This window comes from Oncorhynchus masou, chromosome 29 (assembly GCF_036934945.1).
Source record: "Oncorhynchus masou masou isolate Uvic2021 chromosome 29, UVic_Omas_1.1, whole genome shotgun sequence".
Taxonomy (NCBI): domain Eukaryota; kingdom Metazoa; phylum Chordata; class Actinopteri; order Salmoniformes; family Salmonidae; genus Oncorhynchus; species Oncorhynchus masou.
In genome coordinates, this window is record NC_088240.1 from 2,344,887 (window position 1) to 2,633,244 (window position 288,358).

A 288,358-nucleotide genomic window follows, 5' to 3' on the forward strand; every position below is an offset into this window, starting at 1 on the left:
TGTGGTGATTAGGGCTAGGGATGATACTGTGGTGAATAGGGCTAGGGATGATACTGTGGTGAATAGGGCTAGGGAGGATACTGTGGGGAATAGGGGTAGGGAGGATACTGTGGTGATTAGGGCTAGGGATGATACTGTGGTGAATAGGGCTAGGGAGGATACTGTGGTGAATAGGGCTAGGGATGATACTGTGGTGAATAGGGGTGATAGTGATTAGGGCTAGGGATGATACTGTGGTGAATAGGGCTAGGGAGGATACTGTGGGGAATAGGGGTAGGGAGGATACTGTGGTGATTAGGGCTAGGGAGGATTATGTGGTGAATAGGGCTAGGGAGGATACTGTGGTGAATAGGGCTAGGGAGGATACTGTGGTGAATAGGGCTAGGGAGGATACTGTGGTGAATAGGGCTAGGGAGGATACTGTGGTGAATAGGGCTTGGGATGATACTGTGGTGAATAGGGCTAGGGAGGATACTGTGGTGAATAGGGCTAGGGATGATACTGTGGTGAATAGGGCTAGGGAGGATACTGTGGGGAATAGGGGTAGGGAGGATACTGTGGTGATTAGGGCTAGGGAGGATTATGTGGTGAATAGGGCTAGGGAGGATACTGTGGTGAATAGGGCTAGGGAGGATACTGTGGGGAATAGGGCTAGGGAGGATACTGTGGTGAATAGGGCTAGGGAGGATACTGTGGTGAATAGGGCTAGGGAGGATACTGTGGTGAATAGGGCTAGGGATGATACTGTGGTGAATAGGGCTAGGGAGGATACTGTGGGGAATAGGGGTAGGGAGGATACTGTGGTGATTAGGGCTAGGGATGATACTGTGGTGAACAGGGCTAGGGAGGATACTGTGGGGAATAGGGGTAGGGAGGATACTGTGGTGATTAGGGCTAGGGATGATACTGTGGTGAACAGGGCTAGGGAGGATACTGTGGTGAATAGGGCTAGGGATGATACTGTGGTGAATAGGGCTAGGGAGGATACTGTGGTGAATAGGGTAGGGAGGATACTGTGGTGATTAGGGCTAGGGAGGATTATGTGGTGATTAGGGCTAGGGAGGATTATGTGGTGAATAGGGCTAGGGAGGATACTGTGGTGAATAGGGCTAGGGATGATACTGTGGTGAATAGGGCTAGGGATGATACTGTGGTGAATAGGGCTAGGGATGATACTGTGGTGAATAGGGCTAGGGATGATACTGTGGTGAATAGGGCTAGGGATGATACTGTGGTGAATAGGGCTAGGGATGATACTGTGGTGAATAGGGCTAGGGAGGATACTGTGGTGAATAGGGCTAGGGAGGATACGGTGGTGATTAGGGCTAGGGAGGATACTGTGGGGAATAGGGGTAGGGAGGATACTGTGGTGATTAGGGCTAGGGATGATACTGTGGTGAACAGGGCTAGGGATGATACTGTGGTGAATAGGGCTAGGGAGGATACTGTGGTGAATAGGGCTAGGGATGATACTGTGGTGAATAGGGCTAGGGATGATACTGTGGTGAATAGGGCTAGGGATGATACTGTGGTGAATAGGGCTAGGTAGGATACTGTGGGGAATAGGGCTAGGGAGGATACTGTGGTGATTAGGGCTAGGGATGATACTGTGGTGAACAGGGCTAGGGAGGATACTGTGGGGAATAGGGGTAGGGAGGATACTGTGGTGATTAGGGCTAGGGATGATACTGTGGTGAACAGGGCTAGGGAGGATACTGTGGTGAATAGGGCTAGGGATGATACTGTGGTGAATAGGGCTAGGGAGGATACTGTGGTGAATAGGGGTAGGGAGGATACTGTGGTGATTAGGGCTAGGGAGGATTATGGTGAATAGGGCTAGGGAGGATACTGTGGTGAATAGGGCTAGGGATGATACTGTGGTGAATAGGGCTATGGAGGATACTGTGGTGAATAGGGCTATGGAGGATACTGTGGGGAATAGGGGTAGGGAGGATACTGTGGTGAATAGGGCTAGGGATGATACTGTGGTGAACAGGGCTAGGGATGATACTGTGGTGAATAGGGCTAGGGATGATACTGTGGTGAATAGGGCTAGGGAGGATACTGTGGGGAATAGGGGTAGGGATGATACTGTGGTGAATAGGGCTAGGGATGATACTGTGGTGAATAGGGCTAGGGATGATACTGTGGTGAATAGGGCTAGGGAGGATACTGTGGGGAATAGGGCTAGGGAGGATACTGTGGTGATTAGGGCTAGGGATGATACTGTGGTGAACAGGGCTAGGGAGGATACTGTGGGGAATAGGGGTAGGGAGGATACTGTGGTGATTAGGGCTAGGGATGATACTGTGGTGAACAGGGCTAGGGAGGATACTGTGGTGAATAGGGCTAGGGATGATACTGTGGTGAATAGGGCTAGGGAGGATACTGTGGTGAATAGGGGTAGGGAGGATACTGTGGTGATTAGGGCTAGGGAGGATTATGTGGTGAATAGGGCTAGGGAGGATACTGTGGTGAATAGGGCTAGGGATGATACTGTGGTGAATAGGGCTAGGGAGGATACTGTGGTGAATAGGGCTAGGGAGGATACTGTGGTGAATAGGGCTAGGGATGATACTGTGGTGAATAGGGCTAGGGAGGATACTGTGGTGAATAGGGCTAGGGAGGATACTGTGGGGAATAGGGCTAGGGAGGATACTGTGGTGAATAGGGCTAGGGAGGATACTGTGGTGAATAGGGCTAGGGATGATACTGTGGTGAATAGGGCTAGGGATGATACTGTGGGGAATAGGGCTAGGGAGGATACTGTGGTGAATAGGGCTAGGGATGATACTGTGGTGAATAGGGCTAGGGATGATACTGTGGTGAATAGGGCTAGGGATGATACTGTGGTGAATAGGGCTAGGGATGATACTGTGGTGAATAGGGCTAGGGAGGATACTGTGGGGAATAGGGGTAGGGAGGATACTGTGGTGATTAGGGCTAGGGATGATACTGTGGTGAAAATGGCTAGGGAGGATACTGTGGTGAATAGGGGTAGGGAGGATACTGTGGGGAATAGGGCTAGGGAGGATACTGTGGTGAATAGGGCTAGGGATGATACTGTGGTGAATAGGGCTAGGGAGGATACTGTGGTGAATAGGGCTAGGGAGGATACTGTGGTGAATAGGGCTAGGGATGATACTGTGGTGAATAGGGCTAGGGAGGATACTGTGGGGAATAGGGCTAGGGATGATACTGTGGTGAATAGGGCTAGGGAGGATACTGTGGTGAATAGGGCTAGGGAGGATACTGTGGTGAATAGGGCTAGGGAGGATACTGTGGTGAATAGGGGTAGGGAGGATACTGTGGGGAATAGGGCTAGGGAGGATACTGTGGTGAATAGGGCTAGGGATGATACTGTGGTGAATAGGGCTAGGGAGGATACTGTGGTGAATAGGGCTAGGGAGGATACTGTGGTGAATAGGGCTAGGGATGATACTGTGGTGAATAGGGCTAGGGAGGATACTGTGGGGAATAGGGCTAGGGATGATACTGTGGTGAATAGGGCTAGGGAGGATACTGTGGTGAATAGGGCTAGGGATGATACTGTGGTGAATAGGGCTAGGGAGGATACTGTGGTGAATAGGGCTAGGGAGGATACTGTGGTGAATAGGGCTAGGGAGGATACTGTGGTGAATAGGGCTAGGGATGATACTGTGGTGAACAGGGCTAGGGAGGATACTGTGGGGAATAGGGCTAGGGATGATACTGTGGTGAATAGGGCTAGGGAGGATACTGTGGTGAATAGGGCTAGGGAGGATACTGTGGTGAATAGGGCTAGGGAGGATACTGTGGTGAATAGGGCTAGGGAGGATACTGTGGTGAATAGGGCTAGGGAGGATACTGTGGTGAATAGGGCTAGGGAGGATACTGTGGTGAATAGGGCTAGGGAGGATACTGTGGTGAATAGGGCTAGGGAGGATACTGTGGTGAATAGGGCTAGGGAGGATACTGTGGTGAATAGGGCTAGGGAGGATACTGTGGTGAATAGGGCTAGGGAGGATACTGTGGTGAATAGGGCTAGGGAGGATACTGTGGTGAATAGGGCTAGGGAGGATACTGTGGTGAATAGGGCTAGGGAGGATACTGTGGGGAATAGGGCTAGGGGGAGGATACGGTGGTGAACAGGGCTAGGGATGATACTGTGGTGAACAGGGCTAGGGAGGATACTGTGGTGAATAGGGCTAGGGATGATACTGTGGGGAATAGGGGTAGGGAGGATACTGTGGTGATTAGGGCTAGGGATGATACTGTGGTGAATAGGGCTAGGGAGGATACTGTGGTGAATAGGGGTAGGGATGATACTGTGGTGAATAGGGCTAGGGATGATACTGTGGTGAATAGGGCTAGGGAGGATACTGTGGTGAATAGGGCTAGGGAGGATACTGTGGTGAATAGGGCTAGGGAGGATACTGTGGTGAATAGGGCTAGGGAGGATACTGTGGTGAATAGGGCTAGGGAGGATACTGTGGTGAATAGGGCTAGGGAGGATACTGTGGTGAATAGGGCTAGGGAGGATACTGTGGTGAATAGGGCTAGGGAGGATACTGTGGTGAATAGGGCTAGGGAGGATACTGTGGTGAATAGGGCTAGGGAGGATACTGTGGTGAATAGGGCTAGGGAGGATACTGTGGTGAATAGGGCTTGGGATGATACTGTGGTGAATAGGGCTAGGGAGGATACTGTGGTGAATAGGGCTAGGGATGATACTGTGGGGAATAGGGGTAGGGAGGATACTGTGGTGATTAGGGCTAGGGAGGATTATGTGGTGAATAGGGCTAGGGAGGATACTGTGGTGAATAGGGCTAGGGAGGATACTGTGGGGAATAGGGGTAGGGAGGATACTGTGGTGAATAGGGCTAGGGATGATACTGTGGTGAATAGGGCTAGGGAGGATACTGTGGTGAATAGGGCTAGGGAGGATACTGTGGTGAATAGGGCTAGGGAGGATACTGTGGTGAATAGGGCTAGGGATGATACTGTGGTGAATAGGGCTAGGGATGATACTGTGGTGAATAGGGCTAGGGATGATACTGTGGTGAATATAGGGAGGATACTGTGGGGAATAGGGGTAGGGAGGATACTGTGGTGATTAGGGCTAGGGGCTGTGGTGAACAGGGCTAGGGAGGATACTGTGGTGAATAGGGCTAGGGATGATACTGTGGTGAATAGGGCTAGGGGGATACTGTGGTGATTAGGGCTAGGGATGATACTGTGGTGAATAGGGCTAGGGAGGATACTGTGGGGAATAGGGGTAGGGAGGATACTGTGGTGATTAGGGCTAGGGAGGATTATGTGGTGAATAGGGCTAGGGAGGATACTGTGGTGAATAGGGCTAGGGAGGATACTGTGGTGAATAGGGCTAGGGAGGATACTGTGGTGAATAGGGCTAGGGATGATACTGTGGTGAATAGGGCTAGGGATGATACTGTGGTGAATAGGGCTAGGGAGGATACTGTGGGGAATAGGGGTAGGGAGGATACTGTGGTGATTAGGGCTAGGGATGATACTGGTGAACAGGGCTAGGGAGGATACTGTGGTGAATAGGGCTAGGGATGATACTGTGGTGAATAGGGCTAGGGGTGATACTGTGGTGAATAGGGCTAGGGATGATACTGTGGTGAATAGGGCTAGGGAGGATACTGTGGGGAATAGGGGTAGGGAGGATACTGTGGTGATTAGGGCTAGGGAGGATTATGTGGTGAATAGGGCTAGGGAGGATACTGTGGTGAATAGGGCTAGGGATGATACTGTGGTGAATAGGGCTAGGGAGGATACTGTGGTGAATAGGGCTAGGGAGGATTATGTGGTGAATAGGGCTTGGGATGATACTGTGGTGAATATAGGGAGGATACTGTGGTGAATAGGGCTAGGGATGATACTGTGGTGAATAGGGCTAGGGAGGATACTGTGGGGAATAGGGGTAGGGAGGATACTGTGGTGATTAGGGCTAGGGAGGATTATGTGGTGAATAGGGCTAGGGAGGATACTGTGGTGAATAGGGCTAGGGAGGATACTGTGGGGAATAGGGCTAGGGAGGATACTGTGGTGAATAGGGCTAGGGAGGATACTGTGGTGAATAGGGCTAGGGAGGATACTGTGGTGAATAGGGCTAGGGATGATACTGTGGTGAACAGGGCTAGGGAGGATACTGTGGGGAATAGGGGTAGGGAGGATACTGTGGTGATTAGGGCTAGGGATGATACTGTGGTGAACAGGGCTAGGGAGGATACTGTGGGGAATAGGGGTAGGGAGGATACTGTGGTGATTAGGGCTAGGGATGATACTGTGGTGAACAGGGCTAGGGAGGATACTGTGGTGAATAGGGCTAGGGATGATACTGTGGTGAATAGGGCTAGGGGTGATACTGTGGTGATTAGGGCTAGGGATGATACTGTGGTGAATAGGGCTAGGGATGATACTGTGGTGAATAGGGCTAGGGAGGATACTGTGGGGAATAGGGGTAGGGAGGATACTGTGGGGAATAGGGGTAGGGAGGATACTGTGGTGAATAGGGCTAGGGAGGATACTGTGGTGAATAGGTCTAGGGGTGATACTGTGGTGAATAGGGCTAGGGGTGATACTGTGGTGAATAGGGCTAGGGAGGATACTGTGGTGAATAGGGCTAGGGAGGATACTGTGGGGAATAGGGGTAGGGGAGGATACTGTGGTGATTAGGGCTAGGGAGGATTATGTGGTGAATAGGGCTAGGGAGGATACTGTGGTGAATAGGGCTAGGGAGGATACTGTGGTGAATAGGGCTAGGGAGGATACTGTGGTGAATAGGGCTAGGGGGATTATGTGGTGAATAGGGCTTGGGATGATACTGTGGTGAATAGGGCTAGGGAGGATACTGTGGTGAATAGGGCTAGGGAGGATACTGTGGTGAATAGGGCTAGGGAGGATACTGTGGGGAATAGGGGTAGGGAGGATACTGTGGTGATTAGGGCTAGGGAGGATTATGTGGTGAATAGGGCTAGGGAGGATACTGTGGTGAATAGGGCTAGGGAGGATACTGTGGGGAATAGGGCTAGGGAGGATACTGTGGTGAATAGGGCTAGGGATGATACTGTGGTGAATAGGGCTAGGGAGGATACTGTGGTGAATAGGGCTAGGGATGATACTGTGGTGAATAGGGCTAGGGAGGATACTGTGGGGAATAGGGGTAGGGAGGATACTGTGGTGATTAGGGCTAGGGATGATACTGTGGTGAACAGGGCTAGGGAGGATACTGTGGGGAATAGGGGTAGGGAGGATACTGTGGTGATTAGGGCTAGGGATGATACTGTGGTGAACAGGGCTAGGGAGGATACTGTGGTGAATAGGGCTAGGGAGGATACTGTGGTGAATAGGGCTAGGGAGGATACTGTGGGGAATAGGGGTAGGGATGATACTGTGGTGAATAGGGCTAGGGAGGATTATGTGGTGATTAGGGCTAGGGAGGATTATGTGGTGAATAGGGCTAGGGAGGATACTGTGGTGAATAGGGCTAGGGATGATACTGTGGTGAATAGGGCTAGGGATGATACTGTGGTGAATAGGGCTAGGGATGATACTGTGGTGAATAGGGCTAGGGATGATACTGTGGTGAATAGGGCTAGGGATGATACTGTGGTGAATAGGGCTAGGGATGATACTGTGGTGAATAGGGCTAGGGAGGATACTGTGGTGAATAGGGCTAGGGAGGATACTGTGGTGATTAGGGCTAGGGAGGATACTGTGGGGAATAGGGGTAGGGAGGATACTGTGGTGATTAGGGCTAGGGATGATACTGTGGTGAACAGGGCTAGGGATGATACTGTGGTGAATAGGGCTAGGGAGGATACTGTGGGGAATAGGGGTAGGGATGATACTGTGGTGAATAGGGCTAGGGATGATACTGTGGTGAATAGGGCTAGGGAGGATACTGTGGTGAATAGGGCTAGGGAGGATACTGTGGGGAATAGGGCTAGGGAGGATACTGTGGTGATTAGGGCTAGGGATGATACTGTGGTGAATAGGGCTAGGGAGGATACTGTGGGGAATAGGGGTAGGGAGGATACTGTGGTGATTAGGGCTAGGGATGATACTGTGGTGAACAGGGCTAGGGAGGATACTGTGGTGAATAGGGCTAGGGATGATACTGTGGTGAATAGGGCTAGGGAGGATACTGTGGTGAATAGGGGTAGGGAGGATACTGTGGTGATTAGGGCTAGGGAGGATTATGTGGTGAATAGGGCTAGGGAGGATACTGTGGTGAATAGGGCTAGGGATGATACTGTGGTGAATAGGGCTAGGGAGGATACTGTGGTGAATAGGGCTATGGAGGATACTGTGGGGAATAGGGGTAGGGAGGATACTGTGGTGATTAGGGCTAGGGATGATACTGTGGTGAACAGGGCTAGGGATGATACTGTGGTGAATAGGGCTAGGGATGATACTGTGGTGAATAGGGCTAGGAGGATACTGTGGGGAATAGGGGTAGGGATGATACTGTGGTGAATAGGGCTAGGGATGATACTGTGGTGAATAGGGCTAGGGATGATACTGTGGTGAATAGGGCTAGGGAGGATACTGTGGGGAATAGGGCTAGGGAGGATACTGTGGTGAATAGGGCTAGGGAAGATACTGTGGTGAACAGGGCTAGGGAGGATACTGTGGGGAATAGGGTAGGGAGGATACTGTGGTGATTAGGGCTAGGGATGATACTGTGGTGAACAGGGCTAGGGAGGATACTGTGGTGAATAGGGCTAGGGATGATACTGTGGTGAATAGGGCTAGGGAGGATACTGTGGTGAATAGGGGTAGGGAGGATACTGTGGTGATTAGGGCTAGGGAGGATTATGTGGTGAATAGGGCTAGGGAGGATACTGTGGTGAATAGGGCTAGGGATGATACTGTGGTGAATAGGGCTAGGGAGGATACTGTGGTGAATAGGGCTAGGGAGGATACTGTGGTGAATAGGGCTAGGGATGATACTGTGGTGAATAGGGCTAGGGAGGATACTGTGGTGAATAGGGCTAGGGAGGATACTGTGGGGAATAGGGGTAGGGAGGATACTGTGGTGAATAGGGCTAGGGAGGATACTGTGGTGAATAGGGCTAGGGATGATACTGTGGTGAATAGGGCTAGGGATGATACTGTGGTGAATAGGGCTAGGGAGGATACTGTGGTGAATAGGGCTAGGGATGATACTGTGGTGAATAGGGCTAGGGATGATACTGTGGTGAATAGGGCTAGGGATGATACTGTGGTGAATAGGGCTAGGGATGATACTGTGGTGAATAGGGCTAGGGAGGATACTGTGGGGAATAGGGCTAGGGATGATACTGTGGTGAATATGGCTAGGGATGATACTGTGGTGAATATGGCTAGGGAGGATACTGTGGTGAATAGGGCTAGGGAGGATACTGTGGGGAATAGGGCTAGGGAGGATACTGTGGTGAATAGGGCTAGGGATGATACTGTGGTAAATAGGGCTAGGGAGGATACTGTGGTGAATAGGGCTAGGGAGGATACTGTGGTGAATAGGGCTAGGGATGATACTGTGGTGAATAGGGCTAGGGAGGATACTGTGGGGAATAGGGCTAGGGATGATACTGTGGTGAATAGGGCTAGGGAGGATACTGTGGTGAATAGGGCTAGGGATGATACTGTGGTGAATAGGGCTAGGGAGGATACTGTGGTGAATAGGGGTAGGGAGGATACTGTGGGGAATAGGGCTAGGGAGGATACTGTGGTGAATAGGGCTAGGGATGATACTGTGGTAAATAGGGCTAGGGAGGATACTGTGGTGAATAGGGCTAGGGAGGATACTGTGGTGAATAGGGCTAGGGATGATACTGTGGTGAACAGGGCTAGGGAGGATACTGTGGGGAATAGGGCTAGGGATGATACTGTGGTGAATAGGGCTAGGGAGGATACTGTGGTGAATAGGGCTAGGGATGATACTGTGGTGAATAGGGCTAGGGAGGATACTGTGGTGAATAGGGCTAGGGAGGATACTGTGGTGAATAGGGCTAGGGAGGATACTGTGGTGAATAGGGCTAGGGATGATACTGTGGTGAATAGGGCTAGGGAGGATACTGTGGGGAATAGGGCTAGGGATGATACTGTGGTGAATAGGGCTAGGGAGGATACTGTGGTGAATAGGGCTAGGGAGGATACTGTGGTGAATAGGGCTAGGGAGGATACTGTGGTGAATAGGGCTAGGGAGGATACTGTGGTGAATAGGGCTAGGGAGGATACTGTGGTGAATAGGGCTAGGGAGGATACTGTGGTGAATAGGGCTAGGGAGGATACTGTGGTGAATAGGGCTAGGGAGGATACTGTGGTGAATAGGGCTAGGGAGGATACTGTGGTGAATAGGGCTAGGGAGGATACTGTGGTGAATAGGGCTAGGGAGGATACTGTGGTGAATAGGGCTAGGGAGGATACTGTGGTGAATAGGGCTAGGGAGGATACTGTGGGGAATAGGGCTAGGGGAGGATACTGTGGTGAATAGGGCTAGGGATGATACTGTGGTGAACAGGGCTAGGGAGGATACTGTGGTGAATAGGGCTAGGGATGATACTGTGGGGAATAGGGGTAGGGAGGATACTGTGGTGATTAGGGCTAGGGATGATACTGTGGTGAATAGGGCTAGGGAGGATACTGTGGTGAATAGGGCTAGGGATGATACTGTGGTGAATAGGGCTAGGGAGGATACTGTGGTGAATAGGGCTAGGGAGGATACTGTGGTGAATAGGGCTAGGGAGGATACTGTGGTGAATAGGGCTAGGGAGGATACTGTGGTGAATAGGGCTAGGGAGGATACTGTGGTGAATAGGGCTAGGGAGGATACTGTGGTGAATAGGGCTAGGGAGGATACTGTGGTGAATAGGGCTAGGGAGGATACTGTGGTGAATAGGGCTAGGGAGGATACTGTGGTGAATAGGGCTAGGGAGGATACTGTGGTGAATAGGGCTAGGGAGGATACTGTGGGGAATAGGGCTAGGGAGGATACTGTGGTGAATAGGGCTAGGGATGATACTGTGGTGAACAGGGCTAGGGAGGATACTGTGGTGAATAGGGCTAGGGATGATACTGTGGGGAATAGGGGTAGGGGAGGATACTGTGGTGATTAGGGCTAGGGATGATACTGTGGTGAATAGGGCTAGGGAGGATACTGTGGTGAATAGGGCTAGGGATGATACTGTGGTGAATAGGGCTAGGGAGGATACTGTGGTGAATAGGGCTAGGGAGGATACTGTGGGAATAGGGCTAGGGATGATACTGTGGTGAATAGGGCTAGGGATGATACTGTGGTGAATAGGGCTAGGGAGGATACTGTGGTGAATAGGGCTAGGGAGGATACTGTGGGGAATAGGGCTAGGGAGGATACTGTGGTGATTAGGGCTAGGGAGGATACTGTGGTGAATAGGGCTAGGGAGGATACTGTGGTGAATAGGGCTAGGGAGGATACTGTGGTGAATAGGGCTAGGGATGATACTGTGGTGAATAGGGCTAGGGATGATACTGTGGTGAATAGGGCTAGGGAGGATACTGTGGTGAATAGGGCTAGGGAGGATACTGTGGTGAATAGGGCTAGGGATGATACTGTGGTGAATAGGGCTAGGGATGATACTGTGGTGAATAGGGCTAGGGATGATACTGTGGTGAATAGGGCTAGGGATGATACTGTGGTGAATAGGGCTAGGGAGGATACTGTAGGGGTAGGGAGGATACGGTGGTGAATAGGGCTAGGGAGGATACTGTGGTGAATAGGGCTAGGGAGGATACTGTGGTGAATAGGGCTAGGGATGATACTGTGGTGAATAGGGCTAGGGGTGATACTGTGGTGAATAGGGCTAGGGAGGATACTGTGGGGAATAGGGGTAGGGAGGATACTGTGGTGATTAGGGCTAGGGAGGATTATGTGGTGAATAGGGCTAGGGAGGATACTGTGGTGAATAGGGCTAGGGAGGATACTGTGGGGAATAGGGGTAGGGAGGATACTGTGGTGATTAGGGCTAGGGATGATACTGTGGTGAATAGGGCTAGGGAGGATACTGTGGGGAATAGGGGTAGGGATGATACTGTGGTGAATAGGGCTAGGGAGGATACTGTGGTGAATAGGGGTAGGGAGGATACTGTGGTGATTAGGGCTAGGGAGGATTATGTGGTGAATAGGGCTAGGGAGGATACTGTGGTGAATAGGGCTAGGGAGGATACTGTGGTGAATAGGGCTAGGGAGGATAATGTGGTGAATAGGGCTAGGGATGATACTGTGGTGAATAGGGCTAGGGATGATACTGTGGTGAATAGGGCTAGGGATGATACTGTGGTGAATAGGGCTAGGGAGGATACTGTGGGGAATAGGGGTAGGGAGGATACTGTGGTGATTAGGGCTAGGGATGATACTGTGGTGAACAGGGCTAGGGAGGATACTGTGGTGAACAGGGCTAGGGAGGATACTGTGGTGAATAGGGCTAGGGAGGATACTGTGGTGAATAGGGCTAGGGATGATACTGTGGTGAATAGGGCTAGGGAGGATACTGTGGGGAATAGGGGTAGGGAGGATACTGTGGTGAATAGGGCTAGGGAGGATTATGTGGTGAATAGGGCTAGGGAGGATATGGTGAATAGGGCTAGGGAGGATACTGTGGTGAATAGGGCTAGGGAGGATACTGTGGTGAATAGGGCTAGGGATGATACTGTGGTGAATAGGGCTAGGGATGATACTGTGGTGAATAGGGCTAGGGAGGATACTGTGGGGAATAGGGGTAGGGAGGATACTGTGGTGATTAGGGCTAGGGATGATACTGTGGTGAACAGGGCTAGGGAGGATACTGTGGTGAATAGGGCTAGGGATGATACTGTGGTGAATAGGGCTAGGGGGATACTGTGGGGAATAGGGCTAGGGATGATACTGTGGTGAATAGGGCTAGGGAGGATACTGTGGGGAATAGGGGTAGGGAGGATACTGTGGTGATTAGGGCTAGGGAGGATTATGTGGTGAATAGGGCTAGGGAGGATACTGTGGTGAATAGGGCTAGGGAGGATACTGTGGTGATTAGGGCTAGGGATGATACTGTGGTGAATAGGGCTAGGGAGGATACTGTGGGGAATAGGGCTAGGGATGATACTGTGGTGAATAGGGCTAGGGATGATACTGTGGTGAATAGGGCTAGGGAGGATACTGTGGGAATAGGGCTAGGGGATACTGTGGTGAATAGGGCTAGGGATGATACTGTGGTGAATAGGGCTAGGGAGGATACTGTGGTGAATAGGGCTAGGAGGATACTGTGGGGAATAGGGTTAGGGAGGATACTGTGGTGATTAGGGCTAGGGAGGATTATGTGGTGAATAGGGCTAGGGAGGATACTGTGGTGAATAGGGCTAGGGAGGATACTGTGGTGAATAGGGCTAGGGATGATACTGTGGTGAATAGGGCTAGGGAGGATACTGTGGTGAATAGGGCTAGGGAGGATACTGTGGTGAATAGGGCTAGGGAGGATACTGTGGTGAATAGGGCTAGGGATGATACTGTGGTGAATAGGGCTTGGGATGATACTGTGGTGAATAGGGCTAGGGAGGATACTGTGGTGAATAGGGCTAGGGATGATACTGTGGTGAATAGGGCTAGGGAGGATAGGGGAATAGGGGTAGGGAGGATACTGTGGTGATTAGGGCTAGGGAGGATACTGTGGTGAATAGGGCTAGGGAGGATACTGTGGTGAATAGGGCTAGGGATGATACTGTGGTGAATAGGGCTAGGGATGATACTGTGGTGAATAGGGCTAGGGAGGATACTGTGGGGAATAGGGGTAGGGAGGATACTGTGGTGATTAGGGCTAGGGAGGATTATGTGGTGAATAGGGCTAGGGAGGATACTGTGGTGATATAGGGAGGATACTGTGGTGAATAGGGCTAGGGAGGATACTGTGGTGAATAGGGCTAGGGATGATACTGTGGTGAATAGGCTAGGGATGATACTGTGGTGAATAGGGCTAGGGATGATACTGTGGTGAATAGGGCTAGGGAGGATACTGTGGGGAATAGGGTAGGGAGGATACTGTGGTGATAGGGCTAGGGATGATACTGTGGTGAATAGGGCTAGGGAGGATACTGTGGTGATTAGGGCTAGGGATGACACTGTGGTGAATAGGGCTAGGGATGATACTGTGGTGAATAGGGCTAGGGATGATACTGTGGTGAATAGGGCTAGGGAGGATACTGTGGGGAATAGGGGTAGGGAGGATACTGTGGTGATTAGGGCTAGGGAGGATTATGTGGTGAATAGGGCTAGGGAGGATACTGTGGTGAATAGGGCTAGGGAGGATACTGTGGTGAATAGGGCTAGGGAGGATACTGTGGTGAATAGGGCTAGGGATGATACTGTGGTGAATAGGGCTAGGGATGATACTGTGGTGAATAGGGCTAGGGAGGATACTGTGGGGAATAGGGGTAGGGAGGATACTGTGGTGATTAGGGCTAGGGATGATACTGTGGTGAATAGGGCTAGGGAGGATACTGTGGTGAATAGGGCTAGGGATGATACTGTGGTGAATAGGGCTAGGGGTGATACTGTGGTGAATAGGGCTAGGGATGATACTGTGGTGAATAGGGCTAGGGAGGATACTGTGGTGAATAGGGCTAGGGAGGATACTGTATTAGGGCTGTGGTGAATAGGGCTAGGGAGGATACTGTGGTGAATAGGGCTAGGGATGATACTGTGGTGAATAGGGCTAGGGAGGATACTGTGGTGAATAGGGCTAGGGAGGATACTGTGGTGAATAGGGCTAGGGAGGATACTGTGGTGAATAGGGCTAGGGATGATACTGTGGTGAATAGGGCTAGGGAGGATACTGTGGGGAATAGGGGTAGGGAGGATACTGTGGTGAATAGGGCTAGGGAGGATACTGTGGTGAATAGGGCTAGGGAGGATACTGTGGTGAATAGGGCTAGGGAGGATACTGTGGGGAATAGGGCTAGGGAGGATACTGTGGTGAATAGGGCTAGGGAGGATACTGTGGTGAATAGGGCTAGGGAGGATACTGTGGTGAATAGGGCTAGGGATGATACTGTGGTGAATAGGGCTAGGGAGGATACTGTGGGGAATAGGGGTAGGGAGGATACTGTGGTGATTAGGGCTAGGGATGATACTGTGGTGAACAGGGCTAGGGAGGATACTGTGGTGAATAGGGCTAGGGAGGATACTGTGGTGATTAGGGCTAGGGATGATACTGTGGTGAACAGGGCTAGGGAGGATACTGTGGTGAATAGGGCTAGGGATGATACTGTGGTGAATAGGGCTAGGGAGGATACTGTGGTGAATAGGGCTAGGGAGGATACTGTGGTGATTAGGGCTAGGGAGGATTATGTGGTGAATAGGGCTAGGGGGATACTGTGGTGAATAGGGCTAGGGATGATACTGTGGGGAATAGGGCTAGGGATGATACTGTGGTGAATATGGCTAGGGATGATACTGTGGTGAATAGGGCTAGGGATGATACTGTGGTGAATAGGGCTAGGGATGATACTGTGGTGAATAGGGCTAGGGAGGATACTGTGGTGAATAGGGCTAGGGATGATACTGTGGTGAATAGGGCTAGGGAGGATACTGTGGGGAATAGGGGTAGGGAGGATACTGTGGTGATTAGGGCTAGGGATGATACTGTGGTAGGGCTAGGGAGGATACTGTGGTGAATAGGGCTAGGGATGATACTGTGGTGAATAGGGCTAGGGGTGATACTGTGGTGAATAGGGCTAGGGAGGATACTGTGGTGAATAGGGCTAGGGATGATACTGTGGTGAATAGGGCTAGGGAGGATACTGTGGGGAATAGGGGTAGGGAGGATACTGTGGTGATTAGGGCTAGGGATGATACTGTGGTGAACAGGGCTAGGGAGGATACTGTGGTGAATAGGGCTAGGGAGGATACTGTGGTGAATAGGGCTAGGGGTGATACTGTGGTGATTAGGGCTAGGGATGATACTGTGGTGAATAGGGCTAGGGAGGATACTGTGGGGAATAGGGGTAGGGAGGATACTGTGGTGATTAGGGCTAGGGAGGATTATGTGGTGAATAGGGCTAGGGAGGATACTGTGGTGAATAGGGCTAGGGAGGATACTGTGGTGAATAGGGCTAGGGAGGATACTGTGGTGAATAGGGCTAGGGAGGATTATGTGGTGAATAGGGCTTGGGATGATACTGTGGTGAATAGGGCTAGGGAGGATACTGTGGTGAATAGGGCTAGGGATGATACTGTGGTGAATAGGGCTAGGGAGGATACTGTGGGGAATAGGGGTAGGGAGGATACTGTGGTGATTAGGGCTAGGGAGGATTATGTGGTGAATAGGGCTAGGGAGGATACTGTGGTGAATAGGGCTAGGGAGGATACTGTGGGGAATAGGGCTAGGGAGGATACTGTGGTGAATAGGGCTAGGGAGGATACTGTGGTGAATAGGGCTAGGGAGGATACTGTGGTGAATAGGGCTAGGGATGATACTGTGGTGAACAGGGCTAGGGAGGATACTGTGGGGAATAGGGGTAGGGAGGATACTGTGGTGATTAGGGCTAGGGATGACACTGTGGTGAATAGGGCTAGGGAGGATACTGTGGGGAATAGGGGTAGGGAGGATACTGTGGTGATTAGGGCTAGGGATGATACTGTGGTGAACAGGGCTAGGGAGGATACTGTGGTGAATAGGGGTAGGGATGATACTGTGGTGAATAGGGCTAGGGAGGATACTGTGGGGAATAGGGCTAGGGAGGATACTGTGGTGATTAGGGCTAGGGAGGATTATGTGGTGAATAGGGCTAGGGAGGATACTGTGGGGAATAGGGGTAGGGAGGATACTGTGGTGATTAGGGCTAGGGATGATACTGTGGTGAATAGGGCTAGGGATGATACTGTGGTGAATAGGGCTAGGGATGATACTGTGGTGAATAGGGCTAGGGATGATACTGTGGTGAATAGGGCTAGGGATGATACTGTGGTGAATAGGGCTAGGGAGGATACTGTGGTGAATAGGGCTAGGGAGGATACTGTGGTGATTAGGGCTAGGGAGGATACTGTGGGGAATAGGGGTAGGGAGGATACTGTGGTGATTAGGGCTAGGGATGATACTGTGGTGAACAGGGCTAGGGATGATACTGTGGTGAATAGGGCTAGGGAGGATACTGTGGGGAATAGGGGTAGGGATGATACTGTGGTGAATAGGGCTAGGGATGATACTGTGGTGAATAGGGCTAGGGATGATACTGTGGTGAATAGGGCTAGGGAGGATACTGTGGGGAATAGGGCTAGGAGGATACTGTGGTGATTAGGGCTAGGGATGATACTGTGGTGAACAGGGCTAGGGAGGATACTGTGGGGAATAGGGGTAGGGAGGATACTGTGGTGATTAGGGCTAGGGATGATACTGTGGTGAATAGGGCTAGGGAGGATACTGTGGTGAATAGGGCTAGGGATGATACTGTGGTGAATAGGGCTAGGGAGGATACTGTGGTGAATAGGGGTAGGGAGGATACTGTGGTGATTAGGGCTAGGGAGGATTATGTGGTGAATAGGGCTAGGGAGGATACTGTGGTGAATAGGGCTAGGGATGATACTGTGGTGAATAGGGCTATGGAGGATACTGTGGTGAATAGGGCTATGGAGGATACTGTGGGGAATAGGGGTAGGGAGGATACTGTGGTGATTAGGGCTAGGGATGATACTGTGGTGAACAGGGCTAGGGATGATACTGTGGTGAATAGGGCTAGGGATGATACTGTGGTGAATAGGGCTATGGAGGATACTGTGGGGAATAGGGGTAGGGATGATACTGTGGTGAATAGGGCTAGGGAGGATACTGTGGTGAATAGGGCTAGGGATGATACTGTGGTGAATAGGGCTATGGAGGATACTGTGGGGAATAGGGGTAGGGAGGATACTGTGGGGAATAGGGGTAGGGAGGATACTGTGGTGAACAGGGCTAGGGAGGATACTGTGGTGAATAGGGCTAGGGAGGATACTGTGGTGATTAGGGCTAGGGATGATACTGTGGTGAACAGGGCTAGGGAGGATACTGTGGTGAATAGGGCTAGGGATGATACTGTGGTGAATAGGGCTAGGGAGGATACTGTGGTGAATAGGGGTAGGGAGGATACTGTGGTGATTAGGGCTAGGGAGGATTATGTGGTGAATAGGGCTAGGGAGGATACTGTGGTGAATAGGGCTAGGGATGATACTGTGGTGAATAGGGCTAGGGAGGATACTGTGGTGAATAGGGCTAGGGAGGATACTGTGGTGAATAGGGCTAGGGATGATACTGTGGTGAATAGGGCTAGGGAGGATACTGTGGTGAATAGGGCTAGGGAGGATACTGTGGTGAATAGGGCTAGGGAGGATACTGTGGTGAATAGGGCTAGGGAGGATACTGTGGTGAATAGGGCTAGGGATGATACTGTGGTGAATAGGGCTAGGGATGATACTGTGGGGAATAGGGCTAGGGAGGATACTGTGGTGAATAGGGCTAGGGATGATACTGTGGTGAATAGGGCTTGGGATGATACTGTGGTGAATAGGGCTAGGGATGATACTGTGGTGAATAGGGCTAGGGATGATACTGTGGTGAATAGGGCTAGGGAGGATACTGTGGTGAATAGGGCTAGGGAGGATACTGTGGTGAATAGGGCTAGGGAGGATACTGTGGTGAATAGGGCTAGGGAGGATACTGTGGTGAATAGGGCTAGGGTATTTGATTCATTCATTCCTTTCACTTTGTATCTGACCTGCTGTATGTCTCTGTTTCCTCAGTGTAAAGAAGGAGGCTTTCCTCATGACCTGTGGCTGAGTGTGAGTGCAGAGAACGTGTCGGTCTACAAGAGAGGAGAACCCAAACCTCTGGAGACGTTCCCCTACGAACACATCATCTTCTTCGGATCTCCCCAGGCCACGACCTATAAGATCACAGTGGACGACAGAGAGATGTTCTTTGAGACACCTCTGGTACAGTATTACACCATAATACAACATTATAGAAGCAGTAGCCTGGTCCCAGGTCTGTTTATGCTCATGCCAAGATGTTTGTCTAGACAATGAATGACAGGAAGTTGACATGATAGCAAATAGACTGGTACCCCAGACTAGCCTTTCAGAACGTCAACCAACAAGGCCTTGTGTGGCTGTTATGATGCTTCTAAACACATACAGTTCAAAAGGTTTGGGGTCACTTAGAAATGTCCTTGTTTTTGAAGGAAAAGCTAAATGTTTTGTTCATTAAAATAACATAAAATTGATAGAAATACAGTGTAGACATTGTTAACCTCTAGCGTTGAGCAATCCTGTATCCGGGAGCGTAATCATAGCCTCAAGCTCATTAGCATAACGCAACGTTAACTATTCATGAAAATTGCAAATTAAATAAAATAAATATATTGGCTCAGAAGCGTAGCCTTTTGTTAACAACACTGTCATCTCAGATTTTCAAAAAATGCTTTTCAACCATAGCTACACAAGCATTTGTGTAAGAGTATTGATAGCTAGCATAGCATTAAGCCTAGCATTCAGCAGGCAACATTTTCACAAAAACAAGAAAAGCATTCAAATAAAATAATTTACCTTTGAAGAACTTTGGATGTTTTCAATGAGGAGACTCTCAGTTCGATAGCAAATGTTCAGTTTTTCCAAAAAGATTATTTGTGTAGGAGAAATCGCTCCGTTTTGTTCATCACGTTTGGCTAAGAAAACCCCCCGAAAATTCAGTCATTACAACGCCAAACTTTTTTCCAAATTAACTCCATAATATCGACAGAAACATGGCAAATGTTGTTTAGAATCAATCCTCAAGGTGTTTTTCACATATCTATTCGATGATAAATCATTTGTGGCAGTTGCCTTTCTCCTCTGAACCAAATGGAAAAGTGCACGCAGCTGGAGATTGAGCAATAATTTCGACGTAGGACACCAAGCAGACACCTGGTAAATGTAGTCTCTTATGGTCAATCTTCCAATGATATGCCTACAAATACGTCACAATGCTGCAGACACCTTGGGGAAACGACAGAAATTATAGGCTCAATCCTGGCGCATTCACAGCCATATAAGGAGACATTGGAACACAGCGCATTCAAAATCTGGGGCACTTCCTGTATGAAATTTTATCTTGGTTTCGCCTGTAGCATTAGTTCTGTGGCACTCACAAACAATATCTTTGCAGTTTTGGAAACGTCAGAGTGTTTTCTTTCCAAAGCTGTCAATTATATGCATAGTCGAGCATCTTTTCGTGACAAAATATCTTGTTTAAAACAGGAACGTTTTTTTATCCAAAAATTAAAAGAGCGCCCCCTATATCGAAGAAGTTAATGTTGTAAATGACTATTGTAGCTGGAAACGGCTGATTTTTAATGGAATATCTACATAGGTGTACAGAGGCCCATTATCAGCAACCTTCACTCCTGTGTTCTAATGGCACGTTGTGTTAGCTAATCCAAGCCAGTTTGAGCTGTTCTGTGAAGGGAGTAGTACACAGCGTTGTACGAGATCTTCAGTGTCTTGGAAATGTCTTGCATGGAATAGCCTTTATTTCTGAGAACAAGAATAGACTGACGAGTTTCAGAAGAAAGTTCTTTGTTTCTGGCTGTTTTGAACCTGTAATCCAACCCACGAATGCTGATACTCCAGATACTCAACTAGTCTAAAGAAGGCCAGTTTTATTGCTTCTTTAATCAGAACAACAGTTTTCAGATGTGCTAACATAATTGGAAAAGGGTTTTCTAATGATCAATTAGCCTTTTTAAAATGATAAACTTGGATTAGCTAACACAACGTGCCATTGGAACACAGGAGTGATGGTTGCTGATAATGGGCCTCTGTACGCCGTTTTCCCTGCTGTTAAAACTGTATCCTCTGTGTTGTTTCAGGTTGGAGAGATCACCAAGATCATGAAAGCCTACATCAACATGATAGTGAAGAAGAGATGCAGTGTCAGATCTGTGTCCAGCTACGGAACCAACTGGATCAGGTGATTAGGGACAGGACACAGCCCAGCTTGCTTCCCACCGCCCCAGGCTAACAGGACAGGACACAGACCAGTTGACCTCCCACTGCCCCAGGCTAACAGGACAGGACACAGACCAGTTGACCTCCCACTGCCCCAGGCTAACAGGACAGGACACAGACCAGTTGACCTCCCACTGCCCCAGGCTAACAGGACAGGACACAGACCAGTTGACCTCCCACTGCCCCAGGCTAACAGGACAGGACACAGCCCAGCTTGCTTCCCACCGCCCCAGGCTAACAGGACAGGACACAGACCAGTTGACCTCCCACTGCCCCAGGCTAACAGGACAGGACACAGACCAGTTGACCTCCCACTGCCCCAGGCTAACAGGACAGGACACAGCCCAGTTGACCTCCCACTGCCCCAGGCTAACAGGACAGGACACAGACCAGTTGACCTCCCACTGCCCCAGGCTAACAGGACAGGACACAGCCCAGTTGACCTCCCACTGCCCCAGGCTAACAGGACAGGACACAGACCAGTTGACCTCCCACTGCCCCAGGCTAACAGGACAGGACACAGACCAGTTGACCTCCCACTGCCCCAGGCTAACAGGACAGGACACAGACCAGTTGACCTCCCACTGCCCCAGGCTAACAGGACAGGACACAGCCCAGCTTGCTTCCCACCGCCCCAGGCTAACAGGACAGGACACAGACCAGTTGACCTCCCACTGCCCCAGGCTAACAGGACAGGACACAGACCAGTTGACCTCCCACTGCCCCAGGCTAACAGGACAGGACACAGACCAGTTGACTTCCCACTGCCCCAGGCTAACAAGACAGGACACAGACCAGTTGACCTCCCACTGCCCCAGGCTAACAGGACAGGACACAGACCAGTTGACTTCCCACTGCCCCAGGCTAACAAGACAGGACACAGTCCAGTTGACCTCCCACTGCCCCAGGCTAACAGGCTAGGACAGGACACAGACCAGTTGACTTCCCACCGCCCCAGGCTAACAGACTAGGACAGGACACAGACCAGTTGACTTCCCACCGTCCCAGGCTAACAGGCTAGGACAGGACACAGTCCAGTTGACTTCCCACCGCCCCAGGCTAACAGGACAGGACACAGTCCAGTTGGCTTCCCACCGCCCCAGGCTAACAGGCTAGGACAGGACACAGGCCAGTTGGCTTCCCACCGCCCCAGGCTAACAGGCTAAAAGGGTCACAGGACAGGACAGTCCAGTTGGCTTCCCACCGCCCCAGGCTAACAGGACAGGACACAGTCCAGTTGGCTTCCCACCGCCCCAGGCTAACAGGCTAGGACAGGAAACAGTCCAGTTGGCTTCCCACCGCCCCAGGCTAACAGGCTAAAAGGCTCACAGGACAGGACACAGTCCAGTTGGCTTCCCACCGCCCCAGGCTAACAGGCTAAAAGGCTAACACTACAAGGCTAAAATTCTTTGAAGAGAAGAGGGACTGTTCTCCTCAACCCGGATGTCTGGATAAGTGAAAGCTGTTAACCAGCTACTCAATATCTTGTTCACCTCCATTGACAACAAGGAATCTCATCTAGAAGATTCTAAGAACCGTAGGACTGTAGTCTCTCATTGCATATATATGTGGTAAAGAGGTCAATGGAATTCTAACAAAACAATGGAAATGCCATGGAAACGTGTGGGGGAAAGATCCAGATTCTCCTCATTGCCCCCCAGCAACATTAGCCTATGTTTAGGCTATTGTTTCACACTCTGTTGAGGTAGAAATCGAAGTATAATGCTTGTATTGATGTCAACCCCAATACATGTTAATTTCATCGTCACCAATCAGCTGCGTTAAAGTTGAAAAATACGTATGCTACCAGCTAATATGAATGGGAGTTACTATTTAGCAGTCACTTCTCCTAAATCTGAACAGGGACAACTTCTAAATGTTATGCGGTGAAAACAGACAAATATATCCAAATCGGACTTAAATTACCACATTTTGAGCCTATTGCAATACATCAATTATGATGGATTTGACAAATATTCACTTTGTTAGATCAGATTTGTTTGAATGTGCACCAATCCAGTGTTGTCCTTCAATCCCCCCCCCCCGTCTGCATTCCATTGACCTCTTTACCAGAACATTCTAGAATGTGTCTAATTAAAATGTCTACCTGCTTTCCCTCAACCATTCCATATAGCTTTTCTCTAGCTGTCGACAGAGTGGATAACCAACCATGTTATTTTCTTACATTATTTACATCACTTTATCAATGGTATGGACCAATCAAGTATCACGTCACGTCAGATGTCCTTTTGCTTCAAGTTTGAGCATTTCAAATACCTTTCCAATGGACTGAGATTTAGATTGACTGAGAAGTGTCACTGTCAAACCCTCCCTGACTATAGCTGCCGGGTTGTGTCTTATTTTGACATTGCAATTGTGTTATTGTTATTGTAACATATGAGTTGTTGATGAACACAACTATACCATTCTATATTTATAATGAGAAGAAGTGATTTGTCTCTCTAAGGATATACTATGTGATCATTATTGATCCTCAGGGCAGTCATTACTCATTACAATACTCTGTTTAGTAGCTACTCTATGCCACAGAATAGGGAAAAAAGGTTTACAGACTTCCCCCTTGATGAGCAATATGAGTCCAATTTCAGACCACAGACCCAAGGAGTTGAACCTCTTTACATTTTAATGCCTTAAATAGTTTCACTGCTTCCATCCATGTAGTTATTTGACTACTTTGGACTGTGAGTAATAGTTTCACTGCTTCCATCCATGTTGTTATTCGACTACTTTGGACTGTGAGTAATAGTTTCACTGCTTCCATCCATGTTGTTTTTCGACTACTTTGGACTGTGAGTAATAGTTTCACTGCTTCCATCCATGTTGTTATTCGACTACTTTGGACTGTGAGTAATAGTTTCACTGCTTCCATCCATGTTGTTATTCGACTACTTTGGACTGTGAGTAATAGTTTCACTGCTTCCATCCATGTTGTTATTCGACTACTTTGGACTGTGAGTAATAGTTTCACTGCTTCCATCCATGTTGTTATTCGACTACTTTGGACTGTGAGTAATAGTTTCACTGCTTCCATCCATGTTGTTATTCGACTACTTTGGACTGTGAGTAATAGTTTCACTGCTTCCATCCATGTTGTTATTCGACTACTTTGGACTGTGAGTAATAGTTTCACTGCTTCCATCCATGTTGTTATTCGACTACTTTGGACTGTGAGTAATAGTTTCACTGCTTCCATCCATGTTGTTATTCGACTACTTTGGACTGTAAGTAATTGTTTTGCCTTTCAGGAATGGCGTCCCCAAACAAGTGTATGTCAGGGTTAATAACTTGGTGGTTATAATCAGTTATAACACAGGTGGTCGAGGCTGCCATTCTACCCAGTGCCTGAGAAGCAGAGTTTAAACCACATGGTTTCAAATCTGGTGAAATGACACTTGCCTTTTATATATGACTAGAACAAACCAATATATATATATATGACTAGAACAATCCAACACATATATGACTAGAACAAACCAATATATAGTCCATTGCTTCTTCCTACTACATGTAGGTTGTTTATTTACATTAAAGGCTGTGGTTAATATAAACATGTTCTTATTTCTGTAAACCATGATTATAGAATTTAGTCTCCAGTATTTTAACTAATTTAAACAGTTATATTTTCTATTATGAAAATCATTTATTATTATTTTTTGTCTTTTTAATGATTGTGACTGAAACTGTTGATTAATGAGAGCGTGATGTTTTGATGAGACAAGCAGGACATGGCTTGGTACTTCTGTTACTGAAGGATGAATTGTTATTTGGGTCTTTATGGGAGGGAGGGTGATATTGTCTCACGTCAGATGGGGTCACTCCTCCGCGATGCTTGTACCTCAACCGGTCTTGTAGGACGTGGAACTCATATTCAAATTTGAATATTGAGCATCCGCCATTCAACAAATTAAAACATAGCCCCTTATTATTATTTTATTTTTTACATCACAGCGCTCTCGTATGATTCTCCGTGAAATAGGCAGAATAACTAGCTAGCTAAATTATTAAAAACGTTGTGACAGTGATTTAATAGTTTGCAATTGTGAGAAAATAAAAACAAACCTTCTGCTCAAATTCTGTGGCAGGACCGTTGGTCGCCAGGCAGTGACTTGATCAGCTATGTTGCTATATGTTGTAGCTCGCTAGCTTACTGACATAGTTAGCTAGCTAGTCAGCTAGCTCTTCCGTCACTGACATATACAAGCTTGCTTAACCTGTTTAAATGACCCTGGAGTTGTAGACATGCAGCCCCACAATGAATAGGAAGTAGCTGTTAACAGAAATCAGTCCACAGATCAGCATGTTTCTCCGGATCGTACTGTTGGGTCAGCTGACTCGAGAGGCTCCTGCTTCATGAAAACTAATAATAATTAAAGCATTAGCAATACTAGCTACAGTAGCTTGCTAGCTAGCTTTTGTTGGAAGATTCACCATTGTGCGTGCAGCACTAAGAAGGTAGCTGGTTGGTTAGCATTGTCGTTTCAGTCCAGATGATTTCAGGGACTGGCTCGGCTGTTGGACAAATGTATGTTTTCGTGCCCATTGTCAAACTTCAGAAATGCTGCTCATTGAAGCACAATAATCATTAGCTAGCTGTAAAAATGGGGCGACTAAGACTTCCTCATCAAAAAACATCAACATTATTGACATACTGTATTTGTGGTTTTACCATAGCTGAATTCAGACAGTTCTGAGGCAGGAATGAGGTTCAGCGGATGATGTCTCTTAGGTAATACATGTTCTAACGTCATGACAGTCCGTTGGAGCCGGGCTTCTTTTGATCTATCCCATGATCCTTTGCGAGATACAAGACGGATCAGTGCAGGCAGGAATCCACGTGCTATCTGATGGAAGACAATGGGAGGCTGGGGTATTTACTGTGTGTAATTCTAATAGTCAGGATGAAAGGGTCAGTACTATAAGCAGACACAGGCTGTTTCTCAGCTCTCTGTGAGTGCGTCTGAATTGGCACCCTATTCCTTATATAGTGCACTACTTTACATGTTCCAAATGGCACCCTGTCTGTTTTTTCTGGCCAGCTGCCGGCAGCCACACCAGAATTACTGGTATGTTCCCCTTGACCATTACTGTACTTATGACATGTTTCTGTTTATTTGGAGAGAGAGAAAAAGAGAAACAATCTGGAAATGATTTTTTTTTGTAACTGGATTTACAAGATGCTTTAATAAATGATTGTATTTATAACCTGTTTGGCGTTGTCTGTACAGTGTTGTCTGGATAACAACATGTAGCTACAGTACTATGACACAAAAGCAGTTTCTGGCCATTGGAATAACAAACACAGCTTTGATACTAATGTAGCTACATCTTACACAAAATCCTGCCTTTTTAGAAAATGTAGCTTCTTCAGAAAAAATATAAAGATACTTTGCAAGTAGCTAATATTTCACCAAAGAGAAGCAAAAAGCACACTGACATCACTAGAAAAGTCATGCAACCAAGCAACACAACCCTAAGGAGCTTGGTTAGGAACACAGCCCTAAGGAGCTCGACTGAACACAGCCCTAAGGAGCTCGGTTAGGAACACAGCCCTAAGGAGCTCGACTAGGAACACAGCCCTAAGGAGCTTGGTTAGGAACACAGCCCTAAGGAGCTCGGTTAGGAACACAGCCCTAAGGAGCTCACAGTTAGGAACACAGCCCTAAGGAGCTTGGTTAGGAACACAGCCCTAAGGAGGAACACAGCCCTAAGGTTAGGAACACAGCCCAAAGGAGCTCGGTTAGGAACACAGCCCTAAGGAGCTCGACTAGGAACACAGCCCTAAGGAGTTCGGTTAGGAACACAGCCCTAAGGAGCTCGACTAGGAACACAGCCCTAAGGAGCTCTAGGGCCCTAGGAACACAGCCCTAAGGAGTTCGGGTTAGGAACACAACCCTAAGGAGCTCGGCTATGAACACAGCCCTAAGGAGCTTGACTATGAACACAGCCCTAAGGAGCTAGAACACAGCCCGACTAGGAACACAGCCCTAAGGAGCTCGACTAGGAACACAGCCCTAAGGAGCTCGGTTAGGAACACAACCCTAAGGAGCTCGACTATGAACACAGCCCTAAGGAGCTCGACTAGGAACACAGCCCTAAGGAGCTCGGTTAGGAACACAACCCTAAGGAGCTCGACTATGAACACAGCCCTAAGGAGCTCGACTAGGAACACAGCCCTAGGAGCTTGGTTAGGAACACAGCCCTAAGGAGCTAAGGGTTAGGAACACAACCCTAAGGAGCTGACTAGGAACACAGCCCTAAGGAGCTCGACTAGGAACACAGCCCTAAGGAGCTCGGTTAGGAACACAGCCCTAAGGAGCTCGACTAGGAACACAGCCCTAAGGAGCTCGGTTAGGAACACAGCCCTAAGGAACTCAACTATGAACACAGCCCTAAGGAGCTCGGTTAGGAACACAGCCCTAAGGAGCTCGACTAGGAACACAGCCCAAAGGAGCTCGGTTAGGAACACAGCCCTAAGGAGCTCGACTAGGAACACAGCCCAAAGGAGCTCGACTAGGAACACAGCCCTAAGGAGCTCGACTAGGAACACAGCCCAAAGGAGCTCGGTTAGGAACACAGCCCTAAGGAGCTCGACTAGGAACACAACCCTAAGGAGCTCGACTATGAACACAGCCCTAAGGAGCTCGACTAGGAACACAGCCCTAAGGAGCTCGGTTAGGAACACAGCCCTAAGGAGCTTGACTATGAACACAGCCCTAAGGAGCTCGACTAGGAACACAGCCCTAAGGAGCTCGACTAGGAACACAGCCCTAAGGAGCTCGACTGAACACAACCCTAAGGAGCTCGACTAGGAACACAGCCCTAAGGAGCTCGGTTAGGAACACAGCCCTAAGGAGCTCGGTTAGGAACACAGCCCTAAGGAACTCAACTATGAACACAGCCCTAAGGAGCTCGACTAGGAACACAGCCCTAAGGAGCTCGACTAGGAACACAGCCCTAAGGAGCTCGACTAGGAACACAGCCCAAAGGAGCTCGACTAGGAACACAGCCCTAAGGAGCTCGACTAGGAACACAGCCCTAAGGAGCTCGGTTAGGAACACAGCCCTAAGGAGCTCGACTAGGAACACAGCCCTAAGGAGCTCGACTAGGAACACAGCCCAAAGGAGCTCGACTAGGAACACAGCCCTAAGGAGCTCGACTAGGAACACAGCCTAAGGAGCTCGGTTAGGAACACAGCCCTAAGGAGCTCAACTAGGAACACAGCTCTAAGGAGCTCGGCTACCCTGCCGCCCCAGTATGCTGCTTACCTATTTGGAAACTGAATTTGATTTAGTGATTTGATGATTTCTTGACTGGAACTGTCCATATATATCCATTCTGGAAAATTGTGGAGGGTTTTTTCTTTGCAGTGTTTTAATAATCAATCAATGTTTTACTGAAATATATTTTCATTTGGGTGCAGGACAAAAGATTTACTGAGAGAAGAACACCAGGGTTGTGTTAAGATGGCACAAATGTCAGAAAACGTTTTTTAAATGACTGCCAGCAAATATTAAAATTGTACACATTCAGGTAGAATGTTCAGCACAGCACGACATTTCAACACTCCGTATGCGACCCAGTCTCTTTAGTAAGTGTTGTTCTGGTTAACTACTAGCCATGCTTTGTGGTTTTAGTCTGGGTTTGTGTATAAGCACTTTGTGACATCTGCTGATGTAAAAAGGTCTTTATAAACATGTGATTTGATTTTGAGTTTCTAGTTTTGTTCAGTGTACATTAGTCTATGATTGCCACTGCTCAAACATCTTCGAGAGGCTTCATTGATTAACGAACATGTATCTTTACACACTTCATACATTTATCCAGGTGAGAGAATAAGCTGTCGAATTTAGCTTTTAATTCACGGGAGCGCGCATTAAAACGATTTGCGCGCTCGCGTGAGCACGGTCACGAAAAAAATATATAGACACGTGACCCAGTGAACCAATTAGAGTTTAAAACCCCCCTATGCTCGCTCCTCGTCAAACAGAAGACGGAGAGAGTTGGGGTAAAATAAGCGCAAACATTTAGCAATCTGTCTGTAAATTAGTACATATCAGAGCATTAACTAGCTACACAATGTCTGAAGAAAAGCCAAAGGTAAGAAATGTTGTGTGTGTGATTGAATATTTTCCGTATTTCCTTGTCGAGCGTACTAATATGTTGGAGATAACGGTAGGTTGCCAGATTCCGATTTGAGCGGGTAAAGAGAGAAAACAAAGGTTGTTTGATTTGTGGACATTTTGCATGTAGAAAATGTGGGTTAACTAGCCAGTTATCTGATAGATGTAGTGTACTATTTATCTATTCCTGTTTTTGTAAAGTGATGGTTTTCAGTGAAACCGCGCCATTGTGACTTTTCTGCGCCCGTTGGAGTAGAGACCAACGGCGTTATCACTCTGCGGCTTTATGAGCTAACTAGCTAGCGTGCTAACGTTAGCTGGAGCTGCCGCCCCACTGATGGCTGACCAGTTAGCCATCTAGGTTAGCATGGCTCTTGTTGTTAGAGCTAACTAGCTAAACTATTGCTAGCTACAAAGGCTAAACACAAATGTTTGACACCGAGATATTAACTCACCGACAGACTGTGAACTCGTCAACCTACCAGTGCTGTTATGCTCGTCATACACTGCCGTTTTTGTGACAATGTTGTGTAATTGTGCGATGCAGGGCTCCCTTACAAAGAGACACTTTGTCCCAATGGGACTCTGCTAAAATGAAGGTACATTAAAATACAACCCATGGTAGCTAACGTAGTTTTATTAGATGGAGTTGCCGTGACTAGTTAGCTAACATCTTCATGTTACAATGCCCGTCGAGATGCTTTAATTTCAGCCAAAAAGTTTGCTCCATCTAATGCATAACATTAACTGTTAGACTGTAGCTTTTAAGCTGGGCCCGAGAAATTGAGAAACTGCTTCTCAGGCCATCAGACTGTTAAACAGCCGTCACTAACATTGAAAGGCTGCTGCCCATATTGAGACTCAATCACGGTTCATTTTAAATGTCACTCTAATGTTTACATATCTTACATTACTCATATCACCTGTATATACAGTATTTTATACCATCTACTGCATCTTGTCTATGCCACTCGGTCCATCGCTATCCATACTTTTATATGTACATATTCTCATTCACCCCTTTAGATGTGTGTATTAGGTAGTTGTGAAATTGTTAGATATTACTGCACTGTCGGAACTAGAAGCACAAGCATTTCCCTACACTCGCATTAACATCTGCTAACCATGTGTTATATCACCAATAAAATATGATTTTTGATTTGATATAAACAATGTAGCTATTGTCTCTGAAATGCACCTGTTCCCCACTGTTTTTTCAGGAAGGAGTGAAGACTGAAAATGACCACATCAACCTTAAGGTTGCAGGTCAAGATGGGTCAGTAGTCCAGTTCAAAATTAAAAGGCACACTCCGCTCAGCAAGCTGATGAAGGCGTACTGCGAAAGACAGGTGAGGCTGTCCTTAACGTTTACATTCATCTGTCTACTCTTCTGCTCGTATAAGACAATGTTAAGCTTTGAGGCTGATTGTACAACCTTACAGGGCAACCCCTGACCGCAGTAACTTGCTAGATGAGCCTGACTGTTCTCTCCCCTCATCTTTTATTTCAGGGTTTGTCAATTAGACAGATACGGTTTAGGTTTGACGGACAGCCAATCAACGAGACCGACACACCTGCACAGGTCGGTGACACTCACTTCTGGTGTAGTCCTCTATAATGTAAAAGATCCAGAAGTTATAACATGTACAGATGGAGTTACAAGTACACTGACCATTCTATGTATTTGTGTTGGCAGCTTGAGATGGAAGACGAGGATACTATTGATGTATTTCAACAACAGACCGGAGGAGGCTCCTTCCCCTCAGAGGCTTCTCTTAAAGGTGTATGGACCCTCTGAGGCGCCTCCCCTCTGAGGACAGAAACACAGTTGATGAGCAGCAACTTTTTTTATTAAATAATGGTCCCACTTTTTTTTTGTGATTGCTCTGCTCATAGCCATGGTCTTGTTCTTTTCAAGCTGGATTTCATGCCACCAATCCACATGTCTTGTTTATATTCATATTGAGGATGGACTATAAACTGCTTGTTTTGGAGAATATGTGTTTGTTTCACACAATGGGGATGTGGGGGGTTCAACTCATTCAGGCTTTGTCCCAAATGGCACCCTATTCCTCTTACAGTGCTCTACACTTAACAAAGTAGTGCACTATAGGGTGCCATTTGGGACACATTAAATCTACCATAGGTTCAGGGACTTAATGTTGAACAGGTCTCATAATATGCAAAATTATATATTTTTTTTGTCTGCTGTTTTTAAGTACATTTTGCAAAATATGCAGTCCAAGTGATCAATTGTAATTTTAAACCTGTACAGTGTGTATTGGAATATTGGTGAATGGGGTGCTCTACTGCTGGTGCCATTAGATTGAATTGCTTTGTGTCTCTGGAACAAAGGCTTTTACTAAAGTGAACAGAAACGTCTATGATGTAAAGAGTTTCAGGTCTATTTTCAACATCGCTTGAAAGAATGCAACTTACCGTTCACATGTCTGTTTGGTTTCTACCCCCTCACCCCTTCCACACAGATTTAAGGGAAGTCGTTGAGCTCCTGGTTTTAGCCCATCCCTCAATATTTTGTGACAAAATAAAAGGGAATCCACCATGACTTCAACCTTTGACCTTTTTGTTTCTAATCAGACTTGATGAATCTTCCCACCTGCCTTCAGACTGTTGTGGTGGACTTGAGTAGGCAGCACGGGTCCACTCTAGTCCTTATGTTGCTCTAATGATTTGTACATTGTCTTTTACTACTGTATACAATAAATATAGTTTGGTACTCAGCTACCTTGTTTGTTCCTTTTGGCTGTTGTATGAGGAGTGCTGAAAGACTTGCTGTCTTCCTAGGCCACTTTAAGAAATTTCAAACCGCACATCTTATCAAATAGGAAAAAGTACATGGATGGTAATTAACTGTTTGGTCATTCACTTCACACAGAGCAAGTTGAGCAAATCTGTTCTGAGACAGCTGTGTTTGAAGCTACAGTACTTCCAGCAAGGGCTGCTGTCACCTGTTAGTGTTTATTCTTGAGCATTTTCTGGAGGCTGTATTTAACTAGGCAAGTCCGTTAAGAACCCATTCTTATCTTAACAGCCTACCATCAACCTGTCTAGAAAGGACGGTAAGTCGTAGCCATAAATTAAAGGACGCTTAGCTATTAGTCATTTCACAAAAATAATCTGTTTTTCAATGACTGAAACCCTACACTTTTTCAATACCTGCAGGAATTCTCTTGATTTTACTTGTTACATTGTCAAATGCAATACGAACCCCTGAGTAGGTAGAAACTCATTCCCTCTACGGAGAGAAGCTATGTGCAGTTCGAACAAATCTTTCTAGTGAACTTAGTGTAGAGGTTAGACACAGCCAAGTCACCTAGCAGTTTCATTTACCTGTTCCCACTTGAATAGTTCCTATACTGCACTCGTATCTGCAGGTATACTGCACTCTGACTGCAATCTTTTTCAATAAGGGAAATTTCAACCGGGAATATTCTGCATTCTGAGAATTATCTGGCTCCTAGAACCAAAAACGGTGGTAGAACCAAAACGGTCAACTCTGTGGTAGAACCAAAAACGGTCAACTCTGGTAGAACTGTGGCACCTGCTGGACACCCACACCATCCACTAAACTAGAGATTACTCCTCCGGCCACACGGTGGCGCTGTCTGCGTATGTATTCTCTTTTTACATAGCAGCGTCTGCATGGTTCCTCTGTTTTTATGTTAAGAGGTAAAGTTTACTGTTTTGAATCCTGTTGTGAGGAAGTGTTTAGGATCACCAAAAGGAGTTTAATAAATAGCATGCATATGTTTCATTTGTTACAGAAAGCGTTTGTTTACATTCACAGTATGTTTCGAAGGATCTGCTTTTAAAGGTAGGAGAGCTGTCTACTTGCTATCTTGATTGTTAGCTAACTAGTTTAGAGTATGATTCATCTGACTGTAAACTAGCTCTAGCTAGATAGCCAACTAACGTTAACGTTTGCAAGCTGATTATAGGGGCTCATCTCTCCAATGTCAGAACTACCTTGCTATGCTACAAGCTACTGATCTTGGCGAAGCGATCTCAGTGCAAGAGGCGTCACTGCAGTCCCTGGTTCGAATCCTGGCTGCATCACATCCGGCCGTGATTGGGAGTCCCATAGCGCCGCCGGGTTTGGATGGGGCAGGCCGTCATTGTAAATAATAATTTGTTCTTAAATAACTGACTTGCATAGTTAAATAAAGGTCATAAAAACATGGGTCATGGTTGAGTTTTAAAGCTAGCCATCTACTGTATCTTCGCTACTAACCAACTCTGGGTCTATGGGGTTCTGCCTGCTTCAATGTTTCGCCTTTTATCGATGTGGTTCTGCTTACGAATTCATTTTCTGCTGAACTCTAACATGAACTTATCTATAACATTATGACCTGCTGAATAAAGGAGGCTCACAATGTATTGGAGTTTTACTCACTGTCAACATGTTCTGACCTGACGCACTACAAATCAAATTCGGTCTGGACGATATGGACAAAATATCATATTGTGTGTTTTTTTATTAGACGGTTATACGGTATTTTATGTTTTAGAGTAATAAAAGTTAAACATGTTCTTTATGAGTAGTGCGTGACCCTAGGGTGGCAACACATACTGACTGTACATTATGAGTGTTATATACTGTTCAATTAAACTTCAACCCAAAATTATTTTCAGCATTTAAATCTATTTCTGCATTTCCTCCACTCATGTGAGATCATTTCCACACTGCCACGTAGACGATATGGGCAAACAATTTTTAAACACATGTTGGAATTGCAATTTGACTTGTGATTTAGAGCAAAACACTTGGGTGAACTGTTGGAACCGTGGAAAATAATGATTATTTTAATTCTATAGTTATAAGTGGGCACTTGAATACAATTTGACATGACAACAAATTCAAATGCCAGGGAGTAGTTATTGTCACAGGGTAGGAACCACAGTGTTTCCTAGGGGACCCTATAATTTTTAGCTACATGTTTTCACTTAGCTACTTCATGAAGTTAACATATTCTTGCTTAGCGTGTTCCTCTTTGATTTAGGTTTACAACATCACTGGTATAATCAGTCCCTTTGGAAGGTATTCAGACCCCTTCACTTTTCCCACATTTTAATAGGTTACGGCCTTATTCTAAAATTGATTAAATCGTTTTTACCCTCAATCTATACACACTACCCCACAAAAACAGGTTATTAGAGATTTTTGCTAATTTATTACGCACAAAAAAATCACATTAACATATGTATTCAGACCCTTTACTCAGTACTTTGTTGAAGCACCTTGTTGAAGCACCTTTGGCAGTGATTACAGCCTCCAGTCTTCTTGAGTTTGATGCTTGACACACCTGTATTTGGGAGTTTCTCATGTTCTTCTCTGTTCTTCTCTGCAGATCCTCTCAAGCTCTGTCAGGTTGGATGGGAGCGTCGCTGCACAGATATTTTCAGGTATCTCCAGAGATGTTCGATCAGGTTCAAGTCTGGGCTCTGGCTGGGCCACTCAAGGGCATTCAGAGACAAGTGTTTTCTTGGATGTGTGCTTAGGGTTGTTGTGCTGTTGGAAGTTGAACCTTCGCCCCCAATCTGAGGTCCAGAGTGCTCTGGAGCAGGTTTTCATTAACGATCTCTCAGTACTTTGCTCCATTCATCTTTGCCTCGATCCCGACTAGTCTCCCAGTCCCTGCCACTGAAAAACATCCCACAGCATGATGATTCCACCACCATGCTTCACAATAGGGATGGTGCCAGGTTTCCTCCAGACGTGACACTTGGCATTCAGGCCAAAGAGTTCAATCTTGGTTTCATCAGACCAGAGAATCTTGTTTCTCATGGTCAGAGTCCTTTAGGTGCCTTTTGGCAAACTGAGGACTGAGGAGTGGCTTCTGTCTGGCCACTCTACCATAAAGGCCTGATTGGTGGAGTGCTGCAGAGATGGTTGTCCTTCTAGAAGGTTCTCCCATCTCCACAGAGGAACTCTGTCAAAATGACCATTGGGTTCTTGGTCACCTCCCTGCCCAAGGCCCTTCTCCCTCGATTGCTCAGTTTGGCCTGGTGGCCAGCTTTAGGAAGACTGTTGGTGGTTCCAAACTTCTTCCATTTAAGAATGATGGTGGGCACTGTGTTCTTGGGGACCTTCAATGCTGCAGAAATGTTGTGGTACCCTTCCCCAGATCTATGCCTCGGCACAATCCTGTCTCAGAGCTCTACGGACAATTTCTTCAACCTCATGGCTTGGTTTTGCTCTGACATGCACTTTCAACTGTGGGACCTTATATAGACAGGTGTCTGCCTTTCCAAATCATGTCCAATCAATTGAATTTACCACAGGTGGACTCCAATCAAGATGTAAAAACATCTCAAGGATGATCAATGGAAACAGGATGCACCTGAGCTCAATTTAGAGTCTCATAGAAAAGGGTCCTTTTGTAAATAAGGTATTTCTGTTTCTTATTTTTAATACATTTGCAAAAATGTCTAAAAACCTGTTTTGTCTTGATCATTATGGGGTATTGTGTGTAGATAGTGGTGGAATTATTTCAAAAATCCATTTTAGGATAAGTCTATAACGTAACAAAATGTGTCAAAAGACAAAAGACAAGGGGTCTGAATACTTTCCAAAGGCACTGTATAGCTAATTATATCTTACTCAGGGTAGCCTAGTGGTTAGTGTTGGACAAGTAACCGAAAGGTTGCAGATTGAATCCTCAAGCTGACAAGGTACAAATCTGTCGTTCTGCCCCTGAACAAGGCAGTTAACCCACTGTTCCTAGGCCGTCATTGTAAATAAGAATTTGTTCTTAACTGACTTGCCTAATTAAATAAAGGTAAAATAAATAAATAAAAATGTATTAATTGGTTAGCGTTAGTGGCTAACATGATTTAGGTCCAACTTGCTAAGAAAAGACAAACTAGCTGTTTGCGATGTAGAAAACACAAACTAATAGTGTCACTATAGAACACTGGTGGATTTATATTAAGAAGCAAAGTGAAAACAGCATCGTTGTTGCATGTGCTGCATTGACCATGCAGACTGAATACAAGTCTCTCTGTGTTGTGTTGACCATGAAGACTGAATACAAGTCTCTCTGTGTTGTGTTGACCATGCAGACTGAATACAAGTCTCTCTGTGTTGTGTTGACCATGAAGACTGAATACAAGTCTCTCTGTGTTGTTGACCATGCAGACTGAATACAAGTCTCTCTGTGTTGTTGACCATGCAGACTGAATACAAGTCTCTCTGTGTTGTGTTGACCATGCAGACTGAATACAAGTCTCTCTGTGTTGTGTTGACCATGCAGACTGAATACAAGTCTCTCTGTGTTGTGTTGACCATGCAGACTGAATACAAGTCTCTCTGTGTTGTGTTGACCATGAAGACTGAATACAAGTCTCTCTGTGTTGTGTTGACCATGAAGACTGAATACAAGTCTCTCTGTGTTGTGTTGACCATGCAGACTGAATACAAGTCTCTCTGTGTTGTGTTGACCATGCAGACTGAATACAAGTCTCTCTGTGTTGTGTTGACCATGAAGACTGAATACAAGTCTCTCTGTGTTGTGTTGACCATGCAGACTGAATACAAGTCTCTCTGTGTTGTGTTGACCATGCAGACTGAATACAAGTCTCTCTCTGTGTTGTGTTGACCATGCAGACTGAAGTGTGCTCCTTGAGTGACGGGCGGGGGTGAGGAAAGAGGCAGAGAGAGAGAGGCAGAGAGAGAGAGGCAGAGAGAGAGAGGCAGAGAGAGAGAGGCAGAGAGAGAGAGAGGCAGAGAGAGAGAGAGGCAGAGAGAGAGAGGCAGAGAGAGAGAGAGACAGAGAGAGAGCGAGAGAGAGGGAGGGAGGGAGATGACTCCTTGAGTGACGGGCGGGGGTGTGGAAAGAGGTATGGGGAGGGAGAGATGACTCAAGTAGCGGAGTAAATTAAAACTAAAATGGACATTACACACGGGGTATCACCTTTAACCAAACATTCAAATACCGTTATAGATGGTGAAATAAAAACCGGTCCGTGCATCAATACCAGTATATCATAAAATACGGTATACCGCCCAGCCCTAAATGAAATAAAATGTTATTTGTCATGTGCTTGGTAAGCAACAGGTGTAGACTAACAGTGGAATGCTTGGTAAGCAACAGGTGTAGACTAACAGTGGAATGCTTGGTAAGCAACAGGTGTGGACTAACAGTGGAATGCTTGGTAACAACAGGTGTAGACTAACAGTGGAATGCTTGGTAACAACAGGTGTAGACTAACAGTGGAATGCTTGGTAACAACAGGTGTAGACTAACAGTGGAATGCTTGGTAACAACAGGTGTAGACTAACAGTGGAATGCTTGGTAACAACAGGTGTAGACTAACAGTGGAATGCTTGGTAACAACAGGTGTAGACTAACAGGTGGAACTTGGTAACAACAGGTGGAGACTAACAGTGAAATGCTTGGTAAACAACAGGTGGAGACTAACAGTGAAATGCTTGGTAAACAACAGGTGGAGACTAACAACAACAGGTGGAGACTAACAACAACAGGTGTAGACTAACAACAACAGGTGGAGACTAACAGGGAAATGCTGACTTCAACAATGACTAACGATAACAGGCTATATAACAACACAGGTGTAGAGTACTGAGTCAATGAGTAACGATAACATGGCTATATACTCAGGGTACCAGTACAGAGTCAATGAGTAACGATAACATGGCTATATACACAGGTGGACCAGTAACGAGTCAATGCTTGGTAACAACAGTAACGATAACATGGTGGATATAACAGGGTACCAACAGAGTCAATGAGTAACAATAACATGGCTATATAACAGGGTACCAGTACCGAGTCAATGAGTAACGATAACATGGCTATATACACAGGGTACCAGTACTGAGTCAATGAGTAACGATAACATGGCTATATACACAGGGTACCAGTACAGAGTCAATGAGTAACGATAACATGGCTATATACACAGGGTACCAGTACTGAGTCAATCAGTCTCATGGGGTAGAAGCTGTTTGGTTACTATTCACAACTATCAGTCTCATGAGTCGAAGCTGTTTGGTTACTATTCAACTAACTATCAGTCTCATATACAGCTGTTTGGTTACTATTCAACTACTATCAGTCTCATGAGTCGAAGCTGTTCAGGTCCTGTTGGTTCCAGACTTGGGCACCGGTACCGGCCTTCTTCATGACTGTGTTGGTGTGTTTGGACCATGATACATCCTCAGTGATGAGTTGTTTGACTTGTAATTCCTCCCCAGCTTCCTGAGTCTCTGAGCGGGTTGACTGTCTAGGACCAGGATGGAGACGGCGCTGTTGGATGGCTGGAAGGAGGAGATGGCGGAGCTGAGGGCGGAGGTGTACGCCTGCAGAATGAGCTGGCTGAGAGTCACGCTGGGAGTAGAAGCTGTTTGGTCACGTGCCCAGGCCCTCACAACTAGGGTGAGTCTCCCCATGGGTGAGTCCCCACCTCCCCAGGCCCTCACAGACAGGGTGGTCCTCCCCAGGTTCCAGACAGGGTGAGTCCCCACCTCCCCAGGCCCTCACAGACTGTGTTGGTGTGTTTGGACATCAGGGTGAGTCCCCACCTCCCCAGGCCCTCACAGACAGGGTGAGTCCCCACATCCTCAGCCCTCATGTGAGAGTGAGTCCCCACCTCCCCAGGCCCTAAGCCCTCACCTCCCCCAGGCCCTCACAGACAGGGTTCCACCTCCCCAGGCCCTCACAGGGGGTGAGTCCCCACCTCCCCAGGCCCTCACCAGGATGAGACCTCCCCAGGCCCTCACAGTTGGATGGCTGGCCCTCACAGGGTGAGAGGTCACCCAGGGTGAGTCCCCCTGAGGCCCTCACAGGAGGGTGTCCCCACCTCCCCGCCCTCACAGACAGGGTGAGCTGGCCCTCACAGACAGGGTGAGTCACCTCCCCAGGCCCTCACAGACAGGGCTGGAGTCACGTGCCCAGGCCCTCACAGACAGGGTGAGTCCCCACCTCCCCAGGCTCTCACAGATTGCAGAAAGGGTGAGTCCCCACCTCCCCAGGCCCTCACAGACAGGGTGAGTCCCCACCTCCCCAGGCCCTCACAGACAGGGTGAGTCCCCACCTCCCCAGGCCCTCACAGACAGGGTGAGTCCCCACCTCCCCAGGCCCTCACAGACAGGGTGAGTCCCCACCTCCCCAGGCCCTCACAGACAGGGTGAGTCCCCACCTCCCCAGGCCCTCACAGACAGGGTGAGTCCCCACCTCCCCAGGCCCTCACAGACAGGGTGAGTCCCCACCTCCCCAGGCCCTCACAGACAGGGTGAGTCCCCACCTCCCCAGGCCCTCACAGACAGGGTGAGTCCCCACCCCCAGGCCCTCACAGACAGGGTGAGTCCCCACCTCCCCAGGCCCTCACAGACAGGGTGAGTCCCCACCTCCCCAGGCCCTCACAGACAGGGTGAGTCCCCACCTCCCCAGGCCCTCACAGACAGGGTGAGTCCCCACCTCCCCAGGCCCTCACAGACAGGGTGAGTCCCCACCTCCCCAGGCCCTCACAGACAGGGTGAGTCCCCACCTCCCCAGGCCCTCACAGACAGGGTGAGTCCCCACCTCCCCAGGCCCTCACAGACTGGGGCCAGGGTGAGTGAATGGGGCCAGACCTCCCCAGGCCAGACCTCAACACTGTTGAGTGGAGAATGGGGCCAGACCTCAACACTGTTGAGTGGAGAATGAGGCCAGACCTCAACACTGTTGAGTGGAGAATGGGGCCAGACCTCAACACTGTTGAGTGGAGAATGGGGGCCAGACCTCAACACTGTTGAGTGGAGAATGGGGCCAGACCTCAACACTGTTGAGTGGAGAACCTCAACACTGTTGAGTGGAGAATGGGGGACCTCAACACTGTTGAGTGGAGAATGGGGCCAGACCTCAACACTTTGAGTGGAGAATGGGGCCAGACCTCAACACTGTTGAGTGGAGAATGGGGCCAGACCTCAACACTGTTGAGTGGAGAATGGGGACCTCAACACCAGACCTCAACACTGTTGGAGAATGGAGAATGAGTGGGGCCAGACCTCAACACTGTGAGTGGAGAATGGAGAAGTGGAGAATGGGGCCAGACCTCAACACTGAGTGGAGAATGGGGCCAGTTGAGTGGAGAATGGGGCCAGACCTCAACACTGTTGAGTGGAGAATGGGGCCAGACCTCAACACTGAGTGGAGAGTGGGTTGAGTTCTGGTCTTCTGGAGAAACCTACATTTTCTGGAGTCGAGGCTTTCTTTTAGGACGGACCCCATTTAGTGGACTGGTTGGTTGTTTGGTTGTTATGCTTTTGGTCGACCCAGATTGTTTTAGTCGAGCAGTAACAAAAAAATATATATATATAAATACAAATACATACAGTTGAAGTCGGAAGTTTACATACACCTTAGCCAAATACATTTAAACTCAGTTTTTCATAATTCCTGACATTTAATCCTAGTAAATATTCCCTGTTTTAGGTCAGTTAGGATCACCACTTTATTTTAAGAATGTGAAATGTCAGAATAATAGTAGAGAGAATTATTTATTTCAGCTTTTATTTCTTTCATCACATTCCCAGTGGGTCAGAAGTTTACATAAACTCAATTAGTATTTAGTAGCATTGCCTTTAAATTATTTATCTTGGGTCAAACGTTTCAGGTAGCCTTCCACAAGCTTCCCACAGTAAGTTGGGTGAATTTTGGCCCATTCCTCCTGACAGAGCTGGTGGAACTGAGTCAGGTTTGTAGGCCTCCTTGCTCGCACACGCTTTTTCAGTTCTGCCCACACATTTTCTACAGGAATGAGGTCAGGGCTTTGTGATGGCCACTCCAATACCTTGACTTTGTTGTCCTTAAGCCATTTTGCCACAACTTTGGAAGTATGCTTGGGGTCGTTGTCCATCTGTGTTGGAACACAGGAGTGATGGTTGCTGATAATGGGCCTCTGTACGCCTATGTAGATATTCCATTAAAAATCAGCCGTTTCCAGCTACAAAAGTCATTTACAACATTAACAATGTCTACACTGTATTTCTGATCAATTTGATGTTATTTTAATTGACAAAAAAAATGTGCTTTTCTTTAAAAAACAAGGTCATTTATAAGTGACCCCAAACGTTTTGAACAGCAGTGTAACTAACTCTCTGTCTCTATCCCCTGGTTAGCTGTCCCAGTCCCTGGACCCATCCCTGTGTGTGCCTCTGCGCCCGGACAGTGACTTGAGAAGGAAGATGCGAGATGGCAGAGAGAGGGAGGCCCGGCAGGCTCTACTCATCCACAAACTGCAGAACAAGGTCAGGGTTTAAAGGGTTGGCGCTGATTGGGTTATAATGGACTTGTACATGGCAATGGGGCAGCAGGGTAGCATAGTGGTGAGAGCGTTGGACTAGTAACCGAAAGGTTGCAAGTTCAAACCCCCGAGCAAATCTGTCGTTCTGCACCTGAACAGGCAGTTAACCCACTGTTCCTAGGCCGTCATTGAAAATAAGAATTTGTTCTTAGCTGACTTGCCTCGTTAAATAAAGGTTAAATAAAATAAAATATATTTTAAGAGCATAAAGTCATCAAGTCAATGATCAGCGACTGAGCAGAATTATATAATATATAATATAATAAACATGGCCGTGAAAATAATTGTTGCTCCCTTGTTTCCACTGTGATCATATGGTCTGTTGTCAGGTGGTTGAATACCGGGATCGCTGTCAGGGTTTGGAATACCAGGTGAAGACTGAAGAAAGAGAGCTTCTGAAACGTGAGGTGAGAGAGGGAAATCTGTCATTGGATGAATACTGTATTTAACCACGTCAAACTCCATTAAGATATTGAATCTCTTTTTCAAGCTCTTGATGACGTGTGTTTTTCAATGCTGTAGTCTATTGAATCTGCATATCAGCAGAGAGGAAGAGGCGACACCGATAAAAAAAATCTGTCTGTTTTTTTCGCGATGAGATGAGAGAGAGTCGGATTTGTTTAAAAAAAATATGAATAGCTTATTTGCTATGTGTGGCTTATTTGATCGAATAGAAGTGTTGTAATGATTTGGTCGTTACGAGTGTACTGATATAAGTAGGAATTGTGACATCTTGACAACTTTGAGAAAAAAACACTTTATATCAGCGTTGTGCCTGGTTGCCACAAGGTACCACAGACACAAAGTCATAAACCCATGCTATTTATACTATTTATTTTCTTAAAATGGGATTTTAAACCTAACCCTAACCACACTGCTAACCTTACGCCTAACCTTAAATTAAGACCGACAAGCAAATGTTTGTTTTCATGACTTTTTATGATGTAGCCATTTTGAATTTGTGGTAACTAGTGGAAACCGTTGTGCCTGTTGTAAACACGCATATCTGCTCTCTTATTGGCTAGAATGGTCCCACCTGATCTCGCCTCCTTCTGACTGCCTTCCATTCCCCCCCCCATTGTTAGAGCGACCACTACAGTATCAAGTCAATAATCTAATCTGTGATATCAGTTAATTTGGGTTTGTCTTCTTCTGTTGTGTTGTTGTGCAGAGGAGGATCAGGGATGAGCACAGTGACTCCCTAGAGAGCGCCCTCATCAGGCTGGAGGAAGAACAGCAGAGGTGGGTGGGACACATTGTGTCTGACAGTTGTGTTAAAACAGACACAGAAGCTCTAACTGCGTTTGGGTTGAATAAATCACAGTTAAAGAAGATGTCAGAGTTGGAAATGTTGTTAACTGTGTCAGAGCGTTGTCAACAACTCTTTTCAGACCAGGTAGGTATTAGTCTTCCCAAAGTCAATCCAAAACTTCATTTATTGATAAGACAGAGAGCAGAATGTGCCATCCATGGAGTTAGACTCAACCACTACTTCCATGGTAATCGTCCCAGTCGTTTACTGGCCTACCAGCTGCGCAGTAATGATCAATTAACTGATATAGCAACTATTGAATCTGAAACTGTGGAATTACAATCAGAACCCAAATGAATGAATGAAATATTCTCCTGCTTCTTCATTTGGGAGAGATGTGAATACATCTCATTTAGCTTTTATTAAAAAAGGTAAGAATGCCGTGTCCTCACTCTCCTCCTGTTTGATAAATATCGACATTAAACTGTTCATCTCCAGACTTACTTACCCACACGGACCAAAGCGGTTTGTTAAAAACCGTTTCTCTTCAGATAACCTCGGTCGACTATTACATGTCTTAGATGCTTCATCAGAACCAACAGCTCCTTGGCTGTATTATGTCTCGAGGCAGAACAAAGTTTTAATAGACTAGATGGGCATATCTCTGGTCTGTCTTGGAACATATGGGAATTGGCTCCAATTGTATTAATATGATTAAAGTATATATATCTCTCAGTCATAGTTATAACAGGTAATATCTACTCTGTTCAAAATCACTAGAAGCAGCAGACGAGGCGATGCAATTTCTCCTTTGAAATTTTTGTTATACATTGGAACACCTGGCAATTCCTCAATCGAAAGAAAGACACCAATTTCCCTCAAATCTACTGATCACTTCATCTCATTATACGCAGATTATATTTTACTATATCTAGACCATGTATCTCAATCACTCCCAAACACATTGAAAATCACAGATCAATTGAGCTTTATCTCATGTTATAAAGATAAGCGTCCCTACTGCCTCTCAAGACCCCGATGAAGGACTCTATCTCTACTTTTAAATATTTGGAATCAAATCAAATGTATTTATAAAGCCCTTCTTACATCAGCTGATATCTTAAAGTGCTGCCCAGACACCCAGACACCCAGCCTAAAACCCCAAACAGCAAGCAATGCAGGTGTAGAAGCACAGTGGCTAGGAAAAACTCCCTAGAAAGGCCATAACCTAGGAAGAAACCTAGAGAGGATCCAGGCTATGAGGGGTGACCAGTCCTCTTCTGGCTGTGCCGGGTGGCGATTATAACAGAACATGGCCAAGATGTTCAAATGTTCATAAATGACCAGCAGGGTCAAATAATAACAATCACAGTGGTTGTAGAGGGTGCAACAAGTCAGCACCTCAGGAGTAAATGTCAGTTGGCTTTTCATAGCTGATCATTCAGAGTATCTCTACCGCTCCTGCTGTCTCTAGAGAGTTGAAAACAGCAGGTCTGGGACAGGTAGCACGTCCGGTGAACAGGTCAGGGTTCCATAGCCGCAGGCAGAACAGTTGAAACTGGAGCAGCAGCATGGTCAGGTGGACTGGGGACAGCAAGGAGTCATCATGCCACATAGTCCCGAGGCATGGTCCTAGGGCTCAGGTCCTCAGAGAGAGAGAAAGAGAGAATTAGAGAGAGCATACTTACATTCACACAGGACACCGGATAAGACAGGAGAAGTACTCCAGATATAACAAACTGAACCTTGCCCCCCGACACATAAACTACTGCAGCATAAATACTGGAGGCTGAGACAGGAGGGGTCAGGAGACACTGTGGCCCCATCCGATGATACTCTCGGACAGGGCCAAACAGGCAGGATATAACCCCACCCACTTTGCCAAAGCACAGCCCCCACACCACTAGAGGGATATTTTCAACCTCCAACTTACCATCCTGAGACAAGGCCGAGTATAGCCCACAAAGATCTCCGCAATGGCACAACCCAATTCGGGGGCGCCAACCCAGACAACAGGAAGATCACGTCAGTGACTCAACCCACTCAAGAGACGCACCCCTCCTAGGGACGGCATGGAAGAGCACCAGTAAGCCAGTGACTCAGCCCCTGTAATAGGGTTAGAGGCAGAGACTCCCAGTGGAAAGAGGGGAACCGGCCAGGCAGAGACAGCAAGGGCAGTTCGTTGCTCCAGAGCCTTTCCGTTCACCTTCACACTCCTGGGCCAGACTACACTCAATCATATGACCAACTGAAGAGATGAGTCTTCAGTAAAGACTTAAAGGTTGAGACCGAGTTTGCGTCCCTCACATGGGTAGGCAGACCATTCCATAAAAATGGAGCTCTATAGGAGAAAGCCCTGCCTCCAGCTGTTTGCTTAGAAATTCTAGGGACAATAAGGAGGCCTGCGTCTTGTGACCGTAGTGTACGTGTAGGTATGTACGGCAGGACCAAATCAGAAAGATAGGCAGGAGCAAGCCCATGTAATGCTTTGTAGGTTAGCAGTAAAACCTTGAAATCAGCCCTTGCCTTGACAGGAAGCCAGTGTAGGGAGGCTAGCACTAGAGTAATATGATCAAATTTTTTGGTTCTAGTCAGGATTCCAGCATCTGTATTTAGCACTAACTGACGTTTATTTAGTGCTTTATCCGGGTAGCTGGAAAGTAGATTATTGCAGTCGTCTAACCTAGAAGTAACAAAAGCATGGATACATTTTTCTGTATCATTTTTGGACAGAAAGTTTCTGATTTTTGCAATGTTACGTAGATGGGAAAAAGCTGTCCTTGAAACAGTCTTGATATGTTTGTCAAAAGAGAGATCAGGGTCCAGAGTAACGCCGAGGTCCTTCACAGTTTTATTTGAGACGACTGTACAACCATTAAGATGAATTGTCAGATTCAACAGAAGATCTCTTTGTTTCTTGGGACCTAGAACAAGCATCTCTGTTTTGTCCGAGTTTAAAAGTAGAAAGTTTGCAGTCATCCACTTCCTTATGTCTGAAACACAGGCTTTTAACGAGGGCAATTTTGGGGCTTCACCATGTCTCATTGAAATGTACAGCTGTGTGTCATCAGCATAGCAGTGAAAGTTAACATTATGTTTTCGAATGACATCCCTTAGAGGTAAAATATATAGTGAAAACAATAGTGGTCCTAAAACGGAACCTTGAGGAACACCGAAATTTACAGTTGATTTGTCAGAGGACAAACCATTCACAGAGACAAACTGATATCTTTCCGACAGATAAGATCTAAACCAGGCCAGAACTTGTCCGTGTAGACCAATTTGGGTTCCCAATCTCTCCAAAAGATTGTGGTGATCGATGGTATCAAAAGCAACACTAAGGTCTAGGAGCACGAGGACAGATGCAGAGCATCCGTCTGACACCATTAAAATGTCATTTACCACCTTCACAAGTGCAGTTTCAGTGCTATGATGGGGTCTAAAACTAGACTGAAGCATTTCGTATACATTGTTGCTTTCAGGTCCACGTGGAAGAAGTGGTATGGGGAGGGTTTTCTGGGTGGGGCAGATAGAGATGTGGGGCTGGAGGAGTGACTGACAAGAAACCCTAGATGCTGTGGGGAGGGGTGGAAAACATGGTTTCAGGGTGGGGGGCAGGATGTGTGTGGTTGGATGGAGACATGTTGGATGGGTGTGGATGGGGGGGGCAGGAAGAGAGGTTGGATGGAGACGTGGGGTTGGAGGAACAGGAAGAGAGGTTGGATGGAGGCGTGGGGTTGGAGGAACAGGAAGAGAAGTTGGATGGAGACGTGAGGTTGGGGGAACAGGATGTAGGGTGGCTCACCACATTAGGTTTCTTTATCTTTATATATTGACTGTGTTATAACTTTTACAACTTTTATATGATCAATACTTTTATTTTGTTTATGTACTTTTTTCTAAATGTTTTAGTTTCTTTTTGAGTGTCAGCTCACAGGTATATATGATATAAACTGCCTGTTAAATCATAGGAATGTGTCTATAGTACCTGTAACCACCATACATTTACATTTACATTTAAGTCATTTGGCAGACGCTCTTATCCAGAGCGACTTACAAATTGGTGAATTCACCTTATGACATCCAGTGGAACAGCCACTTTACAATAGTGCACCACTATAGATATATTTATTTTGTTAAGACACAATCAATATAATAAGGTACCTTGACAACATGGTGACGCTTAATTCCCTTTGTGTGTGTTGGGTGTGTTTGGTGTGTTTGGGTGTGTTTGGGTGTGTTGGGTGTGTTGGGTGTGTTTGGGTGTGTTTGGGTGTGTTTGGTGTGTTTGGGTGTGTTTGGGTGTGTTTGGGTGTGTTTGGGTGTGTTGGGTGTGTTTGGTGTGTATGGGTGTGTTTTGGTGTGTTTGGGTGTGTTGGGCGTGTTTGGGTGTGTTGGGTGTGTTTGGGTGTGTTGGGTGTGTTTTGGTGTGTTTGGGTGTGTTTTGGTGTGTTTGGGTGTGTTGGGTGTGTTTGGGTGTGTATGGGTGTGTTTGGGTGTGTTTGGGTGGGTTTGAGTGTGTTTGGGTGTGTTGGGTGTGTTGGGTGTGTTTGGTGTGTTTTGGTGTGTTTGGGTGTGTTTGGTGTGTTTGGGTGTGTTTTGGTGTGTTTGGTGTGTTTGGGTGTGTTTTGGTGTGTTTGGGTGTGTTGCGTGTGTTTGGGTGTGTTTGGTGTGAGCAGGAGTGTAGGGCTGGCAGAGCTGAACTCTCTCCTTCGTGGCCAGCTCAGCCAATCAGGCCAGGTAAATGAAGCACTGAGAGAGGACCTTTGCAAACTGACTACCGATTGGTCCAAAGCGGTGGAGGAGGCGGGACTGAGGGAGATGGAGTGGCAGAAAGAGAAAGAGGTAGACTGATTGACAAAGACTGAATAGGAGATGTGTTTCATTGTTGTTTCATGTTACCTAAGTTACTGGAGTTGTGTCATCATGCATCTTTCTTCCCCTCTTCTCTCTCTCTCTTCTTCTTCAGCGACTGACCGGTCATGTCGACCGGGGGCAGAGTCGTCTGATGTCCATGTGGGGAGATGTGGTCACTCTGAGACGACACTGTCACACTGTGAAGACTGCCACTGACAGGTGAGGTAAACTGATGCCTGGAAAACAATTCAAACCAGTATCTTAAACTCCATCTCTACGGTTGTGTCTGAAGTGGCACCCTACTCCCTATATAGTGCACTACTTTTGACTAGAGCACTGGTTTAAAGAGCCCTATGGCTCTGGTCTAAAGTCATGCACTGTATAGGGATTAGAGTGCCATTCTGGACGTACTTCTGATATATAGTCCAGTTGATAATGATTTGTTGTTTGTCCCACCCACAGGGACCTCTGGGAGATTAGAGCTGAGTTCTCTCGTCTGTCTTCCTCTCTCCTCTCCCACTGTGGTTCAGTGGTGTCTCTATCTCTACGGCCCAGTGACCCTACAACCAGCCTCCATCCTGCTCCCCGCTCTGCCTCCGCCCCACCCCACTCCTCCACCCTGGGCTCACCTCCTCTCTCCTCCACCCTAGGCCCTCTCTCCTTGCAGGATCTGGACCACGAACAGAAGGAGAGAGAGCAGGAGAGAGAGAGGGAGAGAGAGAAGGAGAGAGAGAGGGAGCTGACAGAGCTCAGAGCCCTCTATGAAGCTGAGACCCTGCATCTGAATAACAGGTCAGACTAAAAGGTTACTCCAGCCGTAAAGGGAGCACCCTGCCCTGCCTTTCCTGCATTCACCATCTGAAAACAATACTCACTGCTTTGGTTGTGTCCCAAATGGCACATTATTCCCTGTATAGTGCACTCTCTTTGACCGGGGGGCTCTCCCTTTGACCGGGGGGCACTCTCTTTGACCGGGGGGCTCTCCCTTTGACCGGGGGGCTCTTCCTTTGACCGGGGGCTCTCCCTTTGACCGGGGGCACTCTCTTTGACCGGGGGGCACTCTCTTTGACCGGTGGGCTCTCCCTTTGTCCAGGGGGCTCTCTCTTTGACCGGGGGGCTCTCCCTTTGACCGGGGGGCTCTCCCTTTGACCGGGGGTTCTCTCTTTGACTCGGGGGCTCTCCCTTTGACCGGGGGGCTCTCCCTTTGACCGGGGGGCTCTCCCTTTGACCGGGGGTTAGCACTTCCTGGGAACAGGGTTGCATTTGGGACACAGACCTTTGTCTCTGCTTCAGACATTATTCCCTGTATAGTGCACTCTCTTTGACCGGGGGGCTCTCCCTTTGTCCAGGGGGCACTCTCTTTGACCGGGGGGCTCTCCCTTTGACCGGGGGTTCTCTCTTTGACTCGGGGGCTCTCCCTTTGACCAGGGGGCTCTCCCTTTGACCGGGGGGCTCTCCCTTTGACCGGGGGTTAGCACTTCCTGGGAACAGGGTTGCATTTGGGACACAGCCTTTGTCTCTGCTTCAGACATGATACATCCTGTTTCTCATTGTCTAGAGGTAGACAGTGTTGTTTCTGCACACCTCCAACCGTCCTCCTCTCACTCTGCATCTACAGGATCTCAGAGTTATCTCGTACCATTCAGGATCAAAAGATAGAACGACAGGAGGAGGCGAGGAAGATGGAGCGGGGGATGGCTTCGGAGAAGAAAGAGGAGAGAGAAAAGGAGAGACAGACAAACACAGAGAGAACTCTAGAGTGCGTCTATCAGGCCGTTCTAAAACTGGTGAGACTGACCGCTCGGATCAGAATATACATTCGGGAAGTATTCAGACCCCCTGACATTTTCAACATTTTGTTACGTTACAGACTTATTCTAAAGTTAATTAAATTAAATTGTTTTTTTTCTCTACAGATTATACTCCATAATAACAAAGCGAAACAGGGTTTTTATACATTTTTGCTAATTTATAAAAATATAAAAAATGAAATATCACATTGACATAAGCATTCATTTGTTGAAGCACCTTTGGCAGCGATTACAGCCTCAAGTCTTCTTGGGTATGACGCTACAAGCTTGGCGCACCTGTATTTGAAGAGTTTCTCCCATTCTTCTCTGCAGATCCTCTCAAGCTCTGTCAGGTTGGATGGGGAGCGTTGCTGCACAGCTATTTTCAGGTCTCTCCAGAGATGTTCGATTGGGTTCAAGTCCAGGCACTGGCTGGGCCACTCAAGGACATTCAGAGACTTGTCCCCAAGCCACTTCTACGTTGTTATGGCTGTGTGCTTAGTGTCGTTGTCCTGTTGGAAGGTGAACCTTCGCCCCAGTCTGAGATCCTGAACACTCTGGGTCAGGTTTTCATCAAGGATCTCTCTGTAATTTGCTCCATTCATCTTTTCCTTGATCCAGACTTGTCTCCCTGCTGCTGAAAAACATCCCCACAGTATGATCCTGTCACCACCATGCTTCACAGTAGGGATGGTGCCAGGTTTACTCCAGATGTGGCGCTTGGCATTCAGGCCAAAGAGTTCAATCTTGGTTTCATCAGATCAGAGAATTATGTTTCTCATGGTCTGAGAGTCCTTTAGGTGCCTTTTGGTAAACTCCAAACGGGCTGTCATGTTCCTTTTACTGAGGAGTGGCTTCAGTCTGGCCACTTTACCATAAAGGCCTGCTTGGTGGAGTGCTGCAGAGATGGTTGTCCTTCCGGAAGGTTCTCCCATCTCCACAGAGGAACTATAGAGCTCTGTCAGAGTGCCTATTGGGTTGTTAGTCACCTCCCTGACCAAGGCCCTTCTCCCTGATTGCTCAGTTTGGCCGGACAGCCAGCTCGAGGAAGAGTCTTGGTGGTTCCAAACATCTTCCATTTAAGAATGATGGAGGCCACTGGGTTCTTGGGGACCTTCAATGCTGCAGAAATGTTGTGGTACCCTTCCCCAGATCTGTGCCCCGACACAATCCTGTCTCGGAGCTCTACGGACAAATCTTTCAACCTCATGACTTGGTTTTTGCTCTGACATGCACTGTCAACTGTGGGACCTTATATAGACAGGTGTGTGCCTTTCCAAATCATGTCCAAACAATTGAATTTACCTCAAGTGGGCTCCAATCAAGTTGTAGAAACATCTCAAGGACGATCAATGGAAACAGGATGCACCTGAGCTCCATTTTGAGTCTCATAGTAAAGGGTCTGAATACTTATGTAAATAAGGTATTTCTGTTTTTTATTTTTTATAAATTTGCTAAAATTATTATTTTTAACTGTTTTCGCATTGTCATTATGGGATATTGTGTGTCATTTAAAAAAATAAAATAAATGAAGAAAATATTTAATCCATTTTAGAATAAGGCTATTTACAAATCCATTGTTTTGGTTCCCTTCTGTCTACTACATAGGAATGAACACATCCCCCAGCCCACTGTATTGGTCCATTAGAATAGCCTGTTTAATGTTATAAATGAACACATCCCCCAGCCCACTGCATTGGTCTATTAGAATAGCCTGTTTAATGTTATAAATGAACACATCCCCCAGCCCACTGCATTGGTCTATTAGAATAGCCTGTTTAATGTTATAAATGAACACATCCCCCAGTCCACTGTATTGGAATAGAATAGCCTGTTTTACATATATTCTGTTGTTTCTCTTGTCCAGTCCAAGGTGCTGAGCTCCCAGAGTCTGGATGGACAGAGTAGCAGTAGCCATACTCTGTCTCTGTCCAGTGATTGGTTAGGACCAGACCTGTTGACTAGAGGGCTAACCCAGGTGCTGGCTGTATTGGCCCAGGCTGAGACCAACCTGCTGTGGCGGCACCAGGAAGTACAGGTCTGTTGATGACATGTATCTGTCCCGCTGTTTGAAGACGGCACCCAGCAGGCCAAGCGTGTTCTACTGATGTCATTTCAACCTGTTTTTCCTCCTGGGTAGCGAAGATAGCTCTTCCTTTTTCACCATGAACCAGTTAAGACCAAACAACCAACCAGGGGCCATGTCTCATCCCTCCAGGAGGCTGCGGCTAGCCTGCGGAGGCTGGGGGAGGAGAGAGCAGGACTGGAACAGAGAGTCAGACAGCTGGAGACTGACATAGAGGAGAGGCAGAAACAGAGCCTGTATGAAGAACAGGAGCTCACTCACATTCAGGACATGTTACTCAGGTAGGACATGTTACTCAGGTAGGACATGTTACTCAGGTAGGACATGTTACTCAGGTAGGACACTCAGGACATGTTACTCAGGTAGGACATGTTACTCTGTTAGGACACTCAGGACATGCTACTCAGGTAGGACACACAGGACATGTTACTCAGGTAGGACATGTTACTCAGGTAGGACATGTTACTCAGGTAGGACACTCAGGACATGTTACTCAGGTAGGACACTCAGGACATGTTACTCAGGTAGGACATGACATGTTACTCAGGTAGGACATCAGGACATGTTACTCAGGTAGGACACTCAGGACATGTTACTCAGGTAGGACACTCAGGACATGTTACTCAGGTAGGACACTCAGGACATGCTAATCAGGTAGGACACACAGGACATGTTACTCAGGTAGGACATGTTACTCAGGTAGGACACTCAGGACATGTTACTCTGGTAGGACACACAGGACATGTTACTCAGGTAGGACACACAGGACATGCTACTCAGGTAGGACATGTTACTCAGGTAGGACACTCAGGACATGCTACTCAGGTAGGACACACAGGACATGTTACTCAGGTAGGACATGTTACTCAGGTAGGACATGTTACTCAGGTAGGACACTCAGGACATGTTACTCAGGTAGGACACACAGGACATGTTACTCAGGTAGGACATTCAGGACATGTTACTCAGGTAGGACATCAGGACATTACTCAGGTAGGACACTCAGGACATGTTACTCAGGTAGGACACTCAGGACATGCTACTCAGGTAGGACACTCAGGACATGCTACTCAGGTAGGACACACAGGACATGTTACTCAGGTAGGACACACAGGACATGTTACTCAGGTAGGACATGTTACTCAGGTAGGACATGTTACTCAGGTAGGACATGTTACTCAGGTAGGACACTCAGGACATGTTACTAGGACAGGTAGGACATGTTACTCAGGTAGGACACACAGGACATGCTACTCAGGTAGGACATGTTACTCAGGTAGGACACACAGGACATGTTACTCAGGTAGGACACACAGGACATGTTACTCAGGTAGGACACAGGACATGTTACTCAGGTAGGACACACAGGACATGTTACTCAGGTAGGACATGTTACTCAGGTAGGACATGTTACTCAGGTAGGACACTCAGGACATGTTACTCAGGTAGGACACTCAGGACATGCTACTCAGGTAGGACATGTTACTCAGGTAGGACACACAGGACATGCTACTCAGGTAGGACACACAGGACATGTTACTCAGGTAGGACACACAGGACATGTTACTCAGGTAGGACATGTTACTCAGGTAGGACATGTTACTCAGGTAGGACACTCAGGACATGTTACTCAGGTAGGACACACAGGACATGCTACTCAGGTAGGACACACAGGACATGTTACTCAGGTAGGACATGTTACTTAGGTAGGACACACAGGACATGTTACTCAGGTAGGACATGTTACTCAGGTAGGACATGTTACTCAGGTAGGACATGTTACTCAGGTAGGACATGTTACTCAGGTAGGACACTCAGGACATGTTACTCAGGTAGGACATGTTACTCAGGTAGGACACTCAGGACATGTTACTCAGGTAGGACACACAGGACATGTTACTCAGGTAGGACATGTTACTCAGGTAGGACATGTTACTCAGGTAGGACATGTTACTCAGGTAGGACATACAGGACATGTTACTCAGGTTGATGACATGTTTGTGTTGTCAGGACATGCTGCTGTGTAGGTCAGGACATGTTTCAGGTGGTTGGACATGTTATGCTGGATAGGACATGTTTTGTGACATGTACTGGTAGGACACACAGGACATGTTACTCAGGTAGGCAGGACATGTTTCTGTTGATGGACATGCTGTTGTTGATGTTGATGTTGTTTGTGCTGTTGACATGTTTCTCAGGTAGGACACACAGGACATGTTTCCAGGCTGTTGTTTCTGGATGTTGTTACTGCTGTTTGTTGTTGCTGTTAATGTTGATGTTGTTTGTTGTCAGTGAGAGAGAGACAGGACATCCCTGAGGAGTCAGCTGGAGGACAGAACAGAGACAGACTGAGGTAGGATGGAAGGAGGACAACAGGACTGAGACTGGAGGTAGGAGAGGGAGGAGGAGCAGAGGAATGAGCTGGAGAGCAGGATGAGGTAGGACATGTTACCAGGTCCAGGTTACTGTAAAGTTACTGTAAATCACTTTGTGACAACTGTTGATGTTATGAGGGCTTTATAAACCATTTGATTGACAGGTTGGAGGACGGACCTGGTAGAGAATGCCCATCTCAGGAGCGTCAGGACTTGTATCCGCATGGAGCTGCATGTTCTACAGGGAGAGCTGCTCAGAGAACAGCTGGACAGGAGCGGGCAGAGGAGGACAGGCTGCTGATCTAGGGATGACGCTCAGGACATGTTACTCAGCTAGGACACCTCTGACCTATAACTTCTTAGAGTCTTAGGTAGGACATCAGGACATGCTCTGTGTATTTAGTCAGGACATGTTTACATGATTGGTAGGACATGTTACTCAGGTAGGACCAGGCGGCCTGGGACACTCAGGACATGTTACTCAGGTAGGACACTCAGGACATTACTCAGGTAGGGAATATACTTCAGGGGACACACAGGACATGTTATCCTAGTTGTTTGAGCGTTGGGCCAGGTAACAGGAAAGGTTACTTGGTCGGACATGTTGACAAGGTAGGACATCTGTCGTTCTGCCCCTGAACAAGGCAGTTAACCCACATGTTCCCCGGTAGGACGTCTCAGGTAGGAAACTCAAATAGGAATTTGTTCTTAACTGACTTGCCTAGTTAAATAAAATGTTATGATGGTGACGCTCAGGACATGTTAAAGCCAGGACACTACATTCAGGTGGACATGAAACAGTAGGACCACAGGACATGTTTTAGGAAGGACTGTATTTCTGAATGATTGGTCATCAAATGTGATCTAGGACATCTTCAGGACATGTCACAACAGGTAGGACAAACACAGGTAGGACTTAAACTCAGGTAGGACACACACATTATTGTTATTTCAGGTAGGACATGTTACATCAATATAGACAAGAACATGTTACTCAGGTAGGACACAAGGACATGTTACTCAAAAGATAAGGTGGACATGTTACTCAGGTAACCTGGACATGTCCAATCAGGTAGGACAGATCAGGACATGTTACTCAGGTGGCCCTACAGAAAACACTCACAGGACATGTTACTCAGTTTGCTGTTCACTCAGGACATGTTACTCAGGTAGGACACCATGACATGAACAAAGGTAGATCTCAGAAGACCCAAGATTAAGACATGTTGACTTGCATGACACTGGACATGTTACTCAGGTAGGACACTCAGGACATGTTACTTGGTGGACATCAGGACATGTACTCAGGTAGGACAAATGTCTACTAAATGGAGAAAGTTCAGCACTGTTTACTCTTCCTAGGACTGGACATGTTACTCAGGTAGGACACACAGGACATGCTACTCAGGCAGAATGTTAATCAGGTAGGACATCCTAGAGTACTCAGGTAGGACAAAGGACATGTTACTCTGGAACATGCTACAGGACATGTTACTCAGGTAGGACATGTTACTCAGGTAAAACACTACAGGACATGTTACTCAGGTAGGACACCAGGACATGTTACTCAGGTAGGACACACAGGACATGTGCACTCTGAGGTAGGACACTCAGGACATGCACCAGGAGGACACACAGACATCTACTGGCAGGAAATAGGACATGTGGATGGAGGACACTACAGGACATGTTCAGGAAGGACACACAGGACATGTACTCAGGAGGACAAACAGGACATGTTACTCAGCAACATCAAACATGCTACTCATCCCACATGTTACAGGTGGACATGTATGGTGGACGGAACATCATGGTAGGACAGCTGGACATGCTGCCTCAGGTAGGACATGTTACTAGGTAGGACATGTTACTCAGGTAGGAAACAGGACATTACTCAGGTAGGACATGTTTTCAGGTAGGACATGTTACTCAGGTAGGACATGTTACTGCCAGGTAGGACACTCAGGACATGTTACTCAGGTAGGACACAACAGGACATGCTACCCAAAACACAGGAATGCTACTAGGTCAGGACACACAGGACATGTTACTCAGGAGGAACAGGACATGTCACTCAGGTAGGACATGTTACTCAGGTAGGACATGTTACCAGGTTGACATGTTACTCAGGTAGCATGACACTCAGGACATGTTAGCAGGTAGGACACCAGACATCTACCAAGGACACACAGGACATGTTACCAGGTAGGACATGTTTTGTAGGAACACAGGACATGTTAATCAGGTAGGACATTACTCAGGTAGGACATGTTACTCAGGTAGGACACTCAGGACATGTTACTCGGGTAGGACATGTTACCAAAGGAGGGGTCAGGACATGTTATTAAATCCAGGTAGGGTTCAGGACATGTTACTCAGGTAGGACACCTAGGACATGTTACTCAGGTAGGACACTCAGACTGGTAGGACAGTGACATGTTACTGTTTAGGACAGTGTTCAATAGGACACACAGAACATGTTAGTTGTTTGTGACATGTTACTGAGTTTAAGCAGACATGTTTGTCTGGGTTGGACATGTTACTCTGGACACACAGGACATGTTACTCGGGTAGGAATGACTAAATGTAGGACACACAGGACATGTGACTCAGATAGGACAGATCAGGACATTTAACCAGGACATGTTACTCCAAAGGTAGGACATACAGGACATGTTACTCAGGTAGGACATACAGGACATGTTACTCAGGTAGGACATACAGATCATGTTGCTGTTGATGTTGTTTGTGTTATTGATGCTGCTGTGTGTTGTTGATGTTTTTGTGTGTCAGTGAAGAAGATGTTCATTGAGGAGTCAGCTGGAGGAAGAAAGACAGATGAGGGAGGAAAGGACATGTCTCGACTGAGACTGGAGAGGGAGGGCCAGGAGGAGCAGAGGAATGAGCTGGAAAGTGATGAGGCCAAACGGTACATAGTCCAGGTTACTCCAAAGTTAATGGGCCAAATCACTTTGTGACAACTGTTGATGTTAATGGGCCATAAACCATGTCTGATTCCAAACTAATGGACCAAACCACGTGGTCATCTCAGTGAGCGTGATGGGCCAATCCGCATGAGCTGCATGTTCCAGGGAGAGCTGCAATGAGAACAGCTGGACAAACGGGCAGAGGATGAAGCTGCTGAAACTAGGGATGGGCCAAACCACATGTCTCTCTCAACCTCTGGGCCATAACTTCTTAGAGTCTTAGATTGAATCTGACACATGCTCTGTGTATTTAATGGTTTTTAATGATTTAAAGATTCGGCACTCTCAAAAGGCCTGGGTTTGGAGTTTTTCCCGGTCAGGGAATATGCCTTCAGTGACGGCAGGTATCCTAGTTGTTAGAGCGTTGGGCCAGTAACAGAAAGGTTGCTGAAAATAGCGAATCCCCGTGTTGACAAGGTAAAAATCTGTCGTTCTGATTGAACAAGGCAGTTATTTTCATGTTTTAGGTAGGCCGTCAAAGTAAAACGAATTTGTTCTTAACTGACTTGCCTAGTTAAATAAAAGTTATGATGGTGATCGCTCACCTGTTCTTTAGAACTACATTCAGTGGTCAGATGAAACAGATACCTGAAGTATAATTACCTGTATTTCTGAATAGATTGGTCATCAAATGTGATTAAATAATGAAAATATATCCCATTTAGCAGACGCTTTTGTCATTATTTGCAGTGTTGACCCTTCTTTTTCAAACCCTCTGCAATTCGCCCTGGCATGCTGTCAATTAACTTCTGGGCCACATCCTGACTGATGGCAGCCCATTCTTGCATAATCAATGCTTGGAGTTTGTCAGAATTTGTGGGGTTTTGTTTGTCCACCCGCCTCTTGAGGATTGACCACAAGTTCTCAATGGGATTAAGGTCTGGGGAGTTTCCTGGCCATGGACCCAAAATATCGATATTTTGTTCCCCGAACTGTTCCTGGATGGTTGGGAGAAGTTGCTCTTGGAGGATGTGTTGGTACCATTCTTAATTCATGGCTGTGTTCTTAGGCAAAATTGTGAGTGAGCCCACTCCCTTGGCTGAGAAGCAACCCCACATATGAATGGTCTCAGGATGCTTTACTGTTGGCATGACACAGGACTGATGGTAGCGCTCACCTTGTCTTCTCCGGACAAGCTTTTTTTCCGGATGCCCCAAACAATGGGAAAGGGGAATCATCATAGAGAATGACTTCACCCCAGTCCTCAGCAGTCCAATCCCTGTACCTTTTGCAGAATATCAGTCTGTCCCTGATGTTTTTCCTGGAGAGAAGTGGCTTCTTTGCTGCCCTTCTTGACACCAGGCCATCCTCCAAAAGTATTCGCCTCACTGTGCGTGCAGATGCACTCACACCTGCCTGTTGCCATTCCTGAGCAAGCTCTGTACTGATGGTGCCCCGATCCCGCAGCTGAATCAACTTTAGGAGACGGTCCTGGCGCTTGCTGGACTTTCTTGGGTGCCCTGAAGCCGCCTTCACAACAATTGAGCTGCTCTCCTTGAAGTTCTTGATGATCCGATAAATGGTTGATTTAGGTGCAATCTTACTGGCAGCAATATCCTTGCCTGTGAAGTCCTTTTTGTGCAAAGCAATGATGACGACACGTGTTTCCTTGCAGGTAACCATGGTTGACAGAGGAAGAACAATGATTCCAAGCACCACCCTTCTTTTGAAGCTTCCAGTCTGTTATTCAAACTCAACCAGCATGACAGAGTGATCTCCAGCCTTGGCCTTGTCCTCGTCAACACACATCTGTGTTAACGAGAGAATAAATTAAATGATGTCAGCTGGTCCTTTTGTGGCAGGGCTGACATGCAATGGAAATGTTTTTTTGAGATTCATTTAATTTGCATGGAAACGAGGGACTTTGCAATTAATTGCAATTCATCAGATCACTCTTCATAACATTCTGGAGTATATGCAAATTGCCATCATACAAACTGAGGCAGCAGACTTTGTGAAAATTAATATTTGTGACATGCTCAAAACTTTTGGCCACAACTGTACGTCTTTCATTATTAATGCGTAATTCCTTATGTTTTTTATGTACCACAAGTTTTTTATTTCAAAGCCTTTTTATTTAATCCAGCTCATGTCATGCTAATTGAATCCAGCTCGTGTCATGCTAATTTAATCCAGTTTGTGTCATGCTAATTTAATCCAGTTCGTGTCATGCTAATTTAATCCAGCTCATGTCATGCTAATTTAATCCAGCTCGTGTCATGCTAATTTAATCCAGCTCATGTCATGCTAATTTAATCCAGCTCGTGTCATGCTAATTTAATCCAGTTTGTGTCATGCTAATTTAATCCAGCTCGTTTCATGCTAATTTAATCCAGTTTGTGTCATGCTAATTTAATCCAGCTCATGTCATGCTAATTGAATGCTAATCCAGTTTTTTGTGTCATGAAACAACTTTGCAGACCAGCAACATGTCAAATCCTAAAACATATACTGTCAACAGAGCTCTGTGCTTTTTTACAATAGGTTACCCGGTGCTTATTATCGAAACAGGTTACAATTTGCACAACATGTTCAAATCCTAAAACATATAGGTGTCAACAGAGCTCGGTGCTTATTATCGAATACAATAGGTTACAATAGAGCTCGGTGCTTATTATCGAATACAATAGGTTACAATAGAGCTCGGTGCTTATTATCGAATACAATAGGTTACAATAGAGCTCGGTGCTTATTATCGAATACAATAGGTTACAATAGAGCTCAGTGCTTATTATCGAATACAATAGGTTACAATAGAGCTCGGTGCTTATTATCGAATACAATAGGTTACAATAGAGCTCAGTGCTTATTATCGAATACAATAGGTTACAATAGAGCTCAGTGCTTATTATCGAATACAATAGGTTACAATAGAGCTCAGTGCTTATTATCGGGTGAATACAATAGGTTACAACAGAGCTCGGTGCTTATTATCGGATACAATAGGTTACAACAGAGCTCAGTGCTTATTATCGAATACAATAGGTTACAACAGAGCTCAGTGCTTATTATCGAATACAATAGGTTACAATAGAGCTCAGTGCTTATTATCGAATACAATAGGTTACAACAGAGTCCGGTGCTTATTATTGAATACAATAGGTTACAACAGAGCTCAGTGCTTATTATCGAATACAATAGGTTACAACAGAGCTCAATAGGTGCTTATTATCGAATACAATAGGTTACAACAGAGCTTATTATCGAATACTCGGTGCTTATTATCGAATACAATAGGTTACAACAGAGCTCGGTGCTTATTATCGAATACAATAGGTTACAACAGAGCTCTGTGCTTATTATCGAATACAATAGGTTACAACAGAGCTCGGTGCTTATTATCGAATACAATAGGTTACAACAGAGCTCGGTGCTTATTATCGAATACAATAGGTTACAACAGAGCTCAGTGCTTATTATGGGGTGCAATAGGTTACAATTTCCGACTTTTTGGATATGATGGTAATGTTGTTAGAGAAAGACCCCAGTGAACGATTCAGAACATGAAGAATCATATTTGTCTTGGTAAAATGTGTTTTATTACATAAGGATCTGCAGTTTCCTCACCAAAGCGTATTTTCACCCACTCTGGGCAGAGTGGTGGACACCCTATAATATAGAGTACTTGCTTCTCTCTCCCCCATCTGTCCTCTCCTCCCTCTCTCTCCTCCCGCTTCCTCTCTCCTTCCTCTCTCCTCCTCATTCCTCTATCCTCCCTCTCCTCCATCGGTCCTCTCCTCCTTCCTCTCTCCTTCCTCTCTCCTCCTCATTCTCCATCCTCCCTCTCCTCCATCGGTCCTCTCTCCTTCTTCTCTCTTTCTCCTCCCGCTTCCTCTCTCCTCCCTCTCTCTTCCTCCTTCCTCTATCCTCCCTCTCTCCTCCCGCTTCCTCTCTCATGCATCTGTCCTCTCCTCCCCTCCCTCTCTCCTCCCGCTTCCTCTCTCATCCATCTGTCCTCTCTCCTCCCTCACTCTGCTCTTTCCTTCTCTCCAGGCCCGTGAGTCAGTGTTAACCCTTTCGTCCGGTCAAACCCTTCTGAAGAGAGAAGTGTCAGAGCACCGTGACGCCCTAGAGAAGATGGCTGCCTTAAATGAAGCCTTAGCCAAGGACAAGAGAGAGCTCAACGCCCAGGCACTACAGGTATACATTAACCCTGAGGCCCAGCCCTCGACAGGTAGACATTAACCCTGACGCCCAGCCTCTACAGGTAGACATTAACCCTGACGCCCAGCCTCTACAGGTAGACATTAACCCTGAGGCCCAGGCTCTACAGGTAGGTATTAACCCTGAGCCCAGCCTCTACAGGTAGGTATTAACCCTGAGGCCCAGCCTCTACAGGTAGGTATTAACCCTGAGGCCCAGCCTCTACAGGTAGGTATTAACCCTGAGTCCCATCTCTACAGGTAGGTATTAACCCTGAGGCCCAGCCTCTACAGGTAGACATTAACCCTGAGACCCAGCCTCTACAGGTAGGTATTAACCCTGAGAACCAGCCTCTACAGGTAGGTAGGTATTAACCCTTAAGCCCCAGGAGGCCCAGCCTCTACAGGTAGGTATTAACCCTGAGGCCCAGCCTCTACAGGTAGACATTAACCCTGAGGCCCAGCCTCTACAGGTAGACATTAACCCTGAGGCCCAGCCTCTACAGGTAGGTATTAACCCTGAGGCCCAGCCTCTACAGGTAGGTATTAACCCTGAGGCCCAGCCTCTACAGATAGGTATTAACCCTGAGGCCCAGCCTCTACAGGTAGGTATTAACCCTGAGGCCCAGCCTCTACAGGTAGGTATTAACCCTGAGGCCCAGCCTCTACAGGTAGACATTAACCCTGAGACCCAGCCTCTACAGGTAGGTATTAACCCTGAGGCCCAGCCTCTACAGGTGAGGCCCAGACATTAACCCTGAGACCCAGCCTCTACAGGTAGGTATTAACCCTGAGGCCCAGCCTCTACAGGTAGACATTAACCCTGAGACCCAGCCTCTACAGGTAGGTATTAACCCTGAGGCCCAGCCTCTACAGCTAGGTATTAACCCTGAGGCCCAGCCTCTACAGGTAGGTATTAACCCTGAGACCCACCCTCTACAGGTAGGTATTAACCCTGAGGCCCAGCCTCTACAGGTAGGTATTAACCCTGAGACCCAGCCTCTACAGGTAGGTATTAACCCTGAGGCACCCACCCTCTACAGGTAGACATTAACCCTGAGACCCAGCCTCTACAGGTAGGTATTAACCCTGAGGCCCAGCCTCTACAGGTAGGTATTAACCCTGAGGCCCAGCCTCTACAGGTAGGTATTAACCCTGAGGCCCAGCCTCTACAGGTAGGTATTAACCCTGAGACCCACCCTCTACAGGTAGGTATTAACCCTGAGGCCCAGCCTCTACAGGTAGGTATTAACCCTGAGGCCCAGCCTCTACAGATAGGTATTAACCCTGAGACCCAGCCTCTACAGGTAGGTATTAACCCTGAGGCCCATTCTCTACAGGTAGGTATTAACCCTGAGACCCAGCCTCTACAGGTAGGTATTAACCCTGAGGCCCAGCCTCTACAGGTATAAATTAACCCTGAGACCCAGCCTCTACAGGTAGACATTAACCCTGAGGCCCAGCCTCTACAGGTAGACATTAACCCTGAGGCCCAGCCTCTACAGGTAGACATTAACCCTGAGACCCAGCCTCTACAGGTAGGTATTGACCCTGAGGCCCAGCCTCTACAGGTAGGTATTAACCCTGAGGCCCAGCCTCTACAGGTAGGTATTAACCCTGAGACCCACCCTCTACAGGTAGGCATTAACCCTGAGGCCCAGCCTCTACAGCTAGGTATTAACCCTGAGACCCAGCCTCTACAGGTAGGTATTAACCCTGACACCCAGCCTCTACAGGTAGACATTAACCCTGAGGCCCAGCCTCTACAGGTAGGTATTAACCCTGAGGCCCAGCCTCTACAGGTAGGTATTAACCCTGAGGCCCAGCCTCTACAGGTAGACATTAACCCTGACGCCCAGCCTCTACAGGTAGGTATTAACCCTGAGACCCAGCCTCTACAGGTAGGTATTAACCCTGAGGCCCAGCCTCTACAGGTAGACATTAACCCTGAGACCCAGCCTCTACAGGTAGGTATTAACCCTGAGACCCAGCCTCTACAGGTAGGTATTAACCCTGAGACCCAGCCTCTACAGGTAGGTATTAACCCTGAGGCCCAGCCTCTACAGGTAGGTATTAACCCTGACGCCCAGCCTCTACAGGTAGGTATTAACCCTGAGACCCAGCCTCTACAGGTAGGTATTAACCCTGACGCCCAGCCTCTACAGGTAGGTATTAACCCTGAGACCCAGCCTCTACAGGTAGGTATTAACCCTGAGGCCCAGCCTCTACAGGTAGACATTAACCCTGAGACCCAGCCTCTACAGGTAGGTATTAACCCTGAGGCCCAGCCTCTACAGGTAGACATTAACCCTGAGACCCAGCCTCTACAGGTAGGTATTAACCCTGAGACCCAGCCTCTACAGGTAGGTATTAACCCTGAGACCCAGCCTCTACAGGTAGGTATTAACCCTGAGACCCAGCCTCTACAGGTAGACATTAACCCTGAGGCCCAGCCTCTACAGGTAGGTATTAACCCTGAGGCCCAGCCTCTACAGGGTAGGTATTAACCCTGAGGCCCAGCCTCTACAGGTAGACATTAACCCTGAGACCCAGCCTCTACAGGTAGACATTAACCCTGAGACCCAGCCTCTACAGGTAGACATTAACCCTGAGACCCAGCCTCTACAGGTATAAATTAACCCTGAGGCCCAGCCTCTACAGGTAGGTATTAACCCTGAGGCCCAGTGCTTTGTTGCACTTTTACATCGACGTTGAACATGACATGTCCACTGTCAAATAAATGTTCTACATAAATGACTGCGTCTGAATATGCTGCTGAACTGCCTCAGACATCTACTCTTACCCTCAAGCTTGAGATGGAGATGGCTGACCTCCAGGTCCAGCTACAGGGACTAGAGTCAAAGGTCGTGACCCTTCGTAGGGAGCTTCACACCCAGTCCAATGAGAGCACAGAGTTAAGGTAGGACTTGATGTGACTTCCTCAAAGTAGACAGACCTTGTTTAGACAGACATCTGTTTTGAAGACTAAATATGAACATTCATTTTCCTCAGTGCCTGTCTGTGAGGGCTGATTTGTGATCGTGAAAGTTCCATCAGTGTTCTGTAATAGCCTGTGTGTGACAATCAATCGATATCTTATCAATCAATGTATTTGGGTGTGTACAGGACTGGTAGAAGATCAGAGCTCAGCTCCCTGCAGCAACTCAGGGACAGAGAGAGAGCTGGAGAGAGGTGGAGACCATACGGGAGGAGAAGGAGAGAGGTGGAGACCCTACGGGAGGAGAAGGAGAGAGAGGTGGAGACCCTACGGGAGGAGAAGGAGAGAGAGGTGGAGACCCTACGGGAGGAGAAGGAGAGAGAGGTGGAGACCCTACGGGAGGAGAAGGAGAGAGAGGTGGAGACCCTACGGGAGGAGAGAGGAAGGGTTGGAAAACGACTGGAAGAGGTGAAGGAGAACAGTAGAGTCTTCCTCTGTATGGTTTGTGTTGCTTCTACTCACTTGATTATTTTATTGTTCTTGATGTGGGTCACAGCTGTCTGTGCAGCACGGTGCAGTGTGTGGGGAGTTGAGAGGTCTGCAGGCAGAGCTGTGCCAAGCAACAGAGCAGCAGAGGAGGGCAGAGAGAGAGACTGAGGAACTACTAAGAGAGAACCAGGATGTGGCGGGGACTGTCCTCTCACTGGAGAGAGAGAGAGACCAGCTGGGGCAGGACATTGAGGAACTCAGGTGAATATACTTGTCATGCTTTACAAATGTATAAAGGAAAAGTTACAAGCAGAAAATGTTGTAAAGAAAACACTAACTTAAAGGGATAGTTGACCCAAACATGTTTGTCCTCACCCTGTAGTCAGTCTATGTAAAAGGCTTGACAGTTTGTCCCCACCCTGTAGTCAGTCTATGTAAAGGCTTGACAGTTTGTCCTCACCCTGTAGTCAGTCTATGTAAAAGGCTTGACAGTTTGTCCCCACCCTGTAGTCAGTCTATGTAAAAGGCTTGACAGTTTGTCCTCACCCTGTAGTCAGTCTATGTAAAAGGCTTGACAGTTTGTCCCCACCCTGTAGTCAGTCTATGTAAAAGGCTTGACAGTTTGTCCTCACCCTGTAGTCAGTCTATGTAAAAGGCTTGACAGTTTGTCCTCACCCTGTAGTCAGTCTATGTAAAAGGCTTGACAGTTTGTCCTCACCCTGTAGTCAGTCTATGTAAAAGGCTTGACAGCAATTCATGTTTAGTTTCCTTTTCATGACTTGAAGTTTATCGTAGTGTAGTCAGTCTAGTGGTAGAAAGGCTTGACAGTTTGTGATCATTGTAGTATCTAGTGGTAGACAGTTTGTCCCCACCCTGTGGTCAGTCTATGTAGTGGTAGTACATTGTCCCCAGTGGTAGTAGTCTAGTGGTAAAAGGCTTGACAGTTTGTGGTCACCCTGTAGTCAGTCGTAGTGTAAAAGGCATTGACAGTTTGTAGCACCCTGTAGTCAGTCTATAAAAGCTTGACAGTTTGTCCTCGTAGTGGTGGTCAGTATCATGTAAAAGGCTTGACAGTTTGTCCTCACCGTAGTGGTAGTCTATGTAATAGTGGTGACAGTTTGTCCTCAGTGTAGTCAATCTAAATCAAATCAAATTTTATTTGTCACATACACATGTCAGTCAGTTATGCAGATGTTAAGTTTGTCCCCACCCTGTAGTCAGTCTATGTAAAAGGCTTGACAGTTTGTTCCCAACCCAGTAATCAGTCTATGTAAAAGGCTTGACAGTTTGTCCTAAACTACTGTCTTATCAGTCTAGTGTAAAGGGATAAAGAATATGTACATAAGTCATATATGAATGAGTGATGGGCAATTCATAGGCAAGATACAGTGGCAGTGGCTGGCACTGTATTACATATGAGATGAGTATCGTAAACAAAGTGGCATAGTTAAAGTGGTAGTGATACATGTATTACATAAGGATGCAGTGGATGATATAGAGTAGTGGTATATTGGTATCATAGTGAGATGAATAATGTAGTGCGTAAGTAACATTATATGGTAGCATTGTTTAAAGTGGCTAGTGATATATTTTACAGTCATTTCCCATCATTCCCATTATTAAAGTGGCTGGAGTTGAGTCAGTGTCAGTGTGTTGGCAGCAGCCACTCAATGTTAGTGGTGGCTGTTTAACAGTCTGATGGCCTTGAGATAGAAGCTGTAGTTTTCAGTCTCGTAGTGGTCCCAGCTCGTTGATGCACCTGTAGTGACCTCGCCTTCTGGATTGTAGTGGTGGTGAACAGTGGCAGTGGCTCGGGTGGTTGATGTCCTTGATGATCTTTAGTGGCCTTCCTGTAACATCGGGTGGTGTAGCATCCTGTAGTGGTAGTAGCCCCGTGAGTGGTGGCAGACATCGTACCCTCTGGAGTAGCTTACGGTTGAGTGGTAGTAGCATCGTAGTGGCGGTGTATCATAGTGCCAGGATGCATCGTAGTGGTAGTAGCATCTGTAGTGGTGGTAGTGCTTTTGGTAGTCAAATCAAATCAAATTTTATTTGTCACATACACATGAGGTTGCAGATGTTAATGCTGCGTGTAGCGAAATGCTTGTCTTCTAGTTGGACAATGCAGTTTGTCTGTGATGTAATCTAACTTAAAATTCCTAAACTACTGTCTTATACACATCGTATGGGGATAAAGGGTGTTACATAAGGATATATGAAGATATATGAATGAGTGATGGTACAGAGCAGCATAGGAAGATACAGTAGATCATCTCCTTAGTTTTATTGAGATGAGTATGTAAACAAATTGGCCTAGTTAAAGTGCCCCTAGTGATCCATGTATTACATAAGGATGCAGTCGATGATATAGAGTACCACTGTATATACGTATGCATATGAGATGAATAATGTAGCGTAAGTAACATTATAACAGGTAGCATTGTTTAAAGTGGCTAGTGATATATTTTACATCATTTCCCATCAATTGGGGCACCATTATTAAAGTGGCTGGAGTTGAGTCAGTGTCAGTGTGTTGGCAGCTACCCTCAATTTTAGTGGTGGCTCATTTAACAGTCTGATGGCCTTGAGAAGAAGCTGTTTTTCAGTCTTCGGACATCCAGCTTGGATGCAGCCCTGTACTGAGAGTGCCATCTAAATGATTAGCGGGGTGAACAGGCAGTGGCTCGGGTGGTTGATGTCCTTATGATCTTTATGGTATTCCTGTAACATCGGGTGGGGTGTAGGTGTCCTGGAGGGCAGGTGATTGACTCCGGTGATGGCGTTGTGCAGAGTTTGTTCCACCATCTGGGGAGCCTTACGAGTTGAGGGCGGAACAGTTTTGACTGGGCCAGGCGGGAACAGCCCTCAGGATGCTCTCAATTGTGCATCGGTAGAGGTGGATGAACGAGTGCCCTTGTTTGGTGAGGGCCTGATCAGCCTCCTGAGGTACTGCGGGCGCGTTCCCCTTCACAATGCTCTGTGGGGTGGACCATGGTTTGTAGCGGATGTGTATGCTGAGTAACTGGAAATTTACTACCCTCTCCACTACTGTTCCATCGATGTGGATGAGGGAGAGAACTCTGGGCTGTTTCCTGAACCACAATCATCTCCTTAGTTTTGGATGAGTTGTGGGGTTTGATGGCACCAGGCCGAGGAGCCCAGCCTCCTCCCTGTAGTCTGCAGTTCCAGTTGGTAGATCAAGCCTGCACTGGTTGGACCTGCGCCGCTCAAACTTGATGATTGAGTTGGGGCGTACGTGGCCACGGATGTTGTGAACATGAACCTACAGGAAGGGCCACCCCTTGTGGGGCCCCAGTGTTGAGGATCAGCGGGGGAGGAGGGTGTTACCCTCACCACCTAGGGGCGGCCCGTCAGGAAGTCCAGTACCCAGTTGCACAGGGCGGGGTCGAGACCCAGGGTTTCGAGCTTGATGACGAGCTTGGAGGGTACTATGGTGTTGAATGCCGAGCTGTAGTCGATGAACAGCATTCTCACATAGGTATTCCTCTTGTCCTGTTGGGTTAGGGCAGTGTGCAGTGTGGTTGAGATTGCATCGTCTGTGGACCTATTTGGGCGGTAAGCAAATTGGAGTGGGTCTAGGGTGTCAGGTAGGGTGGAGGTGATGTGGTCCTTGACTAGTTTCTCAAAGCACTTCATGATGACGGAAGTGAGTGCTACGGGGCGGTAGTCGTTTAGCTCAGTTACCTCAGCTTTCTTGGGAACAGGAACAATGGTGGCCCTCTTGAAGCATGTGGGAACAGCAGACTGGTATAGGGATTGATTGAATATGTCCTTAAACACACCAGCCAGCTGGTCTGCGCATGCTCTGAGGGCGCGGCTGGGGATGCCGTCTGGGCCTGCAGCCTTGCGAGGGTTAACACGTTTAAATGTTTTACTCACCTCGGCTGCAGTGAAGGAGAGACCACATTTTTCCGTTGCAGGCCGTGTCAGTGGCACTGTATTGTCCTCAAAGCGGGCAAAAAAGTTATTTAGTCTGCCTGGGAGCAAGACATCCTGGTCCGTGACTGGGCTGGATTTCTTCCTGTAGTCCGTGATTGACTGTAGACCCTGTCACATGCCTCTTGTGTCTGAGCCGTTGAATTGAGATTCTACTTTGTCTCTGTACTGACGCTTAGCTTGTTTGATAGCCTTACGGAGGGAATAGCTGCACTGTTTGTATTCGGTCATGTTACCAGTCACCTTGCCCTGATTAAAAGCAGTGGTTCGCGCTTTCAGTTTCACGCGAATGCTGCCATCAATCCACGGTTTCTGGTTAGGGAATGTTTTAATCGTTGCTATGGGAACGACATCTTCAACGCACGTTCTAATGAACTCGCACACCGAATCAGCATATTCGTCAATGTTGTTATCTGACGCAATACGAAACATGTCCCAGTCCACGTGATGGAAGCAGTCTTGGAGTGTGGAGTCAGCTTGGTCGGACCAGCGTTGGACAGACCTCAGCGTGGGGAGCTTCTTGTTTCATTTTCTGTCTGTAGGCAGGGATCAGCAAAATGGAGTCGTGGTCAGCTTTTCCGAAAGGGGCGGGGCAGGGCCTTATATGCGTCGCGGAAGTTAGAGTAACAGTGATCCAAGGTTTTCCTAGTAGTATCGTGGTGGTAGTGGTGGTATCGTAGTTGTGGTAGTAGTATCGTAGTAGTGATGGTAGTAGTATCGTAGTAGTGGTGGTAGTAGTCCCATAGTGGTGGTGGTAGTATCGTAGTGGTGGTAGTAGTATCGTAGTGGTAGTCGTATCGTGGTGGTAGTAGTATCGTGGTGGTAGTGGTATCGTAGTTGTGGTAGTAATATCTCGTAGTGGTGGTAGTAGTATCGTAGTGGTGGTGGTAGTATCGTAGTGGTGGTGGTAGTATCGTAGTGGTGGTGGTAGTATCGTAGTGGTGGTGGTATCGTAGTGGTGGTAGTATTATCGTAGTGGTAGTGGTATCGTAGTGGTGGTAGTAGTATCATAGTGGTAGTAGTATCGTAGTGGTGGTGGTAGTATCGTAGTGGTGGTAGTAGTATCGTAGTGGTGGTAGTAGTATCAAAGTAGTGATAGTAGTATCGCAGTTGTAGTCGTATCGTAGTGGTGGTGGTAGTAGTATCGTGGTGGTGGTAGTAGTATCATAGTGGTGGTAGTAGTGATAGTAGTATCGTAGTGGTGGTAGTAGTATCGTAGTGGTGGTAGTAGTATCGTGGTGGTGGTAGTCGTATCGTGGTGGTGGTAGTAGTATCGTGGTGGTGGTAGTAGTATCGTAGTAGTGATAGTAGTATCGTAGTGGTAGTCGTATCGTGGTGGTGGTAGTAGTATCGTGGTGGTGGTAGTAGTATCGTAGTGGTGGTAGTAGTATCATAGTGGTAGTAGTAGTGACGTTTCGTAGTGGTGGTAGTAGTATCGTAGTGGTGGTTGTAGTATCGTAGTGGTGGTAGTAGTATCTTAGTGGTGGTAGTAGTATCATAGTGGTGGTAGTAGTATCGTGGTGGTGGTAGTAGTAGTAGTGCTGGTAGTGGTGGTGGTGGTAGTAGTATCGTAGTGGTGGTAGTAGTATTGTGGTGGTGGTAGTAGTATCGTAGTGGTGGCAGTAGTATCCTAGTGGTGGTAGTAGTATCGTGGTGGTGGTAGTAGTATCGTAGTGGTGGTAGTAGTATCTTGGTGGTGGTAGTAGTATCGTAGTGGTGGTTGTAGTATCGTAGTGGTGGTAGTAGTATCGTAGTGGTGGTAGTAGTATGTGGTGGTGGTAGTAGTATTGTAGTGGTGGTAGTAGTATCGTAGTGGTGGTAGTAGTATCGTAGTGGTGGTAGTAGTATCGTGGTGGTGGTAGTAGTATCGTGGTGGTGGTAGTAGTATCGTTAGTGGTTGTAGTAGTATCGTAGTAGTGGTGGTAGTAGTATTGTAGTGGTGGTAGTAGTATCGTGGTGGTGGTAGTAGTATCGTAGTGGTGGTAGTAGTATCGTAGTAGTGGTGGTAGTAGTATCGTAGTGGTGGTAGTAGTATCATAATGGTGGTAGTAGTATCGTAGTAGTGGTGGTAGTAGTGTAGTAGTATCATAATGGTGGTAGTAGTATCGTAGTGGTGGTAGTAGTGTCATATCGTGGTGGTGATGGTGATAGTAGTATCATAGTGGTGGTAGTAGTAGTGGTGGTAGTAGTATCGTAGTAGTGGTGGTAGTAGTATCGTAGTGGTGGTAGTAGTATCATAGTGGTGGTAGTAGTATCATCGTAGTGGTGGTAGTAGTATCGTAGTGGTGGTAGTAGTATCATAGTGGTGGTAGTAGTATCGTCGTAGTGGTAGTAGTGCGTAGTGGTAGTAGTAGCGTAGTGGTAGTAGTAGCGTAGTGGTGGTAGTAGTATCGTAGTGGTAGTAGTAGCGTAGTGGTAGTAGTATCGTAGAAATAGTAGCATCGTAGTCGTAGTAGTATTGTTGTGGAGCAGCATCGTCGTGGTAGTAGCATCGTAGTCTAGTAGTATTGTTGTGGTACTACTGGTAGTAGCATCGTAGTCTAGTAGTATTGTTGTGGTAGTACTGGTAGTAGCATCGTAGTGGTAGTAGCCTCGTAGTGGTAGTAGCGTCGTAGTGGTAGTAGCATCGTAGTGGTAGTAGTATCCTTGTGGTAGTGGTGGTAGTAGCATCGTAGTGGTACTAGTATCGTAGTGGTAGTAGCATTGTAGTGGTAGTAGCATCCTTGTGGTAGTAGCATCGTAGTGGTAGTAGCATCCTTGTGGTAGTAGCATCGTAGTGGTAGTGGTGGTAGTAGTATCGTAGTGGTACTAGTATCGTAGTGGTAGTAGTATCCTTGTGGTAGTAGTATCGTAGTGGTAGTAGTATCGTAGTGGGTAGCATCGTAGTGGTAGTAGCATCGTAGTGGTAGTAGCATCGTAGTCGTATTAGCATCATTGTGGTAGTAGTGGTAGTAGCATCGTAGTGGTAGTACTATCCTTGTGGTGGTAGTAGCATTGTAGTGGTAGTAGTATCCTTGTGGTAGTGGTGGTAGTAGCATTGTAGTGGTAGTAGTAACCTTGTGGTAGTAGTGGTAGGTGCATCGTAGTTGTAGTAGCATCCTTGTGGTAGTAGCATCCTTGTGGTAGTAGTGGTAGTAGCATCGTAGTTGTAGTAGCATCCTTGTGGTAGTAGTGGTAGTAGCATCGTAGTGGTAGTAGTGGTAGTAGCATCGTAGTTGTAGTAGCATCCTTGTGGTAGTAGCATCCTTGTGGTAGTAGCATCGTAGTGGTAGTAGTATCGTTGTGGTTTCTCCCCGTATGTACGAGTTGTATTTGTCTCTCCAGGATCCTGACGGTCTCCCAGCAGCACCAGTTAACCCAGACCCAGCAGCAGGTCTCAGGGCTGGAGGTAGAGAGTAGGCAGCTACAGATCCAGGTCACCACTCTGCTCCAGACCAAGGATGTGATGCAGGGTGAGCAGTGACACTTGTTGCCTTAAAGATGAATACCAATTTCCATTTGGCAGGAAGACAGAAAGTCTTGGAGCCTACTTCCAGAATCTAAGCCTACTGTAGCCTACAATGAAAATCTGACAAAAGTGCCACAGATTTACCTCTGTGAGTTGGGTTCTCCAGACCCCATCAAATTACACAGAACCAGCCCATTTATCCACATCTTGTATGTGTTCATTTTCAACAGTTATTCAACTCATCATGGCTTTGTTGTATTGGTCCCTGATATCTCTATCTTCCAGGGGAGGTCCAGTGTCTGAGGGGAGAGATGGAGAGAGGGAGGAGCCAGACAGAGAAGGAGAAACAGGAGGAGCGAGAGGAGAGAGAGAGGAGCCAGAGAGAGGGAGGTCTGGCAGGCTGACCTGGAAAGGCTGCAGTTACTGGTAGATCAGACAACAGAGAAAGGGACAAGACAAGAGGAGGAACGGAGAGAAGAGAGGGCAGGGTGGCAGAGAGAGAGGATGGCGTTGAGCTCGGAGCTGGGGCACAGAGATGGAGAGGTGGTGGCGATGAAGAACAGGATGGAGGGATTGGAGAAGGAGAAGGAGGAGATGTCGTGTTTGTTGGAGAAGAGAGACGCAGAGCTGGAGAGACTAACCGCAGAACACAAGAGCCACAAACACAGAGAGAGAAAACTGAAGGAGGAGGGGAGAGATGGAGAGAGAAAGCAGAGGAGGGAGAGAGATGGAGGGAGAGAGCAGAGGAGGGAGCAGAAGAGGTAGAGAGATGGAGGGAGAAAGCAGAGGAGGGAGCAGAAGAGGTAGAGAGATGGAGGGAGAGAGCAGAGGAGGGAGCACAAGAGGTAGAGAGAGATGGAGGGAGAAAGCAGAGGAGGGAGCAGAAGAGGTAGAGAGATGGAGGGAGAAAGCAGAGGAGGGAGAGAGATGGAGGGAGAGAGCAGAGGAGAGGGAGAGAGATAATGCGAGACTGAATCAGAGGCTCACTGAAAAAGAGAAGAATAACAGTGAACAACTAAAGGCGGTGAAAAGAGAGAGTGACAAGATAGCAGAACAACTGAAAAAGGAGGAGGTAGATGGAATGGAGAGATTAGAGAATATAGAGGAACTGAAAACTAGAATGATCTCACTGGAGGAAGAAAGAGACAATCTGGAGGCAGAACTGAAGAAAACTGAACTATTGGAGAACAAAATGTTTGCCTCGGAGAGAGAGAACTCACAGCTCAGAGAGAGGGGAGAGAGAAAGATGCCAGGAGGAGAGTCTGAGAAAGAGGAGGAAGGAGTCGGAGGGAAGGGAAAGATTAGAGGAGATAGAGGAGCTGAAAACTAGAATAATCTCACTGGAGGAAGAAAGAGACAATCTGGAGAGGGAAATGGTGGAAATGAGTCAGAGGTTTAAAGAAACAGAGAATAAAGAGAGTGAACAACTGAAAGACAGAAGAAGAGAGATGGAGAAGGTGGCAGAAGTTCTGAGAACAAGGGAAGGAGAGATGAGAAAAGAGAGGAGGAGATGACAGAGCTGAAAGCCATGGTCGTCTCTCTGGAGGAAGAGTTGAAGGACATTGAGATATTAAAGGAAACCTTCAGGCTTTAGAAGAGGTCAACACCAAACTCCGGGACAAGGAGATAGAGGAAGAGAGGAAGACGGAAAGAGAGAAGCAGAAGAGAGGGAGAGGGCGGAGAGATTGAAAGAAGAGCTGGCACAGAAAGACGTAGAGGTACAGGAGGTGAAGAACAGGATGGAGGGATTGGAGAAGGAGAAGGAGGAGATGTCGTGTCTGTTGGAGAAAGAGACGCAGAGCTGGAGAGACTAACCGCAGAACACAAGAGCCACCAACACAGAGAGAGAAAACTGAAGGAGGAGGGGGAGAGATGGAGAGAGAAAGCAGAGGAGGGAGAGAGATGGAGAGAGAAAGCAGAGGGAGAGAGATGGAGGGAGAGAGCAGAGGAGGGAGCAGAAGAGGTAGAGAGATGGAGGAGAAAGCAGAGGAGGGAGCAGAAGAGGTAGAGAGATGGAGGGAGAGAGCAGAGGAGGGAGAGAGATGGAGGGAGAGAGCAGAGGAGAGGGAGAGAGATAATGCGAGACTGAATCAGAGGCTCACTGAAAAAGAGAAGAATAACAGTGAACAACTAAAGGCGGTGAAAAGAGAGAGTGACAAGATAGCAGAACAACTGAAAAAAGGAGGAGGTAGATGGAATGGAGAGATTAGAGAATATAGAGGAACTGAAAACTAGAATGATCTCACTGGAGGAAGAAAGAGACAATCTGGAGGCAGAACTGAAGAAAACTGAACTATTGGAGAACAAAATGCTTGCCTCGGGAGAGAGAACTCACAGCTCAGAGAGAGGGGAGAGAAAGATGCCAGGAGGAGAGTCTGAGAAAGAGGAGGAAGGAGTCGGAGGGAAGGGAGCGAGAGGAGAGACTGAGAGGAAAGCTGGAGCTGAGAGAAGGAGAGGTTGAGGTCTTGAGAGTGAAGTTGATTGTCTTAGAAGAAGAGAGGGATGAGGGGAAGAGAGAGCAGCAGACATTAGAGGGGAAGATGGAGAGACAGATGGCTCAGCTGAGGAAAGAGAAGAGGAGGTAGAGAAACTGAGGGAGGAGGAAGAGAAGGCCGGGGCTAGGCTACAGCAGAGAGAGGAAGAGTTGAGAAATCTGAAAGACAGAATGCACCAGTCAGAGCTCTCAGAGAAACACGTCTCAGACCTTCTGATAGAGACGGAGTCTTTACTAGAGACCGAGAGGAGTCAGAGCAGAGACAGGGATAAAGCACTACACCTGGCAAAGGAGGAGAGGAAGAGGGAGAGAGAACGGGCACAGGAAACAGAGCAGCACAACGTGAGACTGGAAGAGGAGGTGAAGAAATTGAAAGAAAGAGTGGAGGAACGGATAAAAGAAGTAGCAAGGCTCTCACAGCTCCTGAAGGAGAGAGAGGAGGAGGACTTTAGGGTGAGAGCGGTAGAGAGCGGTGGAGAAAGACAGAGACAGAAGGAGGAACTGAAAAGGAGTGAGGAGGAGAGGGAGAGACAGGAGGACGTATTGAGGAGGAACAAGGAGGAGAGGGAATGGTTGGGTGCCCAGCTGAAAGAGGAGCAGACGGAGGGAGAGAGACTGAGGTCCAGACTAGAGGAGGTGCAGAGAGGACAACGCCTCCTGCAGGAGGATAGAGGATGTCGCGTAGAGAGGCTGGGGGCTCAGGTCAAAGCCCTGGAGGAGGAGAGAGACCACCTCTTAGCTGAGATCAGGAAGAAGGAGAGAGAGGCTGGGATCCTGAAAGATGAGACTCTCAGAGAGGAGAGAGAAGGGAGAGGACTGGCTCCTCACTGAGAAGGATGGAGGAGGAGTTGAAGGAGAGCAGGGAGGCGCGGGCCCTCAGTCTGGCCACCCTGAAGGAGCAGGGAGCAGAGATGACCAGGAGCAGGGAGAGAAGCAGGAAGGAGGTGCAGGAGAAGGAGGGGGACAACCAGAAGATGAGAGAGGGGCTGAAGACAGCCATGCAGGAGATGGCTACCCTGAACCAGCTGCTGGAGGAGAGCCACAGGGAGGGGGAGAGGCTAAGGAGCCTCCTGCAGGAGAGGAAAGAGGAGATGGTGAAGAGCAGGGAGGAGAGCCTGCGTGCTGCCCGGGGGGAGGTGGAGGAGCTGCGAGGGAGGACCAGGACTGTGGAGCAAGAGAAAAGGGAGGTGGAGAGAAAGCTCAGAGACAGAGAGGAGGAGATGGAGGAGGCAGTGAGAGAGAAGGACAGGAGACAGAAGGAGATGGAGGAGGTGTTGGGAGAGAAAGAGGCTGAGCTGACCACCACCAGGGCTAGACTGGATGTCCTGGAGGAACAGGGGACAGAGCTCAGATGTCTGGCTGCTGAGAAGGCAGTTACACAGCTCAGAGAGAGAATCAGAGTGGTGGAGGGAGAGATGGAGGGAGTGAGAGAAGAGAAGAAGAGCGAGATCGAGAGGCTTCAGCGGAAGATGGAGACGTTGAGACAGGAAGAGGAGGAGAGGAGGGAGAGTCTGAAACTAAGGGAGCAGGAGAGCCTGAGGCGTGTAGAGTTAGTCACGGACATGCTGAGAGAGAGGGAGACAGAGCTGGAGAGGGTGAGAGAGGGAGACAGAGCTGGAGAGGGTGAGAGAGAGGGAGACGGAGCTGGAGAGGGTGAGAGAGAAAGCTTACAGAGAGGAGAAAGATAAACTGGAGGAGAGGAAGAGAGACACAGAGGAAGTGAAACTGCAGAGTGTGGAGAAAGAAGAGACAGATGAACAGAGGAGACTGAGAGAGCCTGGGGAACAAAGGGAGGCGACAGACCAGAAGAGAGGAGAAAGGAGTCGGGAGGGTCCAGGAAGAGAGGTCTGGCTTCAGGACGAGGTAGATACTCTGAGGAAGAGAGTGTCCTCCCAGCTCCTGGACACAGAGGAAAGGGAGAGACTGTTGAGACAGAGAGAAGAGGAGGGCCAGGAGAGTCTTAGATTGTTGAGACAGAGAGAGACAGAGCTTTACACCCTGAGAGAAAGAGTAGAGGAACTCGGTAAGGACAGAGACCGTGTCACAGCTGCCCTGGAGAAGACTGAGGCTACCATGATTGGCTACCGGGACAGAGCCCACCAACAGGAGCAAAGCAGAGGGGCGGGATCTGAGGTTAGTACAACTCCTCTCTATTAGCTGCGCCCCAAATGACCCCTATGGACCCTGGTCACTAGTAGTGCACTATACAGGGAATAGGGTGCCATAGCGCTCTGGTCAACAGTAGTGCACTATATAAATAGGGAATAGGGTTCCACAGGGCGCTGGTCAACAGTAGTGCACTATATAAATAGGGAATAGGGTTCCACAGGGCGCTGGTCACTAGTAGTGCACTATATAGGGAATAGGGTTCCACAGGGCGCTGGTCACTAGTAGTGCACTATATAGGGAATAGGGTTCCACAGGGCGCTGGTCAACAGTAGTGCACTATATAAATAGGGAATAGGGTGCCATAGGGCTCTGGTCAACAGTAGTGCACTATATAGGGAATAGGGTGCCATAGGGTCCTGGTCAACAGTAGTGCACTATATAGGGAATAGGGTGCCATAGGGCTCTGGTCAACAGTAGTGCACTATATAAATAGGGAATAGGGTGCCATAGGGCTCTGGTCAACAGTAGTGCACTATATAAATAGGGAATAGGGTGCCATAGGGTCCTGGTCAACAGTAGTGCACTATATAAATAGGGAATAGGGTGCCATAGGGTCCTGGTCAACAGTAGTGCACTATATAAATAGGGAATAGGGTGCCATAGGGCTCTGGTCAACAGTAGTGCACTATATAAATAGGGAATAGGGTGCCATAGGGCTCTGGTCAACAGTAGTGCACTATATAGGGAATAGGGTTCCACAGGGCGCTGGTCAACAGTAGTGCACTATATAGGGAATAGGGTGCCATAGGGCTCTGGTCAACAGTAGTGCACTATACATTTACATTTACATTTACATTTAAGTCATTTAGCAGACGCTCTTATCCAGAGCGACTTACAAATTGGTGAATTCACCTTCTGACATCCAGTGGAACAGCCACTTTACAATAGTGCATCTAAATCATTAAGGGGGGTGGTGAGAAGGATTACTTATCTTATCCTAGGTATTCCTTGAAGAGGTGGGGTTTCAGGTGTCTCCGGAAGGTGGTGATTGACTCCGCTGTCCTGGCGTCGTGAGGGGAGTTTGTTCCACCATTGGGGGGCCAGAGCAGCGAACAGTTTTGACTGGGCTGAGCGGGAACTGTACTTCCTCAATGGTAGGGAGGCGAGCAGGCCAGAGGTGGATGAACGCAGTGCCCTTGCTTGGGTGTAGGGCCTGATCAGAGCCTGGAGGTACTGCGGTGCCGTTCCCCTCACAGCTCCGTAGGCAAGCACCATGGTCTTGTAGCGGATGCGAGCTTCAACTGGAAGCCAGTGGAGAGAGCGGAGGAGCGGGGTGACGTGAGAGAACTTGGGAAGGTTGAACACCAGACGGGCTGCGGCGTTCTGGATGAGTTGTAGGGGTTTAATGGCACAGGCAGGGAGCCCAGCCAACAGCGAGTTGCAGTAATCCAGACGGGAGATGACAAGTGCTTGGATTAGGACCTGCGCCGCTTCCTGTGTGAGGCAGGGTCGTACTCTGCGGATGTTGTAGAGCATGAACCTACAGGAACGGGCCACCGCCATGATGTTGGTTGAGAACGACAGGGTGTTGTCCAGGATCACGCCAAGGTTCTTAGCGCTCTGGAAGGAGGACACAATGGAGTTGTCAACCGTGATGGCGAGATCATGGAACGGGCAGTCCTTCCCCGGGAGGAAGAGCAGCTCCGTCTTGCCGAGGTTCAGCTTGAGGTGGTGATCGGTCATCCACACTGATATGTCTGCCAGACATGCAGAGATGCGATTCGCCACCTGGTCATCAGAAGGGGGAAAGGAGAAGATTAATTGTGTGTCGTCTGCATAGCAATGATAGGAGAGACCATGTGAGGTTATGACAGAGCCAAGTGACTTGGTGTATAGCGAGAATAGGAGAGGGCCTAGAACAGAGCCCTGGGGGACACCAGTGGTGAGAGCGCGTGGCGAGGAGACAGATTCTCGCCACGCCACCTGGTAGGAGCGACCTGTCAGGTAGGACGCAATCCAAGCGTGGGCCGCGCCGGAGATGCCCAACTCGGAGAGGGTGGAGAGGAGGATCTGATGGTTCACAGTATCGAAGGCAGCCGATAGGTCTAGAAGGATGAGAGCAGAGGAGAGAGAGTTAGCTTTAGCAGTGCGGAGCGCCTCCGTGATACAGAGAAGAGCAGTCTCAGTTGAATGACTAGTCTTGAAACCTGACTGATTTGGATCAAGAAGGTCATTCTGAGAGAGATAGCGGGAGAGCTGGCCAAGGACGGCACGTTCAAGAGTTTTGGAGAGAAAAGAAAGAAGGGATACTGGTCTGTAGTTGTTGACATCGGAGGGATCGAGTGTAGGTTTTTTCAGAAGGGGTGCAACTCTCGCTCTCTTGAAGACAGAAGGGACGTAGCCAGCGGTCAGGGATGAGTTGATGAGCGAGGTGAGGTAAGGGAGAAGGTCTCCGGAAATGGTCTGGAGAAGAGAGGAGGGGATAGGGTCAAGCGGGCAGGTTGTTGGGCGGCCGGCCGTCACAAGAAGCGAGATTTCATCTGGAGAGAGAGGGGAGAAAGAGGTCAGAGCACAGGGTAGGGCAGTGTGAGCAGAACCAGCGGTGTCGTTTGACTTAGCAAACGAGGATCGGATGTCGTCGACCTTCTTTTCAAAATGGTTGACGAAGTCATCTGCAGAGAGGGAGGAGGGGGGGAGGGGGAGGAGGATTCAGGAGGGAGGAGAAGGTGGCAAAGAGCTTCCTAGGGTTAGAGGCAGATGCTTGGAATTTAGAGTGGTAGAAAGTGGCTTTAGCAGCAGAGACAGAGGAGGAAAATGTAGAGAGGAGGGAGTGAAAGGATGCCAGGTCCGCAGGGAGGCGAGTTTTCCTCCATTTCCGCTCGGCTGCCCGGAGCTCTGTTCTGTGAGCTCGCAATGAGTCATCGAGCCACGGAGCGGGAGGGGAGGACCGAGCCGGCCTGGAGGATAGGGGACATAGAGAGTCAAAGGATGCAGAAAGGGAAGAGAGGAGGGTTGAGGAGGCAGAATCAGGAGAAAGGTTGGAGAAGGTATGAGCAGAGGGAAGAGATGATAGGATGGAAGAGGAGAGAGTAGCGGGGGAGAAGGAGCGAAGGTTGGGACGGCGCGATACCATCCGAGTAGGGGCAGTGTGGGAAGTGTTGGATGAGAGCGAGAGGGAAAAGGATACAAGGTAGTGGTCGGAGACTTGGAGGGGAGTTGCAATGAGGTTAGTGGAAGAACAGCATCTAGTAAAGATGAGGTCGAGCGTATTGCCTGCCTTGTGAGTAGGGGGAAGGTGAGAGGGTGAGGTCAAAGAGGAGAGGAGTGGAAAGAAGGAGGCAGAGAGGAATGAGTCAAAGGTAGACGTGGGGAGGTTAAAGTCGCCCAGGACTGTGAGAGGTGAGCCGTCCTCAGGAAAGGAGCTTATCAAGGCATCAAGCTCATTGATGAACTCTCCGAGGGAACCTGGAGGGCGATAAATGATAAGGATGTTAAGCTTGAAAGGGCTGGTAACTGTGACAGCATGGAATTCAAAGGAGGCGATAGATAGATGGGTAAGGGGAGGGAGAGAGAATGACCACTTGGGAGAGAATGAGGATCCCGGTGCCACCACCCCGCTGACCAGAAGCTCTCGGGGTGTGCGAGAACACGTGGGCGGACGAAGAGAGAGCAGTAGGAGTAGCAGTGTTATCTGTGGTGATCCATGTTTCCGTCAGTGCCAGGAAGTCGAGGGACTGGAGGGAGGCATAGGCTGAGATGAACTCTGCCTTGTTGGCCGCAGATCGGCAGTTCCAGAGGCTACCGGAGACCAGGAACTCCACGTGGGTCGTGCGCGCTGGGACCACCAGATTAGGGTGGCCGCGGCCACGCGGTGTGGAGCGTTTGTATGGTCTGTGCAGAGAGGAGAGAACAGGGATAGATAGACACATAGTTGACAGGGTACAGAAGAGGCTACGCTAATGCAAAGGAGATTGGAATGACAAGTGGACTACACGTCTCGAATGTTCAGAAAGTTAAGCTTACGTAGCAAGAATCTTATTGACTAAAATGATTGAAATGATACAGTACTGCTGGAGTAGGCTAGCTGGTAGTGGCTGCGATGTTGATACTACACTAATCAAGTCGTTCCGTCGAGTGTAATAGTTTCTACAGTGCTGCTATTCGGGGCTAGCTGGCTAGCTAGCAGGTTGATTGCCTACGTTACCTTAAAAGAACGACAATAGCTGGCTAGCTAACCTAGAAAATCGCTCTAGGCTACACAATTGTCTTAGATACAAAGACGGCTATGTAGCTAGCTAGCTACGATCAAACAAAACAAACCGTTGTACTGTAATAGTTACTACAGTGCTGCTATTCGGGGGCTAGCTGGCTAGCTACGTTAAAAGAACGACAATAGCTGGCCAGCTAACCTAGAAAATCGCTCTAGGCTACACAATTGTCTTAGATACAAAGACGGCTATGTAGCTAGCTAGCTACGATCAAACAAAACAAACCGTTGTACTGTAATAGTTACTACAGTGCTGCTATTCGGGGGCTAGCTGGCTAGCTACGTTAAAAGAACGACAATAGCTGGCCAGCTAACCTAGAAAATCGCTCTAGACTACACAATTGTCTTAGATACAAAGACGGCTATGTAGCTGGCTAGCTACGATCAAACAAATCAAACCGTTGTACTGTAATGAAGTGAAATGAAAATGTGATACTACCTGTGGAGCGACGCGGAATGTTGACCGGGTAGTTGGAGTTCAATTCGGTAGAGGTTGGCTAGCTGTTGGCTAGCTAGCTAGCAGCATTTCCTACGTTATATAGGGAATAGGGTTCCATAGGGCTCTGGTCAACAGTAGTGCACTATATAGGGAATAGGGTGCCACAGGGCCCTGGTCAACAGTAGTGCACTATATAGGGAATAGGGTGCCACAGGGCCCTGGTCAACAGTAGTGCACTATATAAATAGGGAATAGGGTGCCACAGGGCCCTGGTCAACAGTAGTGCACTATATAAATAGGGAATAGGGTGCCATAGGGTCCTGGTCAACAGTAGTGCACTATATAAATAGGGAATAGGGTGCCATAGGGCTCTGGTCAACAGTAGTGCACTATATAAATAGGGAATAGGGTTCCACAGGGCGCTGGTCAACAGTAGTGCACTATATAAATAGGGAATAGGGTGCCACAGGGCTCTGGTCAACAGTAGTGCACTATATAAATAGGGAATAGGGTTCCACAGGGCGCTGGTCAACAGTAGTGCACTATATAAATAGGGAATAGGGTGCCACAGGGCGCTGGTCAACAGTAGTGCACTATATAAATAGGGAATAGGGTTCCACAGGGCGCTGGTCAACAGTAGTGCACTATATAGGGAATAGGGTTCCACAGGGCGCTGGTCAACAGTAGTGCACTATATAGGGAATAGGGTGCCATGGGGTCCTGGTCAACAGGATGTGGTCTGGTGTCTGTAGGTAAAGGATGTGGTCTGGTGTCTGTAGGTAAAGGATGTGGTCTGGTGTCTGTAGGTAAAGGATATGGTCTGGTGTCTGTAGGTAAAGGATGTGGTCTGGTGTCTGTAGGTAAAGGATGTGGTCTGGTGTCTGTAGGTAAAGGATGTGGCCTGGTGTCTGTAGGTAAAGGATGTGGTCTGGTGTCTGTAGGTAAAGGATGTGGTCTGGTGTCTGTAGGTAAAGGATGTGGTCTGGTGTCTGTAGGTAAAGGATATGGTCTGGTGTCTATAGGTAAAGGATGTGGTCTGGTGTCTGTAGGTAAAGGATGTGGTCTGGTGTCTGTTGGTGAAGGATGTGGTCTGGTGTCTGTAGGTAAAGGATGTGGTCTGGTGTCTATAGGTAAAGGATGTGGTCTGGTGTCTATAGGTAAAGGATGTGGTCTGGTGTCTATAGGTAAAGGATATGGTCTGGTGTCTATAGGTAAAGGATGTGGTCTGGTGTCTGTTGGTGAAGGATGTGGTCTGGTGTCTGTAGGTAAAGGATGTGGTCTGGTGTCTATAGGTAAAGGATGTGGTCTGGTGTCTGTAGGTAAAGGATGTGGTCTGGTGTCTGTAGGTAAAGGATGTGGTCTGGTGTCTGTAGGTAAATGATGTGGTCTGGTGTCTGTAGGTAAAGGATGTGGTCTGGTGTCTATAGGTAAAGGATGTGGTCTGGTGTCTATAGGTAAAGGATGTGGTCTGGTGTCTGTAGGTAAAGGATGTGGTCTGGTGTCTGTAGGTAAAGGATGTGGTCTGGTGTCTGTAGGTAAATGATGTGGTCTGGTGTCTGTAGGTAAAGGATGTGGTCTGGTGTCTGTAGGTAAAGGATGTGGTCTGGTGTCTATAGGTAAAGGATGTGGTCTGGTGTCTGTAGGTAAAGGATGTGGTCTGGTGTCTATAGGTAAAGGATGTGGTCTGGTGTCTATAGGTAAAGGATGTAGTCTGGTGTCTGTAGGTAAAGGATGTGGTCTGGTGTCTGTAGGTAAAGGATGTGGTCTGGTGTCTGTAGGTAAAGGATGTGGTCTGGTGTCTGTAGGTAAAGGATGTGGTCTGGTGTCTGTAGGTAAAGGATGTGGTCTGGTGTCTATAGGTAAAGGATGTGGTCTGGTGTCTGTAGGTAAAGGATGTGGTCTGGTGTCTATAGGTAAAGGATGTGGTCTGGTGTCTGTAGGTAAAGGATGTGGTCTGGTGTCTGTAGGTAAAGGATGTGGTCTGGTGTCTGTAGGTAAAGGATGTGGTCTGGTGTCTATAGGTAAAGGATGTGGTCTGGTGTCTGTAGGTAAAGGATGTGGTCTGGTGTCTGTTGGTGAAGGATGTGGTCTGGTGTCTGTAGGTAAAGGATGTGAGCTGGTGTCTATAGGTAAAGGATGTGGTCTGGTGTCTGTATGTAAAGGATGTGGTCTGGTGTCTGTAGGTAAAGGATGTGGTCTGGTGTCTGTAGGTAAAGGATGTGGTCTGGTGTCTGTAGGTAAAGGATATGGTCTGGTGTCTGTAGGTAAAGGATGTGGTCTGGTGTCTGTAGGTAAAGGATGTGGTCTGGTGTCTGTAGGTAAAGGATGTGGTCTGGTGTCTGTAGGTAAAGGATGTGGTCTGGTGTCTATAGGTAAAGGATGTGGTCTGGTGTCTGTAGGTAAAGGATGTGGTCTGGTGTCTGTAGGTAAAGGATGTGGTCTGGTGTCTGTAGGTAAAGGATGTGGTCTGGTGTCTGTAGGTAAAGGATGTGGTCTGGTGTCTGTAGGTAAAGGATGTGGTCTGGTGTCTGTATGTAAAGGATGTGGTCTGGTGTCTGTAGGTAAAGGATGTGGTCTGGTGTCTGTAGGTAAAGGATGTGGTCTGGTGTCTGTAGGTAAAGGATGTGGTCTGGTGTCTGTAGGTAAAGGATGTGGTCTGGTGTCTGTATGTAAAGGATGTGGTCTGGTGTCTGTAGGTAAAGGATGTGGTCTGGTGTCTGTATGTAAAGGATGTGGTCTGGTGTCTGTAGGTAAAGGATGTGGTCTGGTGTCTATAGGTAAAGGATGTGGTCTGGTGTCTGTAGGTAAAGGATGTGGTCTGGTGTCTATAGGTAAAGGATGTGGTCTGGTGTCTGTAGGTAAAGGATGTGGTCTGGTGTCTGTAGGTAAAGGATGTGGCCTGGTGTCTGTAGGTAAAGGATGTGGTCTGGTGTCTGTAGGTAAAGGATGTGGTCTGGTGTCTATAGGTAAAGGATGTGGTCTGGTGTCTGTAGGTAAAGGATGTGGTCTGGTGTCTGTAGGTAAAGGATGTGGCCTGGTGTCTGTAGGTAAAGGATGTGGTCTGGTGTCTGTAGGTAAAGGATGTGGTCTGGTGTCTGTAGGTAAAGGATGTGAGCTGATCAAGGGACTGGACCAGACACTACTTTACAAATTACACCTCATCCCCTATATAGTGCACTGCTTTTAGACCGGGGCATATGTGTTAACATGTCAGCTGTTATAACTACCCTCATCAAGAAATGTTATAACCCCCCAAGACATGTTATAACCCCCAGGACATGTTATAACCCCCAAGACATGTTATAACCCCCAAAACATGTTATAACCACCCAAGACATGTTATAACCCCCAAAACATGTTATAACCCCCAATGGACATTATAACCCCCTAAGGGACAGTTTTCCAGTTGTGAGCAGCAATTCGGTGTCTGTCTGGTGAGTACCTGTCAGAAGACAGTAAGAAGACAGAAGACAGTCTGCCCATACAGGAGACAGTAGTGCTGTACAGTTCAGTACACAACCCTGTTGTAAAAGACTGTCTGTCCTGCAGAGGGCTGTGGCCCAGATAGAGATGGACCCTGTGGTCCAGGAACGTCTGTCTGTCCTGCAGAGGGCCGTGGCCCAGATAGAGATGGACCCTGTGGTCCAGGATCGTCTGTCTGTCCTGCAGAGGGCCGTGGCCCAGATAGAGATGGACCCTGTTGTAAAAGACTGTCTGTCCTGCAGAGGGCCGTGGCCCAGATAGAGATGGACCCTGTGGTCCAGGAACGTCTGTCTGTCCTGCAGAGGGCCGTGGCCCAGATAGAGATGGACCCCCTGGTCCATGAACGTCTGTCTGTCCTGCAGAGCGCCGTGGCCCAGATAGAGATGGACCCCCTGGTCCAGGAACGTCTGTCTGTCCTGCAGAGCGCCGTGGCCCAGATAGAGATGGACCCCCTGGTCCAGGAACGTCTGTCTGTCCTGCAGAGCGCCGTGGCCCAGCTAGAGATGGACCCTGGTGTAAAAGACTGTCTGTCTGTCCTGCAGAGGGCCGTGGCCCAGATAGAGATGGACCCCCTGGTCCAGGAACGTCTGTCTGTCCTGCAGAGGGCCGTGGCCCAGCTAGAGATAGACCATAGACGGCTACAGAGGAGGAACACACTGCTGGAACAACGCACTGACAGACTGAAGACTGAGAGGAAACACCTCAGAGAGATGCTGACACAGGTACACTGATCCTCCTTGTTTTCTACCTTCTTTACCTGCACAACTAAAGGTTAAGTTAATCATCCATTCACCTGATTTCGGATCCCGACTAGAAAGGAGGCGCCCTCACATTTGCCTGTTTTCTAGTCCCAGACTTGGTTCATTCAGAACAGTTACCTTACTATTTAGAATGATACTTCTGATGTGGTTTGTGTTAAAGACGGAGAGAGGATCATCACGTGATGGGTTGTCCTCCAGCAGCCTCAGAGACAGAGCTCAGGTTGGTCATCAACCGTCTACTAACTACTTGGGTCATGTCACTAGCAGCTACAACTCAATGGGCTACTACAGTGCAGTTGGACTGCACCAAATAACTCATCTACAAATCACTTTGCATCCCAAATAACTTCAGTAATTATGTGAGTGGCAAATCTGCACAGAGGATTACTCGGGGGGGGGACTGAAATGTGCTGAATTTAGACAGCGTTAACTCCTTTCTGTTCTGTAGGAGTCCAGGGGCTTGGTTGGTCTGGAAACAGAGGAGTTGGGAGTCCTTAGGACCAAGGTGAAGGAGCTAGAGAACCAGGTAGGTTACTGTGGGCACCGTGACTGTGTCCCAATCTGTATCCAATTCCCTTAAGGGCACATCAGAGTTCACAACAGTGTTCTACAATATTGAACCATTGCTTTCATATTTGTTAAATTCTCAGCGTGTCTCCCTGAAGAGATTTCTCCAACCGTTCAAAAGAAGAGAAGCCGTGTACACAGAGTGTATTTTGGGTTAGGTGCACGGTCACTGGGCCACGGGACTATTACAGTTCTGTAGCTTTGAACTCTGAATCACGCAGAGGACCATATCTATTGATCACAGTGTCTGATCAGTGTCTGATTGTTATAGACCATATCTATTGATCACAGTGTCTGATCAGTGTCTGATTGTTATAGTTATAGACCATATCTATTGATCACAGTGTCTGATCGGTGTCTGATTGTTATAGACCATATCTATTGATCACAGTGTCTGATCAGTGTCTGATTGTTATAAATCATAACTATTGATCACGGTGTCTGATTGTTATAAATCATAACTATTGATCACGGTGTCTAATCGTTATAGATCATAACTATTGATCACGGTTTATGATCGTTATAGATCATAACTATTGATCATGGTGTCTGATCAGTATAAATCATAACTATTGATCACGGTGTCTGATCGTTATAAATCATAACTATTGATCACGGGCCGGTGAGGGAATACAGTGTCATTTCAGATGTATACTATGATTTGTCAAGCTTATTTAATCATCATTTATCAAGGTGATTGAACGATACACCTTTATATTAATGTTGAATGTTCCCTAACCTCGCAGGTACACTACCTACAGCTGACACTCGTCCTCGACCACCGGGAGAGGCTGGAGTTTATCCAACACTCCTCCAGGAACAACCAATGGCTGGTGTCTCTTCGCCAAGACTTGACTGATTCTCTGGTGTTGGTCTCACAGCAACCAATCCCCTCTGTGCTGGAGTCAGAGACACACCGATTGGATAGGAGTGTCAGGGAGGAGGAGATGAGATTGTCTCTCAGTCAGAGTTGAAGATGAAGCACAGAATGTTTGCCTCCGAAATGGCACACTATTGTCTTCCAGGGCTCTGGTCAAAAGTAGTGCACTATATCTGAAATAGGGTGCCATTTGGGTCAAAAGTAGTGCACTATATCTGAAATAGGGTGCCATTTGGGTCTAAAGTAGTGCACTATATCTGGAATAGGGTGCCATTTGGGTCTAAAGTAGTGCACTGTATCTGGAATGGGGTGCCATTTGGGTCTAAAGTAGTGCACTATATCTGGAATAGGGTGCCATTTGGGTCTAAAGTAGTGCACTATATCTGGAATAGGGTGCCATTTGGGTCTAAAGTAGTGCACTGTATCAGGAATAGGGTGCCATTTGGGTCTAAAGTAGTGCACTATATCTGGAATAGGGTGCCATTTGGGACTCAACCTATGTATAATGAACAAAGATATAAACATAACATGCAACAATATCAACAATTGTACTGAGTTCCACTTCATATTTACTCAATTGAAATAAATTCATTAGGCCCTAATCTATGGATTTAACATGACTGGGCAGGGGCACAGCCATGGGTGGGCCTGGGAGGGCATAGGCCCAACTAATCAGAATGAGTTTTTCCCCACAAAAGGGCTTTATTACAGACAGAAATACTCCTCAGTTTCATCAGCTGTCTGGATGGCTGGTCTCAAACGATCCCACAGGTGAAGAAGCTGGATGTGGACCTCCTGGGCTGGCATGGTTACACGGGGTCTGCGGTTGTGAGGCTGGCTGGACGTATCGCCATATTCTCTAAAATGACATTGGAGGTGGCTTATGGTAGAGAAATTAACATTCAATTATCTGGCAACAGCTCTGGTGGACATTCCTGCTGTCAGCATTCCAATTGCACCCTCCTTCAAAACTTGAGACATCTGTGGCATTGTGTTGTGTGACAAAACTGCACATTTTAGAGTGGCCTTTTATTGTTCCTAGCACAAGGTGCACCTGTGTAATGATCTTGCTGTTAAATAATAATAATAATAATATATCCCATTTAGCAGACGCTTTTGTCCAAAGCGACTTACAAGTCGGCTGGGGCCACTACTTTTACATATGGGTGGCCCCAATGTAGTCAATTCAGGAAGTGAATACGACACTTGGCGTTGCAAGCGCCATGCTCTACCGACTGAGCCACACAGTTAAATCAGCTTCTTGATATGCCACACCTGTCAGGTGGATGGATCATCTTGGCAAAGAAGAAATGCTCACTAACAGGGATGTAAATTAATTTGTGCACAACTTTAAATGTTGTGTTTATATTTTGTTCAGTGTAGTTATCATATACCTTTTATGCGTTTGAATCCGAGTTGAGGGTCAATTCACTTTTCAATGTAGTCAATTCAGGAAGTGAATATTTTTCCAATTCATGAAAAGCCCGATTCTGACTTAGGAGGCCTCTCATACCCACTTCAGTAGTTGGTATTCAGACTTATGAAGGTGTGTAACGCGCTTTTCTTTTGAGCTCGCTGAATACATTGAATTAAACCGCTGAAAACCCTCCCACTTGCTGGGCGACAGATTTTCTTGTGGAGTTTTCATACAGTAGGGTTTTCAGTACATGTGTCTTCAGCCATCCCTTTAAATACCTTTTAGAGAACAGGTTCAGAATATAGAATCCTTCTAGAGAACAGGTTCAGAATATAGAATCCATCTAGAGAACAGGTTCAGAATATAGAATCCTTCTAGAGAACAGGTTCAGAATATAGAATCCATCTAGAGAACAGGTTCAGAATATAGAATCCTTCTAGAGAACAGGTTCAGAATATAGACTCCATCTAGAGAACAGGTTCAGAATATAGAATCCTTCTAGAGAACAGGTTCAGAATATAGAATCCTTCTAGAGAACAGGTTCAGAATATAGAATCCATCTAGAGAACAGGTTCAGAATATAGACTCCATCTAGAGAACAGGTTCAGAATATAGAATCATTCTAGAGAACAGGTTCAGAATATAGAATCCTTCTAGAGAACAGGTTCAGAATATAGAATCCATCTAGAGAACAGGTTCAGAATATAGAATCCTTCTAGAGAACAGGTTCAGAATATAGAATCCATCTAGAGAACAGGTTCAGAATATAGAATCCTTCTAGAGAACAGGTTCAGAATATAGAATCCTTCTAGAGAACAGGTTCAGAATATAGAATCCTTCTAGAGAACAGGTTCAGAATATAGAATCCTTCTAGAGAACAGGTTCAGAATATAGAATCCATCTAGAGAACAGGTTCAGAATATAGAATCCATCTAGAGAACAGGTTCAGAATATAGAATCATTCTAGAGAACAGGTTCAGAATATAGAATCCTTCTAGAGAACAGGTTCAGAATATAGAATCCATCTAGAGAACAGGTTCAGAATATAGAATCCTTCTAGAGAACAGGTTCAGAATATAGAATCCATCTAGAGAACAGGTTCAGAATATAGAATCCTTCTAGAGAACATGTTCAGAATATAGAATCCTTCTAGAGAACAGGTTCAGAATATAGAATCCTTCTAGAGAACAGGTTCAGAATATAGAATCCATCTAGAGAACAGGTTCAGAATATAGAATCCTTCTAGAGAACAGGTTCAGAATATAGAATCCATCTAGAGAACAGGTTCAGAATATAGAATCCATCTAGAGAACAGGTTCAGAATATAGAATCCTTCTAGAGAACAGGTTCAGAATATAGAATCCATCTAGAGAACAGGTTCAGAATATAGAATCCTTCTAGAGAACAGGTTCAGAATATAGAATCCTTCTAGAGAACAGGTTCAGAATATAGAATCCATCTAGAGAACAGGTTCAGAATATAGAATCCATCTAGAGAACAGGTTCAGAATATAGAATCCTTCTAGAGAACAGGTTCAGAATATAGAATTCTTCGAGAGAACAGGTTCAGAATATAGAATCCATCCAGAGAACAGGTTCAGAATATAGAATCCATCTAGAGAACAGGTTCAGAATATAGAATCCATCTGGAGAACAGGTTCAGAATATAGGGATCATGTAAAAACGAGGCAATAGTATTCAGACCCCTTGGATTTCTTCACAAGTTACAAAGGATTCAAATGGATTTAATTTAACTTTTTTCTCAACAATGTACACAAAATATTCTGTCCATGTAAAAACAAAACATCTATATATTTTTTAAAGATTATTAGAAATTATATATCTAAAATATAGTTGTTGCGTGAATATTCAGCTCTGAGTCGGTACAGGTTAAACAGAAACACTTTTGGCAGCGATTAGTCTTTCTGGGTAAGTCTCTAAGAGTGATTACAGCTGTGAGTCTTTCTGGGTAAGTCTCTAAGAGTGATTACAGCTGTGAGTCTTTCTGGGTAAGTCTCTAAGAGTGATTACAGCTGTGAGTCTTTCTGGGTAAGTCTCTAAGAGTGATTATAGCTGTGAGTCTTTCTGGGTAAGTCTCTAAGAGTGATTATAGCTGTGAGTCTTTCTGGGTAAGTCTCTAAGAGCTTCGCACACCTGAATTGTGCAACATTTGCACATTATTCTTTTCAAAAATCTTCAAGCTCTGTCAAGGTGTTGGGATTATGGCTAGATAGCCACAGATTTTCAAGCAAAACTGTAACTCGTCCACAGGAACATTCACTGTCTTCTTGGTAAGCATCTCCAGTGTATATTTGTCATTGTGTTGTAGGTTATTGTCCTGCTGAAAGGTGAATTCATGTCCCAGTGTCTGGTGGAAAGCAGACTGAACCAGGTTTTCATCTAGAATTTTTCCTGTGCTTAGCTTTATTCCATTTCTTTTTATCCTGAAAAACTCCTCATTATTTGCCGATGTCAAGCATACCCATACCATGATGCAGCCGCCACTATGCTTGAAAAATAAGGAGGCAGTTACTCAGTGACGTATAGGATCTGCCCCAAACATAAGGCTTACAGTTTTCATGTCACCTGTCCAATACAGTGAAGTGCCTTTCTTGAATGTTCCGAACCCAACAATACAGTAAATCAATATCAATGTAAAGATAACAAGGTAGAACAAACACACAACAGAAATAAACCTAGAAATAACAACACAATGTAAGAAGCATACTACTGAATATGTACAGGGATACTGGAGTGATGGAGGTAGATATGTACAGGGATACTGGAGTGATGGAGGTAGATATGTATAGGGGGAAGGGGACAGGGATACTGGAGTGATGGAGGTAGATATGTACAGGGATACTGGAGTGATGGAGGTAGATATGTATAGGGGGAAGGAGACGGGATACTGGAGTGATGGAGGTAGATATGTACAGGGATACTGGAGTGATGGAGGTAGATATGTATAGGGGGAAGGGGACAGGGATACTGGAGTGATGGAGGTAGATATGTATAGGGGGAAGGGGACAGGGATACTGGAGTGATGGAGGTAGATATGTATAGGGGGAAGGAGACAGGGATACTGGAGTGATGGAGGTAGATATGTATAGGGGGACAGAGACAGGGATACTGGAGTGATGGAGATAGATATGTATAGGGGGAAGGAGACAGGGATACTGGAGTGATGGGGGTAGATATGTATAGGGGGGGTGACTATAAGGTACCATATTAACAATGTACAGGGATACTGGAGTGATGGAGGTAGATAGATATATAGGGGGAAGGGACAGGGATATGGAGTGATGGGTAAGGGGGGAGACAGGGATACTGGAGTGATGGAGGTAGATATGTATAGGGGGAAGGAGACAGGGATACTGGAGTGATGGAGGTAGATATGTATAGGGGGAAGGAGACAGGGATACTGGAGTGATGGAGGTAGATATGTATAGGGGGACGGAGACAGGGATACTGGAGTGATGGAGGTAGATATGTATAGGGGGAAGGAGACAGGGATACTGGAGTGATGGAGGTAGATATGTATAGGGGGAAGAAGACAGGGATACTGGAGTGATGGAGGTAGATATATATAGGGGGAAGGTGACTATATGCAGGGTCACCATATTAGCAATGTACAGGGATACTGGAGTGATGGAGGTAGATATGTGGATGATGGGGGTAGATATGTAAGGGGGAAGGAGACAGGGATATTGGAGTGATGGGGGTAGATATGTATAGGGGGAAGGAGACAGGGATACTGGAGTGATGGAGGTAGATATGTATAGGGGGAAGGTGACTATATGCAGGGGAGCAATGTACAGGGATACTGGAGTGATGGATATGTATAGGGGGAAGGGGACGGGGATACTGGAGTGATGGAGGTAGATATGTATCGGGGGAAAGTGACTAGTGTGTGAGAGTATACATAGAGACAGTGCAAAAATAAAATACAGGGGTCAACTCAGAGAGTCCATGCTGTTAGCTATTTAGTCAGCTATTTAGCAGTCTTATGGCTTGGGGATAGAGGTTGTTCAGGAGGCTGTTAGGCTTTACATTTAGACCAAAAAGTGTATTTCTATTTTGTATTTATATGACTTTAGTGCCTTGTCGCGTGATGCTATCGCGTCAGCATGGACCAACATTCCTGTGAAACGTTCCTGATATCTTGTCGAATGCCCCAAAGAATTCAGGTTGTTCTGGAGGCACAGAGGGACCAACCCGGTACTAGATGGACATACCTAATAAACTGTCCCGGTGAGTGTATAATCCACAGCATAATTATTAATTTAACCATGCTTAAAGAGATGTTCAATGTCTGATGTGTTATTGTTACTCAGCTACCAATCACTGCCCTCCTTTATGAGGCTTTTGTAAAGCTCCCTGGTCTTTGAGGTTGAATCTGTGCTTGAAATTCAACAGTTGACTGAGGGACCGATGTTATATGTATGGGGGACAGAGGAAGTCATTCCAAAATCACGTCAACCTCTATTATTCCATGTCATTATGTGATTTGTTAAGCCACATTCTGAACTAATTTAGGCTTGACATAACAAAGGGTCTGAATACTTATACAATGACTATTTTAGTTGTGTTTTTATTTATTTATATTAACTTGTTTTTAAATCTTCCACTTTGACATAGAGTATTTTGTGTAGATTGTTAACAAAAAAAAGACAAGTCAATTAATTTTAATCCCACTTGTGAAGAAATACAAAGGGTCTGAATTATTTTTGCAAGGTACTGTATATGCATCTGCTTCAGCACCAACTGGTACACTTAAAAATACTCTGATTTTGTAGATTATTTTGGCAGGATTAGGAAAGTATGTATAATAAAAAATAAAAAACAGGTTTGGAGAACCTTTATCCGCACCAAATATATTGATGAATCAAACATGGTGGTTTGATTCATCCTGAAAGTTGCCATATTAAAGTTCATTCAATCAATTGGAAGGTGAGAAAAGTGTACAATAGGGGTTAAACAGTAGTCCTATAAATCTACCCTGGTCCCCACTAATCATGGACCTGTAATAGGGGTTAACCAGTAGTCCTGGTCCTCACTAATCATGGAACTATAATAGGGGTTGACCAGTAGTCCTATAAATCTACCCTGATCCTCACTAATCATGGAACTATAATAGAGGTTAACCAGTAGTCCTATAAATCTACCCTGATCCCCATTAATCATGGATCTGTGATAGGGGTTGACCAGTAGTCCTATAAATCCCCTGATCCCCATTAATCATGGATCTGTGATAGGGGTTGACCAGTAGTCCTATAAATCTACCCTGATCCTCACTAATCAGGGCACTATAATAGGGGTTAAACAGTAGTCCTATAAATGGTCCTCACTAATCATGGAACTATAATAGGGGTTAACCAGTAGTCCTGATCCTCACTAATCATGGCACTGTAATAGGGGTTAACCAGTAGTCCTAGTCATCACTAATCATGGAACTGTGATAGGGGTTGACCAGTAGTCCTATAAATCTACCCTGATCCTCATTAATCATGGAACTGTGATAGGGGTTGACCAGTAGTCCTATAAATCTACCCTGGTCCCCACTAATCATGGACCTGTAATAGGGGTTAACCAGTAGTCCTGGTCCTCACTAATCATGGAACTATAATAGGGGTTAACCAGTAGTCCTATAAATCTACCCTGATCCTCACTAATCAGGGCACTGTAATAGGGGTTAACCAGTAGTCCTAGTCCTCACTAATCATGGCACTATAATAGGGGTTAACCAGTAGTCCTATAAATCTACCCTGATCCTCACTAATCATGGCACTGTAATAGGGGTTAACCAGTAGTCCTAGTCCTCACTAATCATGGCACTATAATAGGGGTTAAACAGTAGTCCTATAAATCTACCCTGATCCCCATTAATCATGGAACTGTAATAGGGGTTAAACAGTAGTCCTATAAATCTACCCTGATCCTCACTAATCATGGAACTGTGATAGGGGTTGACCAGTAGTCCTATAAATCTACCCTGATCCTCACTAATCATGGAACTATAATAGGGGTTGACCAGTAGTCCTATAAATCTACCCTGGTCCTCACTAATCATGGAACTATAATAGGGGTTAACCAGTAGTCCTATAAATCTACCCTGATCCTCACTAATCATGGAACTGTAATAGGGGTTAAACAGTAGTCCTATAAATCTACCCTGATCCTCACTAATCATAGGGGAACTATAATGCACTATAATAGGGGTTAACCAGTAGTCCTATAAATCTACCCTGATCCTCACTAAATCAGGGGTTGGCACTCATAATATGGCACTATAATAGGGTTAAACAGTAGTCCTATAAATCTACCCTGATCCTCACTAATCATGGCACTATAATAGTATAATAGATCCTCACTAATCAGGGCACTATAATAGGGGTTAAACAGTAGTCCTAGTCCTCACTAATCATGGAACTGTAATCAGGGGTTAATCAGTAGGCACTATAAATCTACCCTGATCCTTAATCATGGCAGTAGTCCTATAAATCTACCCTGATCCTCACTAATCAGGGCACTATAATAGGGGTTAAACAGTAGTCCTAGTCCTCACTAATCATGGAACTGTAATAGGGGTTAAACAGTAGTCCTATAAATCTACCCTGATCCCCATTAATCATGGCACTGTAATATAATAGTCCTATAAATCTACCCTGATCCTCACTAATCATGGCACTATAATAGGGGTTAAACAGTAGTCCTATAAATCTACCCTGATCCTCACTAATCATGGCACTATAATAGTCCTATAAATCTACCCTGATCCCCATTAATCATGGAACTATAATAGGGGTTAACCAGTAGTCCTATAAATCTACCCTGATCCTCACTAATCATGGAACTGTAATAGGGGTTAACCAGTAGTCCTATAAATCTACCCTGATCCTCACTAATCATGACACTATAATAGGGGTTAAACAGTAGTCCTATAAATCTACCTGATTTACATTTAATTATGGCATTTATAGGGGCTCTGATCCAGTAGTCCTATAAATCTACCCTGATCCTCACTAATCAGGGCACTATAATAGGGGTTAAACAGTAGTCCTAGTCCTCACTAATCATGGAACTGTAATAGGGGTTAACCAGTAGTCCTATAAATCTACCCTGATCCTCACTAATCATGGCACTATAATAGGGGTTAAACAGTAGTCCTATAAATCTACCCTGATCCTCACTAATCATGGCACTATAATAGGGGTTAACCAGTAGTCCTATAAATCTACCCTGATCCTCACTAATCATGGAACTGTGATAGGGGTTAAACAGTAGTCCTATAAATCTACCCTGATCCTCACTAATCATGGCACTATAATAGTCCTATAAATCTACCCTGATCCCCATTAATCATGGCACTGTAATAGGGGTTAACCAGTAGTCCTAGTCCTCACTAATCATGGCACTATAATAGGGGTTAAACAGTAGTCCTATAAATCTACCCTGATCCTCACTAATCATGGAACTATAATAGTCCTATAAATCTACCCTGATCCTCACTAATCATGGAACTGTGATAGGGGTTGACCAGTAGTCCTATAAATCTACCCTGATCCTCACTAATCATGGAACTATAATAGGGGTTGACCAGTAGTCCTATAAATCTACCCTGATCCTCACTAATCATGGCACTATAATAGGGGTTAAACAGTAGTCCTATAAATCTACCCTGATCCTCACTAATCATGGCACTATAATAGGGGTTAACCAGTAGTCCTATAAATCTACCCTGATCCTCACTAATCATGGATCTGTAATAGGGGTTAACCAGTAGTCCTATAAATCTACCCTGATCCTCACTAAAAAAACAATTCTGAGGTTTTGGCTGATTTCTTTTGATTTTCCCATGATGTCAAACAAAGAGGCACTGAGTTTGAAGGAAAGCCTTGAAATACATCAGAAGCTCCTAAAGCCATGACATCATTTTCTGGAATTTTCCAAGCTGTTTAAAGGTACAGTCAACTTAGTGTATGTAAACTTCTGACCCACTGGTATTGGGTCAGAACAAACTGGGAAAAAACTAGTTTTTTGGGAACAAACTATAGTTTTGGCAAGTCGGTTAGGACATCTACTTTGTACATGACAAGTCTTTTTTCCAACAATTGTTTACAGACAGATTATTTCACTTGTGATACAGTGAATTATAAATGAAATAATCTGTCTGTAAACAATTGTTGGAAAAATGACTTGTGTCATGTACAAAGTAGATGTCCTAACCGACTTGCCAAAACTATAGTTTGTTAACAAGAAATTTGTGGAGTGGTTGAAAAACGAGTTTTAATGACTTGATATTAAATGTGTGTTGACTACCGGCCACCATGGGGCTGTAGATACTATAAAGGCGCAATCTGTTTCTGACACTGGCGCCTGCTGATCGACCTGACGAGGTGTTTCCACCTTAGCCTCTCTTCCCCCTCGACCTCGATCAGTGGTATTCACAGAAAACTATAGAGGGACTGACGTTACTAAACCCTCTCAAGAAAATATAATTTACTTTAAAATGTTCTGTCCTTTAACTGTCATTTCGGGCAGTCTGAGAGGGGTGCGCCATATTGGTCAGCAACGCATTCAAACCCAGGCCCACAGTGTCTGGAGCCCTGCTCGTCAGCTGCTGCAAACCGACCGAGCGGTGCCGAAAGACCGGGGACTCATTTATCAACATGAACATTTGCTTGGGTGCTAAATTTACGCATAGCCATGACCCTGCGTACACAGTACTCCACCACTTGGGAACTGCTTGTCATGCGTAGACTACTGAATGGGGAAAGTAATAATTAAATAATTCCCCTTTCTTTGTATTTCCATTGTGAATATATGCAACATATAGACAGGCTGCTGTCTATACACAGACTTGGAATCATTGGCCACTTTAATAAATGGAACACTTAGTCACTTTAATCATGTTTACATATCTTACATTACTCATCTCATATATATATATATACTGTATTCTATACTATTCTACTGTATCTTAGTCTATGTATTACTCATCTCATATATATCTACTCTATTCCACACTATTCTACTATAGAATAACTATCTTCAAAGTAATGACTCGGGACGTCGGGTTTGAAATGAAAGCTTCTTTTAGTAATAATACTTGTTCACGTTACATTTAACAACTTTAGATTCTACAGAACAATAAAAAGTACGTTGCTGGCGAAAAGTCAGGATAATCACTTGACATTTGCACAAAACTGGCGCATTCTCTCTCTACTTCCGGTCGCAAGGCATTCTGGAACTTGATGTCAAAACCGTAATTCAATACAACATATGTATGTAGTTCTCTCAATCTTCAACACACAAATTCTAATTAACTTAAACATTATCTCTGTAACCCATTAAAGTTACAACATCTACTGTATCTTGGTCTATGCATTACTCATCTCATATGTATATACTGTATTCTATACTATTCTACTGTATCTTAGTCTATGCATTACTCATCTCATATGTATATGAGGGGCGGCAGGGTAGCCTAGTGGTTAGAGCGTTGGACTAGTAACCGGAAGGTTGTGAGTTCAAACCCCCGAGCCGATAAGGTACAAATCTGTCGTTCTGCCCCTGAACAGGCAGTTAACCCACTGTTCCCAGGCCGTCATTGAAAATAAGAATGTGTTCTTAACTGACTTGCCTGGTTAAATAAAAAAAAAAAGGTAAAAAAAAATAAATAATAATAATTAACTTGTAAGTCGCTCTGGATAAGAGCGTCTGCTAAATGACTTAAATGTAAATGTATAATGTATTCTATACTATTCTACTGTATCTTAGTCTATGCATTACTCATCTCATATGTATATACTGTATTCTATACTATCCTACTGTATCTTAGTCTATACATTACTCATCTCATATGTATATAATGTATTCGATACTATCCTACTGTATCTTAGTCTATACATTACTCATCTCAAATGTATATACTGTATTCTATACTATCCTACTGTATCTTAGTCTATACATTACTCATCTCATATGTATATACTGTATTCTATACTATTCTACTGTATCTTGGTCTATGCATTACTCATCTCATATGTATATACTGTATTCTATACTATTCTACTGTATCTTAGTCTATGCATTACTCATCTCATATGTATATACTGTATTCTATACTATTCTACTGTATCTTAGTCTAAGTATTACTCATCTCATATGTATATACTGTATTCTATACTACTGTATCTTAGTCTATGCATTACTCATCTCATATGTATATACTGTATCCTATACTATTCTACTGTATCTTAGTCTATGCATTACTCATCTCATATGTATACACTGTATTCTATACTATTCTGCTGTATCTTGGTCTATGCATTACTCATCTCATATGTATATACAACTGTATACATTATGGCTGTATACACATTACAACTGTATATATTATGGCTGTATACACATTACAACTGTATATATTATGGCTGTATACACATTACAACTGTATATATTATGTATACACATTACAACTGTATACTGTATACACATTACAACTGTATACACATTACAACTGTATATATTATGGCTGTATACACATTACAACATTGTATACACATTACAACTGTATATATTATGGCTGTATACACATTACAACAACTGTATACACATTACAACTGTATATATTACATTACAACTGTATACACATTACAACTGTATATATTTTGGCTGTATACACATTACAACTGTATATATTATGGCTGTATACACATTACAACTGTATATATTATGGCTGTATACAACTGTATACATTACATTATAACTGTATATATTATGGCTGTATACACATTACAACTGTATACACATTACAACTGTATACACATTACAACTGTATATATTATGGCTGTATACACATTACAACTGTATATATTATGGCTGTATACACATTACAACTGTATACACATTACAACTGTATATATTATGGCTGTATAGACATTACAACTGTATATATTATGGCTGTATACACATTACAACTGTATATATTATGGATGTATACACATTACAACTGTATATATTATGGCTGTATAGACATTACAACTGTATATATTATGGCTGTATACACATTACAACTGTATATATTATGGCTGTATATTACAACATTACAACTGTATACACATTACAATATATTATGGCTGTATACATTACAATTACAACTGTATACACATTACAACTGTATATATTATGGCTGTATAGACATTACAACTGTATATATTATGGCTGTATACACATTACAACTGTATATATTATGGCTGTATACACATTACAACTGTATACACATTACAACTCTATATATTATGGCTGTATACACATTACAACTGTATATATTATGGCTGTATACACATTACAACTGTATACACATTACAATTGTATATATTATGGCTGTATACACATTACAACTGTATATATTACTGTATACACATTACAACTGTATACACATTACAACTGTATATATTATGGCTGTATACACATTACAACTGTATATATTATGGCTGTATACACATTACAACTGTATATATTATGGCTGTATACACATTACAACTGTATACACATTACAACTGTATACACATTACAACTGTATATATATTATGGATGTATACACATTACAACTGTATACACATTACAACTGTATATATTATGGCTGTATACACATTACAACTGTATACACATTACAACTGTATACACATTACAACTGTATATATTATGGCTGTATACACATTACAACTCTATATATTATGGCTGTATACACATTACAACTGTATACACATTACAACTGTATATATTATGGCTGTATACACATTACAACTGTATATATTATGGCTGTATACACATTATGGCTGTATACACATTACAACTGTATATATTATGGCTGTATACACATTACAACTGTATATATTATGGCTGTATACACATTACAACTGTATATTACTGTATACATTACAACTGTATATATTATGGCTGTATACACATTACAACTGTATATATTATGGCTGTATACACATTACAACTGTATATATTATGGCTGTATACACATTACAACTCTATATATTATGGCTGTATACACATTACAACACTGTATACATTACAACTGTATACACATTACAACTGTATATATTATGGCTGTATACACATTACAACTGTATATACATTATATATTACTGGCTGTATACACATTACAACTGTATATATTATGGCTGTATACACATTACAACTGTATATATTATGGCTGTATACACATTACAACTCTATATATTATGGTTGTATACACATTACAACTATATTATATTACACATTACAACTCTATATATTATGGCTGTATACACATTACAACTGGATACACATTACAACTGTATACACATTACAACTGTATATATTATGGCTGTATACGCATTACAACTGTATATATTATGGCTGTATACACATTACAACTGTATACACATTACAACTGTATATATTATGGCTGTATAGACATTACAACTGTATACATTATGGCTGTATACACATTACAACTGTATATATTATGGCTGTATACACATTACAACTGTATACACATTACAACTGTATATATTATGGCTGTATACACATTACAACTGTATATATTATGGCTGTATACACATTACAACTGTATACACATTACAACTGTATATATTATGGCTGTATACACATTACAACTGTATATACAACTGTATACACATTACAACTGTATATATTATGTATACACATTACAACTGTATACACATTACAACTGTATATATTATGGTATACACATTACAACTGTATACACATTACAACTGTATATATTACAACTGTATACACATTACAACAACTGTATATACATTATGGCTGTATACACATTACAACTGTATATATATTATGGCTGTATACACATTACAACTGTATATATTATGGCTGTATACACATTACAATATATATTATGCTGTATACACATTACAACTGTATACACATTACAACTCTATATATTATGGCTGTATACAACATTACAACTGTATACACATTACAACTGTACATTACAACTGTATATATTATGGCTGTATACACATTACAACTGTATATATTATGGCTGTATACACATTACAACTGTATACACATTACAACAACTGTATACACATTACAACTGTATACACATTACAACTGTAACTGCTGTATACACATTACAACTATATATTACTGTATACACATTACAACTGTATACACATTACAACTCTATATATTATGGCTGTATACACATTACAACTACAACTCTATATATATATTATGTATACACATTACAACTGTATATACACATTACAACTGTATACACATTATATTATGGCTGTATACACATTACTGTATATATTATGGCTGTATACACATTACAACTACAACTATATATTATGGCTGTATACACATTACAACTGTATACACATTACAACTGTATATATTATGGCTGTATACACATTACAACTGTATATATTATATACAACTGTATACACATTACAACTGTATATATTATGGCTGTATACACATTACAACTGTATACACATTACAACTGTATATATTATGGCTGTATACACATTACAACTGTATATATTATGGTTGTATACACATTACAACTGTATATATTATGGCTGTATACACATTACAACTGTATATATTATGGCTGTATACACATTACAACTCTATATATTATGGTTGTATACACATTACAACTGTATACACATTACAACTCTATATATTATGGCTGTATACACATTACAACTGTATACACATTACTGTATACACATTACAACTGTATATATTATGGCTGTATACACATTACAACTGTATATATTATGGCTGTATACACATTACAACTGTATATATTATGGTATACTGTATACACATTACAACTGTATATATTACAACTGTATATACACATTACAAATTACAACTACAATATATATTACAACTGTATACACATTACAACTGTATACACATTACAACTGTATATATTATGGCTGTATACACATTACAACTGTATATACTGTATACACATTACAACTGTATACACATTACAACTCTATATATTATGGCTGTATACACATTACAACTGTATACATTACAACTGTATACACATTACAACTGTATATACACTGGCTGTATACACATTACAACTGTATATATTATGGCTGTATACATTACAATATACAACTGTATACAACATTACAACTGTATACAACATATTACAACTGTATACACTTTACAACTGTATACACATTACAACTGTATACACATTACAACTGTATATATTATGGCTGTATACACATTACAACTGTATATATTATGGCTGTATACACATTACAACTGTATACACATTACAACTGTATATATTATGGCTGTATACACATTACAACTGTATACATTATGGCTGTATACACATTACAACTGTATATATTATGGCTGTATACACATTACAACTGTATACACATTACAACTGTATATATTATGGCTGTATAGACATTACAACTGTATATATTATGGCTGTATACACATTACAACTGTATACACATTACAACTGTATATATTATTGCTGTATACACATTACAACTGTATACACACTGTATACACATTACAACTGTATATATTATGGCTGTATACACATTACAACTCTATATATTACAACTGTATACACATTACAACTGTATACACATTACAACTGTATATATTATGGTTGTATACACATTACAACTGTATATATTATGGCTGTATACACATTACAACTGTATATATTATGGCTGTATACACATTACAACTCTATATATTATGGTTGTATACACATTACAACTGTATACACATTACAACTCTATATATTATGGCTGTATACACATTACAACTGTATACACATTACAACTGTATACACATTACAACTGTATATATTATGGCTGTATACACATTACAACTGTATATATTATGGCTGTATACACATTACAACTGTATACACATTACAACTGTATATATTATGGCTGTATACACATTACAACTGTATACATTATGGCTGTATACACATTACAACTGTATAAACATTACAACTGTATATATTATGGCTGTATACACATTACAACTGTATACACATTACAACTGTATATATTATGGCTGTATACACATTACAACTGTATATATTATGGCTGTATACACATTACAACTGTATACACATTACAACTGTATATATTATGGCTGTATACACATTACAACTGTATATATTATGGCTGTATACACATTACAACTGTATATATTATGGCTGTATACACATTACAACTGTATACACATTACAACTGTATACACATTACAACTGTATATATTATGGCTGTATACACATTACAACTGTATATATTATGGCTGTATACACATTACAACTGTATATATTATGGCTGTATACACATTACAACTGTATACACATTACAACTGTATACACATTACAACTGTATATATTATGTATACACATTACAACTGTATACAACATTACAACTGTATACACATTACAATTACAACTGTATACACATTACAACTGTATATATTATGGCTGTATACACATTACAACTGTATATATTATGGCTGTATACACATTACAACTGTATATATTACTGTATATATTATGGCTGTATTACAACTGTATATATTACAACTGTATACACATTACAACTGTATACACATTACAACTGTATATATTATGGCTGTATACACATTACAACTGTATATATTATGGCTGTATACACATTACAACTGTATACACATTACAACTGTATACACATTACAACTGTATACCCATTACAACTGTTTACACATTACAACTGTATATATTATGGCTGTATACACATTACAACTGTATATATTATGGCTGTATACACATTACAACTGTATATATTATGGCTGTATACACATTACAACTGTATATATTATGGCTGTATACACATTACAACTGTATACTGTATACACATTACAACTTATAACTGTATACACATTACAACTGTATATATTACAACTGTATACACATTACAACTGTATATATATGGCTGTATACACATTACAACTGTATACACATTACAACTGTATATACATTATGGCTGTATACATTACAATTACAACTGTATACTGTATACATTACAACTGTATACATTACAACTGTATACACATTACAACTGTATATATTATGGCTGTATACACATTACAACTGTATACACATTACAACTGTATATATTACAACTGTATACACATTACAACTGTATATATTATGGCTGTATACACATTACAACTCTATATATTATGGCTGTATACACATTACAACTGTATATATTATGGCTGTATACACATTACAACTGTATACACATTACAACTGTATATATTATGGCTGTATACACATTACAACTGTATACACATTACAACTGTATATATTATGGCTGTATACACATTACAACTGTATACACATTACAACTGTATACACATTACAATATATTATGGCTGTATACACATTACAACTGTATATATTATGGCTGTATACACATTACAATTACACTGTATACTGTATATATTATGTATACACATTACAACTGTATACACATTACAACTGTATACACATTACAACTGTATACACATTACAACTGTATACACATTACAACTGTATACCCATTACAACTGTTTACACATTACAACTGTATATATTATGGCTGTATACGCATTACAACTGTATACACATTACAACTCTATATATTATGGCTGTATACACATTACAACTGTATACACATTACAACTGTATACACATTACAACTGTATACACATTACAACTGTATATATTATGGCTGTATACACATTACAACTGTATATATTATGGCTGTATACACATTACTGTATATATTATGGCTGTATACACATTACAACTGTATACACATTACAACTACACATTACAACTGTATACACATTACAACTGTATATATTATGGCTGTATACACATTACAACTGTATATATTATGGCTGTATACACATTACAACTACACTATATATTATGGCTGTATACACATTACAACTGTATACACATTACAACTGTATATTATGGCTGTATACACATTACAACTATATTATGGCTGTATACACATTACAACTGTATATATTACTGTACATTACAACTGTATATATTACAACTGTATACACATTACAACTGTATTACATTACAACTGTATACACATTACAACATTACTGTATACACATTACAACAACTGTATACACATTACAACTGTATATATTATGGCTGTATACACATTACAACTGTATATATTATGGTATACACATTACAACTGTATACACATTACAACTGTATATATATTATACAACTGTATACATTACATACACATTACAACTGTATATATTATGGCTGTATACACATTACAACTGTATACACATTACAATATATTATACACATTGTATACATTACATTACACATTACAACTGTATATAACTGTATACACATTACAACTGGCTATACACATTACAACTGTATATATTATGGCTGTATACACATTACAACTGTATATATTTTGGCTGTATACACATTACAACTGTATATATTATGGCTGTATACACATTACACCTGTATATATTATGGCTGTATACACATTACAACTGTATATTATTATGGCTGTATACACATTACAACTGTATATATTATGGCTGTATACACATTACAACTGTATTATGGCTGTATACATTACAACTGTATATATTATACACATTACAACTGTATATATTATGGCTGTATACAACATTACAACTGTATACACATTACAACTGTATATATTATGGCTGTATACACATTACAACTGTATATATTATGGCTGTATACACATTACAACTGTATACATTACAATGGCTGTATACACATTACAACTGTATATATTATGGCTGTATACACATTACAACTGTATATATTATGGCTTATGGCTGTATACACATTACTGTATATATTACTGTATATTACATTACAACTGTATATATTATGGTTGCATACACATTACAACTGTATACACATTACAACTGTATATATTATGGCTGTATACACATTACAACTGTATATATTATGGCTGTATACACATTACAACTCTATATATTATGGCTGTATACACATTACAACTGTATATATTATGGCTGTATACACATTACAACTGTATACACATTACAACTGTATATATTATGGCTGTATACACATTACAACTGTATATATTATGGCTGTATACACATTACAACTGTATATATTACACATTACAACTGTATATACATTACAACTGTATTACAACTGTATATATTACACATTACAACTGTATATATTATGGCTGTATACACATTACAACTGTATATATTATGGCTGTATACACATTACAACTGTATATATTATGGCTGTATACACATTACAACTGGCTGTATACACATTACTGTATACACATTACAACTGTATATATTATGGCTGTATACACATTACAACTGTATATATTACAACTGTATACACATTACTGTATACACATTACAACTGTATACAACTGTATATATATTACAACTGTATACACATTACAACTGTATATATTATGGCTGTATACACATTACAACTGTATTATGGCTGTATACACATTACAACTGTATTGGCTGTATACACATTACAACTGTATATATTATGGCTGTATACACATTACAACTGTATATATTATGGCTGTATACAACACATTACAATTATAACTCATTACAACTGTATATATTACTGTATATACAACTGTATATTATTATGGCTGTATACACATTACAACTGTATATATTATGGCTGTATACACATTACAACTGTATATATTATGGCTGTATACACATTACAATACACATTACAACTGTATATATTATGGCTGTATATTACATTATGGCTGTATACACATTACAACTGTATATATTATGGCTGTATACACATTACAACTGTATATATTACAACTGTATACACATTACAACTGTATATATTATGGCTGTATACACATTACAACTGTATTAACATTACAACTTACAACTGTATACATTATGGCTGTATACACATTACAACATTACAACTGTATACACATTACAACTGTATATATTATGGCTGTATACACATTACTGTATACACATTACAACTGTATATATTATGGCTGTATACACATTACAACTGTATATATTATGGCTGTATACACATTACAACTGTATACACATTACAACTGTATATATTATGGCTGTATACACATTACAATTACAACTGTATACACATTACAACTGTATACATTTACATTATGGCTGTATACACATTACAACTGTATATATTATGTATATATTATGGCTGTATACACATTACAACTGTATATATTATGGCTGTATACACATTACAACTGTATATATTATGGCTGTATACACATTACAACTGTATATATTATGGCTGTATACACATTACAACTGTATATATTATGGCTGTATACACATTACAACTGTATATATTATGGCTGTATACACATTACTGTATAACATTACAACTATATATTATGGCTGTATACACATTACAACTGTATACACATTACAACTGTATACACATTATTATGCTGTATACACAACTGTATACATTACAACATTACAACTGTATATTATTATATATTTGTATACACATTACAACTGTATATATTACAACTGTATACACATTACAACTGTATATATTATGGCTGTATACACATTACAACTGTATATATATTATGGCTGTATACACATTACAACTCTATATATTATGGTTGTATACACATTACAACTGTATACACATTACAACTCTATATATTATGGCTGTATACACATTACAACTGTATACACATTACAACTGTATATATTATGGCTGTATACACATTACAACTGTATATATTATGGCTGTATAGACATTACAACTGTATACATTATGGCTGTATACACATTACAACTGTATATATTATGGCTGTATACACATTACAACTGTATATATTATGGCTGTATACACATTACAACTCTATATATTATGGCTGTATACACATTACAACTGTATACACATTACAACTGTATACACATTACAACTGTATATATTATGGCTGTATACACATTACAACTGTATACATTACAACAACTATATATTATACAACTGTATACATTACAACTGGCTGTATACTGTACATTACAACTGTATATTATCGCTGTATACACATTACAACTGTATATATTATCGCTGTATACACATTACAACTGTATATACATTACAATTGTATATATTATGGCTGTATACATATTACAACTGTATACACATTATGGCTGTATACATATTACAACTGTATACACTTTACAACTGTATACACCTTACAACTGTATACACATTACAACTGTATATATTATGGCTGTATACACATTACAACTGTATACACATTACAACTGTATACACATTACAACTGTATACACATTACAACTGTATACACATTACAACTGTATACACATTACAACTGTATATATTATGGCTGTATACACATTACAACTGTATATATTATGGCTGTATACACATTACAACTGTATACACTTTACAACTGTATACACATATTATGTATACACATTACAACTGTATACACATTACAACTGTATATATATATTATGGCTGTATACTGTATACACATTACAACTGTATATATTATGGCTGTATACACATTACAACTGTATACACATTACTATATATTATGGCTGTATACACATTACAACTGTATACACATTACAATATATTATGGCTGTATACACATTACAACTGTATATATTACAACTGTATACACATTACAACATTACAACTGTATACACATTACAACTGTATACATTACAACTGTATACACATTACAACTGTATACACATTACAACTGTATTACACATTATATATTATGGCTGTATACACATTACAACTGTATATATATGGCTGTATACACATTACAACTGTATATATTATGGCTGTATACACATTACAACTGTATATATTATGGCTGTATACACATTACAACTCTATATATTATGGTATACACATTACAACTGTATACACATTACAACTGTATACACATTACAACTGTATATATTATGGCTGTATACACATTACAACTGTATATATTATGGCTGTATACACATTACAACTGTATATATTATGGCTGTATACACATTACAACTGTATATATTATGGCTGTATACACATTACAACTGTATATATTATGGCTGTATACACATTACAACTGTATATATTATGGCTGTATACACATTACAACTGTATATATTATGGCTGTATACACATTACAACTGTATACACATTACAACTGTATACACATTACAACTGTATACACATTACAACTGTATACACATTACAACTGTATACACATTACAACTGTATATATTATGGCTGTATACACATTACAACTGTATATATTATGGCACATTACAACTGTATATATTATGGCTGTATACACATTACAACTGTATACACATTACAACTGTATGGCTGTATACACATTACAACTGTATATATTATGGCTGTATACACATTACAACTGTATACACATTACAACTGTATATATTACTGTATACACATTACAACTGTATATATATGGCTGTATACACATTACTGTATAACATTACAACTGTATACACATTACAACTGTATATATTATGGCTGTATACACATTACAACTGTATACACATTACTGTATACACATTACAACTGTATATATTACAACTGTATACATTACATTACAACTGTATACACATTACAACTGTATATATTATGGCTGTATACACATTACAACTGTATACACATTACAACTGTATACACATTACAACTGTATATATTATGGCTGTATACACATTACAACTCTATATATTATGGCTGTATACACATTACAACTGTATACACATTACAACTGTATATATTACACATTACAACTGTATATATTATGGCTGTATACACATTACAACTGTATATATTATGGCTGTATACACATTACAACTGTATATATTATGGCTGTATACACATTACAACTCTATATATTATGGCTGTATACACATTACAACTGTATATTATTACAACTGTATATATTATGGCTGTATATATTATGGCTGTATACACATTACAACTGTATATATTATATATTACACTGTATTACATTACAACTGTATACACATTACAACTGGCTGTATATATTATTACAACTGTATATATTATGCTGTATACACATTACAACTGTATATACACATTACAACTGTATACATATTACAACTGTATACACGTTACAACTGTATGCACCTTACAACTGTATACACATTACAACTGTATATATTATGGCTGTATACACATTACAACTGTATATATTATGGCTGTATACACATTACAACTGTATACACATTACAACTGTATATATTATGGCTGTATACACATTACAACTGTATACACATTACAACTGTATACACATTACAACTGTATATATTATGGCTGTATACACATTACAACTGTATACACATTACAACTGTATATATTACAACTGTATACACATTACAACTGTATATATTATGGCTGTATACACATTACAACTGTATACACATTACAACTGTATACACATTACAACTGTATACACATTACAACTGTATATATTATGGCTGTATACACATTACAACTGTATATATTATGGCTGTATACACATTACAACTGTATATATTATGGCTGTATACACATTACAACTCTATATATTATGGCTGTATACACATTACAACTGTATACACATTACAACTGTATATATTATGGCTGTATACACATTACAACTGTATACACATTACAACTGTATATATTATGGCTGTATACACATTACAACTGTATATATTATGGCTGTATACACATTACAACTGTATACACATTACAACTGTATACACATTACAACTGTATATATTATGGCTGTATACACATTACAACTGTATATATTATGGCTGTATACACATTACAACTCTATATATTATGGCTGTATACACATTACAACTGTATACACATTACAACTGTATACACATTACAACTGTATATATTATGGTTCTGTATACACATTACAACTGTATATACACCGTCTACTAGCACTGTAGAAACTATTACACTCAACTGAACGACTCGATTAGTGTAGTGTTAGCTAGCTACATAGTTGTCTTTGCTGTCTTCGTATCATTAAGGGGGGGGGGGGGTGAGAAGGATTACTTATCCTATCCTAGGTATTCCTTGAAGAGGTGGGGTTTCAGTTGTCTCCGGAAGGTGGTGATTGACTCCGCTGTCCTGGCGTCGTGAGGGAGTTTGTTCCACCATTGGGGGGCCAGAGCAGCAAACAGTTTTGACTGGGCTGAGCGGGAACTGTACTTCCTCAATGGTAGGGAGGCGAGCAGGCCAGAGGTGGATGAACGCAGTGCCCTTGCTTGGGTGTAGGGCCTGATCAGAGCCTGGAGGTACTGCGGTGCCGTTCCCCTCACAGCTCCGTAGGCAAGCACCATGGTCTTGTAGCGGATGCGAGCTTCAACTGGAAGCCAGTGGAGAGAGCGGAGGAGCGGGGTGACGTGAGAGAACTTGGGAAGGTTGAACACCAGACGGGCTGCGGCGTTCTGGATGAGTTGTAGGGGTTTAATGGCACAGGCAGGGAGCCCAGCCAACAGCGAGTTGCAGTAATCCAGATGGGAGATGACAAGTGCCTGGATTAGGACCTGCGCCGCTTCCTGTGTGAGGCAGGGTCGTACTCTGCGGATGTTGTAGAGCATGAACCTACAGGAACGGGCCACCGCCTTGATGTTAGTTGAGAACGACAGGGTGTTGTCCAGGATCACGCCAAGGTTCTTAGCGCTCTGGGAGGAGGACACAATGGAGTTGTCAACCGTGATGGCGAGATCATGGAACGGGCAGTCCTTCCCCGGGGGGAAGAGCAGCTCCGTCTTGCCGAGGTTCAGCTTGAGGTGGTGATCCGTCATCCACACTGATATGTCTGCCAGACATGCAGAGATGCGATTCGCCACCTGGTCATCAGAAGGGGGAAAGCAGAAGATTAATTGTGTGTCGTCTGCATAGCAATGATAGGAGAGACCATGTGAGGTTATGACAGAGCCAAGTGACTTGGTGTATAGCGAGAATAGGAGAGGGCCTAGAACAGAGCCCTGGGGGACACCAGTGGTGAGAGCGCGTGGTGAGGAGACAGATTCTCGCCACGCCACCTGGTAGGAGCGACCTGTCAGGTAGGACGCAATCCAAGCGTGGGCCGCGCCGGAGATGCCCAACTCGGAGAGGGTGGAGAGGAGGATCTGATGGTTCACAGTATCGAAGGCAGCCGATAGGTCTAGAAGGATGAGAGCAGAGGAGAGAGAGTTAGCTTTAGCAGTGCGGAGCGCCTCCGTGATACAGAGAAGAGCAGTCTCAGTTGAATTACTAGTCTTGAAACCTGACTGATTTGGATCAAGAAGGTCATTCTGAGAGAGATAGCGGGAGAGCTGGCCAAGGACGGCACGTTCAAGAGTTTTGGAGAGAAAAGAAAGAAGGGATACTGGTCTGTAGTTGTTGACATCGGAGGGATCGAGTGTAGGTTTTTTCAGAAGGGGTGCAACTCTCGCTCTCTTGAAGACGGAAGGGACGTAGCCAGCGGTCAGGGATGAGTTGATGAGCGAGGTGAGGTAAGGGAGAAGGTCTCCGGAAATGGTCTGGAGAAGAGAGGAGGGGATAGGGTCAAGCGGGCAGGTTGTTGGGCGGCCGGCCGTCACAAGAAGCGAGATTTCATCTGGAGAGAGAGGGGAGAAATAGGTCAGAGCACAGGGTAGGGCAGTGTGAGCAGAACCAGCGGTGTCGTTTGACTTAGCAAACGAGGATCGGATGTCGTCGACCTTCTTTTCAAAATGGTTGACGAAGTCATCTGCAGAGAGGGAGGAGGGGGGGAGGGGAGGATGATTCAGGAGGGAGGAGAAGGTGGCAAAGAGCTTCCTAGGGTTAGAGGCAGATGCTTGGAATTTAGAGTGGTAGAAAGTGGCTTTAGCAGCAGAGACAGAGGAGGAAAATGTAGAGAGGAGGGAGTGAAAAGATGCCAGGTCCGCAGGGAGGCGAGTTTTCTTCCATTTCCGCTCGGCTGCCCGGAGCCCTGTTCTGTGAGCTCGCAATGAGTCGTCGAGCCACGGAGCGGGAGGTGTGGACCGAGCCGGCCTGGAGGATAGGGGACATACAGAGTCAAAGGATGCAGAAAGGGAAGAGAGGAGGGTTGAGGAGGCAGAATCAGGAGATAGGTTGGAGAAGGTTTGAGCAGAGGGAAGAGATGATAGGATGGAAGAGGAGAGAGTAACGGGGGAGAGAGAGCGAAGGTTGGGACGGCGCGATACCATCCGAGTAGGGGCAGTGTGGGAAGTGTTGGATGAGAGCGAGAGGGAAAAGGATACAAGGTAGTGGTCGGAGACTTGGAGGGGAGTTGCAATGAGGTTAGTGGAAGAACAGCATCTCGTAAAGATGAGGTCGAGCGTATTGCCTGCCTTGTGAGTAGGGGGGGAAGGTGAGAGGGTGAGGTCAAAAGAGGACAGGAGTGGAAAGAAGGAGGCAGAGAGGAATGAGTCAAAGGTAGACGTGGGGAGGTTAAAGTCGCCCAGGACTGTGAGAGGTGAGCCGTCCTCAGGAAAGGAGCTTATCAAGGCATCAAGCTCATTGATGAACTCTCCGAGGGAACCTGGAGGGCGATAAATGATAAGGATGTTAAGCTTGAAAGGGCTGGTAACTGTGACAGCATGGAATTCAAAGGAGGCGATAGACAGATGGGTAAGGGGTGAAAGAGAGAATGACCACTTGGGAGAGATGAGGATCCCGGTGCCACCACCCCGCTGACCAGAAGCTCTCGGGGTGTGCGAGAACACGTGGGCGGACGTAGAGAGAGCAGTAGGAGTAGCAGTGTTATCTGTGGTGATCCATGTTTCCGTCAGTGCCAAGAAGTCGAGGGACTGGAGGGAGGCATAGGCTGAGATGAACTCTGCCTTGTTGGCCGCAGATCGGCCTAGTACAGATCTGTACTAGTCTGACCTAGTACAGATCTGAGACCAGGCTATATCTGAACTAGTACAGATCTGAGACCAGGCTATATCTGACCTAGTACAGATCTGAGACCAGGCTATATCTGACCTAGTACAGATCTGAGACCAGGCTATATCTGACCTAGTACAGATCTGAGACCAGGCTATATCTGACCTAGTACAGATCTGAGACCAGGCTATATCTGACCTAGTACAGATCTGAGACCAGGCTATATCTGACCTAGTACAGTAACACAGGTCAATGACAAAAAGACTCGCGGCCAGATTCCTATTTGGTGTTTCCACGTTCCAGAGGTGTGGTGCTGAGAGCGGGACAATAAGAAATGGGGGAGTTATTCAAACAGCCAGCAGTACTTTAGTTTATTTGGTCTGGAAAGGTCACAATGTGTTTCCTGTGATTACTGGTCTTTTGTCGCCAAGGAGTGAATGTGTGTGTGCATGCATGTGTGTGGTGTGTGTGTGTGTGTGCGGGTGTGATAAATACTATTAGCAGTGGTACATTTACGTATCACTAGAGAGCAGCATTCTGGGACTGCATGTATGGATGTGTCATTCTCCACCCTGCTGCCTTGTATGGACGTATCATTCTCCACTCTGCTGCCTTGTATGGACGTGTCATTCTCCACTCTGCTGCCTTGTATGGACGTGTCATTCTCCACTCTGCTGCCTTGTATGGACGTGTCATTCTCCACTCTGCTGCCTTGTATGGATGTGTCATTCTCCACCCTGCTGCCTTGTATGGACGTGTCATTCTCCACTCTGCTGCCTTGTATGGACGTGTCATTCTCCACTCTGCTGCCTTGTATGGATGTGTCATTCTCCACTCTGCTGCCTTGTATGGATGTGTCATTCTTGCTCCTTGTATGGACGTGTCATTCTCCACTGCTGCCTTGTATGGACGTGTCATTCTCCACTCTGCTGCCTTGTATGGACGTGTCATTCTCCACTCTGCTGCCTTGTATGGACGTGTCATTCTCCACTCTGCTCTTGTATCGTGTCATTCTCCACTCTGCTGCCTTGTATGGACGTGTCATTCTCCACTCTGCTGCCTTGTATGGACGTGTCATTCTCCACTCTGCTGCCTTGTATGGACGTGTCATTCTCCACTCTGCTGCCTTGTATGGACGTGTCATTCTCCACTCTGCTGCCTTGTATGGACGTGTCATTCTCCACTCTGCTGCCTTGTATGGACGTGTCATTCTCCACTCTGCTGCCTTGTATGTCATTCTCCACTCTGCTGTGTCATTCTCCACTCTGCTGCCTTGTATGGACGTGTCATTCTCCACTCTGCTGCCTTGTATGGACGTGTCATTCTCCACTCTGCTGCCTTGTATGGACGTGTCATTCTCCACTCTGCTGCCTTGTATGGACGTGTCATTCTCCACTCTGCTGCCTTGTATGGACGTGTCATTCTCCACTCTGCTGCCTTGTATGGACGTGTCATTCTCCACTCTGCTGCCTTGTGGACGTGTCATTCTCCACTCTGCTGCCTTGTATGGACGTGTCATTCTCCACTCTGCTGCCTTGTATGGACGTTTCATTCTCCAATCTCCTGCCTTGTATGGACGTGTCATTCTCCACTCTGCTGCCTTGTTTGGACGTGTCATTCTCCACTCTGCTGCCTTGTATGGACGTGTCATTCTCCACTCTGCTGCCTTGTATGGACGTATCATTCTCCACTCTGCTGCCTTGTATGGACGTGTCATTCTCCACTCTGCTGCCTTGTATGGACGTGTCATTCTCCACTCTGCTGCCTTGTATGGATGTGTCATTCTCCACTCTGCTGCCTTGTATGGAGGTGTCATTCTCCACTCTGCTGCCTTGTATGGACGTGTCATTCTCCACTCTGCTGCCTTGTAGGGACGTGTCATTCTCCACTCTGCTGCCTTGTATGGACGTTTCATTCTCCAATCTCCTGCCTTGTATGGACGTGTCATTCTCCACTCTGCTGCCTTGTATGGACGTGTCATTCTCCACTCTGCTGCCTTGTATGGACGTGTCATTCTCCACTCTGCTGCCTTGTATGGACGTGTCATTCTCCACTCTGCTGCCTTGTATGGACGTGTCATTCTCCACTCTGCTGCCTTGTATGGACGTGTCATTCTCCACACTGCTGCCTTGTATGGACGTGTCATTCTCCACTCTGCTGCCTTGTATGGACGTGTCATTCTCCACTCTGCTGCCTTGTATGGACGTGTCATTCTCCACTCTGCTGCCTTGTATGGACGTGTCATTCTCCACTCTGCTGCCTTGTATGGACGTGTCATTCTCCACTCTGCTGCCTTGTATGGACGTGTCATTCTCCACTCTGCTGCCTTGTATGGACGTTTCATTCTCCAATCTCCTGCCTTGTATGGACGTGTCATTCTCCACTCTGCTGCCTTGTTTGGACGTGTCATTCTCCACTCTGCTGCCTTGTATGGACGTGTCATTCTCCACTCTGCTGCCTTGTATGGACGTATCATTCTCCACTCTGCTGCCTTGTATGGACGTGTCATTCTCCACTCTGCTGCCTTGTATGGACGTGTCATTCTCCACTCTGCTGCCTTGTATGGACGTGTCATTCTCCACTCTGCTGCCTTGTATGGACGTGTCATTCTCCACTCTGCTGCCTTGTATGGACGTGTCATTCTCCACTCTGCTGCCTTGTATGGACGTGTCATTCTCCACTCTGCTGCCTTGTATGGACGTTTCATTCTCCAATCTCCTGCCTTGTATGGACGTGTCATTCTCCACTCTGCTGCCTTGTTTGGACGTGTCATTCTCCACTCTGCTGCCTTGTATGGACGTGTCATTCTCCACTCTGCTGCCTTGTATGGACGTGTCATTCTCCACTCTGCTGCCTTGTATGGACGTGTCATTCTCCACTCTGCTGCCTTGTATGGACGTGTCATTCTCCACTCTGCTGCCTTGTATGGACGTGTCATTCTCCACTCTGCTGCCTTGTATGGACGTGTCATTCTCCACTCTGCTGCCTTGTATGGACGTGTCATTCTCCACTCTGCTGCCTTGTATGGACGTTTCATTCTCCACTCTCCTGCCTTGTATGGACGTGTCATTCTCCACTCTGCTGCCTTGTTTGGACGTGTCATTCTCCACTCTGCTGCCTTGTATGGATGTGTCATTCTCCACTCTGCTGCCTTGTATGGATGTGTCATTCTCCACTCTGCTGCCTTGTATGGATGTTTCATTCTCCACTCTGCTGCCTTGTATGGATGTGTCATTCTCCACTCTGCTGCCTTGTATGGATGTGTCATTCTCCACTCTGCTGCCTTGTATGGATGTGTCATTCTCCACTCTGCTGCCTTGTATGGATGTGTCATTCTCCACTCTGCTGCCTTGTATGGATGTGTCATTCTCCACTCTGCTGCCTTGTATGGATGTGTCATTCTCCACTCCTAGTAACTCTCTCTCTCTCTCTCTCTCTCTCTCTCTCTCTCTCTCTCTCTCTCTCTCTCTCTCTCTCTCTCTCTCTCTCTCTCTCTCTCTCTCTCTCTCTCTCTCTCTCTCTCTCTCTCTCTCTCTCTCTCTCCCAGGTGATTGCTCGTCACTGGGTGACCGTGGAGGGTCAGGTGAGAAGATCAAGCGTCGCGTCAAGACACCGTACTCCCTGAAGAGGTGGCGTCCCACCACCTGGGTGGTCTCCACGGATACGCAGGTGGACGAGGTGAACAGCAACAACAACCAGGATTCTGCCAAGGCTCCTCGCTCCAAGTCCTCCACTGCTGTCTCCTTGGTGGGGGGTGGGACTACCACTGATACCATGTCTTCTGACCGCTGTGACCCTGGCATTACCTGCCTGTGAACCCTGACCCCTGGGTGTGTGGCAAGAGGGAGTGGCCAGATGACAGGAAAGTGTGTTCATAAGCGCCAGCTGAAAGCCAAATAGCCGACAACTCAGTGACTCTCATGCGGCTTCAGTGATTTAACAAATTAGGGTGCATCAGATGCCCTTCCCCCGCACCCCCCTGGGTACTTTATTAATTATGCTGGCTACTTCTGATTTTAAGAAACCCACCGAGGAGGGTGTGGCCAGAGAAGGACTGTGCCTACAGAAGGCTGTGTCTCAAATTGACCCTATTCCTTATATTATAGTGCACTACCTTGGCCCAGAGCCCCATGGCAGCATGCACTAGTATTCTGAGTTTCCTGGTTACCATTCTGTCAGGAGAAGAAATTATGTGAAATGAAACAAAGAAAGAGAATCAATTAGCAAGAAAGAAGCATTTCTAAAACTTTTCTTTAAAGAACTTGCTTTAAACAGAACCTAGCTATTCTAGAGCAACATTGGCTGCAAGCTGCTTGCCTATTGTCCTGTAGCCCATCCCAGCCTTGTGCAGGTCTACAATTTTAGCCCTGATGTACTTACACAGCTCTCTGGTCTTGGCCATTGTGGAGAGGTTGGAGTCTGTTTGATTGAGGTTGTGGACAGGTGTCTTTTATACAGGTAACGAGTTCAAACAGGTGCAGTTAATACAGGTAATGAGTGGAGAACAGGAGAGCTTCTTAAAGAAAAACTAACAGGTCTGTGAGAGATGGAATTCTTACTGGTTGGTAGGTGATCAAATACTTATGTCATGCAATAAAATGCAAACGAATTACTTAAAAATCATACAATGTGATTTTCTGGATTTTTGTTTAAGATTCCGTCTCTCACAGTTGAAGTGTACCTATGATAAAAATTACAGACCTCTACATGCTTTGTAAGTAGGAAAACCTGCAAAATCGGCAGTGTATCAAATACTTGTTCTCCCCACTGTATATCCTGTTCCATTATAAATGCTGTTCCATTATGTATATATATTTTACAGTGCCTTGCAAAAGTATTCACCCCCTTGGCATTTTCCCTATTTTGTTGCATTACAACCTGTAATTTAAATGTATTTTTATTTGGATTTCATGTAATAGACATGCAAAAAAATAGTCCAAATTGGTGAAGTGAAATGAAAAAATGGACTTGTTTCAAAAAATACAAAATGGAAAAGTGGTGCATATGTATCCACCCCCTTTGCTATGAAGCCCCTCCCCTGAAGCCCCTAAGCAAGATCTGGTGCAACCAATTACCTTCAGAAGTCACATAATTAGTTAGTTTGCACACAGGTGGACCTTATTTAAGTGTCACATGATCTCAGTATATATACACCTGTTCTGAAAGGCCCCAGAGTCTGCAACACCACTAAGCAAGGGGCACCACCAAGCAAGCAGCACCATGAAGAACAAGGAGCTCTATAAACAGGTCAGGGACAAAGTTGTGTAGAAGAACAGATCAGGGTTAGGTTATAAAAAAATATCAGAAACATTGAACATCCCACGGAGCACCATTAAATCCATTATTTTAAAAATGAAAGAATATGGCATCACAACAAACCTGCCAAGAGAGGGCCGCCCACCAAAACTCACCGACCAGGCAAGGAGGGCATTAATCAGAGAGGCAAAAAAGACACCAAAGATAACCCTGAAGCCATTGCTTAAAGAAAAAAACAACAAACACATTTGGTTTTTGCCAAAAGGCATGTTAGACATGGTTAGATGAGACTAAAATGTAGCTTTTTGGCCATCAAGGAAAACACTATGTCTGGTGCAAACCCAACACCTCTCATCACCCCGAGAATACCATCCCCACAATGAAGCATGGTTGTGGCCGCATCATGCTGTGGGTATGTTTTTCATCGGCAAGGTCCGGGAAACTGGTCTGAATTGAAGGATGGCGCTAAATACAGGGCCATTTTTGAGGGAAACCTGTTTCGGAGGTTCACCTTCCCGCAGGACAATGACCCTATGCATACTGCTAAAGCAACACTCAAGTGGTTTAAGGGGAAACATTTAAATGTCTTGGAATGGCCTAGTCAAAGCCCAGACCTCAATCCAATTGAGAATCTGTGTTATGACTTAGAGATTGCTGTACACCAGCGGGACTCATCCAACTTGAAGGAGATGGAGCCGTTTTGCCCTGAAGAATGGGCAAGAATCCCAGTGACTAGCTTGTGCCAAGCTTATAGAGACATTCCCCAAGAGACTTGCAGCTGTAATTGCTGCAAAAGGTGGCTCTACAAAGTATTGACTTTGGGGGGGTGAATAGCTATGAACGCTCAAGTTTTCTGTTTTTTTGTCTTATTTTTTGTGTTTCACAAGAAAAAATATTTTGCATCTTCAAAGTGGTAGGCACGTTGTGTAAATCAAATGATATAAACCCCCCCAGAATATTTTAATTCCAGTTTGTAAGGCAAAAAAATAGGAAAAATGCCAAGGGGGTGAATACTTCCGTAAGCCACTGTATGCTGTTCCATTTTAGAGCGCATTCGGGAAAGTATTCAGACCCCTTCACTTTTTTCCACATTTTGTTACAGCCTTATTCTAAAATGTATTAAAATAAAACATTTTCCTCATCAATATACACACAGTACCCCATAATGACGAAGCAAAAACAGGTTTTTAGAAGTTTTTGCACATTTATTTCAAATATACCTTATTAGACCTTATTTACATAAGTATTCAGACCCTTTGCTTTGAGACTCGAAATTGAGCTCAGGTGCATCCTGTTTACATTGATCATCCTTAAGATGTTTCTACTACTTGATTGGTCCTGTTGTAAATTCAATTGATTGACACCTGTTTATAGACAGGATTTTGCGTCAAGGCAAATATCTGGGGAAGGGTTCTAAAAAATGTCTGGGGAAGGGTTCTAAAAAGTGTCTGGGGAAGGGTTCTAAAAATGTCTGGGGAAGGGTTCTAAAAATATCTGGGGAAGGGTTCTAAAAATGTCTGGGGAAGGGTTCTAAAAAGTGTCTGGGGAAGGGTTCTAAAAATGTCTGGGGAAGGGTTCTAAAAATATCTGGGGAAGGGTTCTAAAAATGTCTGGGGAAGGGTTCTAAAAATGTCTGGGGAAGGGTTCTAAAAATGTCTGGGAAGGGGGGAAGGGTTCTAAAAATGTCTGGGGAAGGGTTCTAAAAGTGTCTGGGGAAGGGTTCTAAAAATGTCTGGGGAAGGGTTCTAAAAATGTCTGAAGGGTTCTAAAAATGTCTGGGGAAGGGTTCTAAAAATGTCTGGGGAAGGGTTCTAAAAAATGTCTGGGGAAGGGTTCTAAAAATGTCTGGGGAAGGGTTCTAAAAATGTCTGGGGAAGGGTTCTAAAAATGTCTGGGGAAGGGTTCTAAAAATGTCTGGGGAAGGGTTCTAAAAATGTCTGGGGAAGGGTTCTAAAAATGTCTGGGGAAGGGGGAAGGGTTCTAAAAATGTCTGGGGAAGGGTTCTAAAAATGTCTGGGGAAGGGTTCTAAAAATGTCTGGGGAAGGGTTCTAAAAATGTCTGGGGAAGGGTTCTAAAAATGTCTGGGGAAAAAATGTCTGGGGAAGGGTTCTAAAAATGTCTGGGGAAGGGTTCTAAAAATGTCTGGGGAAGGGTTCTAAAAATGTCTGGGGAAGGGTTCTAAAAATGTCTGGGGAAGGGTTCTAAAAATGTCTGGGGAAGGGTTCTAAAAATGTCTGGGGAAGGGTTCTAAAAATGTCTGGGGAAGGGTTCTAAAATGTCTGTCTGGGGAAGGGTTCTAAAAATGTCTGGGAAGGGTTCTAAAAATGTCTGGGGAAGGGTTCTAAAAATGTCTGGGGAAGGGTTCTAAAAATGTCTGGGAAGGGTTCTAAAAATGTCTGGGGAAGGGTTCTAAAAATGTCTGGGGAAGGGTTCTAAAAAATGTCTGGGGAAGGGTTCTAAAAATGTCTGGGGAAGGGTTCTAAAAATGTCTGGGGAAGGGTTCTAAAAATGTCTGGGGAAGGGTTCTAAAAATGTCTGGGGAAGGGTTCTAAAAATGTCTGGGGAAGGGTTCTAAAAATGTCTGGGGAAGGGTTCTAAAAATGTCTGGGGAAGGGTTCTAAAAATGTCTGGGGAAGGGTTCTAAAAATGTCTGGGGAAGGGTTCTAAAAATGTCTGGGGGGAAGGGTTCTAAAAATGTCTGGGGAAGGGTTCTAAAAATGTCTGGGGAAGGGTTCTAAAAATGTCTGGGGAAGGGTTCTAAAAATGTCTGGGGAAGGGTTCTAAAAATGTCTGGGGAAGGGTTCTAAAAAAAAATGTCTGGGGAAGGGTTCTAAAAATGTCTGGGGAAGGGTTCTAAAAATGTCTGGGGAAGGGTTCTAAAAATGTCTGGGGAAGGGTTCTAAAAATGTCTGGGGAAGGGTTCTAAAAATGTCTGGGGAAGGGTTCTAAAAATGTCTGGGGAAGGGTTCTAAAAAATGTCTGGGGAAGGGTTCTAAAAATGTCTGGGGAAGGGTTCTAAAAATGTCTGGGGAAGGGTTCTAAAAATGTCTGGGGAAGGGTTCTAAAAATGTCTGGGAAGGGTTCTAAAAAATGTCTGGGGAAGGGTTCTAAAAATGTCTGGGGAAGGGTTCTAAAAATGTCTGGGGAAGGGTTCTAAAAATGTCTGGGGAAGGGTTCTAAAAATGTCTGGGGAAGGGTTCTAAAAATGTCTGGGGAAGGGTTCTAAAAATGTCTGGGAAGGGTTCTAAAAATGTCTGGGGAAGGGTTCTAAAAATGTCTGGGGAAGGGTTCTAAAAATGTCTGGGGAAGGGTTCTAAAAATGTCTGGGGAAGGGTTCTAAAAATGTCTGGGGAAGGGTTCTAAAAATGTCTGGGGAAGGGTTCTAAAAATGTCTGGGGAAGGGTTCTAAAAATGTCTGGGGAAGGGTTCTAAAAATGTCTGGGGAAGGGTTCTAAAAATGTTCTGGGGAAGGGTTCTAAAAATGTCTGTTCTGTCTGGGGAAGGGTTCTAAAAATGTCTGGGGAAGGGTTCTAAAAATGTCTGGGGAAGGGTTCTAAAAATGTCTGGGGAAGGGTTCTAAAAATGTCTGGGGAAGGGTTCTAAAAATGTCTGGGGAAGGGTTCTAAAAATGTCTGGGGAAGGGTTCTAAAAATGTCTGGGGAAGGGTTCTAAAAATGTCTGGGGAAGGGTTCTAAAATATCTGCAGCATCGAAGGTTTCCATCATCATTGTTATTACTATTTTTCAAAGGTGCTTCAACAAAGTACTGAGTAAAAGGTCTGAATATTTATGTAAATGGGATATTTCCGTTGTATTTATTTTTTGCAAACATTTCTAAAAAACATGTTTTTGCTTTGTCATTATGGGGTATTGTGTGTAGATTGATGAGGGGGAAAAATGATTGAATTAATTTTAGCGTAAGACTAACGTAACAAAATGTGGAAGTGGTCTGGAAACGTTCTGAATGCACTGTATATGTTGGTCCATTATATTTGTTGAGGCACTTTTTTACGGTTATAAAATAATCACCTAGTGAAGTCGATGTGTGATCAGGTTAAAGAGAGGTCTTAAGACAGTATGAGAAGAGAGAAGAAGAAAATGGATTGATCTAACGATCAGTAATAACATGCATCCCAAATGGAACCCTATTCCCTATATAGTGCCATAGGGCTCTGGCCAACAGTAGTGCACTATGTAGGGAATAGGGTGCCTTAGGGCTCTGGCCAACAGTAGTGCACTATGTAGGGAATAGGGTGCCTTAGGGCTCTGACCAAAAGTAGTGCACTATGTAGGGAATCGGGTGCCATTTGGGAAGCATATATAGACTGCTCCTGTGGACTTCTATGGATACTGTATAAAACAGCAGATTGACAATAGAGAATGTCTTTGACACTGGGTTGGCTGCACATTGTTTTTCAATACGTTTATAGTACATTTATAATGTTTATGTATTTGTTTCACCTAATCTGTATATTCTACATTTTTGTATTAAATAAAAACATGTGCAATAGGCGTTTAGCTTTTTCAACTGAATTTTTATTGTGGTTTAAAAACAAACAATTGCTGTGTTTTTTTGTTTTGATATTGTAAACACTTATTGTTATTACTATCAGTCGGGGTTCTGCTTCCTGTCACATGTCCTTGAATGAGACGTTTCATTGAACGACAATCCTTTACTTTCTCAACAACCCCATCAAACCTGAGAAGGAAAAGCAACCAATCAAATCAAGAAGAAGTGGGTGGACAGAAAGGACAGTGCTGTGTTAGTATGTCCAATCAGAGTAAAGCAGGAAGTGTTTTAGCAGGAAGTGGTGCCAACTAGTCAATATATCTAATCTAATGTTATTAGGCACATGCTTCATAAACAACAGCTGTATTCAAACAGGAAATGCTTACTTACAGGTCCTTTTCCAACAATGCAGAGTTAAAAATAAAAAATACAATTGAAATAGTGACAATACAGTGAATAACGAATAAAAATAACATGACTATATACAGGGAGTACCAGTATCAAGTCAATGTGCAGGGGTACGAGGTACTTCAGGTAGATATCTACACATAGGTAGAGGTAAAGGACAGATAATAGACAGTAACAGCGGTATACTGTAGGTAGGGGTAAAGGATAGATAATAGACAGTAACAGCAGAATACTGTAGGTAGGGGTAAAGGATAGATAATAGACAGTAACAGCAGTATACTGTAGGTAGGGGTAAAGGATAGATAATAGACAGTAACAGCAGTATACTGTAGGTAGGGGTAAAGGATAGATAATAGACAGTAACAGCAGTATACTGTAGGTAGGGGTAAAGGATAGATAATAGACAGTAACAGCAGTATACTGTAGGTAGGGGTAAAGGATAGATAATAGACAGTAACAGCAGAATACTGTAGGTAGGGGTAAAGGATAGATAATAGACAGTAACAGCAGTATACTGTAGGTAGGGGTAAAGGAAAGATAATAGACAGTAACAGCAGTATACTGTAGGTAGGGGTAAAGGATAGATAATAGACAGTAACAGCAGTATACTGTAGGTAGGGGTAAAGGATAGATAATAGACAGTAACAGCAGTATACTGTAGGTAGGGGTAAAGGATAGATAATAGACAGTAGCAGCAGTATACTGTAGGTAGGGGTAAAGGATAGATAGACAGTAACAGCAGTATACTGTAGGTAGGGGTAAAGGATAGATAATAGACAGTAACAGCAGTATACTGTAGGTAGGGGTAAAGGATAGATAATAGACAGTAACAGCAGTATACTGTAGGTAGGGGTAAAGGATAGATAATAGACAGTAACAGCAGTATACTGTAGGTAGGGGTAAAGGATAGATAATAGACAGTAACAGCAGTATACTGTAGGTAGGGGTAAAGGATAGATAATAGACAGTAACAGCAGTATACTGTAGGTAGGGGTAAAGGATAGATAGACAGTAACAGCAGTATACTGTAGGTAGGGGTAAAGGATAGATAATAGACAGTAACAGCAGAATACTGTAGGTAGGGGTAAAGGATAGATAATAGACAGTAACAGCAGTATACTGTAGGTAGGGAGTAAAGGAAAGATAATAGACAGTAACAGCAGTATACTGTAGGTAGGGTAAAGGATAGATAGACAGTAACAGCAGTATACTGTAGGTAGGGGTAAAGGATAGATAATAGACAGTAACAGCAGTATACTGTAGGTAGGGGTAAAGGATAGATAATAGACAGTAACAGCAGTATACTGTAGGTAGGGGTAAAGGATAGATAATAGACAGTAACAGCAGTATACTGTAGGTAGGGGTAAAGGATAGATAATAGACAGTAACAGCAGTATACTGTAGATAGGGGTAAAGGATAGATAATAGACAGTAACAGCAGTATACTATAGGTAGGGGTAAAGGACAGATAATAGACAGTAACAGCAGTATACTGTAGGTGTGTGTGTGTGTGTGTGTGTGTGTGTGTGTGTGTGTGTGTGTGTGTGTGTGTGTGTGTGTGTGTGTGTGTGTGTGTGTGTGTGTGTGTGTGTGTGTGTGTGTGTGTGTGTGTGTGTGTGTGTGTGTGTGTGTGTGTGTGTGTAGAGTCAGTTGTACGACTTAAGTCGTTTTTTGTGGTATCTGTACTTTACTATTTTATTTTTAACAACTTTTACTTTTACTTCTCTACATTCCTAAAGCAAATAATGTACATTTTACTCGTTACATTTTGTATACTAAGCGGGACAGAAAATGGTCCAATTCACATACTTATCAAGACATCATCCCTGGTCGTCCCTACTGCCTCTGATCTGGAGGACTCACTAAACAGAGAACATCCCTGGTCATCCCTACTGTCTCTGATCTGGAGGACTCACTCAACAGAGAACATCCCTGGTCGTCCCTACTGTCTCTGATCTGGAGGACTCACTAAACAGAGAACATCTCTGGTCATACCCTACTGTCTCTGATCTGGAGGACTCACTAAACAGAGAACATCCCTGGTCATCGCTACTGTCTCTGATCTGGAGGACTCACTAAACAGAGAACATCCCTGGTCATCCCTACTGTCTCTGATCTGGAGGACTCACTCAACAGAGAACATCCCTGGTCGTCCCTACTGTCTCTGATCTGGAGGACTCACTAAACAGAGAACATCTCTGGTCATACCCTACTGTCTCTGATCTGGAGGACTCACTAAACAGAGAACATCCCTGGTCATCGCTACTGTCTCTGATCTGGAGGACTCACTAAACAGAGAACATCCCTGGTCATCCCTACTGCCTCTGATCTGGAGGACTCACTAAACAGAGAACATCCCTGGTCATCTACTGCCTCTGATCTGGAGGACTCACTAAACAGAGAACATCCCTGGTCATCCCTACTGCCTCTGATCTGGAGGACTCACTAAACAGAGAACATCCCTGGTCATCCCTACTGCCTCTGATCTGGAGGACTCACTAGACAGAGAACATCCCTGGTCATCCCTACTGCTTCTGATCTGGAGGACTCACTAGACAGAGAACATCTGGAGGACTCACTAAACAGAAAACATCCCTAGTCATCCCTACTGCTTTAGATCTGGTGGACTCACTAAACATTCTTCATCTGTAAAGATGTCTCAGTGGAGTGTACCCCTGGCTATCCGTAAAGATGTCTCAGTGTTGGAGTGTACCCCTGGCTATCTGTAAAGATGTCTCAGTGTTGGAGTGAACCCCTGGCTATCCGTAAAGATGTCTCAGTGTTGGAGTGTACCCCTGGCTATCCGTAAAGATGTCTCAGTGTTGGAGTGTACCCCTGGCTATCCGTAAAGATGTCTCAGTGTTGGAGTGTACCCCTGGCTATCCGTAAAGATGTCTCAGTGTTGGAGTGTACCTCTGGCTATCTGTAAAGATGTCTGAGTGTTGGAGTGTACCCCTGGCTATCCGTAAAGATGTCTCAGTGTTGGAGTGTACCCCTGGCTATCTGTAAAGATGTCTCAGTGTTGGAGTGTACCTCTGGCTATCTGTAAAGATGTCTGAGTGTTGGAGTGTACCCCTGGCTATCCGTAAATAAAATAAAAACAAGAAAATGGTGCCGTCTGGTTTGCCTAATATAAGGAATTTGATGATTTAAAATGTATTTTTTAACCTTTGATACTTAAGTATATTTTATTTTATATTTTAATCCTTGAGGATTGATTCTAAACAACGTTTGCCATGTTTCGGTCGATATTATGGAGTTAATTCGGAAAAAGTTTGACGTTTTGGTGACTGAATTTTCGGTTCGTTTCGGTAGCCAAATGTGATGTACAAAACGGAGCGATTTCTCCTACACAAAGATTCTTTCAGGCAAAACTGAACATTTGCTATGTAACTGAGAGTCTCCTCATTGAAAACATCCGAAGCTCTTCAAAGGTAAATGATTTTATTTATTTGGTTATCTGGTTTTTGTGAAAATGTTGCGTGCAAAATACTAAGCTAGCTTGCAATACTCTTACACAAATGCTTGATTGGTTGAATGGTTCAAAAGCATATTTGAATGGTTTGAATGGTTCAAAAGCATATTTTGAAAATCTGAGATGACAGTGTTGTTAAGAAAAGGCTAAGCTTGAGAGCAGGCGCATTATTTTCATTTCATTTGCGATTTTCAGAAATCGTTAACGTTGCGTTATGCTAATGAGCCTGAGGCTTTATTCACGATCCCGGATCCGGGATGGGTAGTATCAAGATTAAACATGGTGATCATAAACACTACCTGCATGGATAGTTGGACCATATGGACTCGTGAAAGGCACATTTGGAAGTGTGAAGAACAGAACCAGACCTCTGATGTCGTGTAAAGCATGTTACTGTATAGCCACTATGTTCCAATTTTCAAAAACTTTGTTGTAAACATGTTTTTTTTTATACAGATAAGTCAATTAATAATACATTCTTATTTACAACGATGCCCTTTAGGTGCTTATTAGTGTCCAATCTGCCATTTGTAACCAGTGTTTGAGTGTAAAGAGTTATTTGGCTGTGATATTATAACATGGATTAATAGTACATAGAGGAATAGTGCTGTTCAGAGACTAAAGGGAGGTGACTGAAGGGACGTGACTGAAGGGAGGTGACTAAAGGGAGGTGACTAAAGGGACGTGACTGAAGGGACGTGACTGAAGGGAGGTGACTAAAGGGACGTGACTGAAGGGACGTGACTGAAGGGAGGTGACTGAAGGGACTGAAGGGACGTGACTAAAGGGAGGTGACTGAAGGGAGGTGACTGAAGGGAGGTGACTGAAGGGACTGAAGGGACGTGACTAAAGGGAGGTGACTGAAGGGAGGTGACTGAAGGGAGGTGACTGAAGGGAGGTGACTAAAGGGAGGTGACTGAAGGGACTGAAGGGAGGTGACTGAAGGGACTGAAGGGACGTGACTAAAGGGAGGTGACTGAAGGGAGGTGACTGAAGGGAGGTGACTGAAGGGAGGTGACTAAAGGGAGGTGACTGAAGGGAGGTGACTGAAGGGAGGTGACTGAAGGGAGGTGACTGAAGGGAGGTGACTAAAGGGAGGTGACTGAAGGGAGGTGACTGAAGGGACTGAAGGGAGGTGACTGAAGGGAGGTGACTGAAGGGAGGTGACTGAAGGGACTGAAGGGAGGTGACTGAAGGGACTGAAGGGAGGTGACTGAAGGGAGGTGACTGAAGGGAGGTGACTGAAGGGAGGTGACTGAAGGGAGGTGACTGAAGGGAGGTGACTGAAGGGACTGAAGGGAGGTGACTGAAGGGAGGTGACTGAAGGGAGGTGACTGAAGGGACTGAAGGGAGGTGACTGAAGGGAGGTGACTGAAGGGAGGTGACTGAAGGGACTGAAGGGAGGTGACTGAAGGGACTGAAGGGAGGTGACTGAAGGGACTGAAGGGAGGTGACTGAAGGGAGGTGACTGAAGGGAGGTGACTGAAGGGAGGTGACTGAAGGGACTGAAGGGAGGTGACTGAAGGGACTGAAGGGAGGTGACTGAAGGGACTGAAGGGAGGTGACTGAAGGGAGGTGACTGAAGGGAGGTGACTGAAGGGACTGAAGGGAGGTGACTGAAGGGACTGAAGGGAGGTGACTGAAGGGACTGAAGGGAGGTGACTGAAGGGAGGTGACTGAAGGGACTGAAGTGACTGAAGGGAGGTGACTGAAGGGACTGAAGGGAGGTGACTGAAGGGACTGAAGGGAGGTGACTGAAGGGAGGTGACTGAAGGGAGGTGACTGAAGGGAGGTGACTGAAGGGAGGTGACTGAAGGGAGGTGACTGAAGGGACTGAAGGGAGGTGACTAAAGGGAGGTGACTGAAGGGACTGAAGGGACTAAAGGGAGGTGACTGAAGGGAGGTGACTAAAGGGAGGTGACTGAAGGGAGGTGACTTAAGGGACTGAAGGGACTAAAGGGAGGTGACTAAAGGGAGGTGACTAAAGGGAGGTGACTGAAGGGACTGAAGGGACTAAAGGGAGGTGACTGAAGGGAGGTGACTAAAGGGAGGTGACTGAAGGGAGGTGACTGAAGGGACTGAAGGGACTAAAGGGAGGTGACTAAAGGGAGGTGACTGAAGGGAGGTGACTGAAGGGAGGTGACTGAAGGGACTGAAGGGAGGTGACTGAAGGGAGGTGACTAAAGGGAGGTGACTAAAGGGAGGTGACTGAAGGGAGGTGACTAAAGGGAGGTGACTGAAGGGAGGTGACTGAAGGGAGGTGACTGAAGGGACTGAAGGGAGGTGACTGAAGGGAGGTGACTAAAGGGAGGTGACTAAAGGGAGGTGACTGAAGGGACGTGACTGAAGGGACGTGACTGAAGGGACTGAAGGGATGTGACTGAAGGGAGGTGACTGAAGGGAGGTGACTTAAGGGAGGTGACTGAAGGGACGTGACTGAAGGGACTGAAGGGACTGAAGGGACGTGACTAAAGGGAGGTGACTGAAGGGACGTGACTGAAGGACGTGACTGAAGGGACTGAAGGGATGTGACTAAAGGGAGGTGACTGAAGGGACATGACTGAAGGGAGGTGACTGAAGGGACTGAAGGGACGTGACTAAAGGGAGGTGACTGAAGGGACTGAAGGGACGTGACTAAAGGGAGGTGACTGAAGGGAGGTGACTGAAGGGAGGTGACTGAAGGGACGTGACTGAAGGGAGATGACTGTGAAGGGACGTGACTGAAGGGACGTGACGTGACTAAAGGGATGTGACTGAAGGGACGTGACTGAAGGACGTGACTGAAGGGACGTGACTAAAGGGAGGTGACTGAAGGGACGTGACTGAAGGGACGTGACTGAAGGGACGTGACTGAAGGGACGTGACGTGACTAAAGGGATGTGACTGAAGGGACGTGACTGAAGGACGTGACTGAAGGGACGTGACTAAAGGGAGGTGACTGAAGGGACGTGACTGAAGGGACGTGACTGAAGGGACGTGACGTGACTAAAGGGATGTGACTGAAGGGACGTGACTGAAGGCACGTGACTGAAGGGACTGAAGGGACGTGACTAAAGGGAGGTGACTGAAGGGACTGAAGGGACGTGACTAAAGGGAGGTGACTGAAGGGACGTGACTAAAGGGAGGTGACTGAAGGGACTGAAGGGACGGGACTGAAGGGACGTGACTGAAGGGACTGAAGAGACGTGACTGAAGGGACTGAAGGGACGTGACTGAAGGGACTGAAGGGACGTGACTGAAGGGAAGTGACTAAAGGGACTGAAGGACGTGACTGAAGGGACGTGACTGAAGGACATGACTGAAGGACTTGACTGAAGGACTTGACTGAAGGGACGTGACTGAAGGACGTGACTGAAGGGACGTGACTGAAGGGAAGTGACTAAAGGGACTGAAGGACGTGACTGAAGGGACGTGACTGAAGGACATGACTGAAGGGACGTGACTGAAGGGACGTGACTGAAGGGACGTGACTGAAGGGACGTGACTGAAGGATGTGACTGAAGGACGTGACTGAAGGACATGACTGATGTACGTGACTGAAGGACGTGACTGAAGGGACGTGACTGAAGGACGTGACTGAAGGACGTGACTGAAGGGACTGAAGGGACGTGACTGAAGGGACGTGACTGAAGGGACTGGAGGGACGTGACTGAAGGGATGTGACTGAAGGACATGACTGAAGGACGTGACTGAAGGGACGTGACTGAAGGATGTGACTAAAGGGACCGAAGGGATGTGACTAAAGGGACTGAAGGGACGTGACTGAAGGACTTGACTGAAGGGACGTGACTAAAGGGACTGAAGGGACGTGACTGAAGGACTTGACTGAAGGGACGTGACTAAAGGGACTGAAGGGACGTGACTAAAGGGACTGGAGGGACGTGACTAAAGGGACTGGAGGGACGTGACTGACCAGCATCCCATTGACAGCCCGACCTAAACGTATCCTTACCTTAATTAAACATAACCTAATTTGAACCCATTTGGAAATTCAACACTGGTTTGCTGGTCAGCCACATCCCCTAGTTTTCCCCTTACATTCTAGGACATGTCTTCGGGTGAGTCTTCCTGTGCTGTGGGGACCTCAGCCAGCCCCAGTAGTTGTATGAGCTGGAAGTATGAGTAGACCCAGGCTCGAGAGATGTCCTGAGTCTGTCCCAGAGCCCCGGCCTCCATCAGCAGGCCTCGTCTGAACTGCAGCTGCTGCTCTAGTAAAGCCCTCTGCCTGTAGATGGGAGAGAGGGATGAAGAGACAAAAAAATATATACTTTTCTAGGGGACAATCTCCATTGCCTTGATTCATCACATCCTCTCGCCTCCTTCTCAAAACCCAATTTGGATGAGGTCAGAGGGGCGAGACCTCTGACCTTCTCATCCAATGGATTTTGAGGAGAGAGGCGAGAGGATGTGATGAATCGAGGCAATGGAGATTGCACTTAATGCAACAGAATAGGCATAATGAATACACTCCTGTCCACTTCCTCTTACTGACACACATTCATGTTGTGGACCTCTTAGCCAGGCCTACCACCCTGGACCCTGTTAGCCAGACCTACCACCCTGGACCCTGTTAGCCAGACCTACCACCCTGGACCCTGTTAGCCAGACCTACCACCCTGGACCCTGTTAGCCAGGCCTACCACCCTGGACCCTGTTAGCCAGGCCTACCACCCTGGACCCTGTTACCCTGTCTACCACCCTGGACCCTGTTAGCCTGTCTACCACCCTGGACCCTGTTACCGTGTCTACCACCCTGGACCCTGTTAGCCAGGCCTACCACCCTGGACCCTGTTAGCCAGACCTACCACCCTGGACCCTGTTAGCCAGGCCTACCACCCTGGACCCTGTTAGCCAGACCTACCACCCTGGACCCTGTTAGCCAGACCTACCACCCTGGACCCTGTTACCGTGTCTACCACCCTGGACCCTGTTAGCTAGGCCTACAACCCTGGACCCCGTTACCCTGTCTACCACCCTGGACCCTGTTAGCCAGACCTACCACCCTGGACCCTGTTACCCTGTCTACCACCCTGGACCCTGTTAGCCAGACCTACAACCCTGGACCCTGTTACCCAGACCTACCACCCTGGACACTGTTAGCCAGGCCTACCACCCTGGACCCTGTTACCCTGTCTACCACCCTGGACCCTGAAAGCCAGGCCTACCACCCTGGACCCTGTTACCCTGTCTAACACCCTGGACCCTGTTAGCCTGTCTACCACCCTGGACCCTGTTACCGTGTCTACCACCCTGGACCCTGTTAGCCAGGCCCACCACCCTGGACCCTGTTAGCCAGGACTACCACCCTGGACCCTGTTAGCCAGGACTACCACTCTGGACCCTGTTAGCCAGGCCTACCACCCTGGACCCTGTTAGCCAGACCTACCACCCTGGACCCTGTTAGCCAGGCCTACCACCCTGGACCCTGTTACCCTGTCTACCACCCTGGACCCTGTTAGCCAGGCCTACCACCCTGGACCCTGTTAGCCAGGCCTACCACCCTGGACCCTGTTAGCCAGACCTACCACCCTGGACCCTGTTAGCCAGGCCTACCACCCTGGACCCTGTTAGCCTAGCCAGGCCTACCACCCTGGACCCTGTTAGCTAGGCCTACCACCCAGGACCCTGTTAGCCAGGCCTACCACCCTGGACCTTGTTAGCCAGACCTACCACCCTGGACCCTGTTACCCTGTCTACCACCCTGGACCCTGTTAGCCAGACCTACCACCCTGGACCCTGTTAGCCAGGCCTACCACCCTAGACCCTGTTACCCTGTCTACCACCCTGGACCCTGTTAGCCAGGCCTACCACCCTGGACCCTGTTAGCCAGGCCTACCACCCTGGACTCTGTTAGCCAGGCCTACAACCCTGGACCCTGTTAGCCAGACCTACCACCCTGGACCCTGTTAGCCAGAACTACCACCCTGGACCCTGTTAGCCAGAACTACCACCCTGGACCCTGTTACCCTGTCTACCACCCTGGACCCTGTTACCCTGTCTACCACCCTGGACCCTGTTAGCCAGGCCTACCACTCTGGACCCTGATAACCAGACCTACCACCCTGGACCCTGTTACCCTGTCTACCACCCTGGACCCTGTTACCCTGTCTACCACCCTGGACCTACCACCCTGGACCCTGTTAGCCAGACCTAACACCCTGGACCCTGTTAGCCTAGCCAAGCCTACCACCCTAGACCCTGTTAGCCAGACCTACCACCTTGGACCCTGTTAGCCAGGCCCACCACCCTGGACCCTGTTAGCCAGGCCTACCACCCTGGACCCTGTTAGCCAGGCCTACCACCCTGGACCCTGTTAGCCAGGCCTACCACCCTGGACCCTGTTACCATGTCTACCACCCTGGACCCTGTTAGCCAGGCCTACCACCCTGGACCCTGTTAGCCAGGCCTACCACCCTGGACCCTGTTAACCAGACCTACCACCCTGGACGCTGTTAGCCAGACCTACCACCCGGACCCTGTTAGCCAGGCCTACCACCCTGGACCCTGTTACCGTGTCTACCACCCTGGACCCTGTTACCCTGTCTACCACCCTGGACCCTGTTACCGTGTCTACCACCCTGGACCCTGTTACCGTGTCTACCACCCTGGACTCTGTTAGCCAGACCTACCACCCTGGACCCTGTTAGCCTAGCCAAGCCTACCACCCTAGACCCTGTTAGCCAGACCTACCACCCTGGACCCTGTTAGCCAGGCCTACCACCCTGGACCCTGTTAGCCAGGCCTACCACCCTGGACCCTGCTACCTAGACCTATCACCCTGGACCCTGTTACCCAGACCTACCACCCTGGACCCTGTTAGCCAGACCTACCATCCTGGACCCTGTTAGCCAGGCCTACCACCCTGGACCCTGTTACCCTGTCTACCACCCTGGACCCTGTTAGCCAGGCCTACCACCCTGGACCCTGTTAGCCAGGCCTACCACCCTGGACCCTGTTAGCCAGACCTACCACCCTGGACCCTGTTACCTAGACCTATCACCCTGGAACCTGTTACCCAGACCTACCACCCTGGACCCTGTTAGCCAGACCTACCACCCTGGACTCTGTTAGCCAGACCTACCACCCTGGACTCTGTTAGCCAGACCTACCACTATGGACCCTGTTACCGTGTCTACCACCCTGGACCCTGTTAGCCAGGCCTACCACCCTGGACCCTGTTAGCCAGACCTACCACCCTGGACCCTGTTAGCCAGGCCTACCACCCTGGACCCTGTTAGCCAGACCTACCACCCTGGACCCTGTTAGCCAGACCTACCACCCTGGACCCTGTTACCGTGTCTACCACCCTGGACCCTGTTAGCTAGGCCTACCACCCTGGACCCTGTTAGCCAGACCTACCACCCTGGACCCTGTTACCCTGTCTACCACCCTGGACCCTGTTAGCCAGACCTACCACCCTGGACCCTGTTAGCCAGACCTACCACCCTGGACACTGTTAGCCAGGCCTACCACCCTTGACCCTGTTAGCCAGGCCTACCACCCTGAACCCTGTTAGCCAGGCCTACCACCCTGGACCCTGTTACCCTGTCTAACACCCTGGACCCTGTTAGCCTGTCTACCACCCTGGACCCTGTTACCGTGTCTACCACCCTGGACCCTGTTAGCCAGGCCTACCACCCTGGACCCTGTTAGCCAGGACTACCACCCTGGACCCTGTTAGCCAGGACTACCACTCTGGACCCTGTTAGCCAGGCCTACCACCCTGGACCCTGTTAGCCAGACCTACCACCCTGGACCCTGTTAGCCAGGCCTACCACCCTGGACCCTGTTACCCTGTCTACCACCCTGGACCCTGTTAGCCAGACCTACCACCCTGGACCCTGTTAGCCAGACCTACCACCCTGGACCCTGTTACCGTGTCTTCCACCCTGGACCCTGTTACCCTGTCTACCACCCTGGACCCTGTTACCGTGTCTTCCACCCTGGACCCTGTTACCCTGTCTACCACCCTGGACCCTGTTAGCCAGACCTACCACCCTGGACCCTGTTAGCCAGACCTACCACCCTGGACCCTGTTAGCCAGACCTACCACCCTGGACCCTGTTACCGTGTCTACCACCCTGGACCCTGTTAGCCAGACCTTCCACCCTGGACCCTGTTAGCCAGGCCTACCACCCTGGACCCTGTTACCCTGTCTACCACCCTGGACCCTGTTAGCCTGTCTACCACCCTGGACCCTGTTACCTGTCTGGACCCTGTTACCCCTGGACCCTGTTAGCCAGGCCTACCACCCTGGACCCTGTTAGCCAGACCTACCACCCTGGACCCTGTTAGCCAGGCCTACCACCCTGGACCCTGTTAGCCAGACCTACCACCCTGGACCCTGTTAGCCAGACCTACCACCCTGGACCCTGTTACCGTGTCTACCACCCTGGACCCTGTTAGCTAGGCCTACAACCCTGGACCCCGTTACCCTGTCTACCACCCTGGACCCTGTTAGCCAGACCTACCACCCTGGACCCTGTTACCCTGTCTACCACCCTGGACCCTGTTAGCCAGACCTACCACCCTGGACCCTGTTAGCCAGACCTACCACCCTGGACACTGTTAGCCAGGCCTACCACCCTTGATCCTGTTAGCCAGGCCTACCACCCTGAACCCTGTTAGCCAGGCCTACCACCCTGGACCCTGTTACCCTGTCTACCACCCTGGACCCTGTTAGCCTGTCTACCACCCTGGACCCTGTTACCCTGTGTCTACCACCCTGGACCCTGGACCCTGTTAGCCAGGCCTACCACCCTGGACCCTGTTAGCCAGGACTACCACCCTGGACCCTGTTAGCCAGGACTACCACCCTGGACCCTGTTAGCCAGGCCTACCACCCTGGACCCTGTTAGCCAGACCTACCACCCTGGACCCTGTTAGCCAGGCCTACCACCCTGGACCCTGTTACCCCCTGTCTACCACCCTGGACCCTGTTAGCCAGACCTACCACCCTGGACCCTGTTAGCCAGACCTACCACCCTGGACCCTGTTACCGTGTCTTCCACCCTGGACCCTGTTACCCTGTCTACCACCCTGGACCCTGTTACCGTGTCTTCCACCCTGGACCCTGTTACCCTGTCTACCACCCTGGACCCTGTTAGCCAGACCTACCACCCTGGACCCTGTTAGCCAGACCTACCACCCTGGACCCTGTTACCGTGTCTACCACCCTGGACCCTGTTACCGTGTCTACCACCCTGGACCCTGTTAGCCAGACCTACCACCCTGGACCCTGTTACCGTGTCTACCACCCTGGACCCTGTTAGCCAGACCTACCACCCTGGACCCTGTTACCGTGTCTACCACCCTGGACCCTGTTACCGTGTCTACCACCCTGGACCCTGTTACCGTGTCTACCACCCTGGACCCTGTTACCGTGTCTACCACCCTGGACCCTGTTACCGTGTCTACCACCTTGGACCCTGTTACCGTGTCTACCACCCTGGACCCTGTTAGACAGACCTACCACCCTGGACCCTGTTACCGTGTCTACCACCCTGGACCCTGATGTAAATCCACTTCATCTACTGTAGTTCAAGAAATCCACTTCTTTCTGAAGACATCTTTGAATCTTAGTTTGAAGCAGACATTTAAGTGTCTCTGGAAAATGTAAAATACTGAGGGAGTTGTTATTGTAATTATTTTACCAAAGTTTGCATCTGCACAGTTCTTTCAGTAGCAACGATGAAGAGATTGAGATACCTGGCAAACAGTTCAGCTTGTAGTCGTGCCTCTTCTTTTGCCCACTGCGCTGCCTCCTCCTCTCTGCTTTTTCTCTCCTCCACTGCCTTCTTCCTCTCCTCTTCCTCCTCCTTCTGTTTCTGCAGGTACTCCCTCTTCTCATGGTCCTCCATCGCTGCCAGCCTCCTCCTCTCCTCTTCCTTACTCATCGCCTCCTCTAGTCGCTGCAGCTCCAACTCAGCTGTAGTAGAGTGGAGGGGACACACTTGTTATATTCAGGTCTGTGTGTGTGTGTTTGTGTGTGTTTGCAGGGCTGGCCCTAGCCTTTTGGGGGCCCTAAGCAAGATTTGTTTGGGGGGCCCCGTACCTCGTGGCAAAAATGTTTTAGTGGCCCCACTCTTGATGGCGGAGAGAACAATGATAGTTTTTATGTTCATTTCCTGCAACTCGACTCATTTTGCCATGGGGCAGAGATGATTTCTTTGAAGGTCTACAGCCACATACCTGCAATTCTACAAGACTTATGCTGTGTTACTATGATATCTGAGTTAATGACTAAGAAAATCAATGGGGGGCCCCTTGGTGCCCCTGGACACGTGCCCGGTCGGTATTCGACCATGATTATTACAAGTTTAGATAGCTGGCGAGACTAACTACCAATCTAAACATTGTTAGCTGACTATTTGAGTGAGTGACATAACAAGAAAAAAACTGCAGATACCAGACTTCACTGTAGCACCTGTTGTATTCTACTGTTCTTACTATCAGTAGTAAGTTGAGACCCCAACTGAGTTCCTAAAAAAGCCTAGCAACCGGGGGCCCTAAGCTACCGCTCTTATACCTGGGACAGGTGTGTGTGGAGTCATTCACCTGCCCGGCGTTCCTCCTCCTCCTGTCTGATCTTCTGAATCATCTCCAACTGTCGTCTCTTCTGCTCCTTCTTCCTCCACTCCCTCTCCTTCTCCGCCTGCTCCCTTCTTCTCCTCTCAGTCTCCTTCTCCTCTAACCTTTGTCTCTCTTCCTCCTCAGCCAGTCTCCTCAGCCTGCAGGAAGAGATCAATACTATAAAAACATTTACATTTATATTTTAATAATTTAGCAGACACTCTTATCCAGAGCGACTTACAGGAGCAACTAGAGTTAAGTGCCTTGCTCAAACGCACATTGACAAATATGTCAACAAGTCGGCTCGGGGATTCAAATCAGCAAACTTTCGGTTAGTGATCCAGTGCTCTTAACAGCTAGGCTACCTGCCCAGGCCGGGCGCCACGTGGAGGAACCCTTAGTTGGAATAGTGTCCTCCATCAGTGTTGTATCCCTATTCTGTCCGACAATCTACCTACTCCGTCATGCCCAGCCGATTTGTTGCTTCATTCATGAAACTCCCTTGCATGCATCATATGAACGTCATACACAATTTACCACTTGAAAACCAAAAGTGGGTTAATTTTCAAAGTTACGTACTACCGGGAAAAAAAAATCACCGTGCAGCTGGATGGAATTTAGCTAATGTTAACAGTTAGGTAGGTAGCATGATGGATATTAGAAAGTGGCTTCGCCAGGGCACAATGGCAGCATCGGATCAAAGTGGCGGGGAGAAGTCTGCCACAGAGGCCAAGGTCGCCGAGCCGACACTAATCACCTAGTCGAAGGCCGTGGAGCCGACACTAGTCACCTAGTCCAAGGCCGCCGAGCCGACACTAATCACCTAGTCCAAGGCCGTCGAACCGACACTAATCACCTAGTCCAAGGCCGTCGAGCCGACACTAATCACCTAGTCCAAGGCCGCCGAGCCGACACTAATCACCTAGTCCAAGGCCGTCGAGCCGACACTAATCACCTAGTCCAAGGCCGTCGAGCCGACACTAATCACCTAGTCCAAGGCCGTGGAGCTGACACTAATCACCTAGTCCAAGGCCGTCGAGCCGACACTAATCACCTAGTCCAAGGCCGCCGAGCCGACACTAATCACCTAGTCCAAGGCCGTGGAGCCGACACTAATCACCTAGTCCAAGGCCGTCGAGCCGACACTAATCACCTAGTCCAAGGTCGCTGAGCCGACACTAATCACCTAGTCCAAGGCCGTCGAGCCGACACTAATCACCTAGTCCAAGGTCGCTGAGCCGACACTAATCACCTAGTCCAAGGCCGTCGAGCCGACACTAATCACCCAATTGCCCCTAGCCGTCGAGCCGACACTAATCACCTAGTCCAAGGCCGCTGAGCCGATACTAATCACCTAGTCCAAGGCCGTCGAGCCGACACTAATCACCTAGTCCAAGGCCGCTGAGCCGAAACTAATCACCTAGTCCAAGGCCGTCGAGCCGACACTAATCACCTAGTCCAAGGCAGCTGAGCCGACACTAATCACCTAGTCCAAGGCCGTGGAGCCGACACTAATCACCTAGTCCAAGGCCACTGAGCCGACACTAATCACCTAGTCCAAGGTCGTCGAGCCGACACTAATCACCTAGACCAAGGCCGTGGAGCCGACACTAATCACCTAGTCCAAGGCCGTGGAGCCGACACTAATCACCTAGTCCAAGGCCGTGGAGCCGACACTAATCACCTAGTCCAAGGCCGCTGAGCCGACACTAATCACCTAGTCCAAGGTCGTCGAGCCGACACTAATCACCTAGTCCAAGGCCGTCGAGCCGACACTAATCACCTAGTCCAAGGCCGTCGAGCCGACACTAATCACCTAGTCCAAGGCCGTCGAGCCGACACTAATCACCTAGTCCAAGGCCATCGAGCCGACACTAATCACCTAGTCCAAGGCCGTCGAGCCGACACTAATCACCTAGACCAAGGCCGCTGAGCCAACACTAATCACCTAGTCCAAGGTCGCTGAGCCGACACTAATCACCTCGTCCAAGGTCACTGAGCCGACACTAATCACCTAGTCCAAGGCCGTCGAGCCGACACTAATCACCTAGTCCAAGGCCGTCGAGCCGACACTAATCACCTAGACCAAGGCCGCTGAGCCGACACTAATCACCTAGTCCAAGGCCGCTGAGCCGACACTAATCACCTAGTATAAGGTCGCTGAGCCGACACTAATCACCTCGTCCAAGGTCACTGAGCCGACATTAATCACCTAGTCCAAGGCCGTCGAGCCGACACTAATCACCTAGTTCAAGGTCGCTGAGCCGACACTAATCACCTAGTCCAAGGTCGCTGAGCCAACATTAATCACCTAGTCCAAGGCCGTCGAGCCAGGTAGCAAAGGCACCTGCACAACCATCTTGTAGCCTAGTGGCCAACCCGAGGAGGGGCCTGCAGCCTCCAAGACCCAACCCGCCTGTACTGTGGGAGAAAACTGGTTTAAAGGCAGAGAGCTGCTGGAATATTCCTGTAAGGAAATACATGCACACGGACACCCCCGCTCCAAGCACAAGGCAAAGAGTAGTAATCTGATAGAGTATGTGGTGAAACAACAAGGGGTTAGCAAGAAGAGAATAATGAGAGGGAGAATACTGTTTTTCAGCACTATGGATGCTGTATGGGAGAAAGGTCAGCACCATTTAACCAACCAAACAGCCAACTTGTTGAGGCCCTGTGTGCCTTGCACCCAGAGAAGGAATCCGTTATGGAAAAGGAGAAACCACTGCTGGACTTATACTCAGTAGACTTTGTGGAAGCTGAGTTTACTGTCGCACGCCAGGAGAAGAACACTAGACTAAAGTTATGCAGATGAATAGGATAAATACTCCAGGCTAAACCTACTGTGATGATGGCATTGAAGTTATGCAGAGCATTTTGGGTAAATACTCCAGGCCTCTAACAGCTAAACCTACTGTGATGATGGCATTGAAGTTATGCAGATAAATGGGATAAATCACTCCAGGCTAAACCTACTGTCATAGATGGCATTGAAGTTATGCAGAGCATTTTGGGTAAATACTCCAGGCCTCTAACAGCTAAACCTACTGTGATGATGGCATTGAAGTTATGCAGATAAATGGGATAAATACTCCAGGCTAAACCTACTGTGATGATGGCATTGAAGTTATGCAGAGCATTTTGGGTAAATACTCCAGGCCTCTAACAGCTAAACCTACTGTGATGATGGCATTGAAGTTATGCAGATAAATGGGATAAATACTCCAGGCTAAACCTACTGTGATGATGGCATTGAAGTTATGCAGAGCATTTTGGGTAAATACTCCAGGCCTCTAACAGCTAAACCTACTGTGATGATGGCATTGAAGTTATGCAGATAAATGGGATAAATACTCCAGGCTAAACCTACTGTGATGATGGCATTGAAGTTATGCAGAGCATTTTGGGTAAATACTCCAGGCCTCTAACAGCTAAGCCTACTGTGATGATGGCATTGAAGTTATGCAGAGCATTTTGGGTAAATACTCCAGGCCTCTAACAGCTAAGCCTACTGTGATGATGGCATTGAAGTTATGCAGAGCATTTTGGGTAAATACTCCAGGCCTCTAACAGCTAAACCTACTGTGATGATGGCATTGAAGTTATGCAGAGCATTTTGGGTAAATACTCCAGGCCTCTAACAGCTAAGCCTACTGTGATGATGGCATTGAAGTTATGCAGAGCATTTTGGTAAATACTCAGGCCTCTAACAGCTAAGCCTACTGTGATGATGGCATTGAAGTTATGCAGAGCATTTTGGGTAAATACTCCAGGCCTCTAACAGCTAAGCCTACTGTGATGATGGCATTGAAGTTATGCAGAGCATTTTGGGTAAATACTCCAGGCCTCTAACAGCTAAACCTACTGTGATGATGGCATTGAAGTTATGCAGAGCATTTTGGGTAAATACTCCAGGCCTCTAACAGCTAAGCCTACTGTGATGATGGCATTGAAGTTATGCAGAGCATTTTGGGTAAATACTCCAGGCCTCTAACAGCTAAACCTACTGTGATGATGGCATTGAAGTTATGCAGAGCATTTTGGGTAAATACTCCAGGCCTCTAACAGCTAAGCCTACTGTGATGATGGCATTGAAGTTATGCAGAGCATTTTGGGTAAATACTCCAGGCCTCTAACAGCTAAACCTACTGTGATGATGGCATTGAAGTTATGCAGAGCATTTTGGGTAAATACTCCAGGCCTCTAACAGCTAAACCTACTGTGATGATGGCATTGAAGTTATGCAGAGCATTTTGGGTAAATACTCCAGGCCTCTAACAGCTAAAGCCTACTGTGATGATGGCATTGAAGTTATGCAGAGCATTTTGGGTAAATACTCCAGGCCTCTAACAGCTAAACCTACTGTGATGATGGCATTGAAGTTATGCAGAGCATTTTGGGTAAATACTCCAGGCCTCTAACAGCTAAGCCTACTGTGATGATGGCATTGAAGTTATGCAGAGCATTTTGGGTAAATACTCCAGGCCTCTAACAGCTAAGCCTACTGTGATGATGGCATTGAAGTTATGCAGAGCATTTTGGGTAAATACTCCAGGCCTCTAACAGCTAAGCCTACTGTGATGATGGCATTGAAGTTATGCAGAGCATTTTGGGTAAATACTCCAGGCCTCTAACAGCTAAACCTACTGTGATGATGGCATTGAAGTTATGCAGAGCATTTTGGGTAAATACTCCAGGCCTCTAACAGCTAAGCCTACTGTGATGATGGCATTGAAGTTATGCAGAGCATTTTGGGTAAATACTCCAGGCCTCTAACAGCTAAGCCTACTGTGATGATGGCATTGAAGTTATGCAGAGCATTTTGGGTAAATACTCCAGGCCTCTAACAGCTAAACCTACTGTGATGATGGCATTGAAGTTATGCAGAGCATTTTGGGTAAATACTCCAGGCCTCTAACAGCTAAGCCTACTGTGATGATGGCATTGAAGCTGGGATTAACATTTTGGAGCATCCTAGGCAACTTGCAAGAACTCTTTTTCAACATTGAAAATATGTGTTCAGTGAGCGTAGACGAAGCACAGGAGGAGGGCTGATTCAACTGGCATTTGGAGAGGGATCTTACAAGCAAGTTCCGTGAGGAACGAGAGACTGCTGAGGAGGTTCAACACAGCGTCAAGGAGGCTGCAAATCTTTTGAATCTGGGTACGAACAGGCAGCCTAACTTGCAATTTCTCGAGACGGTTATGAATTGTCCATGTTTGTAAAGCGATGCAGTAGCCTGTATTCTTGTGGCAAGACAGCCGTGCTGCAAACACATTGTGTGTAATTGTACTATTATCCATCCTGTATTATCAGCAAGCGAATATAGTCGTACCCCCCTTCGTCATTTCTAATGCACCCTTTTGCCAAGTTAATCCTGCCGCCTCGGTAGTCATTTTGTTACACTCTTTTACAAAAACATTGGTAGGAACAGCCTTGATTACATTCTCTTTCTCTGTGTCTCATTAATAGTGCCAGAAGTTTTCCCCGACCAAGTGACTAGGAAAAGCCCTGGGTCCTAGACCAAGTGACCAGGAAAAGCCCTGGGTCCTAGACCAAGTGACCAGGAAAAGCCCTGGGTCCTAGACCAAGTGACCAGGAAAAGCCCTGGGTCCTAGACCAAGTGACCAGGAAAAGCCCTGGGTCCTAGACCAAGTGACCAGGAAAAGCCCTGGGTCCTAGACCAAGTGACCAGGAAAAGCCCTGGGTCCTAGACCAAGTGACCAGGAAAAGCCCTGGGTCCTAGACCAAGTGACCAGGAAAAGCCCTGGGTCCTAGACCAAGTGACTAGGAAAAGCCCTGGGTCCTAGACCAAGTGACTAGGAAAAGCCCTGGGTCCTAGACCAAGTGACCAGGAAAAGCCCTGGGTCCTAGACCAAGTGACCAGGAAAAGCCCTGGGTCCTAGACCAGGTGACCAGGAAAAGTTCTGAGAAATTCTTATCATATCCACTAGAGGGCGGTGCTGAGCCCCATCACATATTTCAGCGGTAATTCATATCATATCCACTAGAAGGCGGTGCTGAGGCCCCATCCCAGCCCATATCAGGGAGTTAGAATAGACAGTCTACCTGAGTTCCTCGGCTCTCTGATTCTGCTCCTCTTCCAGCTCCAGCCTCATGCACTCCTCTCTTTCCTCCCGCTCCTGCTGCCTCCTCCTCTCCTCCTCTTTCTCCTTCCTCTTCCTCTCCACCTCTAGTCGGCGACGCTCTGCCTTCTCAGCCAACACATTCTTCTGTTGCTCCATATGGGCTGCTGCCTCTCCTCTGTTCTTGTCCTTATTACCCACAGATCATGTATAATGTAGTGAATTCAAGGGTAGCACCGACCAGGACTCAAACCCGGGTCCCTGTACCCATCAGTCCAACAACTTAACCGTTACGCCCAGAGGTCTGAACCTCTGTACGAAGTCGCTAGGTGTTGTACTGAGGTCACTACTATATCAAAATAACATTGGGTAAAAACAATGTTGAGATATTACATTTTACTCTAGGGGCCCTAGTTAATAGTAGTGCACTATATAGTGAATAAGGGGCCATTTCCCATGCAGACTATGTCCTCCATACTCACAGTACTGATGCTGGCGTCAGATATGACTAGATTTAACGGTTGTGTTTCTGCTGTCATGACAACCGAGCAGGATGACAGTTGGTCATGAGAGGACCGTCGTTGTCCGCATGGTAAAACCTCGTCCTTACAGGAGTTAGATCTGTGTGAACTCTGACCTGACTGCCCATTGGATGAGGAGCTCCTGAAGACAAAAAGGAATTCAGCAACTCTTGGAAAACAGTGGAAGTGTTTACAGAGCTGTGATTGGATAAAACCAACCCACCTGTTTACAGAGCTGTGATTGGATAAAACCAACCCACCTGTTTACAGAGCTATGATGGGATAAAACCAACCCATCTGTTTACAGAGCTGTGATTGGATAAAACCAACCCACCTGTTTACAGTGCTGTGATGGGATCTCGGGGATTGGACGAGGTCACTATGTTCCTCTTCATGTGTGTTTAGTGCAGCACTATCGTCTTCGGTGTCCTTCACATCTCCATCAGGACTCAGAGCAGATGGAGACGTTTCAGATAAGCCTTTAGTCTCTTTGGTGTTCTTCGTCCTCTCCACGTCCACGTGGCCTTTAGTCTCTTTGGTGTTCTTCGTCCTCTCCACGTCCACGTGGCCTTTAGTCTCTTTGGTCTTCTTCGTCCTCTCCACGTCCACGTGGCCTTTAGGTTTTCCTATAAGACAGGGAGGGAATCAGTGGAGATGGGTCTCAAACACCATGTCTGCATCCCAAATGGCACCCTATTCCCTATATAGTGCACTACTGTTGACCAGAGCCCTATCGTAGCCTATTCCCTATATAGTGCACTACTGTTGACCAGGGCCCTAAGGCACCCTATTCCCTATATAGTGCACTACTGTTGACCAGGGCCCTATCGTAGACTATTCCCTATATAGTGCATTACTTTAGACCAGGGCCCTAAGGCACCCTATTCCCTATATAGTGCACTACACTAGACCAGGACCTACAGGGAATATGGTGCAATTTGGGATATCAGCTCCATTCAACAGGTCATCTTGACAGAGATAGATACTCACCGACAACAAACTCAGCTTGATCTTTGACCCGGTCCTTTTTCTTCTTCCTCAAGACCTTCCCCGCCTCCTTGGAGAGGACTTCCTGGTTCTGCTCCTGCCCTTCATTCACTTTTCTCTTTTTCTGGAAAACAGGAATGACAGCAATGAAGCTCCACCTAGGTTTTTATTAAACTACAGTATTATGTGTTGGATACAGGCCGGGGGGGGTTATTAAACTATGGTTTTACGTGTTGGATACAGGGGGGGGGGGGGGTTATTAAACTACAGTATTATGTGTTGGATACAGGCCGGGGGGGGTTATTAAACTACAGTATTATGTGTTGGATACAGGGGGGGGGTTATTAAACTACAGTATTATGTGTTGGATACAGGCGGGGGGGGGGGGGTTATTAAACTACAGTATTATGTGTTGGATACAGGGGGGTTATTAAACTACAGTATTATGTGTTGGATACAGGGGGGTTATTAAACTACAGTATTATGTGTTGGATACAGGGGGGGGTTATTAAACTACAGTATTATGTGTTGGATACGGGGGGGGGGGGGGTTATTAAACTACAGTATTATGTGTTGGATACAGGGGGGGTTATTAAACTACAGTATTATGTGTTGATACAGGGGGGGGGGGTTATTAAACTACAGTATTATGTGTTGGATACAGGGGGGTTATTAAACTACAGTATTATGTGTTGATACAGGGGGGTTATTAAACTACAGTATTATGTGTTGGATACAGGGGGTTATTAAACTACAGTATTATGTGTTGATACAGGGGGGGGGGGGTTATTAAACTACAGTATTATGTGTTGGATACAGGGGGGGGGTATTAAACTACAGTATTATGTGTTGATACAGGGGGGTTATTAAACTACAGTATTATGTGTTGGATACAGGGGGGTTATTAAACTACAGTATTATGTGTTGGATACAGGGGGGGTTATTAAACTACAGTATTATGTGTTGGATACAGGGGGGGTTATTAAACTACAGTATTATGTGTTGGATACAGGGGGGGTATTAAACTACAGTATTATGTGTTGATACAGGGGGGGTTATTAAACTACAGTATTATGTGTTGGATACAGGGGGGTTATTAAACTACAGTATTATGTGTTGGATACAGGGGGGGTTATTAAACTACAGTATTATGTGTTGGATACAGGGGGGGGGGTTATTAAACTACAGTATTATGTGTTGGATACAGGGGGGGTTATTAAACTACAGTATTATGTGTTGGATACAGGGGGGTTATTAAACTACAGTATTATGTGTTGGATACAGGGGGGTTATTAAACTACAGTATTATGTGTTGGATACAGGGGGGGTTATTAAACTACAGTATTATGTGTTGGATACAGGGGGGGGGGGGTTATTAAACTACAGTATTATGTGTTGGATACAGGGGGGGTATTAAACTACAGTATTATGTGTTGGATACAGGGGGGGGTTATTAATACAGGGGGTTATTAAACTACAGTATTATGTGTTGGATACAGGGGGGGTTATTAAACTACAGTATTATGTGTTGGATACAGGGGGGTTATTAAACTACAGTATTATGTGTTGGATACAGGGGGGGGGTTATTAAACTACAGTATTATGTGTTGGATACAGGGGGGGTTATTAAACTACAGTATTATGTGTTGGATACAGGCCGGGGGGTGTGGGGGGGGGTTATTAAACTACAGTATTATGTGTTGGATACAGGGGGGTTATTAAACTACAGTATTATGTGTTGATACAGGGGGTTATTAAACTACAGTATTATGTGTTGGATACAGGGGGGTTATTAAACTACAGTATTATGTGTTGGGGGGGGTTATTAAACTACAGTATTATGTGTTGGATACAGGGGGGGGGTTATTAAACTACAGTATTATGTGTTGGATACAGGGGGGTTATTAAACTACAGTATTATGTGTTGGATACAGGGGGTTATTAAACTACAGTATTATGTGTTGGATACAGGGGGGTTATTAAACTACAGTATTATGTGTTGGATACAGGGGGGTTATTAAACTACAGTATTATGTGTTGGATACAGGGGGGGTTATTAAACTACAGTATTATGTGTTGGATACAGGGGGTTATTAAACTACAGTATTATGTGTTGGATACAGGGGGGTTATTAAACTACAGTATTATGTGTTGGATACAGGGGGGGGGTTATTAAACTACAGTATTATGTGTTGGATACAGGGGGGTTATTAAACTACAGTATTATGTGTTGGATACAGGGGGGGTTATTAAACTACAGTATTATGTGTTGGATACAGGGGGGTTATTAAACTACAGTATTATGTGTTGGATACAGGGGGGTTATTAAACTACAGTATTATGTGTTGGATACAGGGGGGGGGGGTTATTAAACTACAGTATTATGTGTTGGATACAGGGGGGGTTATTAAACTACAGTATTATGTGTTGGATACAGGGGGGTTATTAAACTACAGTATTATGTGTTGGATACAGGGGGGTTATTAAACTACAGTATTATGTGTTGGATACAGGGGGGTTATTAAACTACAGTATTATGTGTTGGATACAGGGGGGGGTTATTAAACTACAGTATTATGTGTTGGATACAGGGGGGTTATTAAACTACAGTATTATGTGTTGGATACAGGGGGGGGGGTTATTAAACTACAGTATTATGTGTTGGATACAGGGGGGGTTATTAAACTACAGTATTATGTGTTGGATACAGGGGGGTTATTAAACTACAGTATTATGTGTTGGATACAGGGGGGGTTATTAAACTACAGTATTATGTGTTGGATACAGGGGGGGGGTTATTAAACTACAGTATTATGTGTTGGATACAGGGGGGGGTTATTAAACTACAGTATTATGTGTTGGATACAGGGGGGTTATTAAACTACAGTATTATGTGTTGGATACAGGGGGGTTATTAAACTACAGTATTATGTGTTGGATACAGGGGGGTTATTAAACTACAGTATTATGTGTTGGATACAGGGGGGGTTATTAAACTACAGTATTATGTGTTGGATACAGGGGGGTTATTAAACTACAGTATTATGTGTTGGATGGGGGGGTTATTAAACTACAGTATTATGTGTTGGATACAGGGGGGTTATTAAACTACAGTATTATGTGTTGGATACAGGGGGGTTATTAAACTACAGTATTATGTGTTGGATACAGGGGGGTTATTAAACTACAGTATTATGTGTTGGATACAGGGGGGTTATTAAACTACAGTATTATGTGTTGGATACAGGGGGGTTATTAAACTACAGTATTATGTGTTGGATACAGGGGGGTTATTAAACTACAGTATTATGTGTTGGATACAGGGGGGTTATTAAACTACAGTATTATGTGTTGGATACAGGGGGGGGGGTTATTAAACTACAGTATTATGTGTTGGATACAGGGGGGTTATTAAACTACAGTATTATGTGTTGGATACAGGGGGGTTATTAAACTACAGTATTATGTGTTGGATACAGGGGGGGTTATTAAACTACAGTATTATGTGTTGGATACAGGGGGGTTATTAAACTACAGTATTATGTGTTGGATACAGGGGGGTTATTAAACTACAGTATTATGTGTTGGATACAGGGGGGTTATTAAACTACAGTATTATGTGTTGGATACAGGGGGGTTATTAAACTACAGTATTATGTGTTGGATACAGGGGGGGTTATTAAACTACAGTATTATGTGTTGGATACAGGGGGGTTATTAAACTACAGTATTATGTGTTGGATACAGGGGGGGGTTATTAAACTACAGTATTATGTGTTGGATACAGGGGGGGGTTATTAAACTACAGTATTATGTGTTGGATACAGGGGGGTTATTAAACTACAGTATTATGTGTTGGATACAGGGGGGTTATTAAACTACAGTATTATGTGTTGGATACAGGGGGGTTATTAAACTACAGTATTATGTGTTGGATACAGGGGGGTTATTAAACTACAGTATTATGTGTTGGATACAGGGGGGGGTTATTAAACTACAGTATTATGTGTTGGATACAGGGGGGTTATTAAACTACAGTATTATGTGTTGGATACAGGGGGGTTATTAAACTACAGTATTATGTGTTGGATACAGGGGGGGGTTATTAAACTACAGTATTATGTGTTGGATACAGGGGGGTTATTAAACTACAGTATTATGTGTTGGATACAGGGGGGGGTTATTAAACTACAGTATTATGTGTTGGATACAGGGGGGGGGGTTATTAAACTACAGTATTATGTGTTGGATACAGGGGGGGTTATTAAACTACAGTATTATGTGTTGGATACAGGGGGGGGTTATTAAACTACAGTATTATGTGTTGGATACAGGGGGGGTTATTAAACTACAGTATTATGTGTTGGATACAGGGGGGGGTTATTAAACTACAGTATTATGTGTTGGATACAGGGGGGTTATTAAACTACAGTATTATGTGTTGGATACAGGGGGGGTATTAAACTACAGTATTATGTGTTGGATACAGGGGGGTTATTAAACTACAGTATTATGTGTTGGATACAGGGGGGTTATTAAACTACAGTATTATGTGTTGGATACAGGGGGGTTATTAAACTACAGTATTATGTGTTGGATACAGGGGGGGTTATTAAACTACAGTATTATGTGTTGGATACAGGGGGGTTATTAAACTACAGTATTATGTGTTGGATACAGGGGGGTTATTAAACTACAGTATTATGTGTTGGATACAGGGGGGGGTTATTAAACTACAGTATTATGTGTTGGATACAGGGGGGGGGTTATTAAACTACAGTATTATGTGTTGGATACAGGGGGGTTATTAAACTACAGTATTATGTGTTGGATACAGGGGGGGTTATTAAACTACAGTATTATGTGTTGGATACAGGGGGGTTATTAAACTACAGTATTATGTGTTGGATACAGGGGGGGGTTATTAAACTACAGTATTATGTGTTGGATACAGGGGGGTTATTAAACTACAGTATTATGCGTTGATGTTGGATACAGTAGTATGTGTTGGGGGGTTATTAAACTACAGTATTATGTGTTGGATACAGGGGGGTTATTAAACTACAGTATTATGTGTTGGATACAGGGGGGTTATTAAACTACAGTATTATGTGTTGGATACAGGGGGGGGTTATTAAACTACAGTATTATGTGTTGGATACAGGGGGGGGGGGGGGTTATTAAACTACAGTATTATGTGTTGATACAGGGGGGGGTTATTAAACTACAGTATTATGTGTTGATACAGGGGGGTTATTAAACTACAGTATTATGTGTTGGATACGGGGGGGGTTATTAAACTACAGTATTATGTGTTGGATACAGGGGGGTTATTAAACTACAGTATTATGTGTTGGATACAGGGGGGGTTATTAAACTACAGTATTATGTGTTGGATACAGGGGGGTTATTAAACTACAGTATTATGTGTTGGATACAGGGGGGTTATTAAACTACAGTATTATGTGTTGGATACAGGGGGGTTATTAAACTACAGTATTATGTGTTGGATACAGGGGGGTATTAAACTACAGTATTATGTGTTGATACAAGGGGGGGGGGGGGGGGGGGGGGGGGTTATTAAACTACAGTATTATGTGTTGGATACAGGGGGGTTATTAAACTACAGTATTATGTGTTGATACAGGGGGGTTATTAAACTACAGTATTATGTGTTGGATACAGGGGGGGTTATTAAACTACAGTATTATGTGTTGGATACAGGGGGGTTATTAAACTACAGTATTATGTGTTGGATACAGGGGGGTTATTAAACTACAGTATTATGTGTTGGATACAGGGGGGTTATTAAACTACAGTATTATGTGTTGGATACAGGGGGGTTATTAAACTACAGTATTATGTGTTGGATACAGGGGGGTTATTAAACTACAGTATTATGTGTTGGATACAGGGGGGTTATTAAACTACAGTATTATGTGTTGGATACAGGGGGGTTATTAAACTACAGTATTATGTGTTGGATACAGGGGGGTTATTAAACTACAGTATTATGTGTTGGATACAGGGGGGTTATTAAACTACAGTATTATGTGTTGGATACAGGGGGGGGATATTAAACTACAGTATTATGTGTTGGATACAGAGGGGGGGGGTTATTAAACTACAGTATTATGTGTTGGATACAGGGGGGTTATTAAACTACAGTATTATGTGTTGGATACAGGGGGGGGGGTTATTAAACTACAGTATTATGTGTTGGATACAGGGGGGTTATTAAACTACAGTATTATGTGTTGGATACAGGGGGGGGGTTATTAAACTACAGTATTATGTGTTGGATACAGGGGGGTTATTAAACTACAGTATTATGTGTTGGATACAGGGGGGTTATTAAACTACAGTATTATGTGTTGGATACAGGGGGGGATATTAAACTACAGTATTATGTGTTGGATACAGGGGGGGGGGGGTTATTAAACTACAGTATTATGTGTTGGATACAGGGGGTTATTAAACTACAGTATTATGTGTTGGATACAGGGGGGGTTATTAAACTACAGTATTATGTGTTGGATACAGGGGGGTTATTAAACTACAGTATTATGTGTTGGATACAGGCCGGGGGGGGGGGGGTATTAAACTACAGTATTATGTGTTGGATACAGGGGGGTTATTAAACTACAGTATTATGTGTTGGATACAGGGGGGTTATTAAACTACAGTATTATGTGTTGGATACAGGGGGGGGGTTATTAAACTACAGTATTATGTGTTGGATACAGGGGGGGGTTATTAAACTACAGTATTATGTGTTGATACAGGGGGGTTATTAAACTACAGTATTATGTGTTGGATACAGGGGGGATATTAAACTACAGTATTATGTGTTGATACAGGGGGGTTATTAAACTACAGTATTATGTGTTGGATACAGGGGGGTTATTAAACTACAGTATTATGTGTTGGATACAGGGGGGTTATTAAACTACAGTATTATGTGTTGGATACAGGGGGGGGGGTTATTAAACTACAGTATTATGTGTTGATACAGGGGGGTTATTAAACTACAGTATTATGTGTTGGATACAGGGGGGTATTAAACTACAGTATTATGTGTTGATACAGGGGGGGTTTATTAAACTACAGTATTATGTGTTGATACAGGGGGTGTTATTAAACTACAGTATTATGTGTTGGATACAGGGGGGGTTATTAAACCACAGTATTATGTGTTGGATACAGGGGGGGGGGGTATTAAACTACAGTATTATGTGTTAAATACAGGGGGGTAATTAAACTACAGTATTATGTGTTGGATACAGGGGGGTATTAAACTACAGTATTATGTGTTGATACAGGGGGGTTATTAAACTACAGTATTATGTGTTGGATACAGGGGGGTATTAAACTACAGTATTATGTGTTGATACAGGGGGGTTATTAAACTACAGTATTATGTGTTGGATACAGGGGGGTTATTAAACTACAGTATTATGTGTTGGATACAGGGGGGGGTTATTAAACTACAGTATTATGTGTTGATACAGGGGGGTTATTAAACTACAGTATTATGTGTTGGATACAGGGGGGTTATTAAACTACAGTATTATGTGTTGGATACAGGGGGGGTATTAAACTACAGTATTATGTGTTGGATACAGGGGGGTTATTAAACTACAGTATTATGTGTTGGATACAGGGGGGTTATTAAACTACAGTATTATGTGTTGGATACAGGCCGGGGGGGGGGGGGTTATTAAACTACAGTATTATGTGTTGATACAGGGGGGTTATTAAACTACAGTATTATGTGTTGGATACAGGGGGGTTATTAAACTACAGTATTATGTGTTGTACAGGGGGGTTAGTAAACTACAGTATTATGTGTTGGATACAGGGGGGTTATTAAACTACAGTATTATGTGTTGGATACAGGGGGGGGGGGGTTATTAAACTACAGTATTATGTGTTGGATACAGGGGGGGGGGGTTATTAAACTACAGTATTATGTGTTGGATACAGCGGGGGGGGGTTATTAAACTACAGTATTATGTGTTGGATACAGGGGGGTTATTAAACTACAGTATTATGTGTTGGATACAGGGGGGTATTAAACTACAGTATTATGTGTTGGATACAGGCGGGGGGGGGGTTATTAAACTACAGTATTATGTGTTGCTACAGGGGGGGTTATTAAACTACAGTATTATGTGTTGGATACAAGGGGGGGGTTATTAAACTACAGTATTATGTTTTGGATACAGGGGGGGTATTAAACTACAGTATTATGTGTTGGATACAGGGGGGGTTATTAAACTACATTATTATGTGTTGGATACAGGGGGGGGTTATTAAACTACAGTATTATGTGCTGGATACAGGGGGGTTATTAAACTACAGTATTATGTGCTGGATGCAGGGGGGTTATTATTATTATGTGTTGGTACAGGGGGGGGTTATTAAACTACAGTATTATGTGTTGGATACAGGGGGGTTATTAAACTACAGTATTATGTGCTGGATACGGGGGGGGGTTATTAAACTACAGTATTATGTGTTGGATACAGGGGGGGGGGTTATTAAACTACAGTATTATGTGTTGGATACAGGGGGGTTATTAAACTACAGTATTATGTGTTGGATACAGGGGAGGGGGGGTATTAAACTACAGTATTATGTGTTGGATACAGGGGGGGTATTAAACTACAGTATTATGTGTTGATACAGGGGGGTATTAAACTACAGTATTATTGTTGGATACAGGGGGGTTATTAAACTATGGTATTATGTGTTGGATACAGGGGGGGGCATTATTAAACTATGGTATTATGTGTTGGATACAGGGGGGGGGTTATTAAACTATGGTATTATGTGTTGGATACAGGGGGGTTATTAAACTACGGTATTATGTGTTGGATACAGGGGGGTTATTAAACTACAGTATTATGTGTTGGATACAGGGGGGTTATTAAACTACAGTATTATGTGTTGGATACAGGGGGATATTAAACTACAGTATTATGTGTTGATACAGGGGGTATTAAACTACAGTAGTATGTGTTGGATACAGGGGGGTTATTAAACTACAGTATTATGCGTTGATACAGGGGGGTTATTAAACTACAGTAGTATGTGTTGATACAGGGGGGTTATTAAACTACAGTATTATGTGTTGGATACAGGGGGTATTAAACTACAGTATTATGTGTTGGATACAGGGGGGGGTATTAAACTACAGTATTATGTGTTGGATACAGGGGGGTTATTAAACTACAGTATTATGTGTTGATACAGGGGGGGGGGTTATTAAACTACAGTAGTATGTGTTGATACAGGGGGTTATTAAACTACAGTATTATGTGTTGGATACAGGGGGGTATTAAACTACAGTATTATGTTGTTGATACAGGGGGGGGTTTATTAAACTACAGTATTATGTGTTGATACAGGGGGTAATTAAACTACAGTATTATGTGTTGGATACAGGGGGGGGGTTATTAAACTACAGTATTATGTGTTGGATACAGGGGGGTTATTAAACTACAGTATTATGTGTTGGATACAGGGGGGTTATTAAACTACAGTATTATGTGTTGGATACAGGGGGGTTATTAAACTACAGTATTATGTGTTGGATACAGGGGGGGTAATAAACTACAGTATTATGTGTTGGATACAGGGGGGGTATTAAACTACAGTATTATGTGTTGATACAGGGGGGGGGTTATTAAACTACAGTATTATGTGTTGATACAGGGGGGTTATTAAACTACAGTATTATGTGTTGGATACAGGGGGGGGGTTATTAAACTACAGTATTATGTGTTGATAACAGGGGGTTATTAAACTACAGTATTATGTGTTGGATACAGGGGGGGTTTATTAAACTACAGTAGTATGTGCTGGATACAGGCCGGGGGGGTTATTAAACTACAGTATTATGTGTTGATACAGGGGGGTTATTAAACTACAGTATCATGTGCTGGATGCAGGGGGGGGGTTATTAAACTACAGTATTATGTGTTGGATACAGGGGGGGGGGGTTTATTAAACTACAGTATTATGTGCTGGATACAGGGGGGGGGGGTATTAAACTACAGTATTATGTGTTGATACAGGGGGGGGGTTATTAAACTACAGTATCATGTGCTGGATGCAGGGGGGTATTAAACTACAGTATTATGTGTTGATACAGGGGGGTTATTAAACTACAGTATTATGTGTTGATACAGGGGGGTTATTAAACTACAGTATTATGTGTTGGATACAGGGGGGTTATTAAACTACAGTATTATGTGTTGGATACAGGGGGTATTAAACTACAGTATTATGTGTTGGATACAGGGGGGGGTTATTAAACTACAGTATTATGTGTGGATACAGGGGGGTTATTAAACTACAGTATTATGTGTTGATACAGGGGGGGGGGTTATTAAACTACAGTATTATGTGTTGGATACAGGGGGTATTAAACTACAGTATTATGTGTTGATACAGGGGGGGTTAGTAAACTACAGTATTATGTGTTGGTTACAGGGGGGTTATTAAACTACAGTATTATGTGTTGGATACAGGGGGGTTATTAAACTACAGTATTATGTGTTGGATACAGGGGGGGGTTATTAAACTACAGTATTATGTGTTGATACAGGGGGGTTATTAAACTACAGTATTATGTGTTGGATACAGGGGGGGGGGGTTATTAAACTACAGTATTATGTGTTGATACAGGGGGTTATTAAACTACAGTATTGTGTGTTGATACAGGGGGGGTTATTAAACTACAGTATTATGTGTTGATACAGGGGGGTTATTAAACTACAGTATTATGTGTTGGATACAGGGGGGGGGTTATTAAACTACAGTATTATGTGTTGGATACAGGGGGGTTATTAAACTACAGTATTATGTGTTGGATACAGGGGGGGGTTATTAAACTACAGTATTATGTGTTGGATACAGGGGGGGGTTTATTAAACTACAGTATTATGTGTTGATACAGGGGGGTTATTAAACTACAGTATTATGTGTTGGATACAGGGGGGGATTATTAAACTACAGTATTATGTGCTGGATACAGGGGGGTTATTAAACTACAGTATTATGTGTTGATACAGGGGGGGGGGTTATTAAACTACAGTATTATGTGTTGGTTACAGGGGGTTATTAAACTACAGTATTATGTGTTGGATACAGGGGGGTTATTAAACTACAGTATTATGTGTTGGATACAGGGGGGTTATTAAACTACAGTATTATGTGTTGGATACAGGGGGGTTATTAAACTACAGTAGTATGTGTTGGATACAGGGGGGTTATTAAACTACAGTATTATGTGTTGGATACAGGGGGGTTATTAAACTACAGTATTATGTGTTGATACAGGGGGGGGGGGTGTTATTAAACTACAGTATTATGTGCTGATACAGGGGGGTTATTAAACTACAGTATTATGTGTTGGATACAGGGGGGGTTATTAAACTACAGTATTATGTGTTGATAACAGGGGGGTTATTAAACTACAGTAGTATGTTTTGGATACAGGGGGGGGGGGGTTATTAAACTACAGTATTATGTGTTGGATACAGGGGGGGGGTTATTAAACTACAGTATTATGTGTTGGATACAGGGGGGTTATTAAACTACAGTATCATGTGCTGGATGCAGGGGGGTTATTAAACTACAGTATTATGTGTTGGATACAGGGGGGTTATTAAACTACAGTATTATGTGTTGGATACAGGGGGGGGTTATTAAACTACAGTATTATGTGTTGGATACAGGGGGGTATTAAACTACAGTATTATGTGTTGGATACAGGGGGGTTATTAAACTACAGTGTTATGTGTTGGATACAGGGGGGGGGTATTAAACTACAGTATTATGTGTTGATACTAGGGGTATTAAACTCTGGTATTATGTGTTGCATACAGGGGGGTATTAAACTACAGTATTATTGTTGGATACAGGGGGGTTATTAAACTATGGTATTATGTGTTGGATACAGGGGGGCATTATTAAACTATGGTATTATGTGTTGGATACTGGGGGGGGGGGGTTATTAAACTATGGTATCATGCGTTGGATACAGGGGGTTATTAAACTACAGTATTATGTGTTGATACAGGGGGGTTATTAAACTACAGTATTATGTGTTGGATACAGGGGGGTTATTAAACTACAGTATTATGTGTTGGATACAGGGGGTTATTAAACTACAGTATTATGTGTTGGATACAGGGGGTTATTAAACTACAGTATTATGTGTTGGATACAGGGGGTTATTAAACTACAGTATTATGTGTTGATACAGGGGGGTTATTAAACTACAGTATTATGTGTTGGATACAGGGGGGATATTAAACTACAGTATTATGTGTTGATACAGGGGGTATTAAACTACAGTAGTATGTGTTGGATACATATTAAACTACAGTATTATGTGTTGGATTCAGGGGGGGTTATTAAACTACAGTATTATGTGTTGGATACAGGGGGGTTATTAAACTACATTAGTATGTGTTGGATACAGGGGGGTTATTAAACTACAGTATTATGTGTTGGATACAGGGGGGTTTATTAAACTACAGTATTATGTGTTGGATACAGGGGGGGGGGTTATTAAACTACAGTATTATGTGTTGGATACAGGGGGGATATTAAACTACAGTATTATGTGTTGAATACAGGGGGGTTATTAAACTACAGTATTATGTGTTGGCACAGGGGGTTATTAAACTACAGTGTTATGTGTTGCTACAGGGGGGTTATTAAACTACAGTATTATGTGTTGGATACGGGGGGGGGGGGTATTAAACTACAGTATTATGTGTTGATACAGGGGGGTTATTAAACAACAGTATTATGTGTTGGATACAGGGGGGGGTTATTAAACTACAGTATTATGTGTTGGATACAGGGGGGTTTATTAAACTACAGTATTATGTGTTGATACAGGGGGGTTATTAAACTACAGTATTATGTGTTACAGGGGGGTTATTAAACTACAGTATTATGTGTTGGATACAGGGGGTATTAAACTACAGTATTATGTGTTGATACAGGGGGTTATTAAACTCTGGTATTATGTGTTGCATACAGGGGGGTATTAAACTACAGTATTATGTGTTGGATACAGGGGGGTTATTAAACTACAGTATTATGTGTTGATACAGGGGGGCATTATTAAACTATGGTATTATGTGTTGGATACTGGGGGGGTTATTAAAGTATGGTATGTGTTGGATACAGGGGGGTTATTAAACTACAGTATTATGTGTTGGATACAGGGGGGGTTATTAAACTACAGTATTATGTGTTGGATACAGGGGGGTTATTAAACTACAGTATTATGTGTTGGATACAGGGGGGTTATTAAACTACAGTATTATGTGTTGGATACAGGGGGGTTATTAAACTACAGTATTATGTGTTGGATACAGGGGGGTTATTAAACTACAGTGATATGTGTTGATACAGGGGGGTTATTAAACTACAGTATTATGTGTTGGATACAGGGGGGATATTAAACTACAGTATTATGTGTTGATACAGGGGGGTATTAAACTACAGTAGTATGTGTTGGATACAGGGGGGTATTAAACTACAGTATTATGTGTTGGATTCAGGGGGTATTAAACTACAGTATTATGTGTTGGATACAGGGGGGGTTATTAAACTACAGTAGTATGTGTTGGATACAGGGGGGGTTATTAAACTACAGTATTATGTGTTGGATACAGGGGGGGGTTTATTAAACTACAGTATTATGTGTTGGATACAGGGGGGGTTATTAAACTACAGTATTATGTGTTGATACAGGGGGGATATTAAACTACAGTATTATGTGTTGATACAGGGGGTTATTAAACTACAGTATTATGTGTTGGCACAGGGGGGATACAGTGTTATGTGTTGCTACAGGGGGGTTATTAAACTACAGTATTATGTGTTGGATACAGGGGGGGGTTATTAAACTACAGTATTATGTGTTGATACAGGGGGGTTATTAAACTACAGTATTATGTGTTGGATACAGGGGGGTTATTAAACTACAGTATTATGTGTTGGATACAGGGGGTTTATTAAACTACAGTATTATGTGTTGATACAGGGGGGGGGGGTTATTAAACTACAGTATTATGTGTTGGATACAGGGGGGTTTATTAAACTACAGTATTATGTGTTGATACAGGGGGGTTATTAAACTACAGTATTATGTGTTGGATAGGGGGGGGGTTATTAAACTACAGTATTATGTGTGTTGGATACAGGGGGGGTTATTAAACTACAGTATTATGTGTTGATACAGGGGGGTTATTAAACTACAGTATTATGTGTTGAATACAGGGGTTATTAAATACAGTAGTATGTGTTGGATACAAGGGGGGGGGGTTATTAAACTACAGTATTATGTGTTGATACAGGGGGGGTTATTAAACTACAGTATTATGTGTTGAATACAGGGTTATTATTAAACTACAGTATTATGTGTTGGATACAGGGGGTATATTAAACTACAGTATTATGTGTTGGATACAGGGGGGTTATTAAACTACAGTATTATGTGTTGATACAGGGGGGTTATTAAACTACAGTATTATGTGTTGGATAGAGGGGGGGGTTATTAAACTACAGTATTATGTGTTGGATACAGGGGGATATTAAACTACAGTATTATGTGTTGGATACAGGGGGGGGTTATTAAACTACAGTATTATGTGTTGATACAGGGGGGATATTAAACTACAGTATTATGTGTTGAATACAGGGGGTTATTAAACTACAGTAGTATGTGTTGGATACAGGGGGGTTATTAAACTACAGTATTATGTGTTGATACAGGGGGGGGGGGTTATTAAACTACAGTATTATGTGTTGATACAGGGGGGTTATTAAACTACAGTATTATGTGTTGATACAGGGGGGGGATTAAACAACAGTATTATGTGTTGGGGGGGTTATTAAACTACAGTATTATGTGTTGATACAGGGGGGGGTATTAAACTACAGTAGTATGTGCTGGATACAGGGGGGGTTTATTAAACTACAGTATTATGTGTTGATACAGGGGGGGTTATTAAACTACAGTATTATGTGTTGGATACAGGGGGTTATTAAACTACAGTAGTATGTGTTGGATACAAGGGGGGGTATTAAACTACAGTATTATGTGTTGGTTACAGGGGGTAGTTAAACTACAGTATTATGTGTTAAATACAGGGGGGGGTTATTAAACTACAGTATTATGTGTTGGATACAGGGGGTTATTAAACTACAGTATTATGTGTTGGATACAGGGGGGATATTAAACTACAGTATTATGTGTTGGATACAGGGGGTTATTAAACTACAGTATTATGTGTTGGATACAGGGGGGTTATTAAACTACAGTATTATGTGTTGGATACAGGGGGGTTATTAAACTACAGTATTATGTGTTGATACAGGGGGGTTATTAAACTACAGTATTATGTGTTGGATACAGGGGGGTTATTAAACTACAGTATTATGTGTTGATACAGGGGGGTATTAAACTACAGTAGTATGTGTTGGATACAGGGGGGTATTAAACTACAGTATTATGTGTTGGATACAGGGGGGGGTTATTAAACTACAGTATTATGTGTTGATACAGGGGGGTTATTAAACTACAGTATTATGTGTTGATACAGGGGGTTATTAAACTATAGCATTATGTGTTGGATACAGGGGGTATTAAACTACAGTATTATGTGTTGATACAGGGGGGGGGTTTATTAAACTACAGTATTATGTGTTGATACAGGGGGGGGTTATTAAACTACAGTATTATGTGTTGGATACAGGGGGGGGTATTAAACCACAGTATTATGTGTTGATACAGGGGGGGGTAGTTAAACTACAGTATTATGTGTTAAATACAGGGGGGGTAATTAAACTACAGTATTATGTGTTGGATACAGGGGGGATTATTAAACTACATGGTATTATGTGCTGGATACAGGGGGGTTATTAAACTACAGTATTATGTGTTGATACAGGGGGGGGGGGGGTTATTAAACTACAGTATTATGTGTTGGATACAGGGGGGTTATTAAACTACAGTATTATGTGTTGATACAGGGGGGTTATTAAACTACAGTATTATGTGTTGGATACAGGGGGGGTTATTAAACTACAGTATTATGTGTTGGATACAGGGGGGGGGTTATTAAACTACAGTATTATGTGTTGATACAGGGGGGTTATTAAACTACAGTATTATGTGTTGATACAGGGGGGTTATTAAACTACAGTGTTATGTGTTGCTACAGGGGGGTTAGTAAACTACAGTATTATGTGTTGGATACAGGGGGGTTATTAAACTACAGTAGTATGTGTTGGATACAGGGGGGGGGGTTATTAAACTACAGTATTATGTGTTGGTACAGGGGGGGGTTATTAAACTACAGTATCATGTGCTGGATACAGGGGGGGGGTTATTAAACTACAGTATTATGTGTTGGTACAGGGGGGTTATTAAACTACAGTATTATGTGCTGGATGCAGGGGGGGGTATTAAACTACAGTATTATGTGTTGGATACAGGGGGGTTATTAAACTACAGTATTATGTGTTGGATACAGGGGGGGGTTATTAAACTACAGTATTATGTGTTGGATACAGGGGGGTTATTAAACTAAGTGTTACTACAGGGGGGTTAGTAAACTACAGTATTATGTGTTGGATACAGGGGGGGTTATTAAACTACAGTATTATGTGTTGGATACAGGGGGGGGGGGGTTATTAAACTACAGTATTATGTGTTGGTACAGGGGGGGGGGTTATTAAACTACAGTATATGTGCTGGATACAGGGGGGTTATTAAACTACAGTATTATGTGTTGGTACAGGCGGGGGGGGTTATTAAACTACAGTATTATGTGCTGGATGCAGGGGGGGGGTATTAAACTACAGTATTATGTGTTGGCACAGGGGGGTTATTAAACTACAGTATTATGTGTTGGATACAGGGGGGTTATTAAACAACAGTATTATGTGTTGGATACAGGGGGGTTATTAAACTACAGTATTATGTGTTGGATACAGGGGGGTTATTAAACAACAGTATTATGTGTTGGATACAGGGGGTGTTATTAAACTACAGTATTATGTGTTGATACAGGGGGGTTATTAAACTACAGTATTATGTGTTGGATACAGGGGGGGTATTAAACTACAGTATTATGTGTTGATACAGGGGGGGGGGTTATTAAACTACATTATTATGTGTTGGATACAGGGGGGTGTTATTAAACTACAGTATTATGTGTTGGATACAGGGGGGTTATTAAACTACAGTATTATGTGTTGGATACAGGGGGGGTTATTAAACTACAGTATTATGTGTTGATACAGGGGGGTTATTAAACTACAGTATTATGTGTTGGATACAGGGGGGGTTTATTAAACTACAGTATTGTGTGTTGATACAGGGGGGTTATTAAACTACAGTATTATGTGTTGATACAGGGGGTTAGTAAACTACAGTATTATGTGTTGGTTACAGGGGGGTTATTAAACTACAGTATTATGTGTTGGATACAGGGGGGGGGGTTATTAAACTACAGTATTATGTGTTGGTACAGGGGGGTTATTAAACTACAGTATCATGTGCTGGATGCAGGGGGGGGTTATTAAACTACAGTATTATGTGTTGGTACAGGGGGGTTATTAAACTACAGTATCATGTGCTGGATGCAGGGGGGTATTAAACTACAGTATTATGCGTTGGATACAGGGGGGTTATTAAACTACATTATTATGTGTTGGATACAGGGGGGTTATTAAACTACAGTATTATGTGTTGGATACAGGGGGGTTATTAAACTACAGTATTATGTGCTGGATACAGGGGGGGGGTTATTAAACTACAGTATTATGTGTTGGATACAGGGGGGTTATTAAACTACAGTATTATGTGTTGGATACAGGGGGGTTATTAAACTACAGTATATGTGCTGGATACAGGGGGGTTATTAAACTACAGTATTATGTGTTGGATACAGGGGGGTTATTAAACTACATTATTATGTGTTGGATACAGGGGGGGTTATTAAACTACAGTATTATGTGTTGGATACAGGGGGGTTATTAAACTACAGTATTGTGTGTTGGATACAGGGGGGTTATTAAACTACAGTATTATGTGTTGGATACAGGGGGGTTATTAAACTACAGTATTATGTGTTGGTTACAGGGGGGGGTTATTAAACTACAGTATTATGTGTTGGATACAGGGGGGTTATTAAACTACAGTATTATGTGTTGGATACAGGGGGGGGTTATTAAACTACAGTATTATGTGTTGGTACAGGGGGGTTATTAAACTACAGTATTATGTGCTGGATACAGGGGGGGGGGGTATTAAACTACAGTATTATGTGTTGGATACAGGGGGGGGTTATTAAACTACAGTATTATGTGTTGGATACAGGGGGGGGGGGGGGTTATTAAACTACAGTATTATGTGTTGGATACAGGGGGGTTATTAAACTACAGTATTATGTGTTGATACAGGGGGGTTATTAAACTACAGTATTATGTGTTGGATACAGGGGGGTTATTAAACTACAGTATTATGTGTTGGATACAGGGGGGGGTTATTAAACTACAGTATTATGTGTTGATACAGGGGGGTTATTAAACTACAGTATTATGTGTTGGATACAGGGGGGTTATTAAACTACAGTATTATGTGTTGGATACAGGGGGGTTATTAAACTACAGTATTATGTGTTGGATACAGGGGGGGGGGGGTTATTAAACTACAGTATTATGTGTTGATACAGGGGGGGGTTATTAAACTACAGTATTGTGTGTTATACAGGGGGGTTATTAAACTACAGTGTTATACAGGGGGGTTATTAAACTACAGTATTATGTGTTGGTTACAGGGGGGTTATTAAACTACAGTATTATGTGTTGGATACAGGGGGGGTTATTAAACTACAGTAGTATGTGGTGGATACAGGGGGTATTAAACTACAGTATTATGTGTTGGATACAGGGGGGTTATTAAACTACAGTATTATGTGTTGGATACAGGGGGGGGTTATTAAACTACAGTATTATGTGTTGATGTTTATTAAACTACAGTATTATGTGTTGAATACAGGGGGTTATTAAACTACAGTATTATGTGTTGGATACAGGGGGGTTATTAAACTACAGTATTATGTGTTGATACAGGGGGGGTTATTAAACTACAGTATTATGTGTTGGATACAGGGGGGGGTATTAAACTACAGTATTATGTGTTGATACAGGAGGGGTTATTAAACTACAGTATTATGTGCTGATACAGGGGGGGTTATTAAACTACAGTATTATGTGCTGGATACAGGGGGGGTATTAAACTACAGTATTATGTGTTGATACAGGGGGGTTTATTAAACTACAGTATTATGTGTTGATACAGGGGGGTTATTAAACTACAGTATTATGTGTTGGATACAGGGGGGGTTTATTAAACTACAGTATTATGTGTTGATACAGGGGGGTTATTAAACTACAGTATTATGTGTTGGATACAGGGGGGTTTATTAAACTACAGTATTATGTGTTGATACAGGGGGGTTATTAAACTGCAGTATTATGTGTTGGATAGGGGGGGGGGTTATTAAACTACAGTATTATGTGTTGGATACAGGGGGATATTAAACTACAGTATTATGCGTTGGATACAGGGGGGGGGTTATTAAACTACAGTATTATGTGTTGAATACAGGGGGGATATTAAACTACAGTATTATGTGTTGAATACAGGGGGGTTATTAAACTACAGTAGTATGTGTTGGATACAAGGGGGGGGTATTAAACTACAGTATTATGTGTTGATACAGGGGGGGTTATTAAACTACAGTATTATGTGTTGAATACAGGGGGGTTATTAAACTACAGTATTATGTGTTGGGGGGGTATATTAAACTACAGTATTATGTGTTGGATACAGGGGGGATATTAAACTACAGTATTATGTGTTGATACAGGGGGGTTATTAAACTACAGTATTATGTGTTGAATACAGGGGGGTTATTAAACTACAGTAGTATGTGTTGGATACAGGGGGGGGTATTAAACTACAGTATTATGTGTTGGATACAGGGGGGTTATTAAACTACAGTATTATGTGTTAAATACAGGGGGGTTATTAAACTACAGTATTATGTGTTGGATACAGGGGGGGGGGGGTTATTAAACTACAGTATTATGTGTTGATACAGGGGGGTATTAAACTACAGTATTATGTGTTGGATACAGGGGGGTTATTAAACTACAGTATTATGTGTTGGATACAATGGGGGGGGGGGGGGTTATTAAACTACAGTATTATGTGTTGGATACAGGGGGGGGAGTTTATTAAACTACAGTGTTATGTGTTGATACAGGGGGGTATTAAACTACAGTATTATGTGTTGGATACAGGGGGGGGGGTTATTAAACTACAGTATTATGTGTTGATACAGGGGGGGGTTATTAAACTACAGTATTATGTGTTGGATACAGTGGGGGGTTATTAAACTACAGTATTATGTGTTGGATACAGGGGGATATTAAACTACAGTATTATGTGTTGGATATGGGGGGTTATTAAACTACAGTATTATGTGTTGATACAGGGGGGGGTTATTAAACTACAGTATTATGTGTTGGATACAGGGGGGGGGTTATTAAACTACAGTATTATGTGTTGATACAGGGGGGGGTTATTAAACTACAGTATTATGTGTTGAATACAGGGGGGGGTATTAAACTACAGTATTATGTGTTGAATACAGGGGGGTTATTAAACTACAGTATTATGTGTTGGTTGAGTTTATTAAACTACAGTGTTATATGTTGATACAGGGGGGTTATTAAACTACAGTATTATGTGTTGGATACAGGGGGGTTATTAAACTACAGTATTATGTGTTGGATACAGGGGGGATATTAAACTACAGTATTATGCGTTGGATATGGGGGGGGGGGGTTATTAAACTACAGTATTATGTGTTGATACAGGGGGGAGGTTATTAAACTACAGTATTATGTGTTGGATACAGGGGGGATATTAAACGACAGTATTATGTGTTGATACAGGGGGGGGGTTATTAAACTACAGTATTATGTGTTGAATACAGGGGGGGGATATTAAACTACAGTATTATGTGTTGAATACAGGGGGTTATTAAACTACAGTATTATGTGTTGGTTAGGGGGGGGTGAGTTTATTAAACTACAGTGTTATATGTTGATACAGGGGGTTATTAAACTACAGTATTATGTGTTGGATACAGGGGGGGGTTATTAAACTACAGTATTATGTGTTGAGTAATATAGACTAAGTATTAAACTATAGTACTATGTGTTGATACAGGGGGGGTTATTAAACTACAGTATAATGTGTTGATACAGGGGGGGTTATTAAACTACAGTATTAAGCTAAATGCTTGTGCTTCTAGTTCCGACAATGCAGTAATAACCAACAAGTAATCTAACTAACAATTCCAAAACTACTGTCTTATACACACAAGTGTAAGGGCATACTTGTTTAGAAGAATATATACAAGTGAAATGCTTGGGCTTCTTGTTCCGATAATAATATCTATATCTATATCTATATAATAATATCTAACAAGTAATATCTAACAATTACACAACAACTACCTAATACACATACATCTAAGTGAAGATTGAGAATAAGACTGAGATATATAAATATAAATATAAATATATGGATGAGCGGCATAGACTAAGATACAGTAGTATAGAATACAGTATATACATATGAGATGAGTAATGCATAGACTAAGATACAGTAGTATAGTATAGAATACAGTATATACATATGAGATGAGTAATACATAGACTGAGATACAGTAGAATAGTATAGAATACAGTATATACATATGAGATGAGTAATGCATAGACTAAGATACAGTAGAATAGTATAGAATACAGTATATACATATGAGATGAGTAATGCATAGACTAAGATACAGTAGAATAGTATAGAATACAGTATATACATATGAGATGAGTAATGCATAGACTAAGATACAGTAGTATAGAATACAGTATATACATATGAGATGAGTAATGCATAGACTGAGATACAGTAGAATAGTATAGAATACAGTATATACATATGAGATGAGTAATGCATAGACTGAGATACAGTAGAATAGTATAGAATACAGTATATACATATGAGATGAGTAATGCATAGACTAAGATACAGTAGTATAGTATAGAATACAGTATATACATATGAGATGAGTAATACATAGACTGAGATACAGTAGAATAGTATAGAATACAGTATATACATATGAGATGAGTAATGCATAGACTGAGATACAGTAGAATAGTATAGAATACAGTATATACATATGAGATGAGTAATGCATAGACTAAGATACAGTAGAATAGTATAGAATACAGTATATACATATGAGATGAGTAATGCATAGACTAAGATACAGTAGTATAGTATAGAATACAGTATATACATATGAGATGAGTAATACATAGACTGAGATACAGTAGAATAGTATAGAATACAGTATATACATATGAGATGAGTAATACATAGACTGAGATACAGTAGAATAGTATAGAATACAGTATATACATATGAGATGAGTAATGCATAGACTAAGATACAGTAGAATAGTATAGAATACAGTATATACATATGAGATGAGTAATACATAGACTTAGATACAGTAGAATAGTATAGAATACAGTATATACATATGAGATGAGTAATGCATAGACTAAGATACAGTAGAATAGTATAGAATACAGTATATACATATGGGATGAGTAATACATAGACTTAGATACAGTAGAATAGTATAGAATACAGTATATACATATGAGATGAGTAATGCATAGACTAAGATACAGTAGAATAGTATAGAATACAGTATATACATATGAGATGAGTAATACATAGACTAAGATACAGTAGTATAGAATACAGTATATACATATGAGATGTTGTGTGACAGGACAAGGAGTAATAAAATGTTAATGAACCCCATTCCAACTAGGCAGGAACAAATGGGTTGTGGACTGTGTAAACACGTAAGGTCGTTAGCCTATGGTTGACCCAACTGAAACTTAGTTCTGGGGTTTTTAGATAAGGCAGCCAGTGCATTCCTAGGGTTTCTGTTAGATAAAACTGTCAGTTCAGTGGTGATCGATAATGTTGAGGGGTCAAAAGTTATCTGGGAGTGTGTTAGTAACTTAGAATGAACTTTTCACCTCACTTTGTCCCGGTCGAGAGGAGTGGTTCAGTTATGGCAGTGAAATGACGTCATGATCTGTATATAAACTGATGCATGTGTTTGAGTGGTAGCGCGCTCCGCGAATAAATTCTATTACCTATTATTTAAAGACTGGTCTGCGTCTATTTCATGCAAACAAGAAATCTCACAAATTCTCATAAAATAGATTAAGGGCTTTCAATTGATGAAAGCACATTGTCATAATTAAATTATATTAACAACATCAAATCAAATCAAATTTTATTTGTCACATACACATGGTTAGCAGATGTTAATGCGAGTGTAGCGAAATGCTTGTGCTTCTAGTTCTGACAATGCAGTAATAACCAACAAGTAATCTAACTAACAATTCCAAAACTACTGTCTTATACACACAAATGTAGGGGGTTAAAGAATATGTACATAAAGATATATGAATGAGTGATGGTACAGAGCGGCATAGGCAAGATACAGTAGATGGTATCGAGTACAGTATATACATATGAGATGAGTATGTAAACAAAGTGGCATAGTTAAAGTGGCTAGTGATACATGTATTACATAAAGATGCAGTAGATGATATAGAGTACAGTATATACGTATACATATGAGATGAATAATGTAGGGTATGTAAACATTATATTAGGTAGCATTGTTTAAAGTGGCTAGTGATATATTTACATCATTTCCCATCAATTCCCATTATTAAAGTGGCTGGAGTTGAGTCAGTGTCAGTGTGTAGGCAGCAGCCACTCAATGTTAGTGGTGGCTGTTTAACAGTCTGATGGCCTTGAGATAGAAGCTGTTTTTCAGTCTCTCGGTCCCAGCTTTGATGCACCTGTACTGACCTCGCCTTCTGGATGATAGCGGGGTGAACAGGCAGTGGCTCAGGTGGTTGTTGTCCTTGATGATCTTTATGGCCTTCCTGTAACATCGGGTGGTGTAGGTGTCCTGGAGGGCAGGTAGTTTGCCTCCGGTGATGTGTTGTGCAGACCTCACTACCCTCTGGAGAGCCTTACGGTTGAGGGCGGAGCAGTTGCCATACCAGGCGGTGATACAGCCCGCCAGGATGCTCTCGATTGTGCATCTGTAGAAGTTTGTGAGTGCTTTTGGTGACAAGCCAAATTTCTTCAGCCTCCTGAGGTTGAAGAGGCGTCTCGAGCTTGATGACGAGCTTGGAGGGTACTATGGTGTTAAATGCCAAGCTGTAGTCGATGAACAGCATTCTCACATAGGTATTCCTCTTGTCCAGATGGGTTAGGGCAGTGTGCAGTGTGGTTGAGATTGCATCGTCTGTGTACCTATTTGGGCGGTAAGCAAATTGGAGTGGGTCTAGGGTGTCAGGTAGGGTGGAGGTGATATGGTCCTTGACTAGTCTCTCAGAGCACTTCATGATGACTTCATGCTACCTAATATAATGTTTACATACCCTACATTATTCATCTCATATGTATATACTGTACTCTATATCATCTACTGCATCCTTATGTAATACATGTATCACTAGCCACTTTAACTATGCCACTTTGTTTACATACTCATCTCATATGTATATACTGTACTCGATACCATCTACTGTATCTTGCCTATGCTGCTCTGTACCATCACTCATTCATATATCTTTATGTACATATTCTTTATCCCCCTACACTTGTGTGTATAAGACAGTAGTTTTGGAATTGTTAGTTAGATTACTTGTTGGTTATTACTGCATTGTCAGAACTAAAAGCACAAGCATTTCGCTACACTCGCATTAACATCTGCTAACCATGTGTATGTGACAAACAAAATTTGATTTGATTTGATTTGATGTTGTTAATATAATTTAATTATGACAATGTGCTTTCATCAATTGAAAGCCCTTCATCTATTTTATGAGAATTTGTGAGATTTCTTGTTTGCATGAAATAGACGCAGACCAGTCTTTAAATAATAGGTAATAGAATTTATTCTCGGAGCGCGCTACCACTCAAACACATGCATCAGTTTATATACAGATCATGACGTCATTTCACTGCCATAACTGAACCACTCCTCTCGACCGGGACAAAGTGAGGTGAAAAGTTCATTCTAACTTACTAACACACTCCCAGATAACTTTTGACCCCTCAACATTATCGATCACCACTGAACTGACAGTTTTATCTAACAGAAACCCTAGGAATGCACTGGCTGCCTTATCTAAAAACCCCAGAACTAAGTTTCAGTTGGGTCAACCATAGGCTAACGACCTTACGTGTTTACACAGTCCACAACCCATTTGTTCCTGCCTAGTTGGAATGGGGTTCATTAACATTTTATTACTCCTTGTCCTGTCACACAATTTCTTCTTATGAACTCATATTGTCTATTACTCATACAACAGAGAATAAGCTTACCTAGATACAATTCTATTTAAAATGGGGATATTGTTTATTCATTTATCCATAATAAATCCATAATAAATTCAACAGATGTATATACTGTATTCTATACTATACTACTGTATCTTAGTCTATGTATTACTCATCTCATATGTATATACTGTATTCTATACTTCTGTATCTTAGTCTATGTATTACTCATCTCATATGTATATCTATACTACTGTATCTTAGTCTATGTATTACTCATCTCATATGTATATACTGTATTCTATACTACTGTATCTTAGTCTATGTATTACTCATCTCATATGTATATACTGTATTCTATACTACTGTATCTTAGACTATGCATTACTCATCTCATATGTATATACTGTATTCTAATGTTTACTGTATCTTAGTCTATGTATTACTCATCTCATATGTATATACTGTATTCTATACTATTCTACTGTATCTTAGTCTATGCATTACTCATCTCATATGTATATACTGTATTCTATACTATTCTACTGTATCTTAGTCTATACATTACTCATCTCATATGTATATACTGTATTCTATATCCTATATATCTTATCTTAGTCTATGTTTATATATCTTCATTATCTCATATGTATATACTGTATTCTATACTATTCTATATCTTACTGTATCTGTATATACTGTATTCTATACTACTGTATCTTAGTCTATGTATTACTCATCTCATATGTATATACTGTATTCTATACTATTCTACTGTATCTTAGTCTATTCATTACTCATCTCATATGTATATACTGTATTCTATACTATCCTACTGTATCTTAGTCTAAGTATTACTCATCTCATATGTATATACTGTATTCTATACTATTCTACTGTATCTTAGTCTATGCATTACTCATCTCATATGTATATACTGTTTTCTATACTATTCTACTGTATCTTAGTCTATGCATTACTCATCTCATATGTATATACTGTATTCTATACTATTCTACTGTATCTTATATTACTCATCTCATATGTATATATATTCTATACTACTGTATCTTAGTCTATGCATTACTCATCTCATATGTATATACTGTATTCTATACTACTGTATCTTAGTCTATGTATTACTCATCTCATATGTATATACTGTATTCTATACTATTCTACTGTATCTTAGTCTATGTATTACTCATCTCATATGTATATACTGTATTCTATACACTACTGTATCTTAGTCTATGCATTACTCATCTCATATGTATATACTGTATGCTATACTACTGTATCTTAGTCTATGTATTACTCATCTCATATGTATATACTGTATTCATATTGTATATACTGTATTCTATACTATTCTACTGTATCTTAGACTATGTATTACTCATTTCATATGTATATACTGTATTCTATACTATTCTACTGTATCTTAGTCTATGTATTACTCATCTCATATGTATATACTGTATTCTATACTATTCTACTGTATCTTAGTCTACACATTACTCATCTCATATGTATATACTGTATTCTATACTATTCTAGTCTAGTCACATTACTCATCTCATATGTATATACTGTATTCTATACTATTCTACTGTATCTTAGTCTACACATTACTCATCTCATATGTATATACTGTATTCTATACTATTCTACTGTATCTTAGTCTACACATTACTCATCTCATATGTATATACTGTATTCTATACTATTCTACTGTATCTTAGTCTATACATTACTCATCTCATATGTATATACTGTATTCTATACTACTGTATCTTAGTCTATACATTACTCATCTCATATGTATATACTGTATTCTATACTATTCTACTGTATCTTAGTCTATACATTACTCATCTCATATGTATATACTGTATTCTATACTATCCTACTATATCTTAGTCTATATATTACTAATGTTTATAAATCTTACATTACTCATCTCATATGTATATACTGTATTCTATACTATTCTACTGTATCTTAGTCTATGCATTACTCATCTCATATGTATATACTGTATTCTATACTATTCTACTGTATCTTAGTCTATGCATTACTCATCTCATATGTATATACTGTATTCTATACTATTCTACTGTATCTTAGTCTATGTATTACTCATCTCATATGTATATACTGTTTCTATACTATTCTACTGTATCTTAGTCTATGCATTACTCATCTCATATGTATATACTGTATTCTATACTATTCTACTGTATCTTAGACTATGCATTACTCATCTCATATGTATATACTGTATTCTATACTATTCTACTGTATCTTAGTCTATACATTACTCATCTCATATGTATATACTGTATTCTATACTATTCTACTGTATCTTAGTCTATGCATTACTCATCTCATATGTATATACTGTATTCTATACTATTCTACTGTATCTTAGTCTATGCATTACTCATCTCATATGTATATACTGTATTCTATACTATTCTACTGTATCTTAGTCTATGTATTACTCATCTCATATGTATATACTGTATTCTATACTATTCTACTGTATCTTAGTCTATGCATTACTCATCTCATATGTATATATATTCTATACTATTCTACTGTATCTTAGTCTATATTACTCATCTCATATGTATATCTTATTCTATACTATTCTACTGTATCTTAGTCTATTCATTACTCATCTCATATGTATATACTGTATTCTATACTATTCTACTGTATCTTAGTCTATGCATTACTCATCTCATATGTATATACTGTTTTCTATACTATTCTACTGTATCTTAGTCTATGCATTACTCATCTCATATGTATATACTGTATTCTATACTACTGTATCTTAGTCTATGTATTACTCATCTCATATGTATATACTGTATTCTATACTATTCTACTGTATCTTAGTCTATGTATTACTCATCTCATATGTATATACTGTATTCTATACTATATCTTAGTCTATGCATTACTCATCTCATATGTCTATACTATTACTTAGTCTATGTATTCTCATCTCATATGTATATACTGTATTCTATACTATTCTACTGTATCTTAGTCTATGTATTACTCATCTCATATGTATATACTGTATTCTATACTACTGTATCTTAGTCTATACATTACTCATCTCATATGTCTATACTACTGTATCTTACTATGCATTACTCATCTCATATGTATATACTGTATTCTATACTACTGTATCTTAGTCTATGTATTACTCATATCATATGTATATACTGTATTCTATACTATATCTTAGTCTATGTATTACTCATCTCATATGTATATACTGTATTCTATACTATTCTACTGTATCTTAGTCTATGCATTACTCATCTCATATGTATATACTGTATTCTATACTATTCTACTGTATCTTAGTCTATACATTACTCATCTCATATGTATATACTGTATTCTATATATCCTACTATATCTGTATCTTAGTCTATGTATTACTCATCTCATATGTATATACTGTATTCTATACTATTCTACTGTATCTTAGTCTATGCATTACTCATCTCATATGTATATACTGTATTCTATACTATTCTACTGTATCTTAGTCTATGCATTACTCATCTCATATGTATATACTGTTTTCTATACTATTCTACTGTATCTTAGTCTATGCATTACTCATCTCATATGTATATACTGTATTCTATACTACTGTATCTTAGTCTATGTATTACTCATCTCATATGTATATACTGTATTCTATACTACTGTATCTTAGTCTATGTATTACTCATCTCATATGTATATACTGTATTCTATACTATTCTACTGTATCTTAGTCTATGTATTACTCATCTCATATGTATATACTGTATTCTATACTACTGTATCTTAGTCTATGTATTACTCATCTCATATGTATATACTGTATTCTATACTATTCTACTGTATCTTAGTCTATGTATTACTCATCTCATATGTATATACTGTATTCTATACTATTCTACTGTATCTTAGTCTATGTATTACTCATCTCATATGTATATACTGTATTCTATACTATTCTACTGTATCTTAGTCTATGCATTACTCATCTCATATGTATATACTGTTTTCTATACTATTCTACTGTATCTTACTGTCATCATATGTATATAGTCTACTGTATCTTATATTACTCATCTCATATGTATATACTGTATTCTATCTTAGTCTATGTATTACTCATCTCATATGTATATACTGTATTCTATACTACTGTATCTTAGTCTATGCATTACTCATCTCATATGTATATACTGTATCTTAGTATCTAGTCTATGTATTACTGTATTCTCATACTGTATCTCATATGTATATACTGTATTACTATACTATTCTACTGTATCTTAGTCTATGCATTACTCATCTCATATGTATATACTGTATTCTATACTATCATCTACTGTATCTTAGTACTATGTATTACTGTATCTTAGTCATTACTCATATGTATATACTGTATTCTATACTATTCTACTGTATCTTAGTCTATGTATTACTCATCTCATATGTATATACTGTATTCTATACTATTCTACTGTATCTTAGTCTATACATTACTCATCTCATATGTATATACTGTATTCTATACTATTCTACTGTATCTTAGTATATACATTACTCATCTCATCTCATATGTATATACTGTATTCTATACTATTCTACTGTATCTTAGTCTATGCATTACTCATCTCATATGTATATACTGTATTCTATACTATTCTACTGTATCTTAGTCTATGCATTACTCATCTCATATGTATATACTGTATTCTATACTATTCTACTGTATCTTAGTCTATATTACTCATCTCATATGTATATACTGTATTCTATACTATTCTACTGTATCTTAGTCTATACATTACTCATCTCATATGTATATACTGTTTTCTATACTATTCTACTGTATCTTAGTCTATGCATTACTCATCTGATATGTATATACTGTATTCTATACTATTCTACTGTATCTTAGTCTATATTACTCATCTCATATGTATATACTGTATTCTATACTATTCTACTGTATCTTAGTCTATGCATTACTCATCTCATATGTATATACTGTATTCTATACTATTCTACTGTATCTTAGTCTATGCATTACTCATCTCATATGTATATACTGTTTTCTATACTATTCTACTGTATCTTAGTTAGCATTACTCATCTCATATGTATATACTGTATTCTATACTACTGTATCTTAGTCTATGTATTACTCATCTCATATGTATATACTGTATTCTATACTATTCTACTGTATCTTAGTCTATGTATTACTCATCTCATATGTATATACTGTATTCTATACTATTCTACTGCATTACTATCTTAGTCTATGCTATTATCTTAGTCATCTCATCTATATATATATACTGTATTCTATACTATTCTACTGTATCTTAGTCTATGCATTACTCATCTCATATGTATATACTGTATTCTATACTACTGTATCTTAGTCTATGCATTACTCATCTCATATGTATATCTTAGTCTACTGTATCTTAGTCTATGCATTACTCATCTCATATGTATATACTGTATTCTATACTACTGTATCTTAGTCTATGTATTACTCATATCATATGTATATACTGCATTCTATACTACTGTATCTTAGTCTATGTATTACTCATCTCATATGTATATACTGTATTCTATACTATTCTACTGTATCTTAGTCTATGTATTACTCATCTCATATGTATATACTGTATTCTATACTATTCTACTGTATCTTAGTCTATGCATTACTCATCTCATATGTATATACTGTATTCTATACTATCCTACTGTATCTTAGTCTATATATTACTAATGTTTTATATCATCTCATCTATATGTATATACTGTATTCTATACTATTCTACTGTATCTTAGTCTATGCATTACTCATCTCATATGTATATACTGTATTCTATACTATTCTACTGTATCTTAGTCTATGCATTACTCATCTCATATGTATATACTGTATTCTATACTATTCTACTGTATCTTAGTCTATGCATTACTCATCTCATATGTATATACTGTATTCTATACTACTGTATCTTAGTCTATGTATTACTCATCTCATATGTATATACTGTATTCTATACTACTGTATCTTAGTCTATGCATTACTCATCTCATATGTATATACTGTATTCTATACTATTCTACTGTATCTTAGTCTATGTATTACTCATATCATATGTATATACTGTATTCTATACTACTACTGTATCTTAGTCTATGTATTACTCATCTCATATGTATATACTGTATTCTATACTATTCTACTGTATCTTAGTCTATGTATTACTCATCTCATATGTATATACTGTATTCTATATTCTACTGTATCTTAGTCTATCATTACTCATCTCATATGTATATACTGTATTCTATACTATTCTACTGTATCTTAGTCTATGCATTACTCATCTCATATGTATATACTGTATTCTATACTATTCTACTGTATCTTAGTCTATGTATTACTCATCTCATATGTATATACTGTATTCTATACTATTCTACTGTATCTTAGTCTATGTATTACTCATCTCATATGTATATACTGTATTCTATACTACTGTATCTTAGTCTATGCATTACTCATCTCATATGTATATACTGTATGCTATACTACTGTATCTTAGTCTATGTATTACTCATCTCATATATATATACTGTATTCTATACTATTCTACTGTATCTTAGTCTATGTATTACTCATCTCATATGTATATACTGTATTATATACTACTGTATCTTAGTCTATGCATTACTCATCTCATATGTATATACTGTATGCTATACTACTGTATCTTAGTCTATGCATTACTCATCTCATATGTATATACTGTATTCTATACTACTGTATCTTAGTCTATGTATTACTCATATCATATGTATATACTGCATTCTATACTACTGTATCTCTATGTATTACTCATCTCATATATACTGTATTCTATACTATTCTACTGTATCTTAGTCTATGTATTACTCATCTCATATGTATATACTGTATTCTATACTATTCTACTGTATCTTAGTCTATACATTACTCATCTCATATGTATATACTGTATTCTATACTATCCTACTATATCTTAGTCTATATATTACTAATGTTTATATATCGTACATTACTCATCTCATATGTATATACTGTATTCTATACTATTCTACTGTATCTTAGTCTATGCATTACTCATCTCATTATTCTATACTATTCTCTGTATCTTAGTCTATGCATTACTCATCTATATGTATTCTATACTATTCTACTGTATCTTAGTCTATGTATTACTCATCTCATATTATACTGTATCTATCTATTCTACTGTATCTTAGTCTATGCATTACTCATCTCATATGTATATACTGTATTCTGTACTATCCTACTGTATCTTAGTCTATGCATTACTCATCTCATATGTATATACTGTATTCTATACTACTGTATCTTAGACTATGTATTACTCATCTCATATGTATATACTGTATTCTATACTACTGTATCTTAGTCTATGCATTACTCATCTCATATGTATATACTTTATTCTATACTATTCTACTGTATCTTAGTCTATGTATTACTCATATCATATGTATATACTGTATTCTATACTACTGTATCTTAGTCTATGTATTACTCATCTCATATGTATATACTGTATTCTATACTATTCTACTGTATCTTAGTCTATGTATTACTCATCTCATATGTATATACTGTATTCTATACTATTCTACTGTATCTTAGTCTATGCATTACTCATCTCATATGTATATACTGTATTCTATACTATTCTACTGTATCTTGGTCTATGCCGCTCATCCATATATTTATATTTATATATTCTTATTCCAATCCTTCACTTAGATTTGTGTGTATTAGGTAGTTGTTGTGTAATTGTTAGATATTACTTGTTAGATATTATTATATAGATATAGATATAGATATTATTATCGGAACGAGAAGCACAAGCATTTCACTTGTATATATTCTTATAAACAAGTATATTTATTTATTGAACCTTTTACTTTACTAGGCAAGTCAGTTAAGAACAAATTCTTATTTACGTGTATGTGACCAATTATATTTGAACACCTTGTCTTACCATTTTCTGTACAGTAGGAGAGTCCTGGGATCCCACCTCTTTGTTGAATGTGTCCTCCAGCTTCTCTCTGCTGGCTTGTTCCCCTGTTTCCTGTGTCTGTCCCTCCTCCTGCTGTGGATTCTGCTCATCTACTGTCACGTTTGTTTTCTTAGAATGGCCTCCTTTCCTGCTAAAAAGAGAGAAGAAGCAGGATAAAAGGTAATGATCGATAAAGATGGAGATGCTCGAGGCAGGCACTGAAGAGAGGGGAGAGGAGGGAGAGACAGAGGGAGGGAGAGAGAAGAAGAGACAGAGGGAGGGAGAGATGTGGTCGACAGGGGAGAGGGGCTGAGGGAGGGAGGAAGAGAGAAGGAGAGATGGGGTAGACAAGGGAGGGAGGCTGAGGGAGGGAGAGAGCAGGAGAGACAGAGGGAGGGAGAGAGGCAGGGGAGACTGAGGGAGGGAGAGAGCAGGGGAGACTGAGGGAGGGAGAGAGAAGGAGAGATGGGGTGAACATGGGAGGGAGACTGAGGGAGGGAGAGAGCAGGGGAGACTGAGGGAGGGAGAGAGAAGGAGAGATGGGGTGAACATGGGAGGGAGACTGAGGGAGGGAGAGATGGGGTGAACATGGGAGGGAGGCTGAGGGAGGGAGAGAGCAGGGGAGACTGGGGGAGGGAGAGAGAAGGAGAGATGGGGTGAACATGGGAGGGAGACTGAGGGAGGGAGAGAGCAGGGGAGACTGAGGGAGACTGAGGGAGGGAGAGAGAAGGAGAGATGGGGTGAACATGGGAGGGAGACTGAGGGAGGGAGAGAGAAGGAGAGATGGGGTGAACATGGGAGGGAGGCTGAGGGAGGGAGAGAGGCAGGGGAGACTGGGGGAGGGAGAGAGAAGGAGAGATGGGGTGAACATGGGAGGGAGGCTGAGGGAGGGAGAGATGGGGTGAACATGGGAGGGAGACTGAGGGAGGGAGAGAGGCAGGGGAGACTGAGGGAGACTGAGGGAGGGAGAGATGGGGTGAACATGGGAGGGAGGCTGGGGGAGGGAGAGAGCAGGAGAGACTGAGGGAGGGAGGGAGACAGAGGGAGGGAGAGAGAAGGAGAGATGGGGTGGACAGGGGAGGGAGGCTGAGGGAGAGAGCAGGGGAGACTGAGGGAGGGAGACGGAGCGAGAGACTGAGGGAGGGGATATGAGGGAGGCAGACTGATGGAAAGCTGAGATATCACAGGGAAAGAATGCAAACAGCAATTAGACAGGATATGAATGAGGACTAGAACTCTGTGGGGCTTTACACTGTGACCTCTGACCTATAACTGCTACGCAGGACCCTGTCAACCTGCAGCCCAGATAGTAGATCTGAGATAGAATGGACAGGACCCGATTAAGGTCTGTCTGAGTCCCAAACGGGTCCTATGAGTCCTGGTCAACAGCAGTGCACTATGTAGGGCGTAGGATGCAATGTGGGATGCAGTCTCTTTCACTCACCCACTGGGTGTAAGGGGTCCCTCTGAATGTTTGGGACTTCTGTTCTGAGAGAAGGCCCATTCTGTAGAGTGGCCTGTAGGGATGGGCTGTGAAGGTTTGTGGGGGTTGATGTTTTGGGTCTCTTCTTCTTCTGTGGTAGGTAAGGAGGATACCTCACTCCTCTGTGGACCTGGCTTTTCCCGATCCTGGCTCCTCTTGCTTGTTGTAGTCTTCTCCTCAGCTTCCTCCCTCCTCACCTCCTTCCCTTCCTCCTGTCTTGGTATCTCCACTGGTGCAACAAGCAGAGTGTGTATAGTTGAGGCCCTTGCAGATCCAGATACTGACCTAGCAGAAGGCTAACAGCTGCTGGGGGTTTCTTTACCTGTCCTGCTGATGCGGAGGTTGTAGCTGACAGCAGCCATGTCTTTACCTCGCCCCCCAGGTCTCTGAGTGTCTGGGTGCAGCTGGCCAGGGGAGGGACACACCACAGGGTCAGATGAGACATCAGCCATTAGATCAGACTCATTTATCAGATCAGACTAAGTGTATTAGATCAGACTAAGTGCATTAGATCAGACTAAGTGCATTAGATCAGACTAAGTGCATTAGACCAGACTAAGTGCATTAGACCAGACTAAGTGCATTAGATCAGACTAAGTGCATTAGACCAGACTAAGTGTATTAGACCAGACTAAGTGTATTAGATCAGACTAAGTGTATTAGACCAGACTAAGTGCATTAGATCAGACTAAGTGCATTAGACCAGACTAAGTGCATTAGACCAGACTAAGTGTATTAGACCAGTGTATTAGATCAGACTAAGTGTATTAGATCAGACTAAGTGTATTAGACCAGACTATGTGCATTAGATCAGACTAAGTGCATTAGACCAGACTAAGTGCATTAGACCAGACTAAGTGTATTAGACCAGACTAAGTGCATTAGACCAGACTAAGTGCATTAGACCAGTGTATTAGATCAGACTAAGTGTATTAGACCAGACTAAGTGTATTAGACCAGTGCATTAGACCAGACTAAGTGCATTAGACCAGACTAAGTGTATTAGATCAGACTAAGTGTATTAGACCAGTGTATTAGACCAGACTAAGTGTATTAGACCAGTGCATTAGATCAGACTAAGTGTATTAGATCAGACTAAGTGTATTAGATCAGACTAAGTGCATTAGACCAGACTAAGTGTATTAGACCAGACTAAGTGCATTAGACCAGACTAAGTGTATTAGATCAGACTAAGTGCATTAGACCAGACTAAGTGCATTAGATCAGACTAAGTGTATTAGACCAGTGCATTAGATCAGACTAAGTGTATTAGACCAGACTAAGTGCATTAGACCAGACTAAGTGTATTAGACCAGACTAAGTGTATTAGACCAGACTAAGTGCATTAGACCAGACTAAGTGTATTAGATCAGACTAAGTGTATTAGACCAGTGTATTAGACCAGACTAAGTGTATTAGACCAGACTAAGTGTATTAGATCAGACTAAGTGTATTAGACCAGACTAAGTGTATTAGACCAGACTAAGTGCATTAGACCAGACTAAGTGTATTAGACCAGACTAAGTGTATTAGACCAGACTAAGTGTATTAGATCAGACTAAGTGCATTAGACCAGACTAAGTGTATTAGATCAGACTAAGTGCATTAGACCAGACTAAGTGCATTAGACCAGACTAAGTGTATTAGATCAGACTAAGTGTATTAGACCAGTGCATTAGACCAGACTAAGTGCATTAGACCAGACTAAGTGCATTAGATCAGACTAAGTGTATTAGACCAGTGTATTAGATCAGACTAAGTGCATTAGACCAGACTAAGTGTATTAGATCAGACTAAGTGTATTAGACCAGTGTATTAGATCAGACTAAGTGCATTAGACCAGACTAAGTGTATTAGATCAGACTAAGTGTATTAGACCAGTGTATTAGACCAGACTAAGTGCATTAGACCAGACTAAGTGTATTAGATCAGACTAAGTGTATTAGACCAGACTAAGTGTATTAGACCAGACTAAGTGCATTAGACCAGACTAAGTGTATTAGACCAGACTAAGTGTATTAGATCAGACTAAGTGTATTAGACCAGTGTATTAGACCAGACTAAGTGCATTAGACCAGACTAAGTGCATTAGATCAGACTAAGTGTATTAGATCAGACTAAGTGTATTAGACCAGTGTATTAGACCAGACTAAGTGCATTAGACCAGACTAAGTGCATTAGATCAGACTAAGTGTATTAGACCAGACTAAGTGCATTAGACCAGACTAAGTGTATTAGACCAGACTAAGTGTATTAGATCAGACTAAGTGTATTAGACCAGTGTATTAGACCAGACTAAGTGCATTAGATCAGACTAAGTGTATTAGACCAGTGTATTAGACCAGACTAAGTGCATTAGACCAGACTAAGTGCATTAGATCAGACTAAGTGTATTAGATCAGACTAAGTGTATTAGACCAGTGTATTAGACCAGACTAAGTGCATTAGACCAGACTAAGTGCATTAGATCAGACTAAGTGTATTAGATCAGACTAAGTGTATTAGACCAGTGTATTAGACCAGACTAAGTGTATTAGATCAGACTAAGTGTATTAGACCAGTGCATTAGACCAGACTAAGTGTATTAGGTCAGACTAAGTGTATTAGGTCAGACTAAGTATATTAGATCAGTGTATTAGACCAGACTAAGTGTTTTAGATCAGACTCAGTGTATTATTTATATTTTATTAATTTATTAAACCTTTACTTAACCAGGAAGGGCTCATTGAGGGCTCATTGAGATTTTAAATCTCTTTTTCAAGAGCGCCCTGGCCAAGATAGCACCAAGTCATTACACAAAAATTACACACAGACAACATGAAAAACTACAAGTAATCTAGTAAAAACCATAGAATTCACAAGAGTATAACAAAATCAAAAACAGCAAATTAAAAACATTGGATCAGACTAAGAAGTGTAGTATAACAAATGTAGTGGGAAGGTGAACGGAAAGGCTCTGGAGCAACGAACCGCCCTTGCTGTCTCTGCCTGGCCGGTTCCCCTCTTTCCACTGGGATTCTCTGCCTCTAACCCTATTACAGGGGCTGAGTCACTGGCTTGCTGGGGCTCTCTCATGCCGTCCCTGGAAGGGGTGCGTCACCTGAGTGGGTTGATTCACTGATGTGGTCATCCTGTCTGGGTTGGCGCCCCCCCCTTGGGTTGTGCCATGGCGGAGATCTTTGTGGGCTATACTCAGCCTTGTCTCAGGATGGTAAGTTGGTGGTTGAAGATATCCCTTTAGTGGTGTGGGGGCTGTGCTTTGGTAAAGTGGGTGGGGTTATATCCTTCCTGATTGGCCCTGTCTGGGGGTGTCCTCGGATGGGGCCACGGTGTCTCCTGACCCCTCCTGTCTCAGCCTCCAGTACTTATGCTGCAGTAGTTTATGTGTCGGGGGGCTAGGGTCAGGTTGTTATATCTGGAGTACTTCTCCTGTCCTATTCGGTGTCCTGTGTGAATTTAAGTGTGCATTCTCAAATTCTCTCCTTCTCTCTTTCTTTCTCTCTCTCTCTCGGAGGACCTGAGCCCTAGGACCATGCCCCAGGACTACCTGACATGATGACTCCTTGCTGTCCCCAGTCCACCTGGCCGTGCTGCTGCTCCAGTTTCAACTGTTCTGCCTTATTATTATTCGACCATGCTGGTAATTTATGAACATTTGAACATCTTGGCCATGTTCTGTCATAATCTCCACCCGGCACAGCCAGAAGAGGACTGGCCACCCCACATATGCTCTCTCTAATTCTCTCTTTCTTTCTCTCTCTTGGAGGACCTGAGCCCTAGGACCATGCCCCAGGACTACCTGACATGATGACTCCTTGCTGTCCCCAGTCCACCTGACTGTGCTGCTGCTCCAGTTTCAACTGTTCTGCCTTATTATCATTCGACCATGCTGGTCATTTATGAACATTTGAACATCTTGGCCATGTTCTGTTATAATTTCCACCCGGCACAGCCAGAAGAGGACTGGCCACCCCACATATGCTCTCTCTAATTCTCTCTTTCTTTCTCTCTCTTGGAGGACCTGAACCCTAGGACCATGCCCCAGGACTACCTGACATGATGACTCCTTGCTGTCCCCAGTCCACCTGACCGTGCTGCTGCTCCAGTTTCAACTGTTCTGCCTTATTATCATTCGACCATGCTGGTCATTTATGCACATTTGAACATCTTGGCCATGTTCTGTTATAATCTCCACCCGGCACAGCCAGAAGAGGACTGGCCACCCCACATATGCTCTCTCTAATCATCTCTTTCTTTCTCTCTCTTGGAGGAACTGAGCCCTAGGACCATGCCCCAGGACTACCTGACATGATGACTCCTTGCTGTCCCCAGTCCACCTGGCCGTGCTGCTGCTCCAGTTTCAACTGTTCTGCCTTATTACTGTTCGACCATGCTGGTCATTTATGAACATTTGAACATCTTGGCCATGTTCTGTTATAATCTCTACCTGGCACAGCCAGTAGAGGACTGGCCCCCCCTTAGAGCCTGGTTCCTCTCTAGGTTTCTTCCTAGGTTCCTGCCTTTCTAGGGAGTTTTTCCTAGCCACCGTGCTTCTACACCTGCATTGCTTGCTGTTTGGGGTTTTAGGCTGGGTTTCTGTACAGCACTTTGAGAAACCAGCTGATGTAAGAAGGGCTTTATAAATACATTTGATTTGATTAGTGCCAGATGTTGCTCACCTGTTTCCCTGTCGTTCTGTTCCTGGAAGATCCAGGCCCCTGTCGGTGTGTCTGGCCACCAGACAGGACAGTTTGTCCATCAGATCCTACCGTTTGGACTAATTCACATTGTTCCATGTTGGTTGGGGGTCCTTCGGGATTACTGGCTTCCCCTGGAACAAGAAGGAAAAGCCATCAGATATATAATTTATCCACTTTTATATAAGCTGTGGGTACGTAATGAAACCTAATCAAAACACCCACTACATTCCCAGCCATCACCTGCATATTGAGATATGATGATGGCTGGGTATGTCAATTTAAAACTGTAACTACCACTTCCATGTAGAGAGAGAATAGTGTAATCTGTCTTTAAATCTGTTCATGAAGAACTCCCAATAATATGTCTCTCTGAGACATACGTGATTCCTCTTGAGTATGTCTCAACAGGTTGTAGTTAAACTCCTACAGCTCCTCGTTATCTCGGTGAGTGTACCAGGCGCCGAAGGGGTTAGTTTGGGTTAGTCCTGTCAGCACCGGCCAAAAACAAAACCATCAGCTGGCTTCTCCTAAACCGTGTATCGTGATTGGGAGAGAGAATTCCTCTTTGAAATATATATCCCATGACACTCTGGCCCACTCACCTCCTTGACCTTCCTGTAATTGATTCCTAACCCTTGACCCCTGACCCACAGAGCAAACCAATAACACACGACAACAACACCTAGAGACAGTCAAACCATCAACCCACTACACCAAGGGCAGAGTCATTCAACCCACTACACCAAGGGCAGAGTCATTCAACCCACTACACCAAGGGCAGAGTCATTCAACCCACTACACCAAGGGCAGAGTCATTCAACCCACTACACCAAGGGCAGAGTCATTCAACCCACTACACCAAGGGCAGAGTCATTCTACTAAGGGCAGAGTCATTCTACTAAGGGCAGAGTCATTCAACCCACTACACCAAGGGCAGAGTCATTCTACTAAGGGCAGAGTCATTCAACCCACTACACCAAGGGCAGAGTCATTCAACCCACTGCACTAAGGGCAGAGTCTTTCAACCCACTGCACAAAGGGCAGAGTCATTCAACCCACTACACTCTGGGCAGAGTAATTCAACCCACTACACTAAGGGCAGAGTCATTCAACCCACTCAACTCAGGGCAGAGTCATTCAACCCACTGCACAAAGGGCAGAGTCATTCAACCCACTACACTCTGGGCAGAGTAATTCAACCCACTACACTAAGGGCAGAGTATTTCAACCCACTCAACTCAGGGCAGAGTCATTCAACCCACTGCACAAAGGGCAGAGTCATTCAACCCACTCAACTCGGGGCAGAGTCATTCAACCCACTGCACAAAGGGCAGAGTCATTCAACCCACTACACTAAGGGCAGAGTCATTCAACCCACTGCACAAAGGGCAGAGTCATTCAACCCGCTACACTCAGGGCAGAGTAATTCAACCCACTACACTAAGGGCAGAGTCATTCAACCCACTCAACTCAGGGCAGAGTCATTCAACCCACTACACTAAGGGCAGACTCATTCAACCCACTGCACAAAGGGCAGAGTCATTCAACCCGCTACACTCTGGGCAGAGTCATTCAACCCACTACACTAAGGGCAGAGTCATTCAACCCACTACACTCAGGGAAGAGTCATTCAACCCACTAATCTCAGGGCAGAGTCATTCAACCCACTACACCAAGGGCAGAGTCATTCAACCCACTACACTCAGGGCAGAGTCATTCAACCCACTGCACTAAGTGAAGAGTCATTCAACGCACTACACTAAGGGCAGAGTCATTCAACCCACTACACTCAGGGCAGAGTCATTCAACCCACAACACTCAGGGCAGAGTCATTCAACCCACTGCACTAAGTGAAGAGTCATTCAACGCACTACACTAAGGGCAGAGTCATTCAACCCACTGCACTAAGGGCAGAGTCATTCAACCCGCTACACTCTGGGCAGAGTCATTCAACCCACTACACTAAGGGCAGAGTCATTCAACCCACTGCACTAAGGGCAGAGTCATTCAACCCGCTACACTCTGGGCAGAGTCATTCAACCCACTACACTAAGGGCAGAGTCATTCAACCCACTGCACTAAGGGCAGAGTCATTCAACCCGCTACACTAAGGGCAGAGTCATTCAACCCACTACACTAAGGGCAGAGTCATTCAACCCACTACACTCAGGGCAGAGTCATTCAACCCACTACACTTAGGGCAGAGTCATTCAACCCACTAATCTCAGGGCAGAGTCATTCAACCCACTACACCAAGGGCAGAGTCATTCAACCCACTACACCAAGGGCAGAGTCATTCAACCCACTACACTCAGGGCAGAGTCATTCAACCCACTACACTAACGTCAGAGTCATTCAACCCACTACACTCAGGGCAGAGTCATTCAACCGACTACACTAACGTCAGAGTCATTCAACCCACTAGACTAAGGACAGAGTCATTCAACCCACTACACTCAGGGCAGAGTCATTCAACCCACTACACTCAGGGCAGAGTCATTCAACCCACTAGACTAAGGACAGAGTCATTCAACCCACTACACTCAGGGCAGAGTCATTCAACCCACTACACTCAGGGCAGAGTCATTCAACCCACTACACTAACGTCAGAGTCATTCAACCCACTAGACTAAGGACAGAGTCATTCAACCCACTACACTCAGGGCAGAGTCATTCAACCAACTACACTAAGGGCAGAGTCATTCAACCCACTAATCTCAGGGCAGAGTCATTCAACCCACTACACCAAGGGCAGAGTCATTCAACCCACTACACTCAGGGCAGAGTCATTCAACCCACTGCACTAAGTGCAGAGTCATTCAACCCACTGAACTAAGGGCAGAGTAATTCAACCAACTACACTAAGGGCAGAGTCATTCAACCCACTACACTAAGGGCAGAGTCATTCAACCCACTACACTAAGGGCAGAGTCATTCAACCCACTGCACTAAGTGAAGAGTCATTCAACGCACTACACTAAGGGCAGAGTCATTCAACCCACTGCACTAAGGGCAGAGTCATTCAACCCACTGCACTAAGGGCAGAGTCATTCAACCCACTGCACAAAGGGCAGAGTCATTCAACCCGCTACACTAAGGGCAGAGTCATTCAACCCACTGCACTAAGGGCAGAGTCATTCAACCCACTGCACTAAGGGCAGAGTCATTCAACCCACTGCACAAAGGGCAGAGTCATTCAACCCACTACACTCAGGGCAGAGTCATTCAACCCATAACACTAAGGGCAGAGTCATTCAACCCACTGCACAAAGGGCAGAGTCATTCAACCCGCTACACTCTGGGCAGAGTCATTCAACCCAGTACACTAAGGGCAGAGTCATTCAACCCACTACACTCAGGGCAGAGTCATTCAACCCACTGCACTAAGTGAAGAGTCATTCAACGCACTACACTAAGGGAAGAGTCATTCAACCCACTGCACTAAGGGCAGAGTCATTCAACCCACTGCACTAAGGGCAGAGTCATTCAACCCACTGCACTAAGGGCAGAGTCATTCAACCCACTGCACAAAGGGCAGAGTCATTCATTCAACCTGCTACACTAAGGGCAGAGTCATTCAACCCACTACACTAAGGGCAGAGTCATTCAACCCACTACACTAAGGGCAGAGTCATTCAACCCACTACACTAAGGGCAGAGTCATTCAACTCACTGCACAAAGGGCAGAGTCATTCAACCCGCTACACTCTGGGCAGAGTCATTCAACCCACTACACTAAGGGCAGAGTCATTCAACCCACTACACTAAGGGCAGAGTCATTCAACCCACTACACTAAGGGCAGAGTCATTCAACCCACTACACTAAGGGCAGAGTCATTCAACCCACTACACCAAGGGCAGAGTCATTCAACCCACTACACCAAGGGCAGAGTCATTCAACCCACTACACTAAGGTGTTTGGAAGACAACACTTAGACAGGAGGAGTGAAACTGTCCAATCGGGATAGAGAAGTGAGAACTCCCACCAACGGGAGAACCCGTCTGAATTGTGATCTGTCGTTCAATAGGAAGTCAACAGGTATCACAAGGTGTGTATCCAGTGGAGGCTGGTTATGGGAGGACGGCTCATAATAATGGCTGGAACGAGTCAATGGAATGGTATCAACCACATCAAAGACGTGGTTTCCATGTGGTTGATACAATTCCACCCCATTCCAGCCATTATAATGAGCCGTACTCCCCTCACCAGCCTCCACTGGATGGATCCCAAACCACCCCCTCACCCCTACCAACTTGCTCGCAGGACCCTCCGTTGACAGGCTGATAAAACTCAGAGGGTGACTTCCAGAGAGTGGTAAGGGGTTCACTAACCATATCATGTTTGGGACACACCCCTGACTAGAATATGATTCAATTAATTAATTTTACACTTTTAAATAATAAAATGAGAAATTAAAATTATCAAATCCACGCTGTCGTTTTAAAAGATACATACAGTGGTTTGCGAAAGTATTCACCCCCCTTTTCACATTTTTCCTATTTTGTAGCCTTACAACCCGGAATTAAAATTTATTTTTTGTGGGTTTGTATCATTTGATATACACTGAAAACTTGAGCGTGCATAATTATTCACCCCCCTTAAGTCAATACTTTGTAGAACCACCTTTTGCAGCAATTACAGCTGTAAGTCTCTTGGGGAATGTCTCTATAAACTTGGCACATCTAGCCACTGGGATTTTTGCCCATTTTTCAAGGCAAAACTGCTCCATCTCCTTCAAGTTGGATGGGTCCTGCTGGTGTACAGCAATCTTTAAGTCATACCACATATTCTCAATTGGATTGAGGTCTGGGCTTTGACAAGGCCATTCCAAGACATTTAAATGTTTCCCCTTAAACCAGTTGAGTGTTGCTATAGCAGTATGCTCAGGGTCATTGTCCTGCTGGAAGGTGAACCGCCGTCCCAGTCTCAAATCACTGGAAGACTGAAACAGGTTTCCCTCAAGAATTTCCCTGTATTTAGCACCATCTGTCATTCCTTCAATTATGACCAGTTTCCCAGTCCCTGCCGATGAAAAACTTCCCCTGTTCTCGGGGTGATGAGAGGTGTTGGGTTTGCGCCAGACATAGCGTTTTCCTTGATGGCCAAAAAAGCTCAATTTTAGTTTAATCTGACCAGAGTACCTTCTTCCATATGTTTTGGGAGTCTCCCAAATGCCTTTTGGCGAACATCAAACGTGTTTGCTTAATTTTTTCTTTAAGCTATTTTCTTCTTGCCACTCATCCGTAAAGCCCAGCTCTGTGGAGTGTACAGCTTGATGGTGCTATGGACAGATACTACAATCTCCGCTGTGGAGCTTTGCAGCTCCTTCAGGGATATTGTTTTCAGGGTTAGGGGTTAGGTTTAGGTACTGGCATGTGGCCGTAGGCTCTGTTTGTATCAATAGGACCCAGGGTTAGGGTTAGGGTTAGGGGTTAGGGTTAGGGTTAGGTATTGGCATGTGGCTGTAGGCTCTGTTTGTATTAGTAGGACCCAGGGTTAGGGTTAGGGTTAGGGGTTAGGGTAGGGATAGGGGTTAGGATTAGGGATTAGGGTTAGGATTAGGGATTAGGGTTAAGGGCTAGGTACAGACCTGTGGCTATAGGCTATGTGTAACGGCGTTCTTCGTTTGTCGCAAGAGAGTCGGACCGAAATGCAGCGTGTTGGTTACTCATGTTTTTTAATGAAACAAATAACGATTGCAAGAAAATACTGAGACAAATACAAAACAACAAAACGGAACGTGAAACCTATTACAGCCTATCTGGTGAACACTACACAGAGACAGGAACAATCACCCACGAAATAGTGAAACCCAGGCTACCTAAATACGGTTCCCAATCAGAGACAACGAGAATCACCTGACTCTGATTGAGAACCGCCTCAGGCAGCCAAACCTATGCAACACCCCTACTCAGCCGCAATCCCAATAACTAAAAAACCCCACTACGAAATACAACAACATAAACCCATGTCACACCCTAGCCTGACCAACTAATTAACGAAAACACAAAATACTAAGACCAAGGCGTGACACTATGTTTGTATCAGTAGGACCCAGGGTTAGGGTTAGGGGTTAGGGGTTAGGATTAGGGATTAGGGTTAAGGGTTAGGTACTGACCTGTGGCTATAGACTGTGTTTGCATCAGTAGGACCCAGGGTAGCTCCCCCTCTGAGGTTAGGACCTGGAGAGCTGGTGACATACACAGTGTAGAGGGCAAAGTGAAGGTGTTGTACGTATGAGTGAGTTTACCTTGGCATTCAAACTGTTTAATTTGGAAGCAAACAAATATAATGATTTATTATGGAAATGTTAAGTCTAAACATGAGCTGAGACTAAATGGAATGTAAACACCCCCCCCCCCCACCACCACCACTGCTGTATGTTTTCAATCACCACCAACCTCCTTGTCATTGGCCCGATGACCTCAGTGTCCCTGAAATAGTTAATAACCCCCATATTACATACCATGGTCTCGTGTGACCTGGTCCAGAGCAGAGGTAAGGGCGGGCTGGTCCTCGGGGGCAGACATATTATTAGGGTCCCACGGGGACATCTGTATAACCTCACCATCAGGACCCAAGATCAAGGTGCCCTGGGATCTGCCTGTCTGCTGCTGCCACTCTGAGAACATACAGAGGCTGTGTCTGAAATGGCACCCTCACTATATCAGTAATTTGAAAAGAAGGTCGACGACATCCGATCCTCGTTTGCTAAGTCAAACGACACCGCTGGTTCTGCTCACACTGCCCTACCCTGTGCTCTGACCTCTTTCTCCCCTCTCTCTCCAGATGAAATCTCGCTTCTTGTGACGGCCGGCCGCCCAACAACCTGCCCGCTTGACCCTATCCCCTCCTCTCTTCTCCAGACCATTTCCGGGGACCTTCTCCCTTACCTCACCTCGCTCATCAACTCATCCCTGACCGCTGGCTACGTCCCTTCCGTCTTCAAAGAGAGCGAGAGTTGCACCCCTTCTGAAAAAACCTACACTCGATCCCTCCGATGTCAACAACTACAGACCAGTATCCCTTCTTTCTTTTCTCTCCAAAACTCTTGAACGTGCCGTCCTTGGCCAGCTCTCCCGCTATCTCTCTCAGAATGACCTTCTTGATCCAAATCAGTCAGGTTTCAAGACTAGTCATTCAACTGAGACTGCTCTTCTCTGTATCACGGAGGCGCTCCGCACTGCTAAAGCTAACTCTCTCTCCTCTGCTCTCATCCTTCTAGACCTATCGGCTGCCTTCGATACTGTGAACCATCAGATCCTCCTCTCCACCCTCTCCGAGTTGGGCATCTCCGGCGCGGCCCACGCTTGGATTGCGTCCTACCTGACAGGTCGCTCCTACCAGGTGGCGTGGCGAGAATCTGTCTCCTCGCCACGCGCTCTCACCACTGGTGTCCCCCAGGGCTCTGTTCTAGGCCCTCTCCTATTCTCGCTATACACCAAGTCACTTGGCTCTGTCATAACCTCACATGGTCTCTCCTATCATTGCTATGCAGACGACACACAATTAATCTTCTCCTTTCCCCCTTCTGATGACCAGGTGGCGAATCGCATCTCTGCATGTCTGGCAGACATATCAGTGTGGATGACGGATCACCACCTCAAGCTGAACCTCGGCAAGACGGAGCTGCTCTTCCTCCCGGGGAAGGACTGCCCGTTCCATGATCTCGCCATCACGGTTGACAACTCCATTGTGTCCTCCTCCCAGAGCGCTAAGAACCTTGGCGTGATCCTGGACAACACCCTGTCGTTCTCAACCAACATCATGGCGGTGGCCCGTTCCTGTAGGTTCATGCTCTACAACATCCGCAGAGTACGACCCTGCCTCACACAGGAAGCGGCGCAGGTCCTAATCCAGGCACTTGTCATCTCCCGTCTGGATTACTGCAACTCGCTGTTGGCTGGGCTCCCTGCCTGTGCCATTAAACCCCTACAACTCATCCAGAACGCCGCAGCCCGTCTGGTGTTCAACCTTCCCAAGTTCTCTCACGTCACCCCGCTCCTCCGCTCTCTCCACTGGCTTCCAGTTGAAGCTCGCATCCGCTACAAGACCATGGTGCTTGCCTACGGAGCTGTGAGGGGAACGGCACCGCAGTACCTCCAGGCTCTGATCAGGCCCTACACCCAAGCAAGGGCACTGCGTTCATCCACCTCTGGCCTGCTCGCCTCCCTACCATTGAGGAAGTACAGTTCCCGCTCAGCCCAGTCAAAACTGTTCGCTGCTCTGGCCCCCAATGGTGGAACAAACTCCCTCACGACGCCAGGACAGCGGAGTCAATCACCACCTTCCGGAGACACCTGAAACCCCACCTCTTCAAGGAATACCTAGGATAAGATAAGTAATCCTTCTCACCACCCCCCCTTAATGATTTAGATACACTATTGTAAAGTGGCTGTTCCACTGGATGTCAGAAGGTGAATTCACCAATTTGTAAGTCGCTCTGGATAAGAGCGTCTGCTAAATGACTTAAATGTAAATGTAATGTAATTTGGACCAGAATATGGTGCCAATGGGCCCTGGTCAAAAGCAGTGCACTATATAGGGAATAGTGTGCCTAACTGAGCATCTAGAAGGGCCTTATCAACATACCAGACATCTACTGAACACAGTCCTATGATGTGGGCCGCTTACCTCTGAGCTCCAGGGGTAGGCTGCCTCTGACCATAGCCCTCCCAGGATCGGAGGGGTCCCAGGGGGCATGGACATCAGATCTGTTTTTGTAGATGGCCATGGAGCTCTGTTTGCCTGGGCCTCTGAGCCGACCAGCCAAGGGACCCGCCAGGGGGACAGCAGCCTCTGGAGGAGGAATAGTAGGTATCAGAATAGTGAAAGAAAGATGAATACCTGGTATGGTGCCACAGAGCAGAGTCCTGTACTATGTATCTGGTACCACAGAGTCCTGTACTATGTATCTGGTACCACAGAGTCCTGTACTATGTATCTGGTACCACAGAGTCCTGTACTATGTATCTGGTACCACAGAACAGAGTCCTGTACTATGTATCTGGTACCACAGAGTCCTGTACTATGTATCTGGTACCACAGAGTCCTGCACTATGTATCTGGTACCACAGAGTCCTGTACTATGTAGCTGGTACCACAGAACAGAGTCCTGTACTATGTATCTGGTACCACAGAGTCCTGTACTATGTATCTGGTACCACAGAGTCCTGTACTATGTATCTGGTACCACAGAGTCCTGTACTATGTATCTGGTACCACAGAGTCCTGTACTATGTATCTGGTACCACAGAGTCCTGTACTATGTATCTGGTACCACAGAGTCTTGTACTATGTATCTGGTACCACAGAGTCCTGTACTATGTATCTGGTACCACAGAGTCCTGTACTATGTATCTGGTACCACAGAGTCCTGTACTATGTATCTGGTACCACAGAGTCCCGTACTATGTATCTGGTACCACAGAGTCCTGTACTATGTATCTGGTACCACAGAGTCCTGTACTATGTATCTGGTACCACAGAGTCCTGTACTATGTATCTGGTACCACAGAGTCCTGTACTATGTATCTGGTACCACAGAGTCCTGTACTATGTATCTGGTACCACAGAGTCCTGTACTATGTATCTGGTACCACAGAGTCCCGTACTATGTATCTGGTACCACAGAGTCCCGTACTATGTATCTGGTACCACAGAGTCCTGTACTATGTATCTGGTACCACAGAGTCCTGTACTATGTATCTGGTACCACAGAGTCCTGTACTATGTATCTGGTACCACAGAGTCCTGTACTATGTATCTGGTACCACAGAACAGAGTCCCGTACTATGTATCTGGTACCACAGAGTCCTGTACTATGTATCTGGTACCACAGAGTCCTGTACTATGTATCTGGTACCACAGAGTCCTGTACTACGTATCTGGTACCACAGAGTCCTGTACTATGTATCTGGTACCACAGAGTCCTGTACTATGTAGCTGGTACCACAGAGTCCTGTACTATGTATCTGGTACCACAGAGTCCTGTACTATGTATCTGGTACCACAGAGTCCTGTACTATGTAGCTGGTACCACAGAACAGAGTCCAGGACTATGTATCTGGTACCACAGAGTCCTGTACTATATATCTGGTACCACAAAGTACTGTACTACGTATCTGGTACCACAGAGTCCTGTACTATGTATCTGGTACCACAGAGTCCTGTAATATGTATCTGGTACCACAGAGTCCTGTACTATGTATCTGGTACCACAGAGTCCTGTACTATGTATCTGGTACCACAGAGTCCTGTACTATGTATCTGGTACCACAGAGTCCTGTACTATGTAGCTGGTACCACAGAGTCCTGTACTATGTATCTGGTACCACAGAGTCCTGCACTATGTATCTGGTACCACAGAACAGAGTCCTGTACTATGTATCTGGTACCACAGAGTCCTGTACTATGTATCTGGTACCACAGAGTCCTGTACTATGTATCTGGTACCACAGAGTCCTGTACTATGTATCTGGTACCACAGAACAGAGTCCTGTACTATGTATCTGGTACCACAGAGTCCTGTACTATGTAGCTGGCACCACAGAGTCCTGTACTATGTATCTGGTACCACAGAACAGAGTCCAGTACTATGTATCTGGTACCACAGAGTCCTGTACTATGTATCTGGTACCACAGAGTCCTGTACTATGTATCTGGTACCACAGAGTCCTGTACTATGTAGCTGGTACCACAGAGTCCTGTACTATGTAGCTGGTACCACAGAACAGAGTCCTGTACTATGTATCTGGTACCAACAGAGTCCTGTACTATGTATCTGGTACCACAGAGTCCTGTACTATGTATCTGGTACCACAGAGTCCTGTACTATGTATCTGGTACCACAGAGTCTTGTACTATGTATCTGGTACCACAGAGTCCTGTACTATGTATCTGGTACCACAGAGTCCTGTACTATGTATCTGGTACCACAGAGTCCTGTACTATGTATCTGGTACCACAGAGTCCTGTACTATGTATCTGGTACCACAGAGTCCTGTACTATGTATCTGGTACCACAGAGTCCTGTACTATGTATCTGGTACCACAGAGTCCTGTACTATATAGCTGGTACCACAGAGTCCTGTACTATGTAGCTGGTACCACAGAACAGAGTCCTGTACTATGTATCTGGTACCACAGAGTACTGTACTATGTAGCTGGTACCACAGAGTCCTGTACTATGTATCTGGTACCACAGAGTCCTGTACTATGTATCTGGTACCACAGAACAGAGTCCTGTACTATGTATCTGGTACAAAAGAGTCCTGTACTATGTATCTGGTACCACAGAGTCCTGTACTATGTATCTGGTACCACAGAGTCCTGTACTATGTATCTGGTACCACAGAACAGAGTCCTGTACTATGTATCTGGTACCACAGAGTCCTGTACTATGTATCTGGTACCACAGAGTCCTGTACTATGTATCTGGTACCACAGAGTCCTGTACGATGTAGCTGGTACCACAGAGTCCTGTACTATGTATCTGGTACCACAGAGTCCTGTACTATGTAGCTGGTACCACAGAACAGAGTCCAGGACTATGTATCTGGTACCACAGAGTCCTGTACTATGTATCTGGTACCACAGAGTCCTGTACTATGTATCTGGTACCACAGAGTCCTGTACTATGTATCTGGTACCACAGAGTCCTGTACTATGTATCTGGTACCACAGAGTCCTGTACTACGTATCTGGTACCACAGAACAGAGTTCCGTACTATGTCTCTGGTACCACAGAGTCCTGTACTATGTATCTGGTACCACAGAGTCCTGTACTATGTATCTGGTACCACAGAGTTCAGTACTATGTATCTGGTACCACAGAGTCCTGAACTATGTATCTGGTACCACAGAACAGAGTCCTGTACTATGTATCTGGTACCACAGAGTCCCGTACTATGTCTCTGGTACCACAGAGTCCTGTACTATGTATCTGGTACCACAGAGTCCTGTACTATGTATCTGGTACCACAGAGTTCAGTACTATGTATCTGGTACCACAGAGTCCTGTACTATGTATCTGGTACCACAGAACAGAGTCCTGTACTATGTAGCTGGTACCACAGAACAGAGTCCTGTACTATGTATCTGGTACCACAGAGTACTGTACTATGTAGCTGGTACCACAGAGTCCTGTACTATGTATCTGGTACCACAGAGTCCTGTACTATGTATCTGGTACCACAGAACAGAGTCCTGTACTATGTATCTGGTACCACAGAGTCCTGTACTATGTATCTGGTACCACAGAGTCCTGTACTATGTATCTGGTACCACAGAGTCCTGTACTATGTATCTGGTACCACAGAACAGAGTCCTGTACTATGTATCTGGTACCACAGAGTACTGTACTATGAATCTGGTACCACAGAGTCCTGTACTATGTATCTGGTACCACAGAGGCCTGTACGATGTAGCTGGTACCACAGAGTCCTGTACTATGTATCTGGTACCACAGAGTCCTGTACTATGTAGCTGGTACCACAGAACAGAGTCCAGGACTATGTATCTGGTACCACAGAGTCCTGTACTATGTATCTGGTACCACAGAGTCCTGTACTATGTATCTGGTACCACAGAGTCCTGTACTATGTATCTGGTACCACAGAGTCCTGTACTATGTATCTGGTACCACAGAGTCCTGTACTATGTATCTGGTACCACAGAGTCCTGTACTATGTATCTGGTACCACAGAGTCCCGTACTATGTATCTGGTACCACAGAGTCCTGTACTATGTATCTGGTACCACAGAGGCCTGTACGATGTAGCTGGTACCACAGAGTCCTGTACTATGTATCTGGTACCACAGAGTCCTGTACTATGTAGCTGGTACCACAGAACAGAGTCCAGGACTATGTATCTGGTACCACAGAGTCCTGTACTATGTATCTGGTACCACAGAGTCCTGTACTATGTATCTGGTACCACAGAGTCCTGTACTATGTATCTGGTACCACAGAGTCCTGTACTATGTATCTGGTACCACAGAGTCCTGTAATATGTATCTGGTACCACAGAGTCCTGTACTATGTATCTGGTACCACAGAGTCCCGTACTATGTATCTGGTACCACAGAGTCCTGTACTATGTATCTGGTACCACAGAGTCCTGTACTATGTAGCTGGTACCACAGAGTTCAGTACTATGTATCTGGTACCACAGAGTCCTGTACTATGTATCTGGTACCACAGAACAGAGTCCTGTACTATGTATCTGGTACCACAGAGTCCTGTACTATGTATCTGGTACCACAGAGTCCTGTACTATGTATCTGGTACCACAGAACAGAGTCCTGTACTATGTATCTGGTACCACAGAGTCCTGTACTATGTATCTGGTACCACAGAGTACTGTACTATGTAGCTGGTACCACAGAGTCCTGTACTATGTATCTGGTACCACAGAGTCCTGTACTATGTATCTGGTACCAAAGAACAGAGTCCTGTACTATGTATCTGGTACCACAGAGTCCTGTACTATGTATCTGGTACCACAGAGTCCTGTACTATGTATCTGGTACCACAGAGTCCTGTACTATGTATCTGGTACCACAGAACAGAGTCCTGTACTATGTATCTGGTACCACAGAGTCCTGTACTATGTATCTGGTACCACAGAGTCCTGTACTATGTATCTGGTACCACAGAGTCCTGTACTATGTATCTGGTACCACAGAGTCCTGTACTATGTATCTGGTACCACAGAGTCCCGTACTATGTATCTGGTACCACAGAGTCCTGTACTATGTATCTGGTACCACAGAGGCCTGTACGATGTAGCTGGTACCACAGAGTCCTGTACTATGTATCTGGTACCACAGAGTCCTGTACTATGTAGCTGGTACCACAGAACAGAGTCCAGGACTATGTATCTGGTACCACAGAGTCCTGTACTATGTATCTGGTACCACAGAGTCCTGTACTATGTATCTGGTACCACAGAGTCCTGTACTATGTATCTGGTACCACAGAGTCCTGTACTATGTATCTGGTACCACAGAGTCCTGTAATATGTTTCTGGTACCACAGAGTCCTGTACTATGTATCTGGTACCACAGAGTCCCGTACTATGTATCTGGTACCACAGAGTCCTGTACTATGTATCTGGTACCACAGAGTCCTGTACTATGTAGCTGGTACCACAGAGTTCAGTACTATGTATCTGGTACCACAGAGTCCTGTACTATGTATCTGGTACCACAGAACAGAGTCCTGTACTATGTATCTGGTACCACAGAGTCCTGTACTATGTATCTGGTACCACAGAGTCCTGTACTATGTATCTGGTACCACAGAACAGAGTCCTGTACTATGTATCTGGTACCACAGAGTCCTGTGCTATGTATCTGGTACCACAGAGTACTGTACTATGTAGCTGGTACCACAGAGTCCTGTACTATGTATCTGGTACCACAGAGTCCTGTACTATGTATCTGGTACCAAAGAACAGAGTCCTGTACTATGTATCTGGTACCAAAGAACAGAGTCCTGTACTATGTATCTGGTACCACAGAGTCCTGTACTATGTATCTGGTACCACAGAGTCCTGTACTATGTATCTGGTACCACAGAACAGAGTCCTGTACTATGTATCTGGTACCACAGAGTCCTGTACTATGTATCTGGTACCACAGAGTCCTGTACTATGTATCTGGTACCACAGAGTCCTGTACGATGTAGCTGGTACCACAGAGTCCTGTACTATGTATCTGGTACCACAGAGTCCTGTACTATGTAGCTGGTACCACAGAACAGAGTCCAGGACTATGTATCTGGTACCACAGAGTCCTGTACTATGTATCTGGTATCACAGAGTCCTGTACTATGTATCTGGTACCACAGAGTCTTGTACTATGTATCTGGTACCACAGAGTCCTGTACTATGTATCTGGTACCACAGAGTCCTGTACTATGTATCTGGTACCACAGAGTCCTGTACTATGTATCTGGTACCACAGAGTCCTGTACTATGTATCTGGTACCACAGAGTCCCGTACTATGTATCTGGTACCACAGAGTCCTGTACTATGTATCTGGTACCACAGAGTCCTGTACTATGTATCTGGTACCACAGAGTTCAGTACTATGTATCTGGTACCACAGAGTCCTGTACTATGTATCTGGTTCCACAGAACAGAGTCCTGTACTATGTATCTGGTACCACAGAGTCCTGTACTATGTATCTGGTACCACAGAGTCCTGTACTATGTATCTGGTACCACAGAACAGAGTCCTGTACTATGTATCTGGTACCACAGAGTCCTGTACTATGTGTCTGGTACCACAGAGTCCTGTACTATGTATCTGGTACCACAGAGTCCTGTACTATGTAGCTGGTACCACAGAGTCCTGTACTATATAGCTGGTACCACAGAGTCCTGTACTATGTAGCTGGTACCACAGAACAGAGTCCAGGACTATGTATCTGGTACCACAGAGTCCTGTACTATATATCTGGTACCACAAAGTACTGTACTACGTATCTGGTACCACAGAGTCCTGTACTATGTATCTGGTACCACAGAGTCCTGTAATATGTATCTGGTACCACAGAGTCCTGTACTATGTATCTGGTACCACAGAGTCCTGTACTATGTATCTGGTACCACAGAGTCCTGTACTATGTATCTGGTACCACAGAGTCCTGTACTATGTAGCTGGTACCACAGAGTCCTGTACTATGTATCTGGTACCACAGAGTCCTGTACTATGTATCTGGTACCACAGAACAGAGTCCTGTACTATGTATCTGGTACCACAGAGTCCTGTACTATGTATCTGGTACCACAGAGTCCTGTACTATGTATCTGGTACCACAGAGTCCTGTACTATGTATCTGGTACCACAGAACAGAGTCCTGTACTATGTATCTGGTACCACAGAGTCCTGTACTATGTAGCTGGCACCACAGAGTCCTGTACTATGTATCTGGTACCACAGAACAGAGTCCTGTACTATGTATCTGGTTCCACAGAACAGAGTCCTGTACTATGTATCTGGTACCACAGAGTCCTGTACTATGTATCTGGTACCACAGAGTCCTGTACTATGTATCTGGTACCACAGAACAGAGTCCTGTACTATGTATCTGGTACCACAGAGTCCTGTACTATGTATCTGGTACCACAGAGTCCTGTACTATGTATCTGGTACCACAGAGTCCTGTACTATGTAGCTGGTACCACAGAGTCCTGTACTATATAGCTGGTACCACAGAGTCCTGTACTATGTAGCTGGTACCACAGAACAGAGTCCAGGACTATGTATCTGGTACCACAGAGTCCTGTACTATATATCTGGTACCACAAAGTACTGTACTACGTATCTGGTACCACAGAGTCCTGTACTATGTATCTGGTACCACAGAGTCCTGTAATATGTATCTGGTACCACAGAGTCCTGTACTATGTATCTGGTACCACAGAGTCCTGTACTATGTATCTGGTACCACAGAGTCCTGTACTATGTATCTGGTACCACAGAGTCCTGTACTATGTAGCTGGTACCACAGAGTCCTGTACTATGTATCTGGTACCACAGAGTCCTGTACTATGTATCTGGTACCACAGAACAGAGTCCTGTACTATGTATCTGGTACCACAGAGTCCTGTACTATGTATCTGGTACCACAGAGTCCTGTACTATGTATCTGGTACCACAGAGTCCTGTACTATGTATCTGGTACCACAGAACAGAGTCCTGTACTATGTATCTGGTACCACAGAGTCCTGTACTATGTAGCTGGCACCACAGAGTCCTGTACTATGTATCTGGTACCACAGAACAGAGTCCAGTACTATGTATCTGGTACCACAGAGTCCTGTACTATGTATCTGGTACCACAGAGTCCTGTACTATGTATCTGGTACCACAGAGTCCTGTACTATGTAGCTGGTACCACAGAGTCCTGTACTATGTAGCTGGTACCACAGAACAGAGTCCTGTACTATGTATCTGGTACCAACAGAGTCCTGTACTATGTATCTGGTACCACAGAGTCCTGTACTATGTATCTGGTACCACAGAGTCCTGTACTATGTATCTGGTACCACAGAGTCTTGTACTATGTATCTGGTACCACAGAGTCCTGTACTATGTATCTGGTACCACAGAGTCCTGTACTATGTATCTGGTACCACAGAGTCCTGTACTATGTATCTGGTACCACAGAGTCCTGTACTATGTATCTGGTACCACAGAGTCCCGTACTATGTATCTGGTACCACAGAGTCCTGTACTATGTATCTGGTACCACAGAGTCCTGTACTATGTATCTGGTACCACAGAGTCCTGTACTATGTATCTGGTACCACAGAACAGAGTCCCGTACTATGTATCTGGTACCACAGAGTCCTGTACTATGTATCTGGTACCACAGAGTCCTGTACTATGTATCTGGTACCACAGAGTTCAGTACTATGTATCTGGTACCACAGAGTCCTGTACTATGTATCTGGTACCACAGAACAGAGTCCTGTACTATGTATCTGGTACCACAGAGTCCTGTACTATGTATCTGGAACCACAGAGTCCTGTACTATGTATCTGGTACCACAGAGTCCTGTACTATATAGCTGGTACCACAGAGTCCTGTACTATGTAGCTGGTACCACAGAACAGAGTCCTGTACTATGTATCTGGTACCACAGAGTACTGTACTATGTAGCTGGTACCACAGAGTCCTGTACTCTGTATCTGGTACCACAGAGTCCTGTACTATGTATCTGGTACCACAGAACAGAGTCCTGTACTATGTATCTGGTACCACAGAGTCCTGTACTATGTATCTGGTACCACAGAGTCCTGTACTATGTATCTGGTACCACAGAGTACTGTACTATGTAGCTGGTACCACAGAGTCCTGTACTATGCATCTGGTACCACAGAGTCCTGTACTATGTATCTGGTACCACAGAGTCCTGTACTATGTATCTGGTACCACAGAGTCCTGTACGATGTAGCTGGTACCACAGAGTCCTGTACTATGTATCTGGTACCACAGAGTCCTGTACTATGTAGCTGGTACCACAGAACAGAGTCCAGGACTATGTATCTGGTACCACAGAGTCCTGTACTATGTATCTGGTACCACAGAGTCCTGTACTATGTTTCTGGTACCACAGAGTCTTGTACTATGTATCTGGTACCACAGAGTCCTGTACTATGTATCTGGTACCACAGAACAGAGTCCAGTACTATGTATCTGGTACCACAGAGTCCTGTACTATGTATCTGGTACCACAGAGTCTTGTACTATGTATCTGGTACCACAGAGTCCTGTACTATGTATCTGGTACCACAGAGTCCTGTACTATGTATCTGGTACCACAGAGTCTTGTACTATGTATCTGGTACCACAGAGTCCTGTACTATGTATCTGGTACCACAGAGTCCTGTACTATGTAGCTGGTACCACAGAACAGAGTCCCGTACTATGTAGCTGGTACCACAGAGTCCAGGACTATGTATCTGGTACCACAGAGTCCTGTACTATGTATCTGGTACCACAGAGTCCTGTACTATGTATCTGGTACCACAGAGTTCAGTACTATGTATCTGGTACCACAGAGTCCTGTACTATGTATCTGGTTCCACAGAACAGAGTCCTGTACTATGTATCTGGTACCACAGAGTCCTGTACTATGTATCTGGTACCACAGAGTCCCGTACTATGTATCTGGTACCACAGAGTCCTGTACTATGTATCTGGTACCACAGAGTCCTGTACTATGTATCTGGTACCACAGAGTTCAGTACTATGTATCTGGTACCACAGAGTCCTGTACTATGTATCTGGTTCCACAGAACAGAGTCCTGTACTATGTATCTGGTACCACAGAGTCCTGTACTATGTATCTGGTACCACAGAGTCCTGTACTATGTATCTGGTACCACAGAACAGAGTCCTGTACTATGTATCTGGTACCACAGAGTCCTGTACTATGTATCTGGTACCACAGAGTCCTGTACTATGTATCTGGTACCACAGAGTCCTGTACTATGTAGCTGGTACCACAGAGTCCTGTACTATATAGCTGGTACCACAGAGTCCTGTACTATGTAGCTGGTACCACAGAACAGAGTCCAGGACTATGTATCTGGTACCACAGAGTCCTGTACTATATATCTGGTACCACAAAGTACTGTACTACGTATCTGGTACCACAGAGTCCTGTACTATGTATCTGGTACCACAGAGTCCTGTAATATGTATCTGGTACCACAGAGTCCTGTACTATGTATCTGGTACCACAGAGTCCTGTACTATGTATCTGGTACCACAGAGTCCTGTACTATGTATCTGGTACCACAGAGTCCTGTACTATGTAGCTGGTACCACAGAGTCCTGTACTATGTATCTGGTACCACAGAGTCCTGCACTATGTATCTGGTACCACAGAACAGAGTCCTGTACTATGTATCTGGTACCACAGAGTCCTGTACTATGTATCTGGTACCACAGAGTCCTGTACTATGTATCTGGTACCACAGAGTCCTGTACTATGTATCTGGTACCACAGAACAGAGTCCTGTACTATGTATCTGGTACCACAGAGTCCTGTACTATGTAGCTGGCACCACAGAGTCCTGTACTATGTATCTGGTACCACAGAACAGAGTCCAGTACTATGTATCTGGTACCACAGAGTCCTGTACTATGTATCTGGTACCACAGAGTCCTGTACTATGTATCTGGTACCACAGAGTCCTGTACTATGTAGCTGGTACCACAGAGTCCTGTACTATGTAGCTGGTACCACAGAACAGAGTCCTGTACTATGTATCTGGTACCAACAGAGTCCTGTACTATGTATCTGGTACCACAGAGTCCTGTACTATGTATCTGGTACCACAGAGTCCTGTACTATGTATCTGGTACCACAGAGTCTTGTACTATGTATCTGGTACCACAGAGTCCTGTACTATGTATCTGGTACCACAGAGTCCTGTACTATGTATCTGGTACCACAGAGTCCTGTACTATGTATCTGGTACCACAGAGTCCTGTACTATGTATCTGGTACCACAGAGTCCCGTACTATGTATCTGGTACCACAGAGTCCTGTACTATGTATCTGGTACCACAGAGTCCTGTACTATGTATCTGGTACCACAGAGTCCTGTACTATGTATCTGGTACCACAGAACAGAGTCCCGTACTATGTATCTGGTACCACAGAGTCCTGTACTATGTATCTGGTACCACAGAGTCCTGTACTATGTATCTGGTACCACAGAGTTCAGTACTATGTATCTGGTACCACAGAGTCCTGTACTATGTATCTGGTACCACAGAACAGAGTCCTGTACTATGTATCTGGTACCACAGAGTCCTGTACTATGTATCTGGAACCACAGAGTCCTGTACTATGTATCTGGTACCACAGAGTCCTGTACTATATAGCTGGTACCACAGAGTCCTGTACTATGTAGCTGGTACCACAGAACAGAGTCCTGTACTATGTATCTGGTACCACAGAGTACTGTACTATGTAGCTGGTACCACAGAGTCCTGTACTATGTATCTGGTACCACAGAGTCCTGTACTATGTATCTGGTACCACAGAACAGAGTCCTGTACTATGTATCTGGTACCACAGAGTCCTGTACTATGTATCTGGTACCACAGAGTCCTGTACTATGTATCTGGTACCACAGAGTACTGTACTATGTAGCTGGTACCACAGAGTCCTGTACTATGTATCTGGTACCACAGAGTCCTGTACTATGTATCTGGTACCACAGAGTCCTGTACTATGTATCTGGTACCACAGAGTCCTGTACGATGTAGCTGGTACCACAGAGTCCTGTACTATGTATCTGGTACCACAGAGTCCTGTACTATGTAGCTGGTACCACAGAACAGAGTCCAGGACTATGTATCTGGTACCACAGAGTCCTGTACTATGTATCTGGTACCACAGAGTCCTGTACTATGTTTCTGGTACCACAGAGTCTTGTACTATGTATCTGGTACCACAGAGTCCTGTACTATGTATCTGGTACCACAGAACAGAGTCCAGTACTATGTATCTGGTACCACAGAGTCCTGTACTATGTATCTGGTACCACAGAGTCTTGTACTATGTATCTGGTACCACAGAGTCCTGTACTATGTATCTGGTACCACAGAGTCCTGTACTATGTATCTGGTACCACAGAGTCTTGTACTATGTATCTGGTACCACAGAGTCCTGTACTATGTATCTGGTACCACAGAGTCCTGTACTATGTAGCTGGTACCACAGAACAGAGTCCCGTACTATGTAGCTGGTACCACAGAGTCCAGGACTATGTATCTGGTACCACAGAGTCCTGTACTATGTATCTGGTACCACAAAGTCCTGGACTATGTATCTGGTACCACAGAGTCCTGTACTATGTAGCTGGTACCACAGAACAGAGTCCTGTACTATGCATCTGGTACCACAGAGTCCTGTACTATGCATCTGGTACCACAGAGTCCTGTACTATGTATCTGGTACCACAGAGTCCTGTACTATGTAGCTGGTACCACAGAGTCCAGTACTATGTATCTGGTACCACAGAACAGAGTCCAGTACTATGTATCTGGTACCACAGAGTCCTGTACTATGTATCTGGTACCACAGAGTCCTGTACTATGTATCTGGTACCACAGAGTCCTGTACTATGTATCTGGTACCACAGAGTCCTGTACTATGTATCTGGTACCACAGAACAGAGTCCTGTACTATGTATCTGGTACCACAGAACAGAGTCCAGTACTATGTATCTGGTACCACAGAACAGAGTCCAGTACTATGTATCTGGTACCACAGAGTCCTTTACTATGTATCTGGTACCACAGAGTCCTGTACTATGTATCTGGTACCACAGAGTCCTGTACTATGTATCTGGTACCACAGAGTCCTGTACTATGTATCTGGTACCACAAAGTCCTGTACTATGTATCTGGTACCACAGAGTCCTGTACTATGTATCTGGTACCACAGAACAGAGTCCTGTACTATGTATCTGGTACCACAGAGTCCTGTACTATGTAGCTGGTACCACAGAGTCCTGTACTCTGTATCTGGTACCACAGAACAGAGTCCTGTACTATGTATCTGGTACCACAGAGTCCTGTACTATGTAGCTGGCACCACAGAGTCCTGTACTATGTATCTGGTACCACAGAGTCCTGTACTATGTAGCTGGTACCACAGAACAGAGTCCCGTACTATGTAGCTGGTACCACAGAGTCCAGGACTATGTATCTGGTACCACAGAGTCCTGTACTATGTATCTGGTACCACAAAGTCCTGGACTATGTATCTGGTACCACAGAGTCCTGTACTATGTAGCTGGTACCACAGAACAGAGTCCTGTACTATGCATCTGGTACCACAGAGTCCTGTACTATGCATCTGGTACCACAGAGTCCTGTACTATGTATCTGGTACCACAGAGTCCTGTACTATGTAGCTGGTACCACAGAGTCCTGTACTATGTATCTGGTACCACAGAACAGAGTCCTGTACTATGTATCTGGTACCACAGAACAGAGTCCAGTACTATGTATCTGGTACCACAGAACAGAGTCCAGTACTATGTATCTGGTACCACAGAGTCCTGTACTATGTATCTGGTACCACAGAGTCCTGTACTATGTATCTGGTACCACAGAGTCCTGTACTATGTATCTGGTACCACAGAGTCCTGTACTATGTATCTGGTACCACAGAACAGAGTCCTGTACTATGTATCTGGTACCACAGAACAGAGTCCAGTACTATGTATCTGGTACCACAGAACAGAGTCCAGTACTATGTATCTGGTACCACAGAGTCCTTTACTATGTATCTGGTACCACAGAGTCCTGTACTATGTATCTGGTACCACAGAGTCCTGTACTATGTATCTGGTACCACAGAGTCCTGTACTATGTATCTGGTACCACAAAGTCCTGTACTATGTATCTGGTACCACAGAGTCCTGTACTATGTATCTGGTACCACAGAACAGAGTCCTGTACTATGTATCTGGTACCACAGAGTCCTGTACTATGTAGCTGGTACCACAGAGTCCTGTACTCTGTATCTGGTACCACAGAACAGAGTCCTGTACTATGTATCTGGTACCACAGAGTCCTGTACTATGTAGCTGGCACCACAGAGTCCTGTACTATGTATCTGGTACCACAGAACAGAGTCCAGTACTATGTATCTGGTACCACAGAGTCCTGTACTATGTAGCTGGTACCACAGAGTCCTGTACTATGTATCTGGTACCACAGAACAGAGTCCAGTACTATGTATCTGGTACCACAGAGTCCTGTACTATGTATCTGGTACCACAGAGTCCTGTACTATGTAGCTGGTACCACAGAACAGATTCCTGTACTATGTATCTGGTACCACAGAGTCCTGTACTATGTATCTGGTACCACAGAGTCCTGTACTATGTATCTGGTACCACAGAGTCCTGTACTATGTATCTGGTACCACAGAGTCCTGTACTATGTATCTGGTACCACAGAACAGAGTCCAGTACTGTGTATCCGGTACCACAGAGTCCTGTACTATGTATCTGGTACCACAGAGTCCTGTGCTATGTATCTGGTACCACAGAGTCCTGTACTATGTATCTGGTACCACAGAGTCCTGTACTATGTATCTGGTACCACAGAGTCCTGTACTATGTATCTGGTACCACAGAGTCCTGTGCTATGTATCTGGTACCACAGAGTCCTGTACTATGTATCTGGTACCACAGAACAGAGTCCTGTACTATGTATCTGGTACCACAGAGTCCTGTACTATGTATCTGGTACCACAGAGTCCTGTACTATGTATCTGGTACCACAGAACAGAGTCCTGTACTCTGTATCTGGTACCACAGAACAAAGCACTAAACAATGTAGCTGGTACCACAGAGCAGAGCCCTAAACTACGTAGCTGGTACCACAGAGCAGAGCCCTAAACTACGTAGCTGGTACCACAGAGCAGAGCTCTAAACTACGTAGCTGGTACCACAGAGCAGAGCCCTAAACTACGTAGCTGGTACCACAGAACAGAGCCCTAAACTACGTAGCTGGTACCACAGAACAGAGCCCTAATCTATGTAGCTGGTACCACAGAGCAGAGCCCTAAACTACGTAGCTGGTACCACAGAGCAGAGCCCTAAACTACGTAGCTGGTACCACAGAGCAGAGCCCTCAACTACATAGCTGGTACCACAGAACAGAGCACTATACTACGTAGCTGGTACCACAGAACAGAGCCCTAAACTACGTAGCTGGTACCACAGAACAGAGCCCTAAACTATGCAGCTGGTACCACAGAGCAGAGCCCTAAACTATGTAGCTGGTACCACAGAACAGAGCCCTAAACTATGTAGCTGGTACCACAGAACAGAGCCCTAAACTACGTAGCTGGTACCACAGAACAGAGCCCTAAACTACGTAGCTGGTACCACAGAGCAGAGCCCTATACTACGTAGCTGGTACCACAGAGCAGAGCCCTAAACTACGTAGCTGGTACCACAGAACAGAGCCCTAAACTACGTAGCTGGTACCACAGAACAGAGCCCTAAACTATGTAGCTGGTACCACAGAGCAGAGCCCTAAACTATGTAGCTGGTACCACAGAACAGAGCCCTAAACTATGTAGCTGGTACCACAGAACAGAGCCCTAAACTACGTAGCTGGTATCCCAGAACAGAGCCCTAAACTACGTAGCTGGTACCACAGAGCAGAGCCCTAAACTACGTAGCTGGTATCCCAGAACAGAGCCCTAAACTACATAGCTGGTACCACAGAACAGAGCCCTAAACTACGTAGCTGGTACCACAGAACAGAGCCCTAAACTACGTAGCTGGTATCCCAGAACAGAGCCCTAAACTACGTAGCTGGTATCCCAGAACAGAGCCCTAAACTACGTAGCTGGTACCACAGAACAGAGCCCTAAACTACGTAGCTGGTATCCCAGAACAGAGCCCTAAACTACGTAGCTGGTACCACAGAGCAGAGCCCTAAACTACGTAGCTGGTACCACAGAGCAGAGCCCTAAACTACGTAGCTGGTACCACAGAACAGAGCCCTATTCTACGTAGCTGGTACCACAGAGCAGAGCGCTAAACTACGTAGCTGGTACCACAGAACAGAGCCCTAAACTACGTAGCTGGTACCACAGAGCAGAGCCCTAAACTACGTAGCTGGTACCACAGAACAGACTCTCTTTACCACTTTATCACTTCACCACAAACAACTTTATTACTTTACCATTTAAAGCTTCTTAAGGGGGAGGCAGTATTCGGAAGTTTGGATGAATGAAGTGCCCAAAGTTAACTGCCTGTTAACTACTCAGGTTCCAGAAGCTAGGATATGCATATAATAACGATTAAAAATGGACTGCTACTGATGTAAAATATTACTAGGTCTTTAAGAGTTTATTCGGAAGATAACAGCTCTATAAACACTCTTTCGTGGGCCCCGACATTCTAGTTAATTATTTACCTGATTAGCTTAATCAGGTAATATTAATTACAGAGAAATTATTTTATAGAATAGCATGTCATATCACTTAATCCGGCATAGCCAAAGACACGACATCACATTACAAGACAGTACCGTGCAGTATCAAAGAGCCCTTACTGCTGCTCGATCATCCTATTTTTCCAACTTAATTGAGGAAAATAAGAACAAATCCGAAATTCCTTTTTGATACTGTCGCAAAGCTAACTAAAAAGCAGCATTCCCCAAGAGAGGATGGCTTTCACTTCAGCAGTGATAAATTCATGAACTTCTTTGAGGAAAAGATCATGATTATTAGAAAGTAAATTATGGACTCCTCTTTAAATCTGCGTATTCCTTCAAAGCTCAGTTGTCCTGAGTCTGCACAACTCTGCCAGGACCTAAGATCAAGAGAGACACTCAAGTGTTTTAGTACTATATCTCTTGACACAATGATGAAAATAATCATGGCCTCTAAACCTTCAAGCTGCATACTGGACCCTATTCCAACTAAACTACTGAAAGAGCTGCTTCCTGTGCTTGGCCCTCCTATGTTGAACATAATAAACGGCTCTCTATCCACCGGATGTGTACCAAACTCACTAAAAGTGACAGTAATAAAGCCTCTCTTGAAAAAGCCAAACCATGACCCAGAAAATATAAAAAAACTATCGGCCTATATCGAATCTTCCATTCCTCTCAATTTTATTTAGAAAAGGCTGTTGCGCAGCAACTCATTGCCTTCCTGAAGACAAACAATGTATACGAAATGCTTCAGTCTGGTTTTAGACCCCATCATAGCACTGAGACTGCACTTGTGAAGGTGGTAAATTACCTTTTAATGGCATCAGACCGAGGCTCTGCATCTGTCCTCGTGCTCCTAGACTTTAGTGCTGCTTTTAATACCATCGATCACCACATTCTTTTGGAGAGATTGAAAACCCAAATTGGTCTACACGGACAAGTTCTGGCCTGGTTTAGATCTTATCTGTCGGAAAGATATCAGTTTGTCTCTGTGAATGGTTTGTCCTCTGACAAATCAACTGTCAATTTCGGTGTTCCTCAAGGTTCCGTTTTAGGACCACTATTGTTTTCACTATATATTTTACCTCTTGGGGATGTCATTCGAAAACATAATGTTAACTTTCACTGCTATGCGGATGACACACAGCTGTACATTTCAATGAAACATGGTGAAGCCCCAAAATTGCCCTCGCTAGAAGCATGTGTTTCAGTCATAAGGAAGTGGATGGCTGCAAACTTACTACTTTTAAACTTGGACAAAACAGAGATGCTTGTTCTAGGTCCCAAGAAACAAAGAGATCTTCTGTTGAATCTGACAATTAATCTTGATGGTTGTACAGTCGTCTCAAATAAAACTGTCTTTTGAAGAACATATCAAGACTGTTTCAAGGACAGCTTTTTTCCATCTACGTAACAATGCAAAAATCAGAAACTTTCTGTCCAAAAATGATGCGGAAAAATGAATCCATGCTTTTGTCACTTCTAGGTTAGACTACTGCAGTGCTCTACTTTCCGGCTACCTGGATAAAGCACTAAATAAACTTCAGTTAGTGCTAAATACGGCTGCTAGAATCCTGACTAGAACCAAAAAATGTGATCATATTACTCCAGTGCTAGCCTCCCTACACTGGCTTCCTGTCAAGGCAAGGGCTGATTTCAAGGTTTTACTGGTAACCTACAAAGCATTACATGGGCTTACTCCTACCTACTTCGCTGATTTGATCCAGACAACCGATCTGGGACAAGGCTATAGGAGGAGACAACAGATCTGAGACCAGGCTATAGGAGGAGACAACCGATCTGGGACCAGGCTATAGGAGGAGACAACAGATCTGGGACCAGGCTATAGGAGGAGACTACAGATCTGGGACCAGGCTATAGGAGGAGACTACAGATCTGGGACCAGGCTATAGGAGGAGACTACAGATCTGGGACCAGGCTATAGGAGGAGACTACAGATCTGGGACCAGGCTATAGGAGGAGACTACAGATCTGGGACCAGGCTATAGGAGGAGACTACAGATCTGGGATCAGGCTATAGGAGGAGACTACAGATCTGGGACCAGGCTATAGGAGGAGACAACCGATCTGGGACCAGGCTATAGGAGGAGACTACAGATCTGGGACCAGGCTACAGGAGGAGACTACAGATCTGGGACCAGGCTACAGGAGGAGACTACAGATCTGGGATCAGGCTATAGGAGGAGACTACAGATCTGGGACCAGGCTATAGGAGGAGACAACCGATCTGGGACCAGGCTATAGGAGGAGACTACAGATCTGGGACCAGGCTATAGGAGGAGACTACAGATCTGGGACCAGGCTACAGGAGGAGACTACAGATCTGGGATCAGGCTATAGGAGGAGACTACAGATCTGGGACCAGGCTATAGGAGGAGACTACAGATCTGGGACCAGGCTATAGGAGGAGACAACAGATCTGGGACCAGGCTATAGGAGGAGACTACAGATCTGGGACCAGGCTATAGGAGGAGACTACAGATCTGGGACCAGGCTATAGGAGGAGACTACAGATCTGGGACCAGTATAATCCCCTCAGCCCAGTGAATACCTTCCCCAGGCTGAAGTAGAGAGAGACCGTTCTTCTCAGGCCCGGTGTGCTTAGAGCCTTTCTCAGGGAGACCCCTTCCTCCTCCTCCTCCTCCTCCTCCTCCTTCTCCTTCCCCTCTTCTAGTGCTCTCTCTTTTGTGCCCCGTCTCTCCACAGTGAGGCTCCCCTCTCTCCTCCTCTGATGGCTTGTAGTGGACACCAGCTGAGAGACACAGAAGAGACCAACAGGACAACAGGATGAATATCCTTAGTGGAAAACAAAATGTGTGTTTTAATGACTTACCTGGTTAAATAATACAGTCAATAAGAATGTCCTAGTAGGTATTAGTCAGCATGTCAAATATTAAAATACACAGAGAAAACAAAGGGATCATGGGGGGGGGGGTAGCCTAGTGGCTAGAGCGTTGGATTTGTAGCCCGAAAGGTTGCAAGATCAAATCCCCGAGCTGACAAGGTAAAAACAAAAAAAGTGTTGCTCTGCCTCTGAACAAGGTGTAACTGACGGTTACTAGGCCATCATTGAAAATAAGAGTTTGTTCTAGTTAAATAAAGGTCAAACATTTTGTATTTAAATACCACACGGAGCCTGCACCCCCTCCTCCTCTGTATGTCCAAGGGGTAGTAGCACTGACAGCAGCAGCCTCCTGGGCCCTGGCTTCTCCAGGTGGGCCCTCTCTGGATGGGCTTGGGGCTCTAGGATGGTGTGGGCTGGATGGACAGGATAGGTCTGGGTCAACCTCTCTGGATGGGTACCCTCTGGCTGGGTCTGGGCTGGATCCTCAGAGCTGACATACGCCTCATGTATGAGTGGCAGGAACTTCCCCCCCAGCCCACCTGGACTCCTTGGTTTCTGCCATATGACGATTTAGAGTTATTATGTTGGAATACTATGAAGCTCAAAGCTTGTGTCATTAGATTGCCTTACTTACCCTCCTACTACTCTCCTGGTCCAGACTGACCACTGAGCCAGAAAAAAGGGGGGGGAGATGCAATCTGGAGAAGCTGGGGTCCGAGGATGTGTTGTCCTTTTTTGTGTCTGTGCTGCCTTGTTTCACTGACCGAAGAAACAAAAAAGTATACATTTGACTCTGTGAAACACGTGAACACTCACATGCACACTCACAATCCTTCTTCATTCTTCACAACTGAACTGAAGGAAGGTAAACTCACGTGTCCGTCCCTGCTGGGCCCCACCCAGGTAACCACCATAGTAGTTGACGTGTGATAGCTGGCTGCTTCTCCAGGAGGAATCTACTGAGGCCGTCTTCAGAGGGCAGGGTCTCTCTCCTCCCTGTAGAGGCCAGGGTCTCTCCCCTCCCTGTAGAGGGCAGGGTCTCTCTCCTCTCTGTAGAGGCCAGGGTCTCTCTTCTCCAACCTCCTCACAGTCTTTCACACTAAATCATTATAATGTATTCAACTTCTATAGTGCTTTTCATAACATAAAGAAATCTCAAAGCAATATGCCATGCAAACATGCAAAATATCATGAGTAGCCAAGCTATAGCTAACTACGCTGAACAAAAATATCATGAGTAGCCAAGCTATAGCTAACTACGCTGAACAAAAATATCATGAGTAGCCAAGCTATAGCTAACTACGCCGAACAAAAATATCATAAGTAGCCAAGCTATAGCTAACTACGCTGAACAAAAATATCATGAGTAGCCAAGCTATAGCGAACTACGCTGAACAAAAATATCAACTCAACATGTAAAGTGTTGGTCCTGTGTTTCATGAGCTGAAATAAAAGACACCATAAATGTTCCATACGCACAAAAACCTTATTTCTCTCAAATTTTGTGCACAAATTTGTTTACATCCCTGTAAGTGAGCATTTCTCCGTGGCCAAGATAATCAATCCATCTAACAGGTGTGGCATATCAAGAAGCTGATTAAACAGCATGACCATTACACAGGTGCACCTTGTGCTGGGGACAATAAAAGACCATGTCCAACAGAGCTGTTGACAGAGAATTGAACGTTCATTTCACGGGGCTCCACTACAGCCCCGTCCATGTTGGGCTCCTTTGTCTTGCTCACATTGAGAGAGAGGTTGTTGTCCTGGCACCACACTGCCAGGTCTCTGACATGAGTGCTACCGACATGAGTGCTACGGGGTGGGAATAATTTTGGCAGGTTACCTTCTCTTTTCTGGGGACAGGGACTATGTCTGATTGAAACATGCAGGTATTACAGACGCGGTCAGGGAGAGGTGGAAAATGTCAGTGAAGACACTGGCCCCGTGGCCTTACATTTACATTTACATTTAAGTCATTTAGCAGACGCTCTTATCCAGAGCGACTTACAAATTGGTGAATTCACCTTCTGACATCAGTGGAACAGCCACTTTACAATAGTGCATCTAAATCATTTAAGGGGGGGTGAGAAGGATTGCTTTATCCTATCCTAGGTATTCCTTGAAGAGGTGGGGTTTCAGGTGTCTCCGGAAGGTGGTGATTGACTCCGCTGTCCTGGCGTCGTGAGGGAGTTGGTTCCACCATTGGGGGGCCAGAGCAGCGAACAGTTTTGACTGGGCTGAGCGGGAACTGTACTTCCTCAGTGGTAGGGAGGCGAGCAGGCCAGAGGTGGATGAACGCAGTGCCCTTGTTTGGGTGTAGGGCCTGATCAGAGCATTTACATTACATTTACATTTAAGTCATTTAGCAGACGCTCTTATCCAGAGCGACTTACAAATTGGTGAATTCACCTTCTGACATCCAGTGGAACAGCCACTTTACAATAGTGCATCTAAATCATTAAGGGGGTGAGAAGGATTACTTAACCTATCCTAGGTATTCCTTGAAGAGGTGGGGTTTCAGGTGTCTCCGGAAGGTGGTGATTGACTCCGCTGTCCTGGCGTCGTGAGGGAGTTTGTTCCACCATTGGGGGGCCAGAGCAGCGAACAGTTTTGACTGGGCTGAGCGGGAACTGTACTTCCTCAGTGGTAGGGAGGCGAGCAGGCCAGAGGTGGATGAACGCAGTGCCCTTGCTTGGGTGTAGGGCCTGATCAGAGCCTGGAGGTACTGCGGTGCCGTTCCCCTCACAGCTCCGTAGGCAAGCACCATGGTCTTGTAGCGGATGCGAGCTTCAACTGGAAGCCAGTGGAGAGAGCGGAGGAGCGGGGTGACGTGAGAGAACTTGGGAAGGTTGAACACCAGACGGGCTGCGGCGTTCTGGATGAGTTGTAGGGGTTTAATGGCACAGGCAGGAGCCCAGCCAACAGCGAGTTGCAGTAATCCAGACGGGAGATGACAAGTGCCTGGATTAGGACCTGCGCCGCTTCCTGTGTGAGGCAGGGGCGTACTCTGCGGATGTTGTAGAGCATGAACCTACAGGAACGGGCCACCGCCTTGATGTTAGTTGAGAACGACAGGGTGTTGTCCAGGATCACGCCAAGGTTCTTAGCGCTCTGGGAGGAGGAAACAATGGAGTTGTCGACCGTGATGGCGAGATCATGGAACGGGCAGTCCTTCCCCGGGAGGAAGAGCAGCTCCGTCTTGCCGAGGTTCAGCTTGAGGTGGTGATCCGTCATCCACACTGATATGTCTGCCAGACATGCAGAGATGCGATTCGCCACCTGGTCATCAGAAGGGGAAAGGAGAAGATTAATTGTGTGTCGTCTGCATAGCAATGATAGGAGAGACCATGTGAGGTTATGACAGAGCCAAGTGACTTGGTGTATAGCGAGAATAGGAGAGGGCCTAGAACAGAGCCCTGGGGAACACCAGTGGTGAGAGCGCGTGGCGAGGAGACAGATTCTCGCCACGCCACCTGGTAGGAGCGACCTATCAGGTAGGACGCAATCCAAGCGTGGGCCGCACCGGAGATGCCCAACTCGGAGAGGGTGGAGAGGAGGATCTGATGGTTCACAGTGTCGAAGGCAGCCGATAGGTCTAGAAGGATGAGAGCAGAGGAGAGAGAGTTAGCTTTAGCAGTGCGGAGCGCCTCCGTGATACAGAGAAGAGCAGTCTCAGTTGAATGACTAGTCTTGAAACCTGACTGATTTGGATCAAGAAGGTCATTCTGAGAGAGATAGCGGGAGAGCTGGCCAAGGACGGCACGTTCAAGAGTTTTGGAGAGAAAAGAAAGAAGGGATACTGGTCTGTAGTTGTTGACATCGGAGGGATCGAGTGTAGGTTTTTTCAGAAGGGGTGCAACTCTCGCTCTCTTGAAGACGGAAGGGACGTAGCCAGCGGTCAGGGATGAGTTGATGAGCGAGGTGAGGTAAGGGAGAAGGTCTCCGGAAATGGTCTGGAGAAGAGAGGAGGGGATAGGGTCAAGCGGGCAGGTTGTTGGGCGACCGGCCGTCACAAGAAGCGAGATTTCATCTGGAGAGAGAGGGGAGAAAGAGGTCAGAGCACAGGGTAGGGCAGTGTGAGCAGAACCAGCGGTGTCGTTTGACTTAGCAAACGAGGATCGGATGTCGTCGACCTTCTTTTCAAAATGGTTGACGAAGTCATCTGCAGAGAGGGAGGAGGGGGGGGAGGGGAGGAGGATTCAGGAGGGAGGAGAAGGTGGCAAAGAGCTTCCTAGGGTTAGAGGCAGATGCTTGGAATTTAGAGTGGAAGAAAGTGGCTTTAGCAGCAGAGACAGAGGAGGAAAATGTAGAGAGGAGGGAGTGAAAGGATGCCAGGTCCGCAGGGAGGCGAGTTTTCCTCCATTTCCGCTCGGCTGCCCGGAGCACTGTTCTGTGAGCTCGCAATGAGTCGTCGAGCCACGGAGCGGGAGGGGAGGACCGAGCCGGCCTGGAGGATAGGGGACATAGAGAGTCAAAGGATGCAGAAAGGGAAGAGAGGAGGGTTGAGGAGGCAGAATCAGGAGATAGGTTGGAGAAGGTATGAGCAGAGGGAAGAGATGATAGGATGGAAGAGGAGAGAGTAGCGGGGGAGAGAGAGCGAAGGTTGGGACGGCGCGATACCATCCGAGTAGGGGCAGTGTGGGAAGTGTTGGATGAGAGCGAGAGGGAAAAGGATACAAGGTAGTGGTCGGAGACTTGGAGGGGAGTTGCAATGAGGTTAGTGGAAGAACAGCATCTAGTAAAGATGAGGTCGAGCGTATTGCCTGCCTTGTGAGTAGGGGGGGAAGGTGAGAGGGTGAGGTCAAAAGAGGAGAGGAGTGGAAAGAAGGAGGCAGAGAGGAATGCGAATGCGAATGCCTTGCGAATGTTGACCTGTTTAAAGGTCTTGCTCACATCTGTTACCAAGAGTGTGATCACACAGTCATCTGGGATAGTGTTTCTTGCCTCGAAGCCAGCATGTCAGGCATTTAGCTCATCTGGTAGGCTCACGTCACTGGGCAGCTCGCGGCTGGGTTTCCCTTTGTAGGCCGTAATAGTTTGCAAGGGCTGACACATCCGACGAGCCGGTGTAGTAGGATTCAATCATAGTCCTGTATTGATTCTTTGCCTTTTTGATCGTTTGTCTGAGGATATTGTGGGATTTCTTATAAGCGTCTGGATTAGTGTCCCACTCCATGAAAGTGGCAGCTCTTGCCTTTAGCTCGGTGCAGATGTTGCCTGTGATCCATGGCTTCTGGTTAGGATATGTACGTACAGTCACTGTGGGGACAATGTTGACGATGCTCTTATTGATGAAGCCAGTGACTGATGTGATATATTCCTTATCATCAGGTATTCTACCCCAGGAGAGCAATACCTCAAGACTTCTTTAATACTAGACATCACGCACCAGTAGTCATTGACAAAGAGACACACACCCCAACCCCTCGTCTTTCCAGACGTAGCTGCTCTGTCTTGCCGATGCATGGTAAACCCAGCCAGCTCTATGTTTTCCATGGCATTGTTCAGATATGGCTTCTATATTGTGGTTACCACATCTGATGGATTTGGATACTGCTTTAATGCAAATGTCTGCAGCATTAGTTAAGATGTGATCAATACATGTTAATGATTTCATTCTTGTGCTGTTTGTAACTAAATCAAATCAATCAAATCAAATTTTATTTGCCACATACACATGGTTAGCAGATGTTAATGTGAGTGTAGCGAAATGCTTGTGCTTCTAGTTCCGACAATGCAGTAATAACCAACAAGTAATCCAGCTAACAATTCCAAAACTACTACCTTATACACACAAGCGTAAAGGGATAAAGAATATGTACATAAGGATATATGAATGAGTGAAGGTACAGAGCAGCATAGGCAAGATACAGTAGATGGTATCGAGTACAGTATATACATATGAGATGAGTATGTAAACAAAGTGGCATTGTTAAAGTGGCTAGTGATACATGTATTACATAAAGATGCAGTAGATGATATAGATTACAGTATATACGTATACATATGAGATGAATAATGTAGGGTATGTAAACATTATATTAGGTAGCATTGTTTAAAGTGGCTAGTGATATATTTTACATCATTTCCCATCAATTCCCATTATTAAAGTGGCTGTTGAGTCAGTGTGTTGGCAGCAGCCACTCAATGTTAGTGGTGGCTGTTTAACAGTCTGATGGCCTTGAGATAGAAGCTGTTTTTCAGTCTCTCGGTCCCAGCTTTGATGCACCTGTACTGACCTCGCCTTCTGGATGATAGCGGGGTGAACAGGCAGTGGCTCGGGTGGTTGTTGTCCTTGATGATCTTTATGGCCTTCCTGTGATATCGGGTGGTGTAGGTGTCCTGGAGGGCAGGTAGTTTGCCCCCGGTGATGCGTTGCGCAGACCTCACTACCCTCTGTAGAGCCTTACGGTTGTGGGCGGTTGACTGATACTCTTACTACTAAATCATTGATTTCATGAACCTTGTTTCTTAAGCTACATTTGTTAATGTATAGACGCTTAAAGTTAATGGTCTCTCTTTATGTCGTGTTGTGTTGTCTCTTGTTGTGTTTTGTCCTATATTTATATTGTATTTATTTATTTATTTTAATCCCAGGCCCCTGTCCCTGCAGGATGACTTTTTCCTTTGGTAGGCCATCATTGTAAATAAAAATGTGTTCTTAACTGACTTGCCTAGTTAAAAAAAGGTTTATTAATATTAATATATATATATATATTTAGTCTTTTTCTGGGATGCTTTTCATTGCTTTACTGGAAGGCTTAGCAGAAGTAGACATGCTCATGTTATTTATGTGAGTGCAGAGCACACCGTCTCAGTGCTAACAGTATACCTCTGGTTCATAGGCCCTTACTGCATCACTGCATTCAACAGCTGTGGGACCAGCAGACGCATTCAGGGCAGTAAGAGTGGCATACAGTCAATTTGGCTACTTACATTGTATCTACCAACGCCCCTGGCGTATCTACCAACGCCCCTGGCGTATCTACCAACGCCCCTGGGATAATGTTGCTGAAGCCTAGATACTATGGGGCGTTTGTTGGTGTCAATCAGTTCTTTAAAATCCATCTTCAGCTGTTCTGAGCTGCCCTTCATAATGCCATTGAATCCCACATGAACTATGATAGACTCAATTTCCTGATGCTGGTTTAAAATGTTTGGAAGCATCTTATTGATGTCCTGTACTCATGCTCCTAGGGAGTACAACATTTTTGCTCCAGGGACTGAGACATTTCTCACCATTGAACTGAACAATACAATGGCCGGAGAAGGGAATTGATAAATCCGGGCATTTCTACCCCTCACACAATTCGGTGAACCACGGGAACCAGGAAAGCATGCAACATTAGGGCCTAATGCATTTATTTCAATAGACTGATTACTTTCTATAAACTATAAACTCAGTAAAATCTTTGAAATTGTTGCATGTTGCGTTTTGTTCAATATAAGTCAACCAATAGAGGCCAAGTGTTTGAGTGCATGCATCATTCAAAGGTCTAGAGTACATGTCCAACTCATTCCACGGAAGGCAGTGTGTCTGCGGGCTTTCACTCCTCCCTTGTCCTTGATTGATGAAATAAGGTCACAAATTTGTAATGAACTCACCTGGTTGTCTAGGGCTTAATTGAAAGGAAAAAACCAAAACCCGCAGACCCTCCGTGGAAGGAGTTTGACAGACCTGCTCTAGAGGGTCAGAGAGATACTGTACCTGTCGTCAGGGTATGTAAACACAGGCCTCCCAACCTCCTGATGTGCAGCCTGGAATATATAAAAAAGATGATCAGTTATGTTGAAATTGTTGAGACTAGTCCATGGGGTGTAATAGTACATCAAGCTGCCTCACACTACAGAAACAGGAGATAGGCCCCTGTCCTATGGGTCGTTTTGACTGCCTCACACTACAGAAACAGGAGATGGACTCCTGTCCTATGGGCCGTTCTGGTCCACACTACAGAAACAGGAGATAGGCCCCTGCCCTATGGGCCGTTCTGGTCCACACTACAGAAACAGGAGATAGGCCCCTGCCCTATGGGCCGTTCTGGTCCACACTACAGAAACAGGAGATAGACCCCTGTCCTATGGGTCGTTCTGACTGTCTCACACTACAGAAACAGGAGATAGACCCCTGTCCTATGGGCCGTTCTGGTCCACACTACAGAAACAGGAGATAGGCCCCTGCCCTATGGGCCGTTCTGGTCCACACTACAGAAACAGGAGATAGACCCCTGTCCTATGGGCCGTTCTGACTGTCTCACACTACAGAAACAGGAGATAGACCCCTGCCCTACGGGCCGTTCTGGTCCACACTACAGAAACAGGAGATAGGCCCCTGTCCTATGGGCCGTTCTGGTCCACACTACAGAAACAGGAGATAGACCCCTGTCCTATGGGCCGTTCTGGTCCACACTACAGAAACAGGAGATAGACCCCTGCCCTACGGGCCGTTCTGGTCCACACTACAGAAACAGGAGATAGGCCCCTGTCCTATGGGCCGTTCTGGTCCACACTACAGAAACAGGAGATAGACCCCTGTCCTATGGGCCGTTCTGGTCCACACTACAGAAACAGGAGATAGACTCCTGTCCTATGGGCCGTTCTGGTCCACACTACAGAAACAGGTGATAGGCCCCTGCCCTATGGGCCGTTCTGGTACAGACTACAGAAACAGGAGATAGGCCCCTGCCCTATGGGTCGTTCTGACTGTCTCACACTACAGAAACAGGAGATAGACCCCTGTCCTATGGGCCGTTCTGACTCGGACATGGCTTACTTATAGTGAAACCAAAAGCCTATGACAAAATGGTATTTCGACAGAAAAGTCTTAGTTTCTGTTATCACCTGTCCGTGAGGTGGATCTCCAGGGAGGTGTCTTGTACTCTCTACCCGCCAAAGAGGCTCTGTCTCTGGGATGGGACTCCTCTGAACCCTGGGTGTCTCAACCATGACCTCAAACTTCACTCCCCTCAGTAGCCTAGCCTCCTGCTCCTCCAAACCTTTTAGAAACAACAATAATAACAACAACAACAAACAAACAACTAGATCATTTAAATGTTGACCTGTTGTTCTTGATTGATGACATTACATGACATAATGAATGAATGCTACCACTGATAGATAACAATTAAAATAGAAGAGCCTTGCTCCACACCACTCTGACATGCTGTGTACACAAACTGTGTGACGTCTTCTGTGGTTTAAACAACAACGGCTCAAGGGTTGTGGGTTCAATTCCCGGAGGCAACCATATGGGGGTTGTGGAGTCATCCATATGGGGGTTGTGGGTTCGATTCCCGGAGTCACCCATATGGGGGTTGTGGGTTCGATTCCCGGAGTCACCCATATAGGGGTTGGGGAGTCACCCATATGGGGGCTGTGGAGTCACCCATATGGGGGTTGTGGAGTCACCCCTATGGGGGTTGTGGAAGCACCTATATGGGGGTTGTGGAATCACCCATATGGGGGTTGTGGAAGCACCCCTATGGGGGTTGTGGAAGCACCCCTATGGGGGTTATGGAGTCACCCCTATGGGGGTTGTGGAGTGACCCCTATGGGGGTTGTGGAAGCACCCATATGGGGGTTGTGGAGTCACCCCTATGGGGGTTGTGGAATCACCCCTATGGGGGTTGTGGAGTCACCCATATGGGGGTTATGGAGTCACCCCTATGGGGGTTGTGGAGTCACCCATATGGGGGTTGTGGAATCACCCATATGTAAAATGTATGAATAACTGTAAGTCTCTCTGGATAAAAGCGTCTGCTAAATGGTGTGAATTGTTATAATATGAAACTGTGGTGTTAAATAAAGGTTCCTAGTTAAATGAAGGTTCCTAGTTAAATAAAGGTTCCTAGTTAAATAAAGGTTCCGAGTTAAATAAAGGTTCCGAGTTAAATAAAGGTTCCGAGTTAAATAAAGGTTCCTAGTCAAATAAAGGTTCCTAGTTAAATAAAGGTTCCTAGTTAAATAAAGTTTCCTAGTTAAATAAAGGTTCCTAGTTAAATAAAGGTCCAATAACATTACAGGTTGGAAGACAAGGAAGGGGTAACTTGATTTTCATGCTTCCTGAAGAACATGTTTGCACTATAGGTGCAGTAAATAACATTTATTCAGAGGTCGATGGTTGTATAAAGGGGAGATTTGATTAACCTCTCTCATTACAATGGGTAATACTGTTTTCTTCCCAAATCGCACCCTGTTCATTATGTAGAGCACAACTTTTTAGGGCCTGTACTGTGTAGAGTACAAAGTCATACCATGTTAGGTTGGGATCCCGTATCCTCATGACGTCTCGACCTCACACTAACACATCACAGGGAGTGTCTTCTAAAACCTAGCAGCACTTCCTTCTCTAAAATACCTCCCGTTAACTCACAGGGGAGTCCCAATAACATCTCGTTCCTCTCTCTCTGAAGTGTGTCTTATTAAAGTTCCAAATGTTGTCCCTGTCCTTCAGTCTAACCTTCTGGCTGTTGTCCCTGTCCTTCAGTACTAACTTTCTGACTGTTGTCCCTGTCCTTCAGTACTAACCTTCCCACTGTTGTCCCTGCCCTTCAGTCTAACCTTCTGGCTGTTGTCCCTGTCCTTCAGTACTAACCTTCTGACTGTTGTCCCTGTCCTTCAGTACTAATCTTCTGACTGTTGTCCCTGTCCTTCAGTCTAACCTTCTGGCTGTTGTCCCTGTCCTTCAGTACTAACCTTCTGACTGTTGTCCCTGTCCTTCAGTACTAACCTTCCTTCAGTACTAACCTTCTGACTGTTGTCCCTGTCCTTCAGTCTAACCTTCTGGCTGTTGTCCCTGTCCTTCAGTACTAATCTTCTGACTGTTGTCCCTGTCATTCAGTACTAACCTTCTGACTGTTGTCCCTGTCCTTCAGTACTAATCTTCTGACTGTTGTCCATGTCCTTCAGTACTAACCTTCCCACCGTTGTCCCTGTCCTTCAGTACTAACCTTCTGACTGTTGTCCCTGTCCTTCAGTACAAACCTTCTGACTGTTGTCCCTGTCCTTCAGTCTAACCTTCTGGCTGTTGTCCCTGTCCTTCAGTACTAACCTTCTGACTTTTGTCCCTGTCCTTCAGTACTAACCTTCCCACTGTTGTCGCTGTCCTTCAGTCTAACCTTCTGGCTGTTGTCCCTGTCCTTCAGTACTAACCTTCTGACTTTTGTCCCTGTCCTTCAGTACTAACCTTCCCACTGTTGTCCCTGTCCTTCAGTACTAACCTTCCCACTGTTGTCCCTGTCCTTCAGTACTAACCTTCCCACTGTTGTCCCTGTCCTTCAGTACTAACCTTCTGACTGTTGTCCCTGTCCTTCAGTACTAACCTTCTGACTGTTGTCCCTGTCCTTCAGTCTAACCTAATATACCTGCAAGATACCTAGGATAGGATAAGTAATCCTTCTCACCCCCCCTTAATGATTTAGATGCACTATTGTAAAGTGGCTGTTCCACTGGATGTCAGAAGGTGAATTCACCAATTTTGTCGCTCCGTCTGCTAAATGACTTAAATGTAAATGTAAATGTAACCTTCTGACTGTTGTCCCTGTCCTTCAGTCTAACCTTCTGTCTGTTGTCTCTGTCCTTCAGTACTAACCTTCCCACTGTTGTCCCTGTCCTTCAGTACTAATCTTCACCCTAACCTGATGGGAGTTTCCACCATAAAGTATTGGATTAGTGGAGGCATGGGCTAGTAGAAGTTTCCACCATGCTTGTTCCCTTCATTCACCTCAATCCCTTTAAAATCAGTGGAGGGAGGTGACCAAGTACGCACTTTTGGATGAAGGAAAGATAATTGGGACAGTATGTTGGTCAACATGCTGAGTTTACCTGATGCTGGATGAGATATGTCTCTTTTGTAGCAGTTCACCTCTGGTATAGGTGGTAAAGGAACTTGAGGTTGCCTGTAGGGATTGTAGGAGACTGCCTGGCCAGGACTGGGAAGGTAAAGGCCACCTGTAGCTGGAGTGGGGCGTGGGGTCTTGACATGGCCCCTACACAGCTCTGGATCATCTGGTTGAACAGAGGCAAGCGATGGACAGGAAAAGTTTTATTTTTCAGTGAACTACTCATAGACATGCTGAGCCCGTCTATATTCAGACTTTCATCCCAACTGCCATTATTGACAGAAGGTGGACATACAGACACGTTTCATGTTCCCTTATTATGCCTGTTACCTTTGACCTTTGGCCTGTCCTGCGTGTTACCTGTAAGCTGCTCCAGGTGGGTGGGAGCTGCCTGGCAGTTCCAGGTAGACCTGAAGGGAGTCCAACCCTTAGTGGGGTGTCTGGGGTAGGGGGGCTTGATGGGAGGATAGTAGGGCTCATGACTGGAGGGGAGGGGGAGGACAGGCTGGTTGGTGTCTTTGCCTTCTCCTTCCTCACGAAGCTGAGGGAGAGACAGAGACAAACCATTATTAATGAGAATCATAACAGGTGCATTATAACAAATACTACAACACCTTAGATACTTCCCAGTGTAGGAAAAGGGCTTTAGCAATATGTTTAGCCTGTCAGAGGTAAAAAAAAAATAACTACAGACAGAAAGCTGCTATATATGGCCGTGTTCTGCCATAGTTCAAATATAGCTTGTTTCTAAATGGGTGTGTTTTTAAAAATTTGATTTCACCTTTATTTAACCAGGTAGGCCAGTTGAGAACAAGTTCTCATTTACAACTGTGACCTGGCCAAGATAAAGCAAAGCAGTGCGACACAAACAACAACACAAAGTTACACATGAACATAATCAAACTTACAGTCAATAACACAACAGAAAAGTCTATATACAGTGTGTGCAGATTAAGTAAGATAAGGGAGGTAAGACAATTAATAGGCCATAGTGGCGAAACAATTACAATTTAGCAATTAAACACTGGAGTGATAGTTGAGCAGAAGACGAATGTGCAAGTAGAGATACTGGGGTGCAAAGGAGCAAAATAATAAATACAATATGGGGATGAGGTAGTTGGATGGGCTATTTACAGATGGGCTATGTACAGGTGCAATGATCTGTAAGCTGCTCTGACTGCTGGTTAGTGAGGGAGAAATGAGTCTCCAGCTTCAGTGATTTTTGCAATTGGTTCCAGTCATTGGCAGCAGAGAACTGGAAGGAAAGGTGGCCAAGGAGGAGTTGGCTTTGGGGATGACCAGTGAAATATACCTGCTGGAGCATGGACAGTTGGTTTTGGGGGTGACCAGTGAAATATACCTGCAAGAGCGTGCTACGGGTGGATGCTGCTATGGCGACCAGTGAGCTGAGATAAGGCGGGGCTTTACCTAGCAAAGACTTATAGATGACCTGTGGCCAGTGGGTTTGGGGATGAATATGAAGCAATGGCCAGCCAACGAGAGCATACAGGTCGCAGTGGTGGGTAGTGTATGGGGCTTTGGTGATAAAACGGATGGCACCGTGAATAGACTGCATTCAATTTGCTGAGTAGAGTGTTGATAGAGTACTGATCCTAGGCTTGCGGCTGGTGCGGGAAGCGATCTGTTGAAGAGCATGCATTTAGTTTTACTAGCGTTTAAGAGCACTTGGAGGCCACGGAAAGAGTGTTTTATGGCATTGAAGCTCGTCTGCAGGTTTGTTAACACAGTGTCCTAAGAAGGGCCAGAAGTATACAGAATGGTGTCGTCTGCGTAGAGGTGGATCAAAGAATCACCCACAGCAAGAGCGAAAAGAGTCGGCCCGACAATTGAACCCTGTGGCACCCCCATAGAGACTGCCAGAAGTCCGGACAACAGTCCGTCCGATTTGACCCACTGAACTCTGTCTGAGAAGTAGTTGGTGAACCAAGCGAGGCAGTCATTTGAGAAACCAAGGCTGTTGAGTCTGCCAATAAGAATATGGTGATTGACGAAATCAAAAGCCTTGGCCAGGTCGATGAAGACGACTGCACAGTACTGTTTTTTATCGATGGCGGTTTTGATATCGTTTAGGACCTTGAGCATGGCTGGGTTGCACCCGTGACCAGCTAGGAAACCAGATTGCATAGCGGAGAAGGTTTGATGGTATTGTCAGAGATGCAAACTCGGTCTCAACCTTTAAGTCTTTACTGAAGACTCATCTCTTCAGTGGGTCATATGATTGAGTGTATTCTGGCCCAGGAATGGGAAGGTGAACGGAAATGCTCTGGAGCAACGAACCGCCCTTGCTGTCTCTGCCTGTCTCTGTCTGGCCGGTTCCCCTCTTGTTGTTGTTGCTCCAAAACATTATCACTTCACAATAACAGCCCTTACAGTTGATGGGGGCAGCTCTAGCAGGGCAGAAATGTAAGGAACTGACTTGTTGGAAAGATGGCATCTTATGAAGGTGCCACCTTGAAAGTCACTGAGCTCTTTGATCAATAAGGCCATACTACTGCCAGTGTTTTTTTAATGGAGATTGCATGGCTGTGTGCTCAATTTTATACACCTGTCAGCAATGGTTATGGCTAAAATAGGCTTATCCACTAATTTGAAGGGGTGTCCACATACATTTGTATATATAGTGTAGTCTAGTTTCTAATTGCCACTGAATGGTTATTTAACTTGTCAGTAAAGCAATTCCACTTCTGAAGCGAGACTAAAATCCGTCACTAGGCAACTAGAACTGTCAATCAAATTCAATTCGAGCTGCCTGCGCACAAACAACTCCCTCCTAAGAAAAGCACTTTGAAGTTCATTAAATACAATGACTTACGAAAACATTTAGTAGAAAACACATCTATCTACCCTATCGTTAAAAAAAGACAACAACAAAAAACATCACATCGAATCAGAACGTTTATTGTAGTCTTGGAAACAATACCGACCATTCTATACCGGAGCAGAATTCGACTGAAAAGGTACAGAGGCTTCTGATGCGGCACTTTAAAAAAAAACGGTTTAAAAGGTTATCAATTGTAGCTATCGACAAACGGCGTGCTATGAATGGAAATTGGTCGGTTTCTTCCTGGGTCTCCAGGCTTTTCTCCTTCAGACCATTCATCCCCTTTCGGGTCTCAGTCCAGTGAGCGTTATGCGACCTCAGCATTCCGAAGAAAGGCATCATATTCGGTGCAGTCCGACTGATTTGCGGTCTGTCATTCCCGTCTGTAGGTGTAGCCTTCATGCGCCAAAATATATCTAGACCAGTATAGCCTAACCTTTAATCATAGACTGTTGTTACTTTGTGTCTTTAAGATCACAATGTTATTTTTATTTTTTTATTGAAATGTCCTTCTTCAATAAGATCCAATTTGGTCTGCAATAAAACCTATATAATATTCTGCCCAAATGAACACGTTTATTTTAGGCCATATAAAGAACAGCATGACACAACAGTGTTTCACATTCTTCAATAAAATCCTCTTAAGCAGAAAAAGACAGCAGGCTTCACAGTTTCCTCGGAGAAATAGGCCTACAAGGAAACTCTACATATCTCTATGACGTTGAGTGCGGGAAGGGGTCTGTGTGTGGAGCAGTACCTCACGCAAAAAGATTAGCTCTACAAAAACACACCTAATTGTCTGATTTAACCCTCATGGTGCAGATATAAACCCAAAGATTTGAGTACAATCCTCAGCATGTATAATCCCTCTCTTCTCTTTTCTCAGTCTCTAGCCATTCCACGTCAGCTATACACACAGATATCTCTAAACCTGTCCCACTACGACCGTCAGCTATATACACACAGATATCTATAAACCTGTCCCACTACGACCGTCAGCTATATACACACAGATATCTATAAACCTGTCCCATTACAACCGTCAGCTATATACACAGATATCTCTACACCTGTCCCACTACGACCGTCAGCTATATACACACAGATATCTCTAAACCTGTCCCACTACGACCGTCAGCTATATACACACAGATATCTCTAAACCTGTCCCACTACGACCGTCAGCTATATACACACAGATATCTCTAAACCTGTCCCACTACGACCGTCGTCATATCTCTAAACCTGTACTACGACCGTATACACACAGATATCTATAAACCTGTCCCACTACGACCGTCAGCTATATACACAGATATCTCTAAACCTGTCCCACTACGACCGTCAGCTATATACACACAGATATCTCTAAACCTGTCCCACTACGACCGTCAGCTATATACACACAGATATCTATAAACCTGTCCCACTACGACCGTCAGCTATATACACAGATACAGATATCTATAAACCTGTCCCACTACTGATATCTCTAAACCTGTCAGCTATATACACAGATATCTATAAACCTGTCCCACTACGACCGTCAGCTATATACACAGATATCTCTAAACCTGTCCCACTACGACCGTCAGCTATATACACAGATATCTCTAAACCTGTCCCTACGACCGTCAGCTAAACGTCAGCTATATACACACAGTACATACACAGATATAAACCTTTACGATCAGTTACTTCCCTTTATGGATTCTAATTTCACAAATATATATAAATAAATAAATATATATATGAGTGAGAGTGAGAGTGAGAGAGTGAGAGAGTGAGAGTGAGAGAGTGAGAGAGTGAGAGTGTGAGTGTGAGAGTGTGAGAGAGAGAGAGAGAGAGAGAGAGAGAGAGAGAGAGAGAGAGAGACAGAGAGGCTGCATTATTTTACCAGGCACAGGTACTGTACCATACTGCACTATGTAAAGAATAGTGAGCCATTTGGGATTGTAAGACATGAATGAGAAATACAGCTCCACTCTCCATTTCTCCCTATGGGCTAAACACTGGTCAGTATGACAATGAGGCTATGGTTGAACTCTATCTGGCTCCTTATGAGAAGAGCTCAGTGGAAATGAGTAGAGAGATGAGAACCTCTTTGTGTGTGAGTTCCAAAACAAATATTATTCCGTTTTGAATTCATGGACAATGTGAAACTAAATGATCCAAGCCAGCACAGAACGTTTCTGGTTGGCCCAACAGTGTGAATCAGGGACCAGACGTCTCCTATTGGCTGATCTCTACCTGCTTGTTGCCCCAAACTCTTCCTATTGGCTGAGCTCTACCTGCTTTCTCCCATAAGCCAGTATGGCTCCCGTCAGGTCCCGCAGAGTGTTCAGCTGGAGCTCCACTTCCTGTCTGGAATGTTGGGAGGCCTGCCTCTTCCTGATGTCCTCGGACACTGAGGGGCATGATGACAGAAACGGGGACGTCACGGCCATTTCCTGGTAGTATAGGAAGAGGGGTCCCTGTCTTGTGCTGTAGGTTTTAGGGAGCGCTGGCTCCTCCCCGCCCAGCAGACGGCCACTCTTAGATAAGCGGAGCAGAGGGGGCTGAGACTTCCAGTGATAGTAGTCCTATGTAGAAATAAAACATTTTGTATTGTCAACATTTTTATCATAACTTCCACATTTCATTGTTATTTGAGTCTTCAATAAATTCATCAACTCACTTTAACGGGTACCACTTTAATTAAAGCCTGCAGATATAATGCTTTATAATGTGCTATAACTTGTTCCTGACTGAACGACGTGTAAAAGGAGCTGACATTTACCTTCGGTTCGAAGTAGACTTCCAGTCGTCCATCTTGACTGCCCAGATGTGACTGGACAACATGGCCACAGCCTCGACTCAGTAGCGACAGAGCAATATCTTTCATGACTAAAAGCCTGCTGCTTCTTCAAACACTAAGGAATAACAGTTAGATACGGTCCTCTCAGACAAATCCTGCTCCAGATACGGGACAAATCCCTCAGATGTCCTCTCAGACAAATCCTACGGTCCTCTCAGACTCAGAAATCCTGCTCCTACGGTCCTCTCAGACAAATCCTGTTCTAGATACTGTCCTCTCAGACAAGTCCTGCTCCAGATACGGTCCTCTCTGACAAATCCTGCTCCAGATACGGTCCTCTGAGACAAATCCTGCTCCAGATACGGTCCTCTCTGACAAATCCTGCTCCAGATACGGTCCTCTCAGACAAATCCTGTTCTAGATACTGTCCTCTCAGACAAATCCTGCTCTAGATACTGTCCTCTCAGACAAATCCTGCTCCAAACTGTCCTCTCAGACAAATCCTGCTCCAGACACTGTCCTCTCAGACAAATCCTGCTCCAGACACTGTCCTCTCAGACAAATCCTGCTCCAAACACTGTCCTCTCAGACAAATCCTGCTCCAGACACTGCTCCTGCTCTTTCGTAGAAGAAAGATCCTCAGGAGAGCAGTTTCATTCCCCTGTCTCTATAAAACAAACAAAAACAAGTATGTCATTTTACTAAAAATAACATTAAATCACACATTTCAAAGCTTAAAAACTTAATGGAAAAGGCTCTCTTCTAGGAGCTTTGTACCATTCTGCTGTGGCATTAAAATAGAACAGACTGAATTTGTTAACTGGTGAATGTGAGTCGTCAAAAGCGAATAGCCTCTCTGCCCCTCTGTGTCTGTCTGTCCTTAATGCTTGTGTTTGCCGAGTTGCTGTTGCTATGTGTTGCTAGGTTCTCTAGAGTTTATCTCTATACAGGCAGAGCTCAACCACTGAGTTTCTGTTGCCGTGGTTGCAACTCAGATATTACCCCCTCCCTTCCTGTCTGACCAACAGCCCTAACCACCTTCACCCATCCTGAAACAGTAACACAACAAAGGAGAGACCCAGGCATCTGAAATGACACCCTATTCCCTAGATAGTTCACTACATGGAGCTCTGGTCATAAGTAGTGCACTATAGAGGAAAGGGGGCCATTTTGGATCTAGTTTCACGACAGGCAGATTACGCTGAGCCTCAACACGGGGGCCCCACAGGAATGTGTATTTAGTCCCATTTAACCAATGACTGAGGCCGAGCATGACTCCAACACCATGATCCAAGTTTGCTGACAACACTACGGTGCAGTGGAACGGGTCGAGAGCTTCAAGTTCCTCGGTGTGTATCAAATACTTGTTCTCCCCACTGTAGCTACTGACCCTGGAACTGACCCTGTACAGTGGGGAGAACAAGTATTTGATACACTGCCAATTTTGCAGGTTTTCCTACTTACAAAGCATGTAGAGATCTGTCATTTTTTATCATAGGTACACTTCAACTGTGAGAGATGGAATCTAAAACAAAAATCCAGAAAATAACATTGTATGATTTTTAAGTAATTAATTTGCATGTTATTGCATGACATAAGTATTTGATCACCTACCAACCAATAACAATTCCGGATCTCACAGACCTGTTAGTTTTTCTTTAAGAAGCCCTCCTGTTCTCCACTCATTACCTGTATTAACTGCACCTGTTTGAACTCGTTACCTGTATAAAAGACACCTGTCCACACACTCAATTAAACAGACTCCAACCTCTCCACAATGGCCAAGACCAGAGAGCTGTGTAAGGACATCAGGGATAAAATTGTAGACCTGCACAAGGCTGGGATGGGCTACAGGACAATAGGCAAGCAGCTTGGTGAGAAGACAACAACTGTTGGCGCAATTATTAGAAAATGGAAGAAGTTCAAGATGACGGTCAATCAACCTCAGTCTGGGGCTCCATGCAAGATCTCACCTCGTGGGGCCTCAATGATCATGAGGAAGGTGAGGGATCAGCTCAGAACTACACGGCAAGACCTGGTCAATGACCTGAAGAGAGCTGGGACCACAGTCTCAAAGAAAACCATTAGTAACACACTACGCCGTCATGGATTAAAATCCTGCAGCGCACACAAGGTCCCCCTGCTCAAGCCAGCGCATGTCCAGGCCCCTCTGAAGTTTGCCAATGACCATCTGGATCATCCAGAGGAGGAATGGGAGAAGGTCATGTGGTCTGATGAGACAAAAATTGAGCTTTTTGGTCTAAACTCCACTCGCCGTGTTTGGAGGAAGAAGAAGGATGAGTACAACCCAAAGAACACCATCCCAACCGTGAAGCATGGAGGTGGAAACATCATTATTTGGGGATGCTTTTCTGCAAAGGGGACAGGACGACTGCTCCGTATTGAGGGGAGGATGGATGGGGCCATGTATCGCAAGATCTTGGCCAACAGCCTCCTTCCCTCAGCAAGAGCATTGAAGATGGGTCGTGTCTGGGTCTTCCAGCATGACAACGACCCGAAACACACAGCCAGGGCAACTAAGGAGTGGCTCTGTAAGATGCATCTCAAGGTCATGGAGTGGCCTTGCCAGTCTCCAGACCTGAACCCAATAGAAAATCTTTGGAGGGAGCTGAAAGTCTGTATTGCCCAGCTACAGCCCCGAAACCTGAAGGATCTGGAGAAGGTCTGTATGGAGGAGTGGGCCAAAATCCCTGCTGCAGTGTGTGCAAACCTGGTCAAGAACTACAGGAAACGTATGATCTCTGTAATTGCAAACAAAGGTTTCTGTAGCAAATATTAAGTTCTGCTTTTCTGATGTATCAAATACTTATGTCATGCAATAAAATGCTAATTAATTACTTAAAAATCATACAATGTGATTTTCTGGATTTTTGTTTTAGATTCCATCTCTCACAGTTGAAGTGTACCTATGATAAAAATTACAGAGCTCTACATTCTTTGTAAGTAGGAAAACCTGCAAAATCAGCAGTGCATCAAATAGTTGTTCTCCCCACTGTATATGGCTTACCTACCTTCTCGTGTTCTTCTTTCTCCTGTCACTCCTGTCAGTCCAGCCAGAGGCATGTCATTTATCTGTCCCTTTTGCACGTGTCAGTTAACATGTTAACATGTTTGTTTCTACCTTTTTCCCCAAATAATAAATAAACCACAAAAGTATCATGTGTCTGTGTTACTAAACCCTCACTGTGGCGTTTTAGCGCTTATTACTTATTTATAACATCAGTAATTAACATAACACCCGCTTTGTGGATTCCTGCCTCATCTCATTGCATCTGCATTCTTATCGACGTGTCATCGGTGGCACTTTGAACTCTGAACCAGTCAAACCCTCCTTAAACAGTCCACCGTTTCCATAACAACTGCATTGTTGGGAAAACATGTTTAAAGAAAGGCCTTTCACTGTGACAATGTGTCATTTCCAGCCTCCTGTCACTGTGAACTAACAATAGGTACAGGGTTTAGTAAAGCACATGCCCATCCCTCTGAGGCTGCTTTCCAAAACGACGCCCTATTCCCTGTGTAGTGCATGTCTTTTCACCAGGGGCCGTAGGGAATAGGGTGCCATTGGGAGGCAGACAAAGAGTCTGTTGTTAACCCTTAGAGGTGTAGGAACAGGAGGGAGCATGTGATGCCCATCTACTGGTTTGGAAACTAATCTCGCCTACCTATTTCTTTCCCCCACACTGGAGTAAAGGCTATTTCATACTTCAACCTTTTACTTTAAGGTTTGTTGAACTATAAGCAAATGTGTTACCAAGCGACCTACATAAGGGAAAACATACAAATATGGAGTATTTCGGGTTAAAGGTCAAAAGACTCATCTATAGAGTCCCACAGTGGAGGTGTCATAATATCCATAAAACCTAGCACTCAAACAGGAAAACGGTTCCAATTGTTTTTCCACCATACATTTTTCATATAGGTGATTTTAGAAACACTTAAAATAACTGCTATGTTTCATGTAGGCTTACCCTGGCGTGAGTCTTAATAACCATATAAATCCCTCTGGACAAGGTGACTTTAATCAATATATTTGTCTCTATTTACTCTGATTTGAAAATGCTAATTAGTATCAAAGTCGACATCATGCAAAACTACAAATCCCAGCATGCTCCTGCACGCCATCTCTAGCTGACACCTTAGCTAACAGGTATTGTGTCCATTTAAAACTTGCACAAGACATTTCACAGAATTGTCAATTTAAAGAAATGTAGTAAATTTATTCATTAGAAAATGTAGCTAACATTAGCTAACATTAGATCGGTAATCCAGAGGTTCTGACCTTTGCCTCGATTCGTCAGTCTCATCCAGATCATCGTGGCATTTGTAGTTCTTAGCAGCTAATTAGCATTTAATTTTTGGGGGGTGAATACAGGTGAATATATTGATAAAAGTCACCTTATCAAAGAGAGATTTACATGGTTATCAAAATGTCACGCCAGGGTAAACCTACACGAAACTCAGCCCTTATTTTAAGTGTTTCTGGTGTGCAAATCGCATCAAATGTTTTGTCTCTGTAGCTGACAAAGGGACTGGAGAATAACGTAACTGAGACCATAACAAACCTTTTATTTTATACCTGACCTGTCAGGTTGAATCTGTTTTTATTATTACTCTATTAGCTATTGGCCCATTTATAACCAAGGTCAGGTCTCACGGTCAATGCGCCAAAATACCGATAGGTGGCGCCAAAGGATCAACCGACAGATATGGAGCCGAGATTAATAATATCAGAAAACAGATATTGATTGAGGTGAGAAATCAATGTTGATTAAAACCAAATGGAGCAGTCAGAGAAAATAAGACGGCATTGGAAAGGTCAAACACACCCCAGATGAAAGGTCAAACACACCCCAGATGAAAGGTCAAACACCCCCCAGATGAAAGGTCAAACACCCCCAGATGAAAGGTCAAACACCCCCCAGATGAAAGGTCAAACACACCCCAGATGAAAGGTCAAACACCCCAGATGAAAGGTCAAGCACACCCCAGATAAAAGGTCAAGCACACCCCAGATGAAAGGTCAAGCACACCCCAGATAAAAGGTCAAACACACCCCAGATGAAAGGTCAAACACACCCCAGATGAAAGGTCAAACACCCCAGATGAAAGGTCAAACACCCCAGATGAAAGGTCAAACACACCCCAGATGAAAGGTCAAACACCCCAGATGAAAGGTCAAACACCCCAGATGAAAGGTCAAACACCCCAGATGAAAGGTCAAGCACACCCCAGATAAAAGGTCAAGCACACCCCAGATGAAAGGTCAAGCACACCCCAGATAAAAGGTCAAACACACCCCAGATGAAAGGTCAAACACACACCAGATGAAAGGTCAAACACACCCCAGATGAAAGGTCAAACACCCCAGATGAAAGGTCAAACACCCCAGATGAAAGGTCAAACACCCCAGATGAAAGGTCAAACACCCCAGATGAAAGGTTAAAAAAAAACTGGTCTCTGGAAACTTTTGCAAATGTATAATAATAAAAAATAAAAAATAAGCTTATTTACATAAGTATTCAGACCCTTTGCTATGAGACTCGAAATTGAGCTCAGGTACATCCTGTTTCCATTGATCATCCTTGAGATGTTTCTACAACTTGATTGGAGTCCACCTGTGGTAAATTCAATTTATTGGACATGATTTGGAAAGGTGACAAAGTACCTGATTGTCACTCTTACCGAGCTCTAGATTTCCTCTGTGGAGATGAGAGAACCTTCCAGAAGGACAACCTGCAGCACTCCACCAATCAGGGCTTTATGGTAGAGTGGCCAGGCAGAAGACACTCCTCAGTAAAGGAACATGACAGCTGGCTTGGAGTTTGCCAAAAGGCACCTAAAGGACTCTCAGACCATGAGAAACAAGATTCTCTGGTCCGATGAAACCAAGATTGAACTCTTTGGCCTGAATGCCAAACGTCATGTCTGGAGGAAGCCTGGCACTATCCCTATGGTGAAGCATGGTGGTGGCAGCATCATGCTGTGGCAATGTTTTTTCAGCGGCAGGGACTGGGAGACTAGTCAGGATCGAGGGAAAGATGAACAGAGCAGGACAATAACCCTATGCACACAGCCAAGACAATGCAAGAGTGGCTTCGGGAACAAGTCTCTGAATGTCCTTGAGTGGCCCAGCCAGAGCCCGGACTTGAACCCGGTCGAACATCTCTGGAGAGACCTGAAAATAGCTATGCAGCGACTCTCCCCAGCCAACCTGACAGAGCTTGAGAGGATCTGCAGAGAAGAATGGGAGAAACTCCCAAATACAGGTGTGCCAAGCTTGTAGCGTCATACTCAAGAATACTTTTTATTTTTAATAAATTTGCAAAACATTTCTAAAAACCTGTTTTTGATTTGTTATTATTGGGTATTGTGTGCAGATTGATGAGGGGGAAAAAAAACATTGAACCTATTTTAGAATAAGGCTGTAACCTAACAAAATGTGGAAAAGGTCAAGGAGTCTGAATACATTCCTAAGGCTCTGCATATTAAACCAGATGGCACCATTTTCTCTATTTACGGATAGTGTTCCGTTCTCCAGTTCCTGTGTTGTGGTTGTGTTTGTAGGTGTGTGTTTCAGGAAAATGGCTTCCTGGATTCTGGTTAAGTGATGCTAAAGTGAATGAGTGGTTATCAGAGCAGGATGCACATACTCTACATAAACCTGTAAGAAATATAGTTTTTTTCTACTCAACCCTTGTCCCAATTTCAGGCAGATCTATGTGACCCTTGCAGATTAAAATGATTGAAATCGCTACATGCTAACCGTTATAGATATTTACTCCAAAATAGCTTTTGTAAGGGTCTTAAAAAATAAGAGCGGGGCAGAGGTGACCCGGGCCTTTGACTCTATCTTGAAGGGAGGAGGAGCCCCCAAGAAAGTGCCGAATGATGGAGGTTACATGTTTATGTGTGTTCCTGCTCTGATAACCACTCATTCACTGTAGCATCGCTTAATCGGCGACCTGTTTCCTTGGCTATAACTCTCTGTAAACGTTCCTTACCCCCATAAGACCCAGGGTTAGAGGGATTATAATAAATGTTTTTCGACATCTGCTCCGCCATCCTTCTTGCCTCTCTGTGGTACAATAACGTTAATGAGCCACTTTCAAATAACGACAACATTTCATTTTCATTTTTGAATTTTTATTTTAAGCATACATTATGTATTACGTATACAGACAATTCAGAATTCGTTGCAGGATACATGTCCCCGTTTTCTCAACGATCACAGCATGCAACACCCTGTATATTTGGTTTAGATTAACAGGCTTGTGTCGCTGAATTTTTTAAACACACACATCCTCTATATAAGTATATAAACAACAAATATGATACTTGTTACAATTAAATGGTGTTTCAAACAAATAAAGTAAAATCTTAGACAAAGTTGTTTCTAGTTCTTCAGAATCATCCCCAAGATGGGATACCACTTGTGTCCATTGTAGACTCTCGCCCGCATGTTGTACATGATTCATGATTTGTTCCATTTTCAGCACACGCTCTACATTAGTCCCGGAATTGTAGGTTGTGTAGAACGATACATTGCTCACTTTATTCTCAATAATTTGATGCATAACATTTGTAAGTTCTCTCAATTTCTTTTTATTTATTCTCTCTAACATCGTATACACATAGTTACCCATTGCTTTACATCTAAACAACAAATTGTCAATCGGTCTCTTGGGGTTTATTGAGCCAGAAAGTCATCACATCAGCCACCACAGCCTCCCTGTATTTGTTATCGTCCACCAGAGTGTGTCGGATTTCTTTGAGTTTCTCGTGGATGTAGATCGCCTCCTTCAGTTCATGTAAGAATGCCTCGGTTACCCCATAAACTCTGGGAATGGACGGCACAAGACCCAGAGACCCATAGACCCATAGATCCATAGACCCACAATCTCCAGGGCTCTGACCAGCGATGTTATAAACCTGCTGGACCACAGACTCCAGGGCTCTGACCAGCGATGGTATAAACCTGCAGGACCACAGACTCCAGGGCTCTGACCAGCGATGGTATAAACCTGCAGGACCACAGACTCCAGGGCTCTGACCAGCGATGGTATAAACCTGCAGGACCACAGACTCCAGGGCTCCGGCCAGCGATGGTATAAACCTGCAGGACCACAGACTCCAGGGCTCTGACCAGCGATGGTATAAACCTGCAGGACCACAGACTCCAGGGCTCTGACCAGCGATGGTATAAACCTGCAGGACCACAGACTCCAGAGCTCTGACCAGCGATGTTATAAACCTGCAGGACCACAGACTCCAGGGCTCTGACCAGCGATGGTATAAACCTGCAGGACCACAGACTCCAGGGCTCTGACCAGCGATGGTATAAACCTGCAGGACCACAGACTCCACGGCTCTGACCAGCGATGGTATAAACCTGCAGGACCACAGACTCCAGGGCTCTGACCAGCGATGGTATAAACCTGCAGGACCACAGACTCCAGGGCTCTGACCAGCGATGGTATAAACCTGCAGGACCACAGACTCCAGGGCTCTGACCAGCGATGGTATTAACCTGCAGGACCACAGACCCCAGGGCTCTGACCAGCGATGGTATAAACCTGCAGGACCACAGACTCCAGGGCTCTGACCAGCGATGTTATAAACCTGCAGGACCACAGACTCCACGGCTCTGACCAGCGATGGTATAAACCTGCAGGACCACAGACTCCAGGGCTCTGACCAGCGATGGTAAAAACCTGCAGGACCACAGACTCCAGGGCTCTGACCAGCGATGGTATAAACCTGCAGGACCACAGACTCCAGGGCTCTGACCAGCGATGGTAAAAATCTGCAGGACCACAGACTCCAGGGCTCTGACCAGCGATGGTATAAACCTGCAGGACCACAGACTCCAGAGCTCTGACCAGCGATGTTATAAACCTGCTGGACCACAGACTCCAGGGCTCTGACCAGCGATGGTTTAAACCTGCAGGACCACAGACTCCAGGGCTCTGACCAGCGATGGTATAAACCTGCAGGACCACAGACTTTTCACCAGCGCCTCAAAATGGTAGAAGAAGTAGTATCTTGGGGGTATAGACACGGATGACGGCGCTGGCTGGGGTGATTGATCTCACAACCGATGCATTTTTCTCCTACATATTCTCCAATCACCACGTCTAAAAGCGTGGCTACAGAGGCCTTGATGGTGTCCACAAAAATAGTACTGACCACCCCATCAAACACGTCCTCGGGCTGTGTACATGTAGGGGGTGTCGCGGGTCTTGCCTGGGGGGAGTAGAATGGTGGGCTGCGAGGCATATAGTGCTTAGGGTCGGGCCCCCATGACGTTTCGGAGTTCTGGTATGTTGTATGAATATCCATGGTATATGCGTAAATGAAGAACTGGAGGCTTTAAGGGCCCTCCTTTAATTGTTGAACCAGTCCTTTGGGTATCAGGGTGTGGTTAGCAGTCGCGTACTTAGTTTTCTTCTTGGGATGACATTCTGAGGATGTACCATCTAGGGGCTTCTTTGAATCATCATCCTCAGGATTCGCATATATTATGCACTTCCTTACATGAACCACACTCTGCCGCTGTTGGCTCTGGACAAAAAGAGCGTCCAACAACTCTAACATTTTCAATTCCATTAAATCCCAACTTTTAAAAGGAATAAACATGCTCAACCTAAAATCCCCAGACAGGCATCCATCATGAATGTTTTGGTTGCGGGTTTCCTCGTTGCTGACTTAGAACTCCACGCAGCCACATGGAAGTCCATTCTTTCTTTGTATTTTCACCCTGTTAAATATTCTTCCTGAGGAGTCAGGGGCACCTTCCCAACGGGTCTTGTAGCCTGTGAACACACTATACCCCTTGGTGATAAGTCTCAGTTCGGGACACACAACCTTGCGAAAAACCGTCCAGTCTTCAAGCCCGTAGTCCACTCCTAAAGTCTGGTCTGTATATTCTTCTCCTTCGGCTACCGAATCAAACAGATACCCCCATTGCTGTCCATTAGACATCAGCACTTGATCTTCCAGCGCTGTTGCAGGCGGTATCTGGGTTCTATACACACTTAGAAACCGCTTTTTTGGCTCATCGTATATTGTGGCTTTATACTTGGCCCTTTCTTTATGTTTCAGCCGCGGTCCTGCTTCCGTTGTTACGGTCATCACAGCTTTGCCACTGATCCCAAAATCCATGTTTATTTTTAAAATCTTGTTTACTGTTCTGGGGCCGCATGTCTTGTTCTGGGCTTTATTTATAATGCGTCTGCCACACCCAATACCCCGGACATTCCTGTTTCATAGACAACAGCCCTAAGGTCAATTAAACAGGGGGGGGTGGGGGGGCCATACTCTTTGAAATGTTCAAACACATCCCACCTCCCAGTTCAAAGAAGACATCAATCATCATGGCAACTTCAAATGAAAAGATACAATATATGCATAAATTAGCACACCCTCTAACACGTGAGAACAGGAACAGGGTGCCCATATATGGGCATAAGCACGTGATCAGTTCCCGCCAGGATGTCCTGCCCGGATGCCCAAATATGGTCATGCACACGTCATCCGGACATAGGGTCATAAATCACACGTTTGACGTCTGCTGTCTACTTTATTCTCTTTTACCCTAACCACCATACTACTATACTACCCTAACCACCATACTACCATACTACCCTAACCACCATGCTACTATACTACCCCAACCACCATGCTACCATACTACCCTAACCACCATATCACCTTACTACCCTAACCACCATACTACCCTAACCACCATACTACTATACTACCCTAACCACCATATCACCTTACTACCCTAACCACCATACTACCCTAACCACCATACTACCCTAACCACCATGCTACCATACTACCCTAACCACCATATCACCTTACTACCCTAACCACCATACTACCCTAACCACCATACTACCCTAACCACCATACTACTATACTACCCTAACCACCATATCACCTTAATACCCTAACCACCATACTACCCTAACCACCATACTACCCTAACCACCATACTACTATACTACCCTAACCACCATACTACCCTAACCACCATACTACCCTAACAACCATACTACTATACTACCCTAACCACCTTACTACCCTAACCACCATACTACCATACTACCCTAACCACCATACTACTATACTACCCTAACCACCATATCACCTTACTACCCTAACCACCATACTACCATACTACCCTAACCACCATACTACTAGACTACCCTAACAACCATATCACCTTACTACCCTAACCACCATACAACCCTAACCACCATACTACCATACAACCCTAACCACCATATCACCTTACTACCCTAACCACCATTCTACCCTAACCACCATACTACCCTAACCACCATACTACCATAACCACCATAATACTATACTACTATACTACCCTAACCACCATACTACCTTAACCACCATACTACCATACTACCCGAACCACCATACTACCCTAACCACCATACTACCCTAACCACCATACTACCATACTACCCAAACCACCATACTACCCTAACCACCATACTACCCTAACCACCATACTACCCTAACCACCATATCACCTTACTATCCTAACCACCATGCTACCTTAACCACCATACTACCCTAACCACCATACTACCCTAACCACCATGCTACCATACTACCCTAACCACCATGCTACCAGACTACCCTAACCACCATGCTACCATACTACCCTAACCACCATACTACCCTAACCACCATACTACCATACTACCCTAACCACCATATCACCTTACTACCCTAACCACCATACTACTATACTACCCTAACCACCATGCTACCATACTACCCTAACCACCATACTACCCTAACCACCATACTACCATACTACCCTAACCACCATGCTACCATACTACCCTAACCACCATACTACCCTAACCACCATACTACCCTAACCACCATACTACCATACTACCCTAACCACCATGCTACCATACTACCCTAACCACCATGCTACCCTAACCACCATACTACCATACTACCCTAACCACCATGCTACCATACTACCCTAACCACCATGCTACCATACTACCCTAACCACCATACTACCCTAACCACCATACTACCATACTACCCTAACCACCATGCTACCATACTACCCTAACCACCATACTACCCTAACCACCATACTACCCTAACCACCATACTACCATACTACCCTAACCACCATGCTACCATACTACCCTAACCACCATGCTACCCTAACCACCATACTACCATACTACCCTAACCACCATGCTACCATACTACCCTAACCACCATGCTACCATACTACCCTAACCACCATGCTACCCTAACCACCATACTACCCTAACCACCATACTACCATACTACCCTAACCACCATACTACCCTAACCACCATACAACCCTAACCACCATACTACCATACTACCCTAAACAACCATACTACTATACTACCCTAACCACCATAGTACCCTAACCACCATACAACCCTAACCACCATACTACCATACTACCCTAACCACCATACTACCCTAACCACCATACTACCATACTACCCTAACCACCATACAACCCTAACCACCATTACTACCATACTACCCTAACCACCATAAAAACCTAACCACCATACTACCATACTACCCTAACCACCATACTACTATACTACCCTAACCACCATACTACCCTAACCACCATACTACCATACTACACTAACCACCATACAACCCTAACCACCATACTACCATACTACCCTAACCACCATACAACCCTAACCACCATTACTACCATACTACCCTAACCACCATAAAAACCTAACCACCATACTACCATACTACCCTAACCACCATACTACTATACTACCCTAACCACCATACTACCCTAACCACCATACTACCATACTACACTAACCACCATACAACCCTAACCACCATACTACCATACTACCCTAACAACCACATTACTATACTACCCTAACCACCATACTACCCTAACCACCATACTACCATACTACACTAACCACCATACAACCCTAACCACCATACTACCATACTACCCTAACCACCATACTACCATACTACCCTAACCACCATACTACCATACTACCCTAAGACCCACATTACTATACTACCCTAACCATCATACTACCCTAACCACCATACTACCCTAACCACCATACTACCATACTACCCTAACCATCATACTACCCTAACCATCATACTACCCTAACCACCATACTACCCTAACCAACATACTACCCTGACCATCATACTACCATACTACCCTAACCACCATAGTACCCTAACCACCATACTACCCTAACCACCATACTACCATACTACCCTAACCACCATAGCACCCTAACCACCATACTACCCTGACCATCATACTACCACACTACCCTAACCACCATACAACCCTAACCACCATACTACTATACTACCCTAACCACCATACTACCCTAACCACCATACTACCCTAACCACCATACTACTATACTACCCTAACCACCATACTACCCTAACCACCATACAACCCTAACCACCATACTACCCTAACCACCATATGACCATACTACCCTAACCACCATATGACCATACTACCCTAACCACCATACTATCCTAACCACCATACAACCCTAACCACCATACTACCATACTACCCTAACCACCATATGACCATACTACCCTAACCACCATACTACCCTAACCACCATACTACCCTAACCACCATACTACCTTAACCACCATACTACCATACTACCCTAACCACCATACAACCCTAACCACATAATACCCTAACCACCATACTACCCTAACCACCATACTACCTTAACCACCATACTACCATACTACCCTAACCACCATAGTACCCTAACCACCGTACTACCATACTACCCTAACCATCATACTACCCTAACCACCATAACCACCATACTACCATACTACCCTAATCACCATACTACCCTAACCACCATACTACCCTAACCACCATACTACCCTAACCACCATATCACCTTACTACCCTAACCACCATGCTACCTTAACCACCATACTACCCTAACCACCATACTACCATACTACCCTAACCACCATACTACCCGCTGTGTGGCCCTTCTCCAGGCCATGGAGGAAGCTGTATGATCACTGTGTGGCCCTTCTCCAGGCCATGGAGGAAGCTGTCTGATTGCTGTGTGGCCCTTCTCCAGGCCATGGAGGAAGCTGTATGATCGCTGTGTGGCCCTTCTCCAGGCCATGGAGGAAGCTGTCTGATCGCTGTGTGGCCCTTCTCCAGGCCATGGAGGAAGCTGTATGATCGCTGTGTGGCCCTTCTCCAGGCCATGGAGGAAGCTGTCTGATTGCTGTGTGGCCCTTCTCCAGGCCATGGTTGAAGCTGTCTGATCGCTGTGTGGCCCTTCTCCAGGCCATGGAGGAAGCTGTCTGATCGCTGTGTGGCCCTTCTCCAGGCCATGGAGGAAGCTGTCTGATCGCTGTGTGGCCCTTCTCCAGGCCATGGAGGAAGCTGTCTGATCGCTGTGTGGCCCTTCTCCAGGCCATGGAGGAGGCCTGCGGTGACGTTCCAGCAGAGTCCTGTCAGGGGTGGATGTGTCATTCCAGAAGATATTTCCCCCTCTGTCGAGCCAAGGACCAGAACAAAAACAACAGACATGACTCATTTTGTTTTCGCAATGGAGTATTTTTTTTCTGGACTTATGATGTTGATTTAACTCTGTTTTGACAGTTTCTTTTATCTATTCTGTTCAATTGATCTTACATACAATACAGTAATACAAATAGGCATCTGTTTCTGCATTTGAATATGCAAATTGTTTTTACTGTATGTTTGCATTTTTACAGTATGTTTGCTGTTTGACATCTATTGAGTCATATTGAAATATAAAACTTACATTTGTGCATTTGTGTTCCTTTCTTGTTTTCAGTACACACCAACGAAATACAGTAAAACAACAAAATCTTCATCTTTACACTGAAATAGTAGTGTTTTGAACATGTCACATTAGCGTGATCTCGTTTGTCACCAAGTTAGATTCACTCGATGTTTAGGTGTGTCTCATTAGTAAGCAGTTTCATTTTGAGCTGAGAGTGAATGATTTAGATTGCTGTGTTTAATTTTGCAAGATATCTGTGGGGTTTGTGGGAAGTAACTGTTTTGGGATTTGAATGTATAGTTCAGAGAACCTGAAATGTAGTTTCAGCCAACATGTGTTAATTAACATTTGTGAAAAACCGGAATCAGGCAGAAATTATTTTCATCTCTTTTTTTTTAAAGACTTTATTGCTTTTCAACAACGGTGATAAACAAGAGTGTAACAACATCAACACACAGTAATCACATCAGAAACAAAAGAAGATAATAGATGCAATCACTCAACCTACAAAATAGAGAACAGCGCTAGACTATGAAGATGGATTAGATGGTTATATTGAATACATTATGATGGATATATAGATTACATTATGAATTAGGATACAGGAGTTACAGTATGTGAGAAAGATTAGCTGTTCACAATAATAACATCACCAAAAGTAGAAAGCCGAGGACGGCGCTACCAATGTATTTCGTCACACTTGTTTGAGCAGAAACCCATTGAAGGTGGTGTGGTTTACAGAGTCCCACACGTGAGTGTTAGCCATTAGGCGTATGAAGACCTGGTCTCCCACCTCCAGCTGTAGAGTGACTGCATTAGCCCCGTTGTCAGCTCCATCACCGCTAGACTGGTGATCAGAGGAACTGGCCATGCGCTGTCCATTCTTGAACAAGGAGATGTATTTAGTCTGACTTCCTCCGGCATGGTAGAAGAAACTGAAGTAGTAGACCCCTGCAATAGGGGCAGCAAATACCCCTGTACTTGGATTGTAGGCACTGCCGATGTTCGTGATGACATTTTTGAAGATCAGGGTAGTGTCATGGTCGATTGGTCCGATGTGCCCATTCCCGCCCAGGGCAGCCGAAAAGATCACCTTCCTTCTCTCGTTATTTTTCAGTTCCTCAAGTTGATTCTCGCTAACTTTGAGCTGGGTTTCCATGACTCCCAGTTTTTCCACCGTGATTCGCAGTTTCTCCTCCATGACACCGAAGTCTTTCAGCAGCTTGCACACGTCAGGGTAGCACAAGCCTTGTGATGTCTGGCATTCTTTATCTTCATTTTCAGTCTTTTTGGTCTCTTGTTGAGCCGCAGACAGCCAGCAGCAGCAGCACAGCGAAACCAACAGAAATGCAGCAGTGTTCATTTCTCCCTGTATTTAGGATCCTGTGTTGATTCTGGAGTTCTCTCTTCCTGTTTTTATACAGCTTGGATGTAGATGCTGTTTCAGACACTCCTTGTACATTCCATTTATTTCGCAATTCTTTATTGCTAGTGTTGCGAAATGTGAAAAATAAATATTTGGCCAGTGTGTCTCCAGTACGTGGAGTAGCCAGTCGCTTAAGTAAGAGAACAATAAACCTTATTTAACATTTAACTTGTCTTCTCTTGAGATTAAAGTATCTTGCTGCAAAATATGAATTTCCACCATTATGTTTGTTGTTCAAATTGTGTATTTTATTGAAACAGAAAAGTTCAGTAAGTAGCCTTGAAAATAATTTATATCTAAAATTTCTAACCAAACAAATTGTGTGATGGGCACTTTTTCAAAAGACAAAATTGGTCTTTAAAGGGGAATGTCACACTGGGGGGATCTGGGCTTGTTTTCATCATGTCTGAGGCGTTTCTATGACAGTGAGATGTGTTTCACACATATTTTCCCAGGGGGCCACCTAATCTGGTGGTCCCAGCGCGCACGACCCACGTGGAGTTCCTGGTCTCCGGTAGCCTCTGGAACTGCCGATCTGCGGCCAACAAGGCAGAGTTCATCTCAGCCTATGCCTCCCTCCAGTCCCTCGACTTCCTGGCACTGACGGAAACATGGATCACCACAGATAACACTGCTACTCCTACTGCTCTCTCTTCGTCCGCCCACGTGTTCTCGCACACCCCGAGAGCTTCTGGTCAGCGGGGTGGTGGCACCGGGATCCTCATCTCTCCCAAGTGGTCATTCTCTCTCTCTCCCCTTACCCATCTATCTATCGCCTCCTTTGAATTCCATGCTGTCACAGTTACCAGGTTCCCTCGGAGAGTTCATCAATGAGCTTGATGCCTTGATAAGCTCCTTTCCTGAGGACGGCTCACCTCTCACAGTCCTGGGCGACTTTAACCTCCCCACGTCTACCTTTGACTCATTCCTCTCTGCCTCCTTCTTTCCACTCCTCTCCTCTTTTGACCTCACCCTCTCACCTTCCCCCCCTACTCACAAGGCAGGCAATACGCTCGACCTCATCTTTACTAGATGCTGTTCTTCCACTAACCTCATTGCAACTCCCCTCCAAGTCTCCGACCACTACCTTGTATCCTTTTCCCTCTCGCTCTCATCCAACACTTCCCACACTGCCCCTACTCGGATGGTATCGCGCCGTCCCAACCTTCGCTCTCTCTCCCCGCTACTCTCTCCTCTTCCATCCTATCATCTCTTCCCTCTGCTCATACCTTCTCCAACCTTTCTCCTGATTCTGCCTCCTCAACCCTCCTCTCTTCCCTTTCTGCATCCTTTGACTCTCTATGTCCCCTATCCTCCAGGCCGGCTCGGTCCTCCCCTCCCGCTCCGTGGCTCGATGACTCATTGCGAGCTCACAGAACAGAGCTCCGGGCAGCCGAGCGGAAATGGAGGAAAACTCGCCTCCTGCGGACCTGGCATCCTTTCACTCCCTCCTCTCTACATTTTCCTCCTCTGTCTCTGCTGCTAAAGCCACTTTCTACCACTCTAAATTCCAAGCATCTGCCTCTAACCCTAGGAAGCTCTTTGCCACCTTCTCCTCCCTCCTGAATCTACCTCCCCCTCCCCCTCCTCCTCTCTGCAGATGACTTCGTCAACCATTTTGAAAAGAAGGTCGACGACATCCGATCCTCGTTTGCTAAGTCAAACGACACCGCTGGTTCTGCTCACACTGCCCTACCCTGTGCTCTGACCTCTTTCTCCCTCTCTCTCCAGATGAAATCTCGCTTCTTGTGACGGCCGGCCGCCCAACAACCTGCCCGCTTGACCCTATCCCCTCCTCTCTTCTCCAGACCATTTCCGGGGACCTTCTCCCTTACCTCACCTCGCTCATCAACTCATCCCTGACCGCTGGCTACGTCCCTTCCGTCTTCAAGAGAGCGAGAGTTGCACCCCTTCTGAAAAAACCTACACTCGATCCCTCCGATGTCAACAACTACAGACCAGTATCCCTTCTTTCTTTTCTCTCCAAAACTCTTGAACGTGCCGTCCTTGGCCAGCTCTCCCGCTATCTCTCTCAGAATGACCTTCTTGATCCAAATCAGTCAGGTTTCAAGACTAGTCATTCAACTGAGACTGCTCTTCTCTGTATCACGGAGGCGCTCCGCACTGCTAAAGCTAACTCTCTCTCCTCTGCTCTCATCCTTCTAGACCTATCGGCTGCCTTCGATACTGTGAACCATCAGATCCTCCTCTCCACCCTCTCCGAGTTGGGCCTCTCCGGCGCGGCCCACGCTTGATTGCGTCCTACCTGACAGGTCGCTCCTACCAGGTGGCGTGGCGAGAATCTGTCTCCTCGCCACGCGCTCTCACCACTGGTGTCCCCCAGGGCTCTGTTCTAGGCCCTCTCCTATTCTCGCTATACACCAAGTCACTTGGCTCTGTCATAACCTCACATGGTCTCTCCTATCATTGCTATGCAGACGACACACAATTAATCTTCTCCTTTCCCCCTTCTGATGACCAGGTGGCGAATCGCATCTCTGCATGTCTGGCAGACATATCAGTGTGGATGACGGATCACCACCTCAAGCTGAACCTCGGCAAGACGGAGCTGCTCTTCCTCCCGGGGAAGGACTGCCCGTTCCATGATCTCGCCATCACGGTTGACAACTCCATTGTGTCCTCCTCCCAGAGCGCTAAGAACCTTGGCGTGATCCTGGACAACACCCTGTCGTTCTCAACCAACATCATGGCGGTGGCCCGTTCCTGTAGGTTCATGCTCTACAACATCCGCAGAGTACGACCCTGCCTCACACAGGAAGCGGCGCAGGTCCTAATCCAGGCACTTGTCATCTCCCGTCTGGATTACTGCAACTCGCTGTTGGCTGGGCTCCCTGCCTGTGCCATTAAACCCCTACAACTCATCCAGAACGCCGCAGCCCATCTGGTGTTCAACCTTCCCAAGTTCTCTCACGTCACCCCGCTCCTCCGCTCTCTCCACTGGCTTCCAGTTGAAGCTCGCATCCGCTACAAGACCATGGTGCTTGCCTACGGAGCTGTGAGGGGAACGGCACCGCAGTACCTCCAGGCTCTGATCAGGCCCTACACCCAAGCAAGGGCACTGCGTTCATCCACCTCTGGCCTGCTCGCCTCCCTACCATTGAGGAAGTACAGTTCCCGCTCAGCCCAGTCAAAACTGTTCGCTGCTCTGGCCCCCCAATGGTGGAACAAACTCCCTCACGACGCCAGGACAGCGGAGTCAATCACCACCTTCCGGAGACACCTGAAACCCCACCTCTTCAAGGAATACCTAGGATAGGATAAGTAATCCTTCTCACCACCCCCCCTTAATGATTTAGATGCACTATTGTAAAGTGGCTGTTCCACTGGATGTCAGAAGGTGAATTCACCAATTTGTAAGTCGCTCTGGATAAGAGCGTCTGCTAAATGACTTAAATGTAATGTAAATGGGAGTCAGGTCAGGGCTTATAGCGCTGAATGATACACCCTATGACAGCTTCTGGTGTATTGATTGGGGTGTTTACCTATAGTCCTGCTTCGTGGCACATCTCCAAGGCTCTGTTTTATACTGACACTATGAGTTTGTGTGGGTGTAGATGAGGTTGGCGATGTTCCATCACGCGGGCTTTTTTGAAAAGGAGGCGGACACTAACAGCAATCCTTTGAGCAAAGCTGAAAGAACTGACCGGACTTAATGGCTTCAAGTGATTCCTCTCGTCAACATGAATTCAATGATGGAGCATCTATTAGCTCCATGGTGACATTCAAACATGCATGTTTCAACTAGAATATAGCCAGCTAGACAGGCCTCCCCAGCTAGACAGGCCTCCCCAGCCAGACAGGCCTCCCCAGCCAGACAGGCCTCCCCAGACAGACAGGCCTCCCCAGCTAGACAGGCCTCCCCAGCGAGACAGGCCTCCCCAGCCAGACAGGCCTCCCCAGCCAGACAGGCCTCCCCAGCCAGACTGGCCTCCCCAGCCAGACTGGCCTCCCCAGCCAGACAGGCCTCCCCAGCTAGACAGGCCTCCCCAGCTAGACAGGCCTCCCCAGCCAGACAGGCCTCCCCAGCTAGACAGGCCTCCCCAGCCAGACAGGCCTCCCCAGCTAGACAGGCCTCCCCAGCCAGACTGGCCTCCCCAGCCAGACAAGCCTCCCCAGCTAGACAGGCCTCCCCAGCTAGACAGGCCTCCCCAGCCAGACAGGCCTCCCCAGCCAGACTGGCCTCCCCAGCCGGACAAGCCTCCCAAGCCGGACAGGCCTCCCCAGCCGGACAGGCCTCCCCAGCCAGACAGGCCTCCCCAGCCGGACAGGCCTCCCCAGCAGGACAGGCCTCCCCAGCCGGACAGGCCTCCCCAGCCGGACAGGCCTCCCCAGCCAGACAGGCCTCCCCAGCTAGACAGGCCTCCCCAGCTAGACAGGCCTCCCCAGCTAGACAGGCCTCCCCAGCCAGACTGGCCTCCCCAGCCAGACAAGCCTCCCCAGCTAGACAGGCCTCCCCAGCCAGACAGGCCTCCCCAGCCAGACAAGCCTCCCCAGCCAGACAAGCCTCCCCAGCTAGACAGGCCTCCCCAGCCAGACAGGCCTCCCCAGCCAGACAGGCCTCCCCAGCCAGACAAGCCTCCCCAGCCAGACAGGCCTCCCCAGCCAGACAGGCCTCCCCAGCTAGACAGGCCTCCCCAGCTAGACAGGCCTCCCCAGCCAGACAGGCCTCCCCAGCTAGACATACCCTAACCCTTTATTTAACCAGGTAGGCCAGTTGAGAACAAGTTCTCATTTACAACTGAGACCTGGTCAAGATAGAGCAAAGCAGTGCGACACAAACAACACAGAGTTACACAAGGAATAAACAAAGGTACAGTCAATAACACAATAGAAAAGTCTATATACATCATGTGCAAATGTAGTAAGATTAGGGAGGTAAGGCAATGAATAAGCCATAGTGTTGAAGTAATGTGCAGAAGTAATGTGCAAGTAGAGATACTGGGGCGCAAAGGAGAAGAAAAAAAATAACAACATGGGGATGAGGTAGTTGGGTAGGCTATTTACAGATGCACTATGTACGGGGCGGCAGGGTAGCCTTGTGGTTAGAGCGTTGGACTAGTAACCGGTTGCAAGTTCAAACCCCCGAGCTGGCAAGGTACAAATCTGTTGTTCTGCCCCCGAACAGGCAGTTAACCTACTGTTCCTAGGCCGTCTTTGAAAATAAGAATTTGTTCCTAACTGACTTGCCTAGTTAAAAAAAAGAAAAAAAGATTAAAGCTGCTTAAAATTTTTGAGGGAGATATAAGTCTCCAGCTTCAGTGATTTTGCAATTCGTTCCAGTCATTGGCAGCAGAGGACTGGAAGGAAAGTCTGCCAAATGATGAGTTGGCTTTGGGGATGACCAGTGAAATATACCTGCTGGAGTGCGTGCTGCAGGTGGGTGTTGCTATGGTGACCAGTGAAATATACCTGCTGGAGTGCGTGCTGCAGGTGGGTGTTGCTATGGTGACCAGTGAAATATACCTGCTGGATTGCGTGCTGCAGGTGGGTGTTGCTATGGTGACCAGTGAAATATACCTGCTGGAGTGCGTGCTGCAGGTGGGTGTTGCTATGGTGACCAGTGAAATATACCTGCTGGACTGCGTGCTGCAGGTGGGTGCTGCTATGGTGACCAGTGAAATATACCTGCTGGAGTGCGTGCTGCAGGTGGGTGCTGCTATGGTGACCAGTGAAATATACCTGCTGGAGTGCGTGCTACGGGTGGGTTCTGCTATGGTGACCAGTGAGCTGAGATAAGGCAGGGCTTTACCTAGCAAAGACTTATAGATGACCTGGAGCCAGTGGGTTTGGCGACGAACATCTAGCAAGTGCCAGCCAACGTGTACAGGTTGCAGTGGTGGGTGGTATATGGGGCTTTAGTGACAAAACGGATGGCACTGTGATAGACTGCATCCAAATTGCTGAGTAGAGTGTTGGAGGCTATTTTGTAAATGACATCACCAAAGTCAAGGATCAGTAGGATAGTCCGTTTTACGAGGGTATGTTTGGCAGCATGAGTGAAGGAGGCTTTGTTGTGAAATAGGAAGCCGTTTCTAGGTTTAATTTTGGATTGGAGATGCTTGATGTGAGTCTGGAAGGATAGTTTACAGTCTAACCAGACACCTAGGTATTTGTAGTTATCCACATATTCTAAGTCAGAACCATCCAGTGATGCTTGACTGGCAGGCGGGTGCGGGCAGTGATCGGTTGAAGAGCATGCATTTAGTTTTATTTGTATTTAAGAGCAGTTGGAGGCCACGGAAGGAGAGTTGTATGGCATTGAAGCTCGTCTGGAGGTTTGTTAACACAGTGTCCAAAGAAGGGCCAGAAGTATACAGAATGGTGTCGTCTGCGTAGAGGTGGATCAGAGAATCACCAGCAGGAAGAGCGACATCATTGATATATACAGAGAAAAGAGTCAGCCTGAGAATTGAACCCCGTGGCACCCACATAGAGACTGCCAGAGGTCCAGACAACAGGACCTCCGATTTGACACACTGAACTCTATCTGAGAAGTCGTTGGTGAACGAGGCGAGGCAGTCATTTGAGAAACCAAGGCTGTTGAGTCTGCCGATAAGAATACGGTGATTGATCGAGTCGAAAGCCTTAGCATGGTATTTTAACTGACAATCAACTCACCATGTTAAACTCCACCTTGGACATGAGGGCGGCAACACATTGATGCCAACCCAATCTTCTGCAAAGTGGAAAATCAATCATGAGCACAGGTCATGGTCTTCTTCTTTGGTATAATGGCGTTCGCAGGAATTATATGTGCATTCCGCCACCTACTGTACAGGTGGATAATAAAGATCCGAAAAGGGAAAAATGCGGAGAAATATAATAATACATTCCATAAACTATCAATAACGAAATGTTATTGTCATTTGCAACTTGTTGTGTTGTATCTGCCACCATGTCTTCTTCAAAACTGTTGCCACTCCAACACTCTTCACTGCACAGTATTGTATTTTGTCGATGGCGCTTATGATATCGTTTAGGACCTTGAGCGTGGCTGAGGTGCAGAGTTGGAGTTAACGCTAGCTAATGTTAGAAGCTCAGCTACATGCCAGAACCAAGAAGGCAGATAACAAATACGGTGCCTTGCTAAGTAAGTATTTTTTTCCTGCAAGCTAACTAGCGAACGTTGCTGGCTAACATATTATTGTTTTACTGTTAGGGTAAATGATCTTTCTGTTTGCTAGCTTAACTAGCTATGTAGCTAGCTAGGTAGCTAACTACATTATCCATATCTATGACTAAAAAGAGAAGAGGTTTTACAATCTGAGATCTTTTGTATTTCGATTGTAAAACCTTGTTTCTTTTTAGTCGTAGATATGGCTAGCTACTAAACAGAAAGATATAACGTTATAATGTTAGGGTTGCGTAAATTCGAATCTGGTATCAGGATAAATATAACAATGAGTCACCGATTTTATACTATGTATTTTTTATTAGCTAAGTAATAAATGGCAAATGCAACTTTTGTATATACGGGTTCTCTGTAATACCACTCAGGGCAGAACAGAGAACTGACAAGACGTATGTAAAACAGTATTCTTTATACTGTGATAGACAGTTCCAACCTGTCTGTTGGCCTATTATTTTTATTTATTTTTATTTTTATTTATTTTTTACAGAAAAACAGAAAAGAAAAATCAACCAAGAAAAAATACGAATCAAGTGATATATGCTTTTGTCTCCCCCTGTTGACAAAACCAGGATAAGACTTGTTTATTGACATGTAAGATGTAGGACAAAACTTTGGTTGTGGAAAACAGAGTAAAGCAGAGCAAACCATCTGGTCCTCTCAGCTACTCCTATCCTGCACCAGGTGGGCACCATGCCACCCAGGGACTCCAAACCTTCACAACAGGGAGAACAAACATACTGGAAAGAAAACTTATCATAAAACAAAAATGTAAAACAAGGAACTGTGATGGTGTAATATTTATTCTACTACCTCACCCACAGCATCCTCAGTCAGTCTCATCCTCCCCTGAAAGCATGCTTCAGTATCCGCATCTCCAACTGGAGCATCAAGCAAAGGCATCATGCCTGAAGCCTTCACCACATCTGTAACAGACTTCTTAAAACACGGTATGATGCAAGCAGCACAACACATCAATAACAAAAATACAAGAATTAGGGTCAGAAATACAGTAACCACCATTCCAGTGCACTTACCAAACCAGGCTCCCAACCAAGAGAACAGTCCAGACTCCTCCACCCCCGCCATGGTCCTCATCTCAGCAGATAGTGCATCAAGCCCATTAAGGCCCTTAGATATACTACCATCTGGACTGGTGTTATTAGGAATAAACGTGCAACATTGGTCACCGAACATCTTGCAGATGCCCCCCTGACTGGCAAGAAGCATATCCAAAGCAAGTCTATTCTATCTGGCAACCCTAGATGTGGCCTCAAGCTGTTCAGACATACCAGTGAGTGCATCACGGGAGTAATTCACAAAACGCTGTTGATTATAGTAGATATAATTAATCCATGCAGTCTGTCTAGCATCCACTATGGCTGGACCCATAATAGGTAGTAAGTGCCAGGGTCCATCATTCCTACCCAAGGCCTGAAACTCATGAGGAACCCCCACTGGCACCCCCAACAGGTTAGTGTGTATGTCAACTACATCATCTGTCCATGGAGCACTATGTCTCCCATGTCTATGTCTCCCATGGGATGGAATGTTTTCAGGTCCCCTGGATACAGAACCCAACAGCTGCTCAGCAGTAACATCAACAATGGTCAGTGGAATTATCAAACTGGTCAGAGCACACGTACCTTGCCATTCTCCTCTAAGAATGGGTCTCAGCACTCTTTTGGGTCCACAGATCCACCACACATCAGCCAGACCACTAGTTTGGTTTAGGCCTGTAACTGGCCAAGTGGAATTAATGGTTATGTTACTACTGCAAGCAGCTTCAGGCAATCTCCCATAATCAATGCCATTACCTGTACCCGTGATGCAACTGTAATTGCCCCCATATGCCTTAACACCCCAAGGGCCCCGATGAGGAGGTACTGCAGGAAACACAGGGCTCAAAGAGGAACAGAGAGTTGAATTGGGCTGAACCTGGTAAAAAACTCTCAGAATACACAGCCACCCCTCTCCTTCTCCTATAGCAAATGGGTGCGTAGCCAGAACAGGTCTAGCATGACCAATGTTTCATGTAACTCATGCAGTCTTTTCTTTTCAGGGTCTTAGCTGTATACCTCATATAAGACAGCCACAAATTGTCCCTACCATCAAAACCAGTCTCAGTGGCTAATTGATCAATAGCTGAATAGTCTCTAACATTAATTACCTGAATGGGATTTTTAACACAGTGGTGACAGGTTCGGTCCTGGCTCTGGTTCGTCTGGGACCTCTGGTTTTGGCAGCAGCTTAATAGAAAACACACCCATCGTGTCTGTCCCGGTCCTTTGTAGTCCGAGGGTGTAAGTGCCTACATCAGAGAGCTTAATAGTTTTGATGGTTAGTAGGATTTCATCACCTTTACAGAGTTCAACAGTGCTCCCAGGTTTACCCCATATCATGGAAAACCTATCCACCTTTGTGGGATCCCCTATGCTGTAAGGATACCCTCTTCTCCAATCCCAGAACTGTCCCAAGTCGGTTATCATGTAATCCCCATACGGACACCCTCACAATTTAATTTAATGTATAATTTTCATCCACTTGTTCTGTAGACATACAATCAGCACTCCACGGGTCAGAACCTGGAATCCGCTGGTACCTCACCATCTATTGTCATCGATTTCTCCAGAGTCCTGGAAACAAGGCCTCATACACAGGGAATTAGACAACAGCCACATAAAACTAAAACAGTCACACAGGTGAATGTAGCCCATAATACAGTGACCATAATATTTTTTCCATTTTCCGAACATACTATCAAACCAATTAGTCAGAGAAGTATCCACCCCAGAGTTTTCTGCCAAACCGTAGCCAGGGTGGTCAAACCAGCTGAGGCTTTGGGCACTGATTCGTCCGGAGCTGTGTTATTTGGGATGTAAGCACAAACATTCAGTCTGTTCTGCAAAACCTTTAATAGCATCTCTGGAATAATTGTTAAAGCGCTGTTGATTATAATAAATATAATTAATCCAGTCCACGTCCGTGAAATCCCAATGTTATCAATGTATACTTTGTCCTTCCATACTGGGTGAGTGGATTCATATAGCCCTCTCTCTCCAAATGACCTATGACCTGTGTCCACGATCAATATGGGAACCTGCACCGATATATCCCATATTGGCTCAGTGTCCCAGACTGCCATGTAGTTAGAGACTCCATTTTGTTAGGGTTGCGTAAATTTGAATCTGGTATCAGGATAAATATAACAATGAGTCACCGATTTTATACTATGTAATTTTTATTAGCTAAGTAATAAATGGCAAATGCAACTTTCGTATATACGGGCTCACTGTAATACCACGCAGGGCAGAACAGAGAACTGACAAGACGTATGTAAAACAGTATTCTTTACACTGTGATAGACAGTTCCAACCGTCTGTTGGTCTATCACAGTAGAGACTGGGCGTGGTTTAAACTTGCTCAGCCTATTGCAGGCGCTCAGGCGGGTCCCCGCCTCTTGGCGCTTCTGTTGATAGATGTAACTGTTGCTTGTGAAGAACATCCAGGTTCTCATGCTCCATACCGTTATCTCGCACCTGGCTCCTGTTATCTAACAAAAGACCGCTTGTTCTCGCAATACCCCGCTCTGAATGTGCCCCCCTCCCAACTAATTTGAACAGTTCCTGTCTTCTGTAGTTTTCCATCTCAGTTAAACCTCATGATGACTACCCCTCCCTATCACAACTTTGTAAGATACAGCAAGTCACACCATGTGCTCAATATTGTTACATACAAACACAAGGACAAAGCATCTGTTGGGCTGTTATCTACAGTTTTGCAACATGCAGGTCACACCATGTTACTCAGTTCTTGTCACACACAAACAGGCAAGTAGCAAGCAGTTGTTTAATCTCACAATGATGCTCCAGTGCACAAATGCAGACACCTCACACAACCAACATCAGATGATATTTAATCATATATATGCTAATGGCTATAATGTAAAACACAGGATCCAACAATAACCAGCCACACCTATAGCTAGGTTTACCAGCAAGTGCTTAGCACATGAATGGAGTTGGCTAGCTAGTTAGCCCTAGTTAGACTGGACCCTGCTAACTTGTTATGCACCACGCCTCGCATTTGTAACTTGTTAGCAAACATGTGTAGCTAGCTAGCGATGTAAAAAGCATGAGCTGGTGCACACCCATAGAAAATGATTTAGTGTAGAGGTGCTGACTAGCTAGCTTTGTTACATCATTGGTTACATCACTGCCTGTTCACCCCGCTATCATCCAGAAGGCGAGGTCAGTACAGGTACATCAAAGCTGGGACAGAGAGACTGAAAAACAGCTGCTACCTCAAGGCCATCAGACTGTTAAACAGCCATCACTAACATTGAGTGGCTGCTGCCAACATACTGACTCAACTCCAGCCACTTTAATAATGGAGAAATTGATGTGAAAAATGTATCACTAGCCACTGAACAATGCCACTTAATATAATGTTTACATACCCTACATTACTCATATCATATATATATACTGTACTCTATACCATCTGCTGCATCTTGCCTATACCCCTTGGGCCTTCACTCATCCATATATTTATATGTATATATTCTTATTCATTCCTTTACACTTGTGTGTATTAGGTAGTTGTGAAATTGTTAGATTACTTGTAGGATATTACTGCACGGTCGGAACTAGAAGCACAAGCATTTCGCTACACTCGCATTAACATCTGCTAACCATGTGTATGTGACCATTAACATCTGCTAACCATGTGACCATTACCATCTGCTAACCATGTGACCATTACCATCTGCTAACCATGTGACCAATAACATCTGCTAACCATGTGACCAATAACATCTGCTAACCATGTGACCAATAACATCTGCTAACCATGTGACCAGTAACATCTGCTAACCATGTGTATGTGACCAGTAACATCTGCTAACCATGTGACCAATAACATCTGCTAACCATGTGTCTGTGACCAGTAACATCTGCTAACCATGTGACCAATAACATCTGCTAACCATGTGTATGTGACCAGTAACATATGCTAACCATGTGTATGTGACCAGTAACATCTGCTAACCATGTGTATGTGACCAGTAACATCTGCTAACCATGTGCATGTGACCATTAACATCTGCTAACCATGTGCATGTGACCATTAACATCTGCAAACCATGTGCATGTGACCATTAACATCTGCTAACCATGTTCATGTGACAAATAACATCTGCTAACCATGTGCATGTGACCATTAACATCTGCTAACCATGTGCATGTGACCATTAACATCTGCTAACCATGTGCATGTGACCATTAACATCTGCTAACCATGTGACCAATAACATCTGCTAACCATGTGACCAATAACATCTGCTAACCATGTGACCAATAACATCTGCTAACCATGTGACCAGTAACATCTGCTAACCATGTGTATGTGACCAGTAACATCTGCTAACCATGTGACCAATAACATCTGCTAACCATGTGTCTGTGACCAGTAACATCTGCTAACCATGTGACCAATAACATCTGCTAACCATGTGTATGTGACCAGTAACATATGCTAACCATGTGTATGTGACCAGTAACATCTGCTAACCATGTGTATGTGACCAGTAACATCTGCTAACCATGTGCATGTGACCATTAACATCTGCTAACCATGTGCATGTGACCATTAACATCTGCAAACCATGTGCATGTGACCATTAACATCTGCTAACCATGTTCATGTGACAAATAACATCTGCTAACCATGTGCATGTGACCATTAACATCTGCTAACCATGTGCATGTGACCATTAACATCTGCTAACCATGTGCATGTGACCAATACCATTTGATTTGATCTTGTCTTCATCCTTGTTTGTCCTTGTCCTCCTGTCCTCCTGTCCCCACCCCTTTCCCAATCTCTTTCCCCTGTCTCTATCCCTCCTGTCCCTCTCTCTCTGCCCCCCTGTCCCCATCCCTCTCTCTCTATCCCTTTCCCTGTCCCCTCCAGGCCTCCTGGCTTAGAGCACCAGATCCGACACCCCTAGATTGTGGTCAATCTGGTGATATCCCTGTTAGTGGGCCTGGGCCTTCGTCTCAACACAACCAGACAGGGACTACACCGAGGGTGAGAGCTCAACTGGAACATGTTTCGTATTGCGTCAGGCAACAACATTGACGAATACACTGATTCGGTGTGCGAGTTCATTAGAACGTGCGTTGAAGATGTCGTTCCCATAGCAACGATTAAAACATTCCCTAACCAGAAACCGTGGATTGATGGCAGCATTCGCGTGAAACTGAAAGCGCGAACCACTGCTTTTAATCAGAGCAAGGTGACTGGTAACATGACCAAATACAATCAGTGCAGCTATTCCCTCCGTAAGGCTATCAAACAAGCTAAGCGTCAGTATAGAGACAAAGTAGAATCTCAATTCAACGGCTCAGACACAAGAGGTATGTGGCAGGGTCTACAGTCAATCACAGACTACAGGAAGAAATCCAGCCCAGTCACGGACCAGGATGTCTTGCTCCCAGGCAGACTAAATAACTTTTTTGCGGTCTCTCCTTCACTGCAGCCGAGGTGAGTAAAACATTTAAACGTGTTAACCCTCGCAGGGCTGCAGGCCCAGACGGCATCCCCAGCCGCGCCCTCAGAGCATGCGCAGACCAGCTGGCTGGTGTGTTTACGGACATATTCAATCAATCCCTATACCAGTCTGCTGTTCCCACATGCTTCAAGAGGGCCACCATTGTTCCTGTTCCCAAGAAAGCTAAGGTAACTGAACTAAACGACTACCGCCCCGTAGCACTCACTTCCGTCATCATGAAGTGCTTTGAGAGACTAGTCAAGGACCATATCACCTCCACCCTACCTGACACCCTAGACCCACTCCAACTTGCTTACCGCCCAAATAGGTCCACAGACGACGGAGTGTGGTGTCAGGAAAATAACCTCACACTCAACGTCAACAAATCTAAGGAGATGATTGTGGACTTCAGGAAACAGCAGAGGGAACACCCCCCTATCCACATCGATGGAACAGTAGTGGAGAGGGTAGCAAATTTTAAGTTCCTCGGCATACACATCACAGACAAACTGAATTGGTCCACTCACACAGACAGCATCGTGAAGAAGGTGCAGCAGCGCCTCTTCAACCTCAGGAGGCTGAAGAAATTCGGCTTGTCACCAAAAACACTCACAAACTTCTACAGATGCACAATCGAGAGCATCCTGGCGGGCTGTATCACCGCCTGGAACGGCAACTGCTCCGCCCACAACCGTAATGCTCTCCAGAGGGTAGTGAGGTCTGCACAACGTATCACCGGGGGCAAACTACCTGCCCTCCAGGACACCTACACCACCCGATGTTACAGGAAGGCCATAAAGATCATCAAGGACAACACCCACCCGAGCCACTGCCTGTTCACCCCGCTATCATCCAGAAGGCGAGGTCAGTACAGGTGCATCAAAGTTGGGACCGAGAGAATGAAAAACAGCTTTTATCTCAAGGCCATCAGACTGTTAAACAGCAACCACTAACATTGAGTGGCTGCTGCCAACACACTGACTCAACTCCAGCCACTTCAATAATGGGAATTGATGGGAAATGGTGTAAATATATCACTAGCCACTTTAAACAATGCTACCTAATATAATGTTTACATACCCTACATTATTCATCTCATATGTATACGTATATACTGTACTCTATATCATTTACTGCAACCTGATGTAATACATGCATCACTAGCCACTTTAACTATGCCACTTTGTTTACATACTCATCTCTTATGTATATACTGTACTCGATACCATCTACTGTATCTTGCCTATGCTGCTCTGCACCATCACTCATTCATATCTTTATGTACATATTCTTTATCCCCTTACACTGTGTATAAGATATTAGTTTTGGAATTGTTAGTTAGATTACTTGTTGGTTATTACTGCATTGTCGGAACTGGAAGCACAAGCATTTCGCTACACTCGCATTAACATCTGCTAACCATGTGTATGTGACAAATAAAATTTGATTTGATTTGATTTGAACTTCGTTATCATGTTAACTAATCACAACTAGGTTTCGGCCTTTCTAGGGAGTTTTTAATAGCCACCTTGCTTCTACACCTGCATTGCTTGCTATTTGGGGTTTTAGGCTGGGTTTCTGTACAGCACTTTGATATATCAGCTGATGTAAGAAGGGCTATATAAATAAAATTGATTTAATTTGAACTAATCACTATTCACAACTGGTCCATTAAGCCAGACAAGCTCAATCAAGCACAGATTAAATCATTTCAAATGATTTCAAACAGATCTGATTATGTATTTGTATTTGTTGTGTTATGTATTTAGTGTTACCATTATAGAGATGTATCTTCCATAATGTAATTCAAACATGAAAAAAGGTGATGACTGCCACTGACGTGTTTGTGGTTCACTGCTGCCCTCTAGTGGGATCATCTGATACTGCAGTGAAGTACTGCTGCCCTCTAGTGGGATCATCTGATACTGCAGTGAAGTACTGCTGCCCTCTAGTGGGATCATCTGATACTGCAGTGAAGTACTGCTGCCCTCTAGTGGGATAATCTGATACTGCAGTGAAGTAATGTTTTGTGGGGTGTGTGTGTGTGCACGTGTGTATGTGTGTGTATCTCTCTCCCTGATGATGTGAAATTTCTGAGACTGTGAGCATAACTTTCTATTGATCCAGAAGAAATAAACCGTTTTTGAGTCTGAACCAACAGACAGACTGAGACTCCAAATCAAGAAATAGATATTTGAGCTGTTGATAAATCAATAAGAAGAGATCTTTGAGCTGTTCATCATACTACCAGCTGGGGCCCCTTAGGGATCCAAGGGTCACTGAAGACATTTCATCAATGATTAAAAAGATCATTTGGGATGCATGCACTTCTCCTTCTCACCTTTCAGTATCGGACAGCGATACAGTGCATTCGGAAAGTATTCAGACCCCTTGATGTTTTCCATGTTACGTTACATGTTATTTTATGTTACAGCCTTATTCTAAAATGGATTAAATATGTTTTTTTCCTCATCACTGCTGGCTTGCTTCTGAAGCTAAGCAGGGTTGGTCCTGGTCGGTACCTGGATGGGAGACCAGATGCTGCTGGAAGTGGTGCTGGAGGGCCAGTAGGAGGCACTCTTTCCACTGGTCCCCAATAAAAAAAAAAATCAAAATTCCCCAGGGCAGTGATTGGGGACATTACCCTGTGTAGGGTGCCGTCTTTCGGATGGGGCGTTAAACGGGTGTCCTGACTCTCTGAGGTCATTAAAGATCCCATGGCACTTATCGTAAGAGTAGGAGTGTTAACCCTGGTGTCTTGGCTAAATTCCCAATCTGGCCCTCCAACCATCACAGTCACCTAATAATCCCCAGTTTACAATTGGCTCATTCATCCCCTCCTCCTCTCCCCTCTCTCCCCAGGTTGTAAAGGGTCAAATAAAAAATGTATAAATAAAAATAAATCTACACTCAATACCCCATAATGACATCACAATAATGACATCACAATACCCCATAATGACAAAGGAAAAATGGGTTTTAGGTTTTTTTTTGCAAAACATCACATTTATGTAACTATTCAGACCCTTTTCTCAGTACTTTGTTGAAGCACCTTTGTCAGTGATTACAGCCTCCAGTCTTCTTGGGTATAACTCTACAAGCTTGACACACCTGTATTTGGGGAGTTTCTCCCATTCTTCTCTGCTGACCCTCTCAAGCTCTGTCAGGTTGGATGGGGAGCGTCGGTGCAAAGCTATTTTCAGGTCTCTCCAGAGAAGTTCGATTGGGTACAAGTTCAGGCTCTGGCTGGGCCACTCAAGGACATTCAGAGACTTCCCGAAGCCACTCCTACGTTGTCTTGGCTGTGTGGTTAGGGTCGTTGTCCTGTTGGAAGGTGAACCTTCACCCCAGTCTGAGGTCCTGAGGCCTCTGGAGCGGTTTTCATCAAAGATCTCTCCGTACTTTGTTCTGTTCATCTTTGCCTCGATCCTGACTAGTCTCCCAGTCCCTGCTGCTGAAAAACATCCCCACAGCATGATGATGCTACCACCATGATTCACCGTGGGGATGGTGCCAGGTTTCCTCCAGATGTGGCGCTTGGCATTCAGGCCAAAGAGGTCAATCTTGGTTTCATCAGACCACAGAATCTTGTTTCTCATGGTCTGAGTCCTTTAGGGTTAGGGTTACCAGGTCCAGGACTAGAATACGATGCAGCCTAGACCAGCTAGATCAGGACTAGAATACCATGCAGCCTAGACCAGCTGGATCAAGACTAGAATACGATGCAGCCTAGACCAGCTGAACCAGGACTAGAATATGATGCAGCCTAGACCAGCTGAACCAGGACTAGAATACGATGCAGCCTAGACCAGCTGAACCAGGACTAGAATAGAGTGGCAGCCAAGACCAGCTGGATCAGGACTAGTATAGAGTGGCAGCCTAGACCAGCTGAACAAGTACTAGAATACAATGCAGCCTAGACCAGCTGAACCAGGACTAGAATATGATGCAGCCTAGACCAGCTGGATCAAGACGAGAATATGATGCAGCCTAGACCAGCTGGTCCAGGACTAGAATAGAGTGGCAGCCTAGACCAGCTGGATCAGGACAAGAATAGAGTGGCAGCCTAGACCAGCTGAACCAGGACTAGAATACGACGCAGCCTAGACCAGCTGAACCAGGACTAGAATAGAGTGGCAGCCTAGACCAGCTGGATCAGGACAAGAATAGAGTGGCAGCCTAGACCAGCTGAACCAGGACTAGAATACGATGCAGCATAGACCAGCTGGATCAGAACTAGAATAGAGTGGCAGCCTAGACCAGCTGGATCAGGACTAGAATAGAGTGGCAGCCTAGACCAGCTGAACCAGGACTAGAATACGATGCAGCATAGACCAGCTGGATCAGAACTAGAATAGAGTGGCAGCCTAGACCAGCTGGATCAGGACTAGAATAGAGTGGCAGCCTACACCAGCTGAACCAGGACTAGAATACGATGCAGCCTAGACCAGCTGGTCCAGGACTAGAATAGAGTGGCAGCCTAGACCAGCTGGATCAGGATTAGAATAGAGTGGCAGCCTAGACGAGCTGAACCAGGACTAGAATACGATGCAGCCTAGACCAGCTGAACAAGGACTAGAATAGAGTGGCAGCCTAGACCAGCTGAACCAGGACTAGAATACGATGCAGTCTAGGCAAGCTGGACCAGGACTAGAATAGAGTGGCAGCCTAGACCAGCTGGATCAGGAGAAGAATGGAGTGGCAGCCTAGACCAGCTGAACCAGGACTAGAATACGATGCAGCCTAGACCAGCTGAACCAGGACTAGAATAGTGTGGCGGCCTAGACCAGCTGAACAAGGACTAGAATACGATGCAGCCTAGACCAGCTGAACCAGGGCTAGAATAGAGTGGCAGCCTAGACCAGCTGAACCAGGACTAGAATACGATGCAGCCTAGACCAGCTGAACCAGGACTAGAATAGAGTGGCAGCCTAGACCAGTGGACCAGGACTAGAATACGGTGTAGCCTAGACCAGCTGAACCAGGACTAGAATAGAGTGGCAGCATAGACCAACTGGACCAGGACTAGAATAGAGTGGCAGCCTAGACCAACTGAACCAGGACTAGAATAGAGTGGCATCCTAGACCAACTGAACCAGGACTAGAATAGAGTGGCAGCCTAGACCACCTGAAACAGGACTAGAATAGAGTGGCAGCCTAGACCAGCTGGACCAGGACTAGAATAGAGTGGCAGCCTAGACCAGCTGAACCAGGACTAGAATAGAGTGGCAGCCTAGACCAACTGAACCAGGACTAGAATAGAGTGGCAGCCTAGACCACCTGAAACAGGACTAGAATAGAGTGGCAGCCTAGACCAGCTGGACCAGGACTAGAATAGAGTGGCAGCCGAGATAGTGTAACCAGGACTAGAATAGAGTGGCAGCCTACACCAGCTGGATCAGGACTAGAATAGAGTGGCAGCATAGACCAGCTGGATCAGGACTAGAATATAGTGGCAGCATAGACCAGCTGGATCAGGACTAGAATAGAGTGGCAGCCTAGACCAGCTGGTTCAGGACTAGAATAGAGTGGCAGCCTAGACCGGCTGGATCAAGACTCAGGAGGGCAAATGACAAACGAGTAAATTGTTTTGCTGTCTGTAGCTAGCTAGAAATATAACCTCTCTTTTTACACAAGGCAGTGTTGTTCAGTACAGTACAATTTGGTGATTAATTCAGCCATAACGGGCCTTGCTAGTACCAATACAAGCCAAGCTTGCCTTTGCCCCTACCTACAGTATACTGCTGTTACTGTCTATTATCTATCCTTTACCCCTACCTACATTATACTGCTGTTACTGTCTATTATCTATCCTTTACCCCTACCTACAGTATACTGCTGTTACTGTCTATTATCTATCCTTTACCCCTACCTACAGTATACTGCTGTTACTGTCTATTATCTATCCTTTACCCCTACAGTATACTGCTGTTACTGTCTATTATCTATCCTTTACCCCTACCTACAGTATACTGCTGTTACTGTCTATTATCTATCCTTTACCCCTACCTACAGTATACTGCTGTTACTGTCTATTATCTATCCTTTACCCCTACCTACAGTATACTGCTGTTACTGTCTATGATCTATCCTTTACCCATACCTACAGTATACTGCTGTTACTGTCTATTATCTATCCTTTACCCCTACCTACAGTATACTGCTGTTACTGTCTATTATCTATCCTTTACCCCTACCTACAGTATACTGCTGTTACTGTCTATTATCTATCCTTTACCCCTACCTACAGTATACTGCTGTTACTGTCTATGATCTATCCTTTACCCCTACCTACAGTATACTGCTGTTACTGTCTATTATCTATCCTTTACCCCTACCTACAGTATACTGCTGTTACTGTCTATTATCTATCATTTACCCCTACCTACAGTATACTGCTGTTACTGTCTATTATCTATCCTTTACCCCTACCTACAGTATACTGCTGTTACTGTCTATTATCTATCCTTTACCCATACCTACAGTATACTGCTGTTACTGTCTATTATCTATCCTTTACCCCTACCTACAGTATACTGCTGTTACTGTCTATTATCTATCCTTTACCCCTACCTACAGTATACTGCTGTTACTGTCTATTATCTATCCTTTACCCCTACCTACAGTATACTGCTGTTACTGTCTATTATCTATCCTTTACCCCTACCTACAGTATACTGCTGTTACTGCCTATTATCTATCCTTTACCCCTTGACATGGTGCAGTAGCAGACAGGGTCAAGGTAGTGGAATGTGGTAGTGGGTTTTTAATGAGTGTAAGGTTCGTTGGAAGGGTGTTTTATATATTTTTTAATTGTTATTTTTTTGTAGCTTTTCCTTCTTTTGTATCACAAAGTTTAATATATTTATATTCTAGTCCAGCTGGAGGCGATAATGGACCATATTGGATGCCAACCGCCGTTACACTCCGAAGAAGAAAAAGAAGAAGAAGAAGAAGAAGAAGAAGAAGAAGAAGAAGAAGAAGAGGCGCAACTCAGGATGCCCAAAACTTTCGGAGAAACGTCAGAATCTGAAGTGAACTCGGTCAAGTCGTGAGATCTTGTGTCCAGGACCGCATCAGTATAGAATAATGATGTAAAGATGGCGGAGCTACAAATGCTTTTGGAAGAAGAAATCCCAGCCGGTCGGAGAGCGTTACTGGATAGTTTTACGAATCTCGAAAGAGTTGCTGATTACTGCGAAAGCAACTATGTGCAGGTAAATATATGATTTATAATAAAACTATCGGTTATGTGCGCTGTTTAACTCAGAGAATGACAAGCTAAACGGGGTTTACTGTAGCGGACCTCTTTCCTTTTTACTGCAGACAGCCGCACTGTTTCGACCAGGCTCGTTTAAGACCAGTTTGCTTGTTTATTCTGTTACTGTAGTTGTTTTTTTTTTTAACCCAAGACCACTCTTGGCTAATAATTGCAGTATGTTAGTTATGTGTACTACCAATAACGTGTGTATTGTCAGCATTGCTTACACGTTGACGTAGGTAGCGAGTCCAATAGAAAGTATTTGTGAATGGACCGTGTTGGAGGTTGGTCCCGGCAGAGACCACTCCACTCACAGATACAACAGTAACCAGATCATTTCCGACAGAGATTTAATCCCGTCTAGTTACTTTGATTCTCTTGTCCGCCAATGCGAGATATTTGGCCGCAGAATAAACTGCAGTCGGGTGATGTATGATCAAATCTGTCATTATACACACAGTCTATGGACATTCCTCTCACATCACACCGTTGTATGGAAGTATCTCTCACACACACACACACACACACACACACACACACACACACACACACACACACACACACACACACACACACACACACACACACACACACACACACACACACACACACACACACACACACACACACACAGGGAGGATCTCAATTGCAGACTCCTGGTGTCCTCTCTCCTCTTAATTCAATCCAAAGGGTTTTATTTGCTTGGGAAACGTTGCATTGCCGAAGCAAGTGAAATAAGCAAAAGTGAAAAGACACAACCTCAACAACAAAAAACATTCGAATTTAACAGTAAATATTGTGCTCAAAAAGCTACAAATATATATATAGACATTTCAAGTGTTATCAGCTATGTGCAGTGTTTTAGCAATGTGCAGTGTTTTAGCAATGTGCAGTGTTTTAGCAATGTGCAGTGTTTTAGCAATGTGCAGTGTTTTAGCAATGTGCAGTGTTTTAGCAATGTGCAAATAGTCTTAGTATGAATAGTACTGGAAGATAAATTAACAGATAAATATTTGTGGTATTTACAATGTTGTTTATGCTCCTCTGGTTGCCCTGTTTTCATGGCAACAGGCACCAAATCTTGCTGCTGTGAGGCACACTGCGGTATTTCACCTATCAATGTTTGATTTATTTTTGAATTCTTTGTAGGTCTGTGAGAAATATGTCTCTCTAATATGGTCATACATTGGGCAGGAGGTTAGGAAGTGCAGCTCAGTTTCCACCTCATTTTGTGGGCAGTGTGCACATAGCCAGTCTTCTCTTGGGAGCCAGGTCTGCCTACGGCGGTCTTTCTCAATAGCAAGGCAATGCTCACTGAGTCTGTACATCGTCAAAGCTTTCCTTAAGTTTGGGTCAGTCACGGTGGACAGGTATTCTGCCGCTGTGTACTCTCTGTTTAGGGCCAAATAGCATTCTAGTTTGCTCTGTTTTCTTGGCTGATTCTTTCCACTGTCAAGTAGTATTTACTTTTTCATAATTTGGTTGGGTCTAATTGTGTTGCTGTCCTGGGGCTCTGTGGGGTCTGTTTGTGAACAGAACCAGAACCAGCTGGCTGAGGGGCATCTTCTTTAGGTTCATCTCCGAGGAGTTGAGGGGTTCAGTGGTGGAATATTGGAATCGAGGTGATTGCTCTTTTTTGGATTTTGATAACTAGCGGGTAAAGTCCTAATTCTGCTCAGTATGGATTGTTTGGGGTTTTGTGTTGTATACAAAGCATTTATATATATTTTTATTTAACTAGGCAAGTCAGTTAAGAACAAATTCTTATTTACAATGACGGCCTACACCGGCCAAACGCGAACGACGCTGGGCCAATTGTGCGCCGCCCTATGGGACTCCCATTCACAGTGGGTTGTGATACAGCCTGGAATCGAACCAGGGTGTCTCTAGTGATGCATCTAGCACTGAGATGCAGTGCCTTAGACCACTGTGCCACTCGGGAGCCCAAGTATATTTTTTTGCAGAATTCTGCATGCAATCTCAATTGGGTGTCCCATTTTATGAATTCTTGGTTGGTGACCCCAGACTAGAGGTCGACCGATTAATCGGAATGGCTGATTAATTAGGGCCAATTTCAAGTTTTCATAACAATCTGTATTTTTGGGCACCGATTTGCTGATTTAAAATAAATAAATAAATAATAATAATTTTTAATTAAAATTAATTAATTAATTAAAATTTACACCTTTATTTAATTTTTTATTTTAATTTTAATTTTTTTAATTTTACCTTTATTTAAGTAGGAAAGTCAGTTAAGAACACATTCTTATTTTCAATGACGGCCTGGGAACGGTGGGATAACTGCCTTGTTCAGGGGCAGAACGACAGAATTTTACCTTGTCAGCTCGGGGATTCGTTTTTGCAACCTTCCGGTTACAAACGGGTGATGATTTAACAAGCGCATTTGCGAAAAAAAGCACTGTCATTGCACCAATGTACCTAACCATAAACATCAACGCCTTTCTTTAAAATCAATACACAAGTATATATTTTTAAACCTGCATATTTAGTTAATATTGCCTACTAACATGAATTTCTTATAACTAGGGAAATTGTGTCACCTCTCTTGCGTTCCGTGGAAGCAGTCAGGGTATATGCAGCAGTCAGGGTATATGGAGCAGTCAGGGTATATGGAGCAGTCAGGGTATATGGAGTCAGTCAGGGTATATGGAGTCAGTCAGGGTATATGGAGCAGTCAGGGTATATGGAGTCAGTCAGGGTATATGGAGCAGTCAGGGTATATGGAGCAGTCAGGGTATATGGAGCAGTCAGGGTATATGGAGCAGTTAGGGTATATGCAGCAGTCAGGGTATATGCAGCAGTTAGGGTATATGCAGCAGTCAGGGTATTTGGAGTCAGTCAGGGTATATGGAGTCAGTCAGGGTATATGGAGTCAGTCAGGGTATATGGAGTCAGTCAGGGTATATGGAGTCAGTCAGGGTATATGGAGTCAGTCAGGGTATATGGAGTCAGTCAGGGTATATGGAGTCAGTCAGGGTATATGGAGTCAGTCAGGGTATATGGAGTCAGTCAGGGTATATGGAGTCAGTCAGGGTATATGGAGTCAGTCAGGGTATATGGAGCAGTCAGGGTATATGGAGTCAGTCAGGGTATATGGAGCAGTCAGGGTATATGGAGCAGTCAGGGTATATGGAGCAGTCAGGGTATATGGAGCAGTCAGGGTATATGGAGTCAGTCAGGGTATATGGAGTCAGTCAGGGTATATGGAGTCAGTCAGGGTATATGGAGTCAGTCAGGGTATATGGAGTCAGTCAGGGTATATGGAGTCAGTCAGGGTATATGGAGTCAGTCAGGGTATATGGAGTCAGTCAGGGTATATGGAGTCAGTCAGGGTATATGGAGCAGTCAGGGTATATGGAGTCAGTCAGGGTATATGGAGTCAGTCAGGGTATATGGAGTCAGTCAGGGTATATGGAGTCAGTCAGGGTATATGGAGTCAGTCAGGGTATATGGAGTCAGTCAGGGTATATGGAGTCAGTCAGGGTATATGGAGTCAGTCAGGGTATATGGAGTCAGTCAGGGTATATGGAGTCAGTCAGGGTATATGGAGTCAGTCAGGGTATATGGAGTCAGTCAGGGTATATGGAGTCAGTCAGGGTATATACAGCAGTCAGGGTATATGGAGTCAGTCAGGGTATATGGAGTCAGTCAGGGTATATGGAGCAGTCAGGGTATATGGAGTCAGTCAGGGTATATACAGCAGTCAGGGTATATGGAGTCAGTCAGGGTATATGGAGTCAGTCAGGGTATATGGAGCAGTCAGGGTATATGGAGCAGTTTGGGCCGCCTGGCTCATTGCGAACTGTGTGAAGACGATTTATTCCTAACAAAGGCCGTAATTAATTTGCCAGAATTGTACATAATTATGACATAACATTGAAGGTTGTGCAATGTTACAGCAATATTTAAACTTATGAGTTTGAGTTTGAGTTTATTTTTATTTTTACAGGGACAGTGCACATTAATCAACGTTTCAGTAAAAGTGACGGTTTTAGCCAGCCGGCTAATTTTCAACCGCAGTCCCTGGGCAGGTTATTAAAAACAATTACAGTTATAGACAATAGCAACATAGAACAAGCAAGACATAGCAACATAGGACAAGCAAGACGTAGCATACAGACAGAGCAACATAGAGCAAAAAGCAGCAAGACAAAATTCATAAAAGCAACAAAGTGTTTCCACACCTCACAAGCTACAGACAACATGGAAAGCGGCAACACACAGCTAGGGACCATGTTCACAAATCTGATTGACCTTTAGCCATGTCTTCAAGCATTTTGTGAAAGTGTGATATGTGGTGCAGTTATGTGTGTCTGATGGCAGTGTATTCCAGACATGGGAAGCTCTCACAGAGAATGCAGATTTACTAAAGGTGCTTTTCCTTAGGGGAACTATACAGTCACCTCTCATGGCAGACCTTGTGGATCTGCTGCCATATGTCTGGGTTTTCTGTTTAACAAAAATATTGAGTGGAGGGGGAGCCAGGCCATTAAGGATCTTGAATACAAGACATGCGTCGGTGTATTGCACAAGATTTTCCCAACTCAAGAGCTCATGCTTTCTAAGGATGTGACAATGATGATGGCTATTGGGCTTCCTATCAAGCACTTTGAGAGCCTGTTTGTAGACAGACTGAATAGGTTTTAATGTTGTACAGCAAGCTTGGGCCCAACTAGTCAAGCAGTATGTTAAGTGGGGAGTATCATAGAGTTGAAGTACAGTTTTGCTACCTCTGTAGTCAAACAATTTCGTATAAATCGGAAATTAGCTAGGTTGAATTTAGTTATTTGAATTACCTTTTTCACATGCTTTTTAAAAGAGAGGTTGGAATCAAGTATGATGCCAAGGTACTTAAAATTGGATACCACCTGTAGCTTCTCCCCTGACACATAGACATCTGGCTCAGTAGCATCTGTTGCCCTCTTTGTGAAGAACATGCAAACAGTTTTTTTCACATTGAGATGCAAACACGAGTCACTGAGCCACTTTGTAACCTGGACCATTACAGTAGTGAGTTCTTGTGCAGCTTGTTGTTTGCTCTTGGATGGATGGATGCCACCCGTTAGATAAAATACGGAACGGTTTTGTTTTCGAAATGATAGTTTCCGGATTCGACCATATTAATGACCAAAGGCTCATATTTCTGTGTGTTATCATGTTATAATTAAGTCTATGATTTGATATTTGATAGTGCAGGCTGACTGAACGATGGTAGGCAGCAGCAGGCTCGTAAGCATGAATTCAAACAGCACTTTCGTGCGTTTGCCAGCTGCTCTTTGCAATTCTTCAAGCATTGAGCTGTTTATGACTTCAAGCCTATCAACTCCTCCAATAATCGGTATCGGCGTTGAAAAATCATAATCGGTCGACCTCACAACTGTTGTCTTTACAATGGATTAAGTGATATATATGACATGCTATTTTATCAAATCAATTCTCCGTAATTAATATTACCTGTTTAAACTAATCATGTAAATGTAATTAACTAGAGAGTCGGGGCACCACGGAAGAATGTTAATAGAGCTGTTGTCTTCCAAATAAACTCTTAAAGACCTGGTAATCTTTTACATCAATAGCAGTCAATTCTTAATCGTCACCTTAATTCAGTCTCATCTGAACGTCGTAAAATTCTTGGGTATCTTCACGAACCCAGGCCAACAAGTTGAATCAGCAATAAAACATTTGGTTTAATTATTTATTTACTAAATACCTAAATAATCACACAGATTTACACATACACAGGATGGATCATACATTGATTACTAATTTTGTTATAAAAGAAAACGTCCCTGGCGGACGAAGCCGAAATGACGACTGGTTACACAAAGAAAGGGGGTTGGGTTTGAATAAAAGCGCGGGAAGACTGAGGAACAAAAGGATTGGGTCTCTATCGGACCATATGAAGCTATCGTAAATACAGAATCTCATGCATTCTAAATAACCGCCCATTCGGAAAAGGAAAATGCAAGAAATATATTTACTCTGAGCTGCGCTTCGATAGATTGGTCAAAGATGGAAGGCTGGGTTGCCCAGCAGAGATCTCCCTTGTCCTTTAACTTCTTGATGCAACCCATCCCTTTGCATAGAGCCACATTCAAATAATATTCCTACAAATATTTATATTCATGAAATCACAAGTGCAATATAGCAAAACACAGTTTAGCCTTTTGTTAATCCACCTGTCATGTCAGATTTTGAAAATATGCTTTACCGCGAAATCCAAGTTTTTGTGTAAGTTTAGCGATCGCTCAACAAAACATTATGTACACCTAGCATCAAGTAGCTTGGTAACGAAAATCAGAAAAGCAATCAAACTAATCGTTTACCTTTGATCTTCGGATGTTTTCACTCACGAGACTCCCAGTTACACAACAAATGTTCCTTTTGTTCCAAAATACCTCTGTTTGTTTGGCGCGTTATGTTCAGAAATCCACAGGCTCGAGCGGTCACGACAACGCAGACAAATTCCAAATAATATCCGTACTGTCCACAGAAACATGTCAAACGTTTTTTATAATCGATCCTCAGGTTGTTTTTAAAAGATATAATCGATAATATATCAACCGCAAATGTCTTTCTCAGTAGGAGAGGGAAAAGCAATGGCTGCCCAAACTCTGTTGCGCCAAGCAAAACCCTGCTGGCACCCGGCCATACAATGACGCGATATTGTCTTTCTCGCTCATTTTTCAAAATAAAAGCCTGAAACTATGTCTAAAGACTGTTGACACCTTGAGGAAGCGATAGGAAAAGGAATCTGGTTGATATCCCTTTAAATGGCGCAAAGGCAGGCTATGGAGTTTTCAAAATAGAAGCTACTTCCTGATTGGATTTTCCTCAGGGTTTCGCCTGCAACATCAGTCCTGTTATACTCACAGACAATATTTTTACAGTTTTGGAAACTTTAGAGTGCTTTCTATCCTAATCTGTCAATTATATGCATATTCTAACATCTGGTCTTGAGAAATAGGCCGTTTATTTTGGGAACGTTATTTTTCCAAACATAAAAATAGGCCGCTTATTTTGTGAACGTTATTTTTCCAAACATAAAAATAGTGCCCCCTATCTTCAAGAGGTTAAAGAATATTTCAGTGCGGATATGTTGTAGTAGAACGATTACGTTGTAGTACCATGTCTTTCTGAAGAGATTGTCCGTCCTTTCCTAGCCCACATTTACAGCTGCTGTTGCTAACTCAACGTCTAGGATGTATCACTTCTTTAGTAAATAAGAGTTCGAAGTTCATACCAAGTTGCCATACTTTAAGCTCATGCTATATTCTGTCAAATTCATCCTTCCAGCATGTCGATCATCACCTCCATGTTGAAATTCGCCCGTCTAAACGTATGGACAGCAGTCCTCACGTCGTCGGGAACACAATGTTAATTTAGTTTGGTTGTAGTCGTTCAATCAGAGCTCACGCTGAGGTTGGTTTAGTCCTGGATCATGGAGGCTCATACAGAAATGGCCACTGATTTCACTTATGAAAACTATTCTCTCATTTTAAAAACTAAAATTAAATTGAATATTTTCACACATAGTTTAATATTTCAACATTTAAATTGTACAACAATTCCATTTGAATCTGATACCCAGAATGTGTAGACTTTCCAAGATACAGTTTGTCGTCCTGTCATCAGACATAACGTCTCAGACAACAACTGATCTGACATCATATTCTTTAAGTACCAACGGACACTTCCAACTGCTTGGATTACCAAGAGATGGTTCTTTTCCCCAACATGTTGATGTTACAATACTCTCTCTATGTTAACAAAGGGCTTTCCAAGGGTCCATTCTGTAGAGTGGAGAGAAAAAGGGGGAAAGGTATCTATGGGGGGGGGTTCATAAACCTCCCCCAACAGGGCAACATCATGACACAACCATAGAGGGCAATGGGGTCAGGAACTGATTGATTCATTTTAGCCAGATCCTCATTGGGATGTTGAGTTTTTTCTGTTCTTTTTGATGGCATAGAAGACCCTTCAGATTCTGTTAGGGTGAGATCGGGTGCTGCAGACTGTTCTAGTGCCCTCTCCAATTCATTGATCTATGGAAGCGGGTGGGGCTCAAGCTGCATCCAAATCTCACCCAACAGCCCAGAGGAAAGAAATGTGTGTGTTTTATGCCAATTTCAACAGCACACTTTTTGTTTGTGTCCATGAATTTTCTGATGACATATGTTTTCCCCCAACAACTTCCCATCAATGTGTAGCAGACCCTGAGGCCAAACTGAGTCAAAAGCTTTCTTGAAATCAACAAAACTTGAAGACTTTGCTTTTGTTTGTTTGTCTATGTAACGGTATAGCTTCCGTCCCTCTCCTCACCCCTACCTGAGCTTAAACCAGGGACCCTCTCCTCACCCCTACCTGAGCTTAAACCAGGGACCCTCTCCTCACCCCTACCTGAGCTTAAACCAGGGACCCTCTCCTCACCCCTACCTGGGCTTAAACCAGGGACCCTCTCCTCACCCCTACCTGAGCTTAAACCAGGGACCCTCTCCTCACCCCTACCTGGGCTTAAACCAGGGACCCTCTCCTCACCCCTACCTGGGCTTAAACCAGGGACCCTCTCCTCACCCCTACCTGGGCTTAAACCAGGGACCCTCTCCTCACCCCTACCTGGGCTTAAACCAGGGACCCTCTCCTCACCCCTACCTGGGCTTAAACCAGGGACCCTCACCCCTACCTGGGCTTAAACCAGGGACCCTCACCCCTACCTGGGCTTAAACCAGGGACCCTCACCCCTACCTGAGCTTAAACCAGGGACCCTCTCCTCACCCCTACCTGGGCTTAAACCAGGGACCCTCTCCTCACCCCTACCTGGGCTTAAACCAGGGACCCTCTCCTCACCCCTACCTGAGCTTAAACCAGGGACCCTCTGCACACATCAACAACTGACACCCATGAAGCATCGTTACCCATCTCCACAAAACCAGGGAACAACTACTTCAAGGTCTAAACCAGGAGTGACGTCACCAATTGAAACGCTTATTAGCCAGGGACCCTCTCCTCACCCCTAACTAGCTAGGCATTTCACCAGGGCATCTATAAGGGTGTGCAGATTTAAACATGGTCTGTCCTCACCCTTATTTTCATAAATTAAATTGGACATTTGCTCAGGACATTGTTTTCACTGAGGAAATGTTGGAGTCTACCTGTTGATGATACCAGAGGACTTTTCTGAAATTGCTGTTGACCAGATTCCACTGTAATTATTAGGGCTTAAACCAAATTTCTCAAAACCCATTGGCTGAAAAACCAAAGGTCCCTCACCCCCCTCTGACCTTCTCCTCCAGTGGGTTTTGAGAAGGAGGTGACCCCTACCTGAGTAAACAAGGATTGAGATTCTACTAGGAGCATCAATCACAACAACGGAGGTAACATTAGTTTTGTACCAGGGATTTTCCCCCCCTGATTCAGTATATATAATTGTCATAGTCATGACACACTGCTAAGAGACTCCATGAGTAAGTATCCCTGAACTGATAGCACAGTCTTAAACCAGACTTTAGCCTGGTTTGGGCTGATAGTGCAGTCTGGTAGACTTTAACCTGGTTTGGGCTGATAACTGAAACACAGACTTTAACCTGGTTTGGGCTGATAGATGAAAAACACAGCCTGGTAGACTTTAACCTGGTTTGGGCTGATAGATAAAGCAGTCTGGTAGACTACCTGGTTTGGGCTGATAGCTGAAAAACACAGTCTGGTAGACTTTAACCTGGTTTGGGCTGATAGCTGAAAAAACAGTCTGGTAGACTTTAACCTGGTTTGGGCTGATAGCTTAAAAGAGACAGTCTGGTAGACTAGCCTGGTTTGGGCTGATAAACCAGGACCTCTCCTCACCCCCTACACAGTCTGGTACCCCTAGCCTGGTTTTACTGATAGCTGACAGTCTGGTAGAGCTTAGCCTGGTTTGGGCTGATAGCTGAAAAACACAGTCTGGTAGACTTTAGCCTGGTTTGGGCTGATAGCTGAAAAACACAGTCTGACTTTAGCCTGGTTTGGGCTCACCCCTATAGCTTAAACTCTTAGACCTAGCCTGGTTTAAACTGATAGAGCAGTCTGGTAGACTAGCCTGGTTTGGGCTGATAGCTGAAAAACACAGTCTGGTAGACTTTAGCCTGGTTTGTACTGATAGAGCAGTCTGGTAGACTAGCCTGGTTTGGGCTGATAGAGCAGTCTGGTAGACTAGCCTGGTTTGGGCTAATAACTGAAAAACACAGTCTGGTAGACTTTAACCTGGTTTGGGCTGATACCTGAAAAACACAGTCTGGAGACTTTAACCTGGTTTGGGCTGATAGGGCAGTCTGGTCAGACTAGCCTGGTTTGGGCTGATAGCTGAAAAACACAGTCTGGTAGACTTTAGCCTGGTTTGGGCTGATAACTGAAACACAGTTGGTTTGGTTTGTGATTGTCTGTCCCAACTACCAGTTCTTAAGCTATCCTCTTCAACCTTGTCTGCGTCTGGTAGACTTTAGCCTGATTTGGGCTGATAACTGAAACACAGTTTGTTTGTGATTGTCTGTCCTAACTCCCCAGTTCTCTAAGCTATCCTCTTCAACCTTGTCTGAGCTTAAATGGCACCCTATTCCCATTAGTGCTGTTGTTAAAAGCAGTGCTGTATAACAGGAATAAGGAGTCGTTTGGGACTAGAACCTCTCCAGACCCACCCCAACTCCCTCTTAAATATTTAGGCTGCAGGCTTTTAAACCTCAGACCTTCAACAGTTGGATATATTTTTTGAATGTGGTTGAAGAATCTAGGATAGGTTGTCTTAGATTGAATGCTCTCCACTGCATTCATAAGAAAGACATTTGCTCAGGACATTGTTTTCACAGACACCTTGACTCTTCCCAATGTTGTTGGTTACAGCCTTATTCTAACATGGGTAAAAACAAAACAATTATCAATCTATACACAATACCCCATGATGACATCACAAAACCCAGGATGACATCACAATACCCCAGGATGACATCACAATACCCCAGGATGACATCACAATACACCAGGATGACATCACAATAGGAGCATGATGACAAACAACATTCTTATATTTTATTTTATTTATTCAAATTTATAAAACAAAAAACGGATCACATTTACATAATTATTCAGACAGTCTTAGACTTTACATAATTATTCAGACACAGTACTTTGTTGAACACCTTTGGCTGCTGAAAATTACAGCCTTGAGTCCTGGTTTGGGCTATGACACTGAAAAACAAGCTTGACTTTAACCTGGTTTGTACTGGATAGGCAGTTTCTCCCATTCTTCTCTGAAAAATCCTCTCAACCTCTGTCAGGTTGGATGGGAAGGTTTGCTGCACAGCTAATTTCTGAACATCTCTGGAGAGACCTGGATCGGGTTCAAGTCTGGGCTCTGGCTGGGCCACTCAAGGACATTCAGACTTGTTCCCAAGCCACAGTCTGTGTTGTCTACTGTAGTGTAGTGAGTCGATGGTTACTGTAGTGTAGTGAGTCTGTGTAGTGAGTCGATGGTCTACTGTAGTGTAGTGAGTCGATGGTCTACTGTAGTGTAGTGAGTCGATGGTCTACTGTAGTGTAGTGATGGTCTAGTGTAGCCGAGTCACAGATGGTAGCCTGGTTTAGTGTAGTGAGTCGATGGTCTAGTGTAGTGAGTCGATGGTCTAGTGTAGTGAGTCGATGGTCTAGTGTAGTGAGTCGATGGTCTAGTGTAGTGAGTCGATGGTCTAGTGTAGTGTGGTCTAGTGTAGTGAGTCGATGGTCTAGTGTAGTGTAGTGAGTCGATGGTCTAGTGTAGTGTAGTGAGTCGATGGTCTAGTTTAGTGTAGTGAGTCGATGGTCTAGTGTAGTGTAGTGAGTCGATGGTCTAGTGTAGTGTAGTGAGTCGATGGTGTAGTGTAGTGTAGACTGTCCCAACTTCCCCAGTTCTCAATACGTTAGGAGATAAAACAGATCACATTGTCTTATTTCTCTACTTTAACCTGTCACTTGATTTGGCTGAAAAACACACAGTCCTAACCTGGTTAGTGTAGACTTTTATTTTTGCAGGTAGCCTCTTGGTTAGAGTGTAGAGGTGGCAGGTAGCCTAGTGGTTAGAGTGTGGGAGCAGCAGGTAGCCTAGTGGTTAGAGTGTGGGGGCTGCAGGTAGCCTCAGTTGGTTAGAGTGTTGGGAGGCAGGTAGCCTCTTGGTTAGAGTGTAGGGGAGGCAGGTAGCCTCTTGGTTAGAGTGTAGGGGAGGCAGGTAGCCTCTTGGTTAGAGTGTAGGGGAGGCAGGTAGCCTCTTGGTTAGAGTTTAGGGGAGGCAGGTAGCCTCTTGTTTAGAGTGTAGGGGAGGCAGGTAGCCTCTTTAGACCTTGTCCCAGTAACCAAAAGGTTGGATAACTGAGCGGACCTGATAATCTGTTGTTAGAATCCTCTTCAACCTCTGTTGTAAAAGCAGTGCTGTATGTCTGTCCCAACTCCCCCAGTAACCAAAGAGTTGTTTGGGATCGAATCCTCCCCAGCGGACAACTGACTGCCTCTTAATCTGTTGTTCTGCCCAGGTAAAAATGGGTTAAAGTAAAGATAAAATATTAAAGATAAAATAACCATTATAAAGCTTCTGTAGTTCCCTCAGAACAGTTGATTCAAGTCACGTGTTTGTAAACACCTGGAGAAAACAGGAGTGGGGATCAGAGATGCACTATCAATAGACCAGAGCCGTGTTCCAGTGTCCTTCACATGAAACACATCAGTAGACCAGAGCCCTGTTCCAGTGTCCTTCACATCAGTAGACCAGAGCCCTGTTCCAGTGTCCTTCACATCAGCAGACCAGAGCCGTGTTTTAGTTCCTTCACATTAAAAACATCAGTAGACCAGAGCCGTGTTATCCAGTGTCCTTCACATGATTCAACACATCTTTGTTAGACCAGAGCCGTGTTCCAGTGTCCTTCTGATTTGTATGACATCAGTAGACCAGAGCTTCACTCAGTCCTCTCAAGCCTCCAGTGTCCTTCACATCAGCAGACCAGAGCCTGTTCCAGTGTCCTTCACATGAAACACATCAATAGACCAGAGCCGTGTTCCAGTGTCCTTCACATGTTGTCACATCAATGAGACCAGAGCCGTGTTCCAGTGTCCTTCACATGAAACACATCAGCAGACCAGAGCCGTGTTCCAGTGTCCTTCACATGAAACACATCAGTAGACCAGAGCCGTGGTTCCAGTGTCCTTCACATGAAACACATCAGTACACAATACCCCATGAGACCAGAGCCGTGTTCCAGTGTCCTTCACATCAGTAGACCAGAGCCGTGGTTCCAGTGTCCTTCACATGAAACACATCAGCAGACCAGAGCCCTGTTCCAGTGTCCTTCACATGAAACACATCAGTGCACTTTGGCAGAAAGTAAATATGTTTTCATCAGATGACAACAGAAATGTCACTTGGCTGCCAGCCACACAATTAAATAAACTTACAATTAAAAACAGCAAGGTATTTGCTCTGGTACACCAGAGAAAAGTAGGCTGGCAGGTACACCAGAGAAAAGTAGAGCTGGCTACACCAGAGTTAGAGTGTAGGGGTAGGCTGGTGTACACCAGAGAAAAGTAGGCTGGCTACACCAGAGAAAAGTAGGCTGGCTACACCAGAGAAAAGTAGTGGGCTGGCTGGCTACACCAGAGAATAGTAGGCTGGCTGGCTACACCAGAGAATAGTAGGCTGGCCACACCAGAGAATAGTAGGCTGGCTGGCTACACCAGAGAAAAGTAGGGCTGGCCACACCAGAGAATAGTAGGCTGGCTGGCCACACCAGAGAATAGTAGGCTGGCTGGCTACACCAGAGAATAGTAGGCTGGCTACACCAGAGAATAGTGTAGGCTGGCTGGCTACACCAGAGAATAGTAGGCTGGCTGGCTACACCAGAGAATAGTAGGCTGGCTGGCTACACCAGAGAATAGTAGGCTGGCTGGCTACACCAGAGAATAGTAGACTGGCTGGTTACACCAGAGAATAGCCTCTGGTTAGAGTGGGGGAGGCAGGTAGCCTCGTGGTTGGCTACACCAGAGAATAGTAGACTGGCTGGCTACACCAGAGAATAGTAGACTGGCTGGCTACACCAGAGAATAGTAGACTGGCTTGGCTACACCAGAGAATAGTAGACTGGCTGGCTGGCCCAGTAGAATAAAGGTTGCTGGCTACACCAGAGAATAGTAGACTGGCTGGCTACACCAGAGAATAGTAGGCTGGCTGGATACACCAGAGAATAGTAGGCTTCTGGCTACACCAGAGAATAGTAGGCTGGCTGGCTACACCAGAGAATAGTAGACTGGCTGGCTACACCAGAGATTAGTAGACTGGCTGGCTACACCAGAGATTAGTAGACTGGCTGGCTACACCAGAGATTAGTAGACTGGCTGGCTTACACCAGAGATTAGTAGACTGGCTGGCCTACACCAGAGAATAGTAGACTGGCTGGCTACACCAGAGAATAGTAGACTGGCTGGCTACACCAGAGAATAGTAGACAGGCTGGCTACACCAGAGAATAGTAGGCTGGCTGGCTACACCAGAGAATAGTAGGCTGGCTGGCTTCACACCAGAGAATAGTAGGCTGGCTGGCTTCACACCAGAGAATAGTAGGCTGGCTGGCTCACACCAGAGAATAGTAGGCTGGCTGGCTACACCAGAGAATAGTAGGCTGGCTGGCTACACCAGAGAATAGTAGGCTGGCTGGCTACACCAGAGAATAGTAGGCTGTGCTCCAGGCTACACCAGAAAATAGTAGCTACACCATGAAACAATAGTAGGCTGGCTGGCTACACCAGAGAATAGTAGGCTGGCTGGCTACACCAGAGAATAGTAGGCTGGCTGGCTACACCAGAGAATATTAGACAGACTGGCTACACCAGAGAATAGTAGGCTGGCTAGCTACACCAGAGAATAGTAGACTGGCTACACCAGAGAATAGTAGGCTGACTGGCTACACCAGAGAATAGTAGGCTGGCTGACTACACCAGAGTATAGTAGGCTGGCTGACTACACCAGAGAATAGTAGGCTGCTGGCTACACCAGAGAATGGCTACACCAGAGAATAGTAGGCTGCTGGCTACACCTGGCTACACCAGAGAATAGTAGGCACTGGCTGGCTACACCAGAGAATAGTAGGCTGGCTGGCTACACCAGAGAATAGTAACTTACAATTAACACCAGAGAATAGTAGGCTGGCTGGCTACACCAGAGAATAGTAGGCTGGCTGGCTACACCAGAGAATAGTAGGCTGGCTGGCTACACCAGAGAATAGTAGGCTGGCTGGCTACACCAGAGAATAGTAGGCTGGCTGGCTACACCAGAGAATAGTAGACTGGCTGGCTACACCAGAGAATAGTAGACTGGCTGGCTACACCAGAGAATAGTAGACTGGCTGGCTACACCAGAGAATAGTAGACTGGCTGGCTACACCAGAGAATAGTAGACTGGCTGGCTACACCAGAGAATAGTAGACTGGCTGGCTACACCAGAGAATAGTAGACTGGCTGGCTACACCAGAGAATAGTAGACTGGCTGGCTACACCAGAGAATAGTAGACTGGCTACACCAGAGATTAGTAGACTGGCTGGCTACACCAGAGAATAGTAGACTGGCTACACCAGAGAATAGTAGACTGACTGGCTACACCAGAGAATAGTAGACTGACTGGCTACACCAGAGAATAGTAGGCTGGCTGACTACACCAGAGAATAGTAGGCTGGCTGGCTACACCAGAGAATAGTAGGCTGGCTGGCTACACCAGAGAATAGTAGGCTGGCTGGCTACACCAGAGAATAGTAGGCTGGCTGGCTACACCAGAGAATAGTAGGCTGGCTGGCTACACCAGAGAATAGTAGGCTGGCTGGCTACACCAGAGAATAGTAGGCTGGCTGGCTACACCAGAGAATAGTAGGCTGGCTGGCTACACCAGAGAATAGTAGGCTGGCTGGCTACACCAGAGAATAGTAGACTGGCTGGCTACACCAGAGAATAGTAGACTGGCTACACCAGAGAATAGTAGACTGACTGGCTACACCAGAGAATAGTAGACTGGCTGGCTACACCAGAGAATAGTAGACTGGCTGGCTACACCAGAGAATAGTAGGCTGGCTGGCTACACCAGAGAATAGTAGGCTGGCTGGCTACACCAGAGAATAGTAGACTGGCTGGCTACACCAGAGAATAGTAGACTGGCTGGCTACACCAGAGAATAGTAGACTGGCTGGCTACACCAGAGAATAGTAGACTGGCTGGCTACACCAGAGAATAGTAGACTGGCTACACCAGAGAATAGTAGACTGGCTGGCTACACCAGAGAATAGTAGACTGGCTGGCTACACCAGAGAATAGTAGACTGGCTGGCTACACCAGAGAATAGTAGACTGGCTACACCAGAGATTAGTAGACTGGCTGGCTACACCAGAGAATAGTAGACTGGCTACACCAGAGAATAGTAGACTGACTGGCTACACCAGAGAATAGTAGACTGACTGGCTACACCAGAGAATAGTAGGCTGGCTGACTACACCAGAGAATAGTAGGCTGGCTGGCTACACCAGAGAATAGTAGGCTGGCTACACCAGACACCAGAGAATAGTAGGCTGGCTGGCTACACCAGAGAATAGTAGGCTGGCTGGCTACACCAGAGAATAGTAGGCTGGCTGGCTACACCAGAGAATAGTAGGCTGGCTGGCTACACCAGAGAATAGTAGGCTGGCTGGCTACACCAGAGAATAGTAGGCTGGCTGGCTACACCAGAGAATAGTAGGCTGGCTGGCTACACCAGAGAATAGTAGACTGGCTGGCTACACCAGAGAATAGTAGACTGCTGGCTACACCAGAGAATAGTAGACTGGCTGGCTACACCAGAGAATAGTAGACTGGCTGGCTACACCAGAGAATAGTAGACTGGCTGGCTACACCAGAGAATAGTAGACTGGCTGGCTACACCAGAGAATAGTAGACTGGCTGGCTACACCAGAGAATAGTAGACTGGCTGGCTACACCAGAGAATAGTAGACTGGCTGGCTACACCAGAGAATAGTAGACTGGCTGGCTACACCAGAGAATAGTAGACTGGCTGGCTACACCAGAGAATAGTAGACTGGCTACACCAGAGAATAGTAGACTGGCTGGCTACACCAGAGAATAGTAGACTGGCTGGCTACACCAGAGAATAGTAGACTGACTGGCTACACCAGAGAATAGTAGACTGGCTGGCTACACCAGAGAATAGTAGACTGGCTGGCTACACCAGAGAATAGTAGACTGGCTGGCTACACCAGAGAATAGTAGACTGGCTACACCAGAGAATAGTAGACTGGCTGGCTACACCAGAGAATAGTAGACTGGCTACACCAGAGAATAGTAGACTGGCTACACCAGAGAATAGTAGACTGGCTACACCAGAGAATAGTAGCTCCACATCATTCTGAACGCCGTCTGCTGATAGAATACCTCCTCATGAATTGTCATTTCAGTGAAGTGCAACAAGCACAAAATTAGTCTGATGCTGAGCAGTAATTACAATTAGAAACATTTTAGAGCGTAAGATATTTGTTTTGCGTTTTATCCATTTTTTTTTTTTGCCGTGTGAAAAACGCATAATTCTTAATTTAAGGTATCCCCAAAGGTTAACTTTCTAGTTACCTTAGTAAGTGGCTGAATGAAGAAGGTGACGGGGGGCATCATCGTGTTCGCTTTCTGCCATGTTTGAGAAGTCTAAGCCCATTGGATGAGTAATCTGTTCAGCTGCCACTGCTATCTTGATTTTCTGTTTTTCTTTTTGTTTGTTCTCGGCATGTCTGCTCCTCCCCCCTCTTCTCCGAGCAGGAAGGCCCGTTGCCCTAGCGACTCGAGACTCCACACAGACACCGTTCTTCCTTCAGACAAGCATGAGTCAACTCTGTTTGTTTGCACAATGTCTCTTGTTTATATTATTTTTGTAAATGTGTACGAATAATTTTGCACGCCCAATTTTTCAGTTTTTGATTTGTTAAAAAAGTTTGAAATATCCAATAAATGTCGTTCCACTTCATGATTGTGTCCCTCTTGTTGTTGATTCTTCACAAAAAAATACAGTTTTATATCTTTATGTTTGAAGCCTGAAATGTGGCAAAAGGTCGCAAAGTTCAAGGGGGCCGAATTCTTTTGGGCTGGATTGCCTGTCTGTTGGGACCCCGAGTGGCCCAGCAGTCTAAGGCCTTGGTTCTAAGGCCTTGGTTCTAAGGCCCCGGTTCCACTCCAGACTGCATCCCAGCGGTCTAAGGCTCTGGTTCTAAGGCCCCGGTTCCACTCCAGGCTGCATCCCAGCGGTCTAAGGCCCTGGTTTCACTCCAGGCTGTATCCCAGCGGTCTAAGGCCCCGGTTTCACTCCAGGCTGTATCCCAGCGGTCTAAGGCCCCGGTTTCACTCCAGGCTGTATCCCAGCGGTCTAAGGCCCCGGTTTCACTCCAGGCTGTATCCCAGCGGTCTAAGGCCCCGGTTTCACTCCAGGCTGTATCCCAGCGGTCTAAGGCCCCGGTTTCACTCCAGGCTGTATCCCAGCGGTCTAAGGCCCCGGTTTCACTCCAGGCTGTATCCCAGCGGCGGTCTAAGGCCCCGGTTTCACTCCAGGCTGTATCCCAGCGGTCTAAGGCCCCGGTTTCACTCCAGGCTGTATCCCAGCGGTCTAAGGCCCCGGTTTCACTCCAGGCTGTATCCCAGCGGTCTAAGGCCCCGGTTTCACTCCAGGCTGTATCCCAGCGGTCTAAGGCCCCGGTTTCACTCCAGGCTGTATCCCAGCGGTCTAAGGCCCCGGTTTCACTCCAGGCTGTATCCCAGCGGTCTAAGGCCCCGGTTTCACTCCAGGCTGTATCCCAGCGGTCTAAGGCCCCGGTTTCACTCCAGGCTGTATCCCAGCGGTCTAAGGCCCCGGTTTCACTCCAGGCTGTATCCCAGCGGTCTAAGGCCCCGGTTTCACTCCAGGCTGTATCCCAGCGGTCTAAGGCCCCGGTTCCATTATCCTGTCCATATCACCAGAGTAGTCTGGTGGGGTCCTGTCTTTCTGACCATATCACTGTCACCAGAGTAGTCTGGTGGGGTCCTGTCTTTCTGACCATATCACTGTCACCAGAGTAGTCTGGTGGGGTCCTG

At 44.5% G+C, this 288,358-nt stretch overlaps 6 protein-coding genes and 1 pseudogene across 7 annotated transcripts in view; 4 read left to right on the top strand and 3 right to left on the bottom strand.

Moving 5' to 3' along the window:
• The window catches only part of LOC135521387 (unconventional myosin-X-like), a 314,073-nt gene extending 292,301 nt beyond the window's left edge, over positions 1-21,772 (top strand). Inside the window, 2 exon segments of the mRNA XM_064947288.1 lie at positions 18,770-18,961; positions 20,875-21,772. Coding sequence (XP_064803360.1) covers positions 18,770-18,961; positions 20,875-20,979 — 297 coding nt within the window. The 3' untranslated portion in view covers positions 20,980-21,772.
• A 7,218-nt stretch (positions 21,773-28,990) lies between these two features.
• Positions 28,991-31,896, top strand: LOC135518897 (small ubiquitin-related modifier 3-like). The gene is made up of 4 exons (XM_064943847.1): positions 28,991-29,131; positions 30,375-30,503; positions 30,665-30,736; positions 30,851-31,896. The coding sequence occupies exons 1-4, from the start codon at positions 29,111-29,113 to the stop codon at positions 30,950-30,952; spliced, it is 324 nt and encodes a 107-aa protein (XP_064799919.1). The 5' UTR covers positions 28,991-29,110; the 3' UTR covers positions 30,953-31,896.
• A 6,536-nt stretch (positions 31,897-38,432) lies between these two features.
• LOC135521388 (trichohyalin-like) lies at positions 38,433-87,963 on the top strand (annotated as a pseudogene).
• Positions 87,964-124,117: 36,154 nt separating this feature from the next.
• On the bottom strand, positions 124,118-223,442 carry LOC135521087 (uncharacterized protein KIAA2012-like). 2 transcript variants are annotated; one of them, XM_064947032.1, is made up of 21 exons: positions 223,291-223,442; positions 222,161-222,210; positions 215,325-215,548; positions 215,084-215,208; positions 214,731-215,004; positions 214,156-214,356; positions 194,707-194,871; positions 192,539-192,694; positions 192,191-192,262; positions 186,051-186,202; positions 181,694-181,775; positions 181,333-181,600; positions 179,871-180,036; positions 146,154-146,274; positions 145,498-145,789; positions 145,125-145,305; positions 144,626-144,831; positions 138,544-138,716; positions 137,695-137,914; positions 132,025-132,211; positions 124,118-124,292 (listed from the first exon to the last, which is right to left on the bottom strand). In XM_064947032.1, exons 1-20 carry the CDS (start codon positions 223,393-223,395, stop codon positions 132,028-132,030), a joined length of 3,417 nt encoding a protein of 1,138 aa, XP_064803104.1. In that variant the 5' UTR covers positions 223,396-223,442; the 3' UTR covers positions 124,118-124,292; positions 132,025-132,027. The 2 variants fall into 2 exon arrangements, with proteins under 2 accessions (XP_064803104.1, XP_064803103.1); XM_064947031.1 differs by having other exon boundaries at positions 179,871-180,039.
• A 2,690-nt stretch (positions 223,443-226,132) lies between these two features.
• On the bottom strand, positions 226,133-232,090 carry LOC135521389 (uncharacterized protein KIAA2012-like). Its single transcript, XM_064947289.1, has 5 exons — positions 231,911-232,090; positions 231,423-231,713; positions 226,650-226,830; positions 226,273-226,455; positions 226,133-226,179 (listed from the first exon to the last, which is right to left on the bottom strand). The coding sequence occupies exons 1-5, from the start codon at positions 232,013-232,015 to the stop codon at positions 226,133-226,135; spliced, it is 807 nt and encodes a 268-aa protein (XP_064803361.1). The 5' UTR covers positions 232,016-232,090.
• A 15,107-nt stretch (positions 232,091-247,197) lies between these two features.
• LOC135518898 (caprin-2-like) lies at positions 247,198-248,252 on the bottom strand. Its single transcript, XM_064943848.1, has one exon. It carries the CDS (start codon positions 248,183-248,185, stop codon positions 247,517-247,519), a length of 669 nt encoding a protein of 222 aa, XP_064799920.1. The 5' UTR covers positions 248,186-248,252; the 3' UTR covers positions 247,198-247,516.
• A 3,749-nt stretch (positions 248,253-252,001) lies between these two features.
• LOC135521390 (uncharacterized) lies at positions 252,002-252,958 on the top strand. The gene has a single exon (XM_064947290.1). It carries the CDS (start codon positions 252,002-252,004, stop codon positions 252,956-252,958), a length of 957 nt encoding a protein of 318 aa, XP_064803362.1.
• Positions 252,959-288,358: the final 35,400 nt, after the last annotated feature.

Coding starts and splice junctions, on each gene's coding strand:
- LOC135518897 (XM_064943847.1), top strand. CDS start 29,111: ATGTCTGAAGAAAAGCCAAAG. Junction 30,504..30,664: donor AGGCGTACTGCGAAAGACAG/GTGAGGCTGTCC, acceptor CTTTTATTTCAG/GGTTTGTCAATTAGACAGAT. Junction 30,737..30,850: donor AGACCGACACACCTGCACAG/GTCGGTGACACT, acceptor TTGTGTTGGCAG/CTTGAGATGGAAGACGAGGA.
- LOC135521087 (XM_064947031.1), bottom strand. CDS start 223,395: ATGGTTGAGACACCCAGGGTTCAGAGGAGTCCCATCCCAGAGACAGAG. Junction 186,203..192,190: donor AACACAGTCTATAGCCACAG/GTCAGTACCTAA, acceptor TTCTTGTTCCAG/GGGAAGCCAGTAATCCCGAA. Junction 144,832..145,124: donor CTGACGCCAGCATCAGTACT/GTGAGTATGGAG, acceptor GTGGGTAATAAG/GACAAGAACAGAGGAGAGGC.
- LOC135521389 (XM_064947289.1), bottom strand. CDS start 232,015: ATGAAAGATATTGCTCTGTCGCTACTGAGTCGAGGCTGTGGCCATGTT. Junction 226,831..231,422: donor TGGCTTATGGGAGAAAGCAG/GTAGAGCTCAGC, acceptor TCTCTCCCTCAG/CTTCGTGAGGAAGGAGAAGG. Junction 226,456..226,649: donor CCACCTGGAGCAGCTTACAG/GTAACACGCAGG, acceptor CTGTTCAACCAG/ATGATCCAGAGCTGTGTAGG.
- LOC135518898 (XM_064943848.1), bottom strand. CDS start 248,185: ATGAACACTGCTGCATTTCTGTTGGTTTCGCTGTGCTGCTGCTGCTGG.
- LOC135521390 (XM_064947290.1), top strand. CDS start 252,002: ATGTTTCAACTAGAATATAGCCAGCTAGACAGGCCTCCCCAGCTAGAC.